This window comes from Pseudophryne corroboree, chromosome 3 (assembly GCF_028390025.1).
Source record: "Pseudophryne corroboree isolate aPseCor3 chromosome 3, aPseCor3.hap2, whole genome shotgun sequence".
Classification (NCBI taxonomy): Eukaryota; Metazoa; Chordata; class Amphibia; order Anura; family Myobatrachidae; genus Pseudophryne; species Pseudophryne corroboree.
This window is the reverse complement of record NC_086446.1, coordinates 149,898,913-150,168,523: the sequence shown is the minus strand read 5'-3', so window position 1 is coordinate 150,168,523 and position 269,611 is coordinate 149,898,913. Positions and strand designations below refer to the sequence as shown.

General features: G+C 48.0%; 1 protein-coding gene across 1 annotated transcript; it reads left to right on the top strand.

The window, feature by feature from the left end:
- Positions 1 to 33,461: 33,461 nt before the first annotated feature.
- Positions 33,462 to 186,758, top strand: OSBP (oxysterol binding protein). The gene is made up of 14 exons (XM_063958490.1): positions 33,462 to 33,943; positions 110,927 to 111,135; positions 119,500 to 119,750; positions 120,255 to 120,447; positions 121,034 to 121,142; positions 141,830 to 141,881; positions 176,226 to 176,357; positions 176,990 to 177,235; positions 178,277 to 178,397; positions 178,498 to 178,601; positions 184,445 to 184,540; positions 184,612 to 184,781; positions 184,897 to 185,117; positions 185,776 to 186,758. The coding sequence occupies exons 1-14, from the start codon at positions 33,477 to 33,479 to the stop codon at positions 185,916 to 185,918; spliced, it is 2,514 nt and encodes an 837-aa protein (XP_063814560.1). The 5' UTR covers positions 33,462 to 33,476; the 3' UTR covers positions 185,919 to 186,758.
- The last annotated feature ends 82,853 nt before the right edge of the window (positions 186,759 to 269,611 follow it).

Genomic DNA, 269,611 nt, shown 5'->3' with positions numbered 1-269,611 from the left:
TCCGCCGCCGCTGCTGAGGGTCCCGTTGTGACAGGGTCAGCCCGGCAGCAGCGATGTACTGCCGTAGCTGCCCTGGTCCTCCTCCCGCTCCGCCACCGCTGCTGAGGGTCCCGTTGTGACAGGGGCAGCCCGGCAGCAGCGATGTACTGTCGTAGCTGCCCCTGGTCCTCCTCCCGCTCCGCCGCCGCTGCTGAGGGTCCCGTTGTGACAGGGGCAGCCCGGCAGCAGCGATGTACTGCCGCAGCTGCCCCTGAACCTCCGCCCGGCTCATGGTCCACAGTGCTGCCCAGCAGGCAGTGGTGGTGACAGAAGTAGGTGGACACTGCTGGCCAGTGTCCGCCTACTTATCGTTCAGTTCTCCCTACACCTGAACGATTAGTTGGGAAAATCAAACAAGTTTGATTTTCCCAACTAGTTGGACAGACCGTTTCTGGCCGTTTTCTAGGGTGTGGGAGCAAACGGCTGATCATCGTTTGCTCCCACACACTGCCAGATTATCGTTCCAACCAGCCAACTAGTTGGCTGGTTGGAACGATATCTTCCTGATGTATGGCTAGCATAAGGCTTTCAGAGATTCCAGGGTCTTAGCATTCCTTCATGCAGGAATGGATAAAGGTTTGAATGTGGCTTCCTTGAGAGTGCAAGTGTCGGCATTGATTATATGGTTCCAAAAGAAAATTGCCAATTTACAGGATGTGTGTACTTTTTTCCAGGGAATGCTTAAGTCTAGTCCTGAAAGCCCTTCAAGTTGCCCCGTTTGAACCACATAATAAAGTGGATCTTAAATGGTTGACAGCTAAAGTTCTCTTTCTACTGGCTATGGCGTCAGCTAGAAGAGTATCAGATTTAGGGGCATTATCATGTCATTCCCTATTTCTGATTTTTTATCCAGATAAAGTAGTTCTCAGAACTAAGAAATTGTAGTCCTGGTTTTCCAGGTACCGGGCCTTTCTGTGGGAGATGCATCGCTGGACGTGGTCCGTGCATTAAGGATCTACGTGGATCGTACCAGTGCCATCAGAAAGAGCGATTCTCTCTTCATTCTCTACGGATTTCACAATAGAGGATGGCCAGCTGATAAGCAGACGCTGGCAAGATGGCTTCGGATAACGATTTCAAAAGCATATTCTCAGGCTGATCTCCCTGTTCCGGCTAATGTCTCTGTTCACTCTATTCGTAAGGTAGGTCCATCATGGGCAGTACAACGTGGTGCTTCATCAGAACAAATATGTAAGGCAGCCACATGGTCTTCCATTAACATATTCATTAGACATTATGCCTTGGATACCTTTGCCTCTCATGACGCTGAATTTGGCCGAAGGATTCTCCTGTCCAGTCAGGAGCGTCCCCACCACTAAATTGCTTTGAAAAATCCCATTGTTATCCTGTGGATAACCTGTGGACCCTGCCGGAGAATATACGTTATGGTAAGAACTTACCATTGATAACGGTATTTCTCCTAAGTCCACAGGATCCACAGGGATCCCACTCTGACACACCTGATTTGAGGATCCTTTTACTCACTAACCTCTTCCTTCTTGTACGGAAGGGTGTGCATGTGTGTTCTTATCGCCTGATTAGGGCTCTCTATGATGCTCCTACCTTGAGCTTTGGAATACAACTGATTTGCCTGAGCAAAAAGGCAGGGATATATGGATGGGCCCTTTGCATGCCGGGAGTCCGGAAAAGCTTTGACCGATTGGTGCAAATCCAATATCGCTTCATCATATCCCATTGTTATACTGTGGATCCTGTGGACACAGCCGTAACTAGGTGTGTGCTTGTGGTGCCTGGCACACAGCGCAGATGCGCTGGAGGCGCAGGACCACTGGAAACACCTGACTGTTCTGCCGCCCGTGTCCCCCCTGCCGTCTGCCCGCCATCACCTGCCGCCGCGCCACACGGCCACCTCTCACATAGGTAGCCGGGCAGCGGTCCAGCTCCCACATCGCTCCCTCCCTTCTCTTCTGCTGGGAGAGATGACATCTCTCCCAGCCCGCCCCCAGCCCACCCACAATGCCCTGCGAGGAGCGCAGCGCAGGGAAGGAAGAGCAGAGGGAAGGCATATCTACCATGCTGGCTCGTCACAGGTAAGTCTCTCTCTCTCCTCTCTCCCCCCCCCCCCCTCCCGCTTGCCTTAATGTGAAATAAGGCGGACTGCCTGTCATACTGTGTAAAAAAGCGTGACTGCCTGCCTTAATGTGTAAAAAAGGGGGATTGCCTGTCATACTGTGTAAAAAAAGGGGTACTGCCTGTCATACAATGTAAAAAAGGGGGACTATGCCTGCCTAATGTGTAAAAAAGGGGGACTATGCCTGCCTAATGTACAAAAAAGGGGGACTCTGCCTGCCGTAATGTGTAAGAGGGGGGTTTGTGGCCACTTCCAATCCCCATGAAGCTAAGTTCCTATATTTTTTGCGCAAGCCTGATTTGTAAATGGTGTGTGTGTGTGTGTGTGTGTGTGTGTGTGTGTGGGGAGGGGGGGTGATGATGCTGTTTTTTTGCACACAGCACGAAAATGTCTAGTGCTAACTATAACATATATTTAGCAGTTAAAAGAATTATTTTTTTTTAAAGATCTCTATACCAACATTTTAAGCTGTTAATTAGCCGTGTTTGAGCGCATGACAACTATTCCACAGGATGTTCAAGAATCATGTTTAACAGGCTGCAATTAAAAAAGGATTTGTTTTAAAAAATACATAATGGGATTAAAAACTTGTATAAAAAGGATGCCTTGTGAAGACTAATTTGCAAATGTATTTATAAGGTTCGTGTAATGATACTATTGCTGAGGTGTTGAACATGTCTTGTTTGCAGTTCTTTTGCAATCTATGTAATCTTGTATAGTTCTGTTTTTCACATTATTCTTACTGTTTGCACATGGAGTAATCTTTTTACAGAATAAACTGTTCAATAAATGTCATTTTTAAAGATTGTTTAATACCACTTTATTTCCTGCTTCATGGAATATACAGCCCCTGGGGGAACGTCTCTTTACAGATCTTACACATGTATTATTGACATACTGACTATGTAACTCTTCTAAGGCTCAATACTGTAACTTCACTGATGACATATTTGCCCTTAGGGAGCAGTACAACAATCTCTATTTTTCTTAACATTATTTTCCTAAAAAAAAAAAAGTGAAAAAATGTGTTTTCACACCCTTTTCACATTATTTTACCATCACTAAAATGTATTAAAGGGCTTTTGGAGCAGTTTTTGTGAAAAAGTGCTCCAAACCCTATAATTGTCATTTTTTTAGTAACCCATATTGTGTTCCCCATACTTATAATGGGAAATGCGACATGTCCAAATTTACTAACAAAATAAAGAAATGTAAAAAAAACAACAGAGCAGTGTGCCCTGTGATATTAATTCCAGCTCAGGCTGGCGAAATCACAGGGCAGCACTGTGGGATCCCTACTTCTGCGCCCTGGCAGAGAAAGCTGTGCGGGGACCAGCCATTACCAGTCCAGGAGCCGGTGATCAGTTCTCCGGTGCTGGCTGCTGGGTCCACCATCCATGTGCTGCGCTGTGACCCCCAGTGCAGTAAAGTGACATTGTAAAATGGCAGCTCACTTTACAACACCAGGGGTCACAGCGGCGCACAGGATCCAGCGCCCAGCAGCCATACAGTATCAGCGATCACCGGCTCCCTGGACTGGTAAGTATATTTACCATGGGGGGTCAACCTAGCGATAGCAGCGATTTTTCCCAAAAAATACCCTGATGATGCTGCGGATTGTCATTGCAGGGACAGAGCTTGCTTGCATGCTCTGTCCCTGCATGGGATAATCGATATATCCATGCAATGTAATCAATTATCGCAGAGCGGATTCGGGCAATTTTATCACACTACATTTACATCCTTGGATGTGGACGGTGATAAATAGGCCACTTATTCATGCAGAAAGGTGCATATCTGCAAAGATAAGAAAATTAATATGCATAACACTCAGCAATTAGTTTTACACAGAAAGCTCATAGGGGGGTACACATGGAGAGATCCGTGCTTAAAATCTAAGCAATCTGACTAGATTGCTTAGAAATTAAGCACGGATCTCTCCGTGTGTATGTCCCACAGCAATAGCGATGCGCGGTCCTGCGCGTCTCTATCGCTGGTGCTAGTACATCGCTCATTTGAAATGAGCACCCCCCTTCCCCGTCCACACCCACGCTCAGCACACATCGCGCTGTGTACTGTCCTTATGCCTAATTTGTTGCTGTGTTTTGAGTGCAGATTTGCACCTTTGATCATAGTTATACCGGCACACACGTGGAGCTAGATATAATAGCCTGTGAGCTCCCGGAGGTGTGGGGGACTTTGTTCAAGTTTGTCTATATTTTTAAAGCGACAATCCTTAGTAATGTAAAGGCAAGAGGAGGTGTTACAAACCTCCTTGCTGTATTTGTAAACACAGCATTGCGACGGATGTAATCACAGCATTGCGACAGCATTGCGCGATGGTCATCTGCAACGACAAGCTGAGTAAACCTCAGCTTACTCAGACTGGTCATTGCAGGATGTCTTGCGAGGCCAAGGAAACAGTCCTTGGCCTCGCCACTCCCAGAAAACAGGGACGTCATGCCCCCATTTCTGGCAACACCGGCCGCCCTCGCCCCCACTCCTCCCCCCTGTCAGTCAGGCAGAAGCATTCGCAATACTGTGATGCAATCGTAGGACCCATTCTGCACATGCGCAGTTTCCAGATTATCGAGAAACTGTGCTGAGGCTCAATCCTGCATTCCATACTGAATGAGGGCCACAGTCCCGCACCTCCGGCACCTATTACATATAGCCTGTGGTGTCAAACGATCACAATGTAAAATCTAATAGGATAATTAATGGGCGTGTTGGTAAAATGACGGCCATCAACCTTTCTGTGCGACCATACTCCAACTGCACTAACAGGCCAGCTGGGGCCTTTCTGGCACTATTTATTTATTTATATTTTGCTCTACCACTTTTTTCACTACTTTTTATGTTGTATGTGTGTTACATGTTGTAGTGGGGTTTTTGGTGTAGACGCTTATGTGCTGCCCTCTCCTTTCTGGGGAGAGTTGAAGAATCCGCTCCCCAGGGGGAAGCTTTGGCTAACTGAGGAGAAAGGACTACGGCAGAGGGAAACCTGTAGACCCTTATCGCCTAAGGGTCCTTTTGGCTTAGGGATTTAGGGATGTTATGAGGACACCCTAGTGAAGGGGGACCTGAAGATTCCCTTTTCCTCTCATTGTGGCCTTTGGCCTCGGAGGGGATAAGGAGAAACAGGGCCCTTCTACTGTTGGAGAGTATACAGAGACCCATGCCACCAGCACAGTTTTAAGCTGCACTGGATGATTGGAGCACGCACCTCAGGCTTCAAAACAGAAAACAGGCCTTAGTGACACCAGAAACTATCGCCCCCCCTGGCTGCACTGCAGGCCTGCACTGTTGACGGTAACCGTTAGTAAATAACTCTCTTATGTAATGGAAAGCATCTGGCAGCCATGATCCAAGTCCTGAAGGTTTTTTCTGTGTTCCTCTAGCTAGCTAACCTCGCCATCCATACAGAAAGTGTAGTTTATGTGCTGGGCACAGTCTCTGTTGCAATCTAACCAGTGTACATTGAGTATCTAATAAAAAAATATTTTTAAAATCAATATTATTGGCATAATTGTACCTTTGTTTCAGTAGCAAGGCCACGCCTACAAAGTAAGGTCTGGTACAAGGTTGCACAACACCTATCCCAATACCATAGTGGAAGTGACATTTCAGTGAGCACCAGTATGCAAAAACATTTATCTTTAGTCCATGTGTGTGCTGTGCCCATATAGGAATTACTAATGATAGCTATTTTTAAATGATAATAGAAGAGAGCTGCTTCTTCTGGTCATACAGGTTTATCACTACGTGGCGAAGTAAAACAGGAAAACAAACTGTAAGGCAAAGCATAGAGGTCACGATTAGTCTGAAAACTAAAACAAAACAACTATGCAAACAATAATCATATTAACTCACAGCTACAGCCAAGAGAAGTTACGTATTATAGGCAAGATGTAATAGCGTCCAAGAGTGCCGCACCTCCGGCAATCTCAGACGCTATTAAATCCCACCTTGTAGGTCAATAAACAAATGGAGGGTTCAGAGCAGGGGCAGTTAAGAGAGTAGAGGGCCTGTTTGCAGACAGAATACAATTTACCAGCGAGTCAATATCCCGACAGCAGCATCCTGCCCACCAGAATGCCGGCAGTGGGGCGAGCGCAAAGAATCGCCACAGGTTCTATTCCCATTCTGTGGATGTCGTGGACACTCATGAGTGGGAATAGCCCCTGTGCGCCAGGATTCCGGCTGACGGCATTGTCGGCATTCCAACGTCAGCATCCTGACCGCTGGGATCCCAACAGCCGGCAACTTAACTGCATCCCTTCTAGACTCTGGCTTTGTGTCAGAGTCCACAGCACATGCTCAGGTCTCCGGGAACATGGCACCCACACAGAATTTATGCACAAAGGCGATTTGTGTACGGCTCAGATGGTATCAGCAATGGAGCAGTGTTGATGGTGCATGCGTGGCGGTGTGTCCAGAATCACAGCTGGTGTTACAGCGTGCAGAGACTCAGAAAGTGGGTCTAAGAGACAAAAAAAAAAAAAAAAAACACCAAATACTTCAGGCGCTATACACTTTTTTTGAGGGTCACAGAGGAATACTTCCTAGTATAAATAAGAATTTACTCACCGGTAATTCTATTTCTCGTAGTCCGTAGTGGATGCTGGGAACTCCGTAAGGACCATGGGGAATAGACGGGCTCCGCAGAAGACTGGGCACTCTAAAAGAAAGATTAGGTACTATCTGGTGTGCACTGGCTCCTCCCTCTATGCCCCTCCTCCAGACCTCAGTTAGGGAAACTGTGCCCGGAAGAGCTGACCTTACAAGGAAAGGATTTGGAATCCAGGGTAAGACTCATACCAGCCACACCGTACAACTTGTGATAACTATACCCAGTTAACAGTATGAACAACAACTGAGCCTCATTCAACGGATGGCTCATAACAATAACCCTTTAGTTAAGCAATAACTATATACATGTATTGCAGAGAGTCCGCACTTGGGACGGGCGCCCAGCATCCACTACGGACTACGAGAAATAGAATTACCGGTGAGTAAATTCTTATTTTCTCTGACGTCCTAGTGGATGCTGGGAACTCCGTAAGGACCATGGGGATTATACCAAAGCTCCCAAACGGGCGGGAGAGTGTGGATGACTCTGCAGCACCGAATGAGCAAACTCAAGGTCCTCCTCAGCCAGGGTATCAAACTTGTAGAACTTAGCAAATGTGTTTGATCCCAACCAAGTAGCAGCTCGGCAAAGCTGTAACGCCGAGACCCCTCGGGCAGCCGCCCAGGAAGAGCCCACCTTCCTTGTGGAATGGGCTTTCACTGATTTTGGATGCGGCAGTCCAGCCGCAGAATGCGCCAGCTGAATCGTGCTACAGATCCAGCGAGCAATAGATTGCTTTGAAGCAGGAGCACCCAGCTTGTTGGGTGCATGCAGGATAAACAGCGAGTCAGTTTTCCTGACTCCAGCCGTCCTGGCTACATAGATCTTCAAAGCCCTGACTACATCAAGTAACTTGGAGTACTCCAAGTCCCAAGTAACCGCAGGCACCACAATAGGTTGGTTCAAATGAAACGCTGATACCACCTTTTTGAGAGGAAATGGGGACGAGTCCTCAATTCTGCCCTGTCCATATGGAAGATCAGATATGGGCTTTTACATGACAAAGCCGCCAATTCTGACACACGCCTTGCTGAAGCTATTGCCAACAGCATGACCACCTTCCATATGAGATACTTTAGCTCCACGGTCTTAAGTGGCTCAAACCAGTGGGATTTCAGGAAATCCAACACAACGTTAAGATCCCAAGGTGCCACTGGAGGCACAAAAGGGGGCTGAATATGCAGCACTCCCTTAACAAACGTTTGAACCTCAGGCAGTGAAGCCAGTTCTTTTTGAAAGAAAATGGATAGGGCCGAAATATGAACCTTTATGGACCCCAATTTTAGGCCCATAGTCACCCCTGACTGTAGGAAGTGCAGAAATCGACCCAGCTGGAATTCCTCTGTTGGGGCCTTCCTGGCCTCACACCAAGCAACATATTTCCGCCATATACGGTGATAATGCTTTGCTGTCACATCCTTCCTAGCTTTTATCAGCGTAGGAATCACTTCATCTGGAATGCCCTTTTCCGCTAGGATCCGGCGTTCAACCGCCATGCTGTCAAACGCAGCCGCAGTAAGTCTTGGAACAGACAGGGCCCCTGCTGCAACAGGTCCTGTCTGAGAGGCAGAGGCAATGGGTCCTCTGAGATCATTTCTTGTAGTTCTGGGTACCAAGTTCTTCTTGGCCAATCCGGAACGATGAGTATAGTTCTTACTCCTCTCTTTCTTACTATCCTCAGTACCTTGGGTATGAGAGGAAGAGGATGAAACACATAAACCGACTGGTACACCCACGGTGTCACTAGTGCGTCCACAGCTATCGCCTGAGGGTCCCTTGACCTGGCGCAATATCTTTTTAGCTTTTTGTTGAGGCGGGACGCCGTCATGTCCACCTGTGGCATTTCACACCGATTTGTAATCTGTGTGAAGACTTTTTGATGAAGTCCCCACTCTCCCGGGTGGAGGTCATGTCTGCTGAGGAAGTCTGCTTCCCAGTTGTCCACTCCCGGAATGAACACTGCTGACAGTGCTAGCACGTGATTCTCCACCCATCGAAGAATCCTTGTGGCTTCTGCCATTGCCATCCTGCTTCATGTGCCGCCCTGGCGGTTTACATGGGCGACCGCCGTGATGTTGTCTGACTGAATCAGCACTGGTTGGTTTTGAAGCAGGGGCTCTGCTTGACTCAGGGCATTGTAAATGGCCCTTAGTACCAGTATATTTATGTGTAGTGAAGTCTCCAGACTTGACCACTGCCCTTGGAAGTTTCTTCCCTGAGTGACTGCCCCCCATCCTCGGAGGCTTGCATCCGTGGTCACCAGGACCCAGTCCTGTATGCCGAACCTGCGGCCCTCGAGAAGATGAGGACCACTTGTCCAACAGATCCCACTGAAAGATCCTTGCATGGAACCTGCCGAAGGGGATTGCTTCGTATGAAGCCACCATCTTTCCCAGACTCGCGTGCAGTGATGCACCGACACCTGTTTTGGTTTCAGGAGGTCCCTGACCAAAGATGACAATTCCTGGGCCTTCTCCACTGGGAGAAACACCTTCTTCTGTTCTGTGTCTAGAATCATGCCCAGGAAAAGCAGACGCGTCGTCGGAATCAGCTGCGACTTTGGGATATTCAGAATCCAGCCGTGCTGTTGCAACACTTCCTGAGAGAGTGCTACGCTGACCAACAACTGCTCTCTGGACCTCGCCTTTATGAGGAGATCGTCCAAGTACGGGATAATTATAACTCCCTTCTTCCGAAGGATTATCATCATTTCGGCCATTACCTTGGTAAATATTCTCGGTACCGTGGAGAGACCAAACGGCAACGTCTGGAATTGGTAATGACAGTCCTGTACCACAAACCTGAGGTATTCCTGGTGAGGTGGGTAAATGGGGACATGCAAGTAAGCATCCTTGATGTCCAGCGACACCATAAAATCCCCCTCTTCCAGGCTTGCAATAACCGCTCTGAGCGATTCCATTTTGAACTTGAATTTCTTTATATAAGTGTTCAAGGATTTTAAATTCAGAATGGGTCTCACCGAACCGTACGGTTTCGGTACCACAAACATTGTGGAATAGTAACCCCTTCCCTGTTGAAGGAGGGGGACCTTGATTATCACCTGCTGGAGGTACAGCTTGTGAATTGGCGCCAGTACTACCTCCCTTTCCCTGGGGGAAGCTGGCAAGGCTGATTTGAGGTAACGACGGGGGGGAGTCGCCTCGAACTCCAGCTTGTATCCCTGAGATACAATTTGTACAGCCCAGAGATCCACCTGTGAGCGAACCCACTGGTTGCTGAAGTTTCGGAGACGCGCCCCCACCGCACCTGGCTCCGCCTGTGGAGCCCCAACGTCATGCGGTGGACTTAGAGGAAGCAGGGGAGGATTTTTGTTCCTGGGAACTGGCTGCCTGTTGCAGCGTCTTTCCTCTACCCCTGCCTTTGGCCAGAAAGGATGCGCCTCTGACCCGCTTGCCTTTCTGAGGCCGAAAGGACTGCATTTGATAATACAGTGCTTTCTTAGGCTGTGAGGAAACCTGAGGTAAAAAAGTCGACTTTCCAGCTGTTGCTGTGGATACGAGGTCCGAGAGACCGTCCCCAAACAATTCCTCACCCTTATAAGGCAAAACCTCCATGTGTTTTTTAGAATCAGCATCACCTGTCCACTGCCGAGTCCATAATACTCTCCTGGCAGAAATGGACATTGCATTAATTCTAGATGCCAGCAGGCAAATGTCCCTCTGGGCATCCCGCATATATAAGACGACGTCTTTTATATGTTCTAGGGTTAGCAAAATAGTATCCCTGTCGAGTGAATCAATGTTGTCTGACAGAGTATCAGTCCATGCTGCTGCAGCACTACACATCCAGGCTGAAGCAATAGCAGGTCTCAGTAGAGTACCAGAGTGTGTATACACAGACTTCAGGATAGCTTCCAGCTTTCTATCCGCAGGCTCCTTTAGGGCGGCCATCTCCTGAGACGGCAGGGCCACCCTTTTAGATAAGCGTGTGAGCGCCTTGTCCACCCTAGGGGATGTTTCCCAACGTAACCTGTCCGTTGGTGGGAAAGGGTACGCCATCAGTAACCTCTTAGAAATCACTAGTTTCTTATCAGGGGAACTCCACGCTTCTTCACACAAGTCATTTAACTCATCAGATGGGGGAAAAGTCACTGGCTGCTTTTTCTCCCCAAACTGCTGCTTTTTCTTGGTAGTAACCGGGTTAACGTCAGAAATGTGCAATACATCTTTCATTGCAGTAATCATGCATCGGATGGCCTTTTTAGACTGTACATGTGTCTCATCATCGTCTACACTGGAGTCAGACTCCGTGTCAACCATCTGAGCCAGAGGGCGTTTATGAGCCCCTGACGGCTTCTGAGTCGCCTGGGCAGGCGCGGGCTGAGACCCCGGCTGTCCCAAGGCTGCTGTGTCATCAAACCTTTTATGTAAGGAGTTGACATTGTCGTTTAAGACCTTCCACATATCCATCCAATCAGGTGTCGGCCCCGACGGGGGCGACACCACACATATCTGCCCTTGCTTCGCCTCCACGTAACCCTCCTCATCAAACATGTCGACACAGCCGTACCGACACACCGCACACACACAGGGAATGCTTAGACTCAGGACAGGACCCCACAAAGTCCTTTGGGAAGACAGAGAGAGAGTATGCCAGCACACACCACAGCGCTATATAACACAGGGATTTTCACTTACAATAAGTGATTTCCCAATAGCTGCCTTATATGACCTATTTGCGCCTAAATTTATGTGCCCCCCCTCTCTTTGTCACCCTTCTTGTACCTGGATACTGCAGGGGAAAGCATGGGGAGCTGCTTCCAGCGGAGCTGTGAAGGGAAAATGGCGCTGGTGTGCTGAGGAAGAAGGCCCCGCCCCCTCAGTGGCGGGCTTCTGTCCCGCGTTTTGTGTAAGTTAATGGCAAGGGTTTTTACGTATATACAGTGCCAGACTGTATATATCTATTTTTAGTGCCAAAAGGTATTATAATTGCTTCCCAGGGCGCCCCCCCTTCCCCCTGCACCCTACAGTGACCGGAGTGTGTAAGTGTGCTGGGAGCAATGGTGCACAGCTGCGGTGCTGTGCGCTACCTTAATGAAGACAGGAGTCTTCTGCCGCCAACTTCGTCGTCTTCACTCTTCTGTCTTCTGGCTCTGCAAGGGGGACGGCGGCGCGGCTCCGGGAACGGACGATCGAGGTCAGGCCCTGTGTTCGAACCCTCTGGAGCTAATGGTGTCCAGTAGCCTAAGAAGCACAAGCTAGCTGCAAGCAGGCAGGTTTGCTTCTCTCCCCTCAGTCCCACGTAGCAGTGAGTCTGTTGCCAGCAGATCTCACTGAAAATAAAAAACCTAACAAATACTTTCTTTTCTAGCAAGCCCAGGAGAGCCCACTAGGAGCACCCAGCTCTGGCCGGGCACAGATTCTAACTGAGGTCTGGAGGAGGGGCACAGAGGGAGGAGCCAGTGCACACCAGATAGTACCTAATCTTTCTTTTAGAGTGCCCAGTCTCCTGCGGAGCCCGTCTATTCCCCACGGTCCTTACGGAGTTCCCAGCATCCACTAGGACGTCAGAGAAAAGACAGAAAACACATAAAAAATATCATAGTGTAGAAATCTTTAAAGCTTCTTAAGAGAATCAATCCTCTTTTCATAGATGCTTACCAATATCAGCGTCTACCAAACGTAGACTCTTCACACATAAAAGAGCAGTCACCACCGATACTGAATAGATGAGATCCTCCAATGTAGTTCAAACATGAAAAAGGGAAATAATCCAAAATAGTGTAACTCTGTATTCTTTGTATATATTCCAACAATCCTAATAGTTTACTCTTACCCTCACAGGTGGTCTACTGTATGTGTAGACTCATGCACAAAATGTTGGAGCGGTCAAAGCCCGTCTTGATATCCACCCGAAGTCATTCAAGCATGCATGAAAAGAAGGGCCTCCTATAGTGTATTATCAAATTTATTCAACAGTTAAAATAAAGTAAAAATTAAAAACAGTGGATGGATTGGACTCTTACCAAAGTTTTTTGTCTACATGAAAGCAGACCCAAAACATTTGAGATGTGTTTAACACAGGCGTCCCCAGATAGATGGTTCACAAACACAGCAGGAGTCCAATGAAGCCACGCTCCTCCTCACCAATGCGTTTAGAAACAAATGAAGTTTCTTTGTCAAGGTACAAGGAGGATGTGGATGGTACACATATATATACCCCCAGCAATTTCCCATACTAAAAACCTAATTCCAGACATAGACTTCCTGTCCAACTAAAACCTATTGCACCGTCCCATATGAATTGAAAACCTGCATCCATATATTACTAATATCCATTGAAAGTCATTTAGAAAGCAGCTGTCTACTCCCACAAAATTCCGTAGTCCGGAAATGCTTGTTTCCATCTGCGTTCCACCGGCGTTCCACCAGCCGGAAGTGACGTCATATCCGATGACGCACATCCCGATGGACCATCTCAGCGCTGAAGATAGTCATAGTTCTTTCTAAGGTGGAAGTGTCCAGCCCCACATGCATTCCAACTTTCGGAAGTCGTCCCACATTCAATGACAAGCTTTCACTCGGCTGGGCTCAGCATCACTCCTATTGTGATTTAGTTTAAATTCTCCCAGCGGCCATTTTTGATAGGACTTCTTAATTTTAATATAGATTTACCATTAGCGTGGTCAGAAAGTGAGTGTTTCAGTGCTTGCACATTCAGACGTGCGCTTGTACACTGTGGAGGGATGAAACTTCCATTTGCATATTAACACTCCCACGATCCTGCCAAGACAAGAGCGGAAGCAGCATCATCCATCTCTGAATCAGGCCCTTTGTCGGACTGTAGAAGCCACGGCCAGGCTGGTGGCACAGTGTAGACCCCTGGTGTAAACAACAGCACCTGCTGAGAGATAGTGATGCCATCAGGACGGGTTGGCTTTGTGTGACCGGCCGCTGGTCACATAACAGCATCCCATTAGGATGCCAGTGCCTGGCTACACCAAATAATATCTAAAGAAAATTTAGTTTACCTGACATGTACAACTTCCCTTTACACACTGGGCCTGATTCAGGTCCTGAAGCTGTTGTGGTAGCAGGCACAAAGTAGCAATTTTCGGTATTTTGTGCATGTGCAGCACGTGTCCTGCGTTGTCAGCGCACTACTTCTGCAGATGTCAGCCGTTTGGCGGCAGGGAGGGGATGGCAATGGGCTCCACTTCACAAAATGGAGGTGTGTCGCCTCTGTTTTGTGGGAGTGCTGAGGCCAAGATCTCCGCCTTCTGATTGAGATTTCCTTGCCTCTTGGAAGAAGCTGTGTGCCTGCCGGTCTGCATAACCTCATGGGTCACTCAGCCAGCCTATGGTGTCGCACATTTATGCGATGCTACATCATAAGACACATCACTGGATCACAAATGCATGGAGGAGGCATCTACTTACACCAGACACCTCCTGCTGTATTAACTTGTCTGTACCTCGCTGCTGCTTCCAAGTAAGCAGCAGCGATGCAGGCTCTCGGTCTACATCTGAATCATGCCGCCTGTGAAATAAAGAGTAAAGAATGCCCTGCCCAAATGAAGTTACAATCTAAGAGGTGTGGGGAACGTTGAATAACAATTGTAGCTTTTGATAGTGAAGTACAAAGCAATCGGTGTGAGAACAGTGATTACAGGTGTTTATGAAGAAAGACATCTTCAGAGATGGTTTGTTGTAGATGTTGGAGGTTATGGCATTCAGTCTTTCATAGTTTGGGACAGAGGGATACAGGAAGAGGAGAAAATTAGTTGGGACAGGCGTTACAAAGGGACATGCAGGCAATATTCAGAAGTAATAAATAATATACAATGGGCGCTAAGTTTATTGTACTGTCGATTAAAATAATTGCAGCTCACATAAGGAGGATCTGGAAGTCCTCCTAAATAAAGGGACACTGTACCTAAACAATAAATTCATACGTGTGAGCGCACATGTATTAAAAAAGTGGTTAATTAGACTGCTGGTTTGATAAATAAAAAATATTTTTATTAATATAAAACAGACTAAGTAAACATTTACAGAATAAAAACCATCATAGTGGAAATCGCAGAATGGATTTATGCATATATCCCCGCTATGGCCAATTGGACTTTGTATGATTAGTATTAAGCATGCATGCCTATAGAGTTAGCTGGGTAATTAGAACAAGTCATGGTCCTTAAATACAGTCTTGATCGTTTGTAACTGTTTAATCCCTCCAGGGGAATTTTAGTAGTGATGTTAGTATTTAGTTGATTAGACAAGAACCAGAAGTTGTCCCTTAATATGAATTAATGGCACAGTCCATTTAAGTGAAACAGCTTCCTCAGATGATATTATATAATGCCAGTTTGCACTGGTTAGAAGTGTGATGCTGATAGATTTTATAATCAGTTAGTCCCCCGTCGTGACACTCATATGGGCAATGCTTACCCTCTCACTCTGCGGCGGTTCTCGTGTCTACGGCTGGGCTATATCACACTGAAGGCAAGGACTTTGTCCGGCTAAGCGGTGACACGCTCCAAGCGTGTGGTGTAGCAGGGAGCGCTCGGCCGCACGTCGCGGCTTCCGGGTTGAGCTGGGCTTCCGGCTTCCGATGCGCTCCACCTGCGTTCCACTTGACGTCGTTGAGTCAATATTCAGAAGTATACATTTTATTCTAACGTTCATAAGTGGCCAACAAAGGAATCTGACAAAGACGATGTGTAGATAAGTCTTGTCTTTGTCAGGCCAGGGAGAAAGTTGTAGTAGTCAAGGTGGGAAATTGGTAGGGTGTGGAACTTTACCTTGGTAGCATTTTGTGAAAGTCAAGAGATTTTGGAGATTTTTGGGAAGATGGATAATGTTTGAATTTCCCTATAAGCTTGCGAGCAGGGCCTTCCTACCTCTATGTCTGTTTGTTATTACCCAGTTTTGTTATATCATTGTTATTTCCAATTGTAAAGCGCAACGGAATTTGCTGCGCTATATAAGAAACTGTTAATAAATAAATAAATAAATAAATACATTTCAGCAATAAAGCCTAGTGTGGAGCCAAGAGTGACACCTGCGACCAAGGCACAGTTGAATGCTGGGGTAACATAATTGTAGCCACATTCTATGCACATGGAGAAACGAATGGATTATGAATGACATGCCTTGTACGTTCCTGCGCAAGGTTCTGACGCATGCACAGTGCAAATAACAGCAAATCGTCAAACTCATGGCATCAGTGAGCTACGGACATATCATATGCAGCTTAATATTACTGTATAGTGTACTTTTTATTGAGTCAGTTAATAGTATTTATGATGCAGCCAAAGTGGACAGTACAGTTCACTGTACTTCCACACAAACATAGTTTTATGGGACAATGAGCCAGATTGATTGAGAGATGGATGCAAGAGAGATCGGTGCTGTGTCTGCGTTTGCAGTGGATCATATGCTAATGTCGCAGGAGCCCACTGTCGGCTTCTTAAATCCACTACCTGTGTCCAAAGACACAGCATCGGATCATCATCGGGAACATTGCACGGAACATCGGACATCTGAGCTTGCCCAGAATGCAGAGCCGGCTCTAACCAATATGATGCCGTAGGCAAGATTTTGGCTGGTGCCCCCTAGCACCACTGCTAGTTCCGCCTCTGACCCTGCACCCCTTTCCCAGCACCATCACCTCTCACCTCATAGCAGTCCTCATTTTGGTGTTCCTACCCCCTATATTTTAAATAGAAACAGTGCGCACATTCGGCGCACAGCCCAAAAAGGGGTGTGTTCTTGCTGGGAAGGGGCATGGGCGCACAATAGTACCCCCAATTCAAATTACGCCACAGAGTAGTGCAAATTTATTCACTTTTTTTCATGCGATAGTGTTCCTTATTCACGTTACATCACACAGTAGTACCGCTTTACCTTATATACGTTACTCCTCACAGTAGTGTCTCTTATTCACATCACACTGAATTACTCCTTATTCACATTACACCACACAGTAGTGCCCTTTCTATACGTTATGCCACACAGTAAAGCACCTTATACACATTAGTAATGCATTTATACACACACAATACCATACAGTAATGCCCCTTACACATATTACACACATTATTAATGTCCTTAAACATAATTTGCCTTTACACATTATGCCAACTTTTATTAATGCCCTTATACACATAATGTCCCTTACACATATGCCCCACATTAATGAATGCCCTTATACACATAATGACACACATAATGCCCCTTACACATATGCCGAACACTACTGCAAAACCAACCCGCACACAGTAATCACATGGCCGCTAACACTGTGACCTCTGCCTCTGCTTGGATACAGATGCATCCTCATACATCTTTCCTCAATACGCCATGTAGCAGGAGATGTCTGGCGTGAGTCAGCTGGCAGATCTGCTAACGTTGGGCGCTTTTTTAATGAAAATGCGTCTTATTTGCATTACTATGTGGCTAAGATGCACAAGTAGCGTCTGCTGATTAAAATGATATGCAACATGCATATATTCTGTGTGTGACTGTATCTGCATACAAAATACTACAATAATAGGATTTTAATACCTACCGGTAAATCCTTTTCTCCTAGTCCGTAGAGGATGCTGGGGACTCCCAAAGGACCATGGGGTATAGACGGGATCCGCAGGAGCTTGGGCACACTAAAAAGACTTTGACTGGGTGTAAACTGGCTCCTCCCTCTATGCCCCTCCCCCAGACCTCAGTTATAGGAACTGTGCCCAGGAGAGACGGACATTTCGAGGAAAGGATTTTGTTAAATCAAGGGCGAAACACATACCAGCCCACACCATAAACATACCGTACAACCGGAATAACAAGAAACCAGAAAAACAGTATAAACTAATAACAGCAACAAGCTGAACATAACCGATACACAACCCGTGTGTAACCAAAACCAACCAGTAACCCTACTACTGCAAGAAACAGTCCGCACTGGGATGGGCTCCCAGCATCCTCTACGGACTAGGAGAAAAGGATTTACCGGTAGGTATTAAAATCCTATTTTCTCTTACGTCCTAGAGGATGCTGGGACTCCAAAAGGACCATGGGGTCTATACCAAAGCTCCAGATTGGGCGGGAGAGTGCGGACGACTCTGCAGCACCGAATGAGCAAACACGAGGTCCTCCTCAGCCAGGGTATCAAACTTGTAAAATTTAGCAAAAGTGTTTGAACCCGACCACATAGCTGCTCAGCAAAGTTGAAGAGCCGAGACCCCTCGGGCAGCCGCCCAAGATGAGCCCACCTTCCTGGTAGAATGGGCCGTTACAGACCTCGGCAATGGTAGTCCAGCCGAAGAATGAGCTTGCTGAATCGTATTACAAATCCAGCGTGCAATAGTCTGCTTAGAAGCAGGATTCCCAATCTTGTTGGGAGCATACAGGACAAATAGAGCCTCTGTTTTCCTAGTAAGAGCCGTTCTGGCAACATAAATCTTCAAGGCTCTTACAACATCCAGAGACTTTGGAACCGCCACAACATCCGTAGCCACAGGTACTACAATAGGTTGGTTTATGTGAAACGAAGAAACCACCTTCGGCAGAAATTGCTGACGAGTCCTCAATTCCGCTCTATCAGAATGAAAAATCAAATACGGACTCTTGTGAGACAAAGCCGCCAACTCGGACACTCGTCTAGCAGATGTCAGAGCCAAAAGCATGACCACTTTCCAAGTGAGAAATTTTAACTCAACCTTACGCAAAGGTTCAAACCAGTGAGACATAAGAAACTGTAACACCACTTCAAGGTCCCACTGTGCCATGGGGGGAACAAAGGGAGGATGTATATGCAGTACACCCTTCACGAAAGTCTGAACCTCCGGAAGGACAGCCAATTCCTTTTGGAAGAAAATAGATAAAGCAGAAATCTGGACTTTGTTTGATGGAACCCAATTTCAGGCCTGCATTTACGCCTGCCTGCAAAAAATGGAGGAAACGACCCAAATGGAACTCCTCTGCAGGAGCTGCCTTGGTTTCACACCAGGATACATACTTTCTCCAGATACGGTGATAATGTTTTGCCGTGACCTCCTTCCTAGCTTTTAGGAGAGTGGGAATGACCTCCCCAGGAATACCCTTCTGAGCTAAGATCCGGCGTTCAACTTCCACGCCGTCAAACGTAGCCGTGGTAAGTCTGGAAACACGCAGGGTCCCTGTAGTAACAGGTCCTCTCAGAGGAAGCGGCCAAGGATCTTCTACCAGCAATTTCTGAAGATCCGGATACCAAGCCCTCCGTGGCCAATCTGGAACAACGAGTATTGCCTGAACCCCTGTTCGTTGTACGATCCTCAGCACCTTTGAAATGAGAGGAAGCGGAGGGAACACATACACCGACCGAAACACCCACGGAGTTACCAGGGCGTCCACTGCGCTGGCTTGGGGGCCCCTTGACCTGGAACAATACCTCGGAAGCTTCTTGTTGAGGCGCAACGCCATCATGTCTATTAGAGGGACGCCCCAATGCCTTGTCACTTCTGCAAACACCTCTTGATGAAGAGCCCACTCTCCCGGATGGAGATCGTGTCTGCTGAGGAAGTCTGCTTCCCAGTTGTCCACGCCCGGAAGGAAAACTGCAGACAGAGCGCTCACGTGCTGTTCCGCCCAGCGGAGGATTCTTGTGGCCTCCGCCATTGCCGACCTGCTCCTTGTTCCGCCTTGTCGGTTTACGTACGCCACCGCTGTTATGTTGTCCGACTGGATCAGGACAGGAAACCCTTGAAGAAGGTTCTTCGCTTGCAGCAGTCCGTTGTAAATGGCTCTTAACTCGAGGACATTTATGTGGAGACAAGCTTCCAGGCTTGACCACTTTCCCTGGAAATTTCTTCCTTGCATGACCGCTCCCCAGCCTCAGAGACTTGCATCTGTTGTCATCAGGACCTAGTCCTGGATTCCGAATCAGCGTCCTTCTAGGAGGTGAGAGCCTTGTAACCACTACCGAAGAGAGATCCTGGCTCTGGAAGATAGAATTATTTTCCGGTACATGTGCAGGTGAGACCCGGACCATTTGTTCAGCAGATCCCACTGAAACACCCGGGCATGAAACCTGTCAAACGGAATGGCTTCGTAAGCCGCCACCATCTTCCCTAGCACTCGAGTGCATTGGTGAATCGACACACTTGTCGGCCTCAGAAGCTCCCTGACCACAGTCTGGTTTCCAGGGCTTTTTCCTCCGGGAGAAATGCTCTCTGTTGTTCCGTGTCCAGGATCATACCCAGAAAGGGCAGCCGAGTGGTCGGGATGAACTGAGACTTTGGCAAATTCAGAATCCAACTGTGATGCCGCAGAACCGACAGGGAGAGATCCACATTTCTCAACAACTGATCCTTGGACCTCGCCTTTATCAGGAGATCGTCCACGTACGGGATAATTGTGACCCCTTGCTTGCGAAGGAGCACCATCATCTCCGCCATTACCTTGGTGAAAACCCTCGGGCCGTAGAAAGCCCAAACGGCAACGCCTGAAATTGGTAATGACCGTCCTGCACCGCAAACCTCAGGAAGGCTTGATGAGGAGGGTATATGGGGATGTGCAAGTAAGCATCCTTTATGCCGACTGACGCCATAAAATCCCCCCCTTCGAGACTGGAGATCACCGCTCGAAGAGATTCCATCTTGAACGTGAACACTTTCAAGTATGGAGTGAGGGATTTTAGGTTCAGAATTGGTCTGACCGAACCGTCCGGTTTCGGCACCACAAAGAGGCTCGAATAGAACCCTTCCCCCCGTTGGGACGGGGGAACCGGCACCACGACCCTCTGTTGACACAACTTTTGTATCGCATCCTTTACTACTTCTCTTTCGGGAAGAGAAGCTGGCAAGGCCGACACGAAAAATCAATTGGGGGGCATCTCCTGAAACTCCAGTCTGTACCCTTGGGACACTATGTCTAAGACCCAAGGATCCAGGGCCGAACGAACCCAGACCTGACTGAAGAATCGGAGACGGCCCCCCACCGGTAGGGACTCCCCGAGGGAAGCCCCAGCGTCATGCGGTGGACTTGGTAGAGGAGGGGGAGGACTTTTGGTCCTGGGTGCCTGACACTGCAGGCGACTTCCTTCCCCTTCCTCTACCTTTTGAAGTGAGGAAGGACGAGCCCTTACCTCTTTTGTATTTATTAGGCCGAAAGAACTGCATCTGTTGATGAGGTGCCTTTTTCTGTTGTGTGGGAACATAGGGAAGAAAAGATGACTTACCCGCAGTAGCGGTAGACACCAGGTCCGCCAGGCCGTCACCAAACAAGACACTACCTCTAAAAGGGATAGCTTCCATATTCTTCTTGGAGTCTGCATCAGCATTCCATTGATGAACCCACAGCGCCCTCCTGGCCGAAATCGCCATGGCATTGGCTCTTGAGCCCAAGAGGCCAACATCCCTCGCCGCATCCTTCAGGTAATCTGCAGCGTCCTTGATATGACCAAGAGTCAAAAGAATATTATCTTTATCAAGAGCATCCATATCAGAAGCCAAATTTTCAGCCCACTTAGCAATAGCACTACTCACCCATACCGACGCCACAGCAGGTCTGAGTAATGCACCAGTATTGACGAAAATGGACTTCAATGTCGTCTCCAGCTTGTGATCCGCAGGATCCTTGAGAGCAGCCGTGTCAGGAGACGGAAGCGCCACCTTCTTGGACAATCGTGAGAGGGCCTTGTCCACATTGGGAGACGACTCCCATTTTTCCCTGTCGTCAGAGGGGAAAGGATATGCCGTCAAAATTCTCTTGGGAATCTGCCACCTTTTGTCAGGCGACTCCCAAGCCTTTTCACAAAGCGCATTCATTTCATGAGACGGGGGAAATTTCACCTCAGGTCTTTTCCCTTTAAATAAACAAACTCTGGTGTCAGGAACGGCAGGTTCCTCAGATATATGTTAAACATCTTTAATGGCTATAATCATGTACTGAATACTCTTGACAACCCGTGGATGCAAAGAAGCCTTATTAAAATTGACATCGGAGTCAGAGTCTGTGTCGGTACCTGTATCTGCCATCTGGGTAAAAGAACGCTTTTGTGACCCTGAGACTGCCTGTACCTGAGACAAAGAGTCCTCCACAGACTGTCTCCATGTATGTGTCTGAGAATCAGATTTATCCAGCCTCTTAGATAATAACGCCACATTTGCATTCAGTGTACTCAGCATAGTCATCCAATCAGCAGTCGGCTGTGCCGACAGAGACAAACCTAAATCCTTTTCTGCACCCCCAACAACTTCCTCCGGGGAGGAACACCCAGGCTCAGACATGTCGACACCGAGTGCCGACACACCCACACAAGCCACAAGCACGGGTACAGACCCACAGAGAAGCCTGTAGGGAGAAACACAGAGGGAGTATGCCAGCTCACACCCCAGTGCCCATACACTAAAGGAATAGTATATATGATCAGCGCTGCTTAAACAAATGAGAACCCCCCCCCCCAGTTTTTTCCTCCCTGTTACTTGCGGGAGCTTGGAGGTCCAGGCCAGCGTCTCTGCAGCACTGTAGAGATAGGAAAAAATGGCGCTGGCGAGCAATGTGCGGCTAAACCCCGCCCCTTCCCGGCGCGCTGTAGCCCGCTAAAATTCAAACTTCTTAACACTGGCAGGGGTACTCTATACGGTGACCGTATATACTGTTTTTTGCCCCACCGACCTCAGTAACTGCTGCCCAGGGCGCTCCCCCCTAGCTCCCTGCAAGTGCCGTTGGTGATAAGTGTGGGAGCATGGAGCGCAGCGCTACTGCTGCGCTGTACCTCATTACTGAAGTCTTCTGCCGTCACTGAAGTCTTCTGTTCTTCTCATACTCACCCGACTTCTTTCTTCTGGCTTCTGTGAAGGGGTTGACGGCGCGGCTCCGGGAACAAGCAGATAGGTGAACCAAGTGATCGAACCCTCTGGAGCTAATAGTGTCCAGTAGCCTAAGAAGCAGAGCCCTTAACTAAGCAGAAGTAGGTCTGATTTCTCTCCCCTCACTCCCACGCTGCAGGGAGCCTGTAGCCAGCAGGTCTCCCTGAAAATAAAAAACCTAACAAAAGTCTTTCTAGAGCAGGGATGGCCAACCAGTCAGAGTCAAAGAGCCCCAAAAAATCTTGTTAGGTACATCTAAGAGCCGACATCGAACCAAAGTTGCATGTGTAAAAATGGGGTGTGGTTCCTGCTAGGCCACGTCCCTGGTACAAAAAAAAGACATTGAAAAGCTAGATCCACATTAAAATAGGATTTTGGTACCTACCGGTAAATCCTTTTCTCTTAGTCCGTAGAGGATGCTGGGGACTCCAAAAGGACCATGGGGTATAGACGGATCCGCAGGAGGCTGGGCACACTATAAAGACTTAAACTGGGTGTGAACTGGCTCCTCCCTCTATGCCCCTCCTCCAGACCTCAGTTAGAAAACTGTGCCCAGGAGAGATGGACATTTCGAGGAAAGAATTTATTGTTATAACACAGTGAGTGTCATACCAGCTCACACCTCAAACACACCGTAGAACGTGGCATTCAGTAGACTACTAGCCAACGGCATGAACAAAACACAGACACATGCTGAGAAAATATGTAACACAACCCGTGTGTCCACAGAAGCAAAAATACGACCCTGCATGCTATGTCATGAACAACGGTAGCAACCGCCAGACAGAATAGACACACCCCTAGGGTGTAACCAAAAACAATAACTGCAGATACCGTACGCACTGGGACGGGCGCCCAGCATCCCCTACGGACTAAGAGAAAAGGATTTACCGGTAGGTACCAAAATCCTATTTTCTCATACGTCCTAGAGGATGCTGGGGACTCCGAAAGGACCATGGGGATTATACCCAAAGCTCCAAAACGGGCGGGAGAGTGCGGACGACTCTGCAGCACCGAATGAGCAAACATAAGGTCCCCAAAAATCAGGGTATCAAACTCGCAGAGCATCGCAAAAGCGTTTGACCCAGACCACAAATCCGCTCGGCAAAGTTGAACCACCGAGACTCCTCGGGCATTCGCCCAAGCAAAACCCCTCTTCCCAAAAGAAGGAACCTCCACCGACAGCACAGATTCGGCACGAAACAAACTGCATTACGCAGTTCCCCAAAGTAGGCTGGGAACATACCATACAAACAGGGCCTCTGTTTCTCCACACTGAGCCAAATTGATGACCTACATACTCAACTCCCTGGCTAGCTCAAGGGAATTTAAACCAAGTAATGCCTAAGTAACCCCCGGCATCAAAATAGGCCGATTTCTGCGAAACCCAGAAACCACTCTTGGTAGAATTACCAATCGAGTACTCAATTCCTCTCTATCCACCTGAAAAATCAAACAAGGCTCTTGTGAGACAAAACCGCCACTTCCGACACCCGCCTTGCGGACGTCAAAGTCAATAGCCTGACCACTTTCCAAAAGAGACATTTCGTAAAGAAACTTATTAAGTTTGCCTCCACATCGGCTTGTAAAGTATGGATAAGCACGACCTAGCTGAAAGTCCTCCATAGGAGCCTTCCTGGATACACACGGAGACACATAATTACTCCAACAACGGTGGTAACGCTATGCCGTCAGTTCTTTCCTAGCCTGAAGAATTGAAGAAACGACTTCACTGGGAACACCCATTTGGCTTAGGATACGACATTCAACCGCCCCGCCGTTAAATGCAGCCATGGTAAGTCCTGATACACGCCCCGATCTAGCCGTAACATTACCTCACTTAAAGGAAGAGGGCAGTCATTTTCTATGAGTAAACCATGAAAAACTGGATATCCAACCCTCGCTGGTTAGACCGGATTTCAGAGGATCATCAGAACCTTTGATCATTTTACGCTTACCACTGTCAGAAAGGTGAAAACGGAGAGGCCACCTAGACCGACTAAAAACACCCACGGTATCACGCGGATGTCCACTGCTATATCCTGAGTGTCTCTTAACCTGGAACAATCTCCTCGAGGCCTCTCGTTGAGGCGAGACGCCAACATGTCCAATTGCGACACTCCACAAAGACTTGACACCTCTGGGAAAGCTTCTCGATGATGACAGTATTTCTCCCGGCTGGATACCGTGTCCGCAAAGAAAATCTATTTCTCCGTCGATTACCTCAGGAACGAAGACTGCTAACATAGCGTTTTCCAGACTTCCCACTCAACCGCAAACTGTGCATCTTCTGCCATTTCCGCTTTTTCCTTGTTGCGTCCTAGTGGCTTACTTACGCCATTGCTGACAAGTTTTCTGGCAGAATTAACACGGGCAAAACACGAAGAATACATTCGTCTAAAATAGCTCTTAATTCAAGCCAGCTTACCGCAGACAAGTTTCCCAACTCATCCTCTGGAATTACGTCCCTTGCAAAGGACTGCTCCCCAGCTTCGGAGATCTATATGCACGGATACCAGGCTCTAACCAGGATCCCTAACCTTCATTTCTCTGGAAGGAAAGAACTGAGCAGACACCACAGGAGCGATGTCCTAGCCGTCTTCATTATATTCCGGTGCATGCGCAGGTGAGACCCGGACCACCTTTCCAACTGGTCCCATGAAAACCACTCTGGTATTAGACCTGCTCACCGAAAAAGATCTCTTATGACGCGTCCATCTGTCTTATTAATGGAACCTATTGATGAGATGTCACCTCAAAGCTGCTCCAACTCTGGATCCGCAGACCTCTCTGAAAACCACTTCTGACATCTGCGTCGTTGGGAACAACAGGCCAATTCCTGCGCCGAAGAACCGTCAGAGGTAAACACCTATATGCACCTTTTTACAGGGACCACCAGACCATGTCCTGAACCTGACGCACTTCTGTATGGTGTCGCGTGCTACCTCCCCTTCCATAGGGGAGAGGCAAGATCTATTAGAAACACAGTAAGGGGAAACAACCGTAACCCAGAATGGTCCCCTTTGGCTCCTATGAATAACACACAGGTCCTAGTCTATTCCCGGACTAACTAAAATTTAGTAGACAAGTGGTCACCGGAGTAGGGACCAGCCAGATAGACTCAGCGACAAGTGGTGAAACAAAAACTACGTCCACTTCTGCGAACCTAACAAGGCTGCAGAACACCTACCTTTTCACCTTCCACAGTCTACACAGAAAAGGAAAAAAGAAGGTATCGAGCCGGTTAAATGACTGCATCACACAAAAGAATGCGTCATCAACCGCTGTGAAGGAGGTTAACTCACGAATTTAGACTTACCGATACCGCCAAGATTGACTGAAGAGAGGCCACACAAACAGCCATATACCTCCCACCAGCATCTCCCGGAGACCTCCTCCGCATTTTTCCGGTCACACCACCTGCCTGTGACAAGCTGCTGTAATGTTATAAGGAAAAATAAACATAGGCAAGCCTACACACCCTGGGTAGGATCCTTCTATCGGATGCTTACCCGACTACCGTACTCCCTCAAGTGCATACATTGCATATAAGGTCAAAGCATAGAAATAAAATTTCACTTAGCTGCCTGTGTATGATCCTTTGCGACCGGACTCTGCGTCGACCAGGAGTTGACTGTCATAATTTTCTCTCCGCGTTGTGAAGAGACTAATATTCGGACTCCTTGAGAGGATCGAAACCAACTCGTCCTGGACAATCTAGAGCTTAATCAACAGAGCGGTCAGCACATGAGAATACCATTATTTCAGCATTCATGGATATACATAATGTAATACACAATACAACACCCATATCGTAAACATGCATATATAAAGTTATATCTACACCTGTAAACATATAGACACAACCTATACGCAAGTGGATTGTCCAGACCCGTCAGATCCCTAGTGACAGTAGTGTGTTGTGAAAGTGTATGACCATGTACTTACGTGACCCCGATGTGAATCTACCAGGAACTTTACGGCCGACAGAAACTGAGTAAATGTCGACAGCACTGACTAGTAAACGGGCAAAACTAATAATAGTCTGGGACCCCCAAGGGGTCTGAGGAAAGCATACCTCTACAATTGTAATAACACTCCCGCTACTTATATATATATATATATATATATATATATATATATATATATATATATATATATCTCAATACAGGTACAAGGCATTTACAGCCTGTAAATTCTTACCCAGGCATTACCGTTGATGCCGACAGGGCATCGACCGACCGCCGTGTCTCCCCTAACGTGTTTACTTGTTTTTAAGCACACAAAAGCAACCTGCTAAACTTAATTGTTTGACTCAAGTACCGGCAAGCGTCAGCGAAACCGACAGTTATCCCCACAGGAGCTTTTGACAAAACCCTCACACCTGTCGACACATGTCAACCAACCAATAGTGTGTAAGTAAAAAGGGAAACAGTGACTTTATGTTAACACAACCAGGAGTATGCGCCCATTAAATAACATAATGCTATATTACACCCATATAGCATTAAGAGTACTGTGTCCCCCCTCTATCAGTAAATTTTGGCGGGGACCTGAGGAAAAAATGGCGCCGACTCCTGTGTAAGGGCTAAGCTCCGCCCCTCCCGGCGCGCTTAATCCCGCACAACACACATCTGAAAATTAGCTAGGCACTTATATACAGGGCTTAATTCCCTATATATCTATATATCTATATATATATATATATATATATATATATATATATATATATATATATATCTATCTATATCTATATATCTATATATCTATATATATATATAGAACGGTGGACAAGGCACTCCAAAACGCTTGTAAACCTTAAGAGCCGGTGCCTCCGTAGATACAGGATAATAGCAGGGAGAAGAACGTGGCACTCACGGCAAGTTTCAATGATCACAACCACAGCATATAGCGTAGAGCAACGTTTCAGTGGCACCCCACTGTCGTCAGGCTTTATTAATAAAATGTTAAAACAGTCCTACCTTTATAGAACACCCACGTGTATGTTGTACAGATCGTCCGGACCCAAACTTCCGGACAAAAAAGCGGAAATTATGTGATAGTGCCGTCAGCGCACTGAGAGATCAAAGCCCATCACCATGGAAACCTGATTGTTAGAAGTAGCAGAACATGGATACTAGTACAGCGTGTAGACATTTGTGGCAATCATTAGACACATAGTGAAAATAATTAGCAATCATGCGGCAATAACATAAAACAGCATTGACATACTGTAACAGATATTTGTATGCTAGAATACACATATATTTATCCCACAATCCGAAAATAATTCACAAAGTAAAGGAAGCGTGAGATATATTATATCAGCCCTCAGATATTGATTTAATCCTATAAATTTCAAATTGTTGTAAGAAACAAGAATAAGAGAACTGTTCATTCAGTCCTCTCGGGTAAATCACATCAAGATAGGCTATCCACCTTGCCTCTACCTGTAATAATTTGGTAGCACGATCACCACCCCTGATGTGCATAGGGACATGGTCGATCATTCTGTAGCGAATACTGCTGATAGAATGTCTGCACGCAGCAAAATGTCTGGCCACAGGTTGCTCACTGGTTCCTGACTCCAGAGCATTTCTGATAGCAGATCTGTGGCAAGTCATCCTTTCCTTGAATTTGCGCTCAGATTTGCCAATGTAACTAAGGCCACACGGGCAGAGGATTTGATAGATAATGAAGGTAGAATTACATGTAAGTCGATGTTTTATCAAAATCCTCTTGCCAGTGTGTGGATGATTAAATGAATCACCTACCAGTAAATACTGACAGGTGACACATGTACACTTGAAACATCCCAATCTGACGTTCTGTGCTGACAAAAAATGGGTGGAACTTGGTGTCTCCATTCGTACCCTTGAGACATCAGTTTTAACGAGATAATCACGCAAATTTTTACCTCTGGAATAACAGGGCATCAATTTTTACTCAGTGAGATGCAATTGAGCATCTGTCTGCAACAATGGCCAATGTTTTTTTACCAATTTTTGTAACTGTCTCAGAACTGGTGTTAAATTTGTTCACCCAGGGAAATTTAATTTGTTGTTTAACTGTCTGTGATTTTTTCTGCAATAGTGCTGTTCTATTCATACTCATAACTTTACTTTTAGCTAACTGTAGTGAATCTTGGGAATAACCCCTGAGCAATAGTTTAGCAATTAGTACATAGTGATAGGGAAATAGCTTTACAACAGATTGATGTACTAATTGCTAAACTATTGCTCAGGGGTTATTCCAATTGCATCTCACTGAGTCAAAATTGATGATTGCTACTTATTTTCACTATGTGTCTAATGATTGCCACAAATGTCTACACGCTGTACTAGTATCCATGTTCTGCTACTTCTAACAATCAGGTTTCCATGGTGATGGGCTTTGATCTCTCAGTGCGCTGACGGCACTATCACATCATTTCCGCTTTTTTGTCCGGAAGTTTGGGTCCGGACGATCTGTACAACATACACGTGGGTGTTCTATAAAGGTAGGACTGTTTTAACATTTTATTAATAAAGCCTGACGACAGTGGGGTGCCACTGAAACGTTGCTCTACGCTATATGCTGTGGTTGTGATCATTGAAACTTGCCGTGAGTGCCACGTTCTTCTCCCTGCTATATATATATATATATATATATATATATATATATATATATATATATATATATATATATAAAAATAACAATGTGTCCGGCACTCCTGTAATATAAGTTACCTTCACCCGGTGCCCTCGCGATAAACAGGATGCAGGCAGACGACGGCGCGGCACTCAAGGCTTGAGGAAGAAAACAATGGGCGACAACCAGGTCTGCAACAACGTTTCAATCTTAATGGATTTCATTGTAACCTGATGAAAATCCATTAAGATTGAAACGTTGTTGCAGACCTGGTTGTCGCCCATTGTTTTCTTCCTCAAGCCTTGAGTGCCGCGCCGTCGCCTGCCTATATATATATATATATATTATATATATATATATATATATATATATATATATATATAACACGCAGCCCAGGGCGCCCCTCCCGCGCCCCGCACCCACTGAAACCGTTGGTGTGTGGGAGCGATGGATCGTAGCGCTCACGCTTTGAAGCCCTGGCACCTATGAGGCCGGAGGAAGAGATGGCGCACAGTGCGCTCCAACACGCCGGCGGGGTCCGAGATACGGAGCCCCGGCCCCGCCAGCTTATCTCGGCGCCCTGCAACCTTGCAGCCGGCGTCTGAGGAAAACCGGCGCGTAGTGCGCGGGAACATGCTGGCGGGGTCTGGGGCACAGCGCCCCAGCCCCGCCGGACCTTCAGTGTAAAAATAAGTTGCCCCGGGTGCTCCCCTCCCCATCGCCCTGCATCCAGGAAAACCAGCGGCGGGCAGGAAACGGCGCGTAATGCGCCACGATGAGCTGCCTGGGGACCGTGACCCGAAGCCCCGGCAGCACCCGTTATAATATAAAATATTTTAAATAAATATATAATGGCCCCAGTACGCCCCACGCCCGGGGAAGCTGAGGGAGGGGGGGGTATATGCTGACGGGGGTAGGAACTACAGTGCCCAGGCACCGATCCACTTTCATGTCAGACCCCAGGAAAACCCAGTAACTGCACGATTTGTTACCTCCGTTACTGAAGTCTTCTGCCGTCACTGAAGTCTTCTGTTCTTCTAATACTCACCCTGCTTCTTTCTTCTGGCTTCTGTGAGGGGGGTGACGGCGTGGCTCCGGGAACAAGCAGCTAGGCGCACCAAGTGATCGAACCCTCTGGAGCTAATGGCGTCCAGTAGCCGAGAAGCAGAGCCTTGAAACTCACAGAAGTAGGTCCTGCTTCTCTCCCCTCACTCCCACGCTGCAGGGAGCCTGTAGCCAGCAGGTCTGCCTGAAAATAACAAACCTAACAAAAAGTCTTCCAGAGAAACTCTGTAGAGCTCCCCTAGTGTGTGTCCCATCACTCCTGGGCACAAAGTGTAACTGAGGTCTGGAGGAGGGGCATAGAGAGAGGAGCCAGTTCACACCCAGTTTAAGTCTTTATAGTGTGCCCAGCCTCCTGCGGATCCGTCTATACCCCATGGTCCTTTCGGAGTCCCCAGCATCCTCTAGGACGTATAAGAAATACATTTTAAAGTCAGATACAACATAAAATATATTAAAAAAGCTACTTACACATAAAATAATTGAAAAACCGATCCACATAAAATATATTGAAAAAGACAGATTCACATAATACACTTCAGCTCCACCATGTGTCACTCCAGCCTGCACTCTTCTGTGTCACTCCAGCCAGCACCCTTCTAGGTCACTCAAGTCTGCTCCCCATGTGTCACACCTGCTAGCACCCTCCTGCCACTCCAACCAACTCCTCCATGTTTCACTCCTGCCAGCACCCTCCTGTGTCACTCCAGTTAGCTCCCCCATGTGTCACTCCTGCCAGCACCCTCCTGTGTCACTCCAGCCAGGACACTCCTGTGTCACTCCAGTCAGCTCCCCCTTGTGTCACTCCAGCCAGGACACTCCTGTGTCACTCCAGTCAGCTCCCCCTTGTGTCACTCCAGCCCACTCTCATGTGTCACTCCAGCCCACTCTCATGTGTCACTCCAGTCCATCAACTCTTGCCTTTGCAGCAGCGCCTTATTTGTCCTCTGTTTGCCGGTGGATGTCTCAACTCTAGTGTCTGGCTCCCTCAGTTGTTAGTCCGCATAGTGCTGCTGCGTGTCTGGCTGGAGTGAAGCGGTTGAGGACCTCGAGTGTCGGGAGCCACATTTGAATAAAGAAAGAGCCACATGTGGCTCAAGAGCCACGGGTTGACCACCACTGTTCTAGAGAAACTGTAGTGCTCCCCTAGTGTGTGTCCAGTCACTCTTGGGCACAAAGTCTAACTGAGGTCTGGGGGAGGGGCATAGAGGGACACCCAGTCAAAGTCTTTTTAGTGTGCCCAAGCTCCTGCGGATCCCGTCTATACCCCATGGTCCTTTTGGACTCCCCAGCATCCTCTAGGACAGGGCTGGCCAAACCAGTCCTCGAGATCTACCAACGGTTCACATTTTCCAGCCCACCTTGCAAGAGCACAGGTGTAGTCATTACTAATTAAGATGTGCTGCATTCATTCCTAACTGACAATTATACAGATCTCCAGGAGGCCTGGAAAACATGAACTGTTGGTAGATCTCGAGGACCGGTTTGGCCAGCCCTGCTCTAGGACGTAAGACAGGCATGTCCAAACTGCGGCCCTCCAGCTGTTGTGAAACTACATATCCCAGCATGCACTGACACAGTTTTGCTGTCAGAGAATGCTAAAGCTGCGCCAGGGCATGCTGGGATGTGTAGTTTCTCAACAGCTGGACATGCCTGACGTAGAGAAACAGTGATTATCAGGAATACACTGTAACGTAGCATTTCATATGCAGATACAGTCACACACAGAATATAGGCATGCAGCATATCATTTTAATCAGCAGAACCTGCTTGTGTCCCTAGGCATTTGCCTAGTTTGCCTATGCCTAGGACAAACGCCTAGGGGCAACTAAGCTGCCGGGGCTAGTAAATCTGCATTAAAAGATGCAGTCGCTGGCTTCAGCATACTCCCAAAATGGAGGTGACATGCCTTAATTTCCACCAACATAAACCATCACCACCCCTCAAATGCCAACTGGCCCGTCAATCAAGCTGAGTCTAGAACCGCCATTGCGGCACATACGCATCAATGCATGCACAGAACTAAAACCATCAGTCAATTGCGACCAAAAGGGGAATAGCATTCACCTCTTAATCAGGCACAATGATTGGATTTCCATCCATTCCATTTAGTGAGAACGCCAAAGGTACAATTACTCCACCTTGCTGTTAGACACATTCACCTGCTTGGAAGCAAATGGTCACTGACGACATCGCCTATTTTTGTTTATGCTGGATCAGCAACTCCCATTGTGCCAGGACACAGTTGTGTCACAAGTATTTGGCAAAGACAAGACATGCCAGCTGATGATGCCTATGCACCTGCTTTTTAATAGCTTTCCAAATGTCATTTATCACAATATTTTATGGTGCAACCATGCAGTGAGCAGTGAGGCAGAATTGCTGGCAGGTGTAATTGCACAATAAAGAACAGCATAATAAATAGAACAATATGAAAATCATCTATCTATGTATCTATCTACCTCCAAACACGACCCTCTCCAGGAGGGACAACATGCTCTGCTCCCGGACTTCCCTCTTAATTTATGATTGTCGGCACCTGCGTTGAACAGGTTAATAATGGATAATAAAGGCGTTTATAAAGAGCGAAGTCCAGAAGCAGAGCATTCTGTCCCTCCTGGAGAGGGTCATTCTGGGAGATTATATATATATATATATATATATATATATATATATATACACATATATAGCTAGCAGAAGCACCCCAACAGTCCAGGTTTTAGGTATATCCATGGCTCAGCACAGATGGTTAAATCAAATTGACTAAGGTGCTAATTCAGTCACCTGTGGCCAAGCATAGATACATTTAAAACCAGGACCGTTGGGGTGCCTTGAGGACCGCGTTTGGTAACCTCTGAGATATAAATATAGATATTTAGTAAGAAGAAAGTTGCACATACAAACAAAATAATGGTACATTGGCAAGAAATAGTGTAAATTTATTTTTACTTTGCTTTAAATGTCAAGGGAATGGGTCTGCAAATTGTGTCACTCTTTACTTATGCACAGTTGCACGGTGGATAGCACAGTGACAGACGTCTACCCTACAAACCCGGTTATCCTCACCACTGACTGCAGCCCAGGCCAGAGAGAGACCCTTTTTTTTTTTTAAAGCCAGGGGGGTCTCTCAAAGCCAGTGCTACCGTATTTCACGCAGCACCGGCGCTAACAGACGGGTAAAATGGCGAAGTATGACTTGCGGGCTGCCCGGTTTAAAGATGGCGGCCTCCGCTTTCCGTCAGCCCTCCCCTCTGCACCTGAGCGTCCTCCCGTACAGCGCCAGGCTCCGCCCCCTGCACGCACACCCATCCGTCCATGACGTGTCTTCTGGTTCCGGTGTCCCGGTTCCGGCTCGTCCGCCTCGGTGTCTCCTGATGGCGGAGGTGCGCGCGGGTCCCGCCGCTTCCGGACCCGCTCCAGGTTCCGGTTCCGGTTCGGTGTCCCCGTCCCTGTCACCCCCTCTCCCAGCCGGTCCGAGTCCCGGTTCGGGATCTATCCCTCCGCTGCCGCCGGCCCCACCGCCACCTGGAACCGGCCCAGCTCCGCCCAGGGAGGGCTCCAGCAGCTCCTCGGGGTCCGCGTCCGGCTCAGCTCGGGAGGGCTGGCTCTTCAAATGGACCAATTACATCAAGGGCTACCAGAGGCGCTGGTTCGTGCTGAGCAATGGGCTGCTCTCATACTACCGGTAATGGCATGCTGTCACCCCGGTGTCCGGTGTACCCCTGTCACCCACTGCCCCTGTGCCCTGCACACCTGTCATCCCTGTGCCCTGCACACCTGTCATCCCTGTGCCCCTTTACCCACCCACTGCTCTGTCACACTGCCCAGCATACCCCTGTCACCCTTCATCTAGTGTCCTGTATACCCTTGCCATGTTATTACTGTCCACTATACCCCTACCTCACTGCCCAGCATACACTTGCCATCCGTGCCCAGCATACCTCTGCCATTCCTGTCACCCACTGCCCCTGTGCTCTATACACCCGTCATCCCTATGCCCCCTTACACACTGCCCAGCATACCTCTGTCATCCCTGTCACCCACTTCGTGGTGTAACCCTGTCACCCACTGCCCCGGTGCTCTGTACACCTGTCATCTCTGTGCCCCCTTTACCAATGCCCTGTCACACACATACACTTACCGTCCCCTGCCCCAGTGCCCACCATACTCTTGTCATCCTTCCTCTAGTGTCCTGTGTACCCCTGCCATGTCACCACTGCCCACTATACTCCTGTCACCTACTGCCCAGCATTTGCCTGTCACTTTCCCCTAGTGCCCAGTATACCCGGACACCCCTAACCCTAGTGCGCTACATACCTCTGCCATCCCTGTCACCAACCCCTAGAACCCTGTGTTCCCCTGCCACGTCACCACTGTCTAGCATATTCCTACCCCACTACCCAGCATACCCCTGCCATTCCTGTCACCCACTGCCCCAGTGCTCTGTAAGCCCCTGTCCCCCTCTCCCTAGTGCCCTGTCATCTTTGCTCCAGATACTCCTGCCATCCCTGTCACCCACTGTCCTGTGCCTAGTATACCCCTGTCATTACTGTCAACCCTCCCCCTAGTGCCCTGTATAATCCTGTCACCACCGCCTGAGATCCCGGTATGCTTGTGTCATCCAAATCATCTATTCCCTAGTTCCCTGTATACCCTTGCCACCCACTGCTCCTGTGCCCAGTATACACTTTCACCCCCTAACCCCGATGAGCAATGTACTGCTGTCATACTTCTGCATATATCCACTTCCACTGTCAACCCACACATGTGCCCAGTATACCCCTGTCACACCTGGTGTCTGATGCACACTCTGACCAATGTACTACTGTCGCACCATTTAGAGTGTGCATCTAGTGATTAGGGGCACCAAAGCCAGTGCTGACAGAAGCGCACTGCTCAAAGCATATTTCTGGTGATCAAGAGAAAATCTTGATCACCAGAAATATGCTTTGAGCAGTGCGCTTCTGTCAGCACTGGCTTTGGTGCCCCTAATCACTAGATGCACACTCATTGCTTTCACCCCTGGTGATAGCGTGCATTCTGCCATAACTGTGCCTGCATAATATAGTATCTAATGACTAAGAAGTGAGCACTGCTATCATTCTAACAAGCTTGCTGTTGCTAGTGGGTCCTATGCATACAGTATAGTCTTTAGGCAGTGAGCTGCTGTTATACAACTGTTATTAGGCATTGTACCATTAGCAAAACAACATATAAATGTTCTAAGGCAGTGGTTTACAAACTGTGTGCTGTGGCGCAGGGCACTTGCAGCGTGGCCACGGATGGTGGTCTAGTTCCTATACAATTATTTTTTTTATGGTCGATGTGATAGACAAAACCAGTGCCGGTGGCTGTAGGTCATAAATTATGTGGCCAAACGGAAGTAAATGTAATAAATGTTACAATAAATGCCCTCGGCTGACTGTGGACTGCGGTGGCCAGTAACACTTTCTGCTCTGCATATTTAGTGTGGATATTTGTGTTCACTCTAGCACCCTGCACTTGTCACAACCTGTGCAGTTCGTCTTTCCTGCTTGAGGCGTCGCTCTCTGCTCTGGTGCTTCTAGAACACTCTGGTCTTTATCTGAGTGCTGAGATACAGACCAGAGTACTCTAGAAGCACCAGTGCAGAGAGCGGCATCCCAGGCAGGAAAAATGAACTGCATGGTTTGTGCTGGGTGCTAGAATGAACACGGTTCCGGTATGAATGGTCGACCATGTTATGGTCGACAGTCATTAGGTCGACCACTATTGGTCGACATGGAAACATGGTCGACACATTAAAATGGTCGACACATGAAAAGGTCAACATGAGGGTTTTTTTTAATAGTTTTTTTGGTGTCGTTTTTTGCGTAAAGTGACTGTTAACCCCAATTAGTGCACCGCGTCCCCTCGCATGGCTCGCTTCGCTCGCCATGCTTCGGGCATGGAGCCTTCACTTCGCTTGGCACAGATTACCGTTCCAATCGTAGTCCACGTGGATCGTAAAGTATGGAAAAGTTCCCCAAAAGAAAAAAAAGTTAAAAAACTCATGTCGACCTTTCATGTGTCGACCATGTCAATGTCGACCAATAGTGGTCGAACTAATGACTGTCGACCATAACATGGTCGACCATCTGAACGGATACCAATGAACACTAGGTATATCAACAAACTGTCAACCAACACTTCATATATTAAATGAATACAAACAAAGTGGGGCTGATGCTAAGATGAGATATTACTTGGGAAGTGATTGCCATCTCCTGGTATCTGGTGGGTAACGTTATGCTTTAATGAAATAAAAGATAGGTTGCCATCCGTATAGAATTGCCAATTTCCAGCTTCAGTATTACAGAACTGCTTACAAATTGATTTACGTGTACCGTACCAGGCCATCTGATAATGGCCCCAATTTAATTTGCAGGGACAGTGTGATGTTTTTGGAGAACTGTCCATGACCCCGTCAGTTATTTTTCTTTTACTGTTTTTTTTTATTTTTTATAAAGCTTCATAGATACATAGCATCAGTTCCGGGTTTATATATATATATATATACACACATATATATACAGGTTGAGTATCCCTTATCCAAAATGCTTGGGACCAGAGGTATTTTGGATATCGGATTTTCTCTGACGTCCTAGTGGATGCTGGGGACTCCGTAAGTACCATGGGGAATAGCGGCTACGCAGGAGACTGGGCACAAAAGTAAAGCTTTAGAACTACCTGGTGTGCACTGGCTCCTCCCCCTATGACCCTCCTCCAAGCCTCAGTTAGATTTTTGTGCCCGAACGAGAAGGGTGCACACTAGGTGGCTCTCCTGAGCTGCTTAGTGAAAAGTTTAGTTTTAGGTTTTTTATGTTCAGTGAGACCTGCTGGCAACAGGCTCACTGCATCGAGGGACTAAGGGGAGAAGAAGCGAACTCACCTGCGTGCAGAGTGGATTGGGCTTCTTAGGCTACTGGACATTAGCTCCAGAGGGACGATCACAGGCCCAGCCATGGATGGGTCCCAGAGCCGCGCCGCCGGCCCCCTTACAGAGCCAGAAGACAGAAGAGGTCCGGGAAATCGGCTGCAGAAGACGTCCTGTCTTCAATAAGGTAGCGCACAGCACCGCAGCTGTGCGCCATTGCTCTCAGCACACTTCACACTCCGGTCACTGAGGGTGCAGGGCGCTGGGGGGGGGCGCCCTGAGACGCAATAAAAACACCTTAGATGGCGAAAAATACATCACATATAGCTCCTGGGCTATATGGATGCATTTAACCCCTGCCAGTTTTTTCCTTAAAAAAGCGGGAGAAAGGCCGCCGAGAAGGGAGCGGAGCCTATCTCCTCAACACACAAGCGCCATTTTCCCTCACAGCTCCGTTGGAGGGAAGCTCCCTGGCTCTCCCCTGCAGTCACTACACTACAGAAAGGGTTAAAAAAGAGAGGGGGGCACTAATTACGCGCAGTATTAAAAATACAGCAGCTATAAGGGGAAAAACACTTATATAAGGTTATCCCTGTATATATATAGCGCTCTGGTGTGTGCTGGCAAACTCTCCCTCTGTCTCCCCAAAGGGCTAGTGGGGTCCTGTCCTCTATCAGAGCATTCCCTGTGTGTGTGCTGTGTGTCGGTACGTTTGTGTCGACATGTATGAGGAGAAAAATGATGTGGAGACGGAGCAGATTGCCTGTAATAGTGATGTCACCCCCTAGGGGGTCGACACCTGAGTGGATGAACTGTTGGAAGGAATTACGTGACAGTGTCAGCTCTGTATAAAAGACAGTGGTTGACATGAGACAGCCGGCTACTCAGCTTGTGCCTGTCCAGACGTCTCATAGGCCGTCAGGGGCTATAAAGCGCCCGTTACCTCAGATGGCAGATATAGACGCCGACACGGATACTGACTCCAGTGTCGACGGTGAAGAGACAAATGTGACTTCCAGTAGGGCCACACGTTACATGATTGAGGCAATGAAAAATGTTTTACACATTTCTGATAATACGAGTACCACCAAAAAGGGGTATTATGTTCGGTGAGGAAAAACTACCTGTAGTTTTCCTGAATCTGAGAAATTAAATGAGGTGTGTGATGATGCGTGGGTTTCCCCCGATAACAACTGATAATTTCTAAAATGTTATTGGCATTATATCCTTTCCCGCCAGAGGTTAGGGTGCGTTGGGAAACACCCCCTAGGGTGGATAAAGCGCTCACACGCTTGTAAGAACAAGGGCTCTACCCTCTCCTGAGATGGCCGCCCTTAAGGATCCTGCTGATAGAAAGCAGGAGGGTATCCTAAAATGTATTTACACACATACTGGTGTTATACTGCGACCAGCAATCGCCTCAGCCTGGATGTGCAGTGCTGGGTTGGCGTGGTCGGATTCCCTGACTGAAAATATTGATACCCTAGATAGGGACAGTATATTATTGCCTATAGAGCATTTTAAAAGATGCATTTCTATATATGCGTGATGCACAGCGGAATATTTGCCGACTGGCATCAAGTCTAAGTGTGTTGTCCATTTCTGCCAGTAGAGGGTTATGGACACGACAGTGGTCAGGTGATGCGGATTCCAAACGGCATTTGGAAGTATTGCCTTATTAAGGGGAGGAGTTATTTGGGGTCGGTCTTTCAGACCTGGTGGCCACGGCAACAGCTGGGAAATCCATGTTTGTACCCCAGGTCGCCTCTCAACAGGAGAGGAAAAAGGCTGCAGAAATCAGCCAGTTCCCAGGAACAGAAGCCCTCTCCCGCCTCTGCCAAGCCCTCAGTATGGCGCTGGGGCTTTACAAGCAGAATCAGGCACGGTGGGGGCCCGTCTCAATGAATTTCAGCGCGCAGTGGGCTCACTCGCAATTAGACCCCTGGATCCTTCAGGTGATATCTCAGGGGTACAAATTGGAATTCGAGACGTCTCCCCCTCGCCGTTTCCTAAAGTCGGCTTTACCGATGTCTCCCTCTGAAAGGGAGGCAGTTTTGGAAGCCATTCACAAGCTGTATTCCCAGCAGGTGATAATCAAGGTACCCCTCCTGCAACAGGGAACGGGGTATTATTCCACACTGTTGTGGTACCGAAGCTGGACGGCTCGGTGAGACCGATTCTAAATCTAAAAATCTTGAACACTTACATACGGAGGTTCAAATTCAAGATTGAGTCACTCAGAGCAGTGATTGCGAACCTGGAAGAAGGGGACTACATGATGTCTCGGGACATCAAGGATGCTTACCTTCATGTCCCAATTTACCCTTCTCACCAAGGGTACCTCAGGTTTGTGGTACAGAACTGTCACTATCAGTTTCAGACGCTGCCGTATGGATGGTCCACGGCACCCCGGGTCTTTACCAAGGTAATGGCCGAAATGATGATACTCTTTCGAAGGAAAGGAATTTTAGTTATCCCTTACTTGGACGATTCCCTGATAAGGGTAAGATCCAGGGAACAGTTGGAGGTCGGTGTAGCACTATCTCAGGTAGTGTTGCGGCAGCACGATTGGATTCTCAATATTCCAAAATCGCAGCTGATTCCGACGACTCGTCTTCTGTTCCTAGGGATGATCCTGGACACAGTCCAGAAAAAGGTGTTTCTCCTGGAGGAGAAAGTCAGGGAGTTATCCGAGCTAGTCGGGAACCTCCTATAACCGAGCCAAGTCTCAGTACATCAATGAAGGGGTTCTGGGAAAAATGGTGGCTTCCTACGAAGCAATCCCATTCGGCAGATTCCACGCAAGAACTTTCCAGTGGGACCTGCTGGACAAATGGTCCGGGTCGCATCTTCAGATGCATCAGCGGATAACCCTGTCACCAAGCACAAGGGTGTCTCTCCTGTGGTGGTTGCAGAGTACTCATCTTCTAGAGGGCCGCAGATTCGACATTCAGGACTGGGTCCTGGTGACCACGGATGCCAGCCTGCGAGGCTGGGGAGCAGTCACACAGGGAAGGAATTTCCAGAGCTTATGGTCAAGCCTGGAGACATCACTTCACATAAATATCCTGAAGCTAAGGGCCATTTACAATGCTCTAAGCTCAGCAAGACCTCTGCTTCAAGGTCACCCGGAGTTGATCCATTCGGACAACATCACGGCAGTCACCCACGTAAACAGACAGGGTGACACAAGAAGCAGGAGGGCAAGGCAGAAGCTGCAAGGATTCTTCGCTGGGCGGAAAATCATGTGATAGCACTGTCAGCAGTATTCATTCCGGGAGTGGACAACTGGGAAGCAGACTTCCTCAGCAGACACGACCCCCACCCGGGAGAGTGGGGACTTCACCCAGAAGTCTTCCACATGTTTATAAAACTCGACAAGTATTGCGCCAGGTCAAGGGACCCTCAGGCAATAGCTGTAGACGCTCTGGTAACACAGTGGGTGTACCAGTCAGTGTATGTGTTCCCTCCTCTGCCTCTCATACCCAAGGTACTGAGAATTATAAGATGGAGAGGAGTAAGCACTATATTCGTGGCTCCGGATTGGCCAAGAAGGACTTGGTAACCGGAACTTCAAGAGATGCTCACGGAGTATCCGTGGCCTCTACCTCTAAGAAGGGACCTGCTCCAGCAAGGACCCTGTCTGTTCCAAGACTTACCGCGGCTGCGTTTGACGGCATGGCGGTTGAACGCCGGATCCTGAAGGAGAAAGGCATTCCGGATGAAGTCATTCCTATCCTTATCAAAGCCAGGAAAGATATAACCGCAAAACATTATCACCGCATTTGGCGAAAATATGTTGCGTGGTGCGAGGCCAGTAAGGCCCCGACGGAGGAATTTCAACTAGGTCGATTCCTACATTTCCTGCAAACAGGAGTGTCTATGGGCCTGAAATGGGGGTCCATTAAGGTTCAAATTTCGGCCCTGTCAATTTTCTTCCAAAAAGAACTAGCTTCAGTCCCTGAAGTTCAGACGTTTGTGAAAGGGGTACTGTATATACAGCCTCCTTTTGTGCCTCCAGTGGCACCATTGGGATCTAAATGTAGTTTTTGGGTTCCAAAAGTCACATTGGTTTGAACCACTTAAATATGTGAAGTTAAAATATCTCACATGGAAAGTGGTCATGCTGTTGGCCCTGGCCTGGGCCAGGTGCGTGTCAGAATTGGCGGCTTTATCCTGTAAAAGCCCTCATCTGATTTTCCATTCGGACAGGGCGGAATTGAGGACTTGTCCTCAGTTTCTCCCTAAGGTGGTTTTCAGCGTTTCACCTGAATCAACCTATTGTGGTGCCTGCGGCTACTAGGGACTTGGAGGACTCCAAGTTGCTAGACGTTGTCAGGGCCCTGGAAATATAGGTTTCCAGGACGGCTGGAGTCAGAAAATCTGACTCGTTGTTTATTCTGTATGCACCCAACAAGCTGGGTGCTCCTGCTTCTAAGCAGACTATTGCTCGTTGGATTTGTAGTACAATTCAGCTTGCACATTCTGTGGCAGGCCTGCCACAGCCAAAATCTGTAAAAGCCCATTCCACAAGGAAGGTGGGCTCATCTTGGGCGGCTGCCCGAGGGGTCTCGGCTTTACAACTTTGCCGAGCAGCTACTTGGTCAGGAGCAAATACGTTTGTAAAATTCTACAAATTTGATACCCTGGCTGAGGAGGACCTGGAGTTCTCTCATTTGGTGCTGCAGAGTCATCCGCACTCTCCCGCCCGTTTGGGAGCTTTGGTATAATCCCCATGGTCCTTACGGAGTCCCCAGCATCCACTAGGACGTCAGAGAAAATAAGAATTTACTTACCGATAATTCTATTTCTCGTAGTCCGTAGTGGATGCTGGGCGCCCATCCCAAGTGCGGATTGTCTGCAATACTGGTACATAGTTATTGTTACCAAAAAATCGGGTTATTGCTGTAGTGAGCCATCTTTTCTAGAGGCTCCTCTGTTATCATGCTGTTAACTGGGTTTAGATCACAAGTTATATGGTGTGGCTGGTATGAGTCTTACCCGGGATTCAAAATCCTTCCTTATTGTGTACGCTCGTCCGGGCACAGTATCCTAACTGAGGCTTGGAGGAGGGTCATAGGGGGAGGAGCCAGTGCACACCAGGTAGTTCTAAAGCTTTACTTTTGTGCCCAGTCTCCTGCGGAGCCGCTATTCCCCATGGTCCTTACGGAGTCCCCAGCATCCACTACGGACTACGAGAAATAGAATTATCGGTAAGTAAATTCTTATTTTTCCGTATTTTAAAATAATAATTGCATACCATAATGAGAGATCATGGTGATGGGACCTAAATCTAAGCACAGAATGCATTTATGTTTCATATACACCTTATACACACAGCCTGAGGGCAATTTTAGCCAATATTTTTTATAACTTTGTGCATTAAACAAAGTGTACGTACATTCACACAATTCATTTATGTTTCATATACACCTTATACACACAGCCTAAAGGTCATTTAATACAGTATTTTTAATAACTTTGTGTATTAAACAAAGTTTGTGTACATTGAGCCATCAAAAAACAAAGATTTCACTATCTCACTCACTCAAAAAAGTCCGTATTTCGGAATATTCCGTATTTCGGAATATATGGATATGGGATACTCAACCTGTATATATAAGTTTGTAATGGAAATAATTTTATTTTTTCCTGGTTCTGTGTGATAATTTACGATACTGTTCAGTAGCCTTGTCAAGCAGTGGATGAGTAGTTGTCCGGCCACCGGCTGCAAAAGCCTCATGAAGTTCTCTGCTGTATATGCAGTACTGATGGTGTGTCCCATGGTGTGAATAGTAGCGATGATTGAGGAGGAGTGTTTGCTGACCACACTTGTCAGTGATAATACATTGTGTGTTCTGACTGATCACTGACGGCTAGTGGAGACCACATGTCACTTTGTGCCATTGACAGCAAAATGTTTTCGCATTGCAGCTGTACACAGAATCAGTCCATACAGTAACTGCCACTCTCTACTGAGAAATACTATATGAAGCAGCATGTACTTTTGTTTTCCCACTTTTTTAAAGCCCCCATCACACACACTCACACACTCAATAATGTGATCAGAACTTTACCTGTGGGTTACAGTCTCCATTCTGTAAACATTGACTTGTGTAAAGTGCATATTGGGATATAACAAGTAGCTTCTGACTTTAATGGTGATATACAAGATCCGTAGCAAGGCCAGATACGCTATGCTTCTATAGTGACTGGAAAACATTTGTGACTTATTAGATACAAGCGCTCACTGACAATGCATGAGATACCGCTGCCAAAATGGTTTGTACATTTTTCTTTTTATCCTGGAGCTATTAGACCAGTTCTTGTGTGATGGGAAGCGGTGGTTAGCACTCCAGCTTTAGGACGGCGTCTGCTAAAGACGTGTCCATTCACTTTTATTTTTTTATTCAATTTCTATCGTCTAAGCGATATGATATACAAAACTTGTTATTCTTTTGGCTGTGTATCGAAAACATTATTTTTTTGTTGGTATAAATAATAAGCCCACCTTTCTGGATTCTTTATATTTTGTTACTAAGAGGGGCATAACTTACTTAAGGGTCTATTTACTAAGCCTTGGATGGAGATAAAGTCAACGGAGATAAAGGACCAGCCAATCAGCTCCTGTCATTTTTGAAACCCAGCCTGTGACATGGCAGTTAGGAGCTGATTGGATGGTACTTTCTCTCTCCTCTTTATCTGCATCCGAGCCTTAGTAAATAGACCCCTAAATCACAGCTTGATACATCAGCCCCCATAGTTTCCGATCTGTTTTCTGTGTGTCACGTGGGCAGATTTGTTCTTGTATGTGTAAAACAGGTAAATCTCACATTGGCACATCCCATGAAATTGTATCTGCAGAGCAAATCTGTGCCGTCCTAGAGCCACAGTTAGGTGGAGGATTGTTACCCTCTGATCGGAATGCTGCAATATTGTAACAGCAAAGTAACAGTAGCGCTGGTGGCTGGCTGATTTTAGTGTAGGGAGTAGGAGGGGTGGTATTCAGTATGCCGGCTGTTGGGATCCCGGCGCTCAGTATACCAATGCCGGAATCCCAACACCCAGTATATCGACACTTGGCATACCGACAACTATTTTCCCACTTGGGGGTCCACGACTCCCCTGGAGGGAGAATAAATAGCTATGCGCGCCACCATGCCCTCAAGGGGCTCATTTGCGCAGCGAGCCCGCAAGGGGCTCATTTGCGCTCACCAGCTGCTGGCGGTCGGGATCCAGACACCGGTACGCTGGGCGCCGGGATCCCGGCCGCCGGCATAACATACTACACCCAGTAGGAGACCTGTATTCTTTTCTACAGCAGCTCTATAATTGTTGTTGGAAGTTAAAGGGCATACACACGTTGAGATTTGTGCTTAACTTTTGTGCTAAGCGATTTAGACTATACGATTTACCTTGAACTTCCCGGTGTCTAGATCACCCATACACACGTAGCGATGTGTGCTAAGCCATTTGTGCTAAGCCAAAAAAACCAAAAACATTATTTTAAATAGTGGTTCAGGTGACGTAGCTTGCTGTTGCTCATTCTGTGCACACAGAGCGATTTAAACTCACCTGCGAAGAGATCTGACTAGATTTTGACTGCATGCACACAAGATCTAAGACTGCGATGTCGGCGCGTGGGACCGCGCATTGCCATTGCGATGGGGTGTACACACGGAGTGATTTGTGCTCAATTACTAAACCATCTAGACAGACTGCTTAGAAAACAGGAAAAAATCGCCCCGTGTGTATGCCCCATTACAGGCGCTAACATAATTAAATTAGAGCATTAGAAAAATAAGAAGAAAAACTTATAAATTAGGAATTTACCTGGAAATGTCTGGCATTCACTTTAAGTTTTATGAACTAGTTTTAATAGTAAAGAGGCATGTTAATTAGAGATGAGCGCCTGAAATTTTTCGGGTTTTGGGTTCGGTTCCGCGGCCGTGTTTTGGGTTCGACCGCGTTTTGGCAAAACCTCACCGAATTTTTTTTGTCGGATTCGGGTGTGTTTTGGATTCGGGTGTTTTTTTAAAAAAACACTAAAAAACAGCTTAAATCATAGAATTTGGGGGTCATTTTGATCCCATATTATTATTAACCTCAAAAACCATAATTTCCACTCATTTTCAGTCTATTCTGAATACCTCACACCTCACAATATTATTTTTAGTCCTAAAATTTGCACCAAGGTCGCTGGATGACTAAGCTAAGCGACACTAGTGGCCGACACAAACACCTGGCCCATCTAGGAGTGGCACTGCAGTGTCACGCAGGATGTCCCTTCCAAAAAACCCTCCCCAATCAGCACATGACGCAAAGAAAAAAAGAGGCGCAATGAGGTAGCTGACTGTGTGAGTAAGATAAGCGACCCTAGTGGCCGACACAAACACCGGGCCCATTTAGGAGTGGCACTGCAGTGTCACGCAGGATGTCCCTTCCAAAAAACCCTCCCCAATCAGCACATGACGCAAAGAAAAAAAGAGGCGCAATGAGGTAGCTGACTGTGTGAGTAAGATTAGCGACCCTAGTGGCCGACACAAACACCGGGCCCATTTAGGAGTGGCACTGCAGTGTCACGCAGGATGTCCCTTCCAAAAAACCCTCCCCAATCAGCACATGACGCAAAGAAAAAAAGAGGCGCAATGAGGTAGCTGACTGTGTGAGTAAGATTAGCGACCCTAGTGGCCGACACAAACACCGGGCCCATTTAGGAGTGGCACTGCAGTGTCACGCAGGATGTCCCTTCCAAAAAACCCTCCCCAATCAGCACATGACGCAAAGAAAAAAAGAGGCGCAATGAGGTAGCTGACTGTGTGAGTAAGATTAGCGACCCTAGTGGCCGACACAAACACCGGGCCCATTTAGGAGTGGCACTGCAGTGTCACGCAGGATGTCCCTTCCAAAAAACCCTCCCCAAACAGCACATGACGCAAAGAAAAATAAAAGAAAAAAGAGGTGCAAGATGGAATTGTCCTTGGGCCCTCCCACCCACCCTTATGTTGTATAAACAAAACAGGACATGCACACTTTAACCAACCCATCATTTCAGTGACAGGGTCTGCCACACGACTGTGACTGATATGACGGGTTGGTTTGGACCCCCCCCAAAAAAGAAGCAATTAATCTCTCCTTGCACAAACTGGCTCTACAGAGGCAAGATGTCCACCTCATCATCACCCTCCGATATATCACCGTGTACATCCCCCTCCTCACAGATTATCAATTCGTCCCCACTGGAATCCACCATCTCAGCTCCCTGTGTACTTTGTGGAGGCAATTGCTGCTGGTCAGTGTCTCCGCGGAGGAATTGATTATAATTCATTTTAATGAACATCATCTTCTCCACATTTTCTGGATGTAACCTCGTACGCCGATTGCTGACAAGGTGAGCGGCGGCACTAAACACTCTTTCGGAGTACACACTTGTGGGAGGGCAACTTAGATAGAATAAAGCCAGTTTGTGCAATGGCCTCCAAATTGCCTCTTTTTCCTGCCAGTATAAGTATGGACTGTGTGACGTGCCTACTTGGATGCGGTCACTCATATAATCCTCCACCATTCTTTCAATGGTGAGAGAATCATATGCAGTGACAGTAGACATGTCCGTAATCGTTGTCAGGTCCTTCAGTCCGGACCAGATGTCAGCATCAGCAGTCGCTCCAGACTGCCCTGCATCACCGCCAGCGGGTGGGCTCGGAATTCTGAGCCTTTTCCTCGCACCCCCAGTTGCGGGAGAATGTGAAGGAGGAGATGTTGACAGGTCGCGTTCCGCTTGACTTGACAATTTTCTCACCAGCAGGTCTTTCAACCCCAGCAGACTTGTGTCTGCCGGAAAGAGAGATCCAAGGTAGGCTTTAAATCTAGGATCGAGCACGGTGGCCAAAATGTAGTGCTCTGATTTCAACAGATTGACCACCCGTGAATCCTTGTTAAGCGAATTAAGGGCTCCATCCACAAGTCCCACATGCCTAGCGGAATCGCTCCGTGTTAGCTCCTCCTTCAATGTCTCCAGCTTCTTCTGCAAAAGCCTGATGAGGGGAATGACCTGACTCAGGCTGGCAGTGTCTGAACTGACTTCACGTGTGGCAAGTTCAAAGGGCATCAGAACCTTGCACAACGTTGAAATCATTCTCCACTGCGCTTGAGACAGGTGCATTCCACCTCCTATATCGTGCTCAATTGTATAGGCTTGAATGGCCTTTTGCTGCTCCTCCAACCTCTGAAGCATATAGAGGGTTGAATTCCACCTCGTTACCACTTCTTGCTTCAGATGATGGCAGGGCAGGTTCAGTAGTTTTTGGTGGTGCTCCAGTCTTCTGTACGTGGTGCCTGTACGCCGAAAGTGTCCCGCAATTTTTCTGGCCACCGACAGCATCTCTTGCACGCCCCTGTCGTTTTTTAAATAATTCTGCACCACCAAATTCAAGGTATGTGCAAAACATGGGACGTGCTGGAATTTGCCCATATTTAATGCACACACAATATTGCTGGCGTTGTCCGATGCCACAAATCCACAGGAGAGTCCAATTGGGGTAAGCCATTCCGCGATGATCTTCCTCAGTTGCCGTAAGAGGTTTTCAGCTGTGTGCGTATTCTGGAAACCGGTGATACAAAGCGTAGCCTGCCTAGGAAAGAGTTGGCGTTTGCGAGATGCTGCTACTGGTGCCGCCGCTGCTGTTCTTGCGGCGGGAGTCCATACATCTACCCAGTGGGCTGTCACAGTCATATAGTCCTGACCCTGCCCTGCTCCACTTGTCCACATGTCCGTGGTTAAGTGGACATTGGGTACAGCTGCATTTTTTAGGACACTGGTGACTCTTTTTCTGAGGTCTGTGTAAATTTTCGGTATCGCCTGCCTAGAGAAATGGAACCTAGATGGTATTTGGTACCGGGGACACAGTACCTCCAACAAGTCTCTAGTTGGCTCTGCAGTAATGATGGATACCGGAACCACGGTTCTCACCACCCAGGATGCCAAGGCCTCAGTTATCCGCTTTGCAGTAGGATGACTGCTGTGATATTTCATCTTCCTCGCAAAGGACTGTTGGACAGTCAATTGCTTGGTGGAAGTAGTAAAAGTGGTCTTACGACTTCCCCTCTGGGATGACCATCGACTCCCAGCAGCAACAACAGCAGCGCCAGCAGCAGTAGGCGTTACACGCAAGGATGCATCGGAGGAATCCCAGGCAGGAGAGGAATCGTCAGAATTGCCAGTGACATGGCCTGCAGGACTATTGGCATTCCTGGGGAAGGAGGAAATTGACACTGAGGGAGTTGGTGGGGTGGTTTGCGTGAGCTTGGTTACAAGAGGAAGGGATTTACTGGTCAGTGGACTGCTTCCGCTGTCACCCAAAGTTTTTGAACTTGTCACTGTCTTATTATGAATGCGCTGCAGGTGACGTATAAGGGAGGATGTTCCGAGGTGGTTAACGTCCTTACCCCTACTTATTACAGCTTGACAAAGGGAACACACGGCTTGACACCTGTTGTCCGCATTTCTGTTGAAATACCTCCACACCGAAGAGCTGATTTTTTTTTTGGTATTTTCACCTGGCATGTCAACGGCCATATTCCTCCCACCGGCAACAGGTGTCTCCCCGGGTGCCTGACTTAAACAAACCACCTCACCATCAGAATCCTCCTGGTCAATTTCCTCCCCAGCGCCAGCAACACCCATATCCTCCTCATCCTGGTGTACTTCAACACTGACATCTTCAATCTGACTATCAGGAACTGGACTGCGGGTGCTCCTTCCAGCACTTGCAGGGGGCGTGCAAATGGTGGAAGGCGCATGCTCTTCATGTCCAGTGTTGGGAAGGTCAGGCATCGCAACCGACACAATTGGACTCTCCTTGTGGATTTGGGATTTCGAAGAATGCACAGTTCTTTGCTGTGCTTTTGCCAGCTTGAGTCTTTTCATTTTTCTAGCGAGAGGCTGAGTGCTTCCATCCTCATGTGAAGCTGAACCACTAGCCATGAACATAGGCCAGGGCCTCAGCCGTTCCTTGCCACTCCGTGTGGTAAATGGCATATTGGCAAGTTTACGCTTCTCCTCCGACAATTTTATTTTAGGTTTTGGAGTCCTTTTTTTACTGATATTTGGTGTTTTGGATTTGACATGCTCTGTACTATGACATTGGGCATCGGCCTTGGCAGACGACGTTGCTGGCATTTCATCGTCTCGGCCATGACTAGTGGCAGCAGCTTCAGCACGAGGTGGAAGTGGATCTTGATCTTTCCCTAATTTTGGAACCTCAACATTTTTGTTCTCCATATTTTAATAGGCACAACTAAAAGGCACCTCAGGTAAACAATGGAGATGGATGGATACTAGTATACAATTATGGACGGACTGCCGAGTGCCGACACAGAGGTAGCCACAGCCGTGAACTACCGTACTGTACTGTGTCTGCTGCTAATATAGACTGGTTGATAAAGAGATGTCATAGTATGTATGTATGTATGAAGAAGAAAGAAAAAAAAAACCACGGTTAGGTGGTATACAATTATGGACGGACTGCCGAGTGCCGACACAGAGGTAGCCACAGCCGTGAACTACCGTACTGTACTGTGTCTGCTGCTAATATAGACTGGTTGATAAAGAGATGTCGTAGTATGTATGTATGAAGAAGAAAGAAAAAAAAAACCACGGTTAGGTGGTATACAATTATGAACGGACTGCCGAGTGCCGACACAGAGGTAGCCACAGCCGTGAACTACCGTACTGTACTGTGTCTGCTGCTAATATAGACTGGTTGATAAAGAGATGTAGTAGTATGTATGTATAAAGAAGAAAGAAAAAAAAAACACGGGTAGGTGGTATACAATTATGGACGGACTGCCGAGTGCCGACACAGAGGTAGCCACAGCCGTGAACTACCGTACTGTACTGTGTCTGCTGCTAATATAGACTGGTTGATAAAGAGATGTCGTAGTATGTATGTATAAAGAAGAAAGAAAAAAAAACCACGGTTAGGTGGTATACAATTATGGACGGACTGCCGAGTGCCGACACAGAGGTAGCCACAGCCGTGAACTACCGTACTGTACTGTGTCTGCTCCTAATATAGACTGGTTGATAAAGAGATGTCGTAGTATGTATGTATGAAGAAGAAAGAAAAAAAAAACCACGGTTAGGTGGTATACAATTATGGACGGACTGCCGAGTGCCGACACAGAGGTAGCCACAGCCGTGAACTACCGTACTGTACTGTGTCTGCTGCTAATATAGACTGGTTGATAAAGAGATGTCGTAGTATGTATGTATAAAGAAGAAAGAAAAAAAAACCACGGTTAGGTGGTATACAATTATGGACGGACTGCCGAGTGCCGACACAGAGGTAGCCACAGCCGTGAACTACCGTACTGTACTGTGTCTGCTGCTAATATAGACTGGTTGATAAAGAGATGTAGTAGTATGTATGTATAAAGAAGAAAGAAAAAAAAACCACGGGTAGGTGGTATACAATTATGGATGGACTGCCGAGTGCCGACACAGAGGTAGCTACAGCCGTGAACTACCGTACTGTGTCTGCTGCGACTGGATGATAAATAATGATATAAAAAATATATATATATCACTACTGCAGCCGGACAGGTATATATATTATATAATGACGGACCTGCTGGACACTGTCTGTCAGCAGAATGAGTTTTTTATAGAATAAAAAAAAAAACACCACACAAGTGAAGTCACACGACGAGTGTTTAACTTTTTCAGGCAATCACAATATAGTATACTACTAACTATACTGGTGGTCAGTGTGGTCAGGTCACTGGTCAGTCACACTGGCAGTGGCACTCCTGCAGCAAAAGTGTGCACTGTTTAATTTTAATATAATATGTACTCCTGGCTCCTGCTATAACCTATAACTGGCACTGCAGTGCTCCCCAGTCTCCCCCACAATTATAAGCTGTGTGAGCTGAGCACAGTCAGATATATAATATATACATAGATGATGCAGCACACTGGGCTGAGCAGTGCACACAGATATGGTATGTGACTGTCTTGTACTCCTGGCTCCTGCTATAACCTATAACTGGCACTGCAGTGCTCCCCAGTCTCCCCCACAATTATAAGCTGTGTGAGCTGAGCACAGTCAGATATATAATATATACATAGATGATGCAGGCATGCAGCACACTGGGCTGAGCAGTGCACACAGATATGGTATGTGACTGAGTCACTGTGTGTACCGTTTTTTTCAGGCAGAGAACGGATATATTAAATAAAACAACTGCACTGCTGGTGGTCACTGTGGTCAGTCACTAAACTCTGCACTCTCTTCTACAGTATCAGCCTCAGGTCAATCTCTCTCTCTCTCTCTCCTAATCTAAATGGAGAGGACGCCAGCCACGTCCTCTCCCTATCAATCTCAATGCACGTGTGAAAATGGCGGCGACGCGCGGCTCCTTATATAGAATCCGAGTCTCGCGAGAATCCGACAGCGTCATGATGACGTTCGGGCGCGCTCGGGTTAACCGAGCAAGGCGGGAAGATCCGAGTCGCTCGGACCCGTGAAAAAAACCATGAAGTTCGTGCGGGTTCGGATTCAGAGAAACCGAACCCGCTCATCTCTAATGTTAATCAGCATAGCAGTGGATTTGTAGACGCATTCCCACTAAATACTGAAGCAACTGTATCGTTTTCACAGTTTACATAGGCAACCGCAGGGGGGCTTTCCGGTTGCCTGGAAACCCCCCTCCTCTTGGCAATTGGCTCAAATCATGACAATTGCAATGGTATATAATACAATTACTAGAGCTGCTGCCACATCATGTAATTTAAGCTGCTGCACATGCCCTGGGGTAAAAGCTGCTTCTGCTTCTGAGGCCTCAATCAGTGCATTTGACCAGAGAGTAGCTACCAAGAAGAAGAGACAGGAGCTTTACCATGAGGTGGGAGAATGTGTGCTTAGAAAGTGCAGTACTGGTTCTATTATGTTTGTGTATTTATTTATTATGTTTAACCTTTTCCTGACCACTTACAGTATCTTATTTATATAAAATGTTTGATACAGCCTGTACTATAGACCATCTATAGTGTTAAATATTAATATTGTATTCTATGTTCCGCAGAGTGGGAGTTTATTGCATTTGGAAACCCGCTTCTAGAAATTCTGCGTTTGCCACTGCTGTACTTCCTTGTTTGTGGACGTTACCTGCCTCTAGTTTTTCTGCTCATAAATGGGCCCGAAGTCAGGAAAGTTGATAGCTATTGGTAATACGGCATGTAAATATGTTATATTTATTGTGAGCATAAGGAGATAGTAAGGTATCTGCTACAGATTAGATGCAAAACACACAGATTAAACATGGACATCACAAAATGCACAAGACCAGGCAGCCGTTTATCTGAATGAATTCCACTGTAACTGCTTAATGCGTTTGTTACACAAATATCTGGTTATTACAAGGGTGACCAGTCAGCTATACATCCCAGTAACCGCTTCATGTAACCTAAGGCGCAGTGGAATACACTGTGTTCTTTGCCAGCAAAGGAACCCCCTTCCCTAAACGCAAGGGGTTTTATTCTGAATTAATTATACTACGCTGTGTTTACGTTTTAATGTGTTAATAAACATAAAGGGAATTTGGCAAGAATCAGAAGAAAAGGAAGACCACGGTGTATTCCACTGTGATATATAAATCTCTCTCTCTCTCGTTCTCTTACACTGGTATTGGGAGGGATTATTTATTTTCCTTTTGGGTTTAGTTTGCGCTATTTTCTCTCACGTCCTAGGGGATGCTGGGGACTCCGTAAGGACCATGGGGTATAGACGGGCTCCGCAGGAGATATGGGCAATATAAAGAACTTTAGAATGGGTGTGCACTGCCTCCTCCCTCTAGGCCCCTCCTCCAGACCTCAGTTAGATCCTGTGTCCAAAGGAGATTGGGTGCATTACAGGGGAGCTCTCCTGAGTTTCTCTGATAAAATAATTTTGTTAGGTTTTTTATTTTCAGGGAGCACTGCTGGCAACAGGCTCCCTGCATCGTGGGACTGAGGAGAGAGAAGCAGACCTACTTAAGTGATAGGCTCTGCTTCTTAGGCTACTGGACACCATTAGCTCCAGAGGGAGCCGGAACGCAGGTCTCCCCTCGCTGTTCGTCCCAGAGCCGCGCCACCGTCCTCCTTGCAGAGCCGGAAGATAGAAGCCGGGAGAGTATAAGAAGAAAAGAAGACTTCAAGGCGGCAGAAGACTTCAGATCTTCACTGAGGTAAGCACGCAGCGGTAACGCTGCGTGCCATTGCTCCCACACTACACACACTAGCGGGCACTGATGGGTGCAGGGCGCAGGGGGGGCGCCCTGGGCAGCAATAAAAACCTCTAAATCTGGCATTATAAGGTTAGACACTGCGGAGGCAGTAATTCTATAAATCCCCCGCCAGTTTTGTGATACTTTGAGCGGGACCGAAGCCCGCCGCTGGAGGGGGCGGAGCTTGGTCCTCAGCATTAACCAGCGCCATTTTCTCCACAGAGATCTGCAGAGAAGCTGGCTCCCCGGTCTCTCCCCTGCTGAACACGGTGACACAGGGCTGAAAAGAGGAGGGGGGGGGGGTACTTGTAAGGCGCAGTGAGTGTATTAACACAGTGATTAAGATAAAAGCGCTATTATCTGGGAGATTTTCCAGTGTCGGTTGGCGCTAGGTGTGTGCTGGCATACTCTATCTCTGTCTCTCCAAAGGCCCTTATTGTGGAACTGTCTCCTTATAACTATATCCCTGTGTGTGTGGGGGTGTCGGTACGACTGTGTCGGCATGTCTGATGCGGAAGGCTCAGCTAAGGAGGAGGTGGAGCAGATGATTGTGGTGTCTCCGTCTGCAACGCCGACTCATGATTGGATGGACATGTGGAATGTTTTAAATGCAAATGTGACCTTATTACATAAGAGATTGGACAAAGCAGAGTCCAGAGAAAAAGCTGGGAGTCAATCCACCGCTTCGACTGATTCACCGGGCCCGTCTGGGTCTCAAAAACTTCCCCTATCCCAAATAGCAGACACTGATACCGACACGGATTCTGACTCCAGTGTCGACTACGATGATGCGAGGTTACACCCAAGGGTGGCCAAAAGTATTCATTATATGATTATTGCAATTAAAGATGTTTTGCAAATCACAGATGACCCCTCGGTCCCTGACACGAGGGTGCGCATGTATAAGGAAAAGAAACCTGAGGTAACCTTTCCCCCATCCCATGAGCTTAACGAGTTATTTGAAAAAGCTTGGGAAACTCCAGATAAAAAACTGCAGATTCCCAAAAGGATTCTTATGGCGTATCCTTTCCCTGCCCAAGACAGGGTATGTTAGGAATCCTCACCCAGGGTGGACAAGGCTTTAACACGCCTGTCCAAGAAGGTGGCGCTACCGTCTCTGGACATGGCAGCCCTCAAGGATCCTGCTGATCGCAGACAGGAAACTACTTTAAAGTCTATTTATGCGCATACAGGTGCTTTGCTCAGAGGGACGCTCAAAGAGACGTTGGGCTGCTGGGTTCGAGAGCCAACGCCATGGCGATTTCTGCTAGGCGAGCCCCGTGGACCCGCCAATGGACGGGTGATGCCGACTCAAAGAAGCATATGGAGGTTTTGCCATACAAAGGTGAAGTTTTATTTGGGGAAGGTCTCGCGGACCTGGTTGCCACAGCTACCGCGGGTAAATCTACCTTTTTGCCTTTTGTTCCCCCACAGCAAAAAAAAACTCCACAATATCAGATGCAGTCCTTTCGGTCGCATAAGTCCAGAAGAGGTCGGGGCTCATCTTTCCTTCGCCAGAGGTAAGGGTAGAGGAAAGAGAGCACCTGCTCCAGCTAGTTCCCAGGAGCAGAAGTCCTCCGCGACTTCTACTAAATCCACCGCATGACGCTGGGGCTCCACTGAGGGAGTCCGCACCGGTGGGGGCACATCTTCGACTCTTCAGCCAGGTCTGGGTTCTGTCAGACGTGGATCCTTGGGCGATGGATGTTGTATCCCAAGGCTACAAACTGGAATTCGAAGAGGTGCCCCCTCGCCGATTTTTCAAGTCTGCCTTGCCAGCTTCTTCCCCAGAGAGGGAAGTAGTGTTAGCTGCAATTCAAAAGCTGTGTCAACAGCAAGTGATTGTCAAGGTTCCCCGAGTCCAACAGGGGAAAGGGTACTATTCGACCCTGTTCATGGTCCCGAAGCCGGATGGTTCGGTCAGACCCATTTTAAATCTAAAATCCCTAAACCTGTACTTGAAAAAGTTCAAATTCAAGATGGAATCGCTTCGGGCGGTGATCTCTAGTCTGGAAGGGGGGGATTTTATGGTGTCACTCGACATAAAGGATGTATACCTTCATGTCCCCATATATGCTCCTCATCAGGCGTACCTGAGATTTGCTGTACGGGACTGTCATTACCAGTTTCAGACGTTGCCGTATGGGCTTTCCACGGGCCCGAGGATTTTCACCAAGGTGATGGCGGAGATGATGGTGCTCCTGCGCAGGCAGGGAGTCACAATTATCCCATACTTGGACGATCTCCTGATAAAAGCAAGATCGAGAGATCAATTGCAGAAGAGCATGTCGCTCTCCCTGAGAGTCGCAATTGATTCCAACAATTCGACTATCATTCCTAGGCATGATTCTGGACACGGAACAGAAGAGGGTTTTTCTCCCGATGGAAAAAGCCCAGGACCTCCAGAACATGGTCAGAGACTTGCTAAAACCAAAAAGAGTGTCTGTTCATCAATGCACTCGAGTTCTGGGGAAAATGGTGGCAGCCTACGAGGCCATCCCTTTCGGCAGGTTTCATGCGAGGACGTTTCAGTGGGACCTCCTGGATAAGTGGTCAGGGTCCCATCTCCTAATACATCAGAAGATAAGCCTGTCCCCCCGGGCCAGGGTATTTCTCCTGTGGTGGCTGCTAAGTGCTCACCTTCTAGAAGGTCGCAGGTTCGGCATTCAAGACTGGGTTCTGGTGACCACGGAGCAGTCACACAAGGGAGGATTCTTCGCTGAGCGGAAAATCACGTAAGCGCTCTGTCAGCGGTCTTCATTCCGGTAGTGGACAACTGGGAAGCAGACTTCCTCAGCACACACGATCTCCACCCAGGAGAGTGGGGACTTCATCAAGACGTTTTTACAGAGATAACAAGTCTTTGGGGAATTCCTCACATAGACATGATGGCGTCACGCCTCAACAAGAAGCTTCGGCGGTTTTGTGCCAGGTCAAGGGACCCTCAGGCAGTAGCGGTAGACGCCCTGGTAACACCTTGGGTGTTTCAGTCGGTCTATGTGTTCCCCCCTCTTCATCTCAAAAATATTGAGAATTATAAGACAAAAAAGAGTGAAAACAATCCTCATTGATCCAGATTGGCCTTGAAGGGCCTGGTACTCAGATCTTCAGGAGATGCTCACAGAAGATCCATGGCCTCTTCCTGTTACAACAGGGGCCATGCGTGTTTCAAGACTTACCGCGGTTACGTTTGACGGCATGGCGGTTGAACACCGAATCCTAGCTGGGAAAGGTATTCCGGAGGAAGTCATCCCTACTCTGATAAAGGTTAGGAAGGAGGTGACGGTGAAACATTATCACTGTATCTGGAGGAAATATGTTTCTTGATGTGAAGCCAAGAATGCTGCTACGGTAGATTTCCATCTGGGCCGTTTTCTCCACTTTCTACAGACAGGAGTGGATATGGGCCTAAAATTAGGCTCCATTAAGGTACAGATTTCGTCCCTGTCTATTTTCTTTCAGAAGGAATTGGCTCCTCTCCCAGAAGTCCAGACTTTTGTAAAGGGAGTGCTGCACATGCAACCTCCTTTTGTGCCCCCAGTGGCACCTTGGGACCTTAATGTGGTGTTACGGTTCCTGAAGTCTCACTGGTTTGAACCTCTTCAAACGGTTGAATTGAAATTTCTCACTTGGAAGGTGGTCATGTTGTTGGCCTTGGCATCTGCAAGGCGGGTGTCCGAATTGGTGGCCTTGTCTCACAAGATCCCCTATTTGACCTTCCATGTGGATAGAGCAGAGTTGAGGACTCGTCCTCAATTTTTGCCTAAGGTGGTTTCTTCATTTCATATGAACCAACCTATTGTGGTGCCTGCGGCTACGGGTGACTTGGAGGATTCCAAGTCCCTGGATGTAGTCAGGGCATTTAAAATATATATAGCCAGGACGGCTCAGGTTAGGAAAACAGAAGCACTGTTTGTCCTGTATGCAGCCAACAAAGTTGGCTCTCCTGCTTCGATGCAGACTATTGCTCGCTGGATATGTAACACGATTCAGCAAGCTCATTCTACAGCTGGATTGCCGTTACCAAATTCTGTAAAGGCCCATTCCACTAGGAAGGTGGGCTCTTCTTGGGCAGCTGCCTGAGTCGTCTCGGTGTTACAGCTTTGACGAGCGGCGACTTGGTCGGGTTCAAACACTTTTGCAAAATTCTACTAGTTTGATACCCTGGCTGATGAGGACCTTATGTTTGCTCAATCGGTGCTGCAGTCATCCACACTCTCCCGCCCGGTCTGGAGCTTTGGTATAATCCCCATGGTCCTTACGGAGTCCCCAGCATCCTCTAGGACGTAAGAGAAAATAAGATTTTAAACCTACCGGTAAATCTTTTTCTCCTAGTCCGTAGAGGATGCTGGGCGTCCTTCCCAGTGCGGACAAAATCTGCAAGGCTTGTATATAGTTGTTGCTTCCATAAGGGTTACAGTGGGGATTGAAAGTTTGGGCACCCCAGGCAAAAATTCATTTTAATGTGCAAAAAGAAGCCAAGGGAAGATGGAAAAATCTCCAAAAGGCATCAAATTACAGATTAGACATTCTTATAACATGTCAAAAAAAGTTTGATTTTATTTCCATCATTTACACTTTCAAAAGAACAGAAAACAAAAAATGTCGTCTGTAAAAGTTTGGGCACCCTGCAGAGTTAATACCTTGTACTGCCCCCTTTGGCAAGTATCACAGCTTGTAAACGCTTTTTGTAGCCAGCCAAGAGTCTTTCAATTCTTGTTTGAGGTATCTTCGCCCATTCTTCCTTACAAAAGTCTTCCAGTTCTTTGAGATTCCCGGGCTGTCTGTGATGCACTGCTCTTTTAAGGTCTATCCATAGATTTTCAATTATGTTGAGGTCAAGAGATTGTGAAGGCCATGGCAAAACCTTCAGTTTACGCCTCTTGATGTAATCCACCGTGGATTTTGATGTGTGTTTAGGATCATTATCCATTTGTAGAAGCCAGCCTCTCTTTAACTTCAGCTTTTTCACAGATGGCATCAAGTTAGCGTCCAAAATTTGCTGGAATCTTATTGAATCCATTTTTCCTTCTACTCGTGAAATGTTCCCTGTGCCACTGGCTGCAATACAACCCCAAAGCATGATTGATCCACCCCCATGCTTAACAGTTGGACAGAGGTTCTTTTCATTAAATTCTGTGCCCTTCCTTCTCTAAACGTACCTTTGCTCATTCCGGCCAAAAAGTTCTATTTTAACCTCATCGGTCCACAGAACTTTATTCCAAAATGCATCAGGCTTGTCTATATGTTCATTTGCAAACTTCAAATGCTGATTTTTGTGGTGAGAACGTAGAAGAGGTTTTCTTCTGATGACTCTTCCATGAAGACCATATTTGTACAAGTATCTCTTTATAGTGGAATAGTGTACCACAACTCCAGTGTCTGCCAGATCTTCCTGGAGGGATCGTGCAGTCAAACGTGGATTTTGACTTACTTTTCTCACAATCCTGCGAGCTGTTCTGTCTGATATTTTTCTTGGTCTTCCAGATCTTGCTTTAACTTCCACTGTTCCTGATGACTGCCATTTCTTAATTACATTCCGAACAGAGGATATGGGCATCTGATAACGCTTTGCTATCTTCTTATAGCCTTCTCCTGCTTTGTGAGCATCAACTATTCTCAGTTTCAGTGTTCTACACAACTGCTTAGAGGAACCCATGGTGCTGATTGTTGGAGCAAGGTCAGACGAGTCTGGGCTTTTAAAACCTTTGAGATTGACATCACCTGGTCTTTCCAGACGATGATTGAGAACAATCGATGACACTGCCAGGTCTCAGCTGTCCAAAGGGGGCAGTACAAGGTATTAACATTTGCAGGGTGCCCAAACTTTTGCAGACGCAATTTTTTGTTTTCTGTTCTTTTGATAGTGTAAATGATGGAAATAAAATCAAATTTTTTTTGACATGTTATAAGAATGTCTAATCTGTAATTTCATGCCTTTTGGAGATTTTTCATCTTTCCTTGGCTTCTTTTTGCACATTAAAATGAATTTTTGCCTGGGGTGCCCAAACTTTCGATCCCCACTGTATGTTACAGTTGAGATCAGTTTTTAGCTGATACTGTTTTTTATTCATACTGTTAACTGGTTGCGTATATTCCAGGTTATACGGTGTGGATGGTGTGGGCTGGTATGAATTTTGCCCTTAGATTAACAAAATCCTTTCCTCGTATTGTCCATCTCCTCTGGGCACAGTTTCTCTAACTGAGATCTGGAGGAGGGGCATAGAGGGAGGAGCCAGTGCACACCCATTCTAAAGTTCTTTATAGTGCCCATATCTCCTGCTGAGCCCGTCTATACCCCATGGTCCTTACGGAGTCCCCAGCATCCTCTACGGACTAGGAGAAAAAGATTTACCGGTAGGTTTAAAATCTTATTTTTTCCTTCCACTATTTATTCAGTATTTCTTATACCCTCCAACATAAATGTACATAGGTGGTCATTCCGAGTGTTCGCTAGCTGTTTTCGGTCGCTGCACAGCGATCAGGCAAAAAAAAACGGCACTTCTGCGCATGCGGTGCAATGCGCACGCGCGACGTACTTTCACAACAGCAGATGCAGTTTCACACAAGGTCTGGCGACGCTTTTCAGTCGCACTGCTGGTCGCAGAGTGATTGACAGGAAGTGAGTGTTTCTGGGAGGTAACTGACCGTTTTCGGGAAGTGTGTTGAAAAACGCTGGCGTGTCGGATACAAACGCAGGCGTGCCTGGGGAAACGCAGGGCGTGTTTGTGACGTCAAAAGAGGAACTAAATAGTCTGAAGTGATCGCAAGCTAGGAGTAGGTCTGGAGCTGCTCAGAAACTGCACAATTTTTTTTTCTTGTAGCAGCTCTGCGATCCTTTCGTTCGCACTTCTGCTAAGATACACTCCCAGAGGGCGGCGGCTTAGCATTTGCACGGCTGCTGAAAGCAGCTAGCGAGCGAACAACTCGGAATGAGGGCCATAGTTTGGTTACCTCTGCCCACAATATCCCCTTGTAATAGTTCTAACACTCAGCAGTCCCTTCCTTTGCTATACAGTTTGCTTCCTATCAGTCAGTCAAAACTCATTTAATTATCCCCACACTCCTGACATAATACCGGCATCACCACACTATTTACTTGCGCCATCCAGCAGCTGTTTCCAAGCAAAATTGACCACAGCGTATTCTATTCCTATATATGTGGTCACATGCTTTATCTGTGCACTGGCATGGTTTATTCATGGCTTTCGCATGTACATCCAGATATTTTTATTTTGAGAGAAAGCCCCAAAGTATTGCTTCTCAGGGTCCTTAACATGATTGCAAAACTAAATAGTGGTCACATAAGCTTGTCAGTGTAATTGCTGAGACGCATTGGTGGTGATACCATAAATATGAGCCGTTGTGGGTTAGGAACAAGTGTGTTCATCGCTAATCGCGCCAGATCTTGGGAAGTGATTTAATACAAACTAAGGTGGCTGAGGCTAAAATAAGACGATACGGTTTGGATTGAGTTATCCTAGTATTATGATCCGGTAAGAAACCAGTTTGCTTTATTGGCCACCAGTCTGTGTAGACGATATTAATGGTAATCTTTAATAATAATCAAAATACTGGAATGGTGTAGATGGCATAGTATATATAATAATAATTGAATTTCGAAAGCTCTAAATGATTAGGAAATATCTGAAAGCTAGAATTCTGTGCACATACATAGGGAAAGAAGTCTGTGCACACATTGTAATAAGAATAATAAAGTTTCATTGTTGTACTTGTAATCTGCTCTACCTCCAATGAAAATTATCTCTCCTGCTTCAGTGGAGTCTTCATAACACCCTGGCACCTAGTGCCCCATATATTGTGACAGTTGGTATCGTTTTAGAGCGTAGTTCATTTGTAAGCTTGATTTTGTCAGCATTAGTCTCTCCCAGAGGCGCTATGGCTGCTTTACAGCCTAGAACTGTTCCAAGCGTGAGCCATAGTTTAAGAATATAATATATAGGTATGTGGTTAATAAATGAAGCTGATCCTTGAGGCCTTAACCTTTACTGAATATACCCAGTGCACACTCTTAATTGAATCAGTGGGGAGGATCTGGGGACAAAAGGTGAGAAAGTTTCTCCTGAACCAAAGTTTCAGTGTTGGACAATACTATGTGTATAAGGCAGGGTTGGGGAACCTTTGGCCCTCCAGCTGTTGTTGAACTACACATACCAGCATGCCTTACTACAGTTTTTCTATTTGGCCATGCTAAAACTGTTGCAGGGCATGCTGGGATGTGTAGTTCAACAGCTGGAGGGCTGAAGGTTCCCCATCCCTGGTATAAGGGGTCACATCTCATTATTTGTCCTCTCACCTACACATACTCCTTGTGCAGGTCCTCAGTATCCAAAGGTTGGTTTCCTTCTTCACCAAAAAGGAATTCATGATGCTATGGAGGGCCCTGCTTTCAATGAATGTTCCCTGTCTGGCAATCCCTGCTTTTTTGTTTGTTTGTATCGTTAAGCAGGGGTACTGAACATGTGTCCCGCCAGCTGCTTTGCTTAGCATTCCCTAATAGCAAAACTGTGGCAGGGCATGCTGGGATGTTTAGTTCCACAACAACTGGAGGGACGCATGTTGAGCACCTGTTAGTTAAAGCAACATCATTGTTTGCAAATGCATAGAAGCTGTGGAAATTACCTTTTGTCACTTTCCATTAGCTTTTATCTACAACTATGCTGTGGCTATTGGGAGTCAATAGTTTGTCAACAAAGTAGGTTGTCGTATGTCTTTGGTTCATTGGGGCATGGCAACCTCAACACTGCCATTTACCCTTGTACTGCTACCCCCTCATAGCATCTATGCACCACATTGGTGAATAAACTTATAGAGCATTGGATTTTTATTTTATTATGTTTTTAATTTTCTTTAGCCTTTGTCAGTGTTGGATTTGACATTGTTGAAAAAGGGGCTAAAACCTGCCAAACTTGTCCGCAAATCTAACAAAACACATGGGTCTGCGGCTAATTCGCTGATCCATGTGTTTTCCGTCGGAAAGGCGGAAAAACAGCAGCCCCATTGAATAGGTCATATCATTTCGACCTAAAAAAGTCTAACTGCCATCTTTCCGACTAAAAGGCAGATCCGACTTCAGTTGAATACTACCTATGTATTTTTGAAGACCTCAGAAAATAATGCTAAAGGCTCACTATGACACTTTTAGTCACATCAGCTAGAGCAGCATAGTTAATAAGAGCACAGGGGAGATTGGGTGTTACAGGTGCCTGGAATCTCCTTTCCCAGACCAGATGTACCGATAAAAGCATGAGAAGGGATATTCGCACAGACTTACCCTACTTTCGGTCTAGCTTTTTATTACATCCTATAGCAGTAAAGGAAGCCTCGATCAAACATTAGACTTTGCCACAGGAGTTTGCGTAGCTCTTTGGAAGCAGAGTGACATCACGAGCTGTCACTCTCTTATCACCCAGGAGTGATCCCTGGCTGGCACTGGGAGGTGATGAGGAAAGCACCAGCAGCCCCGTCACCACCTCCGTTCTGTGCAGCTTATTGATCATTCTATCTGCACACCTCCTGCTGCTGACTGCTCACATTGTTTTACACTGCTGTCATGTTTATACACGATGCATCACAGGCAGGCTAGTTTTACATGCTGGAACCTTCATTTTCTCTAACGTCCTAGTGGATGCTGGGGACTCCGAAAGGACCATGGGGAATAGCGGCTCCGCAGGAGACTGGGCACAAAAGTAAAAAGCTTTTGGACTACCTGGTGTGCACTGGCTCCTCCCCCTATGACCCTCCTCCAAGCCTCAGTTAAGATTTTGTGCCCGAACGAGAAGGGTGCAATCTAGGTGGCTCTCCTGAGCTGCTTAGAGTAAAAGTTTAAATAGGTTTTTTTTATTTTCAGTGAGACCTGCTGGCAACAGGCTCACTGCATCGAGGGACTAAGGAGAGAAGAAGCGAACTCACCTGCGTGCAGAGTGGATTGGGCTTCTTAGGCTACTGGACATTAGCTCCAGAGGGACGATCACAGGCCCAGCCATGGATGGGTCCCGGAGCCGCGCCGCCGTCCTCCTTACAGAGCCAGAAGACTGAAGAGGTCCGGAAAATCGGCGGCAGAAGACGTCCTGTCTTCACTAAGGTAGCGCACAGCACCGCAGCTGTGCGCCATTGCTCTCAGCACACTTCACACTCCGGTCACTGAGGGTGCAGGGCGCTGGGGGGGGGCGCCCTGAGACGCAATAAAAACACCTTTTTTGGCAAAAAAATACATCACATATAGCTCCTGGGCTATATGGATGTATTTAACCCCTGCCTATTTTTACATAAAAAAGCGGGAGAAAGGCTGCCGAAAAAGGGGCGGAGCCTATCTCCTCAGCACACTGGCGCCATTTTTTCCTCACAGCTCCGTTGGAGGAAGGCTCCCTGACTCTCCCCTGCAGTCCTGCACTACAGAAACAGGGTAAAACAAGAGAGGGGGGGCACTAAATTGGCATATAAATATATACAGCAGCTATATTAGGGAAAAACACTTATATAAGGTTATCCCTGTATATATATAGCGCTCTGGTGTGTGCTGGCAAACTCTCCCTCTGTCTCCCCAAAGGGCTAGTGGGGTCCTGTCCTCTATCAGAGCATTCCCTGTGTGTGTGCTGTGTGTCGGTACGTTGTGTCGACATGTATGAGGAGGAAAATGGTGTGGAGGCGGAGCAATTGCCTGTGTTAGTGATGTCACCCCCTAGGGAGTCGACACCTGACTGGATGGTCTTATGGAAAGAATTACGTGATAGTGTCAGCACTTTACAAAAAACTGTTGACGACATGAGACAGCCGGCAAATCAGTTAATACCTGTACAGGCGTCTCAAACACCGTCAGGGGCTCTAAAGCGCCCGTTACCTCAGGTCGATACAGACACAGACACGGACACTGACTCCAGTGTCGACGGTGAGGAAACAAACGTATTTTCCAGTAGGGCCACACGTTACATGATCACGGCAATGAAGGAGTTTTTGAACATTTCTGATACTACAAGTACCACAAAAAAGGGTATTATGTGGGGTGTGAAAAAACTACCCGTAGTTTTTCCCGAATCAGATGAATTAAATGAGGTGTGTGATGAAGCGTGGGTTTCCCCCGATAAAAAACTGCTAATTTGTAAAAAGTTATTGGCATTATACCCTTTCCCGCCAGAGGTTAGGGCGCGTTGGGAAACACCCCCTAGCGTAGATAAGGCGCTCACACGCTTATCAAAACAAGTGGCGTTACCGTCCCCTGATACGGCCGCCCTCAAGGAACCAGCTGATAGGAAGCTGGAAAATATCCTTAAAAGTATATACACACATACTGGTATTATACTGCGACCAGCAATCGCCTCAGCCTGGATGTGCAGTGACTGAAAATATTGATACCCTGGACAGGGACAATATATTATTGACTATAGAGCATTTAAAGGATGCATTTCTTTATATGCGAGATGCACAGAGGGATATTTGCACTCTGGCATCAAGAGTAAGTGCGATGTCCATTTCTGCCAGAAGAGGATTATGGACGCGACAGTGGTCAGGGGATGCGGATTCCAAACGGCATATGGAAGTATTGCCGTATAAAGGGGAGGAGTTATTTGGGGTCGGTCTATCGGACCTGGTGGCCACGGCAACGGCTGGAAAATCCACCTTTTTACCCCAAGTCACCTCGCAGCAGAAAAAGATACCGTCTTTTCAGGCTCAGTCCTTTCGTCCCCATAAGGGCAAGCGGGCAAAAGGCCACTCATATCTGCCCCGGGGCAGAGGAAGGGGAAAAAGACTGCAGCAGACAGCCTCTTCCCACGAACAGAAGCCCTCCCCCGCTTCTGCCAAGTCCTCAGCATGACGCTGGGGCCTTACAAGCGGACTCAGGCACGGTGGGGGCCCGTCTCAAGAATTTCAGCGCGCAGTGGGCTCACTCGCAAGTGGACCCCTGGATCCTGCAGGTAGTATCTCAGGGGTACAAATTGGAATTCGAGACGTCTCCCCCTCGCCGGTTCCTGAAGTCTGCTTTACCAACGTCTCCCCCCGACAGGGAGGCGGTATTGGAAGCCATTCACAGGCTGTATTCCCAGCAGGTGATAATCAAGGTACCCCTCCTACAACAGGGAAAGGGGTATTATTCCACGCTGTTTGTGGTACAGAAGCCGGACGGCTCGGTGAGACCCATTTTAAATCTGAAATCCTTGAACACTTACATAAAAAGGTTCAAGTTCAAGATGGAGTCACTCAGAGCAGTGATAGCGAACCTGGAAGAAGGGGACTATATGGTGTCTCTGGACATCAAGGATGCTTACCTCCATGTCCCAATTTGCCCTTCTCACCAAGGGTACCTCAGGTTTGTGGTACAGAACTGTCACTATCAGTTTCAGACGCTGCCGTTTGGATTGTCCACGGCACCCCGGGTCTTTACCAAGGTAATGGCCGAAATGATGATTCTTCTTCGAAGAAAAGGCGTCTTAATTATCCCTTACTTGGACGATCTCCTGATAAGGGCAAGGTCCAGAGAACAGTTAGAGGTCGGAGTAGCACTATCTCAAGTAGTACTACGACAGCACGGATGGATTCTTAATATTCCAAAATCGCAGCTGATTCCGACGACACGTCTGCTGTTCCTAGGGATGATTCTGGACACAGTACAGAAAAAGGTGTTTCTCCCGGAGGAGAAGGCCAAGGAGTTATCCGACCTAGTCAGGAACCTCCTAAGACCAGGCCAAGTGTCAGTACATCAATGCACAAGGGTCCTGGGAAAGATGGTGGCTTCTTACGAAGCGATTCCATTTGGCAGATTCCACGCAAGAACTTTTCAGTGGGATCTGCTGGACAAATGGTCCGGATCGCATCTTCAAATGCATCAGCGGATAACCCTGTCTCCAAGGACAAGGGTGTCTCTCCTGTGGTGGTTACAGAGTGCTCATCTCCTAGAGGGCCGCAGATTCGGCATTCAGGATTGGGTCCTGGTGACCACGGATGCCAGCCTGAGAGGCTGGGGAGCAGTCACACAGGGAAGAAATTTCCAGGGCTTGTGGTCAAGCATGGAAACGTCACTTCACATAAATATCCTGGAACTAAGGGCCATTTACAATGCCCTAAGTCAGGCAAGACCTCTGCTTCAGGGTCAGCCGGTGTTGATCCAGTCGGACAACATCACGGCAGTCGCCCACGTAAACAGACAGGGCGGCACAAGAAGCAGGAGGGCAATGATGGAAGTGGCAAGGATTCTTCGCTGGGCGGAGAATCACGTGATAGCACTGTCAGCAGTGTTCATTCCGGGAGTGGACAACTGGGAAGCAGACTTCCTCGGCAGACACGATCTTCACCCGGGGGAGTGGGGACTTCACCCAGAAGTCTTCCACATGATTGTGAACCGTTGGGAAAAACCAAAGGTGGACATGATGGCGTCCCGCCTCATCAAAAAACTAGACAGATATTGCGCCAGGTCAAGGGACCCTCAGGCAATAGCTGTGGACGCTCTGGTAACACCGTGGGTGTACCAGTCAGTGTATGTGTTCCCTCCTCTTCCTCTCATACCAAAAGTACTGATAATCATAAGAAGGAGAGGAGTAAAGACTATACTCGTGGCTCCGGATTGGCCAAGAAGGACTTGGTACCCGGAAATTCAAGAGATGCTCACGGAAGACCCGTGGCCTCTACCTCTAAGAAAGGACCTGCTCCAGCAGGGACCATGTCTGTTCCAAGACTTACCGCGGCTGCGTTTGACGGCATGGCGGTTGAACGCCGGATCCTGAAGGAAAAAGGCATTCCGGATGAAGTCATCCCTACCCTGATCAAAGCCAGGAAGGATGTAACCGTACAACATTATCACCGTATTTGGCGTAAATATGTTGCGTGGTGCGAGGCCATGAAGGCCCCTACAGAGGAATTTCAACTGGGTCGTTTCCTGCATTTCCTGCAAACAGGACTGTCTATGGGCCTCAAATTGGGGTCCATTAAGGTTCAAATTTCGGCCCTGTCAATATTCTTCCAAAAAGAACTGGCTTCTGTTCCTGAAGTTCAGACGTTTGTCAAGGGAGTACTGCATATACAGCCTCCTTTTGTGCCTCCAGTGGCACCTTGGGATCTCAATGTAGTTTTGGGATTCCTAAAATCACATTGGTTTGAACCACTCACCACTGTGGACTTAAAATATCTCACATGGAAAGTGGCAATGCTGTTAGCCCTGGCTTCAGCCAGGCGTGTCTCAGAATTGGCGGCTTTATCCTATAAAAGCCCTTACCTAATTTTTCATACGGACAGGGCAGAATTGAGGACTCGTCCTCAATTTCTCCCTAAGGTGGTTTCAGCTTTTCACTTAAACCAGCCTATTGTGCCTGCGGCTACTAGGGACTTGGAGGATTCCAAGTTGCTGGACGTAGTCAGGGCCCTGAAAATATGTTTCCTGGACGGCTGGAGTCAGAAAATCTGATTCGCTGTTGATCCTGTATGCACCCAACAAGCTGGGTGCTCCTGCTTCTAAGCAGACGATTGCTAGTTGGATTTGTAGTACAATTCAGCTTGCACATTCTGTAGCAGGCCTGCCACAGCCAAAATCTGTAAAAGCCCATTCCACACGGAAAGTGGGCTCATCTTGGGCGGCTGCCCGAGGGGTCTCGGCTTTACAACTTTGCCGAGCAGCTACTTGGTCAGGGGCAAACACGTTTGCTAAATTCTACAAATTTGATACCCTGGCTGAGGAGGACCTGGAGTTCTCTCATTCGGTGCTGCAGAGTCATCCGTACTCTCCCGCCCGTTTGGGAGCTTTGGTATAATCCCCATGGTCCTTTCGGAGTCCCCAGCATCCACTAGGACGTTAGAGAAAATAAGAATTTACTTACCGATAATTCTATTTCTCATAGTCCGTAGTGGATGCTGGGCGCCCATCCCAAGTGCGGATTGTCTGCATTACTTGTACATAGTTATTGTTACAAAAATCGGGTTATTGTTGTTTGTGAGCCATCTTTTCAGAGGCTCCTTCTGTTATCATGCTGTTAACTGGGTTCAGATCACAAGTTGTACGGTGTGATTGGTGTGGCTGGTATGAGTCTTACCCGGGATTCAAAATCCTTCCTTATTGTGTACGCTCGTCCGGGCACAGTATCCTAACTGAGGCTTGGAGGAGGGTCATAGGGGGAGGAGCCAGTGCACACCAGGTAGTCCAAAAGCTTTTTACTTTTGTGCCCAGTCTCCTGCGGAGCCGCTATTCCCCATGGTCCTTTCGGAGTCCCCAGCATCCACTACGGACTATGAGAAATAGAATTATCGGTAAGTAAATTCTTATTTTCTTTTAGGAATATTGCAGGGTGGGGGTTGGGCAGCTTCTCTGACCCCAAACAAATACTTGACACTGATGCAAATGACTTCACAGTTCTTTGGCTAATGTTCTTCAGTTGTTTATCACTAATCTGAGTAGATATATAATATATACCAGTGTATTGATTGTACCTTCAGTTGAAGCACATGCAGCCTTTCTGGAATGCATGCAGTGATCTTGTGTGTTCTGTTCTATACTCGCCTATTACCAGAGGACAATAGTGGTTGCCTGACAAATAAGTTGTGCTCCATTATATACTCACCACAGGAAAAAACACAGCGGCACTCGGAGTCCTTAAAAAGTGAATTTGTAACTCAAAACATCACAAACTGTACTACGGCACGGTTGGTACCGTTTGTGATGTTTTGAATTACAAATTCACTTTTTAAGGACTCCGAGTGCCGCTGTGATTTTTCCTGTGGTGAGTGGCTCTACATTTACAGAAGGCACCGGAGCAGCAAGACCAGTATAGAGGGAGTGCCGATCCAATAGAGATCTATCTATCTATCTATCTATCTATCTATCTATCTATCTATCTATATATATATATATATATATATATATATATACACACACACATTATATATTACATATATACACACACACATATATATATATATATATATATATATATATATATAGATGTGTGTGTGTGTGTGTACGTATGTATGTGTGTGTACGTACGTAATGTTCCTACATAACTCTGGAATGCCTGGAGCAATTTACACCAAACTAGGTACACATATCACTGACAATCTGGAGACAGATACTGTGGGGGTGAGACACCCCTAGGGGTGGGGGTGGGAAGGGGGTGACATGTGAAAATCCATAGTGTTCGGGGTCGCGGAGATGAATAGTGACACTCCCGATGCCGTTTAAGTCCAAGTTCAGCCCCCATCAGCATGGGGGGTTAGAAGGGGTGAAAAATTAAATGTCCAAAATGACCGACATTAGTGTCATATCCATAGTTTCTCTGACGTCCTAGTGGATGCTGGGAACTCCTTAAGGACCATGGGGAATAGACTGGCTCCGAAGGAGACTGGGCACTCTAAAAGAAAGATTAGGTACTATCTGGTGTGCACTGGCTCCCCCCTCTATGCCCCTCCTCCAGACCTCAGTTAGAATCTATGCCAGGCCAGAGCTGGGTGCTCCTAGTGGGCTCTCCTGAGCTTGCTAGAAAAGAAAGTATTTGTTAGGTTTTTTATTCTCCGTGAGATCTGCTGGCAACAGACTCACTGCTACGTGGGACTGAGGGGAGAGAAGCAAACCTACCTGCTTGCAGCTAGCTTGTGCTTCTAAGGCTACTGGACACCATTAGCTCCAGAGGGTTCGAACACAGGGCCCGACCTCGATCGTCCGTTCCCGGAGCCGCGCCGCCGTCCCCCTTGCAGAGCCAAAAGACAGAAGAAATTACTCCTGTCTTCATTAAGGTAGCGCACAGCACTGCAGCTGTGCGCCATTGCTCCCACAGCACACCACACACTCCGGTCACTGTTGGGTGCAGGGCGCTGGGAGGGAGCGCCCTGGGCAGCAATTAGATTACCTTTTGGCACAAAATGCACATAATACAGTCTATAAAACTGTATATGTGCAAAAAAAAAACGCCATTAACATTATACAAAACGCGTGAGTAGCCCGCCGCTGAGGGGGCGGGGCCTTCTTCCTCAGCACACCAGCGCCATTTTCTCTTCACAGCTCCGCTGGAAGGACGCTCCCCAGGCTCTCCCCTGCAGTATCCAATACAACAAGGGTAAAAAAGAGGGGGGGGGGGCACATAAATTTAGGCGCAAAGTGTATAATAAGCAGCTTTCGGGAAAAATCACTCAGTATAGTGTAAATCCCTGTGTTATATAGCGCTGTGGTGTGTGCTGGCATACACTCTCTCTCTGTCTCCCCAAAGGACTTTGTGGGGTCCTGTCCTCAGTTAGAGCATTCCCTGTGTGTGTGCGGTGTGTCAGTACGGCTGTGTCGACATGTTTGATGAGGAGGGTTACGTGGAGGCGGAGCAGGAGCCGATAAGTGTGGTGTCGCCCCCGACGGGGCCGACACCGGAGTGGATGGATATGTGGAAGGTATTAACTGACAGTGTCAACTCCTTACATAAAAGGTTCGATGACGCAGCAGCCTTGGGACAGCCGGGGTCTCAGCCCGCGCCTGCCCAGGCGTCTCAGAGGCCATTAGGGGCTCAAAAACGCCCGCTAGCTCAGATGGCAGACACCGATGTCGACACGGAGTCTGACTCCAGTGTAGATGAGGATGAGACAAATGTACAGTCCACGAGGGCCATCCGATGCATGATTACTGCAATGAAAAATGTATTGCACATTTCTGACATTAACCCGGTTACCACCAAAAAGGGTTTGGGGAGAAAAAGCTGCCAGTGACTTTTCCCCCATCTGATGAGTTAAATGAATTGTGTGAAGAAGCGTGGAGTTCCCCTGATAAGAAACTAGTGATTTCTAAGAGGTTACTGATGGCGTACCCTTTTCCGGCAACGGACAGGTTACGTTGGGAAACATCCCCTAGGGTGGACAAGGCGCTCACACGCTTATCAAAAAAGGTGGCACTGCCGTCTCAGGATACGGCCGCCTTAAAGGAACCTGCGGATAGAAAGCAGGAGGCTATCCTGAAGTCTGTGTATACACACTCAGGTACTATACTGAGACCTGCTATTGCTTCAGCATGGATGTGTAGTGCTGCAGCAGCATGGTCTGATACCCTGTCAGACAACATTGATTCCCTCGACAGGGATACTATTTTGTTAACCATAGAACATATAAAGGACGTAGTCTTATATATGAGGGATGCACAGAGGGACATTTGCCGGCTGGCATCTAGAATTAATGCAATGTCCATTTCTGCCAGGAGAGTATTATGGACTCGGCAGTGGACAGGTGATGCTGATTCTAAAAGGCACATGGAGGTTTTGCCTTATAAGGGTGAGGAATTGTTTGGGGACGGTCTCTCGGACCTCGTATCCACAGCAACAGCTGGGAAGTCGACTTTTTTACCTCAGGTTCCCTCACAGCCTAAGAAAGCACCGTATTATCAAGTACAGTCCTTTCGTCCTCAGAAAGGCAAGCGTGTCAGAGGCGCATCCTTTCTGCCCAGAGGCTGGGGTAGAACGAAGAAGCTGCACCATGCAGCCAGTTCCCAGGAACAAAAATCCTCCCCTGCTTCCACTAAGTCCACTGCATGACGCTGGGGCTCCACAGGCGGAGCCAGGTGCGGTGGGGGCGCATCTCCGTAACTTCAGCAACCAGTGGGTTCGCTCACAGGTGGATCTCTGGGTTGTACAAATTGTATCTCAGGGATACAAGCTGGAGTTCGAGGCGACTCCCCCTCGCCGTTACCTCAAATCAGCCCTGCCAGCTGCTCCCAGGGAAAGGGAGGTAGTACTGGCGGCTATTCACAAGCTGTACCTCCAGCAGGTGATAATCAAGGTTCCCCTCCTTCAACAGGGACGGGGTTACTATTCCACAATGTTTGTGGTACCGAAACCGGACGGTTCGGTGAGACCCATTCTGAATTTAAAATCCTTGAACACTTATATAATGAAGTTCAAGTTCAAAATGGAATCGCTCAGGGCGGTTATTGCAAGCCTGGAAGAGGGGGATTTTATGGTGTCGCTGGACATCAAGGATGCTTACTTGCATGTCCCCATTTACCCACCTCACCAGGAGTACCTCAGGTTTGTGGTACAGGACTGTCATTACCAATTCCAGACGTTGCCGTTTGGTCTCTCCACGGCACCGAGAATATTTACCAAGGTAATGGCCGAAATGATGATACTCCTTCGGAAGAAGGGAGTTATAATTATCCCGTACTTGGACGATCTCCTCATAAAGGCGAGGTCCAGAGAGCAGTTGTTGGTCAGCGTAGCACTCTCTCAGGAAGTGTTGCTACAGCACGGCTGGATTCTGAATATCCCAAAGTCGCAGCTGATTCCTGCGACGCGTCTGCTTTTCCTGGGCATGATTCTGGACACAGAACAGAAGAAGGTGTTTCTCCCGGTGGAGAAGGCTCAGGAATTGTCATCTCTGGTCAGGGACCTCCTGAAACCAAAACAGGTATCGGTGCATCATTGCACGCGAGTCCTGGGAAAGATGGTGGCTTCTTACGAAGCAATCCCCTTCGGCAGATTCCATGCAAGGATCTTTCAGTGAGATCTGTTAGACAAATGGTCCGGATCGCATCTTCAGATGCATCGGTTGATCACCCTGTCCCCGAGGGCCAGGGTGTCTCTGCTGTGGTGGCTGCAGAGTGCTCATCTTCTCGAGGGCCGCAGATTTGGCATACAGGACTGGGTCCTGGTGACCACGGATGCAAGCCTCCGAGGATGGGGGGCAGTCACTCAGGAAAGGAACTTCCAGGGACAGTGGTCAAGTCAGGAGACTTCACTACACATAAATATACTGGAACTAAGGGCCATTTACAACGCCCTGATTCAAGCAGAGCCCCTGCTTCAAAACCAGCCGGTGCTGATTCAGTCAGACAACATCACGGCGGTCGCCCATGTAAACCGCCAGGGCGGCACAAGAAGCAGGATGGCGATGGCAGAAGCCACAAGGATTCTTCGATGGGCGGAGAATCACGTACTAGCACTGTCAGCAGTGTTCATTCCGGGAGTGGACAACTGGGAAGCAGACTTCCTCAGCAGGCACGACCTCCACCCGGGAGAGTGGGGACATCATCCAGAAGTCTTCACACTGATTGTAAATCGTTGGGTACGGCCACAGGTGGAAATGATGGCGTCCCGCCTCAACAAAAAGCTAAAAAGATATTGCACCAGGTCAAGGGACCTTCAGGCGATAGCTGTGGACGCACTAGTGACACCGTGAGTGTACCAGTCGGTTTATGTGTTCCCTCCTCTTCCTCTCCTATTTTGAACGTGTCTGTATTTTGACTGTGTCGGCATTTTGACCATCGGTCAAATGTTGTCGCTGTTTTGACCGTAGGGATTTTGATTGTAAGTAAATCATACTGATCCCATTTATAGAGCGTTTGCGTAAATCCTCCTGCTTTACAAAGACACATTCACATCAGTCCCTGCCCCAGCAACCCTCGCAATCTATAGTCCCTAACACACAAGACACACACATGGGGTTAATCTGGTCAGAATCCAATTAACATATCAGGATGTTTTTGTAATAAAACTAGACCACCAATAAGCATACTTGCCTACTTTTGAAAAAGCATTTCAGGGAGATTGTGACAGTAACACCTATCAGCGCGGACGTGTACTGCTACATCAGGCAGAGGCGTGTCAGAAAAAAGACTTGCATCCAAATGTAAATGAGCCCCAAAGTCAGTAAGATCTACTTGTTGAAGAAAATACACTGATATTTTGCAGGATTTGTTCGTGTATTGTGCTTTACAAGAGGTTCCATATACTGTAAGTGGCCATAGGGATCATTGTGCCTTATAGTCAATACAGGGAAATGGCACTAATGATCCCATTTGAATCTATGTATCTCTGATTTCTTTTCCCCCCAAGAATGTAATAGTTGCATAATGGGGATAAGGTGTAATCAAGGAGATTGCTGGACTTTTCAGGAAGTGAGGGAGATTGCTGCCATTTCAGGGAGTCTCCTGCAGAATGAGGGAGGGTAGGCAACAATGCCAATAGGAGATCCAGACAAACACTGGGGCAGATGTATTAAGCACTGGAGAAGGCATAAAGTAGTGATAAGTGCAAGGTGATAATGCACCAGCCAATCAGCTCCAATATGTAAATTGACTGTTATGAGCTGATTGGCTGGTGTGTTATCACCTTGCACTTATCACTGCTTTCTGCTGCGGGGTACACTGGGCTCCACAAGGAAAGACATAGGGGTGCAGAATAGGATCTTGATCCGAGGCATTAACAGGCTGAAAAGCTTTGACTGTTCCCAGAATGCATAGCGCCGCCTCCTCTATAACCCCGCCTCCCTGCACAGGAGCTCAGTTTTGTAGTTGGTGCCGCAGATAGCAGGCACATAACAGAGGGGCTGCGCGCTGGGCAGCCCTGAGAAGAGCTTTTTAGAAGAAAAGTGAAGACTTCAAGGGCAGCAGCAGTGTGTGTATGTCTTTTGACATTCACTGCTGCAGCTCCATCTCTCCCCAGCGGCGCTGTACACTCCCGAGCCCTGGTTGCCGGGTAACTACAGCAGGAGGCTTCGGTTTTCTTCCATGGTCAGACACACACGACGGGGGCTCTCCGGGATCGCGTGGCCGCGCTTCGGGAGGTGGTGAGTGGGTCCCACTTGCGGGACCCGTACTTTATCGCAATCTGGCGCGCTCAGTGGGAGGCGGGCCGCGCTCACTGGCGGGGGACACTGTGGCAGTACAGGCGATCCCACTAGATCACCAGGGCATGGGTGCAGGTCAGGTTTTCTCTTAAAACCATTTTAATAGTAGCCCACAGTACCCGGTGGTTTTGCCAGCAGGGGGATAAGGCTTAGACCTGGAGCCCCTCCCCCAGCCCCAGGGTGCCATTTCCCGCAAATGTTCCCGCCCTGGAGCTGCATATCTGTCTCTTCCTCACTCCCTGTCAGTGTCTGGGCGCCATTTCTGTCATCTACACTGTTCCTGGGACTGCTTGGGCAAATCCTCCTGTGTAAAGCCGCCTGGTTGTCAGCGCTGTGACTTTACATGACACTTAAGTATTCTACTTGCCTATTAAACCGTGTTAGTTAAGAAAGAGTGCATTTAGTCAGGGTTTTCTAGTACAATTTCCCCGTGATATACATCCAGTTCTTACTGTGCAGTGTTATATCTATTGACTACATAGCGATATAAGCTGGTCCAGTCATACTACAGGTGCCTCTTGCGCAAAGGGGTCGGGGGTACTATTCTCCGCTGTTTCTAGTCCCGAAACCGAATGGGTCCTCCCGGCCCATTCTCAACCTCAAGGCATTGAACAGGTTTGTGAAGGTTTCCAAGTTCCGTATGGAAACCCTTCGCTCTATAGTTCTGGCCTTGGAACCTGGGGACTACATTGTCTCCCTGGACATACAGGATGCTTACCTGCATATTCCTATAGCAGCATTGCATCAGCAATACCTGAGGTTTGCGATTGGCAACCTCCATTACCAGTTTCGGGCGTTACCTTTTTGGTTTAACAACGGCTCCGCGAGTCTTCACCAAAGTTATGGCGGTGATGACGGTGGTACTCCGCCGTCAAGGGGTCAGGATACTGCCGTATCTGGACTTCTTGTTAATCCTGGCAAATTCCCCAGAACTTCTCCTACGTCATCTGGATATGGCTGTCCAGTTTCTACAAGCCCACGGGTGGCTCATAAACTGGAAGAAATCCTCCCTGGTCCCTGCTCAGAGCATGGTGCACCTGGGAGCGCTATTGGACACTCACAACCAGAGGTTGTTCTTGTCTCAGGAGAAAGTCCTGAAGCTTCAGGACAGGATTCGTTGCTTCCATTCTCGTCCGCAAGTGTCGATACATTCGGCGATGCAGGTGCTGGGCCTCATGGTATCAGCATTCGACATGGTGGAGTATGCTCAATTCCATTCTCGCCCCCTCCAAAACCTGATTCTAGCCAAGTGGGACGGCCTGCATCACCGGATCAGGTCTCACATGATCTCATTGACTCCGGAGGTCCGTCTGTCGCTGCTCTGGTGGTTCCAGGACCGACAATTGTGCAGGGGCCGTCCATTCTGGATAGCCAACTGGGTCCTGTTAACGACAGATGCCAGTCTAAGAGGTTGGGGTGCAGTGCTGGAGCAACACTCCCTTCAGGGTCGGTGGACCAAGGAGGAATCTCTCCTCTCGATCAACATTCTGGAATTGCGGCGGTCTTCAATGCGTTGAACCTGGCCCAGCATTTAATTCAGAACCGTCCTGTTCAAGTACAGTCAGACAACGTCACCACAGTGGCTTACATAAATCATCAAGGCGGCACTCGAAGCCGCTTGGCAATGAAGGAAGTCTCACGGATTCTTCAATGGGCGGAACGCCATCTACCGGCCATATCGGCAATATTCATTCCGGGAGTCCTGAATTGGGAAGTGGACTTTCTCAGTCGTCAGGACATACAGGCCAGCGCGTGGGGCCTCCATCCAGAAGTGTTTTAACTCCTAGTCGAAAAGTGGGGCCTTCCAGACGTAGATCTGATGGCGTCTCGACACAATTATAAAGTTCCAGTCTTCGGAGCAAGGACAAGGGATCCTCAAGCAGCATTCGTGGATGCGCTGGCAGTGCTGTGGAGGTTTCGGCTGCTGTACGTGTTCCCTCCAGTGTCACTCCTTCCCAGGGTAATTCGGAAGTTCAAGCAAGAAAAAGGAAATCTGCTTCTCATAGCTTCAGCGTGGCCCAGACGGCACTTGCTCTCAGACCTGCAAGGCCTATCATCAGAGCGTCCAATTCTACTTCCACAACGCCCAGACCTCCTCGTTCAGGGCCCCTGTGTCTACCAGGACCTAGCCCGGCTGTCTTTGACGGCGTGGCTCTTGAAGTTTCTGTCTTAAGGGCTAAAGGGTTTTCTGAGGTGGTCATTCAAACTATGTTGCGGGCTCGGAAACCAGCTTCGGCTCGAATTTACTATAGTGTCTGGCATTCTTACTTTGTTTGGTGCGCATCTAACGATTATGACGCTTCCAAGTTTAGTATAGCCAAGTTGTTGGCTTTTCTTCAGCAGGGCCTGGACTTAGGCCTGCGTCTGGCCTCCCTCAAGGTTCAAATATCTGCCCTGTCGGTGTGGTTTCAGAGAAAAATTGCGACCTTACCTGATGTGCATACCTTTACTCAGGGTGTGTTGCGTATCCAACCTCCCTATGTCCCGCCTGTGGCTCCTTGGGACTTGTCGGTGGTTTTGGAGGCGCTACAAGAGTCTCAGTTTGAACCTCTTGGTTCAGCTGATCTTAAGTGGCTTTCCCTTAAGATGGTGTTTCTGCTGGCTATAGCTTCAGCTAGAAGAGTGTCGGATTTGGGTGCCTTGTCCTGTAGTTCCCCATATCTGATATTTCACAGTGACATGGCGGTTCTTAGGACTCGTCCCGGATATTTACCTAAGGTGGTTTCTTCGTTCCACCTTAACCAGGAGATTGTGGTTCCAGCACTTGTTTCACCTGATCTGTCTCCCAATGAGCGGTCTTTGGATGTGGTACGGGCTCTCCATATCTATGTGAAGAGAACTGCTTCTATTAGGAAATCTGATTCTCTCTTTGTGCTGTTTGGATTTCATAAACGTGGCTGGCCTGCTCACAAGCAAACTTTGGCCAGATGGATTAGAATTGTGATTGCACATGCTTATGTGAGGGCTGGTCTCTCAGCTCCTGCTCACATTACGGCCCATTCTACTCGGTCTGTTGGACCTTCTTGGGTGGCCCGCCGTAATGTGACCCTTGAACAATTGTGCAAGGCGGCTACGTGGTCCTCCGTGAACACGTTCATAAGGTTCTATGCCTTCGATACTGCCGCTTTCCAGGATGCTTCCTTTGGACGCCGGGTTCTTGTGCCCGCTACAGTGCGTCCCCTCCCATAAGGAACTGCTTTAGGACATCCCCTATGTCTTTCCTTGTGGAGCCCAGTGTACCCCGCAGCAGAAAATGAGTTTTATGGTAAGAACTTACCTTTGTTAAAACTCTTTCTGCGAGGTACACTGGGCTCCACAAGGCGCCCACCCTGACGCACTTAGCTTCTTTGGGTTGGTATGGCATTAGCCGCTGACACTTCTTCTGTCGTGAGAGTGTGGTGTATGTGGCTACTAACCGTTGTCTTCTCTTTTCCTGCTACTGCATTGGGCTGGTTAACTAAAAACTGAGCTCCTGTGCAGGGAGGTGGGGTTATAGAGGAGGAGGCGCTATGCATTTTGGGAACAGTCAAAGCTTTTCAGCCTGTTGGTGCCTCGGATAAAGATCCTACTCTACACCCCTATGTCTTTCCTTGTGGAGCCCAGTGTACTTCGCAGAAAGAGTTTTAACAAAGGTAAGTTCTTACCATAAAACTCGTTTTATTCCTTCTCCAGGCTTAATACATCTGCCCCACTGTTATTGAACCCATGACCTCTGCACTGTGGCAGCAGTGCTAACCATTGTTCCACAGTACTGCCCCGCTCTTGTTGCAGGTCTTTCCAAGCCAGTTAATGCCTACTGCTACAGTGAGGCTGATGGTCTCTCAGATGATGTTTTCATCCACAAACCTGTGTACAGTGTAGGCTTATGTTACCTGCTGTGGACGCAACTAGAACTCTTGTCAGTACAGGGATTATCGATCTCTATGGTAAATGTAACCTCTGTACTCTCTAAAGAGCAGACAGCACTATTAATAGTAGTAACTAAGAGCAGGACAAATCTGAAATGTATGTTGTATGGATATCTGTTTCCCATAGAGATCAGTCCTCTCTACTTGAATAAAAGTCTGTGCATAGAAAAGCATTATCAGTTGGTGCATATATGAACGGAAGGGTCTTTTAACAAATATTTTTGTGATTGATTTTCCCTTTCTATGTTTCTAAAAAAAGGATTAAATATTGAATATATTTCTGATGATTGTTCGGGTGCTCACAAAGCTCACCATTCAGAGAGAGAGGCCATGCTCTGCCTTCTCTTACCAGTAATCTGTATCTGGATGATGTGCCGACCATTTATGCGTCGACCATATAGTGTCGACCTAAGTTTTTTTTTTTGTGTGTGGCTTTACATGTTTTCCCAACTTTTGCTTAATTTACTATCCACGTGTGGTGTGATTGGTAATGGTGACCTGTGGCGAGCGCAGCAGTGGCGGAGCAAGCCACTTTGCCCAAAGCGTGGTGAGGGAAGCAAGCCCGCGAGGGTACACGTTTCCACGGATTGTGGTCACGTGATGAAACATACAAAATGACACCCAAACCCCCACCCCATCACCCCCCCCAAATAAAAAAAGTTTTGACCTTTTGTTCCAGAAAACCTTGCCCTTTGCCTACCTTATACATGTTGACCTTTTGACCCTGTCGACTTAATGCTTGGGGACTATATGGGGTCAGCCCAATGACTGTCGACCTAGACACCGTAGAACTTTTATGCCACACCCTTGTAGTCCCTATTATCCTCTTCCAGTTCTCCTTTGTCAGTCTTATGGGGGGGTACACACCTAGAGATGTGTGCTGAGCGATCTAGCCCAAACGCTCAGCACACATCTCTCCCCTCACTCAGTACTCAGCGCGATGTGTGCTGAGCGGAGGGGGTCGCTCACTTCACGCATCGGAGAAGTGGGCGGTCTGACTAGATTGTGCCTGCATGCAGGCCAATCTAGCACTGGAGATAGAGATGCGCGGGGCCATGTATTGCTATCGCTATAGGCATACAGACGGAGAGATCTGTCCTTAATTTCTAAGCAATCTAGTCAGATTGTTTAGAAATTAAGCACAGATCTCTCTGTGAGTACCGCACTGTAATTTGATAAGTCTCTGACAATACAGTATCTTCTAGCGAGGTCTCCATAGCAAACAACATGCGACTTGGCAGTGTTGTAATGTCATTGGGGACATGACCAGGTCAGGAAAGGACTGAATACAAAGGGCTGCCAGGTATAAACCATGATTGCTCATTTGTTCCACAAGGGATAGCATAGAACTGTAACTAGTATCTGCATATACATACTCTCCACCATGCTAGTCCTTGTAAGTAGTAATGGTGTTCTCTGAGGTTACAGTCTAGCTGAGCTCCAGGAGTTGATGAGTGCCAGTTGGCTGCGACTGAACTCTGATAAAACAGAGGTACTTATGATAGCTCACAGGACAAGACTGTAGCATAGCCAACCTACAGGACTTACGATCGGTGGGTTCAGAACTACAAAACACTGAACGTGTGCGTAATCTTGGCAGTTGTCCTGGATGGTGGCTTGACACTTAAGCATCAGGTATGAATCACAATCAAATCCACATTCTTTCATCTGAGGAACATATTCAGAATCAAGCACTTAATGCCCTTAGAAAAGCTGCCTAAAGTCATACATGCATTTGTATCATCATGCCAAGACTACTGTAATGCTCTCTACCTTGACCTCCCAGCAAAATAATTGCACCGCTTACAGTTGGTACAAAACACAGCTGCCAGGTTGTTAACCAACCATCCCCGTTCCAGCCACATAACACTATCCCTTCACTGGCTTCCTATAAGATTGCAAATTGTTTTCAAGATTGGCTTACTCCCTTTCATCGTCCTACATGACCAGGGCCCAAGGTACTTCAAGCAGCTTCTGATTCCTTACTGTCCCACTCAATTACTGCAATCTGTATGTAAAGGACTATTAAAGGCCAGTACTCACTGGCCGATGCGGGAGAGATGTGTGCTGAGCGAACCGCTCAGCACACACCTCTCCCGCAGCTCAGCACAGCGCGATGTGTGCTGAGCGTGCGGGGGGAGATGGGGGGGCTGCTCATTTCACCCAGCGGGTGAAATGAGCGACCCGCTAGATTGGCCTGCACGGCAGGCTAATCTAGTACCAGCGATAGCGATGCGCGGGCTGCGCATCGCTATCGCTGTAGGGGGTACACACGGAGCGATCAGGCTTAAAATCTAAGCAATCTAGTCAGATTGCTTAGATTTAAAGCAGCGATCGCTCCGTGAGTACCCCCCTTAACAGTACCTAGAATCTCCCGGAATTCGTCTGTGGGTCGAGCTTTCAGCTCTGTGGCTCCGACTCTATGGAAATCTCTTCCCTACACAATTTGAGAAGCCTCCATTCCAAGCTTCCTTCACAAACAAACTGAAGACCAACCTATTTTCTCTGACGTCCTAGTGGATGCTGGGAACTCCGAAAGGACCATGGGGAACAGCGGCTCCGCAGGAGACTGGGCACAACTAAAGAAAGCTTTTAGGTCACCTGGTGTGCACTGGCTCCTCCCACTATGACCCTCCTCCAAGCCTCAGTTAGATTTTGTGCCCGGCCGAGGTTGGATGCACACTAGGGGCTCTCCTGAGCTTCTAAAAAGAAAGTATATAATTAGGTTTTTTATTTTACAGTGAGACCTGCTGGCAACAGGCTCACTGCAGCGAGGGACTAAGGGGAGAAGAAGCGAACCTACCTGCTTGCAGCTAGCTTGGGCTTCTTAGGCTACTGGACACCATTAGCTCCAGAGGGATCGACCGCATGGAACTGGCCTTGGTGTTCGGTCCCGGAGCCGCGCCGCCGTCCCCCTTACAGAGCCAGAAGCAAGAAGAGGTCCGGAAAATCGGCGGCAGAAGACATCAGTCTTCACCAAGGTAGCGCACAGCACTGCAGCTGTGCGCCATTGCTCCTCATACACACTTCACACTCCGGTCACTGAGGGTGCAGGGCGCTAGGGGGGGGGCGCCCTGAGCAGCAATAAAAACACCTTGGCTGGCAAAAATACCACAATATATAGCCCCAGAGGCTATATATGTGATAATTACCCCTGCCAGAATCCATAAAAAAGCGGGAGAATAGTCCGCGGAAAAGGGGCGGAGCTATCTCCTTCAGCACACTGGCGCCATTTCTCCCTCACAGCTCCGCTGGAAGGAAGCTCCCTGGCTCTCCCCTGCAGTCTACACTACAGAAAAGGGTAAAAAAAGAGAGGGGGGGCACTAAATTTAGGCGCAGTATATATAACAGCAGCTATAGGGGACATAATTCAGTTAGTCCCTGCATTATATAGCGCTCTGGTGTGTGCTGGCATACTCTCACTCTGTCTCCCCAAAGGGCTTTTGTGGGTCCTGTCCTCTGTTAGAGCATTCCCTGTGTGTGTGCGGTGTGTCGGTACGGCTGTGTCGACATGTTTGATGAGGATAATGATGTGGAGGCGGAGCAGATGCCTATAGAAGGGATGTCACCCCCTGCGGGGCAGACACCTGAGTGGATGGACTTATGGAAGGAATTGCGTGCACGTGTCGACTCCTTACACAAAAAATTTGACGACATGCCAAATGCGGGACAGCCGGCTTCTCAGCTCGTGCCTGTCCAGGCGTCTCAAAGGCCATCGGGGGCTCTAAAACGCCCGCTACCTCAGATGGCAGACGCGGATGTCGACACGGATACTGACACCAGTGTCGACGACGATGAGTCTAGTCTAATGTCCACTAAGGCCATTCGTTGCATGATTGAAGCAATGAAAGAGGTGTTACAAATTTCTGATATAAACCTAGGTACCACTAAAAAGGGTATTATGTTTGGGGAGAAAAAACTACCAGTAGTTTTTCCCCCATCAGAAGAATTAAATGAAGTGTGTGAAGAAGCGTGGGCTTTCCCTGATAAAAGATTGGTAATCTCTAAGAAGTTACTAATGGCGTTCCCTTTCCCGCCAGAGGATAGGTCACGGGAGACACCCCCTAGGGTGGATAAAGCGCTCACACGTTTGTCTAAAAAGGTGGCACTACCGTCTCCGGATACGGCCGCCCTCAAGGAACCTGCTGATAGAAAGCAGGAGGCGATCCTGAAGTCTGTATATACACACTCAGGCATTATACTTAGACCAGATATTGCGTCAGCATGGATGTGCAGTGCTGCCGCTGCGTGGTCAGATTCCCTGTCAGAAAATATTGACACCCTAGACAGGGACACTATTCTGCTAACCATAGAGCATATAAAAGACTCAGTCTTATACATGAGAGATGCACAGAGGGAGATCTGCCGGCTGGCATCTAAAATAAGTGCATTGTCCATTTCTGCTAAGAGAGGCTTATGGACTCGCCAGTGGACAGGGGATGCAGATTCAAAAAGGCACATGGAAGTTTTGCCTTATAAGGGTGAGGAGTTATTTGGGGATGGTCTCTCGGACCTAGTTTCCACAGCAACTGCTGGGAAGTCAGCATTTTTACCCCATGTTCCCTCACAGCCTAAAAAGGCGCCGTTTTATCAGGTACAGTCCTTTCGGACTCAGAAAAACAGGCGTGGAAAAGGCGGGTCCTTTCTGTCCAGAGGCAGAGGTAGGGGAAAAAGGCTGCAACAAACAGCAGGTTCACAGGAGCAAAAGTCCTCCCCCGCTTCTTCCAATTCCGCCGCATGACGGTGGGGGGACGCCTCAAAAATTTCAGCGATCAGTGGGCTCGCTCACAGGTGGATCCCTGGATCCTGCAAATAGTATCTCAAGGGTACAAACTGGAATTCGAGGCGTCTCCACCCCACCGGTTCCTAAAATCTGCCTTGCCGATTACTCCTTCAGACAGGGAGGCTGTGCTAGCGGCAATTCACAAGCTGTATTCCCAGCAGGTGATAATCAAGGTGCCCCTACTTCAACAAGGACGGGGTTACTATTCCACACTGTTTGTGGTACCGAAACCGGACGGTTCGGTGAGACCCATTTTAAATTTTAAATCCTTGAACACATACATAAAAAAATTCAAGTTCAAGATGGAATCGTTCAGGGCGGTTATTGCAAGCCTGGACGAGGGGGATTACATGGTATCCCTGGACATCAAGGATGCTTACCTGCATGTCCCCATTTACTATCCTCACCAGGAGTACCTCAGATTTGTGGTACAGGAATGCCATTACCAATTCCAGACGCTGCCGTTTGGACTCTCCACGGCACCGAGAGTGTTTACCAAGGTAATGGCGGAAATGATGATACTCCTTCGAAGAAAGGGAGTTTTAATTATCCCGTACTTGGACGATCTCCTAATAAAGGCGAGGTCCAAGGAGCAGTTATTGGTGGGAGTAACACTATCTCAGGAGGTGCTACACCAGCACGGTTGGATTCTGAATATTCCAAAATCACAGCTGGTTCCGACGACACGTCTACTGTTCCTGGGTATGATTTGTGAAAAAAGTGTTTCTCCCGGAGGAGAAAGCCAAGGAGCGGTCATCTCTAGTCAGAGACCTCCTGAAACCAAAACAGGTATCGGTGCATCACTGCTCGCGGGTCCTGGGAAAGATGGTGGCTTCTTACGAAGCAATTCCTTTCGGCAGGTTCCATGCCAGAATCTTTCAGTGGGACCTGTTGGACCAATGGTCCGGATCGCATCTTCAGATGCATCGCCTAATAACCCTGTCTCCAAGAACCAGGGTGTCTCTGCTGTGGTGGCTGCAGAGTGCTCATCTTCTAGAGGGCCGCAGATTCGGCATACAGGACTGGGTCCTGGTGACCACGGATGCCAGCCTTCGAGGCTGGGGGGCAGTCACACAGGGAAGAAACTTCCAAGGACTATGGTCGAGTCAGGAGACTTCCCTACACATAAATATTCTGGAACTAAGGGCCATTTACAATGCCCTAAGTCAGGCAAAATCCCTGCTTCTACACCAGCCGGTACTGATCCAGTCAGACAACATCACGGCAGTCGCCCATGTAAATCGACAGGGCGGCACAAGAAGCAGGATGGCAATGGCAGAAGCCACAAGGATTCTCCGATGGGCGGAAAATCACGTACTAGCACTGTCAATGGCCTCTGCCGCTCAGACAGGACCTGCTGCAGCAGGGGCCCTGTCTGTTCCAAGACTTACCGCGGCTGCGTTTGACGGCATGGCGGTTGAACGCCGGATCCTGAAGGAAAAGGGCATTCCGGAGGAAGTCATTCCTACGCTGATTAAAGCCAGGAAAGATGTAACTGCAAAGCATTATCACCGCATATGGCGGAAATATGTTGCTTGGTGTGAGGCCAAGAAGGCCCCAACAGAGGAATTTCAACTAGGTCGATTTCTGCATTTCCTACAAGCATATGGGCCTGAAATTAGGCTCCATTAAGGTACAGATCTCGGCTCTGTCGATTTTCTTCCAGAAAGAACTAGCTTCACTACCTGAAGTTCAGACGTTTGTGAAAGGAGTGCTGCATATTCAGCCCCCGTTTGTGCCTCCAGTGGCACCTTGGGATCTCAACGTGGTGTTGAGTTTCTTAAAATCACATTGGTTTGAGCCACTTAAAACCGTGGATCTAAAATATCTCACGTGGAAAGTGGTCATGTTATTGGCCTTGGCTTCAGCCAGGCGTGTGTCAGAATTGGCAGCTTTGTCATGTAAAAGCCCTTATCTGATTTTCCATATGGATAGGGCGGAATTGAGGACTCGTCCTCAGTTTCTCCCTAAGGTGGTATCCGCTTTTCACTTGAACCAACCTATTGTGGTGCCTGCGGCTACTAGGGACTTGGAGGATTCCAAGTTACTGGACGTAGTCAGGGCCTTGAAAATTTATGTTTCCAGGACGGCTAGAGTCAGGAAAACTGACTTGCTATTTATCCTGTATGCACCCAACAAACTGGGTGCTCCTGCTTCTAAGCAGACTATTGCTCGCTGGATTTGTAGCACAATTCAGCTGGCGCATTCTGCGGCTGGACTGCCGCATCCTAAATCAGTAAAAGCCCATTCCACAAGGAAGGTGGGCTCATCTTGGGCGGCTGCCCGAGGGGTCTCGGCTTTACAACTTTGCCGAGCTGCTACTTGGTCAGGGGCAAACACGTTTGCAAAATTCTACAAATTTGATACCCTGGCTGAGGAGGACCTTGAGTTCTCTCATTCGGTGCTGCAGAGTCATCCGCACTCTCCCGCCCGTTTGGGAGCTTTGGTATAATCCCCATGGTCCTTTCGGAGTTCCCAGCATCCACTAGGACGTCAGAGAAAATAAGATTTTACTCACCGGTAAATCTATTTCTCGTAGTCCGTAGTGGATGCTGGGCGCCCATCCCAAGTGCGGATTGTCTGCAATACTTGTACATAGTTATTGTTAACTAAAGGGTTATTGTTGAGCCATCTGTTGAGAGGCTCAGTTGTTTTCATACTGTTAAACTGGGTATAGTATCACGAGTTATACGGTGTGATTGGTGTGGCTGGTAGGAGTCTTACCCGGGATTCAGTGTCCTAACTGAGGCTTGAAGGAGGGTCATAGTGGGAGGAGCCAGTGCACACCAGGTGACCTAAAAGCTTTCTTTAGTTGTGCCCAGTCTCCTGCGGAGCCGCTGTTCCCCATGGTCCTTTCGGAGTTCCCAGCATCCACTACGGACTACGAGAAATAGATTTACCGGTGAGTAAAATCTTATTTTCTCTTACGTCCTAGAGGATGCTGGGGACTCCAAAAGGACCATGGGGTATAGACGGGATCCGCAGGAGCTTGGGCACACTGAAAAGACTTAAAACTGGGTGTGAACTGGCTCCTCCCTCTATGCCCCTCCTCCAGACCTCAGTTACACTTTGTGCTCAGGACTGACTGGACACTCACTAGGGGAGCTCTCCTGAGTTTCTCTGGAAAAGACTTTTATTAGGTTTTTTATTTTCAGGGAGACCTGCTGGCTACAGGCTCCCTGCAGCGTGGGAGTGAGGGGAGAGAAGCAGACCTACTTCTTCTTAGTTTAAGGGCTCTGCTTCTCGGCTACTGGACACCATTAGCTCCAGAGGGTTCGATCACTTGGTGCGCCTAGCTGCTTGTTCCAGGAGCCACACCGTCACCCACCTCACTGAAGCCAGAAAAAAGAAGTCGGGTGAGTATGAGAAGATCAGAAGACTACAGGACGACAGAAGACTTCGGTAACCAGGTACAGCGCAGCGGTAACGCTGCGCTCCATGCTCCCACAGACTATCACTGACGGCACTCACAGGGTGTAGGGCTCTGGGGGCGGTGCCCTGGGCAGCAGGTTACTGGGGTCCTGGAGCCGGCAGAAGCCTTTTCGGTGCCTCGGCACCGTTTCTCAGACCCCCGCCGGCATTTTCAATTTTTCAAATCTGGCGGGCTGAAGCCTGCAGAGAAGGGGTGGAGCTTAGCCGTGCGGCTCACAGCGCCATTTTTTCTCCTCCACGCGGCTGAAGGAGACGCTGGCCCGGGACCTCCACGACTCCTCGCAAGTAACGGGGAGATTTCCGAAGGGGGGGGGGGCGCAGTTGTGGTGCAGTGATTATTATTATTTAAAGCAGCGCTGGTCATATATATATCCCTTATAGGGATATATGGGCGCTGGGGTGTGAGCTGGCATACTCCCTCTGTGTCCTCTATCTGGGCTTCACTGTGGGCCTGTCCCCTAGCTGAGACATTTTGAGTGTGTTGGTGTGTCGATTAAGCGTGTCGGCATGTCTGAGGCTGAATGTGATTCACCGGAGGAAGTTGTTGGGGGGAGCGGATGCGGGTCTGGATATGGGCCTGTCTGTGCAGCCGACATCTGATTTACCCACATTACTAAGTAAAATCAATACGAATGTAGCTTTATCAAAGATGTTGGATAAGTCTGAGTCACAGACGCAGGTGTGGAAAAAGTCCATAGAGGAGGCTTTGTCTCAGGTGCACACTCCACCGGGTTCGCAAAAGCGGCCGTTTATCAAGTGGTAGATACTGATACCGACACGGACTCTGATTCTGAGGTCGATTTTTCTGAGGCTGCTTTGCATCCACGTTTAGTGAAGAGTATTCAGTACATGATTGTGGCTATAAAAGATGTTTTACACATTTTTGATGAGCCGGCGGTGCAGGAAACAAGGATTTGCTTGTTCAAAGGGAAAAAACCTGAGGTGAAGTTACCCCCTCTCATGAAATGAATACTCTTTGAAAAGGCTTGGGAGTCGCCGAATAAGAGGTGGCAGATTCCCAAGAGGATTTACATGGCGTATCCTTTCCCCTCTGATGACAGGGAAAAATGGGAGTCGTCTCCAAATGTTGACAAAGCTCTATCTCGTTTGTCTAAGAAGGTGGCGCTTCCATCTCCTGACACGGCAGCTCTCAAGGATCCGGCGGATCGCAAGCTGGAGACGTCTCTGAAGTCCATTTTCGCTAATACGGGTGCATTGCTCAGACCTGCAGTGGCGTCGGTGTGGGTGGTTATATCAAGGACGCTGCAGATTACCTGAAGGATGCGGCGAGGGATGTTTGTCTTTTGGGATCAAGAGCCAATGCCATGTCAATATCTGCAAGGAGGGCGTTGTGGATCCATTAATGGACTGCAGATGCCGACTCCAACAGAGCTATGGAAGCTTTACCCTTCAAAGGTAATGTCTTGTTTGGGGACGGCTTGGCGGACCTGGTCTCTACCGCAACGGCGGGTAAGTCCTCTTTTCTTCCCCATGTTCCCACACAACACAAAAAGGCACCACATCAGCAGATGCAGTACTTTCGCCCCAATAAATACAGGCGTGGAAAGGCTTCGTCCTTCCTCGCTTCTAAAGGTAAAGGAAGGGGTAGGAAGTCGCCTGCCGTGTCGGGCGCCCAGGACCAAAAGTCCTCCCCTGCCTCTACCAAGTCCACCGCATGACACTTGGGCTTCCCTGGGGTAGTCCGGACCGGTGGGGGGCCGTCTCCGAATCTTCAGTCAGGTCTGGATTCAATCAGGCCTGGATCCTTGGGTCCTAGAGATTGTGTCTCAGGGATACAAACTGGATTTTCGGGAGGTGCCCCCTCACCGGTTTTTCATTTCGCCCTTACCAGTGTCTCTTCTGGACAGGGAGCTGGTGCGGGCAGCGATACAAAAATTGTGTAAACAGACGGTCATTGGTCCCGTTCCCCCGTCACAACGGGGGGAGAGGTTCTACTCGAGACTATTTGTTGTGCCGAAACCGGACGGTTCGGTCAGACCGATTTTGAATCTAAAATCCCTTAATCCATACTTGAAAGTTTTCAAGTTTAAGATGGAATCTCTTCGAGCGGTAATTTTCAGCCTAGAAGGGGGGGATTGTATGGCGTCAATCGACATAAAGGATGCCTACTTGCACGTCCCGATATTTCCTTCGCATCAGGCCTTCCTCAGGTTTGCGATACAGGATTCTCATTACCAATTTCAGACGTTGCCATTTGGCCTTTCCACGGCCCCGAGGGTTTTCACCAAGGTCATGGCAGAAATGATGTTTCTCCTTCCCAAGCAAGGGGTTACAATTATCCCGTACTTGGACGATCTCCTTATAAAGGTGAGGTCCAAGGAAAGGTTGCTAAGGAGTGTAGATTTGGTGCTGTCGGTGCTGCGACAGCACGGTTGGGTGGTAAATTTGCCAAAATCTCCGTTGATTCCAACCACCCGGCTGTCTTTTCTGGGCATGAGTCTGCACACGGAGTTACAGAGAGTATTTCTTCCAGAAGAAAAAGCTCTAGAACTGCAGTCAATGGTCAGGGAACTTCTGAGGCTGAAGACTGTGTCCATCCATCAATGTACTTGGGTTCTGGGGAAGATGGTTGCGGCGTACAAAGCCATTCCGTTTGGCAGGTTTCATGCTCGGGTGTTTCAGTGGGACTTGCTGAGCAAATGGTCCGGGTCTCACCTGCACATGCACCGGAAGATAAGTCTATCTCCCAGAGCCAGAATTTCTCTCCTGTGGTGGTTACAAGGGTCTCACCTCCTAGAGGGACGCCGGTTTGGTATCCTGGACTGGGTACTTCTAACAACAGATGCAAGTCTCCGGGGCTGGGGTGCAGTCACCCAAGGCAGAAACTTCCAGGGGAGATGGTCGCTCCAGGAAGCGGGTCTCCACATAAATGTTCTCCAGTTAAAAGCCATTTACAACAGCCTGCTACAAGCGAGAAGCCTTCTTCAGGGTCGATCTGTCCTGATACAGTCAGACAACATCACAGCGGTGGCGCATATAAACCGTCAAGGCGGAACAAGGAGCAGAGCGGCAATGGCGGAGGCCACAAGAATCCTTCGCTGGGCGGAACAACACGTGAGCGCTCTGGCAGCAGTCTTCCTTCCGGGTGTGGACAACTGGGAAGCGGATTTCTTCAGCAGACACGATCTCCATCCGGGAGAGTGGGCTCTTTACCAAGAGGTTTTTGCGGAGGTGACAAAGCGTTGGGGAATTCCGTTGATCGACGTGATGGCGTCTCGTCTCAACAAGAGGCTCCCGAGGTATTGTTCCAGGTCAAGGGACCCCAAGCCAGTGCGGTAGACGCCCTGGTGTCTCCGTGGGTGTTCAAGTTGGTGTATGTGTTCCCTCCACTTCCTCTCATTCCAAAGTTACTGGGGATCATTCGTCAAGCAAGGGTTCAGGCGATTCTCGTCGTTCCAGATTGGCCAAGAAGGGCCCGGTATCTGGATCTTTAGGAATTACTTGTGGAAGATCCTTGGCCGCTTCCTCTAAGAGAGGACCTGTTGTTGCAGGGTCCATGCGTGTTTCCAGACTTACCGCTGCTGCGTTTGACAGCATGGAAGTTGAGCGCCAGATCTTAGCTCGTAAGGGTATTCCCGGGGAGGTCATTCCTACTCTCATCAAGGCTAGGAAGGAGGTTACGGCAAAACATTATCACCGTATTTGGAAGAAGTATGTTTCCTGGTGTGAGACTAAAAGGGCTCCTGCGGAAGAATTTAATTTGGGGCGTTTTTTCCACTTTTTGCAGGCAGGTGCAGATGCAGGCCTGAAATTGGGCTCCATCATGGTGCAGATTTCGGCATTGTCTGTCTATTTTCTTTCAAAGGGAATTAGCTGCCCTCCCAGAGGTTCAGACGTTTGTGAAAGGAGTTTTGCATATCAATCCTCCGTTTGTGCCTCCTGTGGCCCCATGGGATCTTGACGTGGTCTTACAGTTTCTCATGTCTTCCTGGTTTGAGCCTTTGCGTAAGGTTGAAGTTTCTCACCTGGAAGGTAGTCATGCTGTTGGCGCTGGCATCTGCCAGGCGAGTGTCTGAGTTGGCGGCCTTATCTCATAAGAGACCGTACTTGAATTTTCATTCAGATAGGGCAGAATTGAGGACTCGTCAACAATTTTTACCGAAGGTGTTGTCTTCGTTTCACATTAACCAACCTATTGTGGTACCGGTGGCTACGAATGCTGTGGCAGTTCCAAGGTCTCTGGATGTGGTGAGGGCTTTGAAGATCTACGTCGCCCGAACGGCTGTTGCCAGGAAAACTGAGGCGCTGTTTGTCCTGTATGCTTCTAACAAGATTGCTCATCCTGTTTCAAAACAGACTATTGCACGCTGGATTTGTAGTACGATTCAGCAGGCTCATTCTTCGGCCAGGTTACCGGTGCCGAAGTCAGTGAAAGCCCATTCTACCAGGAAAGTGGGCTCGTCTTGGGTGGCTGCCCGGGGCGTCTCGGTTTTACTGCTTTGCCGAGCGGCCACCTGGTCAGGTTCAAACACTTTTGCTAAATTCTATAAGTTTGATACCCTGGCTGATGAGGACCATGAGTTTGCACAGTCGGTGCTGCAGAGTCGTCCGCACTCTCCCGCCCGTTCTGGAGCTTTGGTAAAAACCCCATGGTCCTTTTGGAGTCCCCAGCATCCTCTAGGACGTAAGAGAAAATAAGAACTTACTCACCGGGAATTCTTTTTCTCGTAGTCCGTAGTGGATGCTGGGAACTCCGTAAGGACCATGGGGAATAAACGGGCTCCGCAGGAGACTGGGCATTCTAAAAGAAAGATTAGGTACTATCTGGTGTGCACTGGCTCCTCCCTCTATGCCCCTCCTCCAGACCTCAGTTAGGGAAACTGTGCCCGGAAGAGCTGACACTACAAGGAAAGGATTTTGGAATCCAGGGTAAGACTCATACCAGCCACACCAATCACACCGTACAACTTGTGATAACCATACCCAGTTAACAGTATGAACAACAACTGAGCCTCATTCAACGGATGGCTCATAACAATAACCCTTTAGTTAAGCAATAACTATATACACGTATTGCAGAGAGTCCGCACTTGGGACGGGCGCCCAGCATCCACTACGGACTACGAGAAATAGAATTACCGGTGAGTAAATTCTTATTTTCTCTGACGTCCTAGTGTATCCTGGGAACTCCGCAAGGACCATGGGGATTATACCAAAGCCTCCAAACGGGCGGGAGAGTGCGGATGACTCTGCAGCACCGAATGGGCAAACACAAGGTCCTCCTCAGCCAGGGTATCAAACTTGTAGAATTTTGCAAACGTGTTTGAACCCGACCAAGTAGCAGCTCGGCAAAGCTGTAATGCCGAGACCCCTCGGGCAGCCGCCAAAGAATAACCCACCTTCCGTGTGGAGTGGGCCTTCACTGATTTTGGATGCGGCAATCCTGCCGCAGAATGAGCTTGCTGAATCGTGTTACAGATCCAGCGAGCAATAGTTTGCTTTGAAGCAGGAGCACCCAGCTTGTTGGGTGCATGCAGGATAAACAGCGAGTCAGTTTTCCGGACTCCAGCTGTCCTGGCTACATAGATTTTCAAAGCCCTGACTACATCCAGTAACTTGGAGTCCTCCAAGTCCCGAGTAGCCGCAGGCACCACAATAGGTTGGTTCAAATGAAACGCTGATACCACCTTTGGGAGGAATTGGGGACGAGTCCTCAATTCTGCCCTGTCCATATGGAAGATCAGATATGGGCTTTTACATGACAAAGCCGCCAATTCTGACACACGCCTAGCTGAAGCTAAGGCCAACAGCATGACCACCTTCCACGTGAGATACTTTAGCTCCACGGTCTTAAGTGGTTCAAACCAGTGTGATTTCAGGAAATCCAACACAACGTTAAGATCCCAAGGTGCCACTGGAGGCACAAAAGGGGGCCGAATATGCAGCACTCCCTTAACAAACGTCTGAACTTCAGGCAGTGAAGCCAGTTCTTTTTGAAAGAAAATAGATAGGGCCGAAATCTGGACCTTTATGGACCCCAATTTTAGGCCCATAGTCACCCCTGACTGTAGGAAGTGCAGAAATCGACCCAGCTGGAATTCCTCTGTTGGGGCCTTCCTGGCCTCACACCAAGCAACATATTTCCGCCATATGCGGTGATAATGCTTTGCTGTCACATCCTTCCTAGCTTTTATCAGCGTAGGAATCACTTCATCTGGAATGCCTTTTTCCGTTAGGATCCGGCGTTCAACCGCCATGCCGTCAAACGCAGCCGCGGTAAGTCTTGTAACAGACAGGGCCACTCCTAGATACAAAAGTATCAATATCAGACATTAGGCAACTAGCATTGCTACAGATATTGCAACATTGTTCAGACACTGGAGACAGTGAAGAAACACAACAATTACAGTGGCCAAGCTTTTTAAATTCACTTTATTATGTTTTCACAATTTATTCACGTGCACCATATTTCGCCTATGTTTTAAAGATTTCAATAAAAGCTATATTTTAGATTAGTGGTCATCTATCATGATAGATATTTGACTTTATGAAAATAACACAGTCCGAGTGTGCCCAACATAGGGAATTCTTTCTTTTTTTGACTTCCTAGGGCCCCTGCTGTAACAGGTCATGTCTGAGAGGCAGAGGCCATGGGTCCTCTGAGATCATTTCTTGTAGTTCTGGGTACCAAGTTCTTCTTGGCCAATCCAGAATGATGAGTATAGTTCTTACTCCTCTCTTTCTTACTATCCTCAGTACCTTGGGTATGAGAGGAAGAGGAGGGAACACATAAACCGACTGGTACACCCACGGTGTCACAAGTGTGTCCACAGCTATCGCCTGAGGGTCCCTTGACCTGGCGCAATATTTTTTTAGCTTTTTGTTGAGGCGGGCCGCCATCATGTCCACCTGTGGCAGTTCCCAACGATTTACAATCTGTGTTAAGACTTCTTGGTGAAGTCCCCACTCTCCCGGGTGGAGGTCGTGCCTGCTGAGGAAGTCTGCTTCCCAGTTGTCCACTCCCGGAATGAACACTGCTGACAGTGCTAGCACGTGATTCTCCGCCCATCGAAGAATCCTTGTGGCTTCTGCCATTGCCATCCTGCTTCTTGTGCCGCCCTGGCGGTTTACATGGGCGACCGCCGTGATGTTGTCTGACTGAATCAGTACTGGTTGGTTTTGAAGCAGGGGCTCTGCTTGACTCAGGGCGTTGTAAATGGCCCTTAGTTCCAGTATATTTATGTGTAGTGAAGTCTCCAGACTTGACCACTGTCCTTGGAAGTTTCTTCCCTGAGTGACTGCCCCCCATCCTCGGAGGCTTGCATCCGTGGTCACCAGGATCCAGTCCTGTATGCCGAACCATCGGCCCTCGAGAAGATGAGCACTCTGCAGCCACCACAGCAGAGACACCCTGGCCCTCGGGGACAGGGTGATCAACCGATGCATCTGAAGATGCGATCCGGACCATTTGTCCAACAGATCCCACTGAAAGATCCTTGCATGGAACCTGCCGAAGGGAATTGCTTCGTAAGAAGCCACCATCTTTCCCAGGACTCGCGTGCAGTGATGCACCGACACCTGTTTTGGTTTCAGGAGGTCCCTGACCAGAGATGACAATTCCTGGGCCTTCTCCACCGGGAGAAACACCTTCTTCTATTCTGTGTCCAGAATCATGCCCAGGAAAAGCAGACGCGTCGCAGGAATCAGCTGCGACTTTGGGATATTCAGAATCCAGCCGTGCTGTTGCAACACTTCCTGAGAGAGTGCTACGCTGACCAACAACTGCTCTTTGGACCTCGCCTTTATGAGGAGATCGTCCAAGTACGGGATAATTATAACTCCCTTCTTCCGAAGGAGTATCATCATTTCGGCCATTACCTTGGTAAATATTCTCGGTGCCGTGGAGAGACCAAACGGCAACGTCTGGAATTGGTAATGACAGTCCTGTACCACAAACCTGAGGTATTCCTGGTGAGGTGGGTAAATGGGGACATGCAAGTAAGCATCCTTGATGTCCAGCGACACCATAAAATCCCCCTCTTCCAGGCTTGCAATAACCGCCCTGAGCGATTCCATTTTGAACTTGAACTTCTTTATATGTGTTCAAGGATTTTAAATTCAGAATGGGTCTCACCGAACCGTCTGGTTTCGGTACCACAAACATTGTGGAATAGTAACCCCTTCCCTGTTGAAGGAGGGGGACCTTGATGATCACCTGCTGAAGGTACAGCTTGTGAATTGCCGCCAATACTACCTCCCTTTCCCTGGGAGCAGCTGGTAAGGCTGATTTGAGGTAACGGCGAGGGGAGTCGGCAGTGCCACCCTTTTGGATAAGCGTGTGAGCGCCTTGTCCACCCTAGGGGATGTTTCCCAACATAACCTATCCGTTGCCGGGAAAGGGTACGCCATCCTCTAGTCTCCAAACCTTTAAACGTTCTCTGAAAACTCATCTCTTCAGACAAGCCTACCAAATTTCAGACCCACACACATAACCTTCACAGCTTCCCTATCAAGTTACATCCCCTCTGTACAGTCCACATAAACTCACATTTTGTCTTCCAACATTGCTGGGTGATCATATCATATACAACCCATTACAACCTAGCAACCTGGGGAACCATTATGTGACAAGTAGCATCTATCCTTGTGTATCAATGCCTATTTCCCTATAGATTGTAAGCTTGCGAGCAGGGCCTTCCTACCTCTGTCTGTCTTTGCCCAGTTTTGTTCTATAATTGTTGTTCTAATTGTAAAGCGCAACGGAATATGCTGCGCTATATAAGAAACTGCTAATAAATAAATAAATAATAAATCAGTAACCTCTTAGAAATCACTAGTTTCTTAGCAGGGGAACTCCACGCTTCTTCACACAATTCATTTAATTCATCAGATGGGGGAAAAGTTACTGGCTGCTTTTTCTCCCCAAACATAATACCCCTCTTGGTAGTAACCGGGTTAACGTCAGAAATGTGCAATACATCTTTCATTGCAGTAATCATGCATCGGATGGCCTTTGTAGACTGTACATTTGTCTCATCCTCATCTACACTGGAGTCAGACTCCGTGTCGACATCTGTGTCCACCATCTGAGCTAGTGGGCGTTTATGAGCCCCTGACGGCTTCAGAGTCGCCTGGGCAGGCGCGGGCTGAGACCCCGGCTGTCCCAAGGCTGCTGCGTCATCGAACCTTTTATGTAAGGAGTTGACACTGTCGGTTAAGACCTTCCACATATCCATCCAATCAGGTGTCGGCCCCGTCGGGGGCGACACCGCACTTATCTGCCCTTGCTCCGCCTCCACGTAACCCTCCTCATCAAAAATGTCGACACAGCCGTACCGACACACCGCACACACACAGGGAATGCTCTGACTGAGGACAGGACCCCACAAAGTCCTTTGGGGAGACAGAGAGAGAGTATGCCAGCACACACCACAGCGCTATATAACACAGGGATTTACACTATAATAAGTGATTTTTCCCAATAGCTGCTTAATTATCTTATTTGCGCCTAAATTTATGTGCCCCCCCCCCTCTCTTTTTTACCCTTCTTGTATCAGGATACTGCAGGGGAGAGCCTGGGGAGGGGAGCTGCTTCCAGCGGAGCTGTGAAGGGAAAATGGCGCTGGTGTGCTGAGGAAGAAGGCCCCGCCCCCCTCAGCGGCGGGCTTCTGTCCCGCGTTTTGTCTAACTTAATGGCGGGGGTTTTTACACATATACAGTGCCAGACTGTATTATGTGTATTTTTATTGCCAAAAGGTATAATAATTGCTGCCCAGGGTGCCCCTCCCCCAGCGCCCTGCACCCTACAGTGACCGGAGTGTGTGGTGTGCTGTGGGATTAATGGCGCACAGCTGCGGTGCTGTGCGCTACCTTAATGAAGACAGTAGTCTTCAGCCGCCGATTTCGTTGTTCTCTTCTGTCTTCTGGCTCTGCAAGGGGGACGGCGGCGCGGCTCCGGGAATGGACGATCGAGGTCAGGCCCTGTGTTCGAACCCTCTGCAGCTAATGGTGTCCAGTAGCCTTAGAAGCACAAGCTAGCTGCAGATAGGTAGGTTTGCTTCTCTCCCCTCAGTCCCACGTAGCAGTGAGTCTGTTGCCAGCAGATCTCACTGAAAATAAAAAACCTAACAAATACTTTCTTTTCTAGCAAGCTCAGGAGAGCCCACTAGGAGCACCCAGCTCTGGCCGGGCGCAGATTCTAACTGAGGTCTGGAGGAGGGGCATAGAGGGAGGAGCCAGTGCACACCAGATAGTACCTAATCTTTCTTTTAGAGTGCCCAGTCTCCTGCGGAGCCCGTCTTTTCCCCATGGTCCTTACGGAGCTCCCAGCATCCACTAGGATGTCAGAGAAAATAGGATTTTGGTACTTACCGGTAAATCCTTTTCTCCTAGTCCGTAGAGGATGCTGGGCGCCCATCCCAGTGCGGACTGTTTCTTGCAGTGTTCTCTTGTCGGTTCACTTAGTTTATACACGGGTTGTGTATTTCTGGTTTCAGCTTGTTGCTGTTGTTTATTCATACTGTTATCTGGTTTACTGTCACTCCGGTTGTACGGTATGGTTGTGGTGTGGGCTGGTATGTTTGTAGCCCTTAGTTTACACAAAAATCCTTTCCTCGAAATGTCCGTCTCTCCTGGGCACAGTTCCTATAACTGAGGTCTGGAGGAGGGGCATAGAGGGATGAGCCAGTTCACACCCAGTTTTAAGTCTCTTCAGTGTGCCCAAGCTCCTGCATATCCCGTCTATACCCCATGGTCCTTTTGGAGTCCCCAGCATCCTCTACGGACTAGGAGAAAAGGATTTACCGGTAAGTACCAAAATCCTATTTACTCAATCATTCACTAGTATCTACTGTTAAGCTTGTTTAGTATTTTGTGCAGTAAAGGCAAATGTAAAGCACTTTGAGTCCTATTAGGAGAAAAGTGTTATATAAATAACATTATTATTATTATTATTATTATTTTTGTTTTAATTATTATTATTCAATTTATTATTATTATAATTATTATTATTAGTCCCTTAAAATAAAACTCTGCTAACCTAAAAATGTGAGTTATGCTAAGGTCCTTTTTAAAGTGGGTACACACTGGGCGATGTGCTCTAGGAGCGACGTCGCCTAGTGTGTTCCCTTCGCTGCCGAGACTGTCGGCGGCCGGGTGTACACACTGAGTGATAGGACGTCCATATTACTCAGTGACGTCACGCAGCAGCTGGGCCGTGCATGCAGCTGTTGGACAACAGTCCAAATTGAGCTGCATGCACTGTCGACAGTGAGGGTTGTTAACGACCCGCGGGGCCGTACATCGCTCGGCGATGGAATACACACTTGCCGAGAAAGTAAACGACGTCGCTCAGGAAGGGTGAAAATGAGCAACGTCACTTACTTTCTCGGCAAGTGTGTATGCACCTTTAGTCTCACTCATTTGGCTCCCCATTTATGTTCTAAGAAGCAAAATACATGACTCATGCAGTGCGTAAAGTGATTGGTATGGAAAGCACAAGTGCTTGAATGCAGTTGGCCATTTGAATCTACCAATCTGCACAGAGCTTTTTTATTACATATGAGACTGCAAGCCAATCATTTTGCTGGATGTCAGAGTGCGTGTTTCAGGCTGATAGCAGATAGATAATTGTCACCCATCTAAGCAGCTTTTAAAGAGGTGCAACAGATAGCATGTTGGCTAAGTATTCAGTTAAATAAAGGGGTATATGCAATTGCGGTCGAATTCCCGAAATTGTCGAATTTCGGGATTTTTTCGCCAAAAAAAAAAAATCGTCAATGCAATTCAGTGCTTTCCGTCAAAAACACGGACTTTCAAAATTCGACTTTTTGAAATTCGACTTTTTGAAATTCGACTTTTGTCAAATTCGACTTTTGTCAAATTCGACTTTTGTCAAATTCGACTTTTGTCAAATTCGACTTTTGTCAAATTCGACTTTTGTCAAATTCGACTTTTGTCAAATTCGACTTTTCTGCAATGATACAAGTGCTGCAATTCGACCAAAGTGTATTCAATTCAAGTTTGGAAATTCGACAACAGTGCTTTTAGACAGTAAATTCGTCATTTTCAATCCGCCACACTTTGGAGGGTGAAACCAATAAAAAAAATTTAAAACATGTTTTTTTTGGTGTTTTTTTTTTAGGTAATAGCATATCTATATATATTAGAAGGGATTAGGTACTTGGTTTGTCTTTTTTGGAGGCACAAGTATTATTTATATATTTTTAAAAATATTTTATTTTTTATTTTTATAGCTGGAACGTTAAAATCAAGGAAAAAAATGGCGTGGGGTCCCCCCTCCAAAGCATAACCAGCCTCGGGCTCTTCAAGCTGGTCCTGGTTCTAAAAATGCAGGGAAAAATTTGACAGGGGATCCCCCGTATTTTTAAAACCAGCACCGGGCTCTGCGCCTGGTGCAAAAAATACGGGGGACAAAAAGAGTAGGGGTCCCCCGTATTTTTTACACCAGCATCGGGCTCCACTAGCTGGACAGATAATGCCACAGCCGGGGGTCACTTTTATACAGTGCCCTGCGGCCGTGGCATTAAATATCCAACTAGTCACCCTGGCCGGGGTACCCTGGGGGAGTGGGGACCCCTTCAATCAAGGGGTCCCCCCCCAGCCACCCAAGGGCCAGGGGTGAAGCCCGAGGCTGTCCCCCCCCCCCCCCCCCCCCTCCCATCCAAGGGCTGCGGATGGGAGGCTGATAGCCTTGAGAAAAATGTCAGAATATTGGTTTTTCCAGTAGTACTACAAGTCCCAGCAAGCCTCCCCCGCAAGCTGGTACTTGGAGAACCACAAGTACCAGCATGCGGGAGAAAAACGGGCCCGCTGGTACCTGTAGTAGTACTGGAAAAAAAATACCCAAATAAAAACAGGACACACACACCGTGACAAGTACAACTTTATTACATACTGCCGACACACACATACCTATGTTGACACGCCGACTGCCACAGTCTCCGACGATCCGAGGGTACCTGTTAAAATTATACTCACCTTCCAGCGTCCAGAGATAAATCCACGTCCAGAGTATAATCCAGGTACTTGGCAAAATAACAAAACGCAAAAACCCGTGCCAGCGGACTGAAAGGGGTCCCATGTTGACACATGAGACCCCTTTCCCCGAATGCAGAGACCTCTACGTGACAGCTGTCACTGAAAGGTCTCTTCAGCCAATCAGCGAGTGCAACGTCCTTGCACTCTGCTGATTGGCTCTGCGCGTCTGAGCTCAGACAGCGCATCGCAAAGCCTCTCCATTATATTCAATGGTGGGAACTTTGCGGCTAGCGGTGGGGTCACCCGCGCAGAGCCAATCAGCGAGTGCAACGTCCTTGCACTCTGATGATTGGCTCTGCGCGTCTGAGCTCAGACAGCGCATCGCAAAGCCTCTCCATTATATTCAATGGTGGGAACTTTGCGGCTAGCGGTGGGGTCACCCGCCGGTCAGCGGCTGACAGCGGGTAACCCCCCCGCTGACGGCAAAGTTCCCACCATTGAAATAATGGAGAGAGCTATGCGATGCGCTGTCACAGCACAGACAGCGCACAGCCAATCAGGTGAGCGCCACGTAGTAGCGCTTCCTGATTGGCTGAAGGGACCTCAGTGACAGGAGTCACGTGGGGTCCCGGCACATTCGGGGAAAGGGGTCTCATGTGTCAATATGGGACCCCTTTCAGTCCGGCATGGTCGGGTATGCTGTTTGTTTTTTTAACAAGTACGTGGATTATACTCTGGACGTGGATTTATCTCTGGACGCTGGAAGGTGAGTATAATTTTTTCACAGGTACCCTCGGATCGTCGGAGACTGTGGCAGTCGGCGTGTCAACATAGGTAAGTATGTGTGTGTCAGCAGTGTGTAATAAAGTTGTACTTGTCACGGTGTGTGTTCTGTTTTTATTTGGGTATTTTTTTTCCAGTAGTACTACCGGTACCAGCGGGCCCGTTTTTCTCCCGCATGCTGGTACTTGTGGTTCTCCAAGTACCAGCTTGCGGGGGAGGCTTGCTGGGACTTGTAGTACTACTGGAAAAAACAATATTCTGTCATTTTTCTCAAGGCTATCAGCCTCCCATCCGCAGCCCTTGGATGGGGGGGACAGCCTCGGGCTTCACCCTTGGGTGGCTTGGGGGGGGGACCCCTTGATTGAAGGGGTCCCCACTCCCCCAGGGTACCCCGGCCAGGGGTGACTAGTTGGATATTTAATGCCACGGCCGCAGGGAGCTGTATAAAAGTGACCCCCGGCTGTGGCATTATCTGTCCAGCTAGTGGAGCCCGATGCTGGTGTATAAAATACGGGGGACCCCTACTCTTTTTGTCCCCCATATTTTTTGCACCAGCATCAGGCGCAGAGCCCGGTGCTGGTTTTAAAAATACGGGGGATCCTATGTCAATTTTGTCCCCGCATTTTTAGAACCAGGACCAGCTCGAAGAGCCCAAGGCTGGTTATGCTTTGGAGGGGGGACCCCACGCCATTTTTTTCAGTTTTTTTTAATTCGCGGCAAAATCCGGCAAATCGGCCGTTTTTCGCCCGCGGGAATGTCGAATCCGTTTTTCATTGAATATGGTGAATTCCGGCAGCCACCTGCCGGAATTCACCTGTCGAATTGTGTCGAATTAAAAAACGGCGATAATTTGCCGCGATTCGCCGTGAATTGCATATACCCCAAAGTCTCTTAATGTCATGTGCAATGGTGACCGTGTTTGCATCTAAACTGAATCCATTTCCCTGCATTTATGTTACTTAGAATGTGACCTGATGTTCATTGAAGTTCTAAAAATAAACCTAATCTGATTAAAACCCATATAATACTGAAATCTATAGAGGCTTTGTCATATTAATTTCAGTAGAACGGCCGGCTTTTTCCAGCATTATTGTCCAGTAGTGGATTTACTTGCTGTGGATTTGAAAGCTGGCATAACTAAAAAACATAGAGGTACAGCACATGGAAGGTACAGTAGATGTATATGATTCTTGGTGCTCATAGTACAAACTGGGATTATTGATTTTTGCGGCATTTAGAGGTGAATGTTATTTGATTGATATTAATCACAGCCATGTGTCACATGACCTTTTCATAGCAAAAAAATTCAATATGCTGGCTATAACAGAAACCTGGCTCACACAATCAGACACTGCCTCCCCTGCAGCACTGTCACATGGTGGCCTCCACTTCACACACACCCCCAGGCCTGGTAACATTAAAGGAGGTGGTGTTGGAATATTACTGTCCAAATCTTACACGCACATCGTTTTACCACCTGTTCCCTCACTCACATTTACATCCTTTGAAGTACACTCTATTAGGATTTTCACCCCTTTCTCTCTGCGTGTTGCAGCTATCTATCGCCCACCTGGGCAACCCAAAAAGTTTCTGGAAGATTTTTCTGCTTGGCTCCCTCACTTTCTATCCTCTGACATCTCCACTATCATTATGGGTGATTTCAATCTCTCTATTGACAGTCCACAATCTCCCCATGCCTCTAAACTACTCTCTCTAACCTCCTCTCTTGGCCTCTCCCAATGGACTGACTCCCTGGGCAGCAATTACATTACCTTATTGGCAAAAAGGCACATAATACAGTCTAATAATCTGTATATGTGCAATAACCCCCGCCATTAACTATTTAAAAACGCGGGAGAAGCCCGCCGCGGAGGGGGCGGGGCTATCTTCCTCAGCACACCAGCGCCATTTTCTCTTCACAGCTCCGCTGGAAGGACGCTTCCCAGATTCTCCCCTGCAGTTTCCAGACTTCAAGGGTAAAAAAGAGAGGGGGGGCACATAAATTTAGGCGCAAACTGTGTTAATAAGCAGCTATAGGGGAATAATCACTCAGTATAGTGTACATCCCTGTATTATATAGCGCTGTGGTGTGTGCTGGCATACTCTCACTCTGTCTCCCCAAAGGACTTTGTGGGGTCCTGTCCTCAATCAGAGCATTCCCTGTGTGTGTGCGGTGTGTCGGTACGGCTGTGTCGACATGTTTGAAGAGGAGGGTTACGTGGAGGCGGAGCAGGAGCCGATAAGTGTGATGTCGCCCCCTACGGGGCCGACACCAGAGTGGATGGATATGTGGAAGGTATTAACCGACAGTGTCAACTCCTTACATAAAAGGTTCGATGACGTAACAGTATTGGGACAGCCGGGGTCTCAGCCCGCGCCTGCCCAGGCGTCTCAGAGGCCATCAGGGGCTCAAAAACGCCCGCTACCTCAGATGGCAGACACAGATGTCGACACGGAGTCTGACTCCAGTGTAGACGAGGATGAGACAAATGTACAGTCCACAAGGGCCATCCGATGCATGATTACGGCAATGAAAAATGTATTAAACATTTCTGACATTAACCCGGTTACCACTAAAAAGGGTATTATGTCTGGGGAGAAAAAGCAGCCAGTGACTTTTCTCCCATCTGATGAGTTAAATGAATTGTGTGAAGAAGCGTGGTGTTCCCCTGATAAGAAACTGGTAATTTCTAAGAGGTTACTGCTGGCGTACCCTTTCCCGCCAACGGATAGGTTACGTTGGGAAACATCCCCTAGGGTGGACAAAGCGCTCACACGCTTATCCAAAAAGGTGGCACTGCCGTCTCAGGATACGGCCGCCCTAAAAGAGCCTGCGGATGGAAAGCAGGAAGCTATCCTGAAGTCTGTATATACACACTCAGGTACTATACTGAGACCTGCAATTGCTTCAGCATGGATGTGTAGTGCTGCAGCAGCTTGGTCGGATACCCTGTCGGACAACATTGATACACTCGACAGGGATACTATTTTGTTAACCATAGAGCATATAAAGGACGTAGTCTTATATATGAGGGATGCACAGAGGGATATTTGCCGGCTGGCATCTAGAATTAATGCGATGTCCATTTCTGCCAGGAGAGTATTATGGACTCGGCAGTGGACGGGTGATGCTGATTCTAAAAGGCACATGGAGGTTTTGCCTTATAAGGGTGAGGAATTGTTTGGGGACGGTCTCTCGGACCTCGTATCCACAGCAACAGCTGGAAAATCGACTTTTTTACCTCACGTTCCCTCACAGCCTAAGAAAGCACCGTATTATCAAGTACAGTCCTTTCGGCCTCAGAAAGGCAAGCGTGTCAGAGGCGCATCCTTTCTGCCCAGAGGCAAGGGTAGAGGAAAGAAGCTGCATCAGACAGCCAGTTCCCAGGAACAAAAGTCCTCCCCTGCTTCCACTAAATCCACCGCATGACGCTGGGGCTCCACAGGTGGAGCCAGGTGCGGTGGGGGCGCGTCTCCGGAACTTCAGCAACCAGTGGGTTCGCTCACAGGTGGATCTCTGGGTTCTACAAGTGGTATCTCAGGGATACAAGCTGGAGTTCGTGGCGACTCCCCCTCGCCGTTACCTCAAATCAGCCTTGCCAGCTGCATCCAGAGAAAGGGAGGTAGTACTGGCGGCAATTCACAAGCTGTACCTTCAGCAGGTGATTATCAAAGTTCCCCTCCTTCAACAGGGACGGGGTTACTATTCCACAATGTTTGTGGTACCGAAACCAGACGGTTCGGTGAGACCCATTCTAAATTTGAAATCCTTGAACACTTATGTAAGGAAGTTCAAGTTCAAAATGGAATCGCTCAGGGCGGTTATTGCAAGCCTGGAAGAGGGTGATTTTATGGTGTCGCTGGACATCAAGGATGCTTACCTACATGTCCCCATTTACCCACCTCACCAGGAGTACCTCAGGTTTGTGGTACAGGACTGTCATTACCAATTCCAGACGTTGCCGTTTGGTCTGTCCACGGCACCGAGGGTATTTACCAAGGTAATGGCCGAAATGATGATACTCCTTCGGAAGAAGGGAGTTATAATTATCCCGTACTTGGACGATCTCCTTATAAAGGCGAGGTCCAAGGAGCAGTTTTTAGTCAGCGTAGCACTATCTCGGGAAGTGCTACAACAGCACGGCTGGATTCTGAATATCCCAAAGTCGCAGCTGATTCCTGCGACGCGTCTGCTTTTCCTGGGCATGATTCTGGACACAGAATAGAAGAAGGTGTTTCTCCTGGTGGAGAAGGTCCAGGAATTGTCATCTCTGGTCAGGGACCTCCTGAAACCAAAACAGGTGTCGGTGCATCACTGCACGCGAGTCCTGGGAAAGATGGTAGCTTCTTACGAAGCAATTCCCTTCGGCAGGTTCCATGCAAGGATCTTTCAGTGGGATCTGTTAGACAAGTGGTCCGGATCGCATCTTCAGATGCACCGGTTGATCACCCTGTCCCCGAGGGCCAGGGTGTCTCTGCTGTGGTGGCTGCAGAGTGCTCATCTTCTCGAGGGCCGCAGATTCGGCATACAGGACTGGGTCCTGGTGACCACGAATGCAAGCCTCCGAGGTTGGGGGGCAGTCACTCGGGTAAGAAACTTCCAAGGACAGTGGTCGAGTCAGGAGACTTCCCTACACATAAATATTCTGGAACTAAGGGCCATTTACAATGCCCTGAGTCAAGCAGAACCCCTGCTTCAAAACCAACCGGTGCTGATTCAGTCAGACAACATCACGGCGGTCGCCCATGTAAACCGACAGGGCGGCAGAAGAAGCAGGATGGCAATGGCAGAAGCCACAAGGATTCTTCGATGGGCGGAGAATCATGTACTAGCACTGTCAGCAGTGTTCATTCTGGGAGTGGACAACTGGGAAGCAGACTTCCTCAGCAGGCACGACCTCCACCCGGGAGAGTGGGGACTTCATCCAGAAGTCTTCAAGCTGATTGTAAATCGTTGGGAAAGGCCACAGGTGGACATGATGGCGTCCCGCCAAAACAAAAAGCTAAAAAGATATTGCGGCAGGTCAAGGGACCCTCAGGCGATAGCTGTGGACGCTCTAGTGACACCGTGGGTGTCCCAGTCGGTTTATGTGTTCCCTCCTCTTCCTCTCATACCCAAGGTACTGAGGATAATAAGAAAGAGAGGAGTAAGAACTATACTCATCGTTCCGGACTGGCCAAGAAGAACTTGGTACCCATAACTACAAGAAATTATCTCAGAGGACCCATGGCCTCTGCCGCTCCTACAGGACCTGCTACAGCAGGGGCCCTGTCTGTTCCAAGACTTACCGCGGCTGCGTTTGACGGCATGGCGGTTGAATGCCGGATCCTAATGGAAAAGGGCATTCCAGATGAAGTCATTCCTACGCTGATAAAAGCTAGGAAGGATGTGACAGCAAAACATTATCACCGCATATGGCGAAAAATGTTGCTTGGTGTGAGGCCAGGAAGGCCCCAACAGAGGAATTTCAGCTGGGTCGATTTCTGCACTTCCTACAGTCAGGAGTGACTATGGGCCTAAAATTGGGATCCATTAAAGTCCAGATTTCGGCCCTGTCTATTTTCTTTCAAAAAGAACTGGCTTCACTGCCTGAAGTTCAGACGTTTGTTAAGGGAGTGCTGCATATTCAGCCCCCTTTTGTGCCTCCAGTGGCACCTTGGGATCTCAACGTCGTGTTGGATTTCCTAAAATCACATTGGTTTGAGCCACTTAAGACCGTGGAGCTAAAATATCTCACGTGGAAGGTGGTCATGCTGTTGGCCTTAGCTTCGGCCAGGCGTGTGTCAGAATTGGCGGCTTTGTCATGTAAAAGCCCATATCTGATATTCCATATGGACAGGGCGGAATTGAGGACTCGTCCCCAATTTCTTCCTAAGGTGGTATCTGCGTTTCATTTGAACCAACCTATTGTGGTGCCTGCGGCTACTCGTGACTTGGAGGATTCCAAGTTGCTAGATGTAGTCCGGGCCCTGAAAATCTATGTTTCCAGGACGGCTAGAGTCAGAAAAACTGACTCGCTATTTATCCTGCATGCACCCAACAAGCTAGGTGCTCCTGCTTCAAAGCTGACTATTGCTCGCTGGATCTGTAGCACGATTCAGCTTGCACATTCTGCGGCTGGACTGCCGCATCCTAAATCAGTAAAAGCCCATTCCACGAGGAAGGTGGGCTCTTCTTGGGCGGCTGCCCGAGGGGTCTCGACTTTACAACTTTGCCGAGCAGCTACTTGGTCGGGTTCAAACGCATTTGCAAAATTCTACAAGTTTGATACCCTGGCTGAGGAGGACCTTGAGTTTGCTCATTCGGTGCTGCAGAGTCATCTGCACTCTCCCGCCTGTTTGGGAGCTTTGGTATAATCTCCATGGTCCTTACAGAGTACCCAGCATCCACTAGGACGTCAGAGAAAATAAGAATTTACTCACCGGTAATTCTATTTCTCGTAGTCCGTAGTGGATGCTGGGAGCCCGTCCCAAGTGCGGACTCTCTGCAATACATGTATATAGTTATTGCTTAACTAAAGGGTTATTGTTATGAGCCATCTGTTGAAAGAGGCTCAGTTATTGTTCATACTGTTAACTGGGTATAGTTATCACAAGTTGTACGGTGTGATTGGTGTGGCTGGTATGAGTCTTACCCTGGATTCCAAATCCTTTCCTAGTAATGTCAGCTCTTCCGGGCACAGTTTCCCTAACTGAGGTCTGGAGGAGGGGCATAGAGGAAGGAGCCAGTGCACACCAGATATAGTACCTAATCTTTCTTTTAAGAGTGCCCAGTCTCCTGCGGAGCCCGTCTATTCTCCATGGTCCTTACGGAGTACCCAGCATCCACTACGGACTACGAGAAATAGAATTACCGGTGAGTAAATTCTTATTTTCCCTCTCTCAGATCACAACCTTATCACATGCATGCTCTCCTCCATTACTTCAAACTCCATGTCCCTAAAGTCTACAAGGACACCTCTTACCCGCAGAAATATTAACGCTATTCATTTTCAACAACTATCTACCTCTCTGCAACCACTGCTCTCACCAATTTCTACATTCACTTCTCCAGAGACTGCTGTGTCACACCTTAACCAAACTCTAGAAACAGCACTTGATGAAGTGGCTCCAGCTACCCATCACACTCCACGTAAATCTCGTAGTTCAAGTGACTTTCTCACATATAAGACCACCTACCACTCTTATCGTACTGCTCTGGACACTGCCAAACAAACATATTTTCAATCTCTCATCTCTGCTCAAGCCTCTAACCCCAAGCGACTTTTTAATACATTTAAATCACTTCTTGTCCCTCCCTCACCTAACCCACCAGCCACTGTCAGTGCGCAAGATCTTGCTTCCTATTTCAAGGACAAGATTGACAAGATCCGAAATGAAATGGTATGCTCTTCCACAGCAAGTGACCTGCTCATTTCCCTGCCTGAACCCTCTAACACCTTCTCTTCCTTTGATCCTACAAATGAAGATGAAGTATCTGCACTCTTTTCATCTGCCTACTCTAATACCTCTCCCCTTGACTCTATACCCTCACAAATTAGTAAAGCTCTGTCTACTGTGCTCATCCCAACCTTAACGAAAATCTGTAATCTCTCCCTGTCTACTGGTATCTTTCCTTCTCTATACAAGCATGCAGTGATTACTCCCATTCTGAAAAAACAAAACTCTGACCCGAACTCTCTCTCTAACTACCGTCCCATCTCTCAGCTCCCATGCCCCTCCAAGCTACTTGAGAGACTTGCCTACACTCGCCTCACACACTTTCTTAACTCACACAGCCTACTGGACCCACTTCAGTCAGGATTTCGTGCCCAACACTCCACAGAGACAGCACTGACTAAGGTAGTGAATGATTTGGTCACTGCTAAATCTAAAGGACATTACTCTCTACTTATTCTCCTTGATCTCTCTGCTGCTTTTGACACTGTTGACCACTCTCTTCTCATACAAACACTACAATCCCTAGGTATTCAGGACACAGCCCTTTCTTGGTTCTCATCATACCTATCTAATCGCTCCTTCAGTGTTCGTTTCTCTGATTCCACCTCTCCTTCGCTACCTCTCTCAGTTGGAGTACCGCAAGGCTCAGTCCTAGGTCCTCTGCTTTTCTCTATCTATACCACATCTCTTGGCAAACTAATCAACTGTTTCGGATTTCAGTACCATCTGTATGCGGATGATACTCAAATCTACGTATCCTCCCCTGATTTGTCACCATCTGTATTGGGCCGTGTCACTGAATGCCTTTCTGCCATTTCATCTTGGATGACATCTCGCCACCTCAAACTTAATATTTCCAAAACAGAATTAATTATATTTCTAGTAGTTTCCAACCTGATATCTCTATCACTGTTGAGAACTCTGTAATCACCCCTACCCCACAAGCTCGCTGCCTAGGTGTCATTCTTGACTCTGAACTGGCCTTTGTTACCCACATTCAATCTGTCTCAAGATCATGTTACATACATCTAAGAAAGATATCCAAAATACGACCATATCTTACACAAGACACAGTAAAAGCTCTAATCCATGCTCTCATTATCTCCCGCATTGATTATTGTAATAGTCTCCTGACCGGTCTTCCCAAACATAGGCTCTCACCACTACAATCCATTTTGAATGCAGCTGCGAGGCTAATCTTCCTTGCCAGACGTTCATTGTCTGCAGATCCGCTCTGTCAGTCCCTCCATTGGTTACCGGTGTTCTACCGTATTAAATATAAAATACTTTTACTCACATACAAGGCTATTAACCAAACTGCACCAACATACATCTCTTCACTCATCTCAAAATATCTCCCTACCCGACCTCTCCGCTCTGCACAAGATCTACGTCTCTCATCCACACGCATTACTTGTTCACACTCAAAATTACAGGACTTTATCCGGGCTTCACCCACTCTGTGGAATGCCCTCCCACGCACAGTAAGACTCGCCTCTAGTCTCCAAACCTTTAAATGTTCCCTGAAAACTCACCTCTTCAGACAAGCCTATCAAATTCCAGACCCACCCACATAACCTTCAGTGCTTCCCTATCTAATTACATCCTCTGTAGAGTATTCATAACATCACATATCTTGTCTTTCTTTAGTCTCACACCCTCCTGACACTTGGATAACTTTGTGGGGTATCATCATACAACCCATTAAGAACCTAGCAATCTGGTGGACCATTATGCAATAGGTAGCATCTATCCTTGTGTATCTATGCCTATTTCCCTATAGATTGTAAGCTTGTGAGCAGGGCCTTCCTACCTCTATTTCTGTCTGTTTTTACCCAGTTTTGTTCTATTACTGTTGTTCTAATTGTAAAGCGCAACGGAATATGCTGTGCTATATAAGAAACTGTAAACAGTACTTGGTAATGGCGGCACTCAGCAGACTCTTCAAAGATGTAAAAAGCCTTTTATTTTCGATCCTACGCCGTTTTGGGGAAACCCCGTCTTCAGGGACAAACATGTACTGTTTGTCCCTGAAGACGGGGTTTCCCCGAAATGGCGTAGGACCGAAAATAAAAGGCTTTTTACATCTTTGAAGAGTCTGCTGAGTGCCGCCATTACCAAGTACTGTCACAGGAGTGTTTATTCCCTGGATGGCACCGCAGCAAGTATCTGCTACCCACAAGTGAGTGCTGAGCCTTTCCAAATGATAAGAAACTGTAAATAAATAAATAAAATGTGTAAGGGGCCCTACACATATCACGATGCGCCGCCGAGGTGCCCGACGGCCGATACGGCCGACGAGCGACCCGGCGGCGGGGGGGCAGTGACGGGGGGAGTGAAGTTTCTTCACTCCCCCCGTCACGCGGCTGCATTGAAGTGCAGGCAAATATGGACGAGATCGTCCATATTGGCCTGCATGCACAGCCGACGGGAGACCAGCGATGAACGAGCGCGGGGACGCGCATCGTTCATCGCTGGAGTCTCCACACTAAAAGATATGAACGAGTTCTCATTCATTTATGAACGAGATCGTTCATATCTTTCAGAAAATCGGCCAGTGTGTAGGGCCTATAAGGTTAACACTTATGTTTTATTTGTCTTCTTTTGGTGACACAGATCGAAGGCGGAGATGCGGCATACCTGTCGCGGCACAATTAACCTGGCTACTGCCAACATCTCTGTAGAGGACTCCTGTAACTTCGTGATTTCCAATGGGGGAGCACAGACTTACCACCTAAAAGCCAGCTCGGAAGTGGAGCGTCAGCGCTGGATCACGGCCCTAGAACTAGCCAAGGCTCGGGCTGTCAAAATGCAGGCTGAGTCAGGTGAGTTTACCTGTTCACAGTAGCTACAATAGCCTGCATGCAATACTGGGATGCGAGCGCCAGGGTGTTAATAAAATTAGATGGGGCTCATTAAAATGTATTGGGTCATTGATGGGCCGTAATGTCTGTTTTACTGCGCTGTGATCTAAGTTACCACTTCAACTAGGGTGATAGGAAATTGGTGAGTCATTGGTAGGCCATAAAGTACTTGCTCTGTTCTAAAACTTGACACTTACAGTAGGGTGGTAGGAAATTGGTAGGGCAGGTCAGTGGGTCATTGATAGGCCCTAAAGTATGTTTTACTGTGCTGTGATCTAAAAGTTACCTCTTCATCTAGAGCAGGGGTGGGCAATTATTTCAGCTGAGGGGCCACTTGACATTTCCTGTCAGTATCCGAGGGCCACATACAAAATAGCAGCTCGCCCCACTTGCCAAAAATATAGGGACGTGGCTTCATGTGGATGGGGTGTGGGCAAAAAATAATACAGATTCATATTAGGCTGCACAATAGTCTCCATTATTCAAATTGCGCCACACAGCGCCACTTACACACATTACACCAGGTAGATCCCCTTTTACACACATTACGGCAGGTAGAGAGCCTTTTTACACATTAACATTTCTCTGACGTCCTAGTGGATGCTGGGAACTCCGTAAGGACCATGGGGAATAGCGGCTCCGCAGGAGACTGGGCACATCTAAAGAAAGCTTTAGGATCACCTGGTGTGCACTGGCTCCTCCCCCTATGACCCTCCTCCAAGCCTCAGTTAGATTTCTGTGCCCGACGAGAAGGGTGCACACTAGGGGCTCTCCTGAGCTCTTTGTGAAAGTTTTAGTTTAGGTTTATTATTTTCAGTGAGACCTGCTGGCAACAGGCTCACTGCATCGAGGGACTAAGGGGAGAAGAAGCGAACTCACCTGCGTGCAGAGTGGATTGGGCTTCTTAGGCTACTGGACATTAGCTCCAGAGGGACGATCACAGGTTCAGCCTGGATGGGTCACCGGAGCCACGCCGCCGTCCCCCTTACAGAGCCAGAAGAGCGAAGAGGTCCGGAAAAATCGGCGGCAGAAGACGATCCTGTCTTCAGATAAGGTAGCGCACAGCACCGCAGCTGTGCGCCATTGCTCTCAGCACACTTCACACTCCGGTCACTGAGGGTGCAGGGCGCTGGGGGGGGCAGCGCCCTGAGACGCAATAAATCGATAAAAAAAAACCTTATATGGCTAAAATAAATGCATCACATATAACTCCTGGGCTATATGGATGCATTTAACCCCTGCCAAAACATACAGAAAAAGGATGATAAGGACGCCGAGAAAGGGGCGGAGCCTATCTTCTCAGCACACTGGCGCCATTTTCCCTCACAGCTCAGTTGGAGGGAAGCTCCCTGGCTCTCCCCTGCAGTCACTACACTACAGAAAGGGGTTAAAAAAGAGAGGGGGGCACAAATTAGGCGCAGTATATAACAATACAGCAGCTATAAAGGGAAAAACGCTTATATAAGGTTATCCCTGTATATATATAGCGCTCTGGTGTGTGCTGGCAAACTCTCCCTCTGTCTCCCCAAAGGGCTAGTGGGGTCCTGTCCTCTATCAGAGCATTCCCTGTGTGTGTGCTGTGTGTCGGTACGTTGGTGTCGACATGTATGAGGAGAAAAATGATGAGGAGACGGAGTAGAGTGTCTGAAATAGTGTTGTCACCCCCTAGGGGGTCGACACCTGAGTGGATGTACTGTTGAAATTGCGTGACAGTGTCAGCTTTGTATAAAAGACAGTGGTTGACATGAGACAGCCGGCTACTCAGCTTGTGCATGTCCAGACGTCTCATACAGGGGCCCTAAAGCGCCCGTTACCTCAGATACAGACGCCGACAGGGGTACTGACTCCTGTGTCGACGGTGAAGAGACAACCGTGATTTCCAATAGGGCCACACATTGCATGATTGAGGCAATGGAAAAAGTTTACACTTTTCTGATATGAATACCACCAAAAAAAAAGGGGTATTATGTTTGGTGAGGAAAAACTTCCTGTAGTTTTCCTGAATCTGAGAAATAAAATGAGGGTGTGATGATGCGTGGGTTTCCCCCCGATAACAATTGATATTTTCTAAAAAGTTATTGGCAGTATACCTTTTCCCGCCAGAGGTTAGGGTGCGTTGGGAAACACCCCCTAGGGTGGATAAAGCGCTCACACGCTTGTAAAAACAAGGGCTCTACCCTCTCCTGAGATGGCCGCCCTTAAGGATCCTGCTGATAGAAAGCAGGAGCGTATCCTAAAATGTATTTACACACATACTGGTGTTATACTGCGACCAGCAATCGCCTCAGCCTGGATGTGCAGTGCTGGGTTGGCGTGGTCGGATTCCCTGACTGGAAATATGATATCCTAGATAAGGACAGTATATTATTGCCTATAGAGCAATTAAAAGATGCATTTCTATATATGCAGGATGCACAGCGGAATATTTGCCGACTGGCAACAAGTATAAGTGCGTTGTCCAATTATTCCAGTAAAGTGGTCAGGTGATGCGGATTCCAAACGGCATTTGGAAGTATTGCCTTAAAAGAGGGGATGTACCCCAGGTCGCCTCTCAAAATAAGACGCCTTATTATCAGGCGCAGTCCTGGTTGGCAGGCGGACAAAAGGGTTCCTCTTTTCTGCTCGTGACAGAGGGAGAGGAAAATGGCTGCAGAGATCAGCCAGTTCCAAGGAACAGAAACCCTTTTCCGCCGCTGCCAAGCCCTCAGTATGACGCTAGGGCTTTACAAGTTCAGGCACGGTGGGGTCCCGTTCTCAATGAATTTCAGTGCGCAGTGGGCTCACTTGCAAGTAGACCCCTGGATCCTTCAGATAATATTTCAGGGGTACAAATTGGAATTCGAGACGTATTCCCCTCGCCGTTTCCAAAAGTCTGTTTTACCGACGTCTCCCGCTGACAGGGAGGCAGTTTTGGAAGCCATTCACAAGCTGTATTCCCAGCAGGTGATAATCAAGGTACCCCTCCTGCAACAGGGAACGGGGTATTATTCCACACTATTGTGGTACCGAAGCCAGACGGCTCGGTGAGACCGATTTTAAAATCTAAAATCTAAAATCTTTGAACACTTGCATACTGAGGTTCAAATTCAAAATTGAGTCACTCAGAGCAGTGATTGCAAACCTGGAAGAAGGGGACTACATGATGTCTCGGGACATCAAGGATGCTTACCTTCATGTCAAAATGTACCCTTCTCACCAAGGGTATTTCAGGTTATGGTACAGAACTGTATCAGTTCGGACGCTGCCGTAGGGATGGTCCACGGCACCCCGGGTCTTTACTGAAGTAATGACCGAAATGATGATATTCCTTCGAAGGAAGGGAATTTTAGTTATCCTTTACTTGGACGATTCCCTGATAAGGGTAAGATCCAGGGAACAGTTGGAGATCGGTGTAGCACTATATCAGGTAGTGTTGCGGCAGCACGATTGGATTTTCAATATTCCAAAATCACAGCTGGTTCCGACGACTTGTCTTCTGTTCCTAGGGATGATTCTGGACATAGTCCAGAAAGAAGGTGCTTCTCCCGGAGGAGAAAGCCAGGGAGTTATCCGAGCTAGTCAGGAACCTCCTAAAACCGAACCAAGTCTCAGTGCATCAATGCACAAGGGTTCTGGGTAAAAATGGTGGCTTCCTACGAAGCAATCCCATTCGGCAGATTCCACGCACAGTGGAACCTTCTGGACAAATGGTCCGGGTCGCATCTTCAGATGCTTCAGCGGATAACCCTGTCACCAGGGACAAGGGTATCCCTCCTGTGGTGGTTGCAGAGTGCTCATCTTCTAGAGGGCCGCAGATTCGGCATTCGGCACTGGGTCCTGGTGGCCACGGATGCCAGCCTGCGAGGCTGGGGAGCAGTCACACAGGGAAGGAATTTCCAGGGCTTATGGTCAAGCCTGGAGACATCTCTTCATATAAACATTCTGGAACTAAGGGCCATTTACAATGCCCTAAGTCAAGCGAAACCCCTGCTTCAGGGTCAGGCGGTATTGATCCAATCGGACAACATCACGTCAGTCGCCCACGTAAACAGACAGGGCGGCACGAGAAGCAGGAGGGCAATGGCAGAAGCTGCAAGGATTTTCGCTGGGCGGAAAATCATGTGATAGCACTGTCAGCAGTGTTCATTCCGGGAGTGGACAACTGGGAAGCAGACTTCCTCAGCAGACACGACCTTCACCCGGGAGAGTGGGGACTTCACCCAGAAGTCTTCCACCTGATTGTAAACCGTTGGAAAAACAAAAGGTGGACATAATGGCGTCCCGTCTAAACAAAAAACTAGACAGATATTGCGCCAGGTCAAGGGACCCTCAGGCAATAGCGGTGGACGCTCTGGTAACACCGTGGGTGTACCAGTCAGTGTATGTGTTCCCTCCTCTGCCCCTCATACCAAAAGTACTGAGAATCATAAGAAAGAGAGGAGTAAGAACTATACTCGTGGTTCCGGATTGGCCAAGAAGGACTTGGTATCCGGAACTTCAAGAGATGCTCACGGACGAACCGTGGCCTTTACCTCTAAGAAAGGACCTGCTCCAGCAAGGGCCTTGTCTGTTCCAAGACTTACCGCGGCTGCGTTTGACGGCATGGCGGTTGAACGCCGGATCCTGAAGATCCCTACCCTGGTCAAGGCCAGGAAAGACGTAACCGCAAAACATTATCACCGCATTTGGCGAAAATATGTTGCGTGGGGTGAGGCCAAGAAGGCCCCTACAGAGGAATTTCAACTGGGTCGTTTCCTCCATTTCCTGCAAACAGGACTGTCTATGGGCCTAAAATTAGGGTCCATTTAGGTTCAAATTTCGGCCCTGTCGATTTTCTTCCAAAAAGAACTGTCTTCAGTGCCTGAAGTTCAGACATTTGTAAAAGGGGTACTGCATATAGTGTCTCCTTTTGTGCCTCCAGTGGCACCTTGGGGATCTCAATGTTGTGTTGAGTTTCCTAAAGTCACATTGGTTTGAACCACTCACCACTGTGGACTTAAAATATCTCACATGGAAGTGACGAGTTAGCCCTGGTTTCAGCCAGGCGGGTGTCAGAATTGGCGGCTTTATCATATAAAAGCCCTTACTTAATATTTCATTCTGAAAGGGCAGAATTGAGGACTCGTCCTCAAATTTTCTACCTAAGGTGGTTTCTGCATTTCACATGAACCAACCTATTGTGGTACCTGCGGCTACTAAGGACTTGGAGGATTCCAAGTTGCTTGACGTGGTCAGGACCCTGAAAATACATGTTTCCAGGACGGCTGGAGTCAGAAAATCTGACTCGCTGTTTATCCTGTATGCACCCAAAAAACTGGGTGCTCCTGCTTCTAAGCAGACGATTGCTCGTTGGATTTGTAGTACAATTCAGCTTGCACATTCTGTGGCAGGCCTGCCACAGCCAAAAATCTTAAAATGCCCACTCCACAAGGAAGGTGGGCTCATCTTGGGCAGCTGCCCGAGGGGTCTCGGCTTTACAACTTTGCCGAGCAGTTACTTGGTCAGGAGCAAATACGTTTGTAAAATTCTACAAAGTTGATATCTTGGCTGAGGAGGACCTGGAGTTCTCTCATTCGGTGCTGCAGAGTCATCCGCACTCTCCCGCCCGTTTGGGAGCTTTGGTATAATCCCCATGGTCCTTACGGAGTTCCCAGCATCCACTAGGACGTCAGAGAAAATAAGAATTTACTTACCGATAATTCTATTTCTCGTAGTCCGTAGTGGATGCTGGGCGCCCATCCCAAGTGCGGATTGTCTGCAATACTGGTACATAATTATTGTTACCAAAAAATTCGGGTTATTGTTGTAGTGAGCCATCTTTTCTAGAGGCTCCTCTATTATCATGCTGTTAACTGGGTTCAGATCACAAGTTGTACAGTGTGATTGGTGTGGCTGGTATGAGTCTTACCCGGGATTCAAAATCCTTCCTTATTGTGTACGCTCGTCCGGGCACAGTATCCTAACTGAGGCTTGGAGGAGGGTCATAGGGGGAGGAGCCAGTGCACACCAGGTGATCCTAAAGCTTTCTTTAGATGTGCCCAGTCTCCTGCGGAGCCGCTATTCCCCATGGTCCTTACGGAGTTCCCAGCATCCACTACGGACTACGAGAAATAGAATTATCGGTAAGTAAATTCTTATTTTTATTTAGGATAATTATTGTGCAGCAAGCAAATTATCCAGTGTCTTATGGCCCCTGGGGAAAGGTGTGACACGGTGACAGAACACGGTGGGGGTGACACAGTGACAGAACACGGGGAGGGGGTGACAGAACACGGTGGGGGTGACAGTGACAGAACACGGGGGGTGTGACATGGTGACAGAACACGGGGAGGTGACACAGTGACAGAACACGGGGAGGTGACATAGTGACAGAACACGGGGGGTGTGACACAGTGACAGAACACGGGGAGGTGACACAGTGACAGAACACGGGGGGTGTGACAGTGACAGAACACGGGGGGGAGGTGACACAGTGACAGAACACGGGGAGGTGACACAGTGACAGAACACGGGGGGGAGGTGACATAGTGACAGAACACGGGGAGGTGACACGGTGACAGAACACGGGGGTGTGTGACATAGTGACAGAACACGGGGGGGTGACACGTTGACAGAACACGGGGGTGACATGGTGACAGAACACAGGGGGTGTGGCACAGTGACAGAACACGGGGAGGTGACAGAACACGGGGGGGAGGTGACATAGTGACAGAACACGGGGAGGTGACACAGTGACAGAAGACGGGAGGGAGGTGACATATTGACAGAACACGGGGAGGTGACACAGTGACAGAACACGGGGGGGTGACATAGTGACAAACATGGGGGTGACATGGTGACAGAACACGGGGGTGTGTGACATAGTGACAGAACACGGGGGGGTGACATGGTGACAGAACACGGGGGGGTGACATAGTGACAGAACATGGGGGTGACATGGTGACAGAACACGGGGGTGTGTGACATAGTGACAGAACACGGGGGGGAGGTGACATATTGACAGAACACGGGGAGGTGACACAGTGACAGAACACGGGGGGGTGACATAGTGACAGAACATGGGGGTGACAGAACACGGGGGTGTGTGACATAGTGACAGAACACGGGGGGGTGACACAGTGACAGAACACGGGGGGGGTGACATAGTGACAGAACATGGGGGTGACATGGTGACAGAACACGGGGGTGTGTGACATGGTGACAGAACACTGGGGGGACATGGTGACAGAACACAGGGGGTGTGGCACAGTGACAGAACACGGGGGGGGGAGGTGACACAGTGACAGAACATGGGGAGGTGACACAGTGACAGAACACGGGGGGGAGGTGACATAGTGACAGAACACAGGGGGTGTGGCACAGTGACAGAACACGGGGGGGAGGTGACACAGTGACAGAACATGGGGAGGTGACACAGTGACAGAACACGGGGGGGAGGTGACATAGTGACAGAACACGGGGAGGTGACACAGTGACAGAACACGGGGGGGGGTGACATAGTGACAGAACATGGGGGTGACATGGTGACAGAACACGGGTGGGGTTGGTACAGCGAGAGCTAAAGATCTCTCCCCCAAACCTAAAAACAGTCTGACGCTACTGTCCACACACACAAATATAAGCACACTATCACACACACACTAACTTACTGATCTGGCTGGCAGTGGCAGGAAGGATGGATCTGTAGCAGTCTGGCTCTTGTCCCGTGTAGCTCCGCCCCCTGAGGTTCCGTGTAGCACCGCCCCCTCATCGGCACGTAGCCCCGCCCCCTTCTCGGCTGAACACAGCCGTTGTCACTGGGGACTCTGGAGGAGGCTGCTACAACGCAGCAGCAGGGGAGAGAGGCGCCGCTGGCAGCTTGGAGGTACTGCAGTGCAGAGCAATGACAAGCAGCTCAGCCGGTCGGGCCGCTTGTCATTGCTCGCTGGTGGGAGGCAGTGGGCCGGGCAGGATCTGTTTGCGGGCCACATCCGGCCCGCGGGCCGTGTTTTGCCCACCCCTAATCTAGAGTGATAGGAAATTGGTATTACAGGTCTGTCAGAACACTGATCTGGAGGCAGGTAGACTTCATACTATGGATAATAGATTACCCCTCATTGCTTGAAGGTGTCACCGCCTTATTAGGGCATTTCTTGCACAGCACAGAGCAATTGACTCTACAGTTGTTAATGTGTTTTAACTATTAACACAACTAGAATATTCAATGCACTTTTCCCTTGTATTATTGAGCTTTATTAAAAGGCATAAAGGTGCCGTAATAAAATAAGATCTTTCCTCCGGCTTATGTAGATATTTTATTTTTGCACTTTTTAATGTCACTCCCATATCTGTGCTTGTCATTCACAGATGACTCTGGCGATGACGATCCCACCTCTCAGACGGACAAGGCCGAGGTTCACAGCACACTGCGCGCGCTCTCAGGAAAGGTTGAAGACTTGGGCACATGCAATGATCTCATTGCAAAACATGGCACTGCCTTGCAACGCTCTCTGAGTGAACTGGAGAGCCTGCGCCTCCCACAAGACAGCTCGGACAAAATCAAGCAGGTCAACGAGAGAGCCACACTCTTCAGGATCACCTCCAACGCCATGATCAATGTGAGCTTGCGGGGTTATATTAAAGGGGTTGTGTACGCCAACTGCAAATTATTTCTAAACCTGGCTTAGGGAGTAGCCAATCGGGATATAGGACTGCCATGTCACAGGCTGTGTTTGAAAAATGACAGGAGCTGATTGGGTGGTAGTTTATCACGTTTTCCTTTATCACTGTTTAAAGCTTAGTACATCTGGCCCATTATGTTTTGTGTTTACAGCATGAGTCACCCTAAAGGCATTACACCTCCAGCACGTGTCCGTTTTATCTGACCGCCTTTAGAGTGCTTAGTAAATATAAGTGAGCAGAGCGTGTTTTGAAATTCTAGAGCACACACAGCACAAATCAGCAGGTAGTAGAACACCTGATATACGATGAAGTCTCCAGCTGAAATAGATAAATTATGCATAAAGATGCCTGAAGTATAGCATACACGTAATGGGGAAGCAAATGAATGCTGTGTCATTTTACCACGTCTAGAATGCTGCCACTATCTTGTCCCTCTGTAGGCCTGTCGAGACTTCATGTCTCTCGCAGAGAGTCACAGTAAGCGCTGGCAGAGAGCTTTGCAGTACGAGAGAGACCAGCGGCTACGTCTTGAGGAAACTCTGGAACAGTTGGCAAAACAGCACAACCACCTGGAACGGGCGTTCCGCGGGGCCACGGTGCTGCCAGCTGAAAGTCATGGGCGGATCACTAAAGGTGAGCTTGGTTTTTGTTTGTTTTTTTAAATGTTTATTTTATATAACAATACTTGAATGACAAAATTGCGCAGCAGTATACACAATGCTGCCTATTGAAAACCAAGGGAATTTTGCCACTTCCTGGTCGTTAGAACATAAACAATATAGCACTAATTCGGTTTCACCAAGAATAAGAAATGGCCAAAACACATACAGTGCATCTGAAAAGTATTCACAGCGCTTCACTTTTTCCACTTTTTATTATGTTACAGCCTTATTCCAAAATGGAATAAATTCTTTTTTTCCCCGCAAAATTCTACACACATTACCCAATAATGACACCAAGATTTTTGCAAATTTATTAAATATAAAAAACTAAGAAATCACATGTACGTAAGTATTCACAGCCTGCATCATCTGCTAAACGGAACCTGATATGTGTTTTGGGCATTTCATTTTTCTGGTGAAACCAAATCAGCGCTATATTGAGATCATTCATATTGTTTGGTTTATTAAATACCTTTTCTGCATAGCCAGCTTCATTCAGGGGATGTTTCCTGGGCAGGTCATTTACTAAAGGTAACATTTACACTGTACTGTCCTAGACCCCTGCGGGACAGCGAAAGGAGACCTCAGCGATGAGGATGATGAGAATGAATTCTTCGATGCTCCTGAAATCATAAGCAGCCCTTCCCAGGATGGCCTGGGGCACAAGTAAGTAGGAGCCTTACCTCAGGGCAGCCTGGGGGTAATGTGTGCCGTACAGCTACTTAAATGCACACAGAGCTGATGAAATATTTTAAAGTGCGTATATAGGGCCGGATTCCGATTTGTTTGTAAATCCGATGTTTTATATTTCTGCTGCGGGGTAAACTGGGCTCCACAAGGAATGACATTGGGGTGTAGAGTAGGATCTTGCTCCGAGGCACCAACAGGCTCAAAGCTTTGACCTTCTTATCAAGATGCATAGTGCCGCCGCCTCCTATATCACCCCGCCTCTGTGCACAGAAGCTCCGTTTTGTAGTTAGTGCCATGCAGTAAGCAGGCACATAACGGGGGCTGCTCTAGCAGCCCTGAGAGAAGCTTTTAAAGAATATTGAAGACTTCAAGGGCTCCAGCAGAGACACTGACTGTGTTAGATGTCAGTCAGACATCTCCTTCTGCAGCTCCATCAATCCCCCCAGCAGCGCTGTGCACTGCCGCGCCCTGGTTGCCGGGTACCTACAGTGGAGGCTCCGGTTTTCTTCCAAGTTAGTCACACACACGACCGCTGTTCTCCCGGATCGCGTGGCCACACTCAGGGAGGAGGTAAGGGGTCCCCTCGACGGGACCCGCTGTAAATCGCGATCCCACGCGGCCCGCCTCCCTGTGGACACTGTGGTAGTACAGGGACCCCACTAGACCACCAGGGCATGGGCACCGGTCGGTTTTCTCTCATAAACCATTTATATAAGCCCACAGTACCCGGTGGTGAAGTCCAGCAGGGGGATAAGGCTTTGACCTGTAGCCCCAGCCCCAGGGCGCCATTTAGAGTAAATGTTCCCGCCCTGGAGCTGCATATCTCTCTCACTCCCTGTCGGTGTTTGGGCGCCATTATAGCAAGCAGAGCTGATCCTGGGACTGTTTTGGCAAATCCTCCTCTGTAAAGCCGCCTGCCTGTCAGCGCTGTACATTTTACAGGACACTTAAGTATTCTACATGTCTGCTGACAGTGTTAGTTAAGAAAAAGTGCATTTAGTCAGGGTTATTTAGTACAAGTACCCTGTGATATACATCCAGTCTTTACTGTGCATTGTTATATCTATTAAGTGTATAGCTATACATAGTACTACTCTGTATTGCTAGTCCAGTGCAGTTTTATTGCATGTCAGAATTTCTGCTTTGTACAAACTGTGACTCTGTGTGTGTGCATATAGCTGCTGTGTGACCTTCATTTCGTGTATCTCACTCAGATTGCTGTCCCTATATTCTATAACCTAAGGGGGCTTAGTGTGTCAGGTTTATCATAATATAGGCAGTTCACAAGATATACTCAGTGTGTATTTCTCTGACGTCCTAGTGGATGCCGGGAACTCCGTAAGGACCATGGGGAATAGACGGGCTCCGCAGGAGACTGGGCACTCTAAAAGAAAGATTAGGTACTATCTGGGGTGCACTGGCTCCTCCCTCTATGCCCCTCCTCCAGACTTCAGTTAGAATCTGTGCCCGGCCAGAGCTGGGTGCTCCTAGTGGGCTCTCCTGAGCTTGCTAGAAAAGAAAGTATTTGTTAGGTTTTTTATTTTCAGTGAGCTTCTGCTGGCAACAGACTCACTGCTACGTGGGACTGAGGGGAGAGAAGCAAACCTACCTGCTTGCAGCTAGCTTGTGCTTCTTAGGCTACTGGACACCATTAGCTCCAGAGGGTTCGAACACAGGGCCCGACCTCGATCGTCCGTTCCCGGAGCCGCGCCGCCGTCCCCCTTGCAGAGCCAGAAGACGGAAGAGAAACGACGAAATCGGCGGCAGAAGACTCCTGTCTTCATTAAGGTAGCGCACAGCACCGCAGCTGTGCGCCATTGCTCCCAGCACACTTACACACTCCGGTCACTGTAGGGTGCAGGGCGCGGGGGGGGGGACGTTGCGCCCTGGGCAGCAGTTATAATACCTTTTGGCAATAAAAATACACATATACAGTCTGGCACTGTATATGTGTAAAAAACCCCGCCATTAAGTTACACAAAACGCGGGACAGAAGCCCGCCGCTGAGGGGGCGGGGCCTTTTTCCTCAGCACACCAGCGCCATTTTCCCTTCACAGCTCCGCTGGAAGCAGCTCCCCAGGCTCTCCCCTGCAGTATCCAGATACAAGAAGAGTAAAAAAGAGAGGGGGGGCACATAAATTTAGGCGCAAATAAGATAATTAAGCAGCTATTGGGTAAATCACTTATTATAGTGTAAATCCCTGTGTTATACAGCGCTGTGGTGTGTGCTGGCATACTCTCTCTCTTTTGTCTCCCCAAAGGACTTTGTGGGGTCCTGTCCTCAGTCTGAGCATTCCCTGTGTGTGTGCGGTGTGTCGGTACGGCTGTGTCGACATGTTTGATGAGGAGGGTTACGTGGAGGCGGAGCAAGGGCAGATATGTGTGGTGTCGCCCCCGTCGGGGCCGACACCTGATTGGATGGATATGTGGAAGGTCTTAACAGACAATGTAAGCTCCTTACATAAAAGGTTTGATGACGCTGCAGCCTTGGGACAGCCGGGGTCTCAGCCCGCGCCTGCCCAGGCGACTCAGAAGCCGTCAGGGCTCATAAACGCCCTCTGGCTCAGATGGTGGACACAGATGTCGACACGGAGTCTGACTCCAGTGTGGATGAGGATGAGACAAATGTACAGTCTAAAAAGGCCATCCGATGCATGATTACTGCAATGAAGGATGTACTACACATTTCTGATGTTAACCCGGTTACTACCAAGAAGGTTTATATGTTTGGGGAGAAAAAGCAGCCAGTGACTTTTCCCCCATCTGATGAATTAAATGAATTGTGTGCAGAAGCGTGGAGTTCCCCTGATAAGAAACTAGTGATTTCTAAGAGGTTACTGATGGCGTACCCTTTCCCGGCAACGGACAGGTTACGTTGGGAAACATCCCCTAGGGTGGACAAGGCGCTCACACGCTTATCTAAAAGGGTGGCCCTACCGTCTCAGGATACGGCCGCCCTAAAGTAGCCTGCGGATAGAAAGCAGGAAGCTATCCTGAAGTCTGTGTATACACACTCTGGTACTCTACTGAGACCTGCTATTGCTTCAGCCTGGATGTGTAGTGCTGCAGCAGCATGGACTGATACTCTGTCAGACAACATTGATTCCCTCGACAGGGATAATATTTTGCTAACCCTAGAACATATAAAAGACGTCGTCTTATATATGCGGGATGCCCAGAGGGACATTTGCCTGCTGGCATCTAGAATTAATGCAATGTCCATTTCTGCCAGGAGAGTATTATGGACTCGGCAGTGGACAGGTGATGCTGATTCTAAAAAACACATGGAGGTTTTGCCTTATAAGGGTGAGGAATTGTTTGGGGACGGTCTCTCGGACCTAGTATCCACAGCGACAGCTGGAAAGTTGACTTTTTTACCTCAGGTTTCCTCACAGCCTAAGAAAGCACCGTATTATCAAATGCAGTCCTTTCGGCCTCAGAAAGGCAAGCGGGTCAGAGGCGCATCCTTTCTGGCCAGAGGCAGGGGTAGAGGAAAGAAGCTGCACCAGGCAGCCAGTTCCCAGGAACAAATATCCTCCCCTGCTTCCACTAAGTCCACCGCATGATGTTGGGGCTCCACAAGCGGAGCCAGGTGCGGTGGGGGCGCGTCTCCGAAACTTCAGCAACCAGTGGGTTCGCTCACAGGTGGATCTCTGGGCTGTACAAATTGTATCTCAGGGATACAAGCTGGAGTTCGAGGCGACTCACCCTCACCGTTACCTCAAATCAGCCTTGCCAGCTTCCCCCAGGGAAAGGGAGGTAGTTCTGGCGGCAATTCACAAGCTGTACCTCCAGCAGGTGATAATCAAGGTCCCCCTCCTTCAACAAGGAAGGGGTTACTATTCCACAATGTTTGTGGCACCGAAACCGGATGGTTCGGTCAGACCCATTCTGAATTTAAAATCCTTGAACACTTATATAAAGAAATTCAAGTTCAAAATGGAATCGCTCAGAGCGGTTATTGCAAGCCTGGAAGAGGGGGATTTTATGGTGTCTCTGGACATCAAGGATGCTTACTTGCATGTCCCCATTTACCCACCTCACCAGGAGTACCTCAGGTTTGTGGTACAAGACTGTCATTACCAGTTCCAGACGTTGCCGTTTGGCCTGTCCACGGCACCGAGGATATTTACCAAGGTAATGGCCGAAATGATGATACTCCTTCGGAAGAAGGGAGTTATAATTATCCCGTACTTGGACGATCTCCTCATAAAGGCGAGGTCCAGAGAGCAGTTGTTGGTCAGCGTAGCACTCTCTCAGGAAGTGTTGTAACAGCACGGCTGGATTCTGAATATCCCAAAGTCGCAGCTGATTCCTATGACGCGTCTGCTTTTCCTGGGCATGATTCTGGACACAGAACAGAAGAAGGTGTTTCTCCCGGTGGAGAAGGCCCAGGAATTGTCATCTCTGGTCAGGGACCTCCTGAAACCAAAACAGGTGTCTGTGCATCACTGCACGCGAGTCCTGGGAAAGATGGTGGCTTCATACGAAGCAATTCCCTTCGGCAGGTTCCATGCAAGGATCTTTCAGTGGAATCTGTTGGACAAGTGGTCCGGATCGCATCTTCAGATGCATCGGCTGATCACCCTGTCCCCGAGGGCCAGGGTGTCTCTGCTGTGGTGGCTGCAGAGTGCTCATCTTCTTGAGGGTCGCAGGTTCGGCATACAGGACTGGGTCCTGGTGACCACGGATACAAGCCTCCGAGGATGGGGGGGCAGTCACTCAGGGAAGATACTTCCAAGGGCAGTGGTCAAGTCTGGAGACTTCACTACACATAAATATACTGGAACTAAGGGACATTTACAACGCCCTGAGTCAAGCAGAGCCCCTGCTTCAAAACCAACCAGTGCTGATTCAGTCAGACAGCATCACGGCGGTCGCCCATGTAAACCGCCAGGGCGGCACAAGAAGCAGGATGGCAATGGCAGAAGCCACAAGGATTCTTCGATGCTAGCACTGTCAGCAGTGTTCATTCCGGGAGTGGACAACTGGGAAGCAGACTTCCTCAGCAGGCACGACCTCCACCCGGGAGAGTGGGGACTTCATCAAGAAGTCTTCACACAGATTACAAATCGTTGGGAGATGCCACAGGTGGACATGATGGCGTCCCGCCTCAACAAAAAGCTAAAAAGATATTGCGCCAGGTCAAGGGACCCTCAGGCGATAGCTGTGGACGCACTTGTGACACCGTGGGTTTACCAGTCGGTTTATGTGTTTCCTCCTCTTCCTCTCATACCCAAGGTTCTGAGGATAGTAAGAAAAAGAGGAGTAAGAACTATACTCATCGTTCTGGATTGGCCAAGAAGAACTTGGTACCCAGAACTGCAAGAAGTGATCTCAGAGGACCTATGGCCTCTGCCTCTCAGACAGGACCTGTTGCAGCAGGGGCCCTGTCTGTTCCAAGACTTACCGCGGCTGCGTTTGACGGCATGGCGGTTGAACGCCGGATCCTAGCGGAAAAGGGCATTCCAGATGAAGTGATTCCTACGCTTATAAAAGCTAGGAAGGATGTGACAGCAAAGCATTATCACCGTATATGGCGGAAATATGTTGCTTGGTGTGAGGCCAGGAAGGCCCCAACAGAGGAATTCCAGCTGGGTCGATTTCTGCACTTCCTACAGTCAGGGGTGACTATGGGCCTAAAATTGGGGTCCATAAAGGTTCATATTTCGGCCCTATTCATTTTCTTTCAAAAAGAACTGGCTTCACTGCCTGAGGTTCAGACGTTTGTTAAGGGAGTGCTGCATATTCAGCCCCCTTTTGTGCCACCAGTGGCACCGTGGGATCTTAACGTTGTGTTGGATTTCCTGAAATCCCACTGGTTTGAGCCACTTAAGACCGTGGAGCTAAAGTATCTCACGTGGAAGGTGGTCATGCTGTTGGCTTTAGCTTCAGCAAGGCGTGTGTCAGAATTGGCGGCTTTGTCATGTAAAAGCCCATATCTGATCTTCCATATGGACAGGGCAGAATTGAGGACTCGTCCCCAATTTCTCCCAAAGGTGGTATCAGCGTTTCATTTGAACCAACCTATTGTGGTGCCTGCGGCTACTCGGGACTTGGAGGACTCCAAGTTACTTGATGTAGTCAGGGCTTTGAAGATCTATGTAGCCAGGACGGCTGGAGTCAGGAAAACTGACTCGCTATTTATCCTGCATGCACCCAACAAGCTGGGTGGTCCTGCTTCAAAGCAAACTATTGCTCGCTGGATCTGTAGCACGATTCAGCTGGCACATTCTGCGGCTGGACTGCCGCATCCTAAATCAGTGAAAGCCCATTCCACAAGGAAGGTGGGCTCTTCTTGGGCGGCTGCCCGAGGGGTCTCGGCTTTACAGCTTTGCCGAGCTGCTACTTGGTCGGGTTCAAACACATTTGCTAAGTTCTACAAGTTTGTTACCCTGGCTGAGGAGGACCTTGAGTTTGCTCATTCGGTGCTGCAGAGTCATCCGCACTCTCCCGCCCGTTTGGGAGCTTTGGTATAATCCCCATGGTCCTTACGGAGTCACCAGCATCCACTAGGACGTCAGAGAAAAATAAGAATTTACTCACCGGTAATTCTATTTCTCGAAGTCCGTAGTGGATGCTGGGTACTCCGTAAGGACCATGGGGAATAGCGGGCTCCGCAGGAGACTGGGCACTTTAAAAGAAAGATTAGGTACTATCTGGTGTGCGCTGGCTCCTCCCTCTATGCCCCTCCTCCAGACCTCAGTTAGGGAAACTGTGCCCGGAAGAGCTGACATTACTAGGAAAGGATTTGGAATCCAGGGTAAGACTCATACCAGCCACACCAATCACACCATACAACTTGTGATAACTATACCCAGTTAACAGTATGAAAACAATAATGAGCCTCATTAACAGATGGCTCATAACAAAACCCTTTAGTTACGCAATAACTATATACATGTATTGCAGAGAGTCCGCACTTGGGACGGGCTCCCAGCATCCACTACGGACTACGAGAAATAGAATTACCGGTGAGTAAATTCTTATTTTCTCTGACGTCCTAGTGGATGCTGGGTACTCCGTAAGGACCATGGGGATTATACCAAAGCTCCCAAACGGGCGGGAGAGTGCGGATGACTCTGCAGCACCGAATGAGCAAACTCAAGGTCCTCCTCAGCCAGGGTATCAAACTTGTAGAATTTTTCAAATGTGTTTGAACCCGACCAAGTAGCAGCTCGGCAAAGTTGTAAAGCCGAGACCCCTCGGGCAGCCGCCCAAGAAGAGCCCACCTTCCTCGTGGAATGGGCTTTTACAGATTTAGGATGCGGCAGTCCAGCCGCAGAATGTGCAAGTTGAATCGTGCTACAGATCCAGCGAGCAATAGTCTGCTTTGAAGCAGGAGCACCCAGCTTGTTGGGTGCATACAGGATAAACAGCGAGTCAGTTTTCCTGACTCTAGCCGTCCTGGAAACATAGATTTTCAGGGCCCTGACTACGTCCAGCAACTTGGAATCCTCCAAGTTCCGAGTAGCCGCAGTCACCACAATAGGTTGGTTCAAATGAAACGCTGATACCACCTTAGGAAGAAATTGGGGACGAGTCCTCAATTCCGCCCTATCCATATGGAAAATCAGATAAGGGCTTTTACATGACAAAGCCGCCAATTCTGACACACGCCTGGCCGAAGCCAAGGCCAACAGCATGACCACTTTCCACGTGAGATATTTTAGCTCCACGGTTTTAAGTGGCTCAAACCAATGCGACTTTAGGAAATCCAACACCACGTTGAGATCCCAAGGTGCCACTGGAGGCACAAAAGGGGGCTGAATATACAGCACTCCTTTAACAAATGTCTCACACCAATCAACATATTTCCGCCATATGCGGTGATAATGTTTTGCGGTCACATCCTTCCTAGCTTTAATCAGCGTAGGAATGACTTCCTCCGGAATGCCCTTTTCCGTTAGGATCCGGTGTTCAACCGCCATGCCGTCAAACGCAGCTGCGGTAAGTCTTGGAAAAGACAGGGCCCCTGCTGCAGCAGGTCCTGTCTGAGCGGCAGAGGCCATGGGTCCTCTGAGATCATTTCTTGAAGTTCTGGGTACCAAGCTGCTCTTGGCCAATCCGGAACAATGAGTATAGTTCTTACTCCTCTCCTTATTATTATCCTCAGTACCTTGAGTATGAGAGGAAGAGGAGGGAACACATAAACCGACTGGTACACCCACGGTGTCACTAGAGCGTCCACAGCGATCGCCTGAGGGTCCCTTGACCTGGCGCAATATCTTTTTAGCTTTTTGTTGAGGCGGGACGCCATCATGTCCACCTGTGGCCGTTCCCAACGACTTACAATCAGTGTGAAGACTTCTGGATGAAGTTCCCACTCTCCCGGGTGGAGGTCGTGCCTGTTGAGGAAGTCTGCTTCCCAGTTGTCCACTCCCGGAATGAACACTGCTGACAGTGCTATCACGTGATTCTCCGCCCATCGAAGAATCCCTGTGGCTTCTGCCATTGCCACCCTGCTTCTTGTGCCGCCCCTGGCGGTTTACATGGGCGACCGCTGTGATGTTGTCTGACTGAATCAGAACCGGTTAGTTTTGAAGCAGGGGTTCTGCTTGACTCAGGGCGTTGTAAATGGCCCTTAGTTCCAGAATATTTATGTGTAGGGAAGTTTCCTGACTCGACCGTTGTCCTTGGAAGTTTCTTCCCTGGGTGACTGCCCCCCAACCTCGGAGGCTTGCATCCGTGGTCACCAGGACCCAGTCCTGTATGCCGAATCTGCGGCCTTCGAGCAGATGAGCACTCTGCAGCCATCACAGCAGAGACACCCTGGCCCTCGGGGACAGGGTGATTAACCGATGCATCTGGAGATGCGATCCGGACCACTTGTCCAACAGATCCCATTGGAAGATCCTTGCATGGAACCTGCCGAAGGGAAATGCTTCGTAAGAAGCTACCATCTTTCCCAGGACTCGTGTGCAGTGATGCACCGACACCTGCCTTGGTTTCAGGAGGTCCCTGACCAGGGATGATAATTCCTGGGCCTTCTCCTCCGGGAGAAGATCTTCTTCTGTTCTGTGTCCAGAATCATGCCCAAGAACAGCAGACGCGTCGCAGGAATCAGCTGCGACTTTGGGATATTTAGAATCCAGCCGTGCTGTTGCAGCACTTCCTGAGATAGTGCTACGCTGACTAGCAACTGCTCTTTGGACCTCGCCTTTATAAGGAGATCATCCAAGTACGGAATAATCATGACTCCCTTCTTTCGGAGGAGCATCATCATTTCGGCCATTACCTTGGTAAATACCTGCGGTGCCGTGGACAGACCAAACGGCAACGTCTGGAATTGGTAATGACAGTCCTGTACCACAAACCTGAGGTACTCCTGGTGGGGTGGATAAATGGGGACATGCAGGTAAGCATCCTTGATGTCCAATGACACCATAAAATCCCCCTCTTCCAGGCTTGCAATAACCGCCCTGAGCGATTCCATCTTGAACTTGAACTTTTTTATATAAATGTTCAAGGATTTCAAATTTAGAATGGGTCTCCCCGAACCGTCTGGTTTCGGTACCACAAACATTGTGGAATAGTAACCCCGTCCCTGTTGAAGGAGGGGTACCTTGATTATCACCTGCTGAAGATACAGCTTGTGAATTGCCGCCAGTACTCCCTTACTCTGAGGGCAGCAGGCAAGGCTGATTTGAGGTAACGGCGAGGGGGAGTCGCCTCGAACTCCAGCTTGTATCCCTGTGATACTACTTGCAGAACCCAAGGATCCACCTGTGAGCGAGCCCACTGGTCGCTGAAGTTCCGGAGACGCGCCCCCACCGCACCTGGCTCCGCCTGTGGAGCCCCAGCGTCATGCGGTGGACTTAGAGGAAGCGGGGGAAGATTTTTGATCCTGGGAACTGGCTGTCTGGTGCAGCTTTTTCCCTCTTCCCTTGCCTCTGGGCAGAAAGGAAGCGCCTTTGACCCGCTTGCTTTTCTGAGGCCGAAAGGACTGTACCTGATAATACGGTGCTTTCTTAGGCTGTGAGGGAACCTGAGGTAAAAATTTCGACTTCCCAGCTGTTGCTGTGGATACGAGGTCCGAGAGACCATCCCCAAACAATTCCTCACCCTTATAAGGCAGAACCTCCATGTGCCTTTTAGAATCAGCATCACCTGTCCACTGCCGGGTCCATAATACCCTCCTGGCAGAAATGGACATTGCATTAATTCTGGATGCCAGCCGGCAAATATCCCTCCGTGCATCTCTCATATATAAGACGACGTCTTTAATATGCTCTATGGTTAGCAAAATTGTATCCCTGTCGAGGGTATCAATATTATCTGACAGGGTATCAGACCACGCTGCAGCAGCACTACACCTCCATGCTGAGGCAATTGCAGGTCTCAGTATAGTACCTGAGTGTGTATATACAGACTTCAGGATTGCCTACTGCTTTCTATCAGCAGGCTCCTTCAAGGCGGCCGTATCCTGAGACGGCAGTGCCACCTTTTTTGACAAACGTGTGAGCGCCTTATCCACCCTAGGGGATATCTCCCAACGTGACCTATCCTCTGGCGGGAAAGGGTACGCCTTCAGTAACTTTTTAGAAATGACCAGTTTCTTATCGGGGGAAGCCCACGCTTCTTCACACACTTCATTCAACTCATCTGATGGGGGAAAAAACACTTTTTCTCCCCAAATATAATACCCTTTTTAGTGGTACTTGGGTTAATGTCAGAAATGTGTAACACATTTTTCATTGTCATAATCGTGCAACGGATGCCCCTAGTGGATTGTGTATATGTCTCATCCTCGTCGACACTGGAGTCAGACTCCGTGTCGACATCTGTGTCTGCCATCTGAGGTAGCGGGCGTTTTTGAGCCCCTGATGGCCTTTGAGACGCCTGGGCAGGCTTTGGCTGAGAAGCCGGCTGTCCTACGGCTGTTACGTCATCCAGCCTTTTATGTAAGGAGTTGACACTGTCGGTTAATACCTTCCACATATCCACCCACTCTGGTGTCGGCCCCGCAGGGGGTGACATCACATTTATCGGCACCTGCTCCGCCTCCACATAAGCCTCCTCATCAAACATGTCGACACAGCCGTACCGACACACCGCACACACACAGGGAATGCTCTGACTGAGGACAGGACCCCACAGAAGTCCTTTGGGGAGACAGAGAGAGAGTATGCCAGCACACACCACAGCGCTATTTAATCAGGGATTTACACTAAGACAAGTGATTTTCCCTATAGCTGCTTTACATTACAGTGCTGCGCCTAAATGTAGTGCCCCCCCCCTCTCTTTTTAACCCTTTGAGCCTGAAAACTACAGGGGAGAGCCTGGGGAGCTGTCTTCCAGCTGAGCTGTGAAGAGAAAATGGCGCTAGTGTGCTGAGGGAGATAGCCCCGCCCCTTTTTCAGCTGACTTGTGCATAGGGAGCAATGGCGCACAGCTGCAGTGCTGTGCGCTACCTTAATGAAGACCGAAGTCTTCTGCCGCCGATTTCCAGGATTCTCTTCTTGCTTCTGGCTCTGCAAGGGGGACGGCGGCGCGGCTCCGGGACCGGACGACAGAGGCTGGGCCTGTGTTCGATCCCTCTGGAGCTAATGGTGTCCAGTAGCCTTAGAAGCCCAAGCTAGCTGCCGGGCACAGTTTCCCTAACTGAGGTCTGGAGGAGGGGCATAGAGGGAGGAGCCAGTGCACACCAGATAGTACCTAATCTTTCTTTTAAGAGTGCCCAGTCTCCTGCGGAGCCCGTCTATTCCCCATGGTCCTTACGGAGTTCCCAGCATCCACTACGGACTACGAGAAATAGAATTACCGGTGAGTAAATTCTTATTTTTTCTCTGTGATTTTCAATCACCATATAAATCTTGAATCCCATGTTTGTGCTGATACACTGCACAGGGGGTCTTGTCAGGTATTGTGCTGCTGATATGGTGCTGTGTTGCCTTGCATTGAGCTTTTGATTATGTCAGCTACAAAAGGCATCGAAGCTGGGGCTGATCCCACATTGCGTGGTGTTGACGCTGCAGACACATTTGAGGATAACATAGCAGCTGAGGGTTCAGGTTCTGGGGGTTCCTTACCCCCCAGTGGGACTGTAGCAACGGGGGTGCAAAATGACCCACCTTGGGCTACTTTCTATTGAATATGCTGGTAACTATATTAACGCCCCTTATGGGACCTCCTGTGCCGGTACAACCGCTTATGGTCCCCGCAGTTAACCCGCCGTGGGCAGATCAACTGTCCAATCAGTTACAGCAATTGAACCAATCACTGACTGCTCAAAAGTCTAACCCTCGCCAGCCTAAGACCAAGGGGTCCTCTAAGCGGCCAATTACTTCCTCACAATCCACCAACGTCCCAGACACCTCGTCTGATGAGGATGGCGTTTATACGGACCCCACAGATTCTGATCCTGATGCTTCTGATGAGGAAGTTGTTTCGCAGGTGGATGTTCCTGACTTGAAAGAGGCTATCACATTTATCGGCACCTGCTCCGCCTCCACATAAGCCTCCTCATCAAACATGTCGACACAGCCGTACCGACACACCGCACACACACACAGGGAATGCTCTGACTGAGGACAGGACCCCACAGAAGTCCTTTGGGGAGACAGAGAGAGAGTATGCCAGCACACACCACAGCGCTATTTAATCAGGGATTTACACTAAGACAAGTGATTTTCCCTATAGCTGCTTTACATTACAGTGCTGCGCCTAAATTTAGTGCCCCCCCCTCTCTTTTTAACCCTTTGAGCCTGAAAACTACAGGGGAGAGCCTGGGGAGCTGTCTTCCAGCTGAGCTGTGAAGAGAAAATGGCGCTAGTGTGCTGAGGGAGATAGCCCCGCCCCTTTTTCAGCTGACTTCTCCTGCTTTTATATGTAGTTTATGGCGGGGGAATTTGCACATATATAGTTTATTTGACTATATTATGTGCTGTTTTCCATTGTAAGGTACTCAAATTGCAGCCCAGGGCGCCCCCCCCCCCCCCCCCCAGCGCCCTGCACCCATCAGTGACCGGAGTGTGTGGTGTGCATAGGGTGCAATGGCGCACAGCTGCAGTGCTGTGCGCTACCTTAATGAAGACCGAAGTCTTCTGCCGCCGATTTCCAGGATTCTCTTCTTGCTTCTGGCTCTGCAAGGGGGACGGCGGCGCGGCTCCGGGACCGGACGACAGAGGCTAGGCCTGTGTTCGATCCCTCTGGAGCTAATGGTGTCCAGTAGCCTTAGAAGCCCAAGCTAGCTGCAAGCAGGTAGGTTCGCTTCTCTCCCCTTAGTCCCTTGTAGCAGTGAGTCTGTTGCCAGCAGATCTCACTGAAAATAAAAAACCTAACAAATACTTTCTTTTCTAGAAGCCCAGGAGAGCTCCTAGTGTGCAACCAGCTCGGGCCGGGCACAGATTCTAACTGAGGTCTGGAGGAGGGGCATAGAGGGAGGAGCCAGTGCACACCAGATAGTACCTAATCTTTCTTTTAGAGTGCCCAGTCTCCTGCGGAGCCCGCTATTCCCCATGGTCCTTACGGAGTACCCAGCATCCACTAGGACGTCAGAGAAATAAGAATTTACTCACCGGTAATTCTATTTCTCGTAGTCCGTAATGGATGCTGGGCGCCCGTCCCAAGTGCGTACTCTCTGTAATACAATTATTGCTTAACTAAAGGGTTATTGTTATGAGCCATCCGTTGAATGAGGCTCAGTTGTTGTTCATACTGTTAACTGGGTATGGTTATCACAAGTTGTACGGTGTGGCTGGTATGAGTCTTACCCTGGATTCCAAATCCTTTCCTTGTTGTGTCAGCTCTGCCGGGCACAGTTTCCCTAACTGAGGTCTGGAGGAGGGGCATAGAGGGAGGAGCCAGTGCACACCAGATAGTACCTAATCTTTCTTTTAGAATGCCCAGTCTCCTGCGGAGCCCGTCTATTCCCCATGGTCCTTACGGAGTTCCCAGCATCCACTACGGACTACGAGAAATAGAATTACCGGTGAGTAAATTCTTATTTTTTCTCTGTGATTTTCAATCACCATATAAATCTTGAATCCCATGTTTGTGCTGATACACTGCACAGGGGGTCTTGTCAGGTATTGTGCTGCTGATATGGTGCTGTGTTGCCTTGCATTGAGCTTTTGATTATGTCAGCTACAAAAGGCATCGAAGCTGGGGCTGATCCCACATTGCGTGGTGTTGACGCTGCAGACACATTTGAGGATAACATAGCAGCAGAGGGTTCAGGTTCTGGGGGTTCCTTACCCCCCAGTGGGACTGTAGCAACGGGGGTGCAAAATGACCCACCTTGGGCTACTTTCTATTGAATATGCTGGTAACTATACTAACGCCCCCTATGGGACCTCCTGTGCCGGTACAACCGCTTATGGTCCCCGCGGTTAACCCGCCGTGGGCAGATCAACTGTCCAATCAGTTACAGCAATTGAACCAATCACTGACTGCTCAAAAGTCTAACCCTCGCCAGCCTAAGACCAAGGGGTCCTCTAAGCGGCCAATTACTTGCTCACAATCCACCAACGTCCCAGACACCTCGTCTGATGAGGATGGCGTTTATACGGACCCCACAGATTCTGATCCTGATGCTTCTGATGAGGAAGTTGTTTCGCAGGTGGATGTTCCTGACTTAAAAGAGGCTATCAGGCTCATTCTTCAGGTTGGTGATGAACTGGAGCCTGACGCTGCCCCTAAGAAACCGGACAAGTTTTACCTCACTCTGAACATTTAGTTGACATATGTCAGGAGTCCTGGGAAAATCCACGAAAGAAGTTCACGCCTCACAAGGGAAACACCCCCACCAGTGGATTCGCAAGTGGCGCGGCTGGTAGTATCCTCAGCTCTGCCTGTAACTACCATCACGTCCTTGAGAGAGACGACGGACAAGCATGTGGAGGGTTGTTTAAAGGCAATCTACACCTTAAACGGTGTGGTGCATAGGCCCACTATTGCAGCGATATGGGCTGCAGAAGCTGTGGAAGCGTGGGCTCAGGAGCTGGAGGCGGAGTGGCCTTCCAATGCTTCTGATAATGCTAGACAATGCCTGTCGTATATTGGGGGTAATTCCAAGTTGATCGCAGCAGGATTTTTGATAGCAATTGGGCAAAACCATGTGCACTGCAGGGGAGGCTGATATAACATGTGCAGAAAGAGTTAGATTTGGGTGGGTTATTTTATTTCTGTGCAGGGTAAATACTGGCTGCTTTATTTTTACACTGCAAATTAGATTGCGGATTGAACACACCCCACCCAAATCTAACTCTGCACATGTTATATCTGCCTCCCCTGCAGTGCACATGGTTTTGCCAAATTGCTAACAAAAATCCTGCTGTGATCAACTTGGAATTACCCCCATTGTTACAGCGTCTCATTACATTAAAGAGGCAGCTTCTGATGCCGGTATTTTGGTGGCCAAGGCTTCTACTACGTCCATTTTGGCTCGCAGAATTCTCTGGTTACGGTCGTGGTCTGTGGACATGGACTCTAAGAAAACCCTGGAGGTACTCTCCTTCAAAGGAGACATTCTTTTTGGAAAAGACCTCAACAAGATAGTGGCTGACTTAGCATCTGCTAAAACAGCGTGTCTTCCTAGTACTGCTCTTTCGGTGCCGAAGGCTAAGAGTACTTCCGTTTGCTCCTTTCGTCCTTCAGGGAAAGCAAAAGGTCAGGCGTGCCCAAAACAGGTTCACACTTCCAAACCCAATAAGCATAAACCCAAACGGGCCTGGACTGCCCGTCAGCCTGCTTCCAAAACTGACAAGCCTGCTGCATGACGGGGTGGGCCTCCCTCTGGGTGATCCCAGAGTGGGGGGCTGACTTCTAGGGTTTACCCAGGAATGGTTGAACACCACTTCCGAAGCCTGGGTACAGGAGGTCGTCACTCGAGGTTACGCCGTCCCCTTCAAGAATTGTCCCCCTCATCGATTTTGCCTGACAGACGTCCTTTCGGATCAGGTGAAGGCAAAAATTCTTCATTCGGTGGTACAGTCCCTCCTGGACACAGGAGTGGTACTACAGGTGCCTCTGGCTCAAAGAGGCAAGGGGTACTGTTCTCAGCTGTTCCTAGTCCCGAATCCGAATGGGTTTGCCCGGCCCATTCACAACCTCAAGTCCTTGAACAAATTTGTGAAGGTCTCCAAGTTTCGTATGGAAACTCTTCGCTCTGTTGTTCTGGCCTTGGAGCCTGGAGACTATATGGTCTCACTGGACATACAGGATGCATACCTGCATTTTCCCATTGCAGTGTCGCATCAGCAGTACCTGAGGTTTGCGGTTGGCAACCTCCATTACCAATTTCTGGCGTTACCTTTTGGTTTGACCACGGCTCCGCGAGTCTTCTCCAAGGTCATGGCGGTAATGACGGCTGTACTCCGCCGTCAAGGGGTCAGGATCCTACCGTATTTGGGCGACTTGTTGATCCTGGCAAATTCCCAAGAGATTCTCCTACGCTATCTGGATCTGACTACCCAGTTTCTGCAAGCCCACGGGTGGCTCATCAACTGAAAGAAATCCTCCCTGATCCCTGCTCAGAGCATGGTGCACCTGGGTGCGTTGTTGGACACTCACAACCAGCCATTGTTCTTGTCTCAGGAGAAAGTCCTGAAACTTCAGGACAGGATTCGATGCTTCCTATCTCGTCCGCAAGTGTTGATACATTCAGCAATGCAAGTACTAGGTCTCATGGTGTCGGCTTTCGACATGGTGGAGTACGCTCAATTCCATTCCCGAACTCTCCAGTGGCTGATTCTTGCCAAGTGGGACGGCCTGCCTCGCCGGATCAGGTCTCAATTGATCTCATTGTATCCAGAGGTCCGTCTGTCACTGAGCTGGTGGCTTCAGGACCAATGATTGAGCAGGGGTCGTCCCTTCTGGATCTCCAACTGGGTTCTTCTGACGATGGACGCCAGTCTGAGAGGTTGGGGCAACACTCCCTTCAGGGTAGGTGGGCCAGGGAGGAGTCTCTCCTCCCAATAAACATTCTGGAATTGTGGGCGGTGTTCAACTCCTTGAACTTGGCCCAGCATTTAATACAGAACAGACCTGTTCAAGTACAGTCGGACAACGCCACCACGGTGGCATACATCAATCATCAAGGCGGCACTCGAAGCTGCATGGCAATGAGGGAAGTATCACGGATTCTTCAGTGGGCGTAACGCCATCTACCAGCCATATCGGCAGTGTTCATTCCGGGGGTCCTGAACTGGGAAGCGGACTTTCTCAGTCGTCAGGATGTACACGCCGGAGAGTGGAGCCTCCATCCAGAAGTGTTTCAACTTCTCGTGGAAAAGTAGGGCCTTCCAGATGTGGACCTTATGGCATCTCGACACAATCAAAAGTTCCGGTCTTCGGAGCAAGGACAAGGGATCCTCAAGCAGCGTTCGTGGACGCACTGGCAATTCCATGGAACTTTCGGCTGCCATACGTGTTCTCTCCGGTGTCACTCCTGCCCAGAGTAATAAGGAAGTTCAAGCAAGAAGGAGGTATCCTACTTCTGATCGCTCCAGCGTGTCCCAGACGGTATTGGTTTTCAGACCTTCAGGGTCTCTCGATAGAGCGTCCCCTTTTACTTCCGCAGCGCCCAGATCTCTTCGTTCAGGGCCCCTGTGTATATCAGGACTTAGCCCAATTGGCTTTGAAGGCGTGGCTCTTGAAGCTTCCGTCCTAAGGGCCAAAGGATTTTCTGAGGCGGTCATTCAAACCATGTTGAAGGCCCGGAAACCTGCTTCTGCTCGGATTTATCATAGGGTCTGGAATTCTTACTTTGCTTGGTGCGCATCTAACAATCCTGACGCTTACAAGTTTAGTACGGCCAAACTTTTGGCCTTTATTCAACAAGGCCTGGACTTGGGCCTTCGTCTGGCCTCCATCAAGGTTCACATTTCTGCCCTGTTGGTTTGGTTTCAGAGAAAAATTGCGACCCAACCTGATGTGCATACATTCACTCGGGGTATGTTGCAAATTCAACCTCCTTATGTCCCACCGGTGGCTCCTTGGGACTTGTCGTGGTTCTGGAGGCGTTGCAAGGGTCTCCGTTTGAGCCTCTTGAATCTGCAGACCTTAAGTGTCTTTCTTTTAAGTTATTGTTTCTGCTGGCTATTTCCTCTGCTAGACGGGTGTCGGATTTGGGTGCCTTGTCTCGTAGGTCACCATATCTGATTTTTCACCGTGATCGGGCAGTTTTTAGAACACGTCCCGAGTGTTTACCTAAGGTGGTGCCTTTGCCTCTCCTGATTTGTCTTCCAAAGAACGGTCTTTGGATGTAATACGGGCTCTCCGTATCTACGTGAAGAGAACTGCCTGCATCAGGAAGTCGGATTCTCTCTCTGTTCTATTTGGTTTTCACAAACATGGCTGGCCAGCTCACAAGCAGACCCTGGCCAGATGGATTAGAATGGTGATTGCACATGCTTATGTTCAGGCTGGCCTTCCAGCTCCTGATACCACAAAGGCTCATTCTAATCGTCAGTTGGACCTACTTGGGCGACCCGGCGTGGTGTGACCCTTGAACAATTGTGCAAGGCGGCTACGTGGTCCTCAGTGAACACGTTCATAAGGTTCTATGCCTTCGATACTTCTGCCTCCCAGGATTTCTTCCTTTGGACGCCGGGTTCTTGTGCCCGCTACAGTGCGTCCCCTCCCATAAGGAACTGCTTTAGGACATGCCCAATGTCATTCCTTGTGGAGCCCAGTGTACCCCGCAGCAGAAAATGAGATTCATGGTAAGAACTTACCGTTGTTAAATCTCTTTCTGCGTGGTACACTGGGCTCCACAAGGCGCCCAATCTGACGCACTTAGCTTCTTTGGGTTGGTATGGCATTAGCCGCTGACACTTCTTCTGTCGTGAGAGTGTGGTGTATGTGGCTACTAACGGATGTCGTCTCTTTTTCCCTGCTACTGCATTGGGCTGGTTAACAAAACTGAGCTCCTGTGCATGGAGGCGGGGTGATAGAGGAGGTGGCGCTATGCATCTTGGGAAGAAGGTCAAAGCTTTGAGCCTGTTGGTGCTTCGGATCAAGATCCTACTCTACACCCCAATGTCATTCCTTGTTGAGCCCAGTGTACCTCGCAGAAAATTCTTACCATAAATCTCGTTATGCAAATCTGATGTTTTGGGGGTTTGCACGTGCACAAAGGGTCCTGCGATATCGCTACCAGCGACTACGGTGCACTAACTGGGGTTCCCAGTCACTTTACGAAGAAAACAACACCCAAGAAGTTTAAAAAAAAAAACTCATGTCAACCTTTTTCCATGTTTTTCCAGTTCATTTCCTAATGAGTGTGTCGACATAATCCAGATGTCGACCTAATGACTGTCGACCTAGTTACTGTCGACCTATGATCCAGTTTGCATTTCCTTATATATAATACATAAGTAATGGAAATGTCTATATATAGATAGATACAGATAGATAGATAGAGATATATATAGATATATATATATAGATATATATATATATATATATATATATATATATATATATATCTCTATCTCTATTAGATGTCTCACCCTAATGGGAGTGTCTGATAAAGCTGCGACCTAATGAGAAATTACTTTGTATTTAACTGTATGGGATTTCTATGCTAAACCAGACTCTATACAAAGTATATCTGTGGTCTGCCTGCCATAGCTCACTGTAGCGTAAGCTTTATTAGTACACTGTGAGCTCGCTGATGGTACCTGGGGCCTAATTCAGATCTGATCGCAGCAGCAAAATTGTTCTCTAATGGGCAAAACCATGTGCACTTCAGGGGGGGTGCAGATGTAACATGTGCAGAGAGAGTTAGATTTGGGTGGGGTGTGTTCAAACTGAAATCTAAATTGCAGTGTAAAAATAAAGCAGCCAGTATTTACCCTGCACAGAAACAATATAACCCACCCATATCTAACTCTCTCTGCACATGTTATATCTGTCCCCCTGCAGTACACATGGGCCCTCATTCCGAGGAGTTCGCTCGCAAGCTGCTTTTAGCAGCTTTGCACACGTTAAGCCGCCGCCTACTGGGAGTGAATCTTAGCATAGTAAAATTGCGAACGAAAGATTAGCAAAATAGCGAATAGACACTTCTTAGCAGTGTCTGAGTAGCTCCAGACTTACTCGGCATCTGCGATCAGTTCAGTGCTTGTCGTTCCTGGTTTGACGTCACAAACACACCCAGCGTTCGCCCAGACACTCCTCCGTTTCTCCAGCCACTCCCGCGTTTTTCCCAGAAACGGTAGCGTTTTTTCGCACACATCCATAAAACGTCCTGTTTCCGCCCAGAAACACCCACTTCCTGTCAATCACACTCCGATCACCAGAACGAAGAAAAAACCTCGTCATGCCGTGAGTAAAATACCTAACTGCATAGCAAATTTACTTGGCGCAGTCGCAGTGCGAACATTGCGCATGCGCATTAGCGACTAATCGCTCCGTTGCGAAAGAAAAATAACGAGTGAACAACTCGGAATGACCACCATGATTTTGCCCATTAGAGAACAATTGTGCTGCTGTGATCAGGTCTGAATTAGGCACCTGGTCACATAGCACGGCGTATTCACTGATGGCTTTTGCATTAAATGCAGCAGAATAAGGTTATCTTACTGTGAATTCATAAACGATAAAGGCTTCTCCGCTTACATCACCTTAGAAATGACGTTTTATAGGTTTACTTGTGATGATTTAAGACTCGCACACAAATGAGACAGACTTTTATTAGGTTTCTCTATTTCTAGGCGATCTGGAAGCAACATCAGTGCTGCAAGCTGTGACACCATGGAGGAGCAGGTGAGTGCAGTGATATCATAGAGGATAATGGGAAGCCAACCACGGGAGTGTGAATGGGAAAGAGGTGATTCAGAACAAAGTCCCTAAGTGAACCTACGCTGCTTCTAGAAGACAATGCAGGCACAATCAATGTCTGTGCGTGTTACATCATAGGGGACAGCAAGAGCCACAGAGGGGAAGTTTGCAGGGGAAGAAAGTGATATTGGTGAATCACCATTCAGTGTAATATAGAGGGGATTGACCACCTTATTATAGTGATGCAAAACATTACAAGTAACCAAACAAATATTTAATGATGCTCTTGCTCTAAAGGCAGGTTGGTAGTCACTGATGATCAGTCTTATAGGCAGCTGATATGCATACACACAGGCCACAGCACAATAGTATCCTACTTAAATGAGGAAGGAAGTAGACTGCCTCCTTTTGGTAAACCCGACGGATCTGAATGTGCAGTGTCCCAGCAGAACAGATGCCCTGACTGGTTTCCTACCATGTGATTTGTTCTTTTCTGTCTTGTCTCTGGTCTTTTTCGTGTCCCTGCAAGAATGTGCTGTGCCTGTCACTGACGGGAAATGTGGTCACATGCTCTAGTGCTGAGGTCAGGAAAGGCTTTTCTAGGTCACCTGGTGAGTTAGTAGGGTCAGCATATATTATGTCCTGCAGTGCATCACAGATCCAGTAAGAGTGTATCATAGATTAAATAGTATGATGCCTAACAACGCCATTCAAATACATGCAGAACATAAAGGAACAAAGGGGGAAAAAAAAGTATGTGTCTGACTAAAATAAATAATATACTGGACAACATTTGTCCACTGTTATATTTCCAGAACTACCCCTTTTTAACGCTTCACTGTTGACTACGAGAGGGGCTCATCCTCCAGATATGCATCCAAAGTGGGGGAGACTTGTCATCCACAGTGAAGCTCTAGAAAGCAAAAACACTTGCCTTGCCCCTCTGGTAATAAGTAGTGGTGGGGAGCTGGGGACAACATGATAGTCTGGATGTTGTGCCGGTAAGTGACAATGTCACAGAGCCTGACAGCTCTCCATTACACTACGGAATTATTTTTTTTACCCTGTAATGTGTGAAGATAAAGTTCCCTGTCTTCCCTAACATTGTACATGCAAAGCTGGGGGGGGATTCTCGTTGAAAGAGGGGAGTCCCCTCTTACAAGTTAGCTGCCCCCATGGAAGTTAATGTCCAATGATTAGGTAATAAGCACCTCCACTGCAGAAAACTTCCTTTATCCTGACTTCCATAACTTCAGATGCATACACCCACAACACTACATAAAATTGTATTCTTTGTTGGGCTACCATATTATTCCTACACAATGTTTGAGTTTAGTGTATTTTTTAACTGCAGATTTTGTTAGAAAGACCTCCATATAGAATCCTGCTATTTATGCTATCCTGATATAGAGATATCTATCTATCTATCTATCTATCTCTATTTGGTTTTAGTTTACTTTTTTATAATTAAAAATAAATATATTGCCTGCTTTGAGGGGTTATTGTGCAGGGTAAAGTTTTGGTCATAATCTGGTGTGTCCTGTTTAAGCTGTTGCATATGTCTTTAATGAAAACATTTGAGTGGATTCCATGGAATTAAGCTAAAATTATACTTTTCCTTGGGTGGAGCTTTTGCTGGATCCCAAATATTTGCACGACGTGTGAAATGTTGTACAATGTATGACCGCTTTACATTTAGTACAACTCCAAATACCTTCCATCATTTGAATTATGTTCCCCTAACAAAGGTCCTTCTCAGTTCAATCCCTTTTTCTCCTCATAATGCTGTATTATTCCACATTCTTGTTGCTTGTGGTCTTCATTTGATGGAGTTGTACCAATGCAGTAAATTCACACACAACAGAGAAATAGGGATGGTTGGAGGGTGAACCTGATCAGAGAGTCTAAATCTGCCTACCATCGGCTAAGACTCCACAAACTCCTATAGGACAGGAGAAAACCACCACTTACATTCTTATTTTCAGTTTCATCTATATCTGAGTGTACTTTGTATGTTTTAATATGTTTAGTCTATCTACGTATATTCAGATGTAATAGGAATATTAAGCAGTAAAAAAAATGGTTTTATTGAAAGAATCATATCAAGGCCTAATAACTTTGGCTTGTTAATGTTAGAAAGCATGAAAACGTGGTTGATTAAGGTTTACGATACATAGCAATGTTTCACAATATTAAGCAGAATAATTTTTTTCCCATTAAAACATTAATGCAGAAAAAAATGGTAAAAAAAACAATTTAAACAAAAACAAACTTTTTTCCCCCTCTAGCATCCATAAGGGACTTTGGGGGAATCTAGTACGATGGGGTATAGACGGGGTCCAAAGGAGCCAGTGCACTTTAAATTTCTTCACTGGGTGTGCTGGCTCCTCCCCTCTATGCCCTCTCCCACAGGCAGTTTAGAAAAAAAGTGCCCTCAGGAGAGGATGCACATCTCTGCAGCTCCAGAAAGTTTTCTTCAATTTCTTTTAATCTTTTAATATTTTCGGTATGCTGTCTGGCTAACAGTATACCTGTGCCGTGGGAGTTGGGGGGGATGGTCACCAGTCTTACGAGGTGCAGAGCCGCTTCCCCGCTGCAGAACCACTGTCCTGAGAGTTTGTTGTTCAGCGTGGTACTGCCCTTGGCTGTCACAGCCGCAGCACGCCGCACACCGCACACCCCTAACGCTGCCTGAAGGTAACATCGGTGGTGAGTACAAACCGGGGTCCCCGATGACCACGGTGACCACGAGCGCGGCGTATGGGACTTTCCTGGGTGGGGTTCCTGCCAAGATCCCCCGTGTAGAACTGGCACAAAAGGGCTTGACTAGCACTTGTGTGATGTTTTAAGCTTAAAAGGAGAGTTTTATTATTTATTTATTTTTCTGCTGCGAGGTACACTGGGCTCCACAAGGATTGGACAATGGGTGTAGAGTAGGATCTTGATCCGAGGCACCAACAGGCTCAAAGCTTTGACTGTTCCCAGAATGCACAGCGCCGCCTCCTATATCACCCCGCCTCCCAGCACAGGAGCTCAGTTTTGCAAGTTGGTGCTGCAGTAAGCAGGCACTTAACAGAGGGGCTGCTCCAAGCAGCCCTAAGAAAAGCTTTTTATAAGGTAAAAAGTGAAGACTTCAAGGGCAGCAGCGGTGGTAAATGTCTTGTGACATTCACTGCTGCAGCTCCAGCTCTCCCCAGCGGTGCTGTACACTCCCGATCCCTGGTTGCCGGGTACCTACAGCGGAGGCTCCGGTTTTCTTTACGTTAGACACACACGGCTGGGGCTCTCCAGGATCGCGTGGCTGCGCTTCGGGAGTAGGTAAGTGGGTCTCGCTTGCGGGACCCGGTCTTTATCGCGATCCGGCGCGGTCAGTGGGAGGCGGGCCGCGCGCGCTGGCGGTGGACACTGTGGCAGTACAGGCGATCCCACTAGATCACCAGGGCATGGGCGCAGGTCAGGTTTTCTCTCTAAACCAATTCTTATATCGCCCACAGTACCCATTGGTTTTGCCAGCAGAGGGGATAAGGCTTAGACCTGAAGCCCCTCCCCCAGCCCCAGGGCCCCATTTCTAGCAAGTGTTCCCGCCCTGGAGCTGCATATCTGTCTTTTCCTCACTCCCTGTCAGTGTCTGCGGCGCCATTATCACTGTTCCTGGGACTGCTTGGGCAAATCCTCCTATGTAAAGCCGCCTGGTTGTCAGCGCTGTGCCTTTACATGAAACTTAAGTATTCTACCTGCCTTTTCAGTCAGTGATGGTTAAGAAAGAGTGCATTTAGTCAGGGTTTTATAGTACAATTACCCTGTGATATACATCCAGTTCTTACTGTGTACTGTTATATCTATTGTTATATAGCTGTGTAAGCTAGTCCAGTGCATTTGATAGCTGAGTGGTGTCCATTTCGTGTCTTTCACTCAACCTGCTATCCCTATATTCCATAACCTGAGGGGGCTTGGTGCGTCAGGTGTTATCTAATATAGGATTTTCACAAAGATATACTGTATTACGTATTTTTCTCTGTGATTTAGTCACCATATCTCTCCTTTATCTCTGCTGGTGCTGACTACACTGCGCAGTGGTTTGGGTTTAGGGATATAGTGCTGCTAATAATTGTACTGTGTTACCTCATACTGCAAGTTATATCATGTCTGCTTCTGAGGGTAACGGTTCTGGGGCGGAACACACTGCTGGTGTTGCTGAAGCCACAGGCACATATGGGGAGAATATAGCAGCTGTGGGCTCTGGTTCTGGGGGCTCCTTGCCCCCCAGTGGTACGGGGGCAAATAATGATCCGCCGTGGGCCGCTTTTTCCACGCTTCTGCATGCGCTAGTTCACAAACTGACACCCCCTATGGGACCCCCAATGCCGGTACAACCGTATGTGGTCCCTGCAGCTAACCCGCCGTGGGCGGACGATTTATCTGCTCAATTAAAGAAGTTGAACCAGTCCTTGACTACTAAAAAGTCTGACCAACGCTCGCCTAAGTCCAAGAGGTCCTCTAAGCGAGCGCTTATCTCCTCACAATCCACTGCTGTCACTGACACCTCGTCTGATGAAGACGGCACATATATTGACCCCTCAGGTTCTGACTCAGATACGGCTGATGGAGAGGGTTGTTCACATGTGGATGTTCCTGATCTTTTGGAGGCTATTAAATTAATTCTGCAGATTACGGATGATCCCGAGCCATCCGTCCCTCCTAAGAAACCAGATAGGTTCAAGCGTCAGAAGGTGGTTAAACAAGTTTTACCTCACTCTGACCACCTAGTGGATATACGTCAGGAACCCTGGGAAAACCCGGGTACGAAGTTTGCGCCTCAAAAGAAGATGCTGGCTCGCTATCCCCTCGCGCCAGAGCTGTCTAAAAATTGGGAAACGCCTCCTCCAGTGGACTCACATGTGGCTAGGATGGTGGTTTCCTCAGCTCTACCTGTCACTACTGTCGCGTCTCTAAAAGAGCCTACGGATAAATGTGTGGAGGGTTGTCTGAAAGCGATTTACACCCTCACGGGTGCTGCACAGAGGCCCACTATCGCAGCTACATGGGCTGCAGAGGCTATTGAAGCATGGGCCTTGGAGTAAGAAGCTGAAATCTCTTCTGACCATGCTAGACAATGCTTGTCATATATTGTCACAGCTTCTCGATATATTAAAGAGGCGGCTTCTGATGCCAGTATCCTAGCAGCCAAGGCCTCTACTACGTCAGTCCTGGCTCGCCGGATATTGTGGCTGAAATCCTGGTCTGTGGATCTGGACTCAAGAAAAACCCTGGAGGTACTCCCTTTCAAGGGAGATATTCTGTTTGGGGAGGACTTAAATAAGATAGTGGCTGACTTGGCTACTGCCAAAACTGCCTGTCTGCCTAATACTGCTCCTTCTGTGTCGAAGGCTAAAGGTACGTCCTTTCGCCCCTTTCATCCTTCAGGTAAAACAAAAGGTCAGGCGTACCATAAGCAGGCCCGCACTTCCAAACCTGATAAGCCGAAGCCCAAAAGAGCCTGGGCTGCCCGTCAGCCAGCAGCCAAGACCGATAAGCCTGCCGCATGACGGGGCGGGCCTCCCCCTGGGGGATCCCAGGGTGGGGGGCCGGCTTCTAGGGTATACCCAGGAATGGTTGAAGACCACTTCAGATGCCTGGGTACGGAAAGTCGTCACTCGAGGTTACGCCATAGCCTTCAAGAACCGACCCCCTCATCGATTTTGCCAGACAGACGTCCCTTAGGACCAGACAAAGGCAAAAACTCTACACTCGGTGGTACAGACCCTCCTGGATACAGGAGTCGTAGTACAGGTGCCTCTTGCTCAGAGGGGCCGGGGGTACTATTCTCCGCTGTTTCTAGTCCCGAAACCGAATGGGTCCTCCCGGCCCATTCTCAACCTCAAGGCATTGAACAGGTTTGTGAAGGTTTCCAAGTTCCGTATGGAAACCCTTTGCTCTATAGTTCTGGTTTTGGTACCTGGGGACTACATGGTCTCCCTGGACATACAGGATGCTTACCTGCATATTCCTATAGCAGTGTCACATCAACAATACCTGAGGTTCGCTATTGGCAACCTACATTACCAGTTTCGGGCGTTACCTTTTGGTTTAACAACTGCTCCGCGAGTCTTCACCAAAGTCATGGCGGTGATGATGGTGGTACTCCGCCGTCAAGGGGTCAGTATACTGCCGTATCTGGACGACTTGTTAATCCTGGCAAATTCTCCAGATCTTCTCCTACGTCATCTGGATATGACAGTCTGGTTTCTACAAGCCCACGGGTGGCTCATCAACTGGAAGAAATCCTCCCTGGTCCCTGCTCAGAGTATGGTGCACCTGGGAGCGTTGTTGGACACTCACAACCAGAGGTTGTTCTTGTCTCAGGAGAAAGTCCTGAAGCTTCAGGACAGGATTCGTTGCTTCCTTTCTCGTCCGCAAGTGTCGATACATTCGGCAATGCAGGTGCAGGGCCTAATGGTATCGGCATTCGACATGGTGGAGTATACTCAATTCCATTCTCGCCCCCTCCAGAGGCTGATTCTAGCCAAGTGGGACGGCCTGCCTCACCGGATCAGATCTTAAATTATCTTATTGACTCCAGAGGTCCGTCTGTCGCTACACTGGTGGCTCCGGGACCAACAATTGTGCAGGGGTCGTCCCTTCTGGATATCCAACTGGGTCCTGTTGACTACAGATGCCAGTCTAAGAGGTTGGGGCGCGGTGCTGGAGCAACACTCCCTTCAGGGTCGGTGGACCAAGGAGGAATCTTTCCTCTCGATCAACATTCTGGAATTACGGGCGGTCTTCAATGCGTTGAACCTGGCCCAGCATTTAATTCAGAACCGTCCTGTTCAAGTACAGTCGGACAACGCCACCACAGTGGCTTACATAAATCATCAAAGCGGCACTCGAAGCCGTTTGGCAATGAAGGAAGTCTCACGGATTCTACGTTGGGCGGAACGCCATCTTTCGGCCATATCGGCAATATTCTTTCCGGGAGTCCTGAATTGGGAAGCGGACTTTCTCAGACGTCAGGACGTGCATGCCGGCGATTGGGGCCTCCATCCAGAAGTGTTTCAACTCCTCGTGGAAAAGTGGGGTCTTCCAGACGTGGATCTGATGGCGTCTCGACACAATCACAAGGTTCCGGTCTTCGGAGCAAGGACAAGGGATCCTAAATCAGCATTCGTGGATGCGCTGGCGGTGCCGTGGAGGTTTCGGCTGCCATATGTGTTCCCTCCGGTGTCACTCCTGCCCAGGGTATTTCGGAAGTTCAAGCAAGAAAAAGGAAATCTGCTTCTCATAGCTCCGGCGTGGCCCAGACGGCACTGGTTCTCAGACCTTCAGAGTCTATCGTCGGAGCGTCCAATTCTACTTCCTCAACGCCCAGACCTCCTCGTTCAGGGCCCCTGTGTCTACCAAGACCTAGCCCGGCTGTCTTTGACGGCGTGGCTCTTGAAGCTTCCGTCTTGAGGGCTAAGGGTTTTTCTGTAGAGGTCATTAAAACTATGTTGCGGGCCCGGAAACCGGCTTCTGCTCGGATTTACCATAGGGTCTGGCATTCCTACTTGTTTGGTGCGCATCTAACAATTATGACGCTTCCAAGTTTAGTACAGCCAAGCTTTTGGCTTTTCTGCAGCAAGGCCTAGAGTTGGGCCTGCGTCTGGCCTCCCTAAAGGTTCATATTTCTGCCTTGTCGGTGTGGTTTCAGAGAGAAATTGCGACTTTGCATGATGTTCATACTTTCACTCAGGGTGTGTTGCGTATCCAACCTCCCTATGTCCTGCCTGTGTCTCCTTGGGACTTGTCGGTGGTTTTGGAGGCGTTGCAGGAGCCTCCGTTGAACCCCTTGGTTCAGCTGACCTTAAGTGGCTTTCCCTTAAGGTGGTGTTCTTGCTGGCTATTGCCTCTGCTAGAAGAGTGTCTGATCTGGGTGCCTTGTCTTGTAGTTCCCCATATCTGATTTTTCACCGTGATCGGGCGGTTCTTAGGACTCATCCCGGATATTTACCTAAGGTGGTTTCTTCGTTCCACCTTAATCAGGAGATTGTGGTTCCAGCCTTTGTCTCTCCTGATTTGTCTCCCAAAGAGCGGTCTTTGGATGTAGTACGGGCTCTCCGTATCTAAGCGAAGAGAACTGCTTCTATCCGAAAATCTGATTCTCTTTTTGTTTTGTTTGGATTTCACAAACGTGGCTGGCATTCTCACAAGCAGACCCTGGCCAGATGTATTAGAATGGTGATTGCACATGCTTATGTGAAGGCTGGTCTCTCTGCTCCTGTGCACATTAAGGCCCATTCTACTCGGTCTGTTGGACTTTCTTGGGCGGCCCAACGTGGTGCGACCCTTGAACAATTGTGCAAGGTGGCTATGTGGTCTTCCGGGAACACGTTCATAAGGTTCTATGCCTTCGATACTGCCGCTTCCCAGGATGCTTCCTTTGGATGCCGGGTTCTTGTGCCCGCTACAGTGCGTCCCCTCCCATAAGGAACTGCTTTAGGACATCCCCATTGTCCAATCCTTGTGGAGCCCAGTGTACCCCGCAGCAGAAAACGAGTTTTATGGTAAGAACTTACCTTTGTTAAAACTTTCTGCGAGGTACACTGGGCTCCACAAGGCGCCCACCCTGATGCACTTAGCTTCTTTGGGTTGGTATGGCATTAGCCGCTGACACTTCTCTTGTCGTGAGAGTGTGGTGTATGTGGCTACTAACCGTTGTCGTCTCTTTTTTCCTGCTACTGCATTGGGCTGGTTAACTAAAAACTGAGCTCCTGTGCTGGGAGGCGGGGTGATATAGGAGGCGGCGCTGTGCATTCTGTGAACAGTCAAAGCTTTGAGCCTGTTGGTGCCTCTGATCAAGATCCTACTCTACACCCCATTGTCCAATCCTTGTGGAGCCCAGTGTACCTCGTAGAAAGAGTTTTAACAAAGGTAAGTTCTTACCATAAAACTTGTTATTTGTTACCAGTTATTTATATAGCGCACACATATTCCACAGCACTTTACAGAAAATACTTGGCCATTCACATCAGTCCCTGCCCCAGTGGAGCTTACACTCTATATTCCTTACCACATGTATACACACACACATTAGGGTTAATTTTTTCGTTGGGATCCAGTTAACCTACCAGTATATTTTTGGATTGTGGGAGGAAACCGGAGTACCCGGAGGAAACCCACGTAAGTACTGGGAGAATATACAAACTCCACATAGTTAGAGCCGCGGTAGGAAATGAACCCATGACCTTAGTGCTGTGAGGCAGTAATGCTAACCATTACACCATCCGTACTGCGCGTATAATATATGTATGTTACTCAGGTGCCATAGGAAGGGGCGGAGCTACCTCAGAGCGGGACCTGAGGCGTTTTGGCGGCTTCCTCTGCTTACTGCAGCCATTTAGTGCACACATAGACACGCTGGATATCTGGTACAGGGTGTAGCAAAGGGGTAGAGCCGCTTGTGTACACTATCTTGATTCTATCTAGGACAATAATTGTTAGTGTTTACTGTATTATAGGGAGCTGACAGCCTAACTGGGGCATTGCAGCTCAGGGTGTGGTGGTGTCCTCTCTCTCTCTCTCTCCTCTCACATACAATAGGGCAGGCTTGCATTATAACTGTGTATGTTATTTTGCTTACTGTGAATATTGGTAAACACAAGCTGTGCAGTGTATGTCACACCAGATTCTCTCCTTTATCTAGTGACTCTGTTTCCTGTGACCAATGCAGTCAATCTTCACAAATCAGTGAAGGGGTTGGGGCAGAGGGTCCAGAGGCCCACTAGTTAGGGTCTCTTAAGACTATGATGTCTGATATGTAATCCCAGCTCAATGCTAAATGTGCAGAAAACTCAGCTACTACAACAAGCTGTTGCAGATTTAGCTGCTAGGGCAGATGCATATGCAGGTCATCAGAAGCGTGGTTTACCTGCTATTCTCTCTGATACAGATGATGATATACAGGATGATGTGGATGACCTGGACCCCATTAGTGGGGATCCCGATTTAGCTCAGCGTATTGAAACCCTCATTTTAGCTATAAGGTGTCACAACTGAGGGCTGAGGCTGACCTGGGGAAGCCTCAGACGTAGGGGCTGGCGTGTATGTGAACCGTGGTGGTAGAATAGGGTTCTTGGACATGCAGGAGGTTAAGCACCGTTTGCCCAAAGGCGTGACCACAACAACGGAGTATATAAAACAAAGTCTGTTTATTGTACACACAAGTTTAGACACTTTGGCAATTCAGATAACTTTCAAAAGTAACTTGTGCAGATAAATATAGCATTACAGTTCTTGGGAGCGCAGTGGTAATGAATGCTGTGGTAATGCAGGATAAGATGTAACAAAGTCCTTGCAAGACCCAGAGTTGGAAAGTCCTTAGGCGACAGCTAACCGCTGTAACGGAACTAGCTGGTACTGCCCAGCAGATGACACACTGGAAGCTGGGTTGGTACAAAATACACAGAAGTTGAAGGGAACTAGGAAGAATTGCCGGGTATGCCAAATGCAACTGGTGTAGACAGAAGGTGTGTGAAACTGATCACTGAAGATATAGTCCGATGGTGAATATCGATGGTGAACTGTGGTTTGATGTTGTATGGTAAATGATGAACGGATCGATGCTGGAACACCACTGGAGATGGAGAGTGATACTGGGAGTGATAGAGAACACAGCTGAGAGCTGGGAGTGACACAGGAACACCGCTGGAAGCGAGACTGGAGCAACGCTGGAAGCCGGTGATGAAGTCACTGGATCACAGAGAGTGATGTTGGTAGGCAATGAGAGCTAGGAGTGATACCGGAACACTGCTGGAAGAGATTCTGGAACAACGCTGAAAGCTGGAAGTTGGTGATGGATCACTGCAGGACACAGGATGCAATGTAGGAACACTACTGGAGTCAGGCAGCACTGCAAGATGGTAACTGGTGCAGGGTCTCTTTAAGTGGAGCAAGGTCACAGGAGCTGGAATACCTGGAAGCACTAGCTGGAATATCCACAGACAGGAGAGACATGTATCACTAGGATAGACAACCAAAGCCTTGACAATTAGGCAGCCTGGATGCAGGATATTTATACCAGCTGGAAAGCAGGTATTGGCTAAGCCAGAGGTTCCCAAACTGTGTGCCGTGGCTCCCTGGGGTGCCTCTGGACACTTGCAGAGGTGCCCTAGGTTGGTGGTCCAGGACCAATTCAAATTATTCATGGTCAATATAATAGGCAAAACCAGTGCTGGTGGCTGCCAGTCATAAAATATGTGGCCAAACAGAAGCAAATCCTGTCCCTCACCACACAACTGACCCTAAGGATGACATATAAACGTGATCGACTTAATGTAATATTTCTTTCTAAATTTCTCAATAAGAAATTTTTGGCATAGGGGTGCCGTGAAAAAAATTCTGATATTCTAGGGCGCCGTGATTCAAAAATGTTTGGAAACCACTGGGCTAAGCAATCAGGCAGAGTCCAGAGCACAGCGGATAGGCTGGAAAGTGACATGATGAATCCAAACATGGCTGCGCCCATGTTTGATTCTGGAAGGAAAGTCTGTTTGAACTAACGTGGGGAATCTGTAGTAATGGTGGTGGAGGACAGGAGACACCATTCAACATGACAGGAGGGATTTACTATGTAGGTGCCATGACAGCGCTGCCGGGATTACGGAGGGAAGACTGAGGCAATGTTGTACAGTGCGCTGCCCACAGCCAACGCAGGTGGAATCCAGGCTTGGAGTGCTGGGCCAGTCTCAGGAGACACTTGAAAGGTAAGAAGTGGTGACTAATTACCCATATCATGACATAAGGGATGTGTTAAAGCTCCCTCTAGAGGACGCTGCGTCACAGCAGTCATTTTTCTTTGTACGAAACAAGCCTAATGTCACTTTCCCTGATTCTCTAGAGTTAGATGACTTATTCAAACAGGCCTGGAGAAATCCAGACAAAACATTCCAAGTGTCCAAAAACTTTTTGCGCACTTTCCCATTTGCTCCTGAAGGTAGAACATTTTGTGAGGAACCCCCTAGGGTGGATGTCTCAGTATCTCGCCTGTCTAGAAAGGCAATGCTGCCTGTCCCGGGCTCCTTTACCATAAAGGATCCAGGGGATAGGAAGATAGAGACTACCGTAAAATCTATATACACAGCAGCCGGTATAGCACAAAGACCTGTCATTGCAGGTTGCTGGATGACCCATACTATTCAATCTTGGGCCACTCAGATTCAGGGGGGCCTCTCGGGGGATAGGCCCTTAGTTACTATGGTAACCCTCCTGAAGCACATTCAGGACACTGCCCGTGTCCTCTCTGATTCGCTCAAGGAGATGGGGAACATTAATGCTCGGACTTCTGCCATGGCAGTGTCGGCGCGCAGGGCCTTGTGGTTGCTTCAGTGGATTGCGGACGCAGAATCCAAACGTAATGTTGAATCCCTCCCCTTTACTGGGGAATGGCTTTTTGGGGTCGAATTGGATACCTGAATTTCCAAAATTACTTCTGGGAAATCCACCTTTCTCCCTTCTGGGGCCCCGCCGGCGAGACGCTCCTATCCGGGGCCGTCTGTCTAGTCCTTTCGGTCTCACAGTTTTCGATCTAAGGTCAGAGGTGCCTCCAATGCGGCTTGAGGCACCAGAGGTAAGTCCAGAAAACCCACAAGCACCAGTTTTCAGGAACAGTCCACCGGTTCTGCTTCCACTAAGGCCTCAGCATGACTGTGCCCACCCACTCCGTGGGGATCTCGAGGTGGAAGGCTCGACTGCGTCACTTCAGCCACGTCTGGGAGATTCCCTGGCAGGATGCCTAGGTCAGAGATCTCGTTTCTCAGGGCTACAGGCTGGAGTTCGACAGTACTCCCCCTCAACGATTTTTCAAATCAAGCTTAGGAGCTTTGGAGGATATGCAAGTTAAGTTACAACAGGCAATCCAAAAGTCTGTTCAGTCCCACATCATTGTTCCAGTACCACTACCGCAACGCTGCACAGAGTTTTACTCAAACCTGTTTGTGGTGCTGAAACCGGATGGTTTGGTCAGACCCATTTTGAATCTCAAATCCTTGAATCCTTCCTAGAAGGTGTTCAAGTAAAGGATGGAATCCCTGCAAGCAGGGATTGCAGACCTGGAAGAACGGGAATTTATGGTCTCCTTGGATATCAAGGACGCCTATCTCCACATTCCGATTTTGCCGCCTCATCAGGCATACTTGCGGTTTGCCCTACTGGACAATCCCTTCCAATTCCAGGCACTACCCTTCGGAGTGTCCACAGCCCCGAGGGTATTCACAAAGGTGATGGCGGAGATGATGTTCCAACTCCGGGTCCAGGGGGTCAATGTGGTCCCTTATCTGGACGATATTCTAATAAAGGCACGATCCAGGGAGCTTTTGTTGCTGCATATCGAGCTCACCATCCATCTTCTATCAGACCATGGGTGGATCCTCAACTTGCAGAAGTCCCACCTGGAGCCAACTCAGAGGCCCCTGTTCCTGGGGATGTTGCTGGATACTGTGGCCCAGAAGGTGTTTCTAAAAGCGGACAAGGCGAAAACACTTCAGGAGATGGTCCGCATGGTGCTCCGGCCTACTCGAGTGTCCGTCCATCTCTGCATAAGATTGCTTGGAAAAATGGTTGCCTCATACGAGGCGATCCAGTATGGGAGGGTCCATGCCAGAACATTTCAATTGGATCTCCTGAGCAAGTGGTCCGGGTCGCATCTCCAGATGCACCGGATGATTCAACTGTCGCCTCAAGCCTGGATTTCCCTCCTGTGGTGGCTACAGTCCTCAAATCTCCTAGAATGCCGGAGTTTCAGGATTCAGGATTGGACCCTCCTCACGACGGATGCAAGTCTACGGGGATGGGGAGCTGTCACCCAAGAGGCGCAGTTCCAGGGCCAGTGGTCAGCCCACGAGGCCCTCCTTCCGATTAACATTCTGGAATTTCGGGCTTCAGACCTCTCCTCTACTCAAGGATCACGCGATCCAGGTACAGTCTGATAACGCCGCGGCAGTGGCGTATAGCAATCTTCAAGGAGGGATAAAAAGCACAGCCTGCATGCGAGAGGTGTCCTCCTTTGGGCGGAACGGAATGCAAGAGCAATGTCTGCAATCTTCATTCCGGGGGTGGACAACTGGGAGGCGGACTTCCTGAGTCGTCACGATCTCCTCCCAGGGAAGTGGGGGCTCCACCGTCTGGTGTTCCAACAGATCGACTGGTGTCGCCTTGGCCGTACCGGCTGGTCTACCTGTTTCCTCCGATTCCATTGCTGCCAAGGGTGTTAAAGCGAATCAGGAATCAAGGTGTCTGGGCAATTCTAATTGCCCTGGATTGGCCTCGGAGGGCGTGGTACGCGGATCTTCTGGACATGTCCGTCGAAAACCCTTGGCCTCTATCACTAAGAAGAGGATCTTCTTCAACAAGGACCGTTCGTCTACCCGGACTTACGACGACTTTGTTTGACGGAATGGAGGTTGTGCTGAACATCATAGCTCACAAAGGCCTTTCCAAAAAGGTTATTGTTAGCATGGTTCAGGCCAGAAAACCTATGACGTCAAAACACTATCATCCTATCTCGAGGAGATATATCTCTTGGTGCGAGAAATGCACGTATCCACCTGCAGTATTTCACTTGGGACGTTTCCTGCAGGCGGGTGTGGGTAAGGCTTACATCTGGGTTCCATTAAGGTCCAGATTTCAGCCCTCTCTATTTTCTTCCAGAAGAAATTGGCAGTGTTGCCAGAAGTTCAGACCTTCTTGCAAGGGGTGCTCCACATACAACCACCTTTTGTGCCGCCTACGGCACCATGGGATTTGGATGTAGTGTTGGCATTTCTACAGTCCTCTGGGTTTGAACCTCTGATGACGCTGGAAGACAAGTACCTCACGTGGAAGACTCTGATGTTACTGGTCCTGACTTCTGCTCGACGTGTTTCATAATTGGGGGCCTTATCATGTAAAAGTCCGTCTTTTACGAGGACAGAACAGAGCTCTGGACTAGACAGCAGTTTCTGCCGAAGTTTGTCTCCGCATTTCATCTGAATCAACCTATTGTGGTTCCGTCTAGTTCTGATGCTTCTGCTCCTCCGGAAGGCATTGGATGCTGTGCGTACCTTGAAGATCTATGTCAAGCGCACAGCTCGGGTCAGAAAGACGGATTCCTTGTTCGTGCTCTATGATGCGCGGAAAAAGGGTTGCCCTGCTTTAAAGCAGTCAATTGCTCGTTGGATTAGGCTTACTATCCAACAGGCCTACATGTGTTGGCAGCCTTACCTATTCCTATGTCTCTAAAGGCCCACTCTACAAGATCAGTGGGCTCTTCCTGGGCGGCTGCCCACGGAGTCTCGGCCTTGCAACTACGCCGAGCTGCTACCTGGTCGGGAAATAACAACACGTTTGTGAAGTTCTACAAATTTGATACCCTGACCAAAGAGGATACCCAGTTTCGGCAGGCGGTGCTGCAGCAGCCTCCGCACGATCTGGAAACTTTGGGACGTCCCCATCGTACTAGATTCCTCCAGTATCTCTTATGGATGCTAGAGAAAACCGGATTTTAATACCTACCGGTAAATCCTTTTCTCGTAGTCCATAAGAGATATTGGGCGCCCGCCTCAGGGGGTCATTCCGAGTTGATCGCTAGGTGAAAATGTTCGCTGCGATTAAGTAAAAATTCAGGCACTTCAGCGCATGCGGTGCAGTGCGCACGCGCAACGTACTTTCACAACGGCCAATGTATTTTCTCTTACGTCCTAGAGGATGCTGGGGACTCCGTAAGGACCATGGGGTATAGACGGGCTTCTCAGGAGACATGGGCACTATAAAGAACTTTTAGTATGGGTGTGCACTGGCTCCTCTCTCTATGCCCCTCCTCCAGACCTCTGTTAGATCTTGTGCCCAGAGGAGATAGGGTGCATTACAGGGAAGCTCTCCTGAGTTTCTCTGATAAAATAATTTTGTTAGGTTTTTTATTTTCAGTGAGCACTGCTGGCAACAGGCTCCCTGCATCGTGGGACTGAGGAGAGAGAAGCAGACCTACTTAAGTGATAGGCTCTGCTTCTTAGGCTACTGGATACCATTAGCTCCAGAGGGAGTTGGAACGCAGGTCTCACCCTGCAGTTCGTCCCAGAGCCGCGCCGCCGTCCTCCTCGCAGAGCCGGAAGATAGAAGCCGGGTGAGTATAAGAAGAAATTATTAGCAGCTGTGAGTGTGTAATAATGTGATTTATATATATAATTATATAAAAGCGCTGTTTTATCTGGGAATTCTATTTTTGGTGTCAGTGGCGCTGGGTGTGTGCTGGCATACTCTCTCTCTGTCTCTCCAAAGGGCCTTATTGGGGATCTGTCTCCATATAAATATCCGTGTGGTTGTGTCTGTATGTCTGAAGCGGAAGGCTCATCTAAGGAGGAGGTGGAGCAGATGATTGTGGTGTGTCCGTCGGCAACGCCGACACCTGATTGGTTGGACATGTGGAATGTGTAAATGTAAATTTATTACATAAGAGATTGGACAAAGCAGAGTCCAAGGATTTGACTGTGTCACAGGGCCCTTCAGGGTCTCAAAAACGTCCCCTGTCCCAAATAGTAGACACTGATACCGACACGGATTCTGACTCGAGTGTCGACTATGATAATGCAAGGTTACACCCAAGGGTGGCAAAAAGTATGCATTATTTGATTATTGGAATAAAAGATGTTTTGCATATCACAGATGACTCCTCTGTCCCTGACACGAGGGTACACAGGTTTAAGGTAAAGAAACCTGAGGTAACTTTTCCCCCATCTTATGATGAACGCATTAGTTGAAATAGCTTGGGAAACTCCAGACAAAAAACTGCAGATTCCCAAAAGAATTATTATGGCGTATCCTTTCCCATCAAAGGACAGGTTACGGTGGGAATCATCACCCACGGTCGACAAGGCCTTAACACGCTTGTCCAAAAAGGTGGCCCTATCGTCCCCGGACACGGCGCCGCTAAAAGGTCCTGCGGATCGCAGGCATGAAACTACCTTAAAATCAATTTATACACATAAGGGGGCTTTTGCTCAGACCGGCAATAGCATCGGCTTGCGTTTGTAGCGCGGTAGCAGCTTGGACAGATACCTTGTCAGCTCATATTGATACCCTAGATAGGGATACCATTTTATTGACCTTAGGTCACATCAGAGATGCAGTCTTATATATATGCTGTGGACCCGCCAATGGACTGGTGATGCCGACTCAAAGAGGCATATGGAAATTTTGCCTTACAAGGGTGAGCTATTAATTGGGGAAGGTCTCGCGGACCTGGTTTCAACAGCTACCGCGGGTAGATTTTTTTTGCCTTATGTTCCCCCACAGCAAAAGAAAAAGCCGCAGTATCAGATGCAGTCCTCTCGGTCGCATAAGTCCAGAAGAGGTCGGGGCTCTTCCTTCCTCGCTAGAGGTAAGGGTAGAGGGAAAAAGAATGCCTGCTACAGCCAGTTCCCAGGAACAGAAGTCCTCCCCGGCTTCTTCTAAATCCACCGCATGACACTGGGGCTCCACTGAGGGAGTCCGCACCGGTGGGGGCATGCCTTCGACTCTTCAGCCACGTCTGGGTTCAGTAGGATGTGGATCCTTGGGCGATGGTAATTGTGTCCCAAGGTTACAAGCTGGAATTCAAAGACGTGCCTCCCCGCCGATTCTTCATATCGGCTTTACCAGCGTATCCCCCAGAGAGGGAGATAGTGTGGGCTGCAATTCGAAAGCTGTGTCTACTGCAAGTGATTATTAGGGGTCCCTTAATGCAACAGGGAAAAGGGTACTATTCAACCCTATTTGGGGCAACCGAAACCGGACGGCAACTTAAAATCCCTGAACCTGTACTTAAAAAGGTTCAAGTTCAAGATGGAATCGCTCAGGGCAGTGATCTACAGCCTGGAAGGGGGGATTTTATGGTGTCACTAGACATAAAGGATGCATACCTTCATGTCCCCATTTGTCCTCCTCATCAAGCGTACCTGAGATTCGCTGTACAGGCCTGTCATTTCCAATTTCAGATGTTGCCGTTTGGGATTTCCACGGCCCCAAGGGTTTTCACCAAGGTAATGGCGGAAGTGATGGTACTCCTGCGCAGGCAAGGAGTCACAAGTATCCAGTACTTGGCCGATCTCCTGATAAAAGCGAGATCGAAGGAACAGTTGCAGAAAAGCGTGTCGTTCTCCCTGAGAGTGCTGCAGCAACATGGCTGGATTCTAAATCTACCAAAGTCACAGTTGGTTTCAACAACTCGGCTGTCTTTCTTAGGCATGATTCTGGACACAGAACGGAAGAGGGTTTCTCTGACGTCCTAGTGGATGCTGGGGACTCCGTAAGGACCATGGGGAATAGACGGCTCCGCAGGAGACTGGGCACATCTAAAGAAAGATTTAGGTCTATCTGGTGTGCACTGGCTCCTCCCCCTATTACCCTCCTCCAAGCCTCAGTTAGATTTCTGTGCCCGGCCGAGCTGGATGCACACTAGGGGCTCTCCTGAGCTCCTAGAAAGAAAGTATAGTTTAGGTTTTTTATTTTACAGTGAGACCTGCTGGCAACAGGCTCACTGCAGCGAGGGACTAAGGGGAGAAGAAGCAAACCTACCTAAGTGGTGGTAGCTTGGGCTTCTTAGGCTACTGGACACCATTAGCTCCAGAGGGATCGCACACAGGACCCGACCTCGTCGTCCGTTCCCGGAGCCGCGCCGCCGTCCCCCTTACAGAGCCAGAAGCAAGAAGGTCCGGAAAATCGGCGGCTGAAGACTTCTGTCTTCTCCAAGGTAGCGCACAGCACTGCAGCTATGCGCCATTGCTCCTCATGCACACCACACACTTCGGTCACTGATGGGTGCAGGGCGCTGGGGGGGGCGGGCGCCCTGAGCAGCAATATTAACACCTTGGCTGGCAAAACTGACACCATATATAGCCCCAGAGGCTATATAGGTGTAAATTACCCCTGCCAGAATAACACAAAAAGCGGGAGAAAGCCCGCCGAAAAAGGGGCGGAGCCATCTCCCTCAGCACACTGGCGCCATTTTCCCTCACAGCTCCGCTGGAAGGATCGCTCCCTGGCTCTCCCCTGCAGTCCTGCTCTACAGAAAGGGTAAAAAAGAGAGGGGGGGCACAAATTTAGGCGCAGTATAATATATATATGTAGCTATAAGGGAAAACACTCTTTATAGGTGATATCCCTGTGGTATATAGCGCTCTGGTGTGTGCTGGCATACTCTCCCTCTGTCTCCCCAAAGGGCTTTGTGGGGTCCTGTCCTCTGTCAGAGCATTCCCTGTTTGTGTGCTGTGTGTCGGTACCGCTGTGTCGACATGTATGATGAGGAAAATGATGTGGAGGCAGAGCAAATGCCTGTAAATGTGTTGTCACCCCCTGAGGGGTCGACACCTGTGTGGATGGACTTATGGAAGGAATTACGTGACGGTGTCAGCTCCTTACATAAAAGGTTTGACGACATAGGACAGCCGGCTACTCAGCTTGTGACTGTTCCAGCGTCTCAAATGTCATCAGGGGCTTTAAAACGCCCGCTACCTCAGATGGCAGACACAGATGTCGACACGGATACCGACTCCAGTGTCGACGACAATGAGACTAGTGTACCCTCCAATAGGTCCACCCGTTACATGATTGAGGCAATGAAAAATGTATTACACATTTCTGATAGTACCCCAGGTGCCACAAAAAAGGGTATTATGTTCGGTGAGAAAAAACTACCAGTAGTTTTTCCTGCATCTGAGGAATTAAATGAGGTGTGTGAGGAAGCCTGGACTTAAACGTTTATCAAAACAGGTGGCACTACCGTCTCCGGATACGGCCACCCTAAAGGATCCTGCTGATAGAAAGCAGGAGGCTACCCTAAAAGCTATATATACACACACGGGCATTATATTGCGACCAGCGATTGCATCAGCATGGATGTGCAGTGCTGCTGCTGCGTGGTCAGATTCCCTGTCGGATAATATTGATACCCTGGATAGGGACACTATTTTGCTGACAGTAGAGCATATAAAAGACGCTGTCTTATACATGCGTGATGCACAGAGGGATATTTGCCGGCTGGCATCAAAAATAAGCGCAATGTCCATTGCCGCCAGAAGGGGGTTATGGACTCGGCAGTGGTCAGGTGATGCCGATTCAAAAAGGCACATGGAAGTCTTGCCTTATAAGGGGGTGGAACTGTTTGGGGATGGTCTTTCAGACCTCGTTTCCACAGCTACGGCTGGGAAATCGACATTTTTGCCACAGGCTACCCCACAGCAAAAGAAGGCACCGTATTATCAAGTACAGTCCTTTCGGCCCCATAAACACAAGAGGGCTCGAGGCGCATCCTTTCTACCGAGAGGCAAAGGTAGAGGGAAAAAGCTGCAACATACAGCCAGTTCCCAAGAGCAAAAGTCCTCCCCCGCGTCCGGTAAGTCCACAGCATGACGCTGGGGCTTCACAGGCGGATCCGGGTACGGTGGGGGCCCGTCTCAGAAATTTCAGCACACAGTGGGCTCTCTCACAGGTGGATCCCTGGACCCTTCAAGTAGTATCTCAGGGGTACAGGCTGGAATTCGAGACGTCTCCCCCCCCCCCCCCCCCCCCCCCCCCACCGTTTTCTAAAATCTGCCTTACCAGCAACTCCCTCTGCCAGGGAGGCAGTGTTGGTGGCTATCCAAAAACTGTACTCACAGCAAGTGATTGTCAAGGTACCCCTCCTTCAGCAAGGGAAGGGTTACTATTCCACAATGTTTGTGGTACCGAAACCGGACGGTTCGGTGAGACCCATCTTAAATTTAAAATCCTTGAACACTTATATCAAAAGGTTCAAGTTCAAGATGGAATCGCTCAGGGCGGTTATTGCGAGCCTGGACGAGGGGGATTACATGGTCTCCCTGGACATCAAGGATGCGTACCTGCATGTCCCCATTTACCCTCCTCACCAGGAGTACCTCAGATTTGTGGTACAGGACTGTCACTATCAGTTCCAGACGCTGCCGTTTGGGTTATCCACGGCACCGAGGGTCTATACCAAGGTAATGGCCGAAATGATGATACTCCTTCGCAAGAAGGGAGTTTTAATTATCCCATACTTGGACGATCTCCTGATAAAGGCGAGGTCCAAAGAACAGTTGGTAGTGGGGGTAGCACTTTCTCGGGAAGTGCTACAACAGCACGGCTGGATTCTCAATATTCCAAAGTCACAGCTGGTCCCGACGACACGTCTTCTGTTCCTGGGAATGATTCTGGACACAGACCAGAAAAAAGTGTTTCTTCCAGTGGAAAAAGCTGAGGAGTTGTCATCTCTAGTCAGAGACCTCCTAAAACCGGGACAGGTGTCGGTACATCAATGCACACGAGTCCTGGGGAAAATGGTAGCTTCGTACGAAGCAATTCCATTCGGAAGGTTCCACGCAAGGACTTTCCAGTGGGACCTGTTGGACAAATGGTCCGGGTCCCATCTCCAGATGCAACAGCGGATAACCCTGTCGGCAAGGACCAGGGTGTCGCTGCTGTGGTGGCTGCAGAGGGCTCATCTACTAGAGGGCCGCAGATTCGGAATACAGGACTGGGTCCTGGTGACCACGGATGCCAGCCTTCGGGGCTGGGGCGCAGTCACACAGGGAAGAAATTTCCAAGGACTGTGGTCAAATCAGGAGATTTCGCTTCACATAAATATTCTAGAGCTAAGGGCCATTTACAAGGCCCTAAGCCAAGCAAGGCCCTTGCTTCAGAACCAGCCGGTACTGATCCAATCAGACAACATCACGGCGGTCGCCCATGTAAACAGACAGGGCGGCACAAGAAGCAGGAGGGCAATGGCAGAAGCCACAAGGATTCTCCGATGGGCCGAAAATCATGTGTTAGCACTGACAGCATTGTTCATTCCGGGAGTGGACAACTGGGAAGCAGACTTCCTCAGCAGGCACGACCTCCACCCGGGAGAATGGGGACTTCATCCAGAAGTCTTCCAAATGCTGGTAAACCGGTGGGAAAGACCACAGGTGGACATGATGGCGTCCCGCCTCAACAAAAAGCTAAAAAGATATTGCGCCAGGTCAAGGGACCCTCAGGCGATCGCTGTGGACGCTCTAGTAACACCGTGGGTGTACCAGTCGGTTTATGTGTTTCCTCCTCTTCCTCTCATTCCCAAGGTACTGAGAATAATACGAAGGCGAGGAGTCAAAACTATACTCGTGGTTCCGGATTGGCCAAGAAGAGCTTGGTACCCGGAACTTCAAGAGATGCTTTCAGAGGACCCTTGGCCTCTGCCGCTCAGACAGGACCTGCTGCAGCAGGGGCCCTGTCTGTTCCAAGACTTACCGCGGCTACGTTTGACGGCATGGCGGTTGAACACCGGATCCTGAAGGAAAAGAGCATTCCGGAGGAAGTCATCCCTACCCTGATCAAAGCCAGGAAGGATGTCACCGCAAAACATTATCACCGCATTTGGCGGAAATATGTTGCTTGGTGTGAGGCCAGGAAGGCCCCAACGGAGGAATTTCAACTGGGTCGATTCCTGCATTTTCTGCAAGCAGGGGTGACGTTGGGCCTCAAATTGGGGTCCATTAAGGTCCAGATTTCGGCCCTGTCGATTTTCTTCCAGAAAGAACTGGCTTCGCTGCCTGAAGTTCAGACTTTTGTCAAAGGAGTTCTGCGTATTCAGCCTCCTTTTGTGCCCCCAGTGGCATCTTGGGATCTCAATGTGGTTTTGGAGTTCCTGAAATCACATTGGTTTGAACCACTTAAGACTGTGGATTTGAAATATCTCACGTGGAAAGTGGTCATGCTGTTGGCCCTGGCTTCGGCCAGGCGTGTGTCAGAATTGGCGGCTTTGTCCTGTAAAAGCCCTTATCTGATTTTCCATATGGATAGGGCAGAGTTGAGGACTCGTCCTCGGTTTCTCCTGAAGGTGGTATCAGCGTTTCACTTGAACCAGCCTATTGTGGTGCCTGCGGCTACTAGGAACTTGGAGGATTCCAAGTTACTGGACGTAGTCAGGGCCCTGAAAATTTATGTTTCCAGGACGGCTGGAGTCAGGAAAACTGACTCGCTGTTTATCCTGTATGCACCCAACAAACTGGGTGCTCCTGCTTCTAAGCAGACTATCGCGCGCTGGATTTGTAGCACTATTGAGCTGGCACATTCGGCGGTGGGACTACCGCAGCCTAAATCTGTAAAAGCCCATTCCACAAGGAAGGTGGGCTCATCTTGGGCGGCTGCCCGAGGGGTCTCTGCTTTACAACTTTGCCGAGCCGCTACTTGGTCAGGGGCAAACACGTTTGCAAAATTCTACAAATTTGATACCCTGGCTGAGGAGGACCTGGAGTTCTCTCATTCAGTGTTGCAGAGTCATCCGCACTCTCCCGCCCGTTTGGGAGCTTTGGTATAATCCCCATGGTCCTTACGGAGTCCCTAGCATCCACTAGGACGTCAGAGAAAATAAGAATTTACTCACCGGTAATTCTATTTCTCGTAGTCCGTAGTGGATGCTGGGCGTCCATCCCAAGTGCGGATTGTCTGCAATACTTGTAAATAGTTATTGTTACACAAATCGGGTTGTTATTGCGAGCCATCTGTTCAGAGGCTCCGTTGTTATCATACTGTTAACCGGGGTTCCTATCACGAGTTATACGGTGTGATTGGTGTGGCTGGTATGAGTCTTACCCTGGATTCAAAATCCTTCCTTATTGTGTCAGCTCTTCCGGGCACAGTGTCCTAACTGAGGCTTGGAGGAGGGCCATAGGGGGAGGAGCCAGTGCACACCAGATAGACCTAAATCTTTCTTTAGATGTGCCCAGTCTCCTGCGGAGCCGTCTATTCCCCATGGTCCTTACGGAGTCCCCAGCATCCACTACGGACTACGAGAAATAGAATTACCGGTGAGTAAATTCTTATTTTTTCTCCCAATGGAAAAAGCCCAGGAACTCCAGAACAGGGTCAGAGACCTGTTTAAAAAAAAAAATGTCAGTCCATCAATGCACTCGAGTACTGGAGAAAATGGTGGCGACCTACGAGGCCATCCCCTTCGGCAGGTTTGAGGCGAGGACTTTTCAGTGGGACCTTCTGGACAAGTGGTCCGGGTCTCACCTTCCAATACATCAGAAGATAACCCTGTCCCCCAGGGCCAGGGTCTCTCTCCTGTGGTGGCTGCAGAGTGCTCATCTTCTAGAAGGTCGCAGGTTCGGCTTTCAGGACTGGGTCCTGGTGACCACGGACGCGAGCCTCCGAGGATGGGGAGCAGTCACACAAGGAAGGAATTTTCAGGGACGGTGGTCAAGCCAGGAGGCTTGCCTACACATCTACATACTGGAATTAAGGGCCGTTAACTACGACAAGCGGAGAATCTTCTTCGCGACCTACCGGTTCTGATTCAATCTGACAACGTCACAGCTGTGGCTCATGTCAACCGCCAAGGCGGTACAAAGAGCAGAGTGGCAATGGCGGAAGCCACCAGGATTCTGGGGTGGGCAGAAAATCACGTAAGCGCTCTGTCGGCGATATTCATTCCGGGAGTGGACAACTGGGAAGCAGTCTTTCTCAGCAGACACGATCTCCATCCAGGAGAGTGGGGACTTCATCAAGAAGTCTTTGCAGAGATAACAAGTCGTTGGGAGCTTCCTCAAATAGTCATGATGGCATCACGCCTCAACGAGAAGCTTTGGAGGTATTGTGCCAGGTCAAGGGACCCTCAGGCAGTAGCGGTGGACGCCCTGGTGACACCATGGGTGTTTCAGTCGGTCTATGTGTTCCCCCCTCTTCCTCTCATCTCAAAAATATTGAGAATCATAAGACGAACAAGAGTGCAGACAATACTCATTGGCCCTCATTCCGAGTTGATCGCTCGCAAGGCGATTTTAGCAGAGTTACACACGCTAAGCCGCCGCCTACTGGGAGTGAATCTTAGCTTCTTAAAATTGCGACCGATGTATTCGCAATATTGCGATTACAAACTACTTAGCAGTTTCAGAGTAGCTTCAGACTTACTTGGCATCTGCGATCAGTTCAGTGCTTGTCGTTCCTGGTTTGACGTCATAAACACACCCAGCGTTCGCCCAGACACTCCTCCGTTTCTCCGGCCACTCCTGCGTTTTTCCCGGAAACGGTAGCGTTTTTAACCACACGCCCCTGAAACGCCGTGTTTCCACCCAGTAACACCCAGTTCCTGTCAATCACATTACGATCGCCGGAGCGAAGAAAAAGCCGTGAGTAAAAATACTATCTTCATTGTTAAATTACTTGGCGCAGTCGCAGTGCGAATATTGCGCATGCGTACTAAGCGGAATTTCACTGCGATGCGATGAAATATACCGAGCGAACGACTCGGAATGAGGGCCCTTGTTCCAGATTGGCCTCGAAGGGCCTGGTATTCAGATCTTCAGGGGATGCCCACAGAAGATCCGTGGCCTCTTCCTCTCAGAGAGGACCTGTTGCAGCAGGGGCCCTGCGTGTTCCAAGACTTACCGCGGTTACGCTTGACGGCATGGCGGTTGAACACCGAATCCTAGCGGAGAAGGATATTCCGGAAGAAGTCATCCCTACTCTGATAAAGGCTAGGAAGGAAGTGACTGTGAAACATTATCACCGTATCTGGAGAAAGTTTGTATCTTGGTGTGAAGCCAGGAATGCTCCTACGGAATGTTTCCACTTGGGCCGTTTTCTCCATTTTCTGCAGATAGGAGTGGATATGGCCCTAAAGTTCGGCTCCATTAAGGTACAGATTTCGGCCCTGTCTATATTCTTCCAGAAGGAATTGGCTTCTCTCCCAGAAGTCCAAGCTTTTGTAAGGGGAGTGCTACATATCCTGCCTCCTTTTGTGCCCCCGGTGGCACCATGGGACCTTAACGTAGTGTTACAGTTCCTTAAATCGCACTGGTTTGAGCCTTTTCAAACTGTTGAATTGAAATTTCTCACTTGGAAAGTGGTCATGTTATTGGCCTTGGCATCTGCAAGGCGGGTGTCCAAATTGGCGGCTTTGTCTCACAATTATTATTATTGTTATTATTATTATTATTATTATTATTATTACAAGTTATTTATATAGCGCACAAATATTCCGCAGCGCTTTACAGAGAATATTTGGCCATTCACATCAGTCCCTGCCCCAGTGGAGCTTACACTCTATATTCCCTATCACATGTACACGCACACACATTCACGCTAGGGTTAATTTTGTTGGGATCCAATTAACCTACCAGTATATTTTTGGATTGTGGGAGGAAACCGGAGTACCCGGAGGAAACCTACGCAAGTACGGGGAGAATATACAAACTCCACACAGTTAGGGCCATGGTGGGAATCGAACCTATGACCTCAGTGCTCTGAGGCAGTAATGCTAACCATTACACCATCCATACTGCGTACAAGAGCCCCTATCTGATTTTCCAGGTGGATAGAGCGGAATGGAGGACTCGTCCTCAATTTCTACCTAAGGTGGTTTCGTCTTTTCGCATGAACCAACCTATTGTGGTGCCTGTGGCTACGGGGCACTTGGAGGACCCCAAGTCTCTGGATGTAGTCAGGGCCTTAAATATTTATGTAGCCAGGATGTCTAGGGTTAGGAAAACAGAGGTTCTGTTTGTCCTGTATGCAGCCAACAAGGTTGGCGCTTCTGTATCTAAGCAGACTATTGCTCGCTGGATCTGTAACTAGATTCAGTAGGTTCATTCTACGGCTGGATTGCCGTTACCAAATTCGGTAAAGGCCCATTCCACTAGGAAGGTGGGCTCTTCTTGGGCGGCTGCCCGAGGTGTCTCGGCATTACAGCTTTGCCGAGCAGCTACTTGATCGGGTTCAATCACTTTTGCAAAATTCTATAAGCTTGATACCCTGGCTGATGAGGACCTTGCGTTTGCTCAGTCGGTGCTGCAGAGTCATCCGCACTCTCCCGCCCGGTTGGGAGCTTTGGTATAAACCCCATGGTCTTTAGGGAGTCCCCAGCATCCTCTAGGACGTAAGAGAAAATAAGATTTTAAACCTACCAGTAAATCTTTTCTCCTAGTCCGTAGAGGATGCTGGGCGCCCGTCCCAGTGCGGACTAAATCTGCAAGACTTGTATATAGTTGTTACTTACATAAGGGTTATGTTACAGTTGGAATCGGTCTTTGACTGATACTGTTTTTTGTTCATACTGTTAACTGGTTGCGTATATTCCAGGTTATATGGTATGATTGGTGTGGGCTGGAATGAATCTTGCCCTTAGATTAACAAAATCCTTTCCTCATATTGTCCATCTCCTCTGGGCACAGTTCTCTAACTGAGGTCTGGAGGAGGGGCATAGAGGGAGGAGCCAGTGCACACCCATACTAAAAGTTCTTTATAGTGCCCATGTCTCCTGCGGAGCCCATCTATACCCCATGGTCCTTACGGAGTCCCCAGCATCCTCTACGGACTAGGAAAAAAGATTTACTGGTAGGTTTAAAATCTTATTTTTACACAAGGTCTAGCGAAGCTTTTCAGTCGCAATGCTGGCCGCAGAGTGATTGACATGAAGTGGGCGTTTCTGGAGGTCAACTGACTGTTTTCAGGGAGTGTTCGGAAAAACGCAGGCGTGCCAGGAAAAACGCAGGCGTGGCTGGGCGAACGCAGGGCGTGTTCGTGACGTCAAAGCAGGAACTGAATGGTCTGAAGTGATCGCAAGTGCTGAGTAGGTCTGAAACTACTCTGAAACTGCACAATTTTTTTTTGTAGCCGCTCTGCGATCCTTTCGTTTGCACTTCTGCTAAGCTAAAATACACCCCCAGAGGGTGGTGGTTTAGCGTTTGCACGGCTGCTAAAAACTGCTAGCGAGCGAACAATTCGGAATGACCACCTCAGTGCTTGGACTTTTCTGCAGGTTCTTGTTCTATAGTTACCTGTTCAGCTGTTGCTGTTGTTATTACCAGCTGTTGCTAGTTGTTGTATGTTAGTGGTGTGCTGGTGTGTAAATCTCACCACCTTTTCTGTTATGTTCCTTCTCTCATATGTCCTTTCTCCTTCGGGCACGTTTTTACCTATAACTGCCTGTGGGAAGGGGCATAGAGGGGAGGAGCCAGCACACCCAGTTGAAGAAATTTAAAGTGACCTGGCTCCTTTGGACCCCCTCTATACCCCATCGTACTAGATTCCCCGGTAGGTATTAAAATCCTTTTTTTTTCTCTTTCATCCACTAGGGGACACTGGAGTCCTATACAGTAGGGGTGTGAAGCCTTGAACCGGAGGTGTGGCACAATCTAAAATTAGCATTGTCTGCACAGCCGGCTCCTCCCCCTTCACATCCCTCCTCCCTCAGTTTGAAAAATTGTGCTGGAGGTACAGCACGTGGAGCACTGAGCTCCTGACTAAAAATCTGTAAAGGGCTGCGTCAACCTAACAAAAGGGGGACAAGGCTGCTTAATATTGGAGAGACAAAGATCCCTATTGAAGGGACCTGCATCTCTCCACAGGAGATCCTCCAAAAGCATCTAATAGTGAGTACTGGTCGCATAGCTTAGGCTAGGGTCTTCCATATAGTATCATTTTTTTTACATTTTTTTTTCTTGTTCCCCCCTCTCAAACTTTAATTTACTGCGGTTAGACTCCCCTTGATAAAGCCAGCAGAGCGACGGTGGCCGCCGTGTGGGAGCTTCAGTGCGGCGCAGGACTCTGCCTGTCTTCCCTGTGAGCAGGGAGGGATGGCAGAGCGCCGCGCTGCACAGCGAGAGACCCACAGGCGGAGCGGAGCACATTAGTCAATACGCTCCAGGCGCCGCTACGGGAGAGGGTCACGGCGCGCCGGCCAGCGGGTCCGGAGCGCGACGAATAGAGAACTCGGCGGCGGCCAGCGTGAGAGGGTCATTAAGGCACTAGGACTGCACGCACTAAGCAGCGCATAGAAGGTATGCGCAATGTAAATTCCTAACAGGCTGCAGGCTCTCTTTCTTTAAACTTACATTAGTGGGGGCCATGTTTCTTCCGTTTTGGCGCCAGGCTGAGGTGAGGGATGGGTCCTCCACCTCCCCCAGTAGTGTACATAGGGGAAGGTTGTTTTTTATAAAAGAATTAGCTCCCCCTGCTGCACTGCCTGGATAGTGCATGCATTAATATAGTAGAGGGTTCGTTAGGTAACAGCTCCCTCTGCTGGTGTAATGTATATATACAATATATGAGGATCTCCTGAAAAGTACCGTAATCAACTTTACAAATTATGTTTTCAAGGGACTTCTGTTTCAAAGATCCCGGAGAAAATACACGGAAGCAAGCCAACTCTAACATCGTAGCTGATTTACAGTTGGGGTGTGAGGGTTGCGAGTCGGCTGGTGTTTTAAATTTTTTTTTTTTTAATTATTATTTTTATTATTTTATTTTTTTTGCTTGTGCCTTTTATAAAAAAAAGGACAGGTAATTCCAGCCGGATCCAATACCTTCGCTTCCGTCATCTCCCAGTCTTTCTCTTACTAGTTTAAAGGGTGAAAGCGCTGCGTAGTAACCCGGTAAAGGGTGTTAAAAACAACATATCTAAGGCAACCAAGACCTCAAAGACCTGTTATGTTTGTACGAAATGTAACATAAGAGCATGCGGGTTGGCAGCTCCTGGGTGTGCGACTCCTGCTTTGACAAGGACGCTCCACCCGGGAACAGTGCTCTGGCTAGAGCATGGGAAGACAACCTTGCTAATAGAATCTCCAAGGAGATGGCAGAATCGCGCAAGCAGCTATCGGAATGGGCTGCGGGATTCTCAAAGACGATGGAGGAATTTCTCATCAAGTTAACGCCGCCCGCACACGCAGAAAGGAGTGTGCGCAAAGCTGTTAAAAGAACTCTTCCTATTATACCAGAATCTGAGGAGGAAGAGGGTTTTCTTCTGGATACGGAAGAAGGTGAGTTAATTGAACCTAACCTAGGCGCCGATTTTCCAGAAGAGGACTCGACAATCTCGGGTCTGGACTTCTTAATTGACGCAGTAAAGGACATCCTCAGCTTTAAGGAAGAGGAAATCCGGGAGCCGGAAGATTTCGATTTGTTCGAATCCCAAAAGCCGCGTTCAGCAGTGTTCCCCATTCCTAAATCCCTCCAATCTCAGATGGAGGAGGCTTGGAAACAACCTGACAAACGTTTTCAATTTCGAAACGGTTTCAGGTAACTTACCCCCTACCTAAGGGTGTAATGGATAAGTTGGAGTCTCCGCCGGTAGTGGATGCTTCCCTAGGAAGGTTGTCAAAGAAGACAATCTTGCCAATTCCTAACGTAACTACTTTAAAGGATGCGTCAGACCGTAAAGTTGACACTGCATTAAAATCAATCTTTGTAGCAGCAGGTGCAGCGCAGAGACCTGCGATCATCTGTGCTTGGGTCAACAAGGCCATGGGTGCATGGTCCGACCGTATTGTACAAGCTATTGAGGAGGAAAATAGCTTAGAAGAGATTACCCAACTGGCGGAACACATTCGAGAATCTGCTTCATACTTGTGTCAAGCTTCTAAGGATATTAGCAGAATAGCATCGCGCATGTCTGCATCAGCCATATCGGCTAGAAGGATTTTATGGCTCAGAGAATGGCAAGGAGAGACTGACACCAAGAAGGCAGTAGAATCCATCCCCTTTGGGGGTGAAATGCTGTTCGGACCAGAGTTGGACAAGTGGATTTCGCAGGCTACAGCGGGGAAGTCCACTTTTCTGCCTACTCCTTATACGAGTACCGCTTCACAAACTAGGAGAGGTTATTCGGGACCAGCGTTTACTTCATTTAGATCACTGTCCTTTCGAGCCCGAGGTAGGGGTTTCGGTACACAAGCACGCGGGGGCAGAGGTAGAGGCCGCTCGCAGGCAGCAACCAGAAAGCAGGATAAACCTGCTGACAAGACCGTGGCATGACGGCCTCCCAGCTCACCTGGGGTCCCCCTTGGTGGGCGGCCGATTGGAAGGTTTTCAGGACATCTGGGCCAAAACCTCACCAGAACTTTGGGTGAACAACTTAATCTCTCAGGGATACAAGCTGGAATTTCAACAGAGGCCTCACAGTCAGTTTTTTACAACAGGATTGCCTCGGTGCCCTCAAAAAGCAGGGGCACTACGGGCAGCAATTCTCAAATTGCTACAAGCAGAGGTCATTTTTCCGGTTCACGCTTCTCAGAGAGGAACGGGGTTCTATTCCAATCTTTTTGCCAGACGGGACGGTCAGACCAATACTCAATTTAAAAGTTTTCAAACAGTTTTTAAGAGTCTACAAATTCAAGATGGAATCAATCCAATCAGTCATTGCAGGCTTAGAACAGGGTGAGTTCATGGTATCCATGGACATAAAGGATGCATATCTGCATATTCCAATCTGGACTCCTCACCAGGCTTACTTAAGGTTCGCACTGGTGGCGGATCACTACCAATTCCGGGCCTTGCCGTTCGGTCTAGCATCAGCCCCAAGAATTTTCACAAAGATCATGGCGATCATGGTTGCAGGACTGAGACTGTTGGGGGTCACGATTATACCTTATCTGGACGATTTACTGATCAAGGCTCCATCTCAGAATCGACTGCTCAAGGATGTTCAGACATCCCATCAATATCTAATTCAACATGGATGGATTGTCAATTTCCAAAAAGTCCAACCTCATACCGACTCAACGGATTCAATTCCTCGGTCTCATCTTGGACACGGTCCTATTACGTGTGTTCCTACCGGAGAACAAGGTTCAGGACCTACAGAGATTAGTGGCTCAGGTACTGAGGACGCAAACCGTTTCTCTGCACCTCTGTGTGCGACTTCTCGGGAAGATGGTGGCGTCATTCGAAGCTCTCCAGTACGGCAGACTTCATTCCCGACCATTCCAAATAAACCTCATTGCTCAGGGAGCAGGCTCGCACTGGCTTCTCCATCTGAGAATCCGACTTCAAGTACGGGTCTCCTTCATATGGTGGTCGTTACACAAGAACCTGGCAGCCGGCAAGAAATGCGGCATTTGGGATTGGAGGATCCTTACGACGGACGCCAGTCTCAGAGGTTGGGGAGCCGTCCTAGAGGACCATCAGTTTCAAGGACGGTGGATGCTACAGGAGAGCAAACTACCCATAAATATCCTCGAACTAAGAGCAGTTTACAATGCACTTCTCTTAGCAGAAGACCTAGTCATAAAACAACACATCAGGATTCAGTCAGACAAGATCACGACGACGGCTTACATAAACCGTCAAGGAGGAACAAAGAGCAGGATGGCGTTAAAGGAAGCCACAAAGATCTTGTTGTGGGCAGAAAGACGAGACATCATTCTCTCGGCAGTGTTCATTCCAGGTGTGGAGAACTGGGAAGCAGATTACCTCAGTCGCCAGGACATGCATCCGGGAGAGTGGTGCTTTCATCCACGGATTTTCAACATGATTGTGAGAAGATGGGGTCTGCCACAGGTGGACCTAATGGCATCTCGACAAAACCATCAGCTGCCCAGATATGTGTCAAGGACTTGAGATCCAGCAGCAGAAGGAGTGGAGGCATTAACACTTCCTTGGTGTTACAGAAGGGTTTACATATTTCCCCCATTCCCACTCATACCCAGGGTTCTAAAAAGGGTAAAACGGGAACGAGTGTGGGCCATTCTAATCGCACCAGATTGGCCCAGCAGGAGTTGGTACTCCGACCTGCGGGGGTTACTTGCGGAAGATCCTTGGAGGTTACCTCAGAGAGAGGACCTGCTATCTCAGGGACCGTTCCTACACCCCGACCTGAACAGGCTGCGTTTGACGGCGTGGCTATTGAAACCCGGATCTTAAGAAACAGAGGGTTTCCACGAACGGCCATTCCTACAATGATTGCCGCTAGGAAGCCGGTCACAGCCAGGCACTACTACAGGATTTGGAGACAGTACATGGCTTGGTGTCAGGAGCGGGGATGGAATTCAACGAACTTCCATTTATCTCGACTTCTACTTTTCCTTCAGGCCGGTCTAGAGGGAGGGCTCAGACTGGGCTCTTTGAAGGTTCAGATTTCGGCTCTCTCCATCCTTTTTCAACAGCGGTTAGCATCCTTGCCAGAAATTCAAACCTTTTTACAGGGGGTTCTGTGGATTCAACCCCCTTTTCGTCCTCCCACAGCACCATGGGACTTAAATTTGGTGTTAGAATATTTGAAGTCACCGACTTTTGAGCCGTTGACAAGAACAGACCTGAAATATCTCTCTTGGAAGGTCACGTTATTACTTGCCTTGGCTTCGGCTAGGCGGGTTTCTGAGTTGGGAGCCTTATCCTGTAAGAGTCCTTTCTTAGTTTTTCATGAGGATAGGGCGGAACTCCGTACAAGAGCAGACTTCCTTCCGAAGGTGGTTTCGGGTTTTCATGTAAACCAGCCAATAGTGGTCCCATCTTTCCAGGGTCTCACAGATGAGGACGTGTCATTGGATGTTGTCCAAGCTTTACGGGTATACGTACAGGTTACGTCGTCTTTCAGAAAGTCGGACCATTTGTTTGTTCTTTATGATGGGCCAAAGAAGGGTTGGCCGGCATCTAAGCAGTCTTTGTCTAGATGGATTAGACTTGCCATTCGGCAAGCTTATATTTCCTGTGGCAAACAGGTTCCGGTTCAGATGGGTGCTCATACTACCCGATCAGTGGGTGCCTCGTGGGCGGCTGCCAGGGGTGCTTCCACTACTCAACTTTGCAGAGCGGCTATGTGGTCTTCAGCCCACACGTTTGCGAAATTTTACAAGTTTGATACTTTTGCGTCCGGAGAATCTAAGTTCGGACGTTTAGTTTTGCAGGCCACCGACAGCACTCCCTCCCTGGGGGAAAACTTTGGGACGTCCCATAATGTATAGGACTCCAGTGTCCCCTAGTGGATGAAAGAGAAAAGAGGATTTTGGTACTTACCGATAAATCCATTTCTCTGAATCCTCTAGGGGACACTGGACGCCCGCCTCGGTGCTGTCAACCTGCTGTGTTCAAAGTTCTTGTTTTAAACAGTTCGTACAAACAGCGTTACTTCTTCGGTTAAGAGTTCTTGGCCGCTGTTTGGTATGTTGTACGGTTCGGTTCCTCGCCATGTGCTATAGTGTCATGTCCTATTCTCTCAGTCAAATTTTTCAAACTGAGGGAGGAGGGATGTGAAGGGGGAGGAGCCGGCTGTGCAGACAATGCTAATTTTAGATTGTGCCACACCTCCGGTTCAATGCTTCACACCCCTACTGTATAGGACTCCAGTTTCCCCTAGAGGATTCAGAGAAATGGATTGATCGGTAAGTACCAAAATCCTTTTTTTTTTTCCAACCCTGCTTCCGAGTTACATATTTGAAAATAGAGTAGTGCGCTATACAGGCCTCACACAGCATGTTCCCCACTCGTCACACTCTTAACTTTTTGTTTGTTTCATTTAATGTTGATCTTTTTTACTCCCTTCACCCTAATTTCCTGTTTAAATAACAATGATTTTCTTAACTTTAGGTGCGCCCACATTCAGAGGACACAAGGAAAGAGAGACGCACAAGGATCCCATATAAACCCAACTACAGCCTTAACCTTTGGAGTGTTATGAAGAATTGCATTGGGAAAGAGTTGAGCAAGATCCCAATGCCTGTAAGTGTAGAAAGAGATCTGTAGTAAGCACTAAATCAAAGTGGACACAAACATAACATTTTAAGTTGGTGCAGATGACGGACTGATTAAGTATGAAAGGAAGTTACTCCAAAAGGAGGGATAGGCTTCTGGGTAATGCCATTGAATGATGTGCCTCACATATTGGTTTTAGAAAGGCCTAGATTTTTATTGGCACAGAATAACCTAGCTTGTTCCAGTTCTCTTTTTTTTTTTTTTCTTTTCTCTTCACTGTAGTGTAGTTTTGTGTTTTTTGTGGTCAGCATGCATGTTGTAATAGAGTTAGGCAAACAAAAACATGAGGAGTTATGGATATTTCCAAGCTAGTTGTGGATTAAGCTGACATTGGCTAGTATGTTTCTTCATTAGTTATTATTTACACCAGGCATGTCCAAACTGCGGCCCTCCAGCTGTTGTGAAACTACATATCCCAGCATGCCCTGACACCGTTTTGCTGTCAGAGAATGCTATAGCTGTGTCAGGGCATGCTGGGATGTGTAGTTTCACAACAGGTGGAGGGCCGCAGTTTGGACACGCCTGATTTTCACCGTATTTCTCATCTTCCTTTTCTTTCCCGCCATCATTTCTATTTCCCAAAAACTCACTACTGTTAGGTGAACTTCAACGAGCCGCTCTCAATGCTTCAGCGTCTGACCGAGGACCTGGAATACTACACCCTGCTGGACCGGGGGGCTCAATGCGAGAGCGCTCTTGAACAACTGTGTCTAGTGGCTGCTTTTACAGTATCTTCATACTCCACCACAGTCTTCCGGGCCAGCAAACCCTTCAACCCGCTGCTGGGAGAGACCTTTGAGCTGGATCGAATGGAGGATTGTGGTTATCGCTCGCTGTGTGAGCAGGTCAGTAATGCAGTTTTCTTCCTAGCGTAGCCTCGTGTCATAAGACTGATTGTCACTGCGTTCTGAATCCCCTTACTACCCACCCGTCTTTGCCTACAGCATAAGTGCCTATCACACGAGAGCTGCGGCAGCAGTGCCTTGTGTGATCATATATGGAGACTTTTTTTATTTTTGTAGGTTGCTCCAGTAGTGATAAAAATGCAGCCTATTAAATTTTAGAAACTGGTGACATCGAGTCAGCCAGCATTCGTTAGGTGTAGCCAAATTATGGATAACTATGGATAACTATGGATTGCTTGACTGCATTGTCATCCATCCGTATGTATTCTTTTCACAAAATATGCATGTAATGGGAATACTATAATGTTGAAAAGAAGTAGTTGGTCATAAAACAAGAACCAGACATTCTGTGACCTCTAGATCTCATCACATACCATAGGCTGGCTCTTGTCACCTCTCCTCTTCTCTTCGCACTGATTCCCACCTCTGTATATGGATACTGTAGAAGCTGACAAATTCTTTAGGGGTCACTGGGTCTTACTAAGGGGGCGGGGGTGAAGTGATGTGCTGGTAGGAAAAACAGGGTGCCATCAGTATGTCAACAAGCCCATTGCAGATGCTGTACTTGTCGGCAGCTGAATCCCAGCACCAGTGCGTTGAAATTGTTAATAATGCTAATTACAGCATTTTAACGCTGTTGGCACTATAACATTGAACAAGCTGTTAAATTGGCATGTTTACAGTTACTTTGCCAACGGCATTAAAATGCTTTAATTAGAATTTTAACAGATGCCTGAATTTTTCTGTCTGCAAGTACGTTGCCTGAAATAAGCTTATCTGTATTCCGTACCCAATCTGGAAAATAACTGAAAGCAAAAATAGGCACAGGCCCAGCAGATCGGCCATGCATTTATTTTATGTCATGGGCTTGTGCATTTGTTGCGTTACGGGATTATGGGCACAGCATGGCTTGTGGGCTTAGTGTCTAATAACCATTTTGTGGGAAAATAGTAATCCTTATTCTGACTGTTTTACACCCAGGTCAGCCATCACCCCCCTGCAGCAGCCCACCATGCTGAATCCCGAAATGGTTGGACCTTGCGGCAGGAGATTAAGATCACTAGCAAGTTCAGGGGGAAATATCTGTCCATCATGCCCCTCGGTGAGGATCCATATTGTACTGGAGACGTGGAGGGGCAGTTTGGGGGTTATAATTCTCTTTGTAAATCAGTGACTGTGATTCTGGTTCTGTCTCCTCCTAGGTACCATACACTGTATATATCAGAACTCTGGAAACCATTACACATGGAAGAAAGTGACCACAACCGTTCACAACATCATTGTAGGAAAATTATGGGTTGACCAGGTGAGACAGTCGTCTCTGATGTTGGAATCTTATCTTGCTCATACTGAAGCCGCCGGCCCTGCTCCTTTCCTACAGTAAAGCTTAATCACCATTTCCAGGGGCAGATGCCATAGTATTAAAGGGTGGTTTCCATGTACTGTATGTGCTTCCAAGGAAAACTTTACACTGTGGGGCAGATGTATTAAGCCTGGAGAAGTGATAAAGAAGTGATAAGTGGAAGGTTATAAAACACCAGCCAGTCCGCTCCTAACTGTAATTTTTCAAACCTGTGATGATTGGCTGGTGTATTGTCATCTTCCACTTATCACTTCTCCAGACTTAATACATCTGCCCCCCTATTATATATAAAGTCCTCCACTTTTGCTGCTTATTTGTAGCCTACTTTTCCCTATTATTACCACACTCATCAGTGGTAATAGGCATGAGAGGGGGCAATCTTGTTACAATCTCCCTTTCATTGCCCCCTCCCATACTGAATAGGGGTCTTTGTCAAAGGTTTACTTGTCATTTTATGAATGATGGAGTATTATTGTTCTTTGTATTTTTGGGGGGGTGGGTAAGGGGGTGTTACTGAAGGGATTTTTTATTTTTGCGGGCATACAAAATTGCAAGACGCCAGTGGGTGTGGTTAGAACTCGACCCCAATCACCCTCCCCTCCTACAAAATGACCCCTGAGTTGCTTCATGCACTAGGGTATGCTTGCCTGCACTGCATGTGGCTAGGGAAATACATACTAACTTGCCACAAATTGGGCTGGTAGGTGGTATCTATTACCATTACTACAATATACTACTTGTACATACAATAACCCCACTAGCACCACCACATGCTAATTCCACGTACTAAAAATGTCATGCTATGCCTAAATACATTCCACAAATGCTGCACGCCACATACCAACTCAGCCATATACTACTGCTCACACCACCTAATGTCATACACTCCGCCACACCCATATACTATTTCACACGCAAATACACTAAATGTTGTCCGCTGATTTGTAATATACAGTTTCTCTAACTGTAGAGCAGTGTAAGGAAGGAATGGATGAGGATGCACATCGTTAAATGGTGTGTATATATAGCTGATACTTTTGACAGCTTTCCCAATGAGAAGACAGGGAATGCCACACGGATTTCACATGTAAGTGGGCGGAGCTGTGGACAGAGTCACAGGCGGCCCTAGCAATTCATAATCTGGAGTATTTTCTGGGCAACAGGAACATCCCTACGAAGTTCACCCCTGGTTTTACATGGTGTTGTAGAGCTATTCCCAGTTCCTACTGCTTACAACTAGTGTATACAGTATCTGTATTGTAAAGCCTTTATTATTTTATTTTCATGAACATTATAAACAGCCATTGCAGTCGTTAACAAGAAGACACTTGTGGTGACTGTTATCAGGGATAAATCCCAACTGTCTCACTATGATGCTTTGTTCTTCGATCCCTATTTCAGTCCCTTGATTCCTAAGGGCGAATCAAACTATAGTTCTTCTAGAGCAGGGGTGGCCAACCAGTCAGTGACAAAGAGCCAAAAAACCTTGTTAGGTATGTCAAAGAGCCAACATCGAGCGGATGGCGCGCATGCAAAAATGGAATGTGGCCTTGTGCCTGCTAGACCACACCCCTGGTATAAAATACATTGAAAAAGCCAGAACGCCATAAAATACATTTTTTAAAGCCAGATCCATTGAAAAAGCCATTTTCACATAAAATAATTGAAAAAGCCAGATTCACATAATAAACTTCAGCTCCCCCTTGTGTCACTCCAGCCAACACCTTCCTGTCACTCCAGCCAGCTGCCCCATGTGTCACTCCTGCTAGCACCCTCCTATGTCACTCCAGCCAGCACCCTCCTATGTCACTCCAGCCATCTCCCCCGTGTCACTCCAGCCAGCTCCCCCGTGTCACTCCAGCCAGCTCCCCCATGTGTCACTACTGCTAGCACCCTCCTATGTCACTCCAGTCAGCTCTCCCATGTGTCACTCCTGCTAGCACCCTCCTATGTCACTCCAGCCAGCTCCCCCGTGTCACTCCAGCCAGCTCCCCCGTGTGTCACTACTGCCAAGACCCTGCTGTGTCACTCCAGTCAGCTCTCCCATGTGTCACTACTTCCAGCACCCTCCTGCGTCTCTCCAGCCAGCTCTGCCATGTGTCACTCTAGCACACCCTCATGTATCACTACAGCCCCCCCATCAACTCATGCCATTGCAGTAGTCCCTAATGTGTCCTCTGTTTGCTTGTGGATGTCTCACCTCTAGTATCTGACTCCTTCAGTTTTCAGTCCCTGTAGTGTCTGGCTGGAGTGCAGCGGTTTCTTTATCTGTTGTGGTCACATGATTTAGAGTGTTAGGAGCCACATTTGAATAAAAGAGCCACATGCGGCTCAAGAGCCACAGGTTGGCTACCGCTGTTCTAGAGATTCAACAAATAGTACAAATATATCTTTTAGAACCCACAGAGAAATTATGTATTGAATATTTCAGGAAAATACAGTATCGGCAATAGTCTAGAAGAAAATTATGACTTTGGAACATTAAACATTAATGAGATGTCTTTAAATTTGTATAATTAAAATTATTATCTATGGCTTTTACTATTTTAATTATATATATATATATATATATATATATATATATATATTCCATTATTAACTGTGACAGATTGTTGGTCACAAACAAATATAAATGTAAGCAATTCCATTGCACTTCTGCAACATAAAATAATCAGATAGCTCTGTATTCGACATGTTTTGGATTTTCAGGGGTCATTACCCAAAAAATGTCGAATAACTGCATATCGAGGACTCCAGAGTGCCACCTTCTTCCCAATTCACATAAAGGGGTCTAGCACCTAAGGACGACATCAGAGCAAGCTGTTGTAATTGAGGAGTGCCAGGTCACAGTTCAAGTATGTATGTATGTATGTATGTGTGTGTGTATATATATATATATATATATATATATATATATATATATATATATATATATATAATATTAGAGATAGATATGTGCTCCGGTGCCCTCCTCCCAGGCCCAGTGGCCTGTATGTACAATGGGACAAATTGACGGTGGCACTCAGGAGTCGGTCAAGAGTAGTGAAAAAAGTCTGGTGTAATTTAATTAACTTTTCGGGGTGCGAGACCCCGTCATCAGGACACACACAATCCTACTCTTGATATCATTTTTGTATTTTTTGTATTTTTATAGTTGAAACAATAACTATGAAATGTTTTATTTTTTATTTTTTTTAAGTAAATAGCAAATTTACATTTAAAGGCCAATTCTACCCAAAACTGAGAAGTCACTCGTGTGGAGTGCATAAATGTAAGCAATAGTCCGTAATATCACTTATCTCGGGCTGGAAGGTCCGATCAGGCTCTTTCCTGCAGTGTCTGTAAATTCCAGCGACTCTTTAATGTAAAGGATTTGTTTAGATGGAGTTCATTACAGATGTGTACTGTCCTCTAATTGTACCAATAGCTCTTCTTATTAACTTTGTTACTTAGCCACTTCAAAGCACTAATCTTAATAACCTGGTACACAGAGTCTAAGCGAACGAAAGCTGGGTACACACTATGTGAAATATTAGGCAATCTTGTTATCCATGATGGATCGTAATTACCAGTGTATAGTGTTTGCCCCACAATTCCACCTATTTTATAATTTGATAAATTGTGTGGTCGCATCTTCCCATCTGCTGCACATCAGATTGGACAATGCAATGGATGACACTTTGTATATTGCGTTGTTGATTTGATATATTGATACAACACATCGTCTCTGGGGGCTGGATCACTGAGGTGTGTGTCCAGTTTTAGATGCAAAATTGTGGGGAAAGTATCAAAGTTGATGAAAAGGTATACAGTCCAGGTTAAACATAAAATACAGGTCCTATACAAATGCCCCAAAGCCATGCATCATTCTGTTGATTCTGCAACTTTATACCAATTCCTTTGCTGCAAAAAACTAAATCTGACTTCCTATTACACTATTTGCTATAAGAGGTAAAAGTACAAACCGATTATAAAAAAACAAATCTAGACAAATGTCAGACTTGTTAATATCCGGCGCTAATAGTATAAAATTGTCAACTTAAATGAAGAGTGTTAATTGGCAGCTGAGTAGAAGCAACTTGCTAGGTTGCTTGTGATTAAAACTAATAGACAAGAAAAGAGATTACTCTGCGCCAAGAGACACTAAATAAAACCACAGTGTGCAGTCTGTCATGTGTAGTAATTGACTCAGTAAGACTTCAGATATATGTAACCACTTTTATATTTGATCTGTTAAAAATAACAAAATTGGACACACAAATAACATATACTTTGTAACAATTGGCTGTTCTCTATGAAAGCAATATAAATAGTATACAATATATTTAAAACTAACTTGTTGGCTCTGTTTGGTTGGAATTATATTACTTAACACTGGCGTCCCAGTGTCAAATTGAGTGAAAAAGTCCCGCAATGTAATAACGCAGTCTCTTGATAAATAGTTTACAGAAATTGCAGTGTATAATTACCCATGTGCTGGTTCCTGGAGTAATTAAATGCAGGGTCCGTTTTGTAGAATGATGCACATATGCAGGTAATCAGTATGGTATGGAATTAGCGTTCAAAAGGCAAAGCACACACTGGTTGTTTAATTTATCAGGAAGCCTCTAGGGTTATTTCCACGTCGCGGGTAATAGACCTCACAGCGGAGGACAATGGCATATACCCGATATAAGCAGGTGGAATCCTGGATGTAATTGAGGCAACTATAGGCAGCCGTGAGCGGTGATCAGCGGGTGCCCGCCGGCTTTGATGACGGTAGAAAGCCGTAGACGGTAGATGTTGCGGGAGACCGCCGGCTGTAAACACCTGCAAGAAGCCGTAAGCGGTGATGTCAGCGGGTAGTTGCCGGCTGGAGCGCCCGGCATGCAGCGTGTAGAGGTGTGCTGAGACTATAAGGAACCGTGAATAGGCTCGATGGGTAGGTTGAACCAAACAGAAAACCAACGTGGAGTGGGCATCAACGCGTTTCGTCTCCTAGGCAACTGGAGACTTCCTCAAGAAGTCTTGCAGAGTCAATTACTACACATTACAGACTGCACACTGTGGTTTTATTTAGTGTCTCTTGGCGCAGAGTAATCTCTTTTCTTGTCTATAAGAGGTAAAAGTAGCAAAATGAAGAAAAAAGTACATAGCACGGGAGGTGCTCCGGTATCTGGACTCCAGGTCGACAGCAAAAAGGTCGACACACCTTAGGTCGCCATGGACAAAAGGTCGCCATGGACAAAAGGTCGACAGGAACAAGGTCGACAAGGACATGGACAAAAGGTCGACATGGAAAAAGGTCGACATGAGTTTTTCGCGATTTTTTTTCTTTTTTGGAACCTTTTCATACTTAACTATCCACGTGGACTACGATTGGAACGGTAATCTGTGCCGAGCGAAGCGGTAGCGGAGCGAAGGCACCATGCCCGAAGCATGGCGAGTGAAGCGGTGCACTAATTGGGGTTCCCGGTCACTCTACGAAGAAAACGACACCAAAAAAACATAAAAAACCCATGTCGACCTTTTTCCATGTCGACCTTGTTCCTGTCGACCTTTTGTACATGTCGACCTTTTGTACATGTCGACCTAAGGTGTGTCGACCAATTGGCGCCGACCTAAGGTGCGTCGACCTTTTTGTTGTCGACCCTGAGTCCCAGACCCAGGTGCTCCATGGGTGTTTTGCGCCATATGGCACAAAGGGATAAGTGTAAATGGAAACGTCTGTAACTTTGCACCCTATCTTTGGGGGATCACATTGCATTTATACTGTACAATTAATGTCTGTGCTCCTCTCTTGTCAGTCAGGAGAGATAGAAATCCTCAACCACAAGACCGGAGATAAGTGTAAACTGAAGTTTGCCCCTTACAGCTACTTCTCTCGGGACGTCGCCCGCAAGGTGAGTCTGCGACAGTCTTCTGCATCTTAATGGTTGCACATGGGTCTTGGTTAACAGTCCTCGTTTTGTAGGTGACTGGTGAGGTGATAGATGCAAGTGGCCGCTTACACTACACTTTGATGGGGACATGGGATGAGCGGATGGAGTGTGCTCCTTTGCCCCCGTCTGGTATTGGCTTTGAGAACGGTGGAGATAGGGCCCCAGAGAGCAAGACTCTGCTGTGGAGGAGAAACCCCCTGCCGTATGTCTTTTATCTAGAATTCCTTCTTAGATCTTTATTCTGTGTTTTCTTCATCTGCATCATTACATCTGTTTGGGGGTCTTTTTTATGCTTTGTTTTCATGTTTAACTTGCAGGAAAAATGCAGAGTACATGTATTACTTCTCTGATCTGGCACTGACGCTGAACGCTCCTGAGGAGGGGGTTGCCCCTACAGACAGCCGCATGCGGCCTGACCAGAGGTTGATGGAAAATGGCAGCTGGGATGAAGCGAACAATGAGAAACAGAGACTCGAAGAAAAGCAGAGGATTGCAAGGCGGAGGAGAGAAGCCGAGCGAGAGAGAGCAGGGGAAGATGGTAAGCGGGAATGAGGAGGGCCACACAAGTAGATGAAGAGGTTATCCCTGAAACCCTACCTGACCGAGCCTTTAGAGCAGAGGTTCTCAAACGCGGTGCTCAAGGCACCCCCAATGGGGTCCATGTTTTAGGTATATCCATGGCTCAGCACAAATGGTTAAATCAAATTCACTGAGGTGCTAATTAAGTCACCTGTGGCCAAGCATGGGTATACCTAAAACCTGGACCGTTGAGGTGCCTTGAGGACTGCGTTTGAGAGCCTCTGTTTTAGAGAGGGTATCGTTGCTGTGTTTGAACTTTGAGTTGTATATTTACTGTAAAGATTAATAGCACATTGCTTTAAAATTACTATTGAAATGCCTGTAATAGTCGTCAGAGACTTATAAATTGCTTAAGTCAGGACATGACCTATTCCATTAGCCTGCAGTCGATGCGCCTCAATTACTGCTGGCATCTGACTTATAAGGGGGTTTTTGATTCAGGTCAGTGATTGTAAAATCAGCTTTTAAAAGATCCTTCTGGCTCTGGATTACTACATTATTTTGTCCACCTGTGGCTTCAGCGATTCATTTTAGTTCCAGACCTCAACTACGCAAATGTTTCTCTTGAATTTGTCATTGTTCTCTTCATTTCTGACCTTTGTGCCTCTTACCCATAGATTCTCCGGTGGATTCATACAAACCTTTGTGGTTCGAGCGTAAGATGGATTCTGTGAGCAAAGAAATCACGCACCTTTACCGTGGCACTTACTGGGAAGCTAAGGAGCAGCAGGACTGGGGGTCCTGTCCTGATATTTTTTGAGGAAGAAGGGGGTGTGGCAACATCTCAGTCCCCTCTTTGTCCTCTTCCACCCCATACTTTCTCTGTCCCCTGTCCTTTACCTTCGGCGATGCCTTACTGACCCTAGTTCTTCCCCCACCCTGGACAGAGCAGTGCTCTGCAGATCTTTCCCAGTGATCTAATAAGATGGTGCTCTGTTTTTGTTGTGTAATCGATTGGGTCCTTGCAGGGTCTGTAACGTAAGCAGCAGTGCTTATGCCATTACTGATATGCTTTGCTCAAAAAGGCGCTTATACATTACAGAGGTGGCATAAGCCCCTGTACACATACAGCGACCAGTAAGAGAGTGGTTTCAGCGGGCGCTGGTATGCAGAACACGTTTCTTTATTTGGCTGTTTGTCAGTCTGCAGAGCATTGGTCCTTTAGAACACTCTCACCAGGTCTCCGAACCATCTCACAGCCCCCACCTTGAGCACTAGGGTGGGTGGGGGTGCCGTCTGCCTTATGTTTTGAGTTCATCTCTTTGATTTTTGGGTTTGTTGTGTGAATACATTTTTCCTGTTTGTTCTGTTTGTTTCTTTCTCCCCCCCCCCCCCCCCTTTTTTTGTTTGTAGGATAGGGGAAGAGGAAGTACCGGGAGGGAGGGTTCAATTTTGTCAGACCTCTGGTATAATTTTTGGGTGTACAATTGAGGGTTTGCTCTGTCAGTACTGCCCCGTATATATAAATATATATATATATGTATATTTTTCATTTCTCTCCCATCACTCTACCTCTCACTGTGCGTCTTTCACCTTTTTTCTCTCGCTTTTACTCTGTTTCTGTGCAAATACTAAATTAAATAAAGATCAGATGACACTTCTCAAGTTTCAGTGTGCCTTCTTGGATTTATTTTGTGTTCGGTTGTGTTACAGACAAATATTGTGCTCATTTCTAAGCAGAACATACAGTTGCTAACTACTGATTTACAAAGACGCGACTGTTTCGTTACTATAATGTGCTATCTTTCTTTTCTGTCTGTGCAGTTTCGTCACTATTATTTTTGTTTTGTTTTGTGTCTGTGTGTTTTACACCTTGAAACTAATCAGAGATTCCTCGAAAATATCTGAACAGAGAGTGCTTGGATGGTTAGTAAGAATGTGTCCGGCAGCAGCTGCATTTAAGCACCTTAGTTGGAATGGGTTTGTTGTGTCGACCCTATTTAGGTTGAAACTCATTAGGTCGACCACTATTGGTCGACAGGCAGCTTGTTGACACCTGGAAAAGGTTGGCGGGTCAACATGGAAAAAGGTTGACATGAGTTTTTGTAAAAAAATTTTCTGCTGCGGGGTACACTGGGCTCCAAAAATCTGGACGATGGGGTGTAGAGTAGGATCTTGATCCGAGGCACCAACAGGCTCAAAGCTTTGACTGTTCCCAGAATGCACAGCGCCGCCTCCTCTATAACCCCGCCTCCCAGCACAGGAGCTCAGTTTAGTTAACCAGCCCAATGCAGTTTGTCAGTTGGTGCTGCAGTAAGCAGGCACTTAACAGAGGGGCTGCTCCAAGCAGCCCTGAGAAAAGCTTTTTATGAGGTAAAAAGTGAAGACTACAAGGGCAGCAGCAGGGGTAAATGTCTTCTGACATTCTCTGCTGCAGCTCCAGCTCTCCCCAGCGGCGCTGTACACTCCCGAGCCCTGGTTGCCTGGTACCTACAGCGGAGGCTCCGGTTTACTTCACGTTAGGCACACACGGCTGGGGATCTCCAGGATCGCGTGGCCGCGCTTTGGGAGGTGGTAAGTGGGTCCCGCTCGCGGGACCCGTTCTTTATCGCGATCCGGCGCGGTCAGTGGGAGGCGGGCCGCACGCGCTCGCGCTGGATACAGGCGATCCCACTAGATCACCAGGGCATTGGCGCAGGTCAGGTTTTCTCTTAAAAACTATTTTAATAACGCCCACAGTACCCGGTGGTTTTGCCAGCAAGGGGGATAAGGCTTAGACCTGAAGCCCCTCCCCCAGCCACAGGGTGCCATTTCTAGCAAGTGTTCCCGCCCTGGAGCTGCATCTCTCTCTTTCCTCACTCCCTGTCAGTGTCTGCGGCGCCATTACTCCTCAGCTCACTGTTCCTGGGACTGCTTGGGCAAATCCTCCTATGTAAAGCCGCCTGGTTGTCAGCGCTGTGCCTTTACATGAAACTTAAGTATTCTACCTGCCTTTTTAGTCAGTGTTGGTAAGAAAGAGTGCATTTAGTCAGGGGTTTATAGTACAATTACCCTGTGATATACATCCAGTTTCTTACTGTGTAGTGTTATATCTATTGACTATATAGCTGTGTAAGCTAGTCCAGTGCAGTATTATTGTCTGTAATAACCTCTGCATTGTACAAACTGTGACTATTTGTGTGTGCATTGATAGGCGAGTGGTGTCCATCTCGTGTCTTTCACTCAACTTGCTATCCCTATATTCTATAACCTGAGGGGGCTTGGTGCGTCAGGTGTTATTTAATATAGGATTTTCACAAAGATATACTGTATTACGTATTTTTCTCTGTGATTTAGTCACCATATCTCTCCTTTATCTCTGCTGGTGCTGACTACACTGCACAGGGGTTTGGGTTTAGGGATATAGTGCTGCTAATAATTGTACTGTGTTACCCGATACTGCAAGTTATATCATGTCTGCTTCTGAGGGTAACAGATCTGGGGCGGAACACACTGCCGGTGTTGCTGAAGCCACAGGCACATATGGGGAGAATATAGCAGCTGTGGGCTCTGGTTCTGGGGGCTCCTTGCCCCCCAGTGGGACTGTGGCAATGGAGGCACATACTGACCCTCCGTGGGCCGCTTTTTCCTCGCTTCTGCATACGCTAGTTTATAAACTAACACCCCCAATGGGACCCCCAATGCCGGTACAACCGTATGTGGTCCCTGCAGCTAACCCGCCGTGGGCGGACGATTTATCTGCTCAATTAAAGAAGTTGAACCAGTCCCTGACTACTAAAAAGTCTGACCAACGCTCGCCTAAGTCCATTAGGTCCTCTAAGCGAGCGCTCGTCTCCTTACAATCCACTGCTGTCACTGACACCTCGTCTGATGGGGAGGGTAGTTCACATGTGGATGTTCCTGATCTTTTGGAGGCTATTAAGTTAATTCTGCAGATTACAGATGATCCCGAGCCATCTGTTCCTCCTAAGAAACCAGATAGGTTCAAGCGTCAGAAGGTGATTAAACAAGTTTTACCTCACGCTGACCACCTAGTGGATCTACGTCAGGAACCCTGGCAAAGCCCGGGTACGAAGTTTGTGCCTCAAAAGAAGATGCTGGCTCGCTATCCCCTCGCGCCACAGCTGTCTAAGAATTGGGAAACGCCTCCTCCAGTAAACTCACATGTGGCTAGGATGGTGGTTTCCTCAGCTCTACCTGTCACTACCGTCACGTCTCTAAAAGAGCCTACGGATAAACGTGTCGAGGGTTGTCTAAAAGCGATTTACACCCTCACGGGTGGTGCAAAAAGGCCCACTATTGCAGCTACATGGGCGGCAGAGGCTATTGATGCATGGGCCTTGGAGTTAGAGGCTGAAATCTCCTCTGACCATGCTAGACAATGCTTGTCATATATTGTCACAGCTTCTCGCTATATTAAAGAGGCGGCTTCTGATGCCGGTATCCTAGCAGCCAAGGCCTCTACTACGTCAGTCCTGGCTCGCAGGATATTGTGGCTGAGATCCTGGTCTGTGGATCTGGTCTCTAGAAAAACCCTGGAGGTACTCCCTTTCAAGGGGGATATTCTGTTTGGGGAGGACTTAAATAAGATAGTGGCTGACTTGGCTACTGCCAAAACTGCCTGTCTGCCTAATACAGCTCCTTCTGTGTCGAAGGCCAAAGGCACGTCCTTTCGTCCTTCAGGTAAAGCAAAAGGTCAGGCGTACCATAAGCAGGCCCGCACTTCCAAACCTGATAAGCCGAAGCCCAAAAGAGCCTGGGCTGCCAGTCAGCCAGCAGCCAAGACCGATCAGCCTGCCACATGACGGGGCGGGCCTCCCCCTGGGGGATCCCAGGGTGGGGGGGCCGGCTTCTAGGGTATACACAGGAATGGTTGAAGACCACTTCAGATGCCTGGGTACGGGAAGTCGTCACTCGAGGTTACGCCATAGCCTTCAAAAACCGACCCCCTCATCGATTTTGCCAGACAGACGTCCCGTCAGACCAGACAAAGGCAAACACTCTGCATTTGATGGTACAGACCCTCCTGGATACAGGAGACGTAGTACAGGTGCCTCTTGCTCAGAGGGGCCGGGGTTACTATTCCCCGCTGTTTCTAGTCCCGAAACCGAATAGGTCCTCCCGGCCCATTCTCAACCTCAAGGCACTGAACAAATTGTGAAGGTTTCCAAGTTCCGTATGGAAACCCTTCGCTCTATAGTTCTGGCCTTGGAACCTGGGGACTACATGGTCTCCCTGGACATACAGGATGCTTACCTGCATATTCCTATAGCAGTGTCACATCAACAATACCTGAGGTTTTCGCTATTGGCAACCTCCATTACCAGTTTCCGGCGTTACCTTTTGGTTTAACAACGGCTCCGCGAGTCTTCACCAAAGTTATTGCGGTGATGATGGTGGTACTCTGCCGTCAAGGGGTCAGGATACTGCCGTATCTGGACGACTTGTTAATCCTGGCAAATTCCCCAGATCTTCTCCTACGTCATCTGGATATGACTGTCCGGTTTCTACAAGCCCACGGGTGGCTCATCAACTGGAATAAATCCTCCCTGGTCCCTGCTCAGAGCATGGTGCATCTGGGAGCGCTGTTGGACATTCACAACCAGAGGTTGTTCTTGTCTGAGAAGAAAGTCCTGAAACTTCAGGACAGGATTCGTTGCTTCTTTTCTCGTCCGCAAGTGTCGATACATTCGGCAATGCAGGTGCTGGGCCTCATGGTGTCAGCATTCGACATGGTGGAGTATACTCCATTCCATTCTCGCCCCCTCCAGAAGCTGATTCTAGCCATGTGAGACCGGACCAGGTCTCACATGATCTCTTCCACTCCAGAGGTCCGTTTGTCGCTGCTCTGGTGGCTCCTGGAACGACAATTGTGCAGAGGCCGTCCCTTCTGGATATCCAACTGGGTCCTGTTGATGACAGATGCCAGTCTAAGAGGTTGGGGTGCGGTGCTGGAGCAGCACTCCTTGCAGGGTCGGTGGACCAAGGAGGAATCTCTCCTCTCGATAAACATTCTGGAATTGCGGGCAATCTTCAATGCGTTGAACCTAGCCCAGCATTTGATTCAGAACCGTCCTGTTCAAGTACAGTCGGACAACGCCACCACAGTGGCTTACATAAATCATCAAGGCGGCACTCAAAGCCGTTTGGCAATGAAGGAAGCCTCACGGATTCTACGTTAGGCAGAACGCCATCTACCGGCAATATTGGCAATATTTATTCTGGGAGTCCTGAATTGGGAAGCGGACTTTCTCAGTCGTCAGGACGTGCATGCCGGTGAGTGGGGCCTCCATTCAGAAGTGTTTCAACTCCTCGTGGAAAGGTGGGGTCTTCCAGATGTGGATCTGATGGCGTCTCGACACAATCACAAGGTTCCGGTCTTCGGAGCAAGGACAAGGGATCCTCAAGCAGCATTCGTGGATGCGCTGGCGGAGCAGTGGAGGTTTTGGCTGCCGTACGTGTTCCCTCCGGTGTCACTCCTGCCCAGGGTAATTCGGAAGTTCAAGCAAGAAAAAGGAAATCTGCTTCTCATAGCTCTGGCGTGGCCCAGACGGCACTTGTTCTCAGACCTGCAAGGCCTATCGTCAGAGCGTCCACTTCTACAATGCCCAGACCTCCTCATTCAGGGCCCCTGTGTCTACCCGGACCTAGCCCGGCTGTCTTTGACGGCGTGGCTCTTGAAGCTTCCGTCTTAAGAGCTAAGGGTTTTTCTGAAGAGGTCATTAAAACTATGTTGCGGGCCCGGAACCGGCCTCTACTCAGATTTACCGTCTGGTCTGGCATTCCTACTTTGTTTGGTGCGCATCTAACCATTATGACGCTTCCAAGTAGTACAGCCAAACTTTTGGCTTTTCTACAGCAGGGCCTAGATTTAGGCCTGCGTCTGGCCTCCCTAAAGGTTCATATTTCTGAATTGTCGGTGTGGTTTCAGAGAAAAATTGCGACTTTACCTGATGTTCATACTTTCACTCAGGGTGTGTTGCGTATCCAACCTCCCTATGTCCCGCCTGTGGCTCCTTGGGACTTGTCGGTGGTTTTGGAGGCGTTGCAGGAGCCTCCATTTGAACCTCTTGGTTCAAGCTGACCTTAAGTGGCTTTCCCTTAAGGTGGTGGTCTTGCTGGCTATTGCCTCTGCTAGAAGAGTGTCGGATTTGGGTGCCTTGTCTTGTAGTTCCCTATATCTGATTTTTCACCGTGACCGGGCGGTTCTTAGGACTCGTCCCGGATATTTACCTAAGGTGGTTTCTTCGTTCCACCTTAATCAGGAGATTGTGGTTCCAGCTTTTGTCTCTCCTGATTTGTCTCCCAAAGAGCGGTCTTTGGATGTGGTACGGGCTCTCCGTATCTATGTGAAGAGAACTGCTTTTATTCGAAAGTCTGATTCTCTTTTTGTTTTGTTTGGATTTCACAAACGTGGCTGGCCTGCTCACAAGCACACCCTGGCCAGGTGGATTAGAATGGTGATTGCGCATGCTTATGTGAAGGCTGGTCTGTCAGCTCCTGTTCACATTACGGCCCATTCTACTCGGTCTGTTGGACCTTCTTGGGCGGCCCAACGTGGTGCGACCCTTGACCAATTGTGCAAGGCGGCTACGTGGTCCTCCGGGAACACGTTCATAAGGTTCTATGCCTTCGATACTGCCGCTTCCCAGGATGCTTCCTTTGGACGCCGGGTTCTTGTGCCCGCTACAGTGCGTCCCCTCCCATAAGGAACTGCTTTAGGACATCCACATTGTCCAGACTTGTGGAGCCCAGTGTACCCCGCAGCAGAAAACGAGTTTTATGGTAAGAACTTACCCTTGTTAAAACTCTTTCTGCGAGGTACACTGGGCCCCACAAGGTGCCCACCCTGACGCACTTAGCTTCTTTGGGTTGATATGGCATTAGCCGTTGGCACTTCTCTTGTATGTGGCTACTAACCATTGTCGTCTCTTTTCCTGCTACTGCATTGGGCTGGTTAACTAAACTGAGCTCCTGTGCTGGGAGGCGGGGTTATAGAGGAGGCGGCGCTGTGCATTCTGGGAACAGTCAAAGCTTTGAGCCTGTTGGTGCCTCGTATCAAGATCCTACTCTACACCCCATTGTCCAGACTTGTGGAGCCCAGTGTACCTCGCAGAAAGAGTTTTAACAAAGGTAAGTTCTTACCATAAAACTTGTTTTTTTGGTGTCGTTTTCTTCGTAGTGTGTCCCCTCGCATGGCTTGCTTCGCTCTACCATGCTTCGGGCAAAGTGCCTCACTGCGCTCGGCACAGGTTACTATTCCCAGTCGTAGTCCATGTGGGATACGGTCCTTAGGTCGACTGCACTTAGGTAGACATGCATTTTCATACTTTACGATCCATGTAGACTACGATTGGGAATAGTAACTTGCGCTGAGCACAGCGGTAGCAGAGCAAGGCACCTTGCCCGCCATGCAAGGGGACGCGGTGCACTAATTGGGGTTCATGGCCACTTTACAAAGAAATCTACACCCAAAAAAATACTCATATCTACGTTTTTACCATGTTGACCTATTTCAGGTGTCTACCTAGTCACTGTCAACCAATAGATGTCGACCTAGATACAGTCAACCCTATGATCCACACCCATCCACGTGTATCGTAAGGTATGAAAAAGTGAAAAACTCATGTCGACCTAGTGCTCATGGCGACCTTTTCCAGGTGTTGCACTAATGCATGTCGACCAATAGTGGTCGACCTAAATGAGGTTGACCTAAGGAACGTATCCCCTTTAGTTGTACACATGATAAAAGAACATTTCCCTATAGGCTAGGTTTATTATAGGTGTGTGCTGCAACTACAGGTGAGATCATCATGCCATCCCGATTGTATTGATGTACAGTATCTCTGGATTGGTTTTAAGTTTTGTAAGGCACATTGGCCAAGAAATCACCATCTGTACATGTAATTTTAAAAACGGATAAAACACATAGACTTATATTCAAAGAAAGTTCTAAGATTAAAGAAATGTTCAACTTTTATTATAAACCGTTTGAGATGTTGTCAGTTAAACACAGGATCTGCTGTAACCTGCTGAGCATGTGCTAGTAGCAGGACTGTTACAATCGACAATTTAGGGCATATTCAAGGCCTGATACACTTAGAAGCAATCACCTTAGCAGAACCAAATGCGTTGCAGGTGGGGCAGATTTAAAGTGTGCAGAGAGACTTATAGTTGGGAAAGGATACGTCCCTAGCTTAATTATAAATGTAACTGTAAAAATAAAGCTCCAAAAAAGAAAGTACAGGTTGAGTATCCCTTATCCAAAATGCTTGGGACCAGAGGTATTTTGGATATCGTATTTTTCCATATTTTGGAATAATTGCATACCATAATGAGATATCATGGTGATGGGACCTAAATCTAAGCACAGAATGCATTTATGTGTCATATACACCTTATACACACAGCCTGAAGGTCATATTAGCCAATATTTTTTATAACTTTGTGCGTTAAACAAAGTGCGTCTACATTCGCACAATTCATTTATGTTTCATATACACCTTATAAACACAGCCTAAAGGTAATTTAGCACAATATTTTTAATAACTTTGTGTATTAAGCAAAGTTTGTGTACATTGAGACGTCAAAAAACAAAGGTTTCACTATTTCACTCTCTCCAAAAATTCTGTATTTCGGAATATTCCGTATTTCGGAATATTTGGATATGGGATACTCAACCTGTATTAGCGCTTGTAGGTCACAAATGAGAAGATAGGTCACAATAAAACATGTTAAAAACTGCGTGCTAGGCACATATAAATGAAAAAACGATAATACATAAAGTGAGTAGTGCTCCTCCCGATTGTGAGGTTTTTATGGAAAAAAAGTTCAGAAAACCTGTTCCGATAATTAGTCCCCTTGGACTCTGAGAGCCCATGCAAATCACAACTGTGAATAATAGTTACCACCAGCGTCTCTCAAGGTTTTTAAGTGGAACTGCGTCCACATGTGGCTTTTCCTCGATTGGTGATGAAATGGAGCTTCCCTGGTGTGAAAGGAACTCTCTTTATAAAAAGTCCAAATGCTGTTAATTGGTGGCGACTTGGTCCAGGTGAAGGTCTTCCAGTAAGCAGGGAGTGGGCACAAAGCGGCAGGACTCACCAACGCGTTTCGTTGCGTTTAAGCAACTTTTTCAAGGTGCTTACAGTCCTGCTGATGGTGGTTTATAAACCCTCTCAATATGGTTGCTCATTTGCATATGTGATTGACTGTGACCATCTATTATCATTGTATGACCAAATAATGACAGACACTAGGGGTTAAAAAAATACTTATTAAAAAGTCAAAACATGTTTGTTAGATGAATTATTTTTCATAGTATATCTCAAAAGATATTTAGTATAATCTGGTCACATGACCGCTGTTTGCACATATCTAGTTTGAGTAAATTCAAAAACATGGAATGGTACTCCTCATATAATGTTCTAACATAATAGGGAAAGGAACTGGCATGTGCTCCACAGGATGAAATATCCCTCATAGTGGTTAACACTCCCTCTCCCCAATTACAAAACAGAGGTAGAAACTAGCTGGGCCAATTTGTATCTAGATTACCAGTTCATGTGTGCAAGGGAAATGACGTAGCTCTTGTTATACCGAGCTTACGTCACTGAAACATCAACCAAATGCTGCACTGCAGTAGGGTTGTCATGGCGACGCGCTGGCTACGGACAATGCGTCACTCTCCTGCATGCAAGTACAAGGGGGTAGCAGCGCGGCATCAGCACGTCGATGTTGCGCCACTCCTCCATGTCAGTCCCCCAGTACGGTGCGTGAATAGGCACAATCAGTTGCTATAGCAATACTTATGCTTATGTAACCCTTGGGCAGCTCACCCCCGCAAGTGGTACTTTAGAATCATATACAATGTATCTATCTTAAAACGACCTGAAGTGTTACACTAGTAAGAATATAGTTCTAATAAGATGATTAGTATCTATTTCTCAAGACTTAGTACAAATCTGTGTACATAAAGGCAGCAGGAAAAAATATAATATTTAATAATAAATAAATAAGCAAAAAAAACTATATTCAAATATGCTCCATACTAGTACAACCCATTAGTAGTATATAGAAGAGAGCAGGAGATGGAATAATTTGTCACACCCATAAAAGAAGAGATCAGATTATCCAAAGAGACAGGATTCATAATACTGGATTGAGTTCAACTGCCTCATTCAATCCAGATGGATAAATAGTATTTAGCCTAAACATCCAGTATAATTCCTGTTTACAGAGAGTTTTGTAGCGGTCCCCACCCCTCTTGGTCACCCCTATAGACTCAATTACCACCTTTTTCAATTATGTTAGAACATTATGGGCCAGATGCACCATCGCTTGGAAGGTGATAAAATGGAGAGTGAAAAAGTACCAGCCAATCAGCTCCTAACTGCCATTTTTCATGAAAGTTAGGAGGTGATTGGCTGGTGCTTTTTCACTCTCCGTTTTATCACTTTCTAAGCGGTGATGCATCTAGCCCTATATGAGGAGTACCATTCCATGTTTTTGAAATTACTCAAACTAGATATGTGCAAACAGCGGTCATGTGACCAGATTATACTAAATATCTTTTGAGATATACAGCTTGAGTATCCCTTGTCCAAAATGCTTGGGACAAGAGGTATTTTGGATATGGGATTTTTCCGTATTTTGGAATAATTGCATAAAATAATGATATCATGGTGATGGGACCTAAATCTAAGCACAGAATGCATTTATATTTCATATACACCTTATACACACAGCCTGAAAGTAATTTTAGCCAATATTTTTTATAACTTTGTGCATTAAACAAAGTGTGTCTACATTCACACAACTCATTTATGTTTCATATACACCTTATATACACAGCCTAATGGTCATTTAATACAATATTTGTAATAACTTTGTGTATTAAGCAAAGTTTGTGTACATTGAGCCATCAAAAAACAAAGATTTCACTATCTCACTCTCACTTAAAAAAGTCTGTATTTCGGAATATTCCGTATTTCGGAATATTTGGATATGGGATACTCAACCTGTACTATGAAAAATAATTCATCTAGCAAACATATGTTTTGACTTTTTAATAAGTATTATTTTAACCCCTAGTGCAGTGATTTTCAACTTTTTTTTTACTCGCGGCACACCGAACAATATTTTAAAATTGCCAAGGCACACCAGCCGTTCCCCACAGAAAAAAAACTAAAAAACACACACTGGCCCTCACAGTAATAAAAAATCCACACATACATCGGCCTACACAGAAAAAACAATCACATTGCTCCCCACATAAATCATGTTGCTCACACATAAATCAATCACATTGCACCCCGCATAAATGCTATTGCTCCCCACATGAATTATTCACATTGTTCCCCCCATAAATCCTATTGCTCCCCACAGGAGAAATAAAATAACAAATATTAGCCCCTACCGATCAGCTGTCCTCCTCCCTGTCCTTCAGTGGCGGAGGTTGTTCATAGTGGACTGCTGCGAATACTGAGCAGCGGGCGGTCGTGCAGGTGTGGATGTGGGTGGGCAAGGAAAGCGGTGTATGCAGTCGGGAACTGGAAGATGTGTATACAGGTGGGTGGGCTGGCTGGGTGGTGAGATGCAGCGGCCGTGACCTATTGTATCACACCGCCGCGTCATCAAGGCACAGGTCACAGCCGGAGCAAGAATGATCCTCTAAGAAGAGCCCAGGCCAACAGTTCACTCTGAAGGTGCAGGAAGCTGCTTTGGATCCGCGGCACACATTGCAACTGGTCGCGGCACACTAGTGTGCCACGGCACACTGGTTGAAAAAGCCTGCCCTAGTGTCTGTCATTATTTGGTCATACAATGATAATAGATGGTCACAGTCAATCACATATGCAAATGAGCAACCATATTGAGAGGGTTTATAAACCACCATCAGCAGGACTGTAAGCACCTTGAAAAAGTTGCTCAAACGCAACGAAACGCGTTGGTGAGTCCTGCCGCTTTGTGCCCACTCCCTGCTTACTGGAAGACCTTCACCTGGACCAAGTCCCCACCAAGTAACAGCATTTGGACTTTTTATAAAGAGAGTTCCTTTCACACTGTGGAAGCTCCATTTCATCACCAATCGAGGAAAAGCCACATGTGGACGCAGTTCCACTTAAAAACCTTGAGAGACGCTGGTGGTAACTATTATTCACAGTTGTGATTCGCATGGGCTCTCAGAGTCCAAGGGGACTAATTATCGGAACAGGTTTTCTGAACTTTTCTTCCATAAAAACCTCACAATCGGGAGTAGCACTACTCACTTTATGTATTATTGGTTTTTCATTTATATGTGCCTAGCACGCAGTTTTTAACATGTTTTATTAAATTGTGATTTATTGTGACCTATCTTCTCATTTGTGACCTACAAGCGCTAATACTTTGTTTTTTGGTGTTTTAATTGCTGTTTGGGGTCTGATCAACCCCTTTGTGTATAATAGCAGCTGTCGTGAACCTCCTCACCTAGCGCCAGGAGTGAAATTACCTTTTGGGTAAATTTCACTTAAAAATAAAGCTGCCCAGTATTTCTTTGCTACATGCAGAAGCAGTCAATATTTTCCCGGCATGCAAAAATAAAAATGCATTTACAACCCTTGTGTTGCAACTTGGTTTGTTCCAGAAGCACATTGCCCCTTGATTGCTGCTTATTCTGCATCAGGTCCTTAGTGATGGGTTAAATAAGATTTTAAACCTACCGGTAAATCTTTTTCTCCTAGTCCGTAGAGGATGCTGGGGACTTCGTAAGGACCATGGGGTATAGACGGGCTCCGCAGGAGACATGGGCACTATAAAGAACTTTAGATGGGTGTGCACTGGCTCCTCCCTCTATGCCCCTCCGCCAGACCTCAGTTAGAGGAACTGTGCCCAGAGGAGACGGACAGTACGAGGAAAGGATTTTTGTTAATCTAAGGGCAAGATTCATACCAGCCCACACCATCCACACCGTATAACATGGAATATACGCAACCAGTTAACAGTATGAACAAAACAGCATCAGCCAAAGACTGATCTTAACTGTAACATAACCCTTATGTAAGCAATAACTATATATAAGCCTTGCAGAAATATGTCCGCACTGGGACGGGCGCCCAGCATCCTCTACGGACTAGGAGTAAAAGATTTAAAATCTAATTTTCTCTTACGTCCTAGAGGATGCTGGGGAATCCGTAAGGACCATGGGGATTATACCAAAGCTCCAGACCGGGTGGGAGAGTGCGGATGACTCTGCAGCACCGATTGAGCAAAAATGAGGTCCTCCTCAGCCAAGGTAATCAAACTTGTAGAATTTAGCAAAAGTGTTTGAACCCGACCAAGTCGCCGCTCGGCAAAGCTGTAATGTCGAGACGCCTCGGGCAGCCAACCCAAGAAGAGCCCACCTTCCTAGTGGAATGGGCCTTGACCGAATTTGGAAACTGCAATCCAGCCGTAGAATGAGCCTGCTGAATCGTGTTACAGATCCAGTGAGCAATAGTCTGCTTAGAAGCAAGAGCGCCAACCTTGTTGGCTGCATACAGGACAAACAGTGCCTCTGTTTTCCTAACCCGAGCCGTCCTGGCTACATAAATTTTTAAGGCCCTGACTACATCTAGGGACTTGGAATCCTCCATGTCATTCGTAGCCACAGGTACCACAATAGGTTGGTTCATATGAAACGATGAAACCACCTTAGGCAAAAATTGAGGACGAGTTCTTAATTCTGCTCTATCCACATGGAAAATTAGATAGGGGTTTTTGTGAGACAAAGCCGCCAATTCAGACACCCGCCTTGCAGATGCCATTGCCAACAACATGACCACCTTCCAAGTGAGAAATTTTAATTCAACCGTTTGAAGAGGTTCAAACTAGTGAGATTTTAGAAACTGTAACACCACGTTAATGTCCCATGGTGCCACTGGAGGCACAAAAGGAGGCTGTATGTGCAGCACTCCCTTTACAAAAGTCTGGACTTCTGGGAGAGAAGACAATTCCTTCTGAACTAAAATTGATAGGGCCGAAATCTGTACCTTAATGGAGCATAATTTTAGGCCCATATCCACTCCTGTCTGTAGAAAGTGGAGAAAACGTCCCAGATGGAAAACTTCCGTAGGAGCATTCTTGGATTCACACCAAGATACATACTTTCTCCAGATACGGTGATAATGTTTCGCCGTCACCTCCTTTCTAGCCTTCATCAGAGTAGGGATGACTTCTTCCGGAATGCTTTTCCCAGCTAGGATTCGGTGTTCAACCGCCATGCCGCCAAATGTAACCGCGGTAAGTCTTGGAACGTGCAGGGCCCCTGTTGCAACAGGTCCTCTCTGAGAGGAAGAGGCCACGGATCTTCTGTGATCATTTCCTGAAGATCGGAATACCAGGCCCTTCGAGGCCAATCTGGAACAATGAGTATTGTCTGCACTCTTTTTCGTCTTATGATTCTCAATATCTTTGAGATGAGTGGAAGAGGAGGGAACACATAGACCAACTGAAACACCCACAGTGTCACCATGGCGTCCACTGCTACTGCCTGAGGGTCCCTTGACCTGGCACAATACCTCCGAAGCTTCTTGTTGAGGCGTGACGCCATCATGTCTATTTGAGGAAGTCCCCAATGACTTGTTATCTCTGCAACAACTTCTTGATGAAGTCCCCACTCTCCTGGATGGAGATCGTGTCTGCTGAGGAAGTCTGCTTCCCAGTTGTCCACTCCCGGAATGAAGACTGCTGCCAAAGCGCTTATGTGATTTTCCGCCCAGCCCAGAATCCTGGTGGCTTCCGCCATTGCCACTCTGCTCTTTGTCCCGCCTTGGCGGTTTACATGAGCCACGGCTGTGACGTTGCCTGATTGAATCGGAACCGGTAGGTCGCGAAGAAGATTCTCCGCTTGACGTAGGCCGTTGTATATGGCCCTCAATTCCAGTACGTTGATGTGTAGACAAGCCTCCTGGCATGACCATATCCCCTGAAAGTTTCTTCCTTGTGTGACTGATCCCCATCCTCGGAGGCTCGCGTCCGTGGTCACCAGAACCCAGTCTTGAATGCCGAACCTGCGACCTTCTAGAAGGTGAGCACTCTGCAGCCACCACAGGAGAGTCACCCTGGCCCTGGGGGCCAGGCTTATTTTCTGAAGAATTTGAAGATGGGACCCGGACCACTTGTCCAGAAGGTCCCACTGAAACGTCCTTGCATGAAACCTGCCGAAGGGGATGGCCTCGTAGGTCGCCACCATTTTTCCCAGTACTCGAGTGCATTGATGGCCTGACACACTTTTCGGTTTTAACAGGTCTCTGACCATGTTCTGCAGTTCCTGGGTTTTTTCCATTGGGAGAAAAATCCTCTTTTGTTCCGTGTCCAGAATCATGCCTAAGAAAGATAGCCGAGTTGTTGGAAGCAACTATGACTTTGGTAGATTCAGAATCCAGCCATGTTGCTGCAGCACTGTAAGGGAGAGCGCCAGCTTTTCAGCAACTGATCTCTCGATCTCGCCTTTATCAGGAGATCGTCCAAGTACGGGATAATTGTGACTCCCTGCCGGCGCAGGCGCACCATCATTTCCGCCATTACCTTGGTGAAAATCCTCGGAGCCGTGGAAAGCCCAAACGGCAACGTCTGAAACTGGTAATGACAGTCCTGTATATGGGGACATGAAGGTATGCGTCCTTTATGTCCAGTGACACCATAAATTTCCCCCCCCCCCCCCTGCCTCCAGGTTGGAGATAACTGCCCGGAGCGATTCCATCTTGAATTTGAACTTTTTCAAGTACAGGTTTAGGGATTTTAAATTTAGAATGGGTCTGACCGAGCCATCTGGTTTCGTGACCACAAATAGGGTTGAATAGTACCCCTTCCCCTGTTGAACTAGGGGAACCTCGACAACTACTTGTTGTTGACACAGTTTTTGAATTGCAGCTAAAACTATCTCCCTCTCTGGGGGAGAAGCTGGTAGAGCCGATTTGAAAAACCGGCGAGGAGGCACGTCTTCGAATTCCAGCTTGTAACCCTGGGATACAATTTCCCTTGCCCAAGGATCCACGTCTGACTGAACCCAGATGTGGCTGAAGAGGCGAAGACGTGCCCCCACCGGCGCAGACTCCCTCAGTGGAGCCCCAGCGTCATGCGGTCGATTTAGTAGAAGCCGGGGAGGACTTCTACTCCTGGGAACTAGCCGTAGCAGGCAGTTTTTTCCCTCTTCCCTTACCTCTGGTGAGGAAGGAAGAGCCCCGACCACTTCTGGACTTATGCGACCGAAAGGACTGCATCTGATATTGCGGCGTTTTCTTTTGCTGTGGGGAAACATAAGGTTAAAAAGTAGATTTGCCCGCGGTAGCTGTGGAAACCAGGTCCGCGAGACCTTCCCCAAATAAATCCTCACCTTTTGAAAGGTAAAACTTCCATATGCTTCTTTGAGTCTGCATCACCCGTCCATTGGCGGGTCCATAGGGCTCGCCTAGCAGAAATCACCATGGCGTTGGCTCTCGAACCTAGCAGACCAACGTCTCTCTGAGCGTCTCTCATATATGAGAGTCTTTAAAGTGACCTAAGGTCCATAAAATGGTATCCCCTATCCAGGGTATCAATGTCAGCTGACAAAGTATCCTTCCAAGCCGCCACAGCGCTACAAACCCAAGCCGACGCTATTGCCGGTCTGAGCAAGGGCCCCCGTATGTGTATAAATAGATTTTAAGGTAGTTTCCTGTCTGCGATCAGCAGGATCCTTGAGGGCTGCCATGTCTGGAGACGGTAGCGCCACCTTTTTGGACAAGCGCGTTAACGCCTTGTCCACCCTGGGTGAGGATTCCCACCGTAACCTGTCCTGCGCAGGGAAAGGATACGCCATAAGAATTCTTTTGGGAATCTGCAGTTTCTTGTCTGGAGTTTCCCAAGCCTTCAGCTCATGAGATGGGGGAAAGGTTACCTCAGGTTTATTTTCCTTAAACGTGTACCCTCTTGTCAGGGACAGAGGGGTTATATGTGATATGTAAAACATCCTTTATTGCAATAATCATATAATGAATACTTTTGGCAACCCATGGGTGTAACCTTGCATCATCGTAGTCGACACTGGAGTCAGAATCTGTGTCGGTATCAGTGTCTGCTACTTGGGACAGGGGACGTTTCTGAGACCCTGAAGGGCACTGTGACGTAGCCAAAGCCATGGATTGACTCCTTGTTCTATCCCTGGACTCTGCTTTGTCCAACCTCTGATGTAATAAAGACACATTTGCATTTAAAACATTCAGCATATCCAACAAATCAGGTGTCGGCGTTGCCGACGGAGACACCACAATCATCTGCTCCACCTCCTCCTTAGATGAGCCTTCCGCTTCAGACAAGCCGACACACGCGTACCGACACCCCCACACACTCAGGGATATATCTATATGGAGACAGTTCCTTAATAAGGCCCTTTGGAGAGACAGAGAGAGAGAGTATGCCAGCACACACCCAGCGCCAACTGACACTGGAAACAAAATTCCCATACAAAACAGAGCTTTTATATAAATATACACTCACTGCGACAACTAAAAGTGCCCCCCTCTTTTTTGCCCTCTGTCACAGTGTTCAGCAGGGGAGAGTCCGGGGAGCCAGCTTCTCTGCAGTGTGCTGTGGAGAAAATGGCGCTGGTTAGTGCTGGAGGATCAAGCTCCGCCCCCTCAGTGGCAGGCTTCGGTCCCGCTCAAATTTGCTATACTGGCGGGGGATTATATAATATACTGCCTCCGCAGCCTATATACATATTAGCCAGTCCCTAGAGGTTTAATATTGCTGCCCAGGGTGCCCCCTCCCCTGCGCCCTGCACCCTTCAGTGCCCGCTGTGTGTGTTGCGTGTGGGGGCAATGGAGCGCAGCGTTACCTCAGAGAAGATCTGAAGTCTTCTGCTGCCTTTGAAGTCTTCTTTCTTCTTATACTCACCCAGCTTCTATCTTCCGGCTCTGTGAGGAGGACGGCGGCGCGGCTCCAGGACGAACGGCGAGGGTGAGACCTGCGTTCCGACCCTCTGGAGCTAATGGTGTCCAGTAGCCTAAGAAGCAGAGCCTATCATTTAAGTAGGTCTGCTTCTCTCCCCTCAGTCCTACGATGCAGGGAGCCTGTTGCCAGCAGTGCTCCCTGAAAATAAAAAACCTAACAAAATTATTTTTCAGAGAAACTCAGAGCTCCCCTGTAGTGCACCCAGTCTCTTCTGGGCACAGGATCTTACTGAGGTCTAAAGGAGGGGCATAGAGGGAGGAGCCAGTGCACACCCATTCTAAAGTTCTTTATAGTGCCCATGTCTCCTGCGGAGCCTGTCTATACCCCATGGTCCTTACGGAGTCCCCAGCACCCTCTAGGACGTAAGAGAAATGAATTTGCTTGCTAATGCTGGCAACATACTGTATGATCCTGCTTAGCCCCAAGAGGCACTGCTATTTAGTATGTCCAGGAGAGGTCATCTGTTTCAGATTGGATTTACCAACATGTATTTATTTAAATGAGTTTATGTGGCCATGGTGACCATTTTGAGGCCATTAAACATTTGAGATCACGCGAGATATCAGTGTGTGTAGCTTTGGTCAGGTATACATTAGGCCGACCAGCAATCAATGATCGGGACTAATTCCGTAATATTATTACCAGGGTAGTCTTAACAGCAGTGTAGGCCCCTGGGCACAGCAATGCACTGGGCCCCTACCCATCCTCCATCAGTAGTGGTGGGGGTTGCTATCGGTTGCAGCTTTGATGTCCCGCAGGCAGTAGGGGGTGTTCTATCTTCCGCTCAGCATGTAGAACCTGGAGCAGTAATTTCTGCTAATTACTCCTTTACTGCACAGATGGGGCTGAACTGTAGAAGGGGGCATTGGGCTGAATGAAGAAGCCCTGGTACATGACTTCCAGGGTGGTAGGGGGTGTTTAATACGTAGGGGAGGGGTGGATAGTGGAGTATGCTTAACACTTATAATTTTCCAGTGGGAGGGCAGCTTGCTTGACTGCAGATATCTCAAGTTCCTGAAAATATATTTCTTAGCATTCAAAGGGATAAAATTTAGAGTGCCACATTTCAGGAGTTGCTGTGGACTTGGGGATCAGACTTCAGAAGCCAGAGCAATCCACTGATGAAAATATATAACTGCATACCAGGTGTGTTGGGCGGGAGCAGGGTGCTGGAAGGCTGATATCTCTGGTTCTGGGTATAGTAGAGACAAGCTGCCAGTATCCACCAAAAGGGAGAGTCACAGCTTTTGGATAATACCCTCAGAAAAACTCCAATGGGCCCTACACATATAACGATCTGCCGCCGAGCTGCCCGATGGCGGATACGGGCGACCCGGCGGGGGCAGTGACGGGGGGAGTGAAGTTTCTTCACTCCCCCCGTCACCCGGTTCCATTGAAGTGCAGGCAAATATGGACGAGATCGTCCATATTAGCCTGCATGCACAGCCGACGGGGAACCAGCGATGAACGAGCGCGGGGCCGCGCATCGTTCATCGCTGGTGACTCCACACTGAAAGATATGAACGTTATCTCGTTCAATAATGAACGAGATCGTTCATATCTTTGAGGAATATCGGCCAGTGTGTAGGGCCTATAAGTCAGACAGAACCCGAGATATCTGGCTGGTAAGAGCACAGGCTTGGATGGGGACCACTGCTTTCAAGTCTGATATCTCTGGTTCCCCAGGGCCAATTTTCAAAAATCTGGTACTCTTGGAAAGAGGGGACCCTCAGCTATCAGCCTAGGGCCCTTTTTCTCCTGGGGCCCTTGGGCAAGAGCCCATTGAGCCCATACGAAAAGGCGGCCCTGACTATTACGTAATACTTTATAACTGTATGCTACATAATGGTGACCGGTCCCTTTCAGTCTGTAAAGCAGGATAGCTTTGGTTCTGACATCACAGTAAAGATTGGTCGTGCTGGTGTCAGGAGGGTAGGATGAATGCAGCAAAGAAACAGGTTACAGGTGTGTAATAGTCTCCCGAGGAGGTACAGCTGCAAGATAAGAATAACAGTGTCAGCTGGATTTTGTAGGATTTCAATACTTTTTTTTTCCTCTTCAGCCATTGGGGGGACTTAGGGGTTTATTCATGAAGCAGTGAAAAGTGTGGAGAAGTGAGTTATTGGATTAGTTGCCCATGACAACCAATCAGCGGCTACATATAATTTTATAGAATGCACTTTATAAATGTTACCTAAACACTGATTGGTTGCCATGGGCAACTTCTCCACTGGCTTACTTCTCTACTTTTTTCACTTCTTCATGACTAGACCCCTTAGGTCAGGCATTCCCAACCACGGTCCTCAAGGCACACCAACAGTGCAGGTTTTAGTGATATCCAGGCTGCAGCACAGATGGTTAAATCAAAATAACTGAGCTACTAATTAAGTCACCTGTGCTGAAGCCTGGATATCACTAAAACCTGCACTGTTAGTGTGCCTTGAGGACCGTGGTTGGGAATGCCTGCCTTAGGTTCTGTTTCAGAGATGTACGCAAACCAAATTTGCACAGTTGAGCTATAAACTTCCAAATGCACATGCATCTGTGTTGCACTGTGCAGGCGCCTCTATGGTCTTGCTACATCAGCTGCAGAGAGGATGTATTGGCATAGTGATTGACAGTTGGGGAGCTTCGGTAATCAGCTGATCTGCGTCTGACGTGCGTGTTTGTACACCACCGCTGGAACTTGCAAATGTGCTATGGGCATTTCAATGCAAATCCAGGTGGCTCCGGCATTTGCATACTTTGGCATATTCACAGCTGCGGAGCCATTAGCGTACATCCCTGAGTCTGGTCCACAGACACTACTCTCAGCTTAAACTACACACGGGACAGGGTGGCAGATGTATTAAGCCTGGGGAAGGGATAAAGAAGTGATAAGTGCAAGGTGATAACGCACTAGCCAATCAGCTCCATACTGTCATTTTTCAAATCTGTAATGATTGGCTGGTGAGTTATCACTTTGTGCTTATCACGGCTTTATCACTTCTCCAGGCTTAATACATCTGTCCCAGGGAGCTCCTCTTCCTCCATTGCCAATGTACAAGTGTTGCTGTCCTATCTATATAGTGAGTCACAATGATGCGCTATCGCCAACCCATCAGAAAAAAGGGAACCCCATAGCTTCCCTCATAGAAACAGTAGAATATAGCGTCAGCAGCCAGGGAAGTGATTTATAGCTTCCTGTATCACATGAGATAGTCTTCCTGTATCACATGAGGTATTTTACCTCACACATACTGTTCCTATTTAATAGTAATAACTAACACGGCTCAGCCGTGTGTACATTAAGTGCGTGCGTTTTTGTTTATACCTTACGGAAGAAAACTGCAGTCCTTAGCATATACTTTATATAACTTCCTATTGGCGATATTACCACCCTGCTTGATATACGTCTCTATTGTATATCCTTTAGAGAAAGCCAGCACCATAGTGTTGAAGTAAAAGTGTTGTAAATGTTGCTCCTTTCTCTAGAAATGCAGTGTATAGTGGTGACGGGTGGTCTTCTGTATGCCGAATGTCTGGATCCCGGCGCACAGTATACCGGTGCCGGAATCCCGACACCCGGCATACCGACAACTATTCTCCCTCGTGGGGGTCCACAACCCCCCTGGAGGGAGAATAAAATAGTGTGGCGCGCGTAGCGCGGCGAGCCCGCAAGGGGCTCCTTTGCGCTCGCCACGCTGTCGGTATGCCGGTGGTCGGGCTCCCAGCGCCGGTATGCTGGTCGCCGGGAGCCCGAGCGCCGGCATACCATACTACACCCGTGGTGACACAGGGGTCTATGTACTAACTAAGCCTTGTAGAGAGATAAAGTACCAGCCAATCAGCTCCTATCATTTATCAAACACAGTCTATACATGAAACGGTAAAAAGAGTGGAGAAGCGAGCCAGTAAAGATGTTGCCAATCAGCATTGAAATAACAGTCATAATTTGCATACTATACAATAGTACGGAGCAGCTGATTGGTTGCTGTGGGCAACTTCTCCACAGGCTCACGTCTCCACTTTTTTTTTTCTTTTTTTTTTCTTGTTTATTTAATTTTCAGGTTATAAAGGATTACCTTAACCCCCCACAACACGTGGGGAAAGCATATCCATAAAACAATATTATACCTAAAGCAGAAATATAATCTGAAGAAAAAGGTCATGGGGTTCCCATAATAAAAAAAACATTACATTGATAATAAAAGAAATAGAGATAAAATATACACCGTGAGCAACACAAGCAATCCGATTAAATGGGAACCAAAAAATAATCTCGTGACTGTACCAGTAAAGAAAGGAAGGATAAAGAAAAAGCAAGAGAAGAGAAAAGAAGAGAAGGGGAAGACGGGGAAAGTATAGAGTAGGGGGAGAAAAGACAGAGTCTGAGGATTATTATTATCCTTTATTTATATGGCGCCACAAGGGTTCCGCAGCGCCCAATCCGCCGGTGCGCCTCTTTATACAGCAACTATCGCTCGAAGCGCTAGTGCAAAATAAAAGGTAATACTTGAGGTACACGAAAAGGTAATATTAAAGATGGTCACATGTTTACTCGATAGGTTAAGAGGTAACCAAAATCACAGTAGGAGTGCCACAGAACCCTCAGGGGAGCGTATTCTACGTGCGGGAGCTTGAGAGTCTAACCATAATTCCCAGATCAGAAGAAACTGGAAAGATCTGTTATGGAGGTATGCAGTGATTTTTTCCATGCTTGCGAAGTACTTTATCAATTACCCGCTTAATAGGGGGGCCTCCCTCTGTTTCCAGTGGAGGGCAATTGAGCATCGAGCAGCATTTAAAATCTGTGTCAGTAATTTACCGGAATTTGGAGGTGAATCAATAATGGGTAGGCCCAGCAGAAAAGCTCAAGGGTCTTTAGATACCTGGGTCTGGAGCACTGTACTTATCAGGTGTGCGACTGAGTCCCAAAATAGCATGATCTTCGGACACGTCCACCAGATGTGAAGGAAAGAGCCATCGCCGCCGCAACCTCTCCAGCACGTGGGCGAAGAGGAAGGGAACATCTTGTGGAGTCTAGAGTGGACAAAATACCACCTATATAATATCTTGTAGGCGTTTTCCTTTACTAGTGTTGAGATGGAGGATTTTGCGGCAGCAGTGAAGACATCCGACCAATCATGGTCAGCAGGCAGCGGTCCCAGGTCCCGTTCCCACTGGAGAACAAAAGCCAGGGTCGTCGACTGACCCCAAACCTAAAGAAGGGAGTATAGTAGGGAGATAATTCCTCGAGCAAGTGGTTTATGATAGCAGTAAGACTCCAGAGTGGATAAAGGTTGGAACGGGGAAGAATTCGATATAGAAGAGACAAAGTGTCTTATCTGGAAATAGGTAAAAGGGTTAGCCTCCGGGAAATTATATTTTGTCATGATATCCGATAAAGGCGCGCAAGCACCCTCGGACAGTACATCCAGAACAAAGCGGATATTCCTTTGCGATCATGTACGAGAGCGAGTCAGAGACTGACCCGGGGCGAAAGAAGGGTTATCCCATAAAGGAGTAAGCGAAGAGGGGGATGACAGCAGGTGGAAGCGCCGAGTGCAGTAGTCCCAGATCTGGCAAGAGAATTCCAGCACAGGGTGCAGTTGCAAATGAGGAGGTCTAGCCTTGGAAAAGGATAAGAGTAAGGAGGACAAAGACGTAGTGTGGCCAAGTGCAGATTCCAGCTGGAGCCATCGAATGTTCTGAGCAGGGGCGAACCAAGCAACAGCTTGGCTGAGATGAGTGGCCAGATAGTAAAGGCGGATATCTTTGAAGCCTCTACCGCCCTCCTGTACTGGTTTGCGTAAAGTGGAGAAACCTATCCTAGGGACCTTATTTCTCCAAACAAAGCGGAGAAACCAAGAGTGAACTTGCGCCAAGACAGAGTCCGGGACTTTCACAGGCAGCGTCTGAAACAGATAAAGTAGGCGGGGGATAATATTTATTTTCAGAGCTACGATACGACCCAGCCAGGATATAATTAAGGACTGCCATTTATGGAGGTCGGCTTTAATGTTTGTAAGCGAGGGGCAGAAGTTCAACTTATACAGATCTCCGTAGCGGCGCGTAATAAAGATCCCCAGGTATCGGATTTTAGAAGCACACCAAGAAAATTTTAAGTTGGATTGCATACGGGGTAGGAGGAATGTGGAAGGGGAGAGCTTCCGTTTTGGACCAATTAACTTTATAACCCGATACATGTCCGTACTCAGACAGAAGATTGAAAAGGTTCGGCAAAGAAGTGTGCGGTGAGGAAAGCATCATCTGCAAACAGGGAAATCTTGTAAACAGAGCTCCCCACCTCCAACCCCCCGCTGTCGGTCGAAGTCCGGATACGGGCTGCTAACGGTTCTATTACTAAAGCAAAGATCAGGGGCGAGAGTGGGCAGCCCTGTCTGGTACCGTTAGAGATACCCAGAGGGTCTGACAACACTCCATTCACGGAGACCCTTGCAGAGGGATCCGAGTACAAAGCCTGAATCCCCGTGAGGAATTCCCCCTGAAAACCAAAGTGAGCAAGAGTTTCGAACATAAAGGGCCAACCTATCCTGTCAAACGCTTTCTCCGCGTCCAGAGAAAGCAAAAGAGCAGGGGTATGTGTACGGTTGATATGGTGAGCAAGGCTGATGACCCGCCTCGTATTATCGCAAGCTTGGCGGCCAGGGATAAATCCCACCTGGTCACTATGGACAAGGTGGGGCAATACGCTGTTCAATCGGAGGGCCAGGATTTTCGCGTATATCTTAATATCAGAGTTAAGTAGCGAGATAGGTCTATAGTTAACGCAATTGGATGCATCTTTGCCTTCCTTGGGAATAACTATAATCCTAGCCTCCAGAGCTGATTTGGAAAAAGAAGCTCCCTGTAAAACAGCATTAAAGAGGGTTGAAAGGTGGGGCACAATCTGGAGAAGAAAAGTCTTATAGTAGGAGGCTGAAAAGCCATCTGGGCCAAGAGCCTTGTTAGATTTTAGGCGTTTAATGATGGTGGCAATTTCTTAATCGGAGATCCTAGAGTTTAGTTCCGCGGAAACCGTTGGGGACAGACAGGGCAGATGGCAGTGGGACAGAAAGGCGCGTATGTCCGCAAGAAAATCCGGGCTAGATTGTGAGGACCCATAAGCGTTGTACAGCTTCTCGTAGAAGTGAGAGAAAGTCTCGGTGATACGTTTAGGATCATAAGTTTTCTTGCCAGGGAAAGACTGGATAGACAAAACGTTGTTCCTTGCCAATCTAGTCCGAAGCCTAGAAGCTAGCAGCCGATCAGCCTTATCTCCCTTTTCGTAGAAAGACTGGTTGAGCCATTTCAAGCTAGTTTCCACCTTAGCCGTCAAGAGCAAATTTAATTCACCTCTGGCAGAGGACAAAGAAGAGAGATCCGCTTCGGACCCTGATGTTTTGTGTTTCAGCGAAAGGGATGTGACCAAGTCCGAGAGTTGCCGGATACGATTGGCTCTAGCCTTCTTATTATGAGAGGAGGCGCTAATCAGGCATCCGCGTAAGACCGCCTTGTGAGCGTCCCACAGTAACATAGGAGAAACAGTCGGAGATGCGTTTGTATTAAAGTAATGGGAGATTTCGGCAGCTATGTGGGCTTTCGTTTGGGGATTAAGAAGGAGTCTGTCATTCAACCGCCATGCAGGTTGGCAAGCGGGAGGAAGTGGGCTCGGGACGTCCACAGTGACCGGGCCATGGTCTGACCACGTGCTAGGGTAAATGGAGGTGTCAAGAATGCATTGAGCAGGCTCTGTACTCAGAAAGAGCATGTCCAATCTTGTGTAAACATGATATATAGGGGAGTAGTAGGTGTAATCACGGGCGTTCGACTCTTTCACTCTCCATGCATCGAAGAGAAGGTGTCGGGATAGCAAGAGATTCAGAGCAGCCGCATTACGTGAATGAGAGGAGCGCATTGATCTAGGCAGAGGTTTAGATCTATCCAAAGCACTATCCAGGGTCACATTAAAATCCCCACCCAAGACCACATTACCGCGTCTGTGCAGAGCTAAGAGGCTATTTAGGGAATGAAAAAAAGGGGCCTGTAGTTGATTTAGAGCATATACATTCAAGAATGTGTAGGGGGTCAAATTCAACAGCCCCACTAACAGCAGATATCTACCCTCAGGGTCCCTCAATATATTGGAGGGGGTGAAAGCCAGGTGGCTAGCAAAGAGTATAGAGACCCCCTTCTTCTTGCGTATGGGATTGCAAGCATGGAAAGTGTGTGGGAAGGTTTTAGACCTAAGTTCGGGGTGTGAAGTGCCAGAGAAGTGGGTCTCTTGTAGGAATATAATATCGCCTCTAAGTTGTTTACGGGACTGAAATAAGAGGGAACGTTTGCGTGGGCTGTTCAGACCTTTCATGTTCAGGGAAACTATTCTAAGAACCATGAGAATAGAAGTGGAGCACTAATCAAGCGGAAGCGCACCAGCGGGACCTCGGTAGAGAGAGGGGGAAAAGAAGGGAAGAAGATGAGAGAAAGAAGAAGAGAAATAGGAGAACAGATGAAAAACAGCCATATGTTAGCGTCAGCAACTAGAAAACAGAGAAAATCCATTCTCACAGGTCGGACCCAAGGAAGGAATAGACCCGCGGGCCTAATACGTCCGACATCGACCCTGAAGGCCGAATGGGGGATGGGTGAACCCAGCCGCTCAGAGGAGAGACTTGTGAGGACCGGGTCCCGTGTGTGGGCAAAACCAATGTAGTGTGCATATTGTAGTTAGTAGGCAAAAGGAGCTGAAGGGGAGGGGAAGAGGGGGGAGAGCAAATCTAAAGGAACATAGGGGAAACATGGTATGATGACTACCCGACCTCAGAAAAAATAGAGGTCCGCAGACCCCGACCTCCTGAGTTCCCTAAAAATAAGCATGTACTCGTAGGAGAGAAGAAAAACAGTAACATTGGAACCATTTGAAACAGGAAAAGAAAGTGTGACCCGGTCGGGCCACCCGGGGACCGCACGGACAGCCGCGGAGAGCCCCGGTCCCAGGACCCAAACAGGCCCAACCTCCACAAATATTAGAAGGCAAAAAGAAAAACAGTAAACATTAACTAAACAGAGGACTCTACAGAGTATGGGGACACTGATGAACCGCAAAAGGACCCCCTGAGATCCATTGAGAGCCGTTGCGGGAGGGAGGCCAGCTCAAGGGCAGCAACAAATGTACAGTCATGTTCCCGGGGAGGAATGGGAGGCAGATCCGACAGTGTTCCAATTTGAGGACGGGGCTGTGAGGGAAGGGGAGGTGTTGACTGGGGAGGATGCTGAGAGGTAGCCAGAGGGCAGGAGATGTTCAAGTGGCAGAGTAGATGAAGGGCCTCATCAGGGGATCTAGCAGATAGGACTTTTCCATCAGATCTGACTTGGAGGGCAAAAGGAAAGCCCCATCTGTATCTAATATTGTTGTCTCTCAGGGTTTTGGTTATGTCCTTTAGCTCTCTTCTTCTATTCAACGTAACCGGTGACAAGTCCTGGAAGACTAGGAGATCGGAGCCCTCGAAAGATATGGCAGGAGACAACCGAGCTTTGGCGTAGACCTGATCTTTGACAGCAAAGTAGTGAAAACGCGGAATTACATCCTTTGGTGTTTTAGCATCCTGAGATCTAGGACGCAGGGCCCTGTGAGCCCTATCTAGAAGTAGCATATCGTCAGGAACAGAGGGAGCGAGTGAGCGGAACAGGCGGAGCAGGTAATCAGTGAGGTGGGCCTGTTCTACTGTCTCGGGGACGTTGCGGATTCTAAGGTTGTTCCGACGGCCTCTATTGTCCAAATCTTCTTGTTTTTTCCGCTAATAGCATAACATCTGTGCGCATTTGAGTCATCTCCTGTTCTGATTCTTGTTGAAAGGCGATAAGCTCTTCTTGTTTTCTTTCAATGGCGTCAACTCTGGATCCCAAGCTGTCCACGTCCGTTTTAGCCTCTTGCACCTCTGCACGGATTGATTTTTTTATATTGCGCATTTCAGACAGGAGGAGAGCGACATCCGCTTTAGTGGCGGGGGTGGAAGAAGAGTCATCGTCCGAGTCACGGTCGGAGGTTGCCGACGTGGGCGGAGGTGGTGCTGATTTCCGAGTAGAGGACGGAGTAGAATTCCTGAAGTAGCCCACCAGATTTTTAGCATTTGATTTCTTCCCCCCTTTAGGCATGGTGACGGAGAGGGATGAGGTAGAATAGTAGTCCACACCTGGGTGGGGACGGGGAAGCTCCTATAGCATTAGAATCACCCACGGAGCCCGGTGCGTTACATAGTGAGATCACATTGTAGGCAGTTCACAGAAAATGGCCGGGGAAGCCCAGCCGGGTGCACTGTAATGCGTGAGTACAGACTAAGTCTCAGTGCAGTGGGTGTACACCCATTAGCCCAGACAAACGTGGAGTGTTGAGTGTTCCAGAGGCTGAGATTCACATGAAGGACACATAAAGCACCACAACTGTATGATGCAGGGATGTAAGAGAGAGCACCACAGAGGTGCTATAGAGGTACAAGGATATAGGTTGAAGCGCCTCAGCACTACAGGGGTGTACTCTTTGGGGGCAACTCAGCCCTGTGAGAGCTCATCCAGCCAGCAATAGAATACACTGAGGGGGAGAGAACAAATGCAGGAAGAAGTGACCTCTCAGCTGCAGCACAGTGAATTTCCCAGAGGTGTAATGCAGTGTGAGGCTGTGCAGATGGAATGATGCCAGGGGGCCAGAGCAGGAGTTGTGAGGGCCAGTGAAAGCAATAATGCAACACACCTCACTCACCTCGCTCCCTGGAGACCGGCAGGGGATCCGGGGAAGCGCCTAGTCCCCTCCAAGATGGCCGCCGGGCGCCCTGCGGGTCTGCCAAGAAGCATGGCCCTCGGCGTGGTCCCAGCTGAGAGGACAGGTAAGGGAAGCAGGGAGGCCTCCACGGGGGTGTACTGCGGCAGGCGGAGCACTCAGAAGTGGAGGAGAGGACCGGGAACCCAATCCACGGCACCCGCGGGTCGCGCCAGCCTGGCGGTAAAATCGAGGCCCCGGCTTGAGGGCAGCTGGTAGAACGTAATCTGCGGGAGCTCCAAGGCCTGCTCCCTGATTCCGCGGCACACACCAGTCCCCTGTACATAGGTCGGGGGGTAGGGGCAGCGGGGAAAGGCTCCCGGTAATGCGCTGGAATGAGGGGACTCACCGGCCGCACGGGGCCGCCGCCGCCAGCGATACACGGCCCGGACCTCAGCCGCAGGGACTCAGGGGGTCACAGGCGTGGGTGTCACCGCCACACTCTTCTCCGGGGTATGTGGGATCCTTCTCGGGCTCCTCCGCCGATCGGCCCGCACAGCCGCACTTCCAGTCGGGGAGGAGGGATCACACCACAGTCCCCGGCTTCTTATGGAGGGGAGGGGCGCAACCTGCAGGAACCCTTAAAAGGGCTCCCCGGCTCCGCAACCCAAACCCTCCGATCCCAGGCGATAGAGGGGGGGGGAAGCAATATGGGTGAGAGGAATTTTGGGCCCCCGACAGCGCTTTCCAGGCTGAAAAAAGAGCAGGGCCAGCAGGAGCTCACAGGGGTCACCTCCTCCCACTTCTCCACTCTTTTCATTTCTTCATGAATAGACCCCATGGTATCTAGGTAGAGGAGTTTTCCACACTGATCAGGTCTTATAGTCACATATATGTTTTCTCTATCGTCCTAAGTGGATGCTGGGGTTCCTGAAAGGACCATGGGGAATAGCGGCTCCGCAGGAGACAGGGCACAAAAGTAAAGCTTTTACAGGTCAGGTGGTGTGTACTGGCTCCTCCCCCCATGACCCTCCTCCAGACTCCAGTTAGATTTTTGTGCCCGGCCGAGAAGGGTGCAATTCTAGGTGGCTCTCATAAAGAGCTGCATAGAGAGTTTAGCTTAGGTTTTTTATTTTACAGTGATTCCTGCTGGCAACAGGATCACTGCAACGAGGGACAGAGGGGAGAAGAAGTGAACTCACCTGCGTGCAGGATGGATTGGCTTCTTGGCTACTGGACATGAAGCTCCAGAGGGACGATCACAGGTACAGCCTGGATGGTCACCGGAGCCACGCCGCCGGCCCCCTCACAGATGCTGAAGCAAGAAGAGGTCCAGAATCGGCGGCTGAAGACTCCTGCAGTCTTCTTAAGGTAGCGCACAGCACTGCAGCTGTGCGCCATTTTCCTCTCAGCACACTTCACACGGCAGTCACTGAGGGTGCAGGGCGCTGGGGGGGGGCGCCCTGGGAGGCAAATGTAAACCTTTAAAAAGGCTAAAAATACCTCACATATAGCCCCAGAGGCTATATGGAGATATTTACCCCTGCCTAAATGTACTAAATAGCGGGAGACGAGCCCGCCGGAAAAGGGGCGGGGCCTATCTCCTCAGCACACGGCGCCATTTTCTGTCACAGCTCCGCTGGTCAGGAAGGCTCCCAGGTCTCTCCCCTGCACTGCACTACAGAAACAGGGTATAACAGAGAGGGGGGGCAAAATAAATGGCAATATATTAATATAAAAGCAGCTATAAGGGAGCACTTAATCATAAGGCTATCCCTGTCATATATAGCGCTTTTTGGTGTGTGCTGGCAGACTCTCCCTCTGTCTCCCCAAAGGGCTAGTGGGTCCTGTCTTCGTATAGAGCATTCCCTGTGTGTCTGCTGTGTGTCGGTACGTGTGTGTCGACATGTATGAGGACGTTATTGGTGTGGAGGCGGAGCAATTGCCAAATATGAGGATGTCACCTTCTAGGGGGTCGACACCAGAATGGATGCCTTTATTTGTGGAATTACGGGATAGCGTCAACTCGCTTAAGCAGTCGTTTGCCGACATGAGGCGGCCGGACACTCACTTAGTGCCTGTCCAGGCGCCTCAAACACCGTCAGGGGCTGTAAAACGCCCCTTGCCTCAGTCGGTCGACACAGACCCAGACACAGGCACTGATTCCGGTAGTGAAGGTGACGAATCAACCGTATTTTCCAAAAGGGCCACACGTTATATGATTTTGGCAATAAAGGAGATGTTACATTTAGCTGATACTACAGGTACCACTAAACAGGGTATTATGTGGGGTGTGAAAAAACTACCAGTAGTTTTTACCGAATCAGAAGAATTAAATGACGTGTGTGATGAAGCGTGGGGTGCCCCGATAAAAAACTGCTAATTTCAAAGAAGTTATTGGCTTTATACCCTTTCCCGCCAGAGGTTAGGGAGCGCTGGGAAACACCTCCTAGGGTGGACAAAGCGCTAACACGCTTATCAAAACAAGTGGCGTTACCCTCTCCTGAGACGGCCGCACTTAAAGATCCATCAGATAGGAGGATGGAAAATATCCAAAAAGGTATATACACACATGCAGGTGTTATACTACGACCAGCTATTGCGACTGCCTGGATGTGCAGTGCTGGGGTAGTTTGGTCAGAGTCCCTGATCGAAAATATTGATACCCTGGACAGGGACAATATTTTACTGTCGTTAGAACAAATAAAGGATGCATTTCTTTATATGCGTGATGCACAGAGAGATATCTGCACACTGGCATCACGGGTAAGTGCTATGTCCATTTCGGCCAGAAGAGCTTTATGGACACGACAGTGGACAGGCGATGCGTAGAGGAGTTATTTGGGGTCGGTCTATCGGATTTGGTGGCCACGGCTACGGCCGGGAAATCCACCTTTCTACCTCAAGTCACTCCCCAACAGAAAAAGGCACCGACCTTTCAATCGCAGCCTTTTCGTTCCTTTAAAAATAAGAGAGCAAAGGGCTATTCATATCTGCCACGAGGCAGAGGACGAGGGAAGAGACAGCAACAGGCAGCTCCTTCCCAGGAACAGAAGCCCTCCCCGGCTTCTACAAAAGCCTCAGCATGACGCTGGGGCTTTCGCAAGCGGACTCGGGGGCGGTAGGCGGTCGTCTCAAGAATTACAGCGCGCAGTGGGCTCACTCGCAGGTAAATCCCTGGATCCTGCAGATAATATCTCAGGGGTACAGGTTGAAATTAGAGACAGAGCCACCTCGCCGTTTCCTGAAGTCTGCTTTACCAACGTCCCCCTCAGAAAGGGAGACGGTTTTGGAAGCCATTCACAAGCTGTATTCTCAGCAGGTGATAGTCAAGGTACCTCTTCTACAACAAGGGAAGGGGTATTATTCCACTCTTTTTGTGGTACCAAAGCCGGATGGCTCGGTAAGGCCTATTCTAAATCTGAAGTCCTTGAACCTGTACATAAAGAAGTTCAAGTTCAAGATGGAGTCACTCAGAGCAGTGATAGCGAACCTGGAAGAAGGGGACTTTATGGTATCCTTGGACATCAAGGATGCGTATCTCCACGTTCCAATTACCCCTCACACCAGGGGTACCTCAGGTTCGTTGTACAAAACTGTCACTATCAGTTTCAGACGCTGCCGTTTGGTTTGTCCACGGCACCTCGGGTCTTTACAAAGGTAATGGCCGAGATAATATTTCTTCTTCGAAGAAAAGGCGTATTAATTATCCCATACTTGGACGATCTCCTAATAAGGGCAAGGTCCAGAGAACAGCTAGAGATGGGTTTAGCACTATCTCAAGAGGTGCTAAAGCAGCACGGATGGATTCTGAATATTCCAAAATCCCAATTAATGCCGACAACTCGTCTGCTGTTCCTGGGGATGATTCTGGACACAGTTCAGAAAAGGTTTTTCTTCCCGAAGAAAAAGCCAAGGAGTTATCTGACCTGGTCAGGAACCTCCTAAAACCAGGAAAGGTGTCTGTACATCAATGCACAAGAGTCCTGGGAAAAAATGGTAGCTTCTTACGAAGCAATCCCTTTCGGCAGATTCCATGCAAAGGGATCTGTTGGACAAATGGTCAGGGTCGCATCTTCAGATGCACCTGCGGATAACCCTGTCGCCGAGGACAAGGGTATCCCTTCTGTGGTGGTTGCAGGAGGCTCATCTATTGGAGGGCCGCAGATTCGGCATGCAGGATTGGATCCTGGTGACCACGGGTGCCAGCCAGAGAGGCTGGGGAGCAGTCACACAGGGAAGAAATTTCCAGGGAGTGTGGTCGAGCCTGAAAAAGTCTCTTCACATAAGCATTCTGGAACTAAGAGCAATCTACAATGCTCTAAGCCAGGCGGAACCTCTGCTTCAAGGAAGACCGGTGTTGATCCAGTCGGACAACATCACGGCAGTCGCCCATGTAAACAGACAGGGCGGCACAAGAAGCAGGAGGGCAATGGCAGAAGCTGCCAGGATCCTTCGCTGGGCGGAGAATCACGTGATAGCACTGTCAGCAGTATTCATCCCGGGCGTGGACAACTGGGAAGCAGACTTCCTCAGCAGACACGACCTTCACCCGGGAGAGTGGAGACTTCATCCAGAAGTTTTCCACATGCTATTAAACCGTTGGGTAAAACCAATGGTGGACATGATGGCGTCTCGCCTCAACAAAACACTGGACAGGTATTGCGCCAGGTCAAGAGATCCGCAGGCAATAGCTGTGGACGCGCTGGTAACACCTTGGGTGTACCAGTCGGTATATGTGTTTCCTCCTCTGCCTCTCATACCAAAGGTATTGAGGATTATACGGCAAAGTGGAGTAAGACTAGTGGCTCCGGATTGGCCAAGAAGGACTTGGTACCCGGAACTTCAAGAGATGGTCACGGACGATCCGTGGCCTCTACTTCTGAGAAGGGACCTGCTTCAGCAGGGTACTTGTCTTTTTCAAGACTTACCGCGGCTGCGTTTGACGGCATGGCGTTTTGAATGCCAGATCCTAAAAGGAAAAGGCATTCCAGAAGAAGTCATTCCTACCTTGATAAAGGCAAGGAAGGAAGTCACCGCGAAGCATTATCGCCGTATTTGGCGAAAATATGTTGCGTGGTGCGAGCAGCGGAGTGCTCCGATGGAGGAATTTCAACTGGGTCGTTTTCCTACATTTCCTGCAATCAGGATTGTCTATGGGTCTCAAATTGGGATCTATTAAGGTTCAAATTTCGGCCCTATCAATATTCTTCCAAAAAGAATTGGCCTCAGTCCCTGAGGTCCAGATTTTTATCAAAGGAGTACTGCATATACAGCCTCCTGTGGTGCCTAAGGTGGCACCGTGGGATCTAAATGTAGTTTTAGATTTCCTCAAATCAAATTGGTTTGAACCACTAAAGAAGGTGGATTTGAAATATCTCACATGGAAAGTGACTATGTTACTGGCCCTGGCTTCGGCCGGGAGAGTATCTGAACTGGCGGCTTTGTTTTATAAAAGCCCTTATTTAATTTTCCATTCGACATAGGGCAGAGCTGCGGACGCGTCCGCATTTTCTCCCTAAGGTGGTATCAGCGTTTCACCTGAACCAGCCTATTGTAGTGCCTGCGGCTACAGACGACTTGAAGGACTCCAAGTTGTTGGACGTTGTCAGAGCCTTAAAAATATACGTTTAAAGGACGGCTGGAGTCAGAAAATCTGACTCGCTGTTTATACTGTATGCACCCAACAAGTTGGGTGCACCTGCTTCTAAGCAGTCGATTGCTCGTTGGATTTGTAACAAAATTCAACTTGTACATTCTGTGGCAGGCCTGCCACAGCCTAAATCTGTTAAGGCCCATTCCGCAAGGAAGGTGGGCTCATCTTGGGCGGCTGCCCGAGGGGTCTCGGCATTACTACTCTGCCGAGCAGCTACGTGGTCAGGGGAGAACACGTTTGTAAATTTTTACAAATTTGATACCCTGGCAAAGGAGGACCTGGAGTTCTCTCATTCGGTGCTGCAGAGTCATCCGCACTCTCCCGCCCGTTTGGGAGCTTTGGTATAATCCCCATGGTCCTTTCAGGAACCCCAGCATCCACTTAGGACGATAGAGAAAATAAGAATTTACTTACCGATAATTCTATTTCTCGGAGTCCGTAGTGGATGCTGGGCGCCCATCCCAAGTGCGGATTATCTGCAATACTTGTACATAGTTATTGTTAACTAATTCGGGTTATTGTTTAGGAAGCCATCTTTCAGAGGCTCCTCTGTTATCATACTGTTAACTGGGTTTAGATCACAAGTTGTACGGTGTGATTGGTGTGGCTGGTATGAGTCTTACCCGGGATTCAAAATCCTCCCTTATTGTGTACGCTCGTCCGGGCACAGTACCTAACTGGAGTCTGGAGGAGGGTCATGGGGGGAGGAGCCAGTACACACCACCTGACCTGTAAAAGCTTTACTTTTGTGCCCTGTCTCCTGCGGAGCCGCTATTCCCCATGGTCCTTTCAGGAACCCCAGCATCCACTACGGACTCCGAGAAATAGAATTATCGGTAAGTAAATTCTTATTTTAAAGCAGGGGTGGCCAGACTTTTGGAGTCAGTGATCTACTTTGAAAGCTGAAAAGCTTTTGTGATCTACTCATGCGCGATATTTTTGCGCGACGCAGGCGCGCGTCACAAAAAGGGGTGTGGTATAACAAAAAAGGGGTCGTGGTATAAAAAGGGGCGTATCATTGCTGCACTGGGTGTTATGACTGCCTCGCATGAAATCACTCATTGGCCCCCCACAGGTAAAAACCTCAAACACATATGCCCCCACAGTGCCAGATACACATATGCCCCCACAGTACCAGATATGCCCCCACCATGCCAGATACACATATGCCCCCACAGTGCCAGATATGTCCCCACAGTGCCAGATATGCCCCCAGTGCCAGATATGCCCCCAGTGCCATGTGCCACATATGCCCCCACAGTGCCACATACCCCCACAGTGCCACATATGCCCCCACAGTGCCAGCTATGACCCCACAGAGCCACATATGCCCCCACAGTACCACATACCCCCACAGTGCCACATATGCCCCCACAGTGCCAGATATGCCCCTACAGTGCCATGTGCCCACAGTGCCAGATATGACCCCACAGTGCCACATATGCCCACGGTACCACATATGACCCCACAGTGCCATATGTGCCCCAACAGTGCCATGTGTCAACAGTGCCACATATGCCCCTACAGTGCCAGATACACATATGCCCCCAGTGCCAGATATGCCTCCAGTGCCACATATGCCCCCACAGTGCCACATATGCCCACAGTACCACATATGACCCCACAGTGCCATATGTGCCCCCAGTGCCACATATGCCCCCACAGTGTTAGATATACCCCCACAGTGCCACATATGCCCACAGTACCACATATGACCCCACAGTGCCGTGTGCCCACAGTGCGACATATGCCCCCACAGTGCCACATATGCCCCCACAGTGCCATGTGCCCACTGTGCCACATATACTTACTTTAGCTGGCTGGATCCCCGGTGGCTGTCTCGCTGTCTCCCCGCTGGCTGGATCCTGCTCCCGTGCCTGCTCCCGCTTCCTGCCGCTGCTGCTGTCCTGCTGCCACTGGCGCTGACTGGATCAACCCAGATCCAGCAGGCGCACAGGCTCCTCACATTGCGTTCCCAATCGCGCATTGCGCGGGTGCGCGGCTGACGTCATGATGTCACCCGCACAATGCATCATTGAGAACGCTCCAGGCAGAGGCAGCAGGTTACACTTGGATCGCGATCTACCATTTTGGCCGCCTCTGTTTTAAAGGATGATACTTTTAAACCAACATAATCCTAGATTATAACCTTGATAGGGGTATTCTCAATACAATTACATTGGTGGTGGTACTCCCAAGAGTCAGTTGTACAATGTATAGGCATATAAGGAGGAAATAAGACTCTATTTGCTGGGGCACTTCTTTTAATTAAAATATATTTGTTTTATTGATATGCATTAAAAGATATTAAGGAGCATGGTTAGCCTCTCACAGACTTGCATGCATCCCAACGAACACCACACTATGGGGGGCATTCAATTCTTTATTCACGCCGGATCTCCTGTCTAAAGTTATGGGAGGTCACGGGGGCGATATTCAATTGTTCCCCTATATTGCGCTGATTTCGCCCATTAGAGTCTGGTTTAAGCATGCAAAGCACCTAAACCTGACTAAAGTAATGGGAGTGAGGGTGAAAAAGGTCCGTTTGGGCACCCAAACGGGTCTCTCTATGTGCATTTCAGCTGTCCATCCCTGGGGTAGCGTGCTGGAATGACCTTCTCGTGTCCATCAGCAGCAACATTTGAATAGCTGACGTCGGGCTCTTGCGGGTGCCGGTACCCGTGATTAGAATTGAATACGGCCCAATAAGTTGAAAAAATATATTTATGAAAGAGGTTCTGTGTATAACGAAATATATATATTTCTCCGGCTGGGTCCACAGGTTATCCACAGGGTACCGATGGGATATGATGGAGTGACAGCAGATTGGCACCAAACGATCACAAGCTTTCAGGCCTACCGGGATGCAACGGGCTCGTCAAATATATATCCCCGCCCACTGGCTCAGTCAAATCAGTTTTCTCTAACGTCCTAGTGGATGCTGGGGACTCCGTAAGGACCATGGGGATAGACGGGCTCCGCAGGAGACATGGGCACTTTAAGAAAGAATTTCGGTTCTGGTGTGCACTGGCTCCTCCCTCTATGCCCCTCCTTCAGACCTCAGTTTGATACTGTGCCCAGACGAGCTGGGTGCTTTTCAGTGAGCTCTCCTGAGTTTGCTGAGAGAAAGTATTTTGTTAGGTTTTTTATTTTCAGGGAGCTCTGCTGGCAACAGACTCCCTGCATCGTGGGACTGAGGGGAGAGAAGCAGCCCTACTCTCTGAAGCTAGGTCTTGCTTCTTAGGCTACTGGACACCATTAGCTCCAGAGGGATCGTACGCGGGATCTCACCCTCGCCGTTCGATCCCAGAGCCGCGCCGCCGTCCCCCTCCCAGAGCCGGAAGACAGAAGCCGGGTGAGTATGAGAAGCAAAGAAGACTTCAGAGGCGGCAGAAGACTCCGTTCTTCACTGAGGTAACGCACAGCACTGCAGCTGTGCGCCATTGCTCCCACACACCTCACATACACCGGTCACTGTAAGGGTGCAGGGCGCAGGGGGGGGGGGCGCCCTGGGCAGCATTTGGGACCTCTTTTGGCACAGCTGGGCACTGTATATATGTATGAGCCCCCGCCAAAAATTGCATATTTAAGCGGGACAGAAGCCCGCCGCCGAGGGGGCGGAGCTTCTTCCTCAGCACTCACCAGCGCCATTTTTTCTCCACATCTCCGCTGAGAGGAAGCTCCCCAGGCTCTCCCCTGCAGATACACGGTAGAAGAGGGTAAAAAGAGAGGGGGGGCACATAATCAGGCGCAAAAATAAATATAAAACAGCAGCTACTGGGTTAACATTAAGTTACAGTGTTATTCCTGGGTTAATAGCGCTGGGGTGTGTGCTGGCATACTCTCTCTCTGTCTCTCCTAAGGGCCTTGTGGGGGAACTGTCTTCAAAAAGGGCATTCCCTGTGTGTGTGGTGTGTCGGTACGCTTGTGTCGACATGTCTGGTGAGAAGGCTATGTGGAAGCAGAGCGGGAGCAAGTGAATGTGGTGTCTCCGCCGACGGCGCCGACACCTGATTGGATGGATATGTGGAAGGTTTTAAATGATAATGTTAATACCTTGCATAAAAGGTTAGAAAAAGCTGAAGCCTCAGGACAGTCAGGGTCCCAACCCGTGCCTGGTCCTATGTCGCAGAGGCCGTCAGGGTCTCAGAAGCGCCCGCTATCCCAAATTGTTGACACAGATACTGACATGGATTCTGACTCCAGTATCGATTACGATGATGCAAAGTTACAGCCAAAATTAGCTAAATCCATCCGTTATATGATTATAGCAATTAAGGATGTGTTGCACATCACAGAGGAGATCCCAGTCCCTGACAAGAGGGTACATATGTATGGGGAAAAGAAACCGGAGGTAACCTTTCCCCCCTCACACAAGCTAAATGAGTTATGTGAAAAGGCTTGGGAATCTCCAGATAAAAAACTGCAGATTTCCAAAAGGATTCTTATGGTGTATCCTTTCCCGCCAACGGACAGGTTACGCTGGGAATCCTCCCCTAAGGTGGACAAAGCTTTAACACGCTTATCCAAGAAGGTAGCCTTGCCGTCACAGGATACGGCTTCCCTCAAAGATGCTGCGGATCGCAAACAGGAGGTTACCCTGAAGTCCATTTATACACATTCAGGTACCTTACTGAGGCCGGCGATCGCGTCGGCCTGGGTGTGTAGTGCTGTAGCAGCATGGACGGATACCGTGTCTGAGGAAATTGATACCTTAGACAAGGATACTATATTGTTGACCTTGGGGCATATTAAAGACGCTGTCCTATATATGAGAGATGATCAAAGAGACATTAGTCTACTGGGTTCTAGAATAATGCTATGTCAATTTCTGCCAGAAGTGTCCTGTGGACTCGGCAATGGACAGGTGATGCCGACTCAAAAAGGCATATGGAGGTTTTACCTTACAAGGGTGAGGAATTGTTTGGGGAGGGTCTCTCGGACCTGGTCTCCACAGCTACTGCTGGAAAGTAAAACATTTTGCCATATGTTTCCTCACAGCCTAAGAGAGCACCGTATTATCAAATGCAGTCCTTTCGATCACAGAAAAACAAGAAAGTCCGAGGTGCGTCCTTTCTTGCCAGAGGCATGAGCAGAGGAAAGAAGCTGCACAACACAGCTAGTTCCCAGGAACAGAAGTCCTCCCCGGCCTCTACAAAATCCACCGCATGACGCTGGGGCTCCGCAAGCGGAGCTAGGCCCGGTGGGGGCATGTCTTCGAAATTTCAGCCACAAGTGGGTTCACTCCCAGATGGATCCCTGGGCAATAGAGATTGTGTCTCAGGGATACAAGCTGGAATTCGAGGAGATGCCCCCTCACCGATACCTCAAATCGGCCCTGCCAGCTTCCCCCCACGACAGGGAAATAGTGTTAACTGCAATTCACAAATTGTATCTTCAACAGGTGGTGGTCAATGTTCCCCCTCCTTCAACAAGGAAGGGGTTATTATTCGACCATGTTTGTAGTCCCGAAACCGGACGGTTCGGTCATACCCATATTGAATTTAAAATCCCTGAAAAGGTTCAAGTTCAAGATGGAATCGCTGAGAGCGGTCATTGCAAGCCTGGAAGGGGGGGATTTTATGGTATCTCTGGACATAAAGGATGCATACCTTCATGTCCCCATTTATCCACCTCATCAGGCGTACCTCAGATTTGTGGTACAGGATTGTCATTACCAATTTCAGACGTTGCCGTTTGGTCTCTCCACGGCACCGAGAATATTTACCAAGGTAATGGCGGAAATGATGGTGCTCCTGCGGAAGCAAGGAGTCACAATTATCCCATACTTGGACGATCTCCTCATAAAAGCGAGATCAAGAGAGCAGTTGCTGATCAGCGTAGCACTTTCTCTGGAAGTGTTACGGCAACACGGCTGGATTCTAAATATTCCAAAGTCGCAGTTGGTTCCTACGACTCGTCTGCCTTTCCTGAGCATGATTCTGGACACAGACCAGAAAAAAGCAAATTATACTTACCGATAATTTCATTTCTCCGAGATACTTCATGGCAGCCCTTACTCTTGGGAATTGTATCCTATTCCTAAACTTAGACAGGGAATCTTCTTAACACTTTAGGACCACCCACCTTGGGTATATAGCCTTGCTTCTCCCCTTCCCCCATTAGTCTTTGAGTGTCTCCTATGACCAGGCTATATCCATACTCCACTAAGGGCGGGTATATTGTAGGCTGCCATGAAGTATCTCGGAGAAATGAAATTATCGGTAAGTATAATTTGCTTTTTTCTCCTACACTACTTCATGGCAGCCTTTACTCTTGGGATATACAACACTCAATATAGGGAGGGCAATAAAAAATACCACAGACATCTTGTCAATGCTGAAAATTATAATTTGTTTAATTCAATGCTGCATCAAAGATACGTTTTCCAAAGTGTGCATCAATAACATCTACCGCATAATGACTGGAGAATGTATGAATAGAAGACCATGTGGCTGCTGCACATATATCCTTCGCTGAGAGCCTTGCCTTCTTAGCCCAGGAAGCTGCCATGGCCCTGGTAGAGTGTGCCTTTAGCTGTTCCGGAACCTTCTGACCATTCTGTTTGTAAATAAACGCAAGGAGTTCTGTGATCCATCTGGAGATGGTCTATTTCATAGGTTTCTCACCCTTCCTTGCACCTGAATATAACACAAACAGGTGTTTCGTCTTACAGAACTCTTTCACTCTGTCCAGATACACTGAAATTGCTCTGATTAAATCCAAACTATGCATTCTCTTCTCCTCCTCATTCTGCGGATGTGGGTAGCATGATGGTAACACGATGTCCTGATTCAAATGGAAATCTGACACCACCTTGGGCAGAAAATCTGGATTAGTCCTTAACACAAGTCTACCTGGGAGGAAATTAAGGTAGGGCTCCTCCGACCACAGGGCCTGTAGCTCTCCAACTCTTCTGGCTGATGTAATGGCTACCAGGAACACTACTTTCCAAGTTAGAAATTTAACTGAGACGCCTGCAATGGCTCAAACGGAGACAACATTAATGAATTTAAAACTAAATTCAGATCTCACGGAGCGACAACCGACCTGAAGCGAGGTCTTATCCTTTTAATTGCCTGACAGAACTTCCTCACTAAGCTCTCATCAGACAATCTTCGCTCCAATAGGACACTCAGTGCTGCTATCTGGACCTTGATAGTAGATACCGCCAGCCCCTTCTCAAACCCATCAAACAAGAATTGAAGGACCTGCGATGTCTCTGCTTTCTGTGGGTTAGATCTTGAGCCGGACCAGGAAATGAAAGCTTTCCAGACTCTATAGTAGACCTTAGAGCAGAGGTTCTCAAACTCGGTCCTCGGGAGCCCACACAGTGCATGTTTTGCAGGTAACCCAGCAGGTGCACAGGTGTATTAATTACTCACTGACACATTTAAAAAGGTCCACAGGTGGAGCTAATTATTTCACTTGCGATTCTGTGAGGAGACCTGCAAAACATGCACTGTGTGGGCCCCCGAGGACCGAGTTTGAGAACCTCTGCCTTAGAGGATACCTTCTTTCTCGACTGAATCAGCAAATTAACAACCTGCTCAGGCAAACCCTTATCTCTCAATAATTGCCGTTCAATTTCCATGCCGTCAAATTAAGTTGTTGCAAATTCGGGTGCAGCAATGGACCCTGATGTAACAGGTCCGTTATCAGCGGCAACGTCCAAGGTTCCCTTGCTGCCATCCTCAGTACTGAAGGAAACCACGCTCTCTTCGGCCAATATGGAAGAACTATTATGACCTGCGTCCTCTCTTCTCTGATCTTCCTTGGGATACGTGCAATCATTGGAAACGGAGGAAAAACATATGCTAGTCTGAACCCCCATGGGAGAGAGAAGACATCCACCCGCTTGATCCTGGGCGATGATATCGGGAGAAGAACAGAGGAACCTTTGCATTGATGTGTGTGGCCATCAGATCCACCTGTGGCTGGCCGAACCTCTGTACAATCTGATTGAACACTGTGTCGTTCAATTCCCACTCTCTTGGTTGCACTTCTTGCCTGCTGAGGAAATCTGCCACAGAATTGTCTACTCCGGGAACATGTAGCGCTGATAGGGATTCGAGATGACCTTCCACCCAATGCAGTATGTTTGTTACCTCTTCCATTAACACATGACTTCTGGTGCCTCCTTGCCGATTGAGATAGTCTACCACTGCTACATTGTCTGAAAATATCCTGAGATGTTTCCCCTGTAACTGCTTCTGGAAATATTTCATCGCCTTCCACACAGCTCTCATTTCCCTGTGGTTTGAAGATAATCTTCTCTCTTGGTGGCTCCACCTTCCTTGGCAGTTCTGTTGCAACAGGTGCGCCCCCCAACCAACTGCACTTGCATCTGTTGTTAGAATGAGGAAGTGACGATCCGACAAAGTCGTCTTCCTGTCGACCAGTTCTGTTTCCATCCACCAGTCTAGGGAACGTTTTGCCCCTTGGCCTAACTTTATGCAATGATTCAGGGAATAACGTCTTCAACAATAACCTAGGATCTCCAGCTGGAGGTCCCTGATCCGCCATCTCGCCCACGGGACCACATCTATGGAGGAGGCCATCATACCTAAAAGACTCATCACCTGACGCAGAGTCACACTGTTGCATTCACTTAGCAAAGAAGCCAGACTCCGAATCCTTGAGCATGTTTCTTCTGAAAGACCTATTGTATAATTGGCAGTATCCACCTGTACTCCGAGAAACTGAATTTCTTGCCTTGGTTCTAGCTGACTTTTCTCCCAATTTATCAACCAGCCATGTCCCTGTAGGATCTGCAGCGTCACTTCTAATGCCATCTTTACTTCCTGCTTCGACTCTCCGCACACCAGTAGATCGTCTAGATATGCCCAAATTGCTATTCTTTGTCCTCTTATTACGGTTACCAGTGCCGACAGCACCTTGGTAAATATCCTTGGAGACGACTTCAGACCGAAAGGGAAGCATGTAAATTGAAAATGCTTGCCCATGACAAAAAACCTCAGGTATTTTCTGTGCCGTGTGTGTACCGGCACATGAAAGTAAGCATCCTTTAGGTCTATGGATGCTAAGAAATCCTCTTTCCTTACCCCTGACAGAATGGACTTCATCGTCTCCATACGAAATGTTATCGTCTTTACATAATTGTTGAGCTGTCTGAGATCTAGTATCATTCTGAAATCTCCCGACGCCTTTCTTATCAGAAATATTTTGGAATAAAATCCGCTCTTTCTTTCTGAAGGCGGGACAGGCTCTACTGCATTCGCCTGGATCAACTTTTCCAAACTGTCTTCCAGAGCCTTTAGTTCCAGACTCGCAGCTGGGCTTCTTGAACTTACAAATTTGTCCCTCTTTGGAACTTCGGAGAACTCTATCCGGTATCCTTGAGATATCACATCCAGTACCCAAGTGTCCTGAATTGAATACTGCCAGAGACTGGCAAACTTCTGGAGCCTGGCTCCCACCGGAAAGGATACCGGAACTCTGCGACAGTCATTGTCTTCGTCCACTTCTCCTATAAGCCTGGCAAAAGGACTGCCTATTCGTACCCGAGGAATACCTTCCCATATAAGCTCGCCCCGGCCTATAACTTCTTGCTTCTTTAAATTGTTGCTTAGAAGAAGGAAACGGAAATGTATTTCTTTTGTCCTGAGGCAACCTCGCTGACTTACCCCCTGACATCTTTTGTATAATAGCCTCAAGCTTATTTCCGAATAATAGGGAACCCTCATACGGTAATGACACCAACCGGTTCTTGAAATGCATATCTGCCGACCATGATCTAAGCCACAAAGCTCTTCTAGCCATAACACCTGCCGCCATGGATTTCGCTGCAAAATCTAACACATCCAAAGAAGCTTCGCACAGATACTCTATGCCCTTGAGCATGATACCCAGGCTTCTCTGCAAATATTGCCTTGAGATTTTCTCTTCAACATCTGTGGACAACACTGATCCCCAAACTCTCAATGCTCTGGAAACAGACGCAACAGCCACACCAGACCTTTAAGGATACTGCTGAGGACATATGTAATTTCTTCAGCGCACTCTCCATACGCTTATCCATGCCATCCTTCAGGACAGCTCCGTCCTCTAACAGAATCGTAGTTTTAGACACCATTTCTGCCACTGCCGCATCAATCTTAGGCACTGTGCACCAGCCCAGAAATTGTTCATCTTCTACCGGAAACATCCGATCCACTCGTTTAATACTCCCAAGTCTCTTATCGATGTTCTGCCACTCCCTAGACACTACATCCTTCAATGCTCTGTGAACCGGAAAACATCTGCTCCTAATGGATTTATCTCCAAACAAAACATCCTTATCTTCATCTCCTTTATCCTTCTGCCTATAGTTCATGGTCTTCAATATATTCTTTAAGAGACTGTCAACAAGATCCAAATTAAACTATCTTCCTCCTTCTCTTCTGACCCAGAACTAGAGGAAGCCTGATAAGCAGCATAACCGCACATAGAGGCTGACTCGTCCTAAGAGTCAATACTAGCCAGGGATCTAGATCTCTTATTCCCCTGCAAATCAGCCAGCTGTTCTTTCGTAACAAAAGACCTCTTCATCCAGTCCTTCAATTCCTGAATCTGACTGGACTGACTGGCCTGCTGAATGTCACTCTGTATACAGTCCTCACAGAACTTCACATTCTCAGTAGAAGAAAAAATCTTACCACATGCTGCACACTGTATCCATATGCCTCTTCTTGCATAGTCTCTTCTTAGGAGGAGACATACTAAAAAAAAAAATGAACAGCAGTAGCACTACATTAAAATCCTAGCTACCCAGGAAAATCAGACCTGAGAAAAGAACATGTCCTCTATGAGGACTTACCTCTTCCGGGCACTCATCGGCTTATGGGGAGAAGGCTCTCTATCCATCCTGCTGGTAAGCATAGATCCTGCCCAGCTCATAGCAGTCTCTCACTCCTAGTGTGCAGCGCCATTATTTAAACTCCAAAAACCATAGAGAGCGGTGCTGAGCAGACCGTCCCAGCCTACAGGACGGCCGCTCCAGCACTTCCGCCCGCCAACCGCCGCACGCTGTCTCTCACAGCGCTTCTGCCCGCCAGCCGCACTTCCCCTTCGCCCCGCTGCCCTTCCGGCCACCCGCACTTCCGGTCCCGCCGGAGATACAAGCGCCACGGCTAGCGGAGCAAAGCTGCACCCAGGGAGACGGCTCCAGACAGCGGCATGAGGGAGAGGGACCAGCAGCAAATACCCAGCGGGCGGACACCTTAAGCTGAATAGCGGGGACTTACAAAACCGCCCCAAGCACACTCTGCCTTCTCCAGGGAGCCACCCTCTTCCAGTACGGCTACACAGAGGCGTATTATTGGGAATAGAGGTAAATGTCTACTAGTAACAAACACATCATCCCCTGTCAAGCTAGGAGACAGGAAAAAGACTAATGGGGGAAGGGGGGGAGCAGGGCTATATACCCAAGGTGGGTGGTCCTAAAGTGTTACGAGGATTCCCTGTCTAAGTTTAGGAATAGGATACAATTCCCAAGAGTAAGGGCTGCCATGAAGTAGTGTAGGAGAAAAGGGTTTATCTCCCGATGGAGAAAGCTCAGGAACTCATGACACTGGTCAGGAACCTATTAAAACCAAAACAGGTGTCAGTGCATCACTGCACTCGTGTCCTGGGAAAGATGGTGGCATCATACGAGGCCATTCCCTTCGGCAGGTTCCATGCGAGGACTTTTCAATGGGACTTACTGGACAAGTGGTCCGGATCACATCTTCAGATGCATCGGTTAATCACCCTATCCCCCAGGGCCAGGGTGTCACTCCTGTGGTGGCTACAGAGCGCTCACCTTCTCGAGGGCCGCAGATTCGGCATTCAGGACTGGGTCCTGGTGACCACGGACGCAAGCCTCCGAGGGTGGGGTGTAGTCACACAGGGAAGAAATTTCCAAGGTCTGTGGTCAAGTCAAGAGACTTGCCTTCACATCAACATCCTGGAATTAAGGGCCATATACAACGCCCTACGTCAAGCGGAGACCCTGCTTCGCGACCAACCGGTTCTGATTCAGTCAGACAACATCACCGCAGTGGCTCATGTAAACCGCCAAGGCGGCACAAGGAGCAGAGTGGCGATGGTGGAAGCCACCAGAATTCTTCGCTGGGCGGAGAATCACGTAAGCGCACTGTCAGCAGTGTTCATTCCGGGAGTGGACAACTGGGAAGCAGACTTCCTCAGCAGACACGACCTCCACCCGGGAGAGTGGGGACTTCATCAGGAAGTCTTCGCACAGATTACAAGTTGGTGGGAACTGCCACAGGTGGACATGATGGCATCCCGCCTCACCCAAAAAATACAGAGGTATTGCGCCAGGTCAAGAGACCCTCAGGCGGTAGCTGTAGACGCCCTGGTGACACCGTGGGTGTTCCAGTTGGTCTATGTGTTTCCTCCTCTTCCTCTCCTACCCAAGGTGCTGAGGATAATAAGAAAAAGAGGAGTGAGAACAATACTCATTGTTCCAGATTGGCCATGAAGGACTTGGTATCCAGATCTGCAAGAAATGCTCACAGAGGACCCGTGGCCTCTTCCTCTAAGACAGGACTTGTTGCAACAGGGGCCCTGTCTGTTCCAAGACTTACCGCGGCTGCGTTTTACGGCATGGCGGTTGAACGCTGGATCCTAACAGAGAAAGGCATTCCGGATGAGGTCATTCCTACGCTGATAAAGGCTAGGAAGGACGTGACAGCTCAACATTATCACCATATATGGCGAAAATATGTTGCTTGGTGTGAGGCCAGGAATGCTCCTACGGAGGAATTCCAGCTGGGCCGTTTTCTTCACTTCCTACAGTCCGGAGTGAATTTGGGCCTAAAATTGGGTTCCATTAAGGTCCAGATTTCGGCCCTATCCATTTTCTTTCAAAAAGAGTTGGCTTCTCTTCCTGAAGTTCAGACGTTTGTAAAGGGAGTGCTGCATATTCAGCCCCCTTTTGTGCCTCCAGTGGCACCTTGGGATCTTAACGTGGTGTTGAGTTTCCTGAAATCCCACTGGTTTGAACCACTCAAAACGGTGGAGTTGAAATATCTCACGTGGAAGGTGGTCATGCTATTAGCCTTGGCTTCGGCTAGGCGTGTGTCAGAGTTGGCGGCTTTGTCACATAAAAGCCCCTATCTGGTTTTCCATGCGGATAGAGCCGAATTGCGGACCCGTCCACAATTTCTGCCAAAAGTGGTTTCATCCTTTCATATAAACCAACCTATTGTGGTGCCTATGGCTACTACTGACTTGGAGGATTCCGAGTTACTTGATGTGGTCAGGGCTTTGAAGGTTTATGTAGCCAGAATGGCTAGGGTCAGGAAAACAGAGTCTTTGTTTATCCTGTATGCTTCCAACAAGCTTGGTGCTCCTGCTTCAAAGCAGACTATTGCTCGCTGGATCTGTAACACGATTCAGCAGGCTCATTCTGCGGCTGGATTGCCGCTGCCAAAATCAGTTTAGGCCCATTCCACTAGCAAGGTGGGCTCTTTTTGGGCGGCTGCCCGAGGGGTCTCTGCATTACAGCTTTGCCGAGCGGCTACTTGGTCAGGTTCAAACACTTTTGCAAAGTTCTGCAAGTGTGATACCCTGGCTGAGGAGGACCTTGTGTTTGCTCAATCGGTGCTGCAGAGTCATCCGCACTCTCCCGCCCGTTTGGGAGCTTTGGTATAATCCCCATGGTCCTTACCGAGTCCCCAGCATCCACTAGGACGTTAGAGAAAATAAGATTTTACTTACCGGTAAATCTATTTCTCGTAGTCTGTAGTGGATGCTGGGCGCCCGTCCCAAGTGCGGACTTCTTCTGCAATACTTGTATATAGTTATTACTTCAATAAGGGTTAAGTTATGGTTGCATCAGGGTTGGACCTGATGCTCTGTTATTTGTCATACTGTTAACTGGTTGTTATCACATGTTATACGGTGTGATTGGTGTTGCTGGTATGAATCTTGCTCTGGATTACCAAAATCCTTTCCTTTTACGGTCAGCTCTTCTGGGCACAGTTTCTCTAACTGAGGTCTGGAGGAGGGGCATAGAGGGAGGAGCCAGTGCACACCAGAACCTAAATTCTTTCTTAAAGTGCCCATGTCTCCTGCGGAACCCGTCTATCCCCATGGTCCTTACGGAGTCCCCAGCATTCACTACGGACTACGAGAAATAGATTTACCGGTAAGTAAAATCTTATTTTTTGTTTGGTGCGGCAGGAAGTCGGACCATGGTCACAGGGCTGCTGTGTTTGGCAGCCCTAAGCTTTTTTATTTTATTTTTATAGTCTTACTACATGTTTTTTGAGTGATTTTTCCTAACTGCGTCTTACATGCATATTGGAAAGAGTCTCTCCAGCAACTCTCCGCCGCGTCGCAACAACGCTTACCCACGGTATAAGTGCTGTCTCGATGGGCGTCTGTGTCGGATATACTAGCAGGTCCAGCAGACATTACCAGGCTGTGGCCGGAGCACGGGGAGAAGGTAAGGCATCGGTTCTGCTTAGAAGGGGAATACGGACACAGCCGCACTGTTTGGGGGGAGACTACCAAACAGTAGCTGGCGCGCCACCACCACGGGTGCTCCAGGCTAGCCCTTAGGGATCATAAGCACCAGGATTAGTATGAGGCTGCGATCCCTAGGGTTGATGTCAGCGGTGGGGAGTCAGACGCTCTCCTGGTCGCCCCTCCCCCCAGTTCATGACCAGTTACCGTGCGTCTCCCACCATGAACTGATTGCCTCACTTCCGTCTCACTCAGACGGTACCACGAGGGGACTCGGTCGCAGCATAGGCCGCTGCGTCTGTATACTATATATATATATATATATATATATATATATATATATATATAAAACCCACAGTCGGAGGCACTCACGGCTCCCTCAGCGGGGAATAAAATGAGACCAAGTCACGTAGGAAGTCAACGTTTCAATGTTATAAATAAAACATTTTCATCAGGACATATGTCCTGATGAAAATGTTTTATTTATAACATTGAAACGTTGACTTCCTACGTGACTTGGTCTCGTTTTATTCCCCGCTGAGGGAGCCGTGAGTGCCGCCGACTGTGGGTTATGTTTGGAGACAACCCTGCTGGGGATGCCATACGGAGGGCACCGGCCTAATTCACTTGTACTATTTAGTATGGAGTGCTGCTGATTATTACAGAGATTATATATATATATATATATATATATATATATATATATATATATATATATATATGTGTGTGTTTAAGGTTTAAAATTATTTTATATCAGCCAATGGTTAAAGTAATTCACATGTACGGATGGTTAAGTAATTAACTATCAAAATGTAACCTGGCTGTATTTAATTGGTATACAAGTATTATTGTCTAGTCAAATATGACAATGATAATGGTAGCAGAAAATATTCAGCTCACTACATGCAGTCTATAGATATCAATGTGGATATATAAAAAGGTGAGTAGGTTGTTATCACATAGGGGTATATGCAATTAGCGTCGAATCGCGGCAAATTATCGCCGTTTTTTAATTCGACACAATTCGACAGGTGAATTCCGGCAGGTGGCTTCCGGAATTCACCATATTCAATGAAAAACGGATTCGACAGTCCCGCGGGCGAAAAACGGCCGATTTGCCGGATTTTGCCGCGATTTAAAAAAACGGGGGAAAACGGGGAAAACCCGGAAAAAATGGAGTGGGGTCCCCCCTCCAAAACATAACCAGCCTCGGGCTCTTCGAGCTGGTCCTGGTTCTAAAAATGCGGGGGGAAAATTGACAGGGGATCCCCCGTATTTTTAAAACCAGCACCGGGCTCTGCGCCTGGTGCTGGTGCAAAAAATACGGGGGACAAAAAGAGTAGGGGTCCCCCGTATTTTTTACACCAGCATCGGGCTCCACTAGCTGGACAGATAATGCCACAGCCGGGGGTCACTTTTATACAGTGCCTTGGGGCCGTGGCATTAAGTATCCAACTAGTCACCCCTGGCCGGGGTACCCTGGGGGAGTGGGGACCCCTTCAATCAAGGGCCCCCCCCAGCCACCCAAGGGCCAGGGGTGAAGCACGAGGCTGTCCCCCCCATCCAAGGGCTGCGGATGGGAGGCTGATAGCCTTGAGTAAAATGACAGAATATTGTTTTTTCCAATAGTACTACAAGTCCCAGCAAGCCTCCCCCGCAAGCTGGTACTTGGAGAACCACAAGTACCAGCATGCGGGAGAAAAACGGGCCCGCTGGTACCTGTAGTACTACTGGAAAAAAAATACCCAAATAAAAACAGGAGACACACACCGTGACAAGTACAACTTTATTACACACTGCCGACACACATACATACTTACCTATGTTGACACGCCGACTGCCACAGTCTCCGACGATCCGAGGTACCTGTGAAAAAAATTAGACTCACCTCAATCCAGTGTCCGGGAGATAATCCACGTACTTGTTAAAAAAAGAAAACGAACACCCGTACCATGCCGGACTGAAAGGGGTCCCATGTTTACACATCAGACCCCTTTCCCCGAATGCCGGGACACCACGTGACTCCTGTCACTGAGGTCCCTTCATCCAATCAGGAAGCGCTACTTCCGTGGCGCTCACCTGATTGGCTGTGCGCGTGTGACCTCAGACAGCGCATCGCAAAGCCTCTCCATTACTTTCAATGGTGGGAACTTTGCGGGTAGCGGCGGGGTTAACCCGCGGTCAGCCGCTGACCGCGGGTGACCTCACCGCTGACGCAAAGTTCCCACCATTGAATATAATGGAGAGGCTTTGCGATGCGCTGTCTGAGGTCAGACGCACACAGAGCCAATCAGCAGAGTGCAAGGACGTTGCACTCGCTGATTGGCTGAAGAGACACTTCTGTGACAGCTGTCACGGGGGTGTCTGCATTCGTGGAAAGGGGTCTCATGTGTCAACATGGGACCCCTTTCAGTCCGGCATGGTACGGGTGTTCGTTTATTTGTTTTGCCAAGTACGAGGATTTATATCTGGACACTGGATTGAGGTGAGTATAATTATCTTTTATTTTCAGGTACCCGTGGATTCTACTTGGAGAAGAGGACCGACTGCTTCGTGTCAACATAGGTAAGTATGTGTGTGTCGGCAGTGTGTAATAAAGTTGTACTTGTCACGGTGTGTGTCTCCTGTTTTTATTTGGGTATTTTTTTTCCAGTAGTACTACAGGTACCAGCGGGCCCGTTTTTCTCCCGCATGCTGGTACTTGTGGTTCTCCAAGTACCAGCTTGCGGGGGAGGCTTGCTGGGACTTGTAGTACTACTGGAAAAAACAATATTCTTTCAATTTTGACAAGGCTATCAGCCCCCCATCCGCAGCCCTTGGATGGGGGGGACAGCCTCGGGCTTCACCCCTGGCCCTTGGGTGGCTGGGGGGGGACCCCTTAATTGAAGGGGTCCCCACTCCCCCAGGGTACCCCAGCCAGTGGTGACTAGTTGGATATTTAATGCCACGGCCGCAAGGCACTGTATAAAAGTGACCCCCGGCTGTGGCATTATCTGTCCAGCTAGTGGAGCCCGATGCTGGTGTATAAAATACGGGGGACCCCTACTCTTTTTGTCCCCCGTATTTTTTGCACCAGGCGCAGAGCCCGGTGCTGGTTTTAAAAATACGGGGGATCCCCTGTCAATTTTCCCCCCCGCATTTTTAGAACCAGGACCAGCTCGAAGAGCCCGAGGCTGGTTATGCTTTGGAGGGGGGACCCCACGCCATTTTTTTTCTGAATTTTACCATTCCTTCTAAAAAAATAAATATATATATATTATTTTAGAAAATATATAAATAATACTTGTGCCTCCAAAAAAGACAAACCAAGTACCTAATCCCTTCTAATATAAATAGATATGCTATTATCAATAAAAAAAACACAAAAAAAAACATGTTTTAAATTTTTTTTATTAGTTTCACCCACCAAAGTGTGGCGGATTGAAAGTGTCAAATTTACTGTCTAAAAGCACTGTTGTCGAATTTCCAAACTTCAATTGAATACACTTTGGTCGAATTGCAGCACTTGTATCATTGCAGAAAAGTCGAATTTGACAAAAGTCGAATTTCAAAAAGTCGAATTTTGAAAGTCCGTTTTTTGGACGGAAAGCCCTGAATTGCATTGACGATTTTTTTTTTTGTGCGAAAAATTCCCGAAATTCGACAATTTCGGGAATTCGACCGCAATTGCATATACCCCATAATGTCTAGCACCAGTATAATTCATACTTACCGACATTTTCTTTCTCCTCTCCGGGAGAAGCCCGGAGAGGAGACGCTGCAGTGACTTCGGGGGGCGGGGCCGGACTGTGACATCACTAAGCCCCGCCCCCGCACCGGGAAATGCCGCGATTCGCGGGTCCGTGGGAAGGGGGCGGGGCTAAAATGAAGCGATTTGCGTCATTTTAACCCCTTCTCCACCCGACGGACCCGCGAATCGGGAGGTTATCTCTCCATCCTGCTCGCATCACTAGGGTGCGAGCAGGATGCGGGAGACCTGCCCACTCTTCCGGGGGTGCGGGGGGCTACCCCAAAAAACTGGAGCCTCCCGCAGCTTCCGGGAGAGTAGATAAGTATGGTATAATTACACACTCAATGTTCATAGTTTATTGAAAGATATATAGTGGAAGAAACAGAAGACGGAGTCTCTATCCTAAACTGTAAAACAGCCTGTAAACAAGTTAAATTAGTTCTCAGGGTAAACCAGTCATGAATATCTGCTTGTAATTACTTTTGTGAAATTTGAGGCAGAAATGAAAACAAAGGGGTATATTTACTAAGATTCGTAATTTCCGAAAATAGGTCAAAGTTCAATCACGAATGACATCGACAGTGTAAAACTGCAACTTTTTGAATTGATTACGATGGATTTACTAAGCTGTCGTATTCGTATTTTTCTTGGCTTCCGATGTCGATGTCATTCGTTTTTTTTTACCTATTTTTACGGCAGTGATTAGCAAAACACTGCCGTTTTTTTTTACAATCAATCTCGGCCGGATCTGTGTGATCCGTGCTGGGGTTCTTATTTTTTTTTTTTTTAATTAAACAATGTAAAATCCCAAAAAAAAATGCGTGGGGTCCCCCCTCCTAAGCATAACCAGCCTCGGGCTCAATGAGCCGATCCTGGTTGCAGAAATATGGGGAAAAAATTGACAGGGGTTCCCCCATATTTAAGCAACCAGCATCGGGCTCTGCGCCTGGTCCTGGTTCCAAAAATACGGGGGACAAAAAGAGTAGGGGTCCCCCGTATTTTTAAAACCAGCACCGGGCTCCACTAGCTGGACAGATAATGCCACAGCCGGGGGTCACTTTTATACAGTGCCCTGCGGCCGTGGCATCAAAAATCCAACTAGTCACCCCTGGCCGGGGTACCCTGGGGGAGTGGGGACCCCTTCAATCAAGGGGTCCCCCCCCCCAGCCACCCAAGGGCCAGGGGTGAAGCCCGAGGCTGTCCCCCCCCATCCAATGGGCTGCGGATGGGGAGGCTGATAGCCATTTGTGATAATGAAAAGATATTGTTTTTAGTAGCAGTACTACAAGTCCCAGCAAGCCTCCCCCGCATGCTGGTACTTGGAGAACCACAAGTACCAGCATGCGGCGGAAAAACGGGCCCGCTGGTACCTGTAGTACTACCACTAAAAAAATACCCAAAAAAACACAAGACACACACACCGTGAAAGTATAATTTTATTACATACATACACACATACATACATACTTACCTTATGTTCTCACGCAGGTCGGTCCTCTTCTCCAGTAGAATCCAAGGGCTACCTGTTGAAGAAATTCTACTCACCAGATCCATGGGTCCAGGCTCCTCGGCAAATCCAGGGTTAATCCACGTACTTGAATAAATAAAAAAAAACGGTGTCCCGACCACGAACTGAAAGGGGACCCATGTTTGCACATGGGTCACCTTCCCACGAATGCCAGAAACCCACTTTGACTTCTGTCTAAGTGGGTTTCTTCAGCCAATCAGGGAGTGCCACGTTGTAGCACTCTCCTGATCAGCTGTGTGCTCCTGTCCTCACTGACAGGCAGCACACGGCAGTGTTACAATGTAGCGCCTATGCGCTCCATTGTAACCAATGGTGGGAACTTTCTGCTCAGCGGTGACGTCACTTTAGGTCAACCGCAGGGCAGAAAGTTCCCATCATTGGTTACAATGTAGCGCATAGGCGCTACATTGTAACACTGCCGTGTGCTGCCTGTCAGTGAGGACAGCAGCACACAGCTGATCAGGAGAGTGCTACAACGTGGCACTCCCTGATTGGCTGAAGAAACCCACTTAGACAGAAGTCAAAGTGGGTTTCTGGCATTCGTGGGAAGGTGACCCATGTGCAAACATGGGTCCCCTTTCAGTTCGTGGTCGGGACACCGTTTTTTTTTATTTATTCAAGTACGTGGATTACCCCTGGATTTGCCGAGGAGCCTGGACCCCTGGATCTGGTGAGTAGAATTTCTTCAACAGGTAGCCCTTGGATTCTACTGGAGAAGAGGACCGACCTGCGTGAGAACATAAGGTAAGTATGTATGTATGTGTGTATGTATGTAATAAAATTATACTTTCACGGTGTGTGTGTCTTGTGTTTTTTTTGGGTATTTTTTTAGTGGTAGTACTACAGGTACCAGCGGGCCCGTTTTTCCGCCGCATGCTGGTACTTGTGGTTCTCCAAGTACCAGCATGCGGGGGAGGCTTGCTGGGACTTGTAGTACTGCTACTAAAAACAATATCTTTTATTTTACAACAAAGGCTATCAGCCCTCCCATCCGCAGCCCATTGGATGGGGGGGGACAGCCTCGGGCTTCACCCCTGGCCCTTGGGTGGCTGGGGGGGGGGGGACCCCTTGATTGAAGGGGTTCCCACTCCCCCAGGGTACCCCGGCCAGGGGTGACTAGTTGGATTTTTGATGCCACGGCCGCAGGGCGCTGTATAAAAGTGACCCCCGGCTGTGGCATTATCTGTCCAGCTAGTGGAGCCCGGTGCTGGTTTTAAAAATACGGGGGACCCCTACTCTTTTTGTCCCCCGTATTTTTGGGACCAGGACCAGGCGCAGAGCCCGATGCTGGTTGCTTAAATATGGGGGAACCCCTGTCATTTTTCCCCCCATATTTCTGCAACCAGGATCGGCTCAAAGAGCCCGAGGCTGGTTATGCTTAGGAGGGGGGACCCCACGCAATTTTTTTGGCAAAAATAAGCACTTTCCCACCCCTTCCCACTGATATACATGCACGGATCTCATGGATCCCTGCATGCATCTCAAATCACGGAAAAAAAAAGCAGGTCTGTTTTTTTTTAGGACTTTTTTACGAGTTGTAATTTTTCACGGCAGTGTTTTGTGTTTTTTTGCTTTGCACTTCTTAGTAAATGACCGAGATTCATATCTAAACAGGCGTGATTTGACCGATGGTGTATTCATTCGTAATTTTTTACCTGAACTAGCAAAAAATTACGAATGCCCTCATCACTGCCGTGATTAGTGTTTAGTAAATGACCGAGATTAACCGAGATGACACTTTGAAGAAAAAACGGCATCTCGGTCAAAATCGGGAGCTTAGTAAATATACCCCAAAGATCTTATTTGTCCAACCCCTTGGTTCTGCTTCTCAACTGTGTGTCCTGTTTCAGACAGTGAACAGTGAAGTGAGGTCCCATTAGTGAGGATCTGCTATCGTGTTGTTGGTATCCCAGTGCAGGGAGTACAGGGCTCTTCACGTAGTGAGAGTCCCTGAAGTGGGGTGCAGAGAGTGCTAAACAAACAAATACTTATTAATCAATACAGAACAGGATATAACAGTGCTAAAATAAATGCAGATTCCTCAGAGATACTGTATCCAGCAATATGAAATATAGAGTATAAATAAGAATTTACTCACCGGTAATTCTATTTCTCGTAGTCCGTAGTGGATGCTGGGACTCCGTAAGGACCATGGGGAATAGCGGCTCCGCAGGAGACTGGGCACAACTATAAAGAAAGCTTTAGACTACTGGTGTGCACTGGCTCCTCCCACAATGACCCTCCTCCAGACTTCAGTTAGGATACTGTGCCCGGAAGAGCTGACACAATAAGGAAGGATTTTGAATCCCGGGTAAGACTCATACCAGCCACACCAATCACACCGTATAACTCGTGATACAATACCCAGTTAACAGTATGAAAACAACTGAGCCTCTCAACAGATGGCTCAACAATAACCCTTTAGTTAAGCAATAACTATATACAAGTATTGCAGACAATCCGCACTTGGGATGGGCGCCCAGCATCCACTAAGGACTACGAGAAATAGAATTACCGGTGAGTAAATTCTTATTTTCTCTGACATCCTAAGTGGATGCTGGGACTCCGTAAGGACCATGGGGATTATACCAAAACTCCCAAACGGGCGGGAGAGTGCGGATGACTCTGCAGCACCGAATGGGCAAACTCTAGGTCCTCCTCAGCCAGGGTGTCAAACTTGTAGAATTTAGCAAACGTGTTTGACCCCGACCAAGTAGCTGCTCGGCAAAGTTGAAGAGCCGAGACCCCTCGGGCAGCCGCCCAAGAAGAGCCCACCTTCCTCGTGGAATGGGCTTTCACTGATTTAGGATGCGGCAGTCCAGCCGCAGAATGTGCAAGCTGAATCGTACTACAGATCCAGCGAGCAATAGTCTGCTTTGAAGCAGGTGCACCCAACTTGTTGGGCGCATACAGGATAAAGAGCGAGTCAGTCTTCCTGACCCCAGCTGTCCTGGAAACATAGATTTTCAGGGCCCTGACTACGTCCAACAACTTGGAAGCCTCCAAGTCTTTTGTATCCGCAGGCACCACGATAGGTTGGTTCAGATGAAAAGCTGATACCACTTTGGGGAGAAACTGGGGACGAGTCCTCAATTCTGCCCTATCCATATGGAAAATCAGATAAGGGCTTTTACATGACAAAGCCGCCAATTCTGATACACGCTTGGCCGAAGCTAAGGCCAACAACATGACCACTTTCCACGTGAGATATTTCAAATCCACGGTTTTCAGTGGCTCAAACCAATGTGACTTTAGGAAATCCAACACCACGTTGAGATCTCAAGGTGCCACTGGAGGCACAAAAGGGGGCTAAATATGCAGCACTCCCTTAACAAAAGTCTGAACTTCAGGTAGTGAAGCCAGTTCTCTCTGGAAGAAAATCGATAGAGCCGAAATCTGGACCTTAATGGAACCCAATTTAAGGCCCATAGTCACCCCTGACTGTAGGAAGTGCAGGAAACGGCCCAGCTGAAATTCCTCCGTTGGGGCCTTCCTGGCCTCACACCACGCAACATATTTTCGCCATATGTGGTGATAATGGTTTGCGGTTACTTCTTTCCTAGCTTTAATCAGCGTAGGAATGACTTCCTCCGGAATGCCCTTTTCCTTCAGGATCCGGTGTTCAACCGCCATGCCGTCAAACGCAGCCGCGGTAAGTCTTGGAACAGACAGGGCCCCTGCTGCAGCAGGTCTTGTCTGAGCGGTAGAGGCCATGGGTCCTCTGAGATCATTTCTTGAAGTTCGGGGTACCAAGCTCTTCTTGGCCAATCCGGAACAATGAGTATAGTTCTTACTCCTCTTCTCCTTATTATCCTCAGTACCTTTGGTATGAGAGGAAGAGGAGGGAACACATAAACCGACCGGTACACCCACGGTGTCTCTAGAGCGTCCACAGCTATCGCCTGCGGGTCTCTTGACCTGGCGCAATACTTTTCTAGCTTTTTGTTTAGGCGGGACGCCATCATGTCCACCTGTGGCCTTTCCCAACGGTTTACAATCATTTGAAAGACTTCTGGATGAAGTCCCCACTCTCCCGGGTGGAGGTCGTGCCTGCTGAGGAAGTCTGCTTCCCAGTTGTCCACTCCCGGAATGAACACTGCTGACAGTGCTAACACGTGATTTTCCGCCCATCGGAGAATCCTTGTGGCTTCTGCCATCGCCGTCCTGCTTCTCGTGCCGTCCTGTCGGTTTACATGGGCGACCGCCGTGATGTTGTCTGACTGGATCAGTACCGGCTGGTTTTGAAGCAGGGGTTTTGCCTGACTTAGGGCATTGTAAATGGCCCTTAGTTCCAGAATATTTATGTGCAGGGAAGTCTCCTGACTTGACCATAGTCCTTGGAAGTTTCTTCCCTGTGTGACTGCCCCCCAGCCTCGAAGGCTGGCATCCGTGGTCACCAGGACCCAGTCCTGTATGCCGAATCTGCGGCCCTCTTGAAGATGAGCACTCTGCAGCCACCACAGCAGAGACACCCTTGTCCTTGGAGACAGGGTTATCAGCCGATGCATCTGAAGATGCGATCCGGACCACTTGTCCAACAGGTCCCACTGAAAGGTTCTTGCATGAAACCTGCCGAATGGAATCGCTTCGTAGGAAGCTACCATCTTTCCCAGGATCCGCGTGTAGTGATGCACCGACACCTGTTTTGGTTTTAGGAGGCCTCTGACTAGAGATGACAGCTCCTTGGCCTTCCCCTCCGGGAGAAACACTTTTTTCTGTTCTGTGTCCAGAACCATCCCCAGGAACAGTAGACGTGTCATAGGGACCAGCTATGACTTTGGAATGTTTAGAATCCAGCCGTGCTGTTGTAGCACCTCCCGAGATAGTGCTACCCCGACCAACAACTGCTCTCTGGACCTCGCCTTTATCAGGAGATCGTCCAAGTACGGGATAATTAAAACTCCCTTCTTTCGAAGGAGTATCATCATTTCGGCCATTACCTTGGTAAAGACCCTCGGAGCCGTGGATAGACCGAACGGCAACGTCTGGAATTGGTAATGACAATCCTGTACCACAAATCTGAGGTACTCCTGGTGAGGATGGTAAATGGGGACATGCAGGTAAGCATCCTTGATGTCCAGTGATACCATGTAATCCCCCTCGTCCAGGCTTGCAATAACCGCCCTGAGCGATTCCATCTTGAACTTGAATTTTTTTATATATGTGTTCAAGGATTTCAAATTTAAAATGGGTCTCACCGAACCGTCCGGTTTCGGTACCACAAACATTGTGGAATAGTAACCCCGTCCTTGTTGAAGTAGGGGTACCTTTACTATCACCTGTTGTGAATACAGCTTGTGAATTGCCTGTAACACTGCCTCCCTGCCTGAGGGAGTGGTTGGCAAGGCAGATTTGAGGAAACGGCGGGGGGGAGACGTCTCGAATTCCAGCTTGTACCCCTGAGATACTATCTGAAAAATCCAGGGATCCACCCGTGAGCGAGCCCACTGATTGCTGAAATATTTCAGACGGGCCCCCACCGTACCTGGCTCCGCCTGTGGAGCCCCAGCGTCATGCTGTGGACTTAGAGGAAGCGGGGGAGGACTTTTGCTCCTGGGAACTGGCTGTATGCTGCAGCTTTTTTCCCCTACCTCTGCCTCTGGGCAGAAAGGACGCGCCTTTAACCCGCTTGCCCCTATTGGGCCGAAAGGACTGTACCTGATAATACGGTGCTTTCTTTGGCTGTGAGGGAACATGGGGTAAAAATGTAGACTTCCCAGCTGTTGCTGTGGAAACGAGGTCCGAGAGACCATCCCCGAACAACTCCTCACCCTTATAAGGCAGAACTTCCATGTGCCTTTTGCAATCTGCATCTCCTGTCCACTGCCGAGTCCATAACCCTCTCCTGGCAGAAATGGACATTGCACTAATTTTGGATGCCAGTCGGCAAATATCCCTCGGTGCATCCCTCATGTATAAAAGTGCGTCTTTTATATGCTCTATGGTTAGCAATATAGTGTCCCTGTCTAGGGTATCAATATTTTCTGACAGGGAATCTGACCATGCAGCTGCAGCACTGCACATCCATGCTGAAGCAATAGCTGGTCTCAGTATAACACCTGTGTGTGTATATATAGATTTCAGGATAGCCTCCTGCTTTCTATCAGCAGATTCCTTCAGGGCGGCCGTATCCGGAGACGGTAGTGCCACCTTCTTTGACAAGCGTGTGAGCGCTTTATCCACCCTAGGGGATGTTTCCCAGCGTGACCTATCCTCTGGCGGGAAAGGGTACGCCATTAGTAACCTCTTAGAAATTACCAGCTTCTTATCAGGGGAAGCCCACGCTTCTTCACACACTTCATTTAACTCCTCAGATGGAGGAAAAGCTACTGGTAGTTTTTTCTCTCCAAACATAATACCCTTTTTTGTGGTACCGGGGGTAACATCAGAAATGTGCAACACATTTTTCGTTGCCTCAGTCATGTAACGTGTGGCCCTACTGGAAGTTACATTAGTCTCATCGTCGTCGACACTGGAGTCAGTATCCGTGTCGACATCTGTGTCTGCCATCTGAGGTAGCGGGCGTTTTAGAGCCCCTGATGGCTTTTGAGACGCCTGGGCAGGCACAGGCTGAGAAGCCGGCTGTCCCACATTTGGTATGTCGTCAAACCTTTTATGCAAGGAGTCGACACTGTCGCGTAATTCCTTCCACAGCACCATCCACTCAGGTGTCGACCCCGCAGGGGGTGACATCACATTTACAGGCATCTGCTCCGCCTCCACATAAGCCTCCTCATCAAACATGTCGACACAGCCGTACCGACACACCGCAAACACACAGGGAATGCTCTGACAGAGGACAGGACCCCACAAAGCCCTTTGGGGAGACAGAGAGAGAGTATGCCAGCACACACCAGAGCGCTATATAACACAGGGATCCCACTATAAATGAGTGTTTTCCCTTATAGCTGCTTTATATATATATATATATATATATATATATCCTGCGCCTAAATTTAGTGCCCCCCCCTCTGTTTTTTACCCTTCTGTAGCTTGCAGACTGCAGGGGAGAGCCAGGGAGCTTCCTTCCAGCAGAGCTGTGAGGGAAAAATGGCGCCAGTGTGCTGAGGGAGATGGCCCGGCCCCTTTTCCGGTGGACTTCTCCCGCTTTTTCTGGAATACTGGCAGGGGTATTTTTACATCTATATAGCCTCTAGGACTATATATGATGTAGATTTGCCAGCCAAGGTGTCTTATATTGCCCTCAGGGCGCCCCTCCCCCCCCCCCCCCAGCGCCCTGCACCCATCAGTGACCGGAGTGTGAGGTGTACATGAGGAGCAATGGCGCACCGCTGCAGTGCTGTGCGCTACCTTGGTGAAGACCGAAGTCTTCTGCCACCGATTTTCCGGACCTCTTCATGCTTCTGGCTCTGTAAGGGGGATGGCGGCGCGGCTCCGGGAACGAACACCAAGGTCGGGTCCTGCGGTCGATCCCTCTGGAGCTAATGGTGTCCAGTAGCCTAAGAAGCCCAAACTACCACCTGTTAGGTAGGTTCGCTTCTTCTTCCCTTAGTCCCTCGCTGCAGTGAGTCTGTTGCCAGCAGATCTCACTGTAAAATAAAAAACCTAAATGTACTTTCTTTCTAGGAGCTCAGGAGAGCCCCTAGTGTGCATCCAGCTCAGCCGGGCACAAGATTCTAACTGAAGTCTGGAGGAGGGTCATAGTGGGAGGAGCCAGTGCACACCAGTAGTCTAAAGCTTTCTTTATAGTTGTGCCCAGTCTCCTGCGGAGCCGCTATTCCCCATGGTCCTTACGGAGTCCTGGCATCCACTTAGGACGTCAGAGAAATACTCAAACAAAGGTGGGTGCTTGGGGGAGTTGGTCCTGTGCACAGTGGCCTACAATACTCAAGAACAAATAATCCGCAAGGCTGTAACCAGTTTCTGGGGACTATTGTGTGTACAAGAATGCAATTTAAAGAATCTAATATTCTGGCATGAGGTCCACAGGGCACAATAATGTCTGTTCAGGCAGTTTTTGTGGGTACACACAGTAGTACTTAAGTGTGAGTACTCCTCAAAATGCTGTACTGTTGCTGAGGACCACTCAGTATGTTGAGTTTAAGGGGTCTATTCATGAAGCAGTGAAAAGTGTGGAGAAGTGAGCCAGTGGAGAAGTTGCCCATGGCAACCAATCAGCATTGAAGTAACAGTTATAATTTGCATACAATACAGTTGTACGGAGCAGCTGATTGGTTGCCATGGGCAACTTCTCCACAGGCTCACTTCTTCACTCTTTTCACTGCTTCATGAACAGACCCCATAGTATGAGAATATAATAATCTACCCCAACTATGTAGTTAGTATAGTCTGCCTATCTGCCCTTCACAAAGACACAAATGCTTGAAAATCTGCACAAAACAAGATACAGCAATATTAAATAATGGCAGGTTACTCTGAGGTCTTGTACCCAGCAATGTTATATAAAAAGTACAATATTATCAGAGACCTGAAATCCTCCGGTATGTATGAGATCATAGAAGGTAGGTGGTCATTGGACGCGCATTTCGCCCATTAGGCTTGTTCACCAAATTTGAATTAAAAGAAGTGCCCCAGCAAAAATATCCTTCTTTCCTCCTTATATGTCTGTACAGCCTGTAAAATGGCAGTTAGGAGCTGATTGGCTGACACTTTGGCATCTATTTGATAAGACTTGGATGGAGATAAAGTACCATCCAATCAGCTCCTGTCATTTTTCAAACACAGTCTGTAACATGGCAGGTAGGAGCTGAATGGCTGGCACTTTATCTCCATCCAAGGCTTAGTAAATAGACCCCTTCATCTCTTATCACTCTGCAAGCCTTAGTACATTTTTCTCACTAAGAGGGCTTTTCATGAAGCAGTGAAAAAGAGTAGCGAAAAGGACCAGTGGAGAAGTTGCCCATGGCAACCAATCAGCTTTGAAGGAAGCCTTTATCAAGTACATTCTATAAAATGTAAGGGAGATGCTGATTGGTTGCCATGGGCAACTTCTCCACTGGTCTGTTTCTCCACTCTTTTCACTGCTTCATGAATAGACCACTATGTTATAACACTGTTCTCTTGTTACTGAAATCACTGGTGCTCTGTTTTCATTTGTCTTCCTTTTTTTTTTTCCTCTCTCCTTATCATTTGCTGTGTGTGGGAAGGGGGAATTATACAAGGAGTTCAAAAAGTCCCCCCTCAGTGACTGTGTGCGAAGCAAGACTCCTCTCAGAGAATGTGTGTTAAGTAGTATGAAAACCCAGTTTCCTTTAACACTGTATTTACAGTATATGAAATAAAACTGAATTTCATACGTACTAATCTACATTAAATGTTGTCCACCTCCGGTCTCTCACGGCTGTAGAGGAGATCTGCAGCCAAAGTCATCGCTTACTGCGGAGGGACTTTCCGAACGCCCTGTATTAATGCACCTAAATAACATCTTGCTGCCTTCTCCCCGTGCGGTAGATGGTACATTGCAGGAAGGGGTTAATACTAAGGTGTGCAACCGTTCATGTCATGCAGAATTGTATTCTCTCCTCGGGGAGCGGGTCTTTCTTGATAACAAAGAAGGAGAGTCTGTTACATGTAAAATAATCATGATCTCGAGGGATCTTGTGACCAGAGAGTGAGTTCACCGGTCGGTAATCAATATCATTACACGCATACAGTACATGATTACTTTTTGTTCATTGACAAAGGTGTATGGACACCCATTGTGATTAGTGTGTTTGGCTGTTGTCACACCCATTGTTAATGCTTGCAGCCATACAATCTCCAGAGTCAGACCTTAGCAGTAGAAGGAATTGTACTGAAAAGCTCAGTGACTTTAATGGTGGCATTGTCCTAATATGCTGCCTCAGTTCCTTACGTTTGTGCTCTGAACAAACCATGGTTGCTTGTGCTGCGAAGTGGCAGCAACAGCGCAGACCGGAAACTGTAGGCTACACAAGCTCACAGAACAGCAGGATCACAGTGCTGAGGCGCGTACAGCATTGCACATATATGATTACAACACTCTGCCGAGTTCCAAACTGCCTCTGGAAGTAATGTCTACACACGAACTTTCTGTCAGGAGTAGCAGCCCCACACAAGCATCGGATGACCACGTACAATGCCAAATGTCGCCTAGGAGGTGTATTACACACCACCATTGGATTCTGGAGCGCTAGAACGGCATTCTCTGGATCACGACGTCTGACAGATTAATCTGGGTTTGACAGATGGCAGGAGAAAGCTTTCTGACAACTGTAAAGTTTGGTGGAGGAGGAATAATGGGGTGCGTCTGTTTTCCATGGTTTGGCCTGAGCCACTTCATTTCAATGAAGGGAAATCTTAATGCTACAGAATATAATAACATCATAAAGAACAGTGGGGCAGATGTATTAAGCCTGGAGAAGTGATAAAGCAGTGATAAGCGCAAGGTGATAACGCACCAGCCAATCAGCTGCCAACTGTAATTTTTCAAATCCGTAACAATTGGCTGGTGCGTTATCACTGCTTTATCACTTGTCCAGCCTTAATACAGTGGGGCAGATGTATTAACTTGGATACGGCATAAGGAAGTGATAAACCAGTGATATGTGCAAGGTGATAAATACATCAGCCAATCAGCTCCAATATGTAAATTAACAGTTAGGATCTGATTGGCTGGTGCCTTTATCACCTTGCACATATCACTGGTTTATCACTTCCTTATGCCATCTCCAGGTTAATACATCTGCCCCTCACTTCCTTATGCCATCTCCAGGTTAATACATCTGCCCCTGTGTTCTTCCAGGAGTGGAATAGACGATCTACAATGTCTATATAGACAGCCATTAGGTCGACCCCATATGGTTGACATGCATTAGGTTGACGGTCAAAAGGCCGACAGGTAGAGGCAGACAGTGGGTAAGGTCGACAGGTACAAAAGGCTGACACACTTTTTTGGGGTGACATTTTGTATGTTTAACCATATCTAAGCACAATTAGTGGAGACGTGTGCACTTGGGAGCTTGCGTCGCTCGCCACGCTTCGGGCAAGGATATAATATGCGATCATGGCATGCCCCCTCCCACCATATCCTTCCCTGTGACTCCTCTCTCCTGTCCACACTATATAGAAGTGCAGCAGCACATCAGGCAGGGAGAGAGCAGAGACTGCTGCTGCTTAGGGTAAGGTAGGGTAACAACTGGGCGGAGACCATGCAATGGAGAGAAATCTGTCTCGTGGGTTTGTAGGCGGATGGGATGGGATGCAGAACCATTACAGAGTGGGAGGAGCTAGACATATTGTTGGACTAAACTTGAAGAAATTTTAAAAATCAGACTTATGCAATGTAGCTTTTAATATTGGTATATCTGCAAATGATGGGACAGTCTCTTACCTCTGTCAGATAGGTGTAGTTTCTTTAGCCTCTATGTTTTCATAAATAGACTCTGGTCCATCCTCGTCTTCTGCGTCTTTCCCTGGAAGCACGCAGTAGGGTTATTGTCCAGCTGTATATAAGCTACACAGAGGTGGCACGAAATGTACCGAGCTAGATGATGGAAACGGACTTGGAACATTGCCTCCTGCACTTTCACTGTCCCTGCTCTGTTATGTGCTTAGGAAAACATCACTGAGTGCACTGCACTAAAGACTAAGGGGTAAATTTACTAAGATGGGAGTTCTATTTAAGATGGGATGTTGCCCATAGCAACCAATCCGATTCCAGGTATTATTTTCTAGAACAGGCCTGGACAACCTGTGGCTCTCCAGATGTTGTGAAACCACACATCCCAGCATTCCCTGCCACAGTTTTAGCATTCCTTAATAGCAAAACTATGGCAAAGCATGATAGGACTTGTAGTTTTACAACAGCTGGAGAGCCACAGGTTGGCCAGGCCTGTTCTAGAAGGTGCTAGATAAAGTAGAATCTGATTGATTGCTATGGGCAACATCCCTCTTAAATAGAACTCCCATCTTAGTAAATTTACCCCTAAGAGGTCTATTCATGAAGCAGTGAAAAGAGTGGAGAAGTGATCCAGTGGAGAACCAATCAGCTGCTACGTATAATTTTATAGAATGCATTTTAGAAATGTTACCTCAACACTGATTGGTTGCCATGGGCAACCTCTCCACACTTTTCTCTGCTTCATGAATAGAGCCCTTGCTAAGAAGAAGAATAAGCTGCCATTTTGTCTTGGTTTCAAATGTAGATTGAAAACATGGCGACGGTGGGATTGTATTCTCATTATTCTGAGTAGCTCTTGGTTATCTGCAACTGTCCATGGTCCTTGGTTTTTGTGTTTGCATCGCAATTCTGCTGATGCATACGCAGAGTTGTGATCACATCGGTGGGCCTCTTTTACCATTCAGGGCAGCTCTTCACATACGAGTTTCAGCCGTAGCAGTTTTGAGACTATTTCTGTCTCAATAGCAATCCAATCTGAATTAGGCCCTTAAGCATGGTACACACTGGACGACTTTTTGAACGATATGGCCGATTCCGATATTTCTGAATGATATATCGTTCATCCAGTGTGCACCTACTACATCATAAGCGATGCGTGCTCCTGCGGGTCGCTTGCGACATCGCCCATTGTCTGTACATGCAGCTCAATCTGGCAAAGTCACAAGCGATGCCATGCTGCCAAGCGCAGCATGACCCAGCTCCTCACCTCGCTGTCGCTCTATAACATCCGATATTGCCAGGTATGCATTTGCCGATGTCGGCACCTTGCCGGGTACCGCCGACGCCGATATCGCCAGGTACACACATTTTTACCCAGCATAAGTGTGGAGTAATATATAACATATACCTTCCAACATGGAAAATTCCTTTCTAGACTGACTTTATACCAATTTGTCCTTGACCATTAACATAAATGAAATTGGTGCTTGTATGTGTTGCCCAGTGGTTAGCATTGCTCCTTCACACTGCTGTAGCCAGGGATTTAATTCTGTACAAATGCACTGGCTGTGTAGATCCTGTATGTTCTACCCATGTTTGTTCAAGTTGGTTTCTCTGGTTTCCTCACAGAGATTAAATAACATACTAGTGTCCTTATTTATTAATGAGTGATAAATTTCACCAGCCAATCACCTCCTGTCATTTTTCAAACACAGCCTGTGACATGGAAGTTAGGAGCTGTTTGGCTGGTGCAATTTATCACTCACAATGAAATGTATCACTCATTGATAAATAATGGCAATGTGGGTTATTTGTTGACAAAATGGATCCTAGTGTGTGAGAGAGAGTTTGCTGTAGGCAGTTTAGACTGAAAGCTGCAATGGGGCAGGGTCTGATGTAAATGCCTGCTGCCTGTATCTCTGTAAAGCAATGTGTAATATGTAATGACATACTGTATAAACGATAGTAGTGTAATATTCTATCACTATGTAAAGTGCACCATGTCTATCAACCTGGATATAAATCAATCTGTGTTGTTCTAGATGATGCTGCTAAAGTAATCCGGCATGATTGGGGTGTCAAAATAGGTTACAATTAAATTCAAAGAGGAATGATAATGAGGTGCAGCGAAATATGTATTGATATCTGTATATAATTTGAAATGTCTTGGTAAATTACACTAGGCTTTTGAATTTTATTAGCCATCACGCGATAATTCTGGCCAGTAATAAAGCGTAGGGAAAAGTGAAGAAATCTCCTTGTACCCCACAAAAATGCTAACTGACATTGGATAACTGTATAAAAGGCTATTAGTGGCCATAAGCGCAGTACAGTTTTTTTGGCTCTTAAAAGGTGTCAGATTGCCGATATCTGCATTTTTTTGCAAACCCCCCCCCCCCCCCCCCTCTCCCTGTCCAAGCAATACAGCACACCCATGGCCCACATAATTTAACCCAGAGGTTCCCAACTGTGTGCCTAGGCACCCTGGGGTAACATAGTAACATAGTATTTGAGGTTGAATAGAGGCAAATTGCCCATCGTGTTCAACCTGTTTTAAGTTGTGATGATTCTACATACTTGCTAAATAATGTTTTATGACTAGTTAGCTACTATAACTCATGTTACCCCGGAATAACCATGTTGATATTTTAAGTATTATAACCTTGGATAGCTTTTTCATTCAGAAATGTATCCATTCCTTTTTTAAATCCAATTACAGAGTCCGCCATTACCACCTTCCCTGGCAGGGAATTCCACATCCTGATTGCCCTAACAGTGAAGAACCCTTTCCTCCGTTGTCCTGATATATTTACCTTAGAATTGGGATTTATCCCTGTATTCCACCTGCTCAGGGGCTGCACACAAAAATCCACATATATTCCAATAGAGATCACACACGGCTTAATGTGCACATCTAATTAATTCTATGGTTTTTTTTTCACACGGCTGCGTTAATCTGTATACACAGGTTAACATGTATATTTGAATTTGGGCCAAGGAGTACCCTTTCTCTTTCTAGAGAGTGCATCTCATGGCTTATATACGGCTATGTTACTTTTATTAAATATACCTCTTCTCGAATACCACCAAAGACGATTCTTAACACCTGTAAAGAAAATAAATGTGGTTAAAAGGCCGCTAGTGTTGTAAACTGACAAATCAATGTATTTCATAATGACATTATTCTGGCTTGTCTGGTTTCTTGCTAATACTCCATACCAGTTAATGCAAGAATCAAACAAAAAGAAATGGGCAGCATTTGGGGGATAGTTTCAGAACTACATCTCCCCAATGACGCTCTGCAAGCTAGTGTCTGGGGGGAGAAGATGTTAGAGATTTAGGAGTCTATTCATGAAGCAGTGATAAGAGTGAAGAAGTGAGCATGTGGAGAAGTTGCCCATGGCAACCAATCAGCTGCTCCGTACAATTGTATATTATGCAAATTATAAATGTTACTACAATGCTGGTTGGTTGCCATGGGCAACTTCTCCACTGGCTTACTTCTCCACACTTTTCACTGCTTCATTATTAGACTCCTAGGCAGCTCTGCTACTTAGTGTTGACTTACTAGCCCCCAGTTTGTACATGGTTCTACCCACTCACTGCATAATATGGCGGTGATATATAAATAAACAATGGTAATATAATATTCTACCACTACGTAAACGGCATCATGTCTTTCAACGTGGATATGATTACGTTTTATTCAAGATGCTGCTGCTGAAGTAACTGATCTACATTCCTGTGTGGTTGGGATGTCAAAATAGGTTACAATTCTCCATATTTGTACAGAAACGCGGAAAACTCACCTCTCCACTGCCCCCACATGCAGCATCCAGTAATGCACACGCACAGAAGGCCGGAACCAAGGCACAGTATCAAGACAAGCAGGAATTTGGAATTGCTTGAGGGGGTAGAGGCTGGCAAAGAGAGGTGATATGTCATTTTCTGGTGGGGTGATTGCATAAGATCAGCACTAGGGAATAAATAAACCAACAACATTGCATAGTAGCTATTTCGTTAGCACACATGAAGTACAATAGGTTATACTCTATAATGATGAAATATGCACAAGACGGAAAGACACATTGGCTGAGTAGTCCAGGGGTTTAGAAGAGACTGTCGACCTAAGTGTAATTGACCCTATGATCCACACGATCATAGGGTCAACCAGACTTAGGTCGACAGTCAGGTCGACCACTATTGGTTGACAGTGACTAGGTCGACACCTGAAATAGCATACCCTCCAGCTGTACCTTTTTGGCAGGTACAGTACCTTTTTTTTATGGTCTGTACCGATTTTTGACTCTTCAAACTTCCATTGAAAGTATAGGAAAGGGTGCGTGGCCACGCCCCTGTACCCTTGGCCATGCCTCCTTTCCTAATTTGTACCGATTTTTATGTGTAAAATGTTGGGGGGTATGAAATAGGTCGACGTGGAAAAGGTCGACATGTTTTGTTTTTTGTGTGTGTCATTTTCTTCGTAAAGTGATTGGGAACCCCAATTAGTGCACCGTGTCTTCTCACATGTCGGCAGTTTACTATTCCCAATTGTAGTCCACATGGATCGTAAAGTATGAAAAATAAATAAATAAATAAAAAAAATTGTGGAAAACTCATGTCAACAGTTTTCCATGACAATCTAGTACACATTGACCTATAGACCATGTCGACCTAATGCATGTCGACTAATAGGTGTTGACCTAATAACTGTCGACCTAAGAGTGGTTGACCTAGAGACATGATACCATTTAGAAGATACCTATTTTTTTTATTTATTTAAATGTAATCCTACCCTCCGGGTGGTCCCAGAGTGGCGGTATGGTGCCACAAATTGTGTGTTCGTATTTTTGGACGTCTCACTTCACTGTGGAAGTGGGTGAGATCCAATAAGCTGTTCTCTCACAGGAGTACAGAAGTCAGTTTGGGAGTCTCCCGGACATTCTGGGAGAGAAGGAAAGTATAGCTAAGGAGCAGGTCCTGAAGTACAAGAATCCTGGTCCATGTAGACCAGGGATGGGGAACCTTCGTCCCTCCAGCTGTTGTTGAACTACACATCCCAGCATGCCCTGCAACAGTTTTTGCATGGCCAAATAGCAAAACTGTTGCAAGGCATGCTGGTATGTGTAGTTCAACAAAAGCTGCAGGGCCGAAGGTTCCCCATCCCTGATGTAGACCATGGTTATTCAACACTGGAGCCTCCAGTTGTTGTGAGACTACACATGCCAGCATGCCCTGCCACAGTTTTGCTATTAGGGGATTCTAAAACTGTGGCCGGGAATGCTGGAATGTGTAGTTCCACAACAGCTAGAGGGTGACATGTTGAATACCTCTGATGTAAAACCTTACAAAATTGTTCAACAGAAAAGAGCGCCATTCACCACCATTTTAATCAATTGCTAAAGGTCAGTATAGTTTAAGGTGATTGGAAACCGGCAGCTGTATATCCACTTCTCAGCAAGTGTGAAATCCCGACAGGGGCGAGGTAAGTATGTTTCCCCCTCTTCCCTACCCATGACCCTCCCTTCCCGCAGCCTAACCCTAACCTCCCCCCTTACTGCCTAACCCTCAACTCCCCCTGGTGGTGCCTTGGTTATGCCCATTCTCTTGTCCTCAAGAGTGACCCACACCCCTCCCTCTGCCCCCTACCTGGAATTTAATTCTAAGAAGGGCTGTTAAAATGTGAAAAGTAATAATAGAGTTCAGAAAGGCAGAATTTTTATTAAATACAGTGAAATAATTTCTAGAACAATGAGACACACTACAGCTGAAAAGTGATGTAAGCATTTAGGATCATTTTTTCATTGATTTGTGTAACAGTCGTCCACAGACTCATTCATTGGCAATTCAAGAATGTCTGGGATAAATATACATTATGGCCGTTGTTATGTCTTAGGGAATATTAAGAAACAAATCACAAGACAAGAGCCAAAGTCCTGCAGGTTCTATTTCTGCTTCACTTGGGCCATATTTATGCATCTATTATGAAGCCAACAATGACCACTACTGGGGATCTCCATTCAAAGCATGGGGCCTAATTCAGACCTGATCCCTGTTGCACGAAATCGCACAGCGGCAAATTATCGAACTACTGTGAGGCCAAAATGAAAAATCCTGCAGCTTTTTTGATCGCTAGGCGAACGTAAGCTGATTGACAGGAAGCAGACCTTTGGGGGTGGTAACTGGCCGTTTTATGGGAGTGTATGGAAAAACGCAGGCGATCCCAAGTGTTTTCAGGGAGGGTGTGTGATGTCAGGTCTGGCCCTGATCAGCCTGTTTCTTTTGCACTGTAGGAGTAAGTCCTGGGCTACGCACAGACTGCACAGACTGGAAAAAACATTCAGTGGTGAGTGAGTAGTGAATGGATTTGCAGCTGGCCGACGTAGAGCTTTTCACACGGTGTATGCAGACTTGCATAGGGCGGTTTTTCACTCTGCAAATTCAGGATGAATTAGGCCACTGGGGAAGTCTATTTAACAAAGACTGTGGCAGCAAAAGCACAGCTGCAGCCCTCTAATAAGTAGCAGATTAACAGTAAAGGATAATAGGCTGTATTACTAAAATAAAGCATTTCTCCCAAATGTAAAACTATGAATAAAAATATTAGATTTTTTTTTTTTTTACTAAATTTTTTTTTTTGGTAGTTTATTTTTTATTTTTTTATTAATAATATAATTTTCACAAAAGTGCAACTGGAATATTCCTGCATGAGCAGGCATGCACAGACAGAAGTTCCCGAGACTTCACCGGGGAGCTGAGAATCTCTTAGTTGCCCCAGCCAACTTTTATTAATATATTGCAGCATATATCATGTCAGGGGTTAAAAGTGAGCTGGAACGGGGTAGAACTGCATTCTGTCAGTTCCATTTGGAGACGGAACCAGTTCCGCCTCCTCCGGCCCACCTAACCCTGGATTGTCAGCCCGAAGCGCAGGGAGGCTGAGATTTTGTGACAAGTGAGCACTTGCCTTCTTCCCTGCAGCTGGAGGCAGGAGTTCACTCCTAAGCTCCGGCTTCTGGGTCCCGCAGTGTGCACTATGGGATAGATTTCATGACATCTCTCCCATAGTTCTGAGGAGCAGGCGGGCAAACGGACGGCAGCGGTCGGACGCAGGAGCAGGGCTTAAGTTAACTATTATGGAGTTTTTTTTGTGTGTAAGGGGCACTACCACAGTGGGCACTATAACTGGGGGCAATACTACAGGAGGCATTACTACTGGGGGCAGTACTATATTGGGCATTACCAATGGGTGCACTACTAATGAGGGCTGTACTACAGAAGGCATTACTGGGGGCGCTACTACAGGGGGCACTACTACTGGGGTCAGTACTACAGGAGGCATTACCACTGGGGGCACTACTACAGAGGGCATTACTACCAGGGGCACTACTACAGGGGGCATTACTACTGGGGGCAATACTAATGAGGGCACTGCATATGGAGCATCACTCCTGGGGGCATAAGAGACACTACATAAGGGGCACCACTACTATGGGCTCTGCACAAGGGGCAATAGTCTACAAGTGTGGGCATTGCATAAGGGGCACTACCACTACAGTGTGGCATTGTAAAAGGAGCACGACTGCTGTGTGCATTGTTTATAAATGGCACTACTACTGTGGGCATTGTGTATAAGGGACACTACTGTGTGTCATAACATGAATAAGTATCACTACTATGTGGTGTAATGTGAATTATGGGCTCTACACACTTTGCGATCCGCCGCCGAGCTGCCTGATGGCGGATACGGCCGACGGGCAACCCAGCGGTGAGGGGGGGGATGGGGCCGTGACGAGGGGAGTGAAGTTTCTTCACTTTCCCTGTCACCCGGCTCCATAGCAGTGCAGGCAAATATGGACGATCTTGTCCATATTGGCCTGCATTCACAAGCGACAGGGCACCAGCGATGAACGAGATCGTTCATATCTTTCAGTATTATCGCCCAGTGTGTAGGGCCCTTTAAATTGTGCTACTGTGCGGCGTAATTTGAATTGGGGATACTATTGCATGACCATGCTCCTTTCTTATGAGACCACATCCCTCTTTAGACCACAACCCCTTTTGTTGCGCACGTAGTCCTTTTATTTAACAGGCGCTGGGAAGGGGGAGCGGGGGGCTGAGTTCCACCACCTCTCTAGGACCACTTTAAGCACTGATCATGGTGATATTCAGCAACAGGTACTATGGGGGTCATTCCGAGTTGATCGTAGCTGTGCTAAATTTAGCACAGCTATGATCATCTTTCCTGACATGCGGGGGGACTGCAATCAGGCCATTATACCCCCGACCCTTGCCTGCCACAATGCCCCATACCAGACGTCCAAAGGACAGCAAGCGTGATTTGCAGCTATATATCTATCTGAATATAACCATGCCTTGTTCGACAGGTTGTAATTAGGCCCACATGCCTATCATACAGTATCTATCATAGTACGTTTCATTTGTCAGGGCTGCCATCAGAAACTGTGGGTCCCATTACTAATAAAACAGGCAGTGCCCCCACCCCACCCCCCAAGCAACCTGGGCCTGCAATGAATAACAAGGTATCATAGCAACAAGTGGGACCCTCAATCCCCCACAATATGCGGCGGCGTACCTCCTTCCCCTCCTGGGGTTGGACTGGAGCACTATAAATGTAATAGAAGAAAAATAATTCATGTGTCTGGTCCCAATGGACAACCTAGTAATTCCAGGGCCCTTACTTGGTTATCCCCCTCATGCTAGCCCCATTGTATGTTATATTGTTGTGTTTTAGGTGTCTAAAAAGCACAGAAGAAATCTATAAGAAAAAGTAATGTATTAAGTAAAAATAGGATTTTAATACCTACCGGTAAATCCTTTTCTCTTAGTCCGTAGAGGATGCTGGGGTCACATCAAGAACCATGGGGGTATAGACGGGATCCACAGGAGACATGGGCCCTTTAAGACTTTCAAAGGGGTGTGAACTGGCTCCTCCCTCTATGCCCCTCCTCCAGACTCCAGTTATAGGAACTGTGCCCAGGGAGACGGACATTTCGAGGAAAAGGATTTATTGTTAAACTAAGGTAAGATACATACCAGCTCACACCTCAAGCACGCCGTACAACATGGCATTTAACACAATGCAAGTCAATGGCATGAACATCATCAGCAACAGGCTGACTATAAACGTAACACAACATGTGTGTAACCACAACTAATAACTGCAGATACAGTATGCACTGGGACGGGCGCCCAGCATCCTCTACGGACTAAGAGAAAAGGATTTACCGGTAGGTATTAAAATCCTATCTCATACGTCCTAGAGGATGCTGGGGTCACATCAAGAACCATGGGGTTATACCAAAGCTCTAGAACGGGCGGGAGAGTGCGGATGACTCTGCAGCACCGATTGACCAAACATGAGGTCCTCATTAGCCAGGGTATCAAACTTGTAGAACTTCGCAAAGGTGTTTGAACCCGACCAAGTAGCTGCTCGGCAAAGTTGTAATGCAGAGACACCCCGGGCAGCCGCCCAGGACGAGCCCACCTTTCTCGTAGAATGGGCCTTAACCGATTTCGGTAACGGTAATCCAGCGGTAGAATGAGCCTGCTGAATCGTATGACAGATCCAGCGCGCAATAGTCTGCTTGGAAGCAGGAGCCCCACTTTTATTGTGAGCATACAGGACAAACAGAGCCTCTGTTTTCCTAAACTGAGCCGTTCTGGCGACATAAATTTTCAAAGCTCTTACTACATCGAGAAACTTAGATTCCAGCAAGGCGTCAGTAGCCACAGGCACCACAATAGGTTGGTTCAAGTGGAACGACAAAACCACTTTTGGCAGAAACTGCTGACGAGTCCTCAACTCTGCTCTATCTTCACGGAAGATCAAATAAGGGCTCTTGTGAGACAAGGCCGCCAATTCAGACACCCGCCTTGCGGATGCCAAGGCCAAAAGCATGACCACTGTCCATGTAAGGAATTTCAACTCTACCTTCTGCAAAGGTTCAAACCAATGAGATTGAAGGAAATGCAACACCACGTTAAGATCCCATGGTGCCACAGGGGGCACAAAGGGAGGTTGGATGTGCAACACGCCTTTCACGAAGGTCTGAACTTCTGGAAGGGAGGCCAATTGTTTTTGAAGAACACCGATAAAGCTGAAATTTGAACTTTAATTGAGCCCAACTTCAGGCCCGCATCCACACCGGCTTGTAGAAAATGTCCTAACTGAAATTCTTCCGTAGGAGCCTTCTTGGATTCACACCAAGACACGTATTTTCTCCAAATATGGTGGTAATGTTTAGACGTTACTCCTTTCCTGGCCTGAATAAGAGTGGGGATGACTTCCTTGGGAATACCCTTTCGGGCTAGGATCCAGCGTTCAACCTCCAAGCTGTCAAACGAAGTTGCGGTAAGTCTTTGAACACGCACGGCCCCTGCTGTAACAGATCCTCCCTCAGAGGAAGAGGCCAGGGATCTTCTATGAGTAATTCCTGAAGATCTGGATACCCTTCTTGGCCAGTCTGGAACAATGAGGATCACTTGAACCTTTGTTCTTCTTATGATCTTTATCACTTTTGGAATGAGTGGAAGTGGAGGAAACATGTATACCGACTGAAACACCCACGGTGTCACCAGGGCGTCCACTGCTATTGCTTGAGGGTCTCTCGACCTGGAACAATATCTCTGAAGTTTCTTGTTGAGGCGAGACACCATCATGTCTATTTGAGGAATTCCCCAAAGACTTGTCACTTCTGCAAAGACCTCTTGATGAAGACCCCACTCTCCTGGATGGAGATCGTGTCTGCTGAGGAAGTCTGCTTCCCAGTTGTCCACTCCTGGAATGAAGATCGCTGACAGAGTGCTTGTATGCCTTTCCGCCTAACGGAGTACCTTTGTGGCCTCTTTCATTGCCGCTCTGCTCTTTATTCCGCCCTGGCGGTTTATGTACGCTACTGCTGTTATGTTGTCCGACTGAATCAAGACGGGCCGATTGCGAAGATGTTCCGCTTGCAGAAGGCCGTTGTGAATGTCCCTTAACTCCAGAACGTTTATGTGTAGACACATTTCCTGGCTTGTCCATCTTCCCTGGAAGCTTTCCCCCTGCGTGACTGCTCCCCAGCCTCGGAGACTCGCATCCGTGGTCACTAAGATCCAGTCCTGGATCCTGAACCTGCATCCCTCTAGAAGGTGAGAGCCATGCAGCCACCACAGGAGTGAGATTCTGGTCTTGGAAGACAAGGTTATCCTTCGGTGCATGTGGAGATGGGACCCGGTCCACTTGTCCAACAGGTCCCACTGAATGGCCTCGTAGGCCGCTACCATCTTCCCCAGCAACCGAGTGCATTGATGGATCGATACTCTTGTTGGTTTCAGCATTTGTTTGACCAGGTTCTGAATTTCCAGAGCCTTTTCCACTGGAAGAAAGACTCTCTGTAATTCTGTGTCCAGAATCATCAGCCATCTCGTCGGAGCCAACTGTGATTTTGGCAAGTTTAGGAGCCAACCATGTTGCTGCAGAAATGTCAGGGAGAGTGTAATGTTCTGCATCAATTGGTCCCTGGATCTCGCCTTTATCAGGAGATCGTCCAAGTATGGGTTAATCGTGACTCCTTGCTTGCGTAGGAGAACCATCATTTCGGCCATTACTTTGGTGAAAACCCTCGGAGCCGTGGACAGACCAAACGGCAACGTCTGAAATTGGTAATGACAATCCCGAACTGCAAACCTCAGGCATCCTTTATGTCTACCGACACCATAAAATCCCCTCCTCCAGACTGGAGATCACTGCCCAGAAAGATTCCATCTTGAATTTTAATTTTTTTAGATAGAAATTGAGGGATTTGAGGTTCAGGATTGGTCTGACTGAGCCGTCTGACTTCGGGACCACGAACAGGATCGAATAAAAGCCTTCTCCCTGTTGTGACGGGGGAACCCTGACAATGACTTGATTGTGACACAATTTTTGTATTGCCGCGCATACCACCTCACTGTCTGGAAGTGAAGCTGGTAAGGCTGATTTGAAAAATCAGTGAGGGGGGACGTCTTGAAACTCCAGTTTGTACCCTTGGGACACTATTTCTAAAACCCATGGGTCCAGGGCCGAACGAGCCCAGAACTGACTGAAGAGCCTGAGACGTGCCTCCACCGGTGCGGACTCCCGCAGAGGAGCCCCAGCGTCATATGGTGGACTAGGCAGAAGCCGAGGAGGACTTCTGCTCCTGGGAACCGGCCATGGCCGGTGATCGTTTACCTTTTCCCTTTCTTCTAGTAGCAAGGAAGGAAGACCCTTGGCCAATTCTGTATTTATTGGGCCGAAAGGACTGCATCTGATAGTGGTGTGCTTTCTTTTGTGGTGCAGGCACATAAGGTAAAAATGATGACTTACCCGCGGTAGCCGTAGATACCAAATCAGCGAGGCCGTCACCAAACAACACACACCACCTTTATACGGTAGAGACTCCATAGCTTTCTTAGAGTCAGCATCGGGCATTCCATTGATGAATCCACAATGCTCTCCTAGCTGAGACTGCCATGGCATTGGCCCGTGATCCCAAGAGGCCAATGTCTCTCGCAGCTTTCTTTGGGTAGACTGCAGCGTCCCTGATATGACCTAGCGTCAAAAGAATGCTATCCCTATCCAGGGTATCCATTTCAGATGACAAGTTATCTGCCCATTTTTCGATAGCACTACTCACCCACGCAAATGCAATGGCTGGTCTGAGTAGCGTACCCGTGGTGACATAAATGGATTTCAATGTACTTTCATGTCTACGATCTGCAGGGTCCTTTAGGGCTGCCGTGTCAGGGGACGGGAGAGCCACCTTTCTGGACAGCCGTGACAGAGCTTTGTCCACAATGGGGGGTGACTCCCATTTTTCCCTATCCCCAGAGGGAAACGGATACGCCACTACAATCCTTTTGGGAATCTGAAACTTCTTGTCAGGACTTTCCCAAACCTTTTCACAAAGCGTGTTCAGTTCATGAGAGGGAGGAAATGTTACCTCAGGTTTCTTCCCTTTATACATACAGACCCTAGTATCAGGAACAGTAGGGTCCTCAGTGATATGTAATACATCTTTTATAGCCACAATCATGTACTGGATGCTCTTTGCCAGTTTTGGATCTAATCTGGCATCACTATAGTCGACACTTGAGTCAGTGTCCGTGTCTGTATCCGTGTCTGCCAGCTGGGCAAATTAAATCGTTTTTGTGACCCGAGGAGGTCTAGACTTGAAACAACACATCCTCTACGGATTTCTTCCAAGCCTGGTTCTGAGATTCAGATTTATCCAATCTTTTATTTATCAGAGCAACATTTGCATTCAAAGCACTCAAAACATTCACCCAATCAGGTGTCGGCGGTGCCGACAGGGTCACTCCCCCAGCCGTTTGTGTCCCTAACATAGTCTCCTCCTGGGAAGAGCACTCTGCCTCAGACATGCCGACACACGTGCACCCACATGCAGATACACTGGGCCTATAGGGGACAGACCCACAGTAAAGCCTGTCAGAGAGACACAGAGGGAGATATTGCCAGCTCACACCCCAGTGCCCAAACCCGGTCTGAAAACACTACAGAAAATGTCCCAGACCTGCAGCGCTTTTCTAAGTTACAAATAATGCACCAAAATCACTGTTGCCCCCCCCCCCCCCTCGTTTTGCACCCTGTTACTTGTACAGCAGTGTGAGGAAGGACCAGCGTCTCTGCAGCCTTGTGGAGAGAAAATGGCGCCGGGCTGTGTGCTGCGAGGGCTAAGCCCCGCCCCCATAATGGCGCGCCTCAGACCCGCTTTTTTAAAAACTTTTTTATACTGGCGGGGGTCCGGACAGTGCCCTGGCACTTAGTCCGCTCTTGCCAGGTAGTGATGTGAGGTTAAAATGCTGCCCAGGGCCCCCCCCCCCCCTGCACCCTGTAGTGCCTCTGAGTGTGGGAGCCGTCACTGAAGTCTTCTGATCTTCTACTCACCTGTTTTCTGACTTCTGACTCTGCAAGGGGGGTGACGGCGGGCTCTGGGAACGAGCATCTAGGCGTACCTAGTGATCAGACCCTCAGGAGCTAATGGTGTCCTGTAGCCAAAGAAGCAGAGCCTTTAAACTCACAGAAGTAGGTCTGACTTCTCTCCCCTAAGTCCCACGAACCAGGGAGACCGTTGCCAGCAGTGCTCCCTGAAAATAAAAACCTAACATAAAGTCTTTTTAGAGAAACTCAGTAGAGCTCCTCAGTGTGCATCCAGTCTGCCTGGGCACAGATTCTAAACTGGAGTCTGAAGGAGGGGCATAGAGGGAGGAGCCAGTTCACACCCTTTTGAAAGTCTTAAAGTGCCCATGCCTCCTGTGGATCCAGTCTATACCCCCATGGTTCTTGATGTGACCCCAGCATCCTCTAGGACGTATGAGAAAGTATGAATGAGCACAGAAATAAATGGCCATCATCCAATTGTGGCACTGGCAGGTGAATTCCATACCCGGTGCAGGACAGAGAATCCAGTGTCCATCCTGATCATAGTTTGGGGTGGTGGAGCACCACGGCTGCTCATCGGGCCTCCCTTCCTTAGTGCATGAGTTGTACGATTTGTTCCTGAACGTGAAGGGGAACGTACACTCCGCCATCTCAGGACTTTTCACAGCATCTAGAAGCAAAGAACCTCAACTGTGTCATGGGAGGTCAATAACACAATGTATACAATACAACACAAATATAACACAAATGTAGTTTAGGGTTACCAGCCATTCTTTTTTTTTCAATTATCTAATTTCCTAGTACCTATTTGATCTTAAGTTTCACAATTTTGTTGCCATGTGGTGATCAAACAGGATGGGTTTAATTTACCGGCTGTCGGAATCCGTCGGTCAGGATACTGACATCGGAATCACGACAGCCGACAATGCCACAAGCTGTAAGCCCGGCGCAACAGGGCTATTCCCACTCGATGACAACAACACCCATATAGAGTGGGAACAGATCCTGTGGCTAGTGCAGCGCCTCAAGCGCAGCGAGCCTGCAAGGGGACTCTTAGCGCTCGCCCTGCTGCAGGCATTCTGGCGGGTGATTGAAAGCCAGCATCCCGTCCACCGGTCATCCGTACCAAACATGTTTAAACACTACAAATTTGTGACAAATACTGAGTTCTGAACTCCTATAAAACCCCTGATATCAGGTGTTACATTATTACAAGGAAATTAAAAGTACAGTTGAAATCCTGCAGTTATCAATTTGTCTTTCGCTATCATACATCAGATATACAGTTAATCATTTAAAACCAGAGGGACAGCACAGATAGAAAATGAATTGTAAGGATAGCGTCCTTTTATAATGCATTAAAGATTGCAGCTACTATACATTGAAAGAATGGAAATGTATTGTGAAGCAAGCAATGTGAAAGGCGCAAAGAATGATTCAGTAATACTAACAAATCTTTTTAAAGACTTGACATAGGGGCTAATTCAGTAAGGATAGCAAATTCTGCTAATCAGCAGAATTTACTATACTTTTCCTAGCATGCTGGGGGCTGCCCATCACAGGGCAAAGCCACCCAGCATGCTGACTGGAGTCTCCCCCCCTTCAACAAGCAGAAATTGCGCAACGCTTCGTCTCCTCCCTGGAAATGGAGCGCAACGCTCCCCACAACGCTCTGCCCCCCCTTCCTCCCTGCGACCGCCTCTGCCTGATTGACAGGCAGAGGCGATCGCATTTTCTGCGGCCCTCCCGCAGAAAGTGCGGACGCATGCGCAGGATGGTCGATCATAAAAATTATGGTTGGATCGCGATTTGCAATCCAACCTAAATTAGCCCCATAATGCATAATCATTTGAACTCAAAATGTTTCGTCATAGCAAAAAGGTCAAGTTTCATTAAAAAAAAAGTCAAAGGTGAGCACATTGCAGAATATACAGTATTAGAGTTAACTTTCAGACACATTAAGAGACGAGCTGGTGTGTGGTATTATGCATTGTGAAATTATTTAAGGACGTGATAATTCAACCTGGCTGGCAAGCCATTAATGCTTTAAGATCAGCAATGCCTAGACCAATAACAGACAATTCTACAAATGAGAGACTATGGGGGAATTAAATTAGCCATGACAAATTACAGCGGCTAATTGATCCTGGGGGGAAGGGGGGTAATGTAATTGATGCCAATAGCTCGCATTATGAGGGATTTTGTTTGACTTGTCTGGAGGCAGGTGAAACAAAATCCCAGATAAGTTCCCTTTTTGAGATGAGAGTGGGTGAAAACTTTTTAGGGTATATCACCAGTATGCTGGCCATCTTGAAGTCGGCCATCTTGGATGCAATTGACATTTTTTAATTGGGAAGGTAGTCATGTGTCATCAAACAGATACAGAATTTCATAAGAAAATCAATTGAGTTCTTTGTTTTAATGTGTTTTTATTCATTCTTGAGTTTAAGAGGTTGTCTCTTACTGGTACCTGTGGTTTTGTTTGTTTACCTCACCATTGACAAAGAAATTTGTCTCATCACTAAACAATATATATCTGGTGTGGGAAAAAAGTTTTACCCCACTCCCATAACATATATGTAGACACTTTATTAATATTTCATTATTAATTTCCTTTTTATAAGGGTGTTCTCACACTTATGGACTGCCTTGTATATCAGGTATCCCACTCCACTCAAGCTCTGCTCCATCACGAGTGTACATGTAACAGTGAGTACAGATGTACCTGCTGTCTATCAATAAGCCTACACCACTGGTTAAGTTACTGGGCTGTTCATAGTTTGAGTCATCCGCTGATGCCTGTGCACACATAATTTCCAACAAGAACAAGTCTGTAACAGATACTCGTCAGGCTTTGGAGTCTGCAGGAGTTTAGTCGGGTGTGCCTTGTCAGTCTAGGTTCCACAGTAGTAATCCATAGAGCCAATTACGGTCACGCTATTAACTAGGCTGGTACATTGAGTTTCAGTTGTTATTTTATGAGTATAATATTTGTGGTACTAAATTGCTGCTCCAGGTAGATGTATACACCCGGAGCACTGTCAGGTACAAAGCACAGAAGGTGTCTAGAAGTAAAAGCACTGTATTAAGTAAAAGTTGTGTGTATACCCTAACAATCACAGTCATCCAATGGCAGCATCCACAGGTGACAGTGACACCCACAACTAGTGCAGTGAATTCCATACCTGGTGCAGGACAGAGAATCCAGTGTCCATCTTGGTCATAGTTTGGGGTGGTGGAGCACCACAGCTGCTCATCGGATCTCCCTTCTTTAGTGCATGAGTTGTACAATGTAGCCTCAAAAATAAAGGGGAAGATGCACTGTGCAACCACGGGTCTTCCTTCAGCACCTACAGTAGAAATATAGAACTGTGACGTGGGGGCTCAGACAGATACATGGTGCACACGACACAACTCAAAAGTAACACCCATATACCCTAGGGATGCCAGACATCTTTTCTTCAGTATCACCTAATTCTGCATTACACATTTCATCTGCAGGTACCCAAACTTTCAGAATGCGCACTTTACCCCCATAGACACTGCATGATGGAGGAAGGCTGCGGAATGTTATATCAACAGCCAGAATGTCGGTATTCAGAATGTGGACATCAACATTATGTTAATAAATGACATGATGAGATACAGTGTCGGCATCGTTATAATGTTGACATGACGACATGGAGGTTTTTTTCCCATTATTTAAGCCTAAACCTAAATCTAGCACTAAAAAATATTGTCTACATATACTATGTCGACATCATGATTATGTTGTCATTTTCGCCTCATTGACATATCATATGCCGACATAGGGCCCTATTCAGACCTGATCAATGTTGTGCAAATGTGCATGCGGGACGATTATCGATCATCTGTGCGTGAGTAAGGTGGATCGTAGTACGCACGCACGAGGCCAAACTGTGAAAAAATCCAGCAACTTTTTTGATCGCAAGTTGATTGACATGAAGCTGGCATTTGAGGGTGTTAACTGGTCGTTTTCTGGGAGTGTCAGGAAAAATGCAGGTGTACCCCAGCGTTTTCAGGGAGGGTGTGTGACGTCTGCTCCTGTCCCGTTCAGCCTGATTCTATCGCACTGTAGGAGTAGGTCCTGGCCTACACACAGACTGCAAAGCAGGATAAATCATTCGATGGTGAGTGAGTTGTGAA

Coding starts and splice junctions, on each gene's coding strand:
- OSBP (XM_063958490.1), top strand. CDS start 33,477: ATGGCGGCCTCCGCTTTCCGTCAGCCCTCCCCTCTGCACCTGAGCGTC. Junction 119,751..120,254: donor CCTCCAACGCCATGATCAAT/GTGAGCTTGCGG, acceptor GTCCCTCTGTAG/GCCTGTCGAGACTTCATGTC. Junction 177,236..178,276: donor ATCGCTCGCTGTGTGAGCAG/GTCAGTAATGCA, acceptor TTTTACACCCAG/GTCAGCCATCACCCCCCTGC.